This window comes from Anopheles merus, chromosome 3R (genome assembly GCF_017562075.2).
Source record: "Anopheles merus strain MAF chromosome 3R, AmerM5.1, whole genome shotgun sequence".
Lineage (NCBI taxonomy): Eukaryota > Metazoa > Arthropoda > Insecta > Diptera > Culicidae > Anopheles > Anopheles merus.
Genome location: NC_054084.1, coordinates 37,530,504 through 37,781,257, shown reverse-complemented (window position 1 = coordinate 37,781,257; position 250,754 = coordinate 37,530,504). Strand labels below are relative to the sequence as shown.

Genomic DNA, 250,754 nt, shown 5'->3' with positions numbered 1-250,754 from the left:
TTGAAATAAGTAAAAATGTGCATAGAAGTAAATATAATCATAAAAAAAAACTATTCATCATCCATATTTTGGCTGAAGAACATAATATTCGACATACGCGAAAATCTGTTAAATATCAAACATCAAATAATTAATTAAATAATATCAAATGGTCCTGGAACGCCTTATTCGCGTAACCCGGGGAAAAGGTAGATTCATATTGAAGAAAACAATCATCTCAAATCGCCACATAGAACACATACACTTAAAGAACTGACTACAATATTCCTCAAGAACAAACAGTGAATGATGTCAATAAGTTCAAAGTTGAAAAAAAACAGCACACAAGGAACGATGTTAAGATCTAAGAATAAAATAGTAAAGTCAGTAAGTAAGCAATAATTTTCTCAGCAAATTGAATGAAACAAGTGAAATGTAAACTGATTTAAAATTGATGTGGATTAGCTAAACAACATTGATAAAAGTGATTAGAATAACAAGGATATAAAAACAAACATACAAACCGAGGAAGAAAGAAATAGTTGTCTCAGCGAAAAAAAAACAAGCTCTTCACTTGCTTAGCTAATAGCTAATATAGAAAAAAATTGAAGTATTTTAAAATAATTGAAAAATGATAAAAATGATTACACTTACAAATAAAATAAACAAAATTGGTGAGAAATCGTATTTCAAAAGAAACAACAAGGAAATTATAAAAAAATACAAATATAAAAACAAAATGTTTAATATTAGATAATTTTAATGAAATAAATTTAAACTAGAATAAATAAATAAGGAAAATAAACAATTAAATAAAGAAATTGGTCATCGTTCATCAACAATAAATGAAAGAATCTGTCTCTTTAAACAACCTTCACCACAATCAATGAATTGCGAAACCGACCGGCAAATGTGCATCCCTGCATGTAGTACAATAAAATATGATGTCCTTTTCGCTGTAATAAGCATGTTTTTCTCACACGGCATGAGTATAATTGCATCGGAAAACTATCAAAGCATCGTCCAATAAATCACCTCGAGGGAATAAAAATAAAAGAAAACACTCCAGTCAAAAGACGAAACTCAAGGGCAAAGGAGATTCCTTTAGAATCTGAAGAGACGAAAAGAATTGAAGGGAATTCTACACGAAGAGCAACAATACAGCCGGACAAAAAAGCCCTGCACACGCTCGCCCTTGCCCTTGCCCCGGTTGTCCGGGTGTTGCTTTGCCGCGTCTATCGCTTATCTTATCACACTAACCGGCTACCGGCTTCCGAGTGAGCGGGATGCCATATCACACCTTTTTCGGAATTTCTTTATTCCTTTATCCCGCTCTATGGTCTTCTCCAGTTTCTTGGGCTCTTTTTTGTGTGGTTATCGGCATTCGCCTTACCAATGCGTCTGGGCATCTTTCTTTCTTTACACTTTCGCATCGTTCTTACGGTGCTGCTGGTCAACATCATTTTTCTTTCCCGATCCCGACCATGTGTGCTAACGTTACTGTGTGTCTCTCAGCTCTCCGTGTGTATGGGTGTTCGAGGCTCCAAGGGCACACAAAGGAAGCATAAATCCATGCTTGCAGAAGGGCCACGAAGGACAACGAAACGTTGTCAAACTAAAATTTCAAGAAGAGAGAGAGAGAAAAAAACACACATACACCAACACCAACTGATCATCTTACAAACAGTTGGGTTGACGCTTTGAAGGCATCTTCTTGCAAGGCATTCAATTGCTTGCGTCTTCGCACCATGGTCTGTTCCTGCACGTACACATTTTTATGTGTGCCCTCGAGCATTTTTCCCGCATTGAAAATCCAACTGAAATCCTTCCGTTTCGATACGATTCATTTCATTCTCGGTCGCTCGGTGCACGTTCCGTTAATATTCGGTGTGTATGTGGCTTCCCTTTTGACACTTGCTTCTTGCTTCTCGATTCTTTAGCCCTCATGCGCATGTGGATGGTATGGCAGCCCTCCAAACAAAAAAAGGGAAAGAAAACCCCGCAACCGTTTTAAATGCATCTTGACTTCATTGGCAGCATAAGCATGCACCAGCTACACACCGCACCACCAGCCACATGCATGAATTGATGCACATCGGCCGTTGATGCACAAGTATTCGTAGTGTTCGTAAACGAACAAAAGAAACAGAAACCTGAAAAAGCAATGAATAAAGTTCTTTCATTTCGGTTCCATCGCTGGAAGAGACGAACAATTTAACAAAAAACAACGAAAATCCATTTCCACGACACCTTTCGGGTATTTGGGTTTTTGGCGAGCAGAAGAGTAAAAAAAAAAACAACAACTTCGGAATTAAACAAATGGATACAACATTCTAAACCAATTCACAGCGAAACGTACTTAGCGGAAAGAATCAAACGGGCACAATAACAAAGTTAATATTCACACTCACACACTCCAAAACCTATAAAGTGTGATGTAAAAGGAGCGAAACCCTAAAAGTGTAAACCGCGAAGCGAACGTGAACAAATGTACAAAAAAGGAAGACCTTAGACCGATTGCCAGCACGCCTGCCAGTGAGAAGAAGAATGTTTCCAAAAATGCATCCTACAGCGTTTATATTCTTATTGGACAGTTTATTTAATGGAAATGAATACACCAACAATCTAATAGGTTATGCACCGAAAAGAGAAGCTGAAATGGAAAATAAAGCAAACGAATTTCAAACGCTCCTTCACGCCGCACCAAACACGAATGTCGCGCACAAAGAATAATATTCCATGGGCATGGGAGTAAGAATGGGAGACGTGGAATGGGATGGAACGTGAGAAGCTGGAAGCGAAACGAAACGCGCTTTCGAAAGTGACAAAAAGACAAATGTCTGCCAGAATGTTCGGATGCGGGGAATTCCTCCACCTCCGGAACGATTGTGAAGCAGATAGGGCGATTCCGAGATGCTCTTTGCCGATAGCTTTGGAAGTGTGTGCGTGTGCCCAAATAAGGTGGTGTGTGGGGGAGATTCCCTACGCTGGTTGGATTACAGTGCTGGTCGTGTTTTGTCCTCGGCATTATAGAATGATCTTATTGTTTCTTGTTTCATTAAAGCTTTAGAATCTTATCAATTTTTATAATCGACAAGTTTCAATCTTGAATTTAAATACTGACTTCACTGCTGACTCAAATGCAAATGTCGCTAAGAATTTATAATGTTCAATAATCAAATAATTGTTATGAAATGGAAAATACCTTATATTAATCATTTTGCTGTATAATAATTAAAACAATAAATATAACATCCAAGTATTTTAAATCGGAAGCAACAGAAGCTTATCCATTACCAAATTCTTAAGAATAATATAGACATTCTAGTGACGACCTTGCGGCGTTCTGGTGGTACATTCGTCATCTCGTATGACTTAACAACCCATACCGATCATGGGTTCAAGCCCCGAATAGACCGTGTCTCCCATACGTAGGACTAACTATCCTGTTATGGTAACAATAAGTCACTGAAAGCCAAGCCCATTTATGGTACAGGCGCAGGCCTTGACCGACAATGGTTGTTGTGCCAAAGATGAATAAGAAGAAGTGACGATCCGGAGAGTTCGATTTTTACATCTATTATCTACATCTACATCTATGGTAATTAGATGTATTACAAGGATAAAACATCTTTAATGTGTACTTTCTAGTAAATATCAGAATTTTATAATCACTAAAATTAATTTATTTGTTGCCACGTGCGCTCTAGGCTTGAATGCGCAGGTGTATTCTGAGGTCCTTACGAATTAGCTACATGATATTAAAGAAAAATATTGAAAAAATGTTATATCATTGTATGCTTTCATTTAATTTAGAAATTCGTTTTGGTTTTTACTGTCAATTTCTTATTCGGCTGGTTACAAAGTTTGGAACGTAAAATGCATTTATAATTGTAACAAAATGGTCATGATGTTTGACGTGAAGATCCTAAATGATAAATCAATCATAAACATGTTTGGAAGCTCAATCAAATTCATGAAAGGAACAGAACAAAGAGCTCACGAGCCGAGCTTTGCCAATCACTGTCATAGTCCAATGTTTTTCGCCATTTTGTCAAATACTCCGCCCTTCAAGACATTTAATATATTTTTCGTTGATTTTAGGATTTTTTTAAAGTTTAAGTAAGTCAACTGTTCTATGTACGTAGATTTTTTTAATTACTGTAAGTTGAAATAGCAGTATTTATTTGACGTATATTGCACTTGGAACATGTGTAAGAGCACAACAATGCATTACTTTAAGCATGAATAAAAATATGTAAATATGCATAAATTGAAACTGCACTGCAACAATAATTAAAATAATTACATATAGTAATATTAAAAATATAATTCTGTTGCAGATGATCAACATACACTAATGTCTTCAAAACGTACAGCCATCGTATCGCAGGAACACCTTTTTTTTACAAAACACCTCTGTCGACTAAAATCGATACCGACTGTCCATCCACTGCCTCCGTACGATGCACGTGGGAGACGAAAGACGAACCGAGCGTGCTGGCCATAACAACCATCCACGCACGGTTCCATCAATCACCGAGAGAAGAGAAGATCATTCAAAGCAGAGTCCATCGAGCAGTGGGAATATATAAGCAGCCAGCAGGGGAACGGCGCGGGAACGGCACGAGCAAGAACGACGAACCGCAAAATGAACCGGGATAGTGTAGAAAGACGATCGATCGATGAACGCGTCTTTCAGTGCTTCAGCACCGAACAAAACTCAGATGGGTAATTATGTGATTACGGAGCAACAATTTGGAATCGCTTTAGAGGAAACCCCTGTAATCAACGTTTTGTTGTAGTAATTTTGATTCCATGGGGTTGGGATTCCCGTGGACTTATCGAATCGCAAATCGCCGGGTTTAGATTTTGTTTCGACTCTTCCTTTCTATCCCAGATGCGATGTGGCGGCACGAGATTCTAGGGCAATTATTTCGTAGCTTCCGAAGTACCTCCCTCCAGTGCTGAAGGCTAATAGCATCCTTTGGGCGTGCACGCTTGAACGCTTAAAGCTTCATTGCTCTGCGCGGGCGATTTAGGGTTTGGATATCATTTTCAAATGGACCAAAACACACACACACACAGAGCTTGCTTTCGGGTGGTTAAGAATCTATTCCAGCTTAATTGCCGGTTTGCTCGGGCACGGGCATTATAATGAGGGCGGAAGCGCTTACGGCTGGTTATGGAAATGATAGTTTTCTTTAACATCTGTGCAATCGATTGGAGGCTTTTAAAATGCTACCGGAAAGTGCACACGCTTACTCTCTCCCATTACTTTGCTTCCGCTGCGAGTGCATTGATTGCGGGATAGGTTAATTGTTGAATATTTGCGAAGAAATATTCATAGTTTGGTAATTAAAGCAATTGCGAGTTTTGTCAAAAACAAAATTTTATGTTGCACTTAAATGAGTTTGATGTCATTCATTTCCTGCCAAACATAAAACAGGTCACGTTTTAAATCTAACCACCTGAATGGAACGGTTAAGAAAAACTTCATTACAGTCGGACAACATCCAATTCCAAGAACACTTCATTTCTGCAAAATTATGTGCATTCGACAATACAAGCAATAACTACGGCGAGCGTTAAAAAACAGCTTTCGGGAAGGATAAAAATAAAGACTGGCAATTTAGCACCCCGAAACGAACTCGCGTCGATTTGGCACGCAACGATTTCAGGTTGAATTTTTAAGTTGCCCAAACTCCACACGTCAGGATGCGGATGCTTCATCCTCTCGAACTGTTGCAGCGCTCTTATTGCTCTCCATTTTCCTTTGGTGTCGTCGTTCCGTGCGTCGTCCTACTTGCCGCATCCGGCAGCCCTGAGAGTGGGTGATACATCAGCCGAATGACATCAGAATGGGAGCCGCATCAAGCCGCACACCTTTTTGGGGAAGGGTGCCAATGGCCAATGCGCAAACAGCGAGCGCGCATAACCATCCGGTCGCGTCGCGATCGATATACATCGATTAGCAATTTTATGTGTTCGACCCAGGGCCATCGAAGGTGTTGGGTGCTTGTTGTTCTTGAACACCAACAACCAAAATAATAATAAAAAAAGCATTCGAAGCTCCAACAGATGCACAAAGGAAGCATAAATTGGAGTAACTGATGCATTCCCGCCTTTGGTGCTGGGATCTCATTTCCCGATTCGCTCGAAAAGGTCGTGCCATGGCATGGTATGGCATGAGTTCGGGATGAAATTGATCTCCATGCCACATCGCTGAGTATAGAATGCGAATAAGAATTACCCGTGAATGGATTCCGTACAGTACACGGGAGATTTCCTAATAGGGAAGACGCACAGTCTTTACTCGTTGGCTCCGTTGTGGGGACGAATTATTTCCCGAGAAATGGAAACCAGTTTCTAGAAGATGGTAAGCAAGCGAGAGAGAAAAAAGCATTTAACAGGGGGAAAACAAATTAGACAAACCTCAACCATCCATCCCACGCGGCTGTACATATCACGTCCACGTGCAATCATAGGCTTGCGAGCAAAGGGTGTGAAATCGTACCTAAACTCCCTCGCATCTTCCGCCCATTTCCCCACGCCCGCTGATGTCCACAATCGCCGTGGGTCGAAACACACGGATGGACGGACCACTGGTGGAAAATGGCGCGGCAATTTCCATCCTTTGCGTGTCTTATTACTCTGGTGTGCAATGCATATGGATTTGGTATGGCGGTGGTTTGGCGTGCAGAAGCTCAGTAGAGTTCAATGCGCGAACGGGCGGCAAACCCTCCTCTCACACGTACCGCAATGTATGCCGCAATGTGGACGAAGAACTAGCAAAGGGCTGACGCGACCAGCCGGTACATGAGATTTTTATGTAAAAACATTGTTTTCCCGGCACATCCGAGGCACCAGCTTGTGGAGGGTGTTGATATCTGGAGGGTTCGGAGGAAATAAGCCCATCCTGCGCACAGTGAAGGAAGGAAATGGGGTTTGGTGGTCAAACTAAATGCATGTTTAATGTTCTTTACAAGCTTTTGGATTCTGTTCTGTTGCAATATATCTCGATGTATTGTTATTCAGTTTTTTTGTATTGTTCATTTTACTCTTTATTTGCATTGTTTCGTATTGATGTGCTACAAAAGGTACTTAATTAGGCCAAATGAGCTTAAGTAATTAGGCGTCATTCATAAATTACGTAATGTTAAAATTGAATTTTGTATGACCTTCACGCGAAAAGATTCCGGATCCTCAGTGCCATTTGCAATGTTCTTGCATCACCATCATCAGAAGGGTATTTCATCTAGCCATCTTCCCGCTTCTCCATAAACATATCAATATTTCCAGAAAGGTTTTTATAATTGGCTTTAGATATGAATGATCACCAAATTGATTATTCTATTTCACATAACATGGAATGCTTAATAGGTCATGCATTTTATGGGAGACGGTACCAAAATCGGTAATGTTTGCAGGAGTTTTAGCAATATTTTCGATGTATGTATCCAAAAAATTAGGACCAATGATCAAATCTGACAAAAAAGGACGAAAAATGAATTAAATTCATCTTTAGTTTGTTTGAAAGGAATTGAATTGATATTACACCTATTTCCTGCGTTACAGTTGAATATTGTGCTATTTACTTTGAACTGCGTGTCGTCACCTGCCGTCAATTGAAAGCCATTATCATGAAATGCGTGCCTTTACAATGGATCTGGATCTGGTTTACTGTGGTCGACGCAGTAACGGAATGCAACGATGCTGCGTCGATCCTTTGGTAAGTTTTTCCGTGCGTCCGTTCATGGTAACCACATTTCAATTCTCATATGAACCAGTACTCTAGCAATGACGGCTTATTAGGCTGCGTGGTACATCAAAAGTAGTGAAATCCGTTTTAGGCCTCCATAACCTCGAAGGTTGTTAAGTCAAGAAGAAGAATCATCGTTTGACTCTCCCTCAGCCCCATGTAACAGATCGTAACGTTTGATGACACCTCCTCTCCACCATATCAGCGTTACGTTATTGATGGATGACGCCTTACTTTTAATCAATAATGTTTTTTTGTGTTTAACAGTCAGATGTAAATTAATACTCATTAGTTGAGAAGTTAAGTTAAATATTTTTGTTTATTGATGTTATGTGATCACGATTGAGCAATATTAATTTAATTATAATTTTTATTCCGCTTTTGTTTTTTTAATCCTGTTGGGTATCCTGTTATTTAAATATTTTTATTGTTATTTTGTTCAGTATTTATCTATCAGATATTTTTTCTTTCCAAATTCTTTGTACCTACAACAATATTAGTTACGATCTTACCTCTTACATAAATTTATACGTTTTTTACAAATCAAAAAAGCTCATAGTGCCTCAAGTATGGTGTGATTCTGGTGAGTAAAATACGATGTAAAAACGTGACCAACAACATCGAACCTTCGAACCGTAACACCAACCGAAGGGGGATGCTGTGCAAGGGACAATCGGGAACAATGGAGTACACACTCACCGCGGTACACACATTGGCAGGAGGTTCTGCGATCGCTGTCGTTCGAACGGATCGAACGGTTCCACTCGAGCACTCCAGCACAAGCCAATTCCAGCCGTAGAAGAACGTAGAAAAGCGCAAAGCAAGCAAAAAGCGCAAAACAAAAACAGCATCCCGAAGGATGCTGGAGCATTCGATCCAGTCGTAACGGCCGATCAGTTTAGAGCGGCAATGAAAACGAAGCACTGAATAGCGCACTAACGAACCCCGAACGTACAAAGGCGAAGAACGCTAGAACAGAGCCACGACGACGATGACGACGACGGCACGCTGAGGTACAGAACGCGGAAAAACCGGTTTTCTTTCATTTCACACTAGCTCTTATTCAATTTGGTCGAGGTGTCGTTTTTAACAGATTTCAAACGATTAATTCTCGCTCTTTCCCACTTCACACGCGCACGCTGGGATGAGGTGGACCGCTTTTCTCCACCCTTGGCGGCCTTCCACCCTTTCCTTTTTGCCTTTTTTTGTTTTGTTTTTTGGTTCAGTGATGGTGTTCCCGCGGGCTGGACGCTGATGTTTTCGCCTTTTTCCGGCGCATCACGCACACTCAAGCTGGAGAGGCAACAACCCCATCGGTTTGCACCGTTCTCTCCGTGCCGCGTGCGTGCGTGACTCGCCAGAGGTTCCTTTCAGCGATGTATGGCTATTTTAAAGGTTCTGGACGTTGCCTTACCGGGGCTGCCACGGTTGATTCGTTCCGTGGAGATTGGACGCGATTGGCTCCAGCAGGGGGGAAACATTCGCTACGGGCTTATCGAGCTCATTCCGTCTGTAACGTCTTGCGCGAGCTAAAGGGTGTAGTGTATACGTTTGTTCAGTAATGAAAAATTGAAATAAATATTTACAAAACTTAAAAAATAGCAAGCTTGTAGAAAATCGAATTGCAGTATTTGATACTACTGTAAACAATCTAATGATGATGATTGTAATCCGTCCATCCATTCGTCCATCCATCCATCCATGAATGATGTAAAATGGAAAATATAACAATATTCAATGTATAACGATAGTGGAAACACATTCGCAATAAGCAGCATAAAAAGCATATCGACATGGAGTAATAAAAGAAAAAACTAAAAAATATCTAAATTGTCTATTTGTTCATTGTGAAGTCAACATAAAAACTCATAAAATTAATTAAAAAATATTAAAACAATCAAAAACAAATATGTTAGGCAAAACTTAATAAATCTATCGAAATTTGACTAAAGAAAAAGTGAGACAAACGAAACATATAAGTTGAAAGTGAAAAACACGTAAAATACACCGTAAACAAGATCAAGATCAAAATAAAAAAATCTTATTCTAATATAATAAATATATAAACAAATATAAACAAAACTTCGATTAATAAGCAATGAGAATTGATGAAACAAGATAATAGATAAAAAAGAAAAAAATCATTATTGAAAACATAAACAAAATGTTAAAAACATAAAAAAAAAAAAATAAAAATCTACTACTAACAAAAGGTGGAATTGGTATAAATGGTTAAAAACAAAATACCTAAAGTAAATCCCTTTATACTGATGCTCATCCACCCTGTGCTTAGGGGGGATATCGATTTAAAAGGAGAAAGAACCCATTCGCATTGAGAGAAGCTTCCCCAATCCCCTTCCCTCTCTTTATCCTCGCTTCTCCAACCCGTAGCATGATTATTCACCTGAGAATCAGTTAAGCAGCATCATCAACGCCCTTGCGGTTCCGGAGGAGGGTTTCGCTGCAAACGGTTTGCTGTCTGTCGCCGGGCAAAAGAACAACACTCTCACCGCGCGTATGCTCCGAGCACGAAAGAACTTGAAGCAGGCGCGAAGAAGGCCCACGGAATAATTTATACCGAAAAGAAATTAAATTTATCTTCGCTTATTCCACCGCACGTCCGCGTGAGGTGAGCTTTCAGGCTGGACATGCCGGGAACTCCCGCGCTGCCACCCGAAACACTCCCCGTTCCCCCAAAAAGGCCAATGAAAAAGTGTTTTCGGAGGTATTATTCGTCCGAGATTTAAAGGTCTATTATGTTTTACGTCCGCTGTCGCTCTCGTATTTGGTACAAAGGTAAAGGCATGCCCGAGCACTTGTGGTTTCTGATTTTGTGTAGCGAATCAGCCGAATCAACCTCGAAGATGGAAAGAAAACGGGATGATGGTTTTGTATGACGTCCGGGGGTTTGCTGCTGACCGCAAACGTTTCAAGATTAAGCACATTTAGTGGCCAACGGACGACACAAAAGGTGTGACGAACCCCACGTGAACCCACGAATCTTTAGACTCGATCTTGCGGGTGATCATTTCCGTCATTCTTTGGACATCTCTAAGAATATGGAGCCGACCAATGTCCGACAGCTTGCCTCATTCTTCAATCATACCCAAAGTTGTTCCTTTTACACATTGAAACGTGACGGATCGAAAGAAGAAAGCTTCTTGAAGAGTTCTTACTGATCATAAATGAATTATTGCTTTATATTGTATCGTGACCTATCCCCCCCTAAACTTTATTATTTGAATTTTGAAACATCAATCTTGGGAAAGAATGTTATTACCACGCTCGTTTTATGAAACCTCTCTTTTCAGATTAATATTTTAATATGGACAGAGTTTATGTGTGGTGGGTGTCTTAAATTGAGTATTTGCAACAAAACAATCAAGTAAAACTTCGATTTATCATGTTTGTCGCCCTCGGGGGTCGAACATCAATCAATACATCAACGATTTTAGTGTATTCAATTATATAAAGGATCTTATCTGTATGGTAAGTTTTATGAAGATCTTGTGAATGGCGTTTTATTTTTTCAGTTTAGTCCTTCTGTAGGATTATTATTTATTATTATTATTTCATGTTTATCAAATAGACCTACTATCTTTTTTTTCTTCATCTCTTTTATTATAGATTTTTAATCTATCATCCGTTTGGAGGATCTAAATTCGGATCTAATTCTACCGAAAAAAACATCAAATTCCTGCTTAATTTTCATCAAATTGTCCTAGTCCCCACAAAAATGCAAGATTATTTCATACGCAGAGCCGTAGCGTGATATCCTGCCGCCCTTGTCAAAAATATACACTCGTATTAAAATGTCAAAATACTAAAATATTTTGAAGAAACTCATAGAGTTGTTAAATTAAGACGAATCGCGTACTGCAAATTCGCATATATTCAATATCGCGTATGGCGAACAATTGCTGTAAGTCAGCAATAATATTTTTATTCTAATATAAATATTTTTTCTACTACAACTTTCAATATATGATTAATTCAGATACACTTACCAATTATCATCTTTCACATCGTACAAATTTTACGCATGCATCCCATACATCAGAATGCCATGAATTTCGGTTAGATTATTTATAAATTTTATTTTATTACAGGCGTCCCCCGAGTTACGACCCCCTCAAGTTACGACGATTCGCAGATACGACGATTTTAATTTTGACAGTTAAAAGTTGTCATTGACAAGAAATTGATGTATTTTTTTTTTAATTTCTGGGCTGATAACCGTTATACACACATTTCCAAAGATTCCACAACTACCCGATCTTGAATATATGTATAGTAAACGGCTTCTAAAATATAATTATTACATTATCGAACATTATTTTGAATAAAATACACGATGTCATAGATTCCAACTCTTCAACTTCGGTTATAAACTTTATATTCATAAATATTCAACATACGTCTTTTTCAACTTACGTCTTGCTTTGGTACATTTTTTCGGTTCCAAATACAGTCGTATCTCGGGGGACACCTGTATTTGCTTTTATAGCATACTACCAAAAATGCCTTTAAAAATCTACTTATATTGTTTCGCGTATTGTTAGAAACTTACTTACTCACATCCAATTAGCGATGTTGGTTTGCCTCAGGAGTGTCCAAAACCGCACATGGTCTCGCGCCTTCGTCCATTATAATGTTTACAGTAAAAAAAATAGACAAACATTGTCGATTTTTCATGGGTTTATCTTAACCCGCACTATCGAATCGTTAATTGCACAGTCAATAATAGTATACCATGAGTCAGTAAACAAATGATGACAACTCTATCAGTCGAACTCTGACCGTGATAGCCAAACAGTAAACAATCAAACAACGGCACCCCGTAGCGTCTAAAACAGACAGCGTGCGGCAGTTTGTGGACGTTGTATAAGCCTTTTTCGGCATCTACAACATCTTAGCGCTATTAGACAACAATCAGAGCATCGAAAGAACGCCCGTTGGTGACCCAGACATGAGGTTCGAAAGGAAGCCGAAAATGAAGACCAAGGGACATGTGGCTACATTGCTGCGTTAGCTTGGCCAGAAGGCCAGGATCTTCTTCTATTCTATAGAAGACCAAGATGCAACCAGCAAGACAGTGAATTTTACTGAGTGAAACTCTAGGTGAATTATAGGTGAATTTCGGATGAATTTTGATACGATTCCCAAGTAATCGAACCGGTCCAACATCCCCTAGCTGCGTTCCATCGAAATTTTCTACACCAATATGATGGAAAAGCTCTACTCCAACAATTTTTATGCGAAAACTGAGGAGGAATTGATGAAAATCGAGGTAAGTCTTAAAAACATACTTGCACACATGTCTTCGCCTGCCTTGGCAAAAAATCCAGATAACTGACGAAAGGCAGCTGGGAAGGTAATATATTTATTTTAGCAAGTAAGCTGGTATAATTATCTTTCAAAGGATGCTCATAGAAAGAAATTATCTTTCTTAGTTTTTTTTTCTACAGCCAGCCGAAAAAAAATCCATTTTTCAATACAAACGATGCCGGCCTTAATAGCGGACGCCTCCACACCATCCTGCCACCAAAATTTGAACCTACCGCGCCCCCTCTGTGCTTGTGGACGGCCTAAAAAGACTTCACCAAAAAGACAGACTTCAAAATAATTCAATGTCGGCTGTTTCCATGCGTACAACATGGCCAGGCCTCCGGACCCTGTTGAGCTTGATACGCTGCACCACAGTGAGGTCGCCGTACATCTCGTATAGCTCGTCATTATAGCGGCTCCTCCATTGTCCTTCTACACATACGGGGCAAAATATCCTTCTGCGCATCTTCCTCTCGAACTTGGCTAAAAGGGTTGCCCCCGGAAGGATGGACGTTAGGGCCCTGAGGCTGGCGAAGCATTTCTGGAGACGTCCAGAATTGCCCGGAGTCTATCAGAGTCGGAGTCGTTCGGAGTCGTCCAGAGTCATCCGGAGTCGCCCGGAGTCTTCGGCATCCGGAGTTCTCCGGAGTCGTCCGCAATCGCCCAGAGTCGTCCAGATTCATGCGATGTCGCTCGGAATCGGACTCATCCGAGGTCGGAGTCGTCCGCAAGGAGCAAGGATTTGACTATCCGGTTGCGTGGTAATGAATTAAGTCTCGAAAACCTGTATATGCCGGCATGTTCGCGTAGGACGTTACGCCAAATAGAAGAAGAAGAAGACGTTTGACTGATATTCTTCTGAGATTTCTTTCGAGTTTTACGGAGCTAGTTTGAGGACCCATTTATCCAAACCACTGCTGCCCGGTATTACTTCCTTCATAGAATTTTCGCGAAACGATGGACCAAGCGACTCAATAAGACAGGCCACACTTGAAGAAGAGCTGGTAAAGACCAGCTTGAGAGCATTAAATTGTGGATTAATATTTTTTACCTTTTTTTACAATTTGGTTGGTTTTTCATACTTCCTTGCGAATCTTTGCTGACTCAGTTTTGCCAACGGCAAACAGCGCGCAAAATCAAAATGCTCGTTTCATCACCCCCGGCAAAACTCTCATTTTTGACGCAATTTCACGCCACCCCAAAGCAGATGCTAATGAGCCCGAACCGCAAATCAAACTGGCGAATAATGACACATTTAAATTTTCAAAACTACCCATAATCGACGCCCGGCCAACGGCCGCTTTGCCGCTGAGTTATGAATATGAATGTTTCCATCTTTATAATTTTACTCCCCCCTTTCAAAATCAGCACCCGCTGTTCGGGCGAGCCGTCACCAAATAAGGCGACATACGTATCACGCTCACGAAATTGGTGACCACACGATGATTCTTTTCGTATGTGCACAAAAGTGAAGCAAAAAAAACGGTTTTTGTTTGGTTTCATCTTCCCCCACGGTGTGAGGTTAGGACATTTCCATATTTCCGATCGATCGATTCGAGGGTAACTTTAATTTGCTACTGTCCACCCACACCCGCACAGCGCCGCACCCCAACGCACACACCCACCAGCCGGGGGGCACACATCCCCGGGAAACCTTAGCAAATTAAGGCACATAATAGAGGCAGAGTAACAAACAAAAAAAAAGCAGGCAACATCTTCACGAGACTAAACCAATTCCAAGCGCGATTGTGTCGACTTTATTATTACTTCTTGTTCGGTGCGTTTCGGTTCGGGTTGCCCAGTCCGGCCCGATTGCCGCCGCGGTTGCCGCCGAAGGTGTTCCGATTGTTGGCGTTCATATTGTTTCGCCCACCGCCGCCGCCGCCGCCACCACCGCCACCACCACCACCACCACCGCCCATGCCACCGCCGCCTCCGCGACCGCCCTGGTTCTGGTTCCGGCCGCCCTTGTTCATGTCGGCGCGGCTGCGCGACTTCGACTGCATGTCCTCCTTCACCATGTCGATCACTTCATCCGGTATGCGGAGATACTTGATCGTGCTGCCCCGGATGTAGCATTCCGGCATGCGCCAAAACTTATCACCATCCTGCGAAAGAGAAAGAGAGAGAGAGAGAGAGAGAGAGAGAGAGAGAGAGAGAGAGAAGCAAATATATTACCGTACCGCATGCTGCCCGCTCGATTGTAAAACATCTTCGCTGAAATGCTTACCTTTGAAGTGCAGATGACCTCCCGCAGATTAATATTCATCCAGGTGTCACAGCTCACCAGGTGTCCGTTGTATGTTTCGCCATTCTTTAACTCCACCAACTGCGCTCCGAGATGCACGCGATTAATGCGAACGCGCGGCCGCGCACAAGTTGACAAAGGATGGTTTGAAAAAAAAAAACAGCACACACACAAAAAAACACACAAAATCAGACGAATAATATATACTTTTTATGAGTCATAGTGACACGCGGCTGGAGGTGAATGAATAGAGCACACACGCTAATGTAGATCTTCCTGCCAGGAAAGGCAGACCAGGACAGAATGCGTCACACTTGGGAGCTATATGCGTTAAATCGCACACAAAACGATGTTTGTGTCGTCCGTTGATAAGAAAAAGTACGAGATAAGTGTATGCAAAAATCTACTAATCGAACGGAACATAAAATTATGATTTCTATTCCACAAAAAATAAACAACCACGTGAGCAGTCGTCGCGAGCGAAAAGAAATTAACATGCCATTGGATCATAAATTAAAAGTATGAAATTTATGCAGCCACATCGAAAGGTGTGATCAGTACAACGGGAAGAATTAGTAGCGGTTTAATGCTGGAATAACGTTTCGTAATAAAATATAGCTGTGCACAGCATGATGATAGGTGGCGTTTAGAGGAATTCCAAAAAAATTCATAGAATTTATAAACATTTGCATACAACACCGATCTGCTTTAGTTTTTATATGAAAACTAAGAATAAAAGAGATTTCTTTTAGAGAAAAATAGGCAAGGAATAGGTTCCGAAATCAGACTCGGTTCCGGAATCAGAATTGACCTGGGAATCGCAATTTGGTCAATCAGGATTGATTCCAGAAATATGCTCCGAAATGAGAATAAGTTCTTGGATTGAAATAAGAAGTTTCAGTAGCGGAATCAGTGCGGGATTCTCCATGAGAATGGATCGTTTACACGTAAATTTTGATTCTTTGCGGCTGTCAATAAGTAGCATCATTGGATTTTAACGTCTTTTCTTATGGAGAATTCGATTTCGAAGCCGATTCTGACTTCGGAGCCATTTACGATTCTGGACCCAATTTCGATTGCGGAACTGATTCCGTTTTCGAAACAAATTATGATTTTGGAACTAATTATAATTTAGGAGCCAATTCCAGAGCTGATTCCGATTCCGGAGACGATTCAGGAACTAATTCCAGAGCCGATTTCGATTCCGTAGCCGATTCCGGGGCCGATCCGGAACAAATAGCGGGGTCGATTCCGATTCTGGAATCGACTCCGGAAACTGATTCCGAACCTACTATCCGGAATCGATTCCATAAAACTACGCAGCTAGCCGGAATCGATTCCGACGAAAACTTCATTTTACCATCACTAGTATATACAGTAGTGGCACCCTTTGATATTAGCCTTTAAACCGAGAAGCAATGCAGTAGCGGCACCCTAAAATATAACAAGTGCCTGATACAGTAGCTGACCTCAGTTAGCGGTCAATTTTGAGGTTAAATTTTGTGAGAAAAATCCACATTTGCTATGAATTTCTCTTCGTAAGATTCCGGATGTTTCATGTATTGACATTTATGTGTTTTTCAACTGAGAATCACTCCAGTTAGCAAACTTCTATTTGAAAAAAAAAAACTCTAGTAAAACACATCCACTTAACGGTCACCTATTGTGCAGGTATTCCCCGATATACGATATTAATGCGGACCGGAGGCAATAGCGTATCTCGAATGATAACGTAAGTCGAATTTCGAGGTTTTCAGTCAAATTATAGCTAATTTTCGTATAATTTTGCTTGAAATGGTAGGTTTTCAGCCACTTTATTAGTTATTCGATCTGATTTCAACTGAAGATTACGATTTTGTACCTTTTAAATGGTTTAAAAAATTCGACAAAATTTGAAATAATTTTGCATTTGACATTTGATGTGTCAAATCGGAACAATTTGATCGAAGAACTGTCAAATTTAGAAAAAGCGTACAGAGAAAATGCGTTTATCGAGTATGGCGTATATCGGAGAATACCTGTGTTTCATAGTGACTTTGATCCTTAGGGAGTGTTTTAGAATCTGTCGTATCCAACAACCGATAGATCTTTAATAAAGCTAAATCAACAAAAAAAAAAAATTTAAAAAACTTTTAAAAAACCTAAATAACTTTTATTGTAAGCACAAGTGCAAAACGTTCAGCGCTTGCAAATGGTTTGGCGATCGAAATTTGGATAGTTTTTATGGTAGGGGAAGATACGAAAAGACGGACACTGCAGGTAAGATGGACACTTCTCATAAATGCATGAAAAGGTAATTTTCGAGTAATTCATCGACACATTTGAGAACATGTTTCGTGTAATATATGCGAAGTTGGTTAAATTCACGAACAAAACAAATTTTCAATCGTGCGCGCCTTTGTGGATCTAATATGATTACTGCAGGTCTTAAGCTCTGTAACTTGCATTGTTTACATTTTCGGAAGTTTTATTTCATGAACGATTTGTCATGACTGTTAAGCTAAAACTGGCGGAAGAACGAGAATGAAAGGATTAAAGAATCTTGTTTTCTGCTGTTTTAAACATCCTGATACCAAAGAGCGGGAAAGACGGACACTTTGTCATGGGGAAAGATGGATACCTAATTTATTGATTTATTTTACTTCTCATATCAATTGGTAATGAATATATTTCTTCAAACACCTTAAATAAGGGTATTTTGAAGAAAGAAACCATTACGAAACTAGAAAAAGTAATAAATAAGCGAAAAATGAAACACCGGTCAAAATAGCAGTCATGCGTTATGATATTACTGATGATATGATATTATGATATGCTGTGGTCGCAGACTTTCTGCGGAATAATTTCCTAACGCGAAGTTTTAAACTGTTGTTCTGTAAACTGGAGAAACGTCCACTGTTAGTACCCGATTTTTAAAAAATGCTTTAGAACCTGCGTTCTACGTTCTATTAGAAGCGGTGCTTACGATTCCTTAATTCATGGCTGAATGAATCGTCGTTGCAATTGGCCAAGAATTGGTTTATAAACGTACCAGGACGTGGAAAGCGATAGAATTTGTTAAAATACTGTAAAATTCTTCAATTTCCAACGTTTTCTAAAGGTGTCCTTCTTTCCCATATCAGGTGTCCGTCTTACCAAAATATTTCAAAACTGCTCGCAAAAATTCATGTTTTTCATTCATGAAAAAAACGCAAAAATTGATGGAATCTTATTAGTTTCAACACATTTTCTGATAAAACATGAGTGTAAGATAATGTATGCACATTTTCATGGTCGTTGCACTTATATATCCTTAGATTTTTACCATTTCTCTTAACGTGTCCATCTTTACCTATCTTCCGTTTGAATCCGTTTCACTACCGTACTTAAATAATAGAGCAAATTAATTACACTACAAAAGTAAGCTTGCAAGCAACCCTAGCTCCTAGCTAATATTGCTGTATGTATAGCCACACATATAACCAAAAATTCAATCATCTAAGTGCGTACCATCAGAAAACCGTATATTGGGTTTTCCATGGTTTTCTGGTTGTTTTCAGATTTTTGTTTTGATAAATTTCGTGATTCATGGTTTGCCTCCCTAATATGTTTGAATTCTTTCACCCGTTCCTATTATTAGTAGGCATTAACTTATTTTAATTTCAAACAAACAATTCATTCAAACAATTTAGCATCGTTCAAAACCTTTAAATTAATTGCATCCAAATTATTTGTGGAAGTTACCAATAAATCGTGTAGTTATGATTGTTTTGAATTGTTTTGGATAATTGGCCAAGGATGGTGAAATTTATCCAACAACTTAAAAAATGACTGAACATTATTCCATCCCAAAAAGCCCTCCAACCCCCCCCCCCCCCCCCCCCCTTAGCTCAAGAGTTGATCCGGATTCGAATCCGAAAATAGTCGGATTCAGATCAATCCAAATCCGGTTGCAGACTCATTTTACCCTACTGGCACTACTGGCAACTATTGAACTTATAAATAATTAAATCTAATTGGAATTTCCATCCTTAAAGAAATGCGTGCCTAAGAATGCATTCCAAGTAGAAAGCGTGCAACTATTTTATTCCGAAATAGTTACAATCAAGGACCCTAAATTACTACAGCAAGAAAAAATCAGGTTCATAAAAATTCCTTATTGACCATTTCACCCCACATGCCAATTTTTCATCGGAATTTTCATACATCTTGGCCACCATAAACGCACAACCTGAACCCAGGCTGAGTCTGTAATTTATACAGATAATATACCGGGGCCCTGGAACTGATCCTGGTAAGGCTTATCATCATTTATGGTGGGACTTATCATCATCTTGAATCAATACAGGTCCTGAAACTGATACTGAACCCAAACCGGTCCTGGAACCGATCCACATTCTAAAACTGTCTTCTAAACACTTCTTGATTGATTCTCTAAGAGATTCCGAACCCACACCTTTTGAAATGGTCTTAAACTATTAGTTGAACAACGAGAGTTGTAGCTACTGTATAACTCTTTCTCACAAAGGAAGGACAGTCATTGAAAGTGCAAAACCGGATCCTATAACAGCGGTGTAGAACAAGTTGAATGACCTTGCTTTAGCTCATATTAGTTTAGCAGGATAACAACTGACAAACTCGCAGAATACCACTCGAATGCCAATCAAAAGCAACATTTCGGGAGTGTTGACAATTTCTTCTGCCGGTTTTTATCCTCGGTTATCTGGAACTGACTATAATGCTATTTTTATATAGGAACGAACCATTCGTACCGGCTGTACATTGCACAAATGATTCGAGTCGGGTCAAGCTTGTTTAAGAAAATTTTACAATTCACCAATGAAAGGTGTTTAAAGCAAAAGCAGATAAATGGGAATGTCGTTTGTTAACAATTCAAGAAGTTCGTTGAGATATAAATTAGTTGCTGGCATTCTGAAATGCCGGCTTACCAGAGCCATTATAAAGCATCAACGCAACGCTCACCATCATTAGCTTTCTATCCACCTCGAACAACAATGTATAGAAGCCCTACAAGACTAACTAACAATTTCTTACATGTTACTTCTAAAATTGGGCAATGCTTGCTCATTTCAACAAAATTGGCGAAATGAAGAGAAAACAAATCGCATCAACATCTTACCATAGGATGACTCTGTGCCGTTTTGAGTAGAGATAGTGGTAGCTAAAAGAATAATGAAACAAACAGCAAAATGAGAGCAACATTCTAAGCGGACGTCCCAACACAGTGTATAAATAAATACTTACCATTGTATAAGCTAAATAAGAAAGATTCTAGTAGAAATTTCCGCAAAACGCTGCGCGGCAAATGGAACTTCTGTTTACAAAACAAACCAAAGCCTGATTGACGTTTCTTCCTTCTGCTGTCAAATACACCATCACATGTTCGTGAGGAGCATTGTATAAAGAAAATATTTGAAATGCATTTTCTTTTCAAGCAATTATACTTTTACTCGTTTCTGCTAGAGGGCGCTGAAAGTCGGTGCTGAATTGAGTTTTCTTGTTTTGATTTCGATTTGATTCGCGTAAACAATTCTTCATCAAATGGTAAATAAAAATGTTCGCTGATGGTGTGTTCAATTAACTTATTTCACTCTTTAATAAGGATTTGATAATTCACAAGCATTTTTTTCATTATTGATCATCTTTGTGATCATATTGATCATCATTGATCTAAAAACAAGCCTACGGTAGAGTTGGCTGAGCATTTGTGAGATCCGGGAGATACTCGAGTGAATTTTTGTTTTACATCTTTCCAGACGAATTCAATTGTGCGCTCTGGCACAGTACATCTAATACCTAAACCCTCCTTTTTCAACATGCCGATCACGCGAAGGAATAAGACAAAATGCATTCTTTCGTAACAACGGTACGCCCATTCCATGAACACGTTAAGCAGGTCCTCTCGGCGTACATGAACAGAGAAATCGTAACAAATCTCCCGTATCGGATGTTGATGTTCCAGATCGTTTGGTCTTACTGAATTCCACTCCAATGAAGGTATTCACGTTGTTGCTGTTGTCTTTCAATTCTTGTTCGTTTAACGCGTGTATCGAGACAGCAAATTTTATTTGCTAAATCTTCACTTCACAAAAAACTCAGGAACTCCAAATGCTTATAGCAGGATCATCATCCTAAGGTTGATCCAAAAATTTGCTGCTTTACATTACTTATCTCCTAGCACGCTCTCAGCACTTCTGAACACTAAAAATGAGTAAATTATGCCTGTTAGTTTAACTTCCTTGGTTCATGATCTTGTAACACTTCGTGGGCGCTATGAGCACCTCACATTCGGGATATTTGGCGCTTTCCTTGCTATCCGCCCGGTAACCCAATCGAATAAGAAATCTCTTCAAATCAACATCCTTCTTAGCCACCGCCACCATCAGCAGCTGCACTCCGAAACGGCGAGCAAGCACTTCCAGCGTGATCATCAGATGGGTACCAATGCCTTTGCGCTGGTACTGCTCCTCCACATGTAGGTCGTAAATGTTGACGATGGTATGGCCCAGCACGAAATCGAATCGAAACATTACGTAGCCGAACGGTATGTAGTTGGTCGGATCGTAAGCAATCAGGTAGCGCGCCCAGTACATGAACAGATTCACGTAAGTCGTGCGCTTCTGCCAGCGGAATCCATACGCTAGGTACTTCTGTTTCAGATTCCGTTCGGCCAGATCGTACGCCCATTCCATGAACACGTTAAGCAGGTCCTCTCGGCGTAGACAGATTAGTGCTAGCTGCTTCCAGGTACCGTTTTGCTTGAACCGATACACAAGGCAATCCGGAATGACAATCGTTGGGTTTCGGTGCTTGATGGCCAATGTAGTGTATCGTTTCAACACCTTGTAATAGTTCTTTAGTGTAATTGAATTAGTCATTTCGGTTGGTCGTATTGATGCAATAGCGAATAAGAATTGTACTATGATCAATGGAACTCCTTCCTTGTGAAAGTTCCCACGAATTTCCCCGCTATTATGAACTCGTTTTACTCCAAACAACGTATCTCCTTCGCGGCTGGAATGTATGTAATGCATTTGTTTATAAACCGTACTACACTTTAAACCGAAAAACCAACAATTCCGCATATTTTATGTTATCTCTACCTGTAATATGATTCAAAATCAAGAAATGTGCGCAAAATGTTCTAGTTGCAGCATTTCAGGAGGAAAGAAACAAATATGAAACTGCGCGCGGAACGGTACGTCAAATTTGAACTAAACGACCACAAGGTATGATCATAAACATGAGGTTATGACGTAGAGTTTTATTCAAATTTGATTCAAAAGCAGTTTTTATCACTTGTTTTCAATAAAATAAAATTAAAATGTTTTCTTAAATGTACATGTATAAAAGGAAAAAACAAGTAAATAATTTTCTAAAAATGTATAACATCCCATTGTGCCGCACTGGAGCACGCAACTGTCACGCCGTTTGTCAACATGGCCGACGTTGCATCGCTGTTGTTGCGTGACCCGACCCTTCCCAACACACCACTTTGGCCCAATACCGAAAGCGGTGCGTGTTTTGATAACGCTCTGATAACGATTTGCACTATCGGTGAGTAGGAAGCTCAAAGTAAACGCGCCGAGATTGTCGTGCCGCATACGAGATATACCAAATAGGGAACAGCTCGGAACTCGCACAGTTAACGGTGAACCGTTTCTGTTTTCGAGCCTAGTGTGCTTCGATCTCTCTCTGTCGGTGAAAGCGGTTGCGTGTTCCGGTCGGAAAGATGGCCTGCTCGAAAGCTCTGCAGCGTAGCTCAGCTGTTCTGTTGCGAAATGTGCTCCCGGCCCAAGGTCAGCTGGCTGTACGTGCGAGGTAAGAAATTGTGATGGTTATCCATTAGCGTTCCGATGCCGGCTGCACCCAGTAAAGCGGGCCATTTTGCATTGGTGACCTTCGGCAGATTTGTCAAGGTCACGGCGGTCGGCGTGATGGACGCGTGATCGGGTTTCGCGAACGCACACACGCTGACGTAGATAGGTCGTATTTATGGTTCAACGCGTTACCTAACGGAGTATGGTCAAGATTTTGAGTGGATGTGTCGGGAGGATTTATCTAAAAATAGGCAAGTGAAAGCGGAGCGGAACTCTTGTACAGTAATATTACTTGTAATGATGAATTTTTTGGCCAATCAGCTTCCACGTCCGATGAATCATCGATAGTGCGTGTGGACTAACTAATCTGCCGACTGATTGTAATCCTAGTTTGGAAGATTCTAGAAAATGCAGATTACACAACATGGCCGCTCCAGTTTGCCTCCGTACCAATGCAAACATCATTTCGTAATGATGAACTTTGCCGCATTTTGTTTGCATCACATAAGAACTGCATACATTTTATCTTCCTCTAGTCAAAGCTTTGTTATGCGCTATCTAAAGCAGAAAGGTGTGAATAAGAAATTTTCATATTATGATAACCGCTTAGCGACAACAGCTTGATAATGGAAATAGCAAATATGGTCATGAAATGCTTTGTTTGTTTTACGGATTTGCGCTTTTAACCAACTTCAACATGATAAACATCATTTAGGGACGAAAATACCTATCAACACAATTCAATTACATAGAAATAATACAATCTATTTGAATCAACTGAATACTGATCCCTCTTAACCTTTCCCTTGCAGCTCCTGGTGGAGCGGCGTACAGATGGGACCGCCGGACGTTATCCTAGGCGTGACGGAAGCGTACAAGCGCGACACGAACCCGAAAAAGATCAACCTGGGCGTCGGTGCGTACCGTGACGATAGCGGCAAACCGTTCGTGCTGCCCAGCGTAAAAAAGGCCGAGCAGCGGCTTGCACAGAAGCAGCTCGATCACGAATACTCGCCCATCGGTGGAACGGCCGAATTTTGCAAACACAGCATCTTGCTGGCGCTGGGCGAATCAAGCGAGCACGTCGCGAATGGGCTGAACGCCACGGTGCAGGGCATCAGTGGAACCGGTGCGCTACGCATCGGTGGTGCCTTCCTGGCCAGCTTTTTCCCCGGCCCGAAGGATATCTATCTACCGACTCCGTCCTGGGGCAACCATGGGCCAATCTTCCGCCACTCGGGGCTGAACGTTAAGGCGTACCGCTACTACGATCCATCAACCTGTGGCTTTGATTTTGCTGGCGCGCTGGAAGATCTGTCGGTAAGTGGAGGGGGTTGAAAGAGGATGCAAGGTGGCAGACGCGGCCAAGAGGTTTATTATCGCACTACGTTCGAGTGGAATGGTATTGGACGGTGAGAAAGAGGTTTAAATGAGCACATGGATCTCTACGTCATAGTACATCATTATCAGTCTTGGATGGAACCAGACGCGAGCTTCATCGTCGCGCGACCTCGCGATGTTGTTTTGCTTCGAGTTGTTTGCACTCATTGTTGACTAATTCAATGGGGTTTCTGTGGCGTACTTAATAGCTTTCATCATTTTCTTGGTCTATTTTTTCACCCGCCAAGGATTGGTTGTTTCACGGGGGATATCTGCTGATGGGAGAATTTCTAGAGCCTTCTGCTCAAATGATAGTTTTGATCACTTTGGAACAATGTAATCAATCGTTAACGTTATTGTTTCTTTTTTACAAATACTATAAATAGTCATGGGTAAAGTTGGCAAAAATCCGGAGTCGACTCTGATAAAATTGGAATTGGTCCGCCCTGCATTATCCGAAGTCGTCCGAAGTCGTCCGGAGTCGTCCGGAGTCGTCCGGAGTTGTCCGGAGTTGTCTGGAGTCATTCGGAATCTTTCAAGTCGTCCGAGTCGTCCAGAATCGGTTGGAGTCGTTCGGAATCGCTTGGAGTTATTGGGAGTCGGAGTCATCCGGAGTCTTTCGGAGTCGTTCGGAGTTGTTCAAATCGTCCGAATCGTTCGGAATCAGTTGAAGTCGAGGTCGTCTGGAGTCGGCCGGAGTCGGCCTTCGAAACAAAGGCCTGTATACGAAGTGCACGGGCAAGACTAAAAAGACAAAAAAAAAAACACAACGAAATGAAATGCCTGATCACAAGCACCGAATGACTCCGTCCGACTCCGGACAACTCCGGACGACTGCAGACGACTCCGGACAACTTCGGACGACTCCGGAAGATTTCGGACGACTCCGGACGACTGCGAACGACTCCGGACGACTGCGAACGATTCCGGACGACTCCGGACGACTTCGACTCCAAATGACTCCGACCGACTTCGACTCCAAATGACTTCGACCAACTCCGGACGACTCCGGAATCGGTTCCGGAATTGAAATCGGCTCCAGAATCGGAATTGGCTTCGAAATTAGTATCGGCTTTGAAACGGAGTCGGTTTTGGTATCTCCATAAGAATAGGCGTTTGGGTCCAATGATGCTACTTATCGATAGCCGCAAATAATCAAAATTTACATGTAAACGATTATCATAGAACATTCTCATGGAGATTCCCAGATTGATTTCACTTCTGAAACATGCAATAATTATAAATTTATACAAAGAAATGAAATTTATTATATTATATTATCTGCATTGGACAATTCATGAACCAAATTGGACTGATTTGACATTTGATTTATTTTTATTTTTATAGAGACTTGGCTATTTTTATATTATTTTGTTTGTTACATATTAAGTCGCATGCTTTACGACTAACTCATCGAATGTTATTATGAGAATGTTATACGAAGTTTTTACCGTTGAAATTGGTTGTATTTATGTCAGTTTGCAATGTGATTCTTCTCTTTTTGGATGCAAAAACATACTTACCGCAATTTTATTTTTTCTGTCAACGTTAGCGTTGTTGATTCTTTTTACACTTTAGTACAATAACAAATAGTTTGTTAATATGTTTCATTACCGTTATTTATTTTCCAGAAAATCCCAGAAAAGTCAATAGTATTACTCCATGCGTGCGCCCACAATCCCACCGGCGTCGACCCGAAACCGGAACAGTGGGCCGAGATGTCGGCCCTCATCAAGAAGCGCAATCTGTTCCCGTTCTTCGACATGGCCTACCAGGGCTTTGCGAGCGGTGACGTCGACAAGGATGCGCTGGCGGTGCGCGAGTTCTTGCGCGATGGCCATCAGATTGCGCTGGCCCAAAGCTTCGCCAAGAACATGGGCCTGTACGGTGAGCGCGCGGGAGCGTTCTCGCTGGTCACGGGCAGCAAGGACGAAGCCGACCGTACGATGTCGCAGATCAAGATCCTGATCCGACCGATGTACTCGAACCCGCCCATCCACGGTGCCCGGCTGGTGGCCGAAATTTTGGGCGACAAATCGCTCCGCCAGGAGTGGCTCGGTGACGTGAAGCTGATGGCCGATCGTATCATCTCCGTGCGCTCCTCGCTGCGCAACAACCTGAAGGAGCTGGGCTCGTCGCGCAACTGGTCGCACATTACCGACCAGATCGGCATGTTCTGCTTCACGGGCATGAATCAGCAGCAGTGCGAGCGTTTGTCGAAGGAGTTCAGCGTTTACCTCACGAAGGACGGCCGTATTTCGATGGCGGGCGTTACCTCGAAGAATGTGGGCTATCTGGCCGAAGCGATCCATGCCGTTACGAAGTAAACGGTGCGCGGACAGTTAGACTGCAGACCGATTTTTCTGACGCCGAGCGACATTGTAATGCATTTAGAATGCATTTTCCTTATCGATGATCTACAGTGCTTTAAAGAATACTGGAATTACCATAGTGAAACATTTGAAAACAAAAAAACACACAACGCAATCCTATGCTACACTGCAGGGCGAGCAAGAACGTGTTTAGGATACGCATTTTTTTTCTACACCCGACATTTATCCAATATGTATAGAGCACCTTTAGTGGCTTAATTTATCGCAGCGCGTAACAGTGCGTGTGCTTATGCTGATTGTGTATACGGGCGAATTGCGCCAGCATATCAGAGACCAGTCAGAGACATCACGACCAGAGAGAAAATCAATCTAATTGATGAAAAGTGAGCTATTAGGCATAGGCGTTTCATTTTGTTTTTTTGATATGCACATTCTTCCAGCTGATATTTCGACACTTTCTATTCTTTTTGATAGCACAGGATGCACGCCTTGAGTTAATATGATAGAAGTATGAATGAGGAAGCAGTTGAGCATTGTGAGAAGAAACTGTATTTAAATCAAAATAGATGGCTGCTGGTAGCATTGAGATCAAAGCATCACTGCCCTTAAACGTAAAGTTGTTACGCTTGACATTTTTCAGCATATCCGAAAAGATTTGGTTTGAATGGGTTTAGGCAAATTTATGATGGTATTTATTAGTAGCTAAGGATGTTATGTGATAGGATTAAATTTATTAGACTTTTTTCAGCTTGCCCATAGCTTTTACACCACTAGCTAAACGAAAACATATCCTCTGCATGTGTTGAAGTTGTTATACAGTAGTGTATTAACTGTTTTCGGAATGTTTGTGCTCGATTAATCATCTTTTGACACAGGTCGAAACATCATCAAAGCCATAATACCCCTAACAAGACACCCGAACCATTTGCCCTTTTATCTGCCCCTTCCCCGCTGGGGTCAAAACTTTCATCCAAACAAGTTGCAAGTTTTTCAAGCCCATCACCTTTCCAACAGCTAAAATAAGATTAATAACCACAAGTTTTTCATTCCTATGATTAATGTGGCCACCACCATTCGTGTTGCTGAATGCGCCAGAAAAACACGTCCCATAATTAGGGGCTGAATATTAATTGATTGATGATATTGGGTTGTGCATGTGTATGAATTACTCGTAAAACGAGCGCGCACTTTATGCGTCTAATTGGTTGTAGATCTAATTACAGCGAGATAGAAATTCATTCATCACTTTCACTGAAACCACAAAATCCAAAGCAATTAGCTTTGCAGCCTTGCCAGCGCGGATGTACTCTGCCTGTACAGCATAATCAGCGGGATGTTAATAGTGTTCGTGTGACATGAAATGCACATTATGATGCAGGAGGAGAAGGAGTGTTTCAAGTTTGGATTTTTGCTATATTTATTCATTCCGTGGTTTGAAGTTGTAGTTAAAATGGTGAAAAATGCCATCATCAGAAGTATGGTACGATAATCCATTGTTAGTACTACGCATTGAAATAGAATGGCAGATAAATTCATTAACATAATCATGGAAAAGCGGGTGCGACACAATTCAATTAGTGCTTTAGTACTGAATAGTAAATCATCTGAACAATTGCGCTATACATGCTCGTCACTCCATAATCGTTCACTGTTGAACAAGGAATGCGCTACAATTAAACAAAACGCATCGGATATATGAAAACTGCGTTGAAATTACATACACGCTCATACAAAAAACCTCGGTTGGTTGGTTGGATGGTTGTAATAATTAAACATACGTTGCGAAAGTACGAAAAACACTCCAATTACTTCAATTTCCTCACACTTCCGTACAGCCCTGAAGTATAGCGTATGTATGGGAATGTGAGGCAAAATGGACACGTTAAGAAATTTACCTAAAAAAAACTTATATAAAAAAAAATTATTCAGGAGGAACGGACCAAAAAGGCCGTACTGCTATTTTACTTTTTAAATTGTTTTTGCTGTTTTCTTTCTACGAATTAAAATTAATGCAAGACTTCTAAACAACGCATTAATATCCAAACATTTTAAAATGAAAGCAGCTGTTTTGCACGTTATGCAAATTTATCACGTTATTCGTGGCAAAATGGGCATGCAGCTGTGGAGCAAAATACGCATATGACAACAAAACCAATATGGAACAATATGGAGCAATATGGAACACAACAACATGAAATTCATTCCATGTTGTATTCCATACAGTTTGTGTAGAAAATTCGGTTAATTCGGACTTTTTGCGTTTCAAAATTTTAGCAAAAATGTACTTATTTGCCATTGGACAATTGTTGGAGGAAATTGTACTGATTTGACATAACTAGTTAATTTGGCCATATTACAGGGCTATGCAAATAAATTTCTAAGATCCCCTTTACTGTTAAGAGTACGCTGAAAATAATGGTCACGAAAACCAATTATAATGTGTTCTTTTTGACCACCCCTTAAGAGACCTAAATCAAAACCAAACCCATACAGCTCCCGAAACCAATACATCAACTTTTCTGGTCCAAAAACTGCACATGACCTAATGCCTTTAGGACCGGCACTAAAAACTATGCAAGACCAGGAACTGATACTGATCCCAAACCGATCCAGGAACCAATACTGATCATATCGGTCCTAGAATTGATCATGTACCGTTACCTACCCTAGAATCTATCATAAACCCACCGTTTACTGGAATTGATAATTGACTCATACCGGCTCTAGGACCTATCATGAATAGTTATGAGTAAATAAATTTTTTTTCCGGAGTCGGATCGATCGATTCGCATGGGAAAACCTTCGGATTCATCGACTCCGAGTTCGGATCAGTCCGGATCAATCCGGATCAGCCTGGATCATTCCAGATCAGTCCGGATCAATCCCCCAATGCCTTACTTGAAAGTCAATGAACTCATCAAGAATTGTCTAAACGATAATGGACAATGACTGAATCAGCAATTGCAACGTCAACCTAAACTACTCGCCCGGACTCTACTGGGCTCGTTCCGACTTAGCCGAACTCACCTGGACTCATCCGGACTCCTCCGGACTCATCTGGACTCCTCCGGACTCATTCAGATTGATCCGGACTGATCCGGACCGATCCGGACTGATCCGGACTGATCCGGACTGATCCGGATTGATCCGGACTGATCCGGAGTCAAATCCGGTTATGATCCGGTTATGATCCGGACTGATCCGGACTGATCCGGACTGATCCGGACTGATCCGGATTGATTCCGACTGATCCGAATTGATCCGGACTGATCCGGACTGATTCAGACTAATCCGGACTGATCCGGAGTGATCCGGAGTGATCCGGAGTGATCCGGAGTAGTGATGGGTAAATACGATTTTTTACCGGAGTCGGATCGATCCGCAAACGTGCGCACGAGCAAACCTCCGGACTCATCGACTCCGAGTCCGGATCAGTCACTCCGGATCACTCCGGATTACTTCGGATCACTCCGGATCACTCCGGATTACTCCGCATTACTCCGGATTACTCCGGATCACTCCGGGTCACTCCGGATTACTCCGGATCGCTCCGGATCACTCCGGATTACTCCGGATCTCTCCGGAACACTCCGGATCACTCCGGATTACTCCGGATCACTGCGGATCACTCCGGATCAGTCCGAATCAGTCCGAATCACTCCGGATCACTCCGGATCATTCCGGATCACTCCGAATCACTCCAGATCAGTCTAGAGAACATGTGTAGCCGTGTAATTTTTTTTGTCTTTTTTGCCTTCTCCTTGCCCTTTAGATCCTGATGAGTGAAGCATGCATACCTTTCCGGTACGTTCGGGGTATAAGCTCTGTCCCTCTCATGTTAATAGTGAAGATAGAATCGTATGTCATCGGCTGTGCATTCGGGCGTGGGCAGGCCCGTGGACGCCGTCTGTTCGCAGACATTCAGACTCATTCGGACTGATCCGGACTGATCCGAAGTAATCCAGAGTGACCCGGACTCATTCTGACTGATCCAAACTGATCCGGACTGATCCGGACTCATTTCAACTGATCCGGAGTAATCTAGATTGATCCGGAGTGATCTGGAGTGACCCGGACTGATCCGGACTGATCCGAAGTAATCCGGTCTGATCCAGACTGATCCAGATTGATACGGAGTGATCCGGAGTGATCCGGAGTGATCCGGAGTGATCCGGAGTGATCCGGAGTGATCCGGAGTGATCTGGAGTGATCTGGAGTGATCCGGAGTGATCCGGAGTGATCCGGACTGATCCGGAGTGATCCGGACTGATCCGGACTGATCCGGACTGATCCGGACTGATCCGAACTGATCAGGTCTGATCCAGACTGATCCAGATTGATACGGAGTGATCCGGAGTGATTCGGAGTGATCCGGAGTGATCCGGAGTGATCCGGAGTGATCTGGAGTGATCCGGTGTGATCCGGAGTGATTCGGAGTGATCCGGAGTGATCCGGAGTGATCTGGAGTGATCTGGAGTGATCCGGAGTGATCCGGAGTGATCCGGAGTGATCCGGAGTGATCCGGAGCGATCCGGAGTTTAATCCGGTTGTGATCCGGAGTCGGAGTCATATTTTGCGCACCGGAGTCGGAGTTGATCCATGACTCCGCTCCGGATTACCCATCACTAATCATGAACCCATACCGGCCCTGCAACCTATCATGAACCCGTACTGGTGCTGGAATCTATCATGAACTTATATCGGTCCTGGAATCTATTATGAACCCATACCGATACTAGAACTGCTCATGAACCCAAACCCGCCCTGGAACCTATCATGTACTTATACCGGTCCTGAAATTGATACCGGACTTAGAACTGACACTGAATCCATTCCAGTCCTGGAACTAGTCATGAATTCATATCAGTCCTGAAACTGAAAGTAAACCCATAAAGGACCTGGAACTGATACTGAACCCATACCGGTCCTGGAAGCGATGATGAAGCCATAGTGATCTAGAAATGTCTCTCAAATTAATTTATTTTGAAGAACTGTACCTGAAACTGTACTAGGAATAGTGTTAGGATGTTTAGTAGAATTTGTATAATGAGAAGTGTAAACATAAAAAATTCGCGTTACTTGAATTCGTGTAAAATAAGTATGGCGTAACTCGGGGAAAGGTTAATATTGATCACCAAATACAACATCATATTCTCATGAAGCGCCATTTGCTAAAAGCAGCTGTCCCATTTTGCCCCACGTGAAGCAATTATATATTCGTTGTTTAAACTATATAGAAAATTGCTAAAATTATTCTGTTTTCTTCAGATAAATATTATAGCAGTACCATATCATAAAAAAACCTTGACTGTTGTTTAATAATGGATTATAAAACTCAAATAGTTACAAAAAACACTTCATGGAATACATTTTGAGTTTTGGCATTTATCTGTCCCGTGAAAAAATGCGTAAATCAAGGATGTCCTTTTTGGCCTGCATCCCCATTTTGCACCCTTCTCTCCTACCCGTGACTAACCGCGGGAAACGGCAAGGAAACACCCTCGGCTGTGGTGCGATTGTTCAATGTGGGGGAAACCCTTGCGTATGTGTAGGGAACGGGAGAGTCGACGAAGGAACGCGTAGTGGCTAACGTTGTCAGCTGTCGCTGTCGGTTCGCTACTGCCCACACAATCCCTCCTGGGTGGCAAGTTTTTACCATTGCTTTGAAACGCGTCCGTGACTATTGTTGTTGATCATTCATGGACGCTGGGTTTTTTGGTCATTTTCCGACCGATTAGTGTAAAATTCCGCGTGTGTTATGCTTCGGCAAGCGGTAAAATGTGCTCCACGGTGTCCAGCTTGCGCTTCCGGTTGTTTGAGTTTGTATTAACGCTCTGGCGGTAAACGCTTACAAATGCACAGTAAATGACTTTTACTCATGAGTCTGCAATTGGTGAGGAAAAGCAGAAAAATTGAAAACGATAAAACACTACAAATAAAAAAAAACACACACTCTTTTAAAACGGCAATGTTGTTCTTTTTTATTACTTCCAAACGTTTGGATTGTTTATTGTTTTTTTCTTCTTCTGTTGTGTATTTCAAACTATCTGCTATGGTTGTTTCGTCTGTTACTGATCTTGTTTTTTACTCCCATTTTTTCAATCATATTTTTATGTCCATCTCCTGTTTTGTACAACAACATTACAATGTTTTGCTTTCTGTTTCCTCTTTTGTTTCCTCTTCTGTTTTTTTACCTTTGTTTTACCTTTTATCGCTGATGATTTATCGCTATCCCTCCGTTACGGTAACGTTTCTATAAATTAGAACAAATTTCCATTTCACGAACACATTTTACATATTCCATTTATGCGTTGCTAGTATGATTTTCTCTCTCTCTCACACACACACACACACACACAAACACTCTCTCTTTCTCTAGAACCTGCTAACTTTCTGTACAACTCCGGACTGAGCTTTTCAGTTTTGCCAGCGCTAGACGAAAGAAGGAGCAAAAAACGAGCAAGGAAACAGACATGTTTATAAAATCTAGCCATTATTTGCGGGACTGTGTACCTATCTGCCATTACGATTATGTAGAGGTTTTGTTTTATTTTGGTTTTAAAACGCCATGTAAAGTTTTCTTGTTTTTTTAACTACACTATTATTTACATTTTTTTCTCTATTCACTTTTTTTCGCAATCATACAGGGTGTCATGTACACGTGTGGTTGGGGGAAAAACACTCGTCCCTATATACAATTAGGTCGTTCTATTGTACTGCGATTACTACTACACCCGGAAACAACGCGAGAAAATGTGTGGTTTTGGATTGGTTTGGAGAAAGTCCCTACTGAAATCGGAGATATGTTGGGAGCACGTTTGTTACGAGGATTTAAAATCATTACCGTTACTGATATGGTTCTACGTATTGATGGATTATTGGAAAATGATCATACATGTTTGCGTGATATGTTTGAGAGGGCGGTTGGATTTTACTTAAAAAACGTTGGCACACAACTGTTGTGATATGGAGTGGAACAAATTATGCGAAATTCGTGGTAATTTGAGGCAGTTCCAGTGAGATTTGGCTACTAGCAAGCACCTCATCCTCATCAGCGCTCAGCACAAGAGCGCCCCGCTTCAATTGGACTACCTAGGTAAAATTGTGAGCGACCATGCGCCTCCATGGCGTATTTTATGGGTCTTTTTCTTGGTTTAAGTATTCTCCACTCAGCGTCATACGAAATAAAAGTGGTCAGCGCACGCTTTTTCCTAATTAAAACACTTCTCCTATACAAGGTTTTCTCTCTTCCATATACTCTATTACATTTACGTTAACATCAATGTTTTTAGTTGTTTGTCTTGTTTTTTGTTTCTATTACACACTCTTTTAGTTTTTTTTTTAATTAAATGCAACTCTCCGCATGTTTGGTAAGCATTTTACGAAGACTTTGATGTAACGTTTAATGTTCATTCCATGTTTAAAATGCAAATTGAACAGAAAAACTTAACGGGCATCTTAACGGTCAGTACCGAAGACGAACAATTCTCGGCAATGTTCACAGCTTACATTTCCTCTATTTCTCTCCCGGGGTTTTGTTTTTCCTTTGAGAAGTGTTACAAAAGTTGCTGCAAATTCTAGGTCACATGAAGGTTCAAACCGTTTTCAAGTATTGTTGTTTCTGCTTTTTTTGGTTACCATTTAACGTTTGATGTTTTGTAACGTTTTGTACCTCGGCTGGTACGGGGGTAAAGTAGTTCCATTGCGCTTTCATGTGAGCTTCCGTGCTTTGACACACTCCGATTGGACACATGCAACATAACGAGCAGATTGTTCACGTTAATTAACGAATGAAATGACTTTGACACATTACACAAAAACAAGACAGGAGAGTTTTTCATTTCACTAACAGTTAACTAGTTTCGGTACTCTTGTCTTTGCTTTCTTTTAGCACGAAATTCTTGTCTTTACTTTTTGATAACAAGCATGTTTAGCCTTTGTGCACTATGTTGGAAGGTATACAAAATAAACAATTGATTTGTCCTTTTGTTGAATTCATTTAGGGAGTTTTACTTTTTATGAATTTTAATAAAACCAGTAAAGTAATTTAATTAGTAATTCGTTTCAAGTAATTTAACATAAACATTTTTTTTTACAAATTGGGTCTTCCCATCAATGGACGCTCTGCAATGAACCTATAAAAGGTGGAACAAATTATCTAAAAAAATATCATATATTTATAATATTGAATAAAAATAATAAAAAAAACTAATACTTCTGATAGTTTGACAGTTTACATTAAATCTTTCAATTCTGTTACAATTATTCGAAGTTTTCTTATTATTTTTTGAAACTTATTCTTAGTTTAATTTTCAGTTTCCAAAATATTGTTTAAGTTTAATATTGTTATTTTTCTCGCATATTTTCATTTCACGTTTATGCTGAATATTTTTCGTTATTTAATAAAAAAAACTAATAAATAATTAATTTTATTATTATTTTAAATTTAACTAAACTAATTGTTTAACGCATGAAATAAGATTAAAAATTTGTGCACAAATGCTAAAGAAAAATATTACTATTGTTCATCATTGATTGTGTGCATGCATATGGATTTTTTTTTAATTGGGGCGAATTGTATCCACGGACGGCTACACCAGGGAACGTAAATTACAAACGTAAAAAAATATAATATAAGCTGTCAAAAATTCTGGACAAATAACAAATCTGTCAATAAAATTTAGGATTAAAACAATGTACGGTAATGTGACAGTAAATAAATACGAAAATGTTATTTTATTAATTAAATTAAATTAAATTATTTGAAGTATTTATTCGAGTCTGTAAAAACTATCCTGTCGAGAGGGTATATGAACTGTTTAAAGCATTAGCTACATATTTTCCGACTGTTGTTATGTTTATTACACACATTTTAAAATATTCTTTAAAATATGTTGTAATCATGTTTACCAAAAACACATACTTTTTCAAGAATATTTAGACTCCCAGTAAAAATCTCAAAATAGTGTACTGAGCTTTAATCAATGATCTGTGCTTCATGTCATGTGTTTTTCATGTAAAAAGTTGTGGTTCAATGAAATTCCGTCACCTTTTTCAAAGCACCAAATTGTATCAATTTGCAAGTAAATACCATCGGAAAAGGCCAAATGTAGGAATGTTTACAATTTTCGTATTTATTCAATGACACATTTGGTACCTAAGATAAGACCATAGCAGCGCATCAAACGAAGTATTAAATCAATTATTATACTATGATAAACTTAAATTATGTTGAAGAATTTGTTCTGTAATTTAAAGGATCCAATCATTGTTTTTTAGGGATTTTCACATTATTTATTTATTGTTCACATTGTTTTTGTCGGAAAGGAAGACTACCAACTCTGTACCAACTCTGCCGTTCATTGATCAATTTAGTTAGACATGTTTTTAGGTGTAGGTCTTTTCAATAACGATTCAAGATTTCATCAATGCAACCTGTTGCAAAGAGATACAACTCAAAGGCGTAAGCATCTTCTACAAACACCCAAAAAACAACACCCTCCTGGAAGTAGCCGCTCTCCGCCTTCACAAAAACACTTCCATCAGCCAGAATCGCCGTGTGCGCCGTGCCTTTACGCAAGCATCATTCTTGAGAAAATTTCCACTACCCGCGATGGCATGCCGGATGGCTGTGGTCTGTGGTCGCAGCAAAACTAAACGCAACTCTCGGGGACGCGCGTCGTCATTAGCATATTTTTGATGGTATGTACATTGATGTCATAATCGTTAGGATTAACTCCAGTGCCGGTGCTGCCGGCGGTCCCATTCGGCAGCAGGCTTGATTGATGATGGTTACCGACGAGCGTTTGGCCACTGCCCGCACTGCTGTACATTAGCGGGCCGCCAACACCGACCCCGTCCAAGCCGCCACTGTCGAGGGGATGTGACCCGGCCGGGCTGAGGTAGGCGCCCGCCAGCGTAGTGCCGGTCGTACCCGGTGCGGTGGGGCCACCGCCACCACCCGTCAATAGACCGCTGGGCGTGTAGTATGGACCTAATTTAATACTATCACCCGGTTGATTAACATTCGGGTGTAATTGATTCGTCGTCGCCGTCGTCGCTGTCGGTCCTAATGTCCCTGCCGCGGACGGTAACAGAAGCTCCGATGGTCGTATGTCATGGTTTGGATATCTGTCGTACTGTGACATAAACGGGCGAGAGAAATAGAGAGAAAGAGACAGAGTGAGAGAGAGAGAGAGAGAGAGAGAGAGAGAGAGAGAGAGAAAGAGAGCAAAAGTGTACAATTATTTAATTGATTTTTGATCTGGTAATTAATTTTCTGTTACGACAATAACATCGCAACAGTGGGTGCGAGTGGTTTGGAAATCTGTGCACTCGGGGGAATTTTCCTCGGGAAGATCCGCAAACGAACGAAGGATTTATTGCCGTAATGCTTTACAGCAGTTTATTCTGTACGTCTTGATGTTGAATGAAGTTTTGGTAACATAATACTTTAAACGAACAAAAATAGTTTCAAAATGGACCAGACAGCAATTAGTAGTGAAAGCCTTTTTTTCCGGTCTAGTAGTTGACGTCTCTGAACACAATACAAGAAACAGCGCCTTGCCGAGATCGTAATCATGGAGAGTACAAAAACACACAACCTTTGACTAAGCAACAGCATCCTTTCGAACGACAAGCTGTTAACAAGCCGCATTAAGAATTGCGGAGAAAGGGGGTTGAAAGCGTGGCCAGCTACAACGAGTGAGCCGAGAACATGAAAAGATAATTGACACCCGGCGACATCATCAGTCAGTGTGCAGTGTGTCCGGCCACCCGCCCGGAAGCATAGTCGGGTGGGCAAAGGTGCCAAAAAAGCACCCAAATGAACAGCCCCATTGGTGTTCCGAGGGCGATCTTTTTTGTTGTGGTTATTGTAAAGAAATGAGAGGAACACATTTCTGACACCCTGTGCAAAAAAAAAAAGAGTAAGCATAACAAGGGCGCCGGCTCTGGTTCGTTCGTTGATGAGGGTTGTTGTTCTGTCTAGAATGGAGAGTGTTGGTTTCTCTCGATGATTTGGGCAATTGAACAACTTCTCTGGTGCTGTTTACAGTTGTTTTTCTTTTACAGATTTCACAACAACAGCAACAACAACAACAACATCGACGACGACAAAGCCGACGACAACGTCGTCCAGCCTATTTTCCCACTTCCCGGACGCTCTTAGGTGGCTTTACACTCGTGCGATGCTTCCGTCGTGTACGGTGTAGGCTTACGTTGTTATCGACAATGGCTACGCTACGTTCTGGTGTTCTGGTGTGGCCAATGTTTGCATCGTGCAGCAGCATGCCGATACGTACTCGTATATATATATTGCCCAATGGTTGAAGTGAAAAGAAATATTTGAGCCCCGGATCGATTGTCTGCGAACATTGTCGTCTGTGTCTTGTGCGTGCTGGGAGGAGGGATACGGGCACGAAGGAAACGAATTTCAGCAATGTATTATTAATACGTGAAATTGAGCCAGCATGGAAAAGGCACTTTTATCGGTTTGTCAGCAAGTTAGTGGCAACGCATCAGCACGTTCCAGGCGGGTTCCAGACGGTGGCATGAGGACATATATTGTGCTTTGCAAGATGAAGCTTTAAAACGTTCCTCGTGCAAGGGAGTACTTACGATGATGGCTTATTGTTTGACACTGCATTTGCTATGGGAAAAGGTTTGGTAACAGAGTACCAGCGTCTTCGTTGCTGCAAATATTGATTCAAATATTGATAAACAACGGAATGAATTGATTGAAAATGAGGTGCAGGGGATGTACGGGTGAATGCTTTCAGTGTTGTGGATGCCTTTTATTTTGATACTTTCTGTGGGTGTGAGTTTACGAGCTGGTGGTTGTACACATTGAGACAAGCTGCTCATAAGGCTCTAGCTTGGTATTACAGGGTTTGCCAGCATAATAAACAACTGTTCGCTTGTTTATAACAATAGTCGTTTTGTATAGACACCGCTGCCTACCACTTGCTCACACGTCAGATGGTGTAAGCTACTCTGTCCAATTCAATAACACAATTTTCGCCTTCGATTGCACAACGGTCGGATTCGGCACGGTTTCTTGTGGTTCTTGTATAATTAACAAAATTAATGTTTTGAGTTATTGAAATGTATAGTTTATACTGCATATTGCTTGAATAAAAGAAACGTGTTTGAAAATGTTTGGTTTTTGCAAAATTTGTCCCATCAAAACAAACTGTGCCGAATCTGACAGTTGCTAATCGAAGGCGAAAATTGTGTTATTGAATTGGACAGAGTAGCTTACACCATCTGACGTGTGAGCAAGTGGTAGACAGCGGTGTCTATTCAAAACGACTATTGTTATAAACAAGTGGACAGTTGTTTATTACGCTGGTAAACCCTGTATCGATTGGTAGGGAATTAAATGACACGAAAGTAATGAAGGGGCTTAGCACATTCAATATTTGAATCTTGCACCAGCCTAAAAATGTACATCAACCACAAGAGATTCGCAGACTGTATTGTTGTATTATAATAGAAAATAATATCATTACTTGGTGTTTTTTTATATAGCTTATATCTTTGTGATGACTTCAAAGCTATCAAAGCTCAAACAAAGCTGTCAGCTTTGGTAGATTTTAGGAAATTATCGTTTTCAATAACAACCATTACCATATATTGATCATGATATGATAATGACCTTAAATGCAATGCGATACAACTTGACGATACAGGGTTTACCAGTCCAATAAACAACTGTCCACTTGTTTATAACAATAGTCGTTTTGAATAGACACCGCTGTCTACCACTTGCTCACACGTCAGATGGTGCCAGCTACTCTGTCCAATTCAATAACACAATTTTCGCCTTCGATTAGCAACTGTCAGATTCGGCACAGTTTGTTTTGTTGGGACAAATTTTGCAAAAACCAAACATTTTCAAACACGTTTATTTTATTCAAGCAATATGCAGTATAAACCATACATTTCAATAAATCAAAACATTAATTTTGTTAATTACACAACAACCATAATAAACCGTGCCGAATCCGGCCGTTGTGCAATCGAAGGCGAAAATTGTGTTATTGAATTGGACAGAGTAGCTTACACCATCTGACGTGTGAGCAAGTGGTAGACAGCGGTGTCAAAACGACTATTGTTATAAACAAGTGAACAGTGGTTTTATATGCTGGTAAACCCTGTATTGTTTGGATCTCTCGTGGTCTGTTGAATTGTTGAATTTTAAAGTTTTGGCCACAGCATGGCTGCTAAATTGTGCATAAGGATGGCGGCTGCTATTCGATCTTTATATAGTTTCAGTTCACCTCAAAGAACCTGTCACCAGTGGCGGATCTAACGGTAGGCGGACTAGGCGGTCGCCTGGGGCCCCGTAGGTCGCCATTATAGTATGCCGTATGGACAGAGTATTAGCGAGAAGGGCCTCCGGAAGGATGGCCGTTGGGGCCCCGAGGCTGGCGAATCATTTGCACATCCCCCCCCCCCGCCAGCAAAATTTAAAACCTGTGACTGATGATCGAAGGGGCCCCCGACGGCATTTAAAGTTTACTGTTCAATCTCCCAACAGCAAGTTTAGTGCCACTAACCCCACCCCCCCCCCCCCCGCCCCAACAACATTTACCATTTACAGAGAGCCTCCACTCGTCTTTCCTCCTAGGGCTCCCGATACCCTTAATCCACCACTGCCTGTCACGATGGTCAAAGCTGAGACTATATAGTAAGATTATAGTTCTAGCCATCGACTACGCCTCTTTGAGATGTACGTTGTCCATATAGGATTGTTCAAGCCTTCTTAGCCGCGTTGGAGATTCATCTACAACGTCGAACTTAGACAATCGTACCGACGTGCGGTGCATCAAGATCTGCAGGATCCGGTGTGGTGGTTTTGTTACACGCATGGAACCGGATCCGCCCGTAAAGTCTTTTTAAGCCATCCACAAGCAGTGACGGATTAATACGAAGCCTCAAGCGGTCTCTCAAATGTAGATCCAAAAAAAGTGTTGAGCGCGATGGACGATTGAGATATTCTCGACCGGAGGAAGATCGAGGTGTGGGTTTATTCGTAGAATTCGCGAAGAGAAGCGGCCGCTTAGTTTGCGTAGAGCTTGATTCGCCTCTGCCCACAAGGACCGTGGGTAGTGTGAGATAGCATTTAAACAAGATTTTTTTGTATATATAATTCATGTTATTAATATACCTATAAAAATAGAAAAAAGATTATTTAGGGCCGGTCTCGTAGTAAGTCGTCAACTCGCACGACTTAACAACATGCCCGTCATGAGTTTAAGCCCCAAATGAACCGTGCCCCATACGTCCACGTCCTGCCATGAGTGACCAAGTCACTGAAATTCGAAGCCCATTAGTGGTACATGCAGGCCTTAACCGACAAAGTTTGTTGTGCCAAAGAAGAAGAGTGTTTATTATCTAGCTGAAGTTGTAAAAAAGTCGAATGCTCTGTTCAATATCAATTCATGCTACCATATCACTTTACCAAGATAGTACATAACATTTGGACATCTAAACTCCTAAAAACCATATCCAATAATTGGGTTTTGGTGAGCCAATTATAATAAACTGGCCTCTAAATAAAACTTTTTGTGATGAGCTGTAAGAAACTGTAGTTTTGATTTTTTAAAAATATGAGTGTGACAATTTAATCCCAATTAATGAACATTTTAATCCTTTATTCGCGATCATATGAAACAAGTAAGTTGGATTTTCAAACTACTACCGACACTTAGAGGTCGATAAAAAAGAAGTACGAATGAACACCATTAACCACACTGGATCGTTAACCGTAAGGTAAAACTTTGTAAAAAGCATCACAGTCAGTGGAAAATACAATGTAACTCAGCGCGAAAAGCTTTTCCACGGCATACTTACAAAGTTCCCGTTTGGCCACTTGGAGGAGTTGAAGCTAACACTTTCTGAATCGTTCGACACTGCTGCACCGGGTACACGGGGTTGTGGAAGCGATTCCGGAGGAAAAAAATACGAAAGAAAGAGAGAGATTGAAAAAGAGCTGATGAGAAAAACCCATTCCAAAAAGCAAGCCAACAAGCAAGCATACTATTACGTTACTACAATCGCTGCAGCTTGATTGAAATAAATTTGTTTTAATCGAGCCTTACCGAACTGGGCGGGTATTACGTCGGGGTCCCGCTCGTCCTCCATCCCGTCCGGTGCGCCCAGCTTTTCGTCCCGCGATCGTCCATCGACGATCAGTCCGCATCCGGTTCCGGTTCCGCCGTAGCCACCGACGCCGCCGACGCCACCGCCACTGTTGCCCTGCTGCCAGCGAGGGCTTTGTTTGGCGGATTTCTGATGTTGGTTCGCCGTTGTTAGACGTGATGAAATATTATGCAATTCAACCAGCGCGCGAGCACACACACACACAAAAAGGATTGTGTTATCCGTGGGACCGGAAAGGAAGAGAAAAAATAGCCGTTGTAGAAGAAAAATCGCATTTAAACAGTGCAGCGGTGTAACAACAATTGGACTGAGGCGAAAGAAGTAAAATTCCGTTATTCTCGTGAAACAAGACTCAAGGCGGAAAAAGGGGCAAACAAAAAAACACTATAGCAAAACGAAGGAGTAGAAAAGATTGCAGTCAATTTTCCAACAGATTACCACAGCCAAACAATCAGCTAATTAATCTTATTGAAGAGAAGTTTTCACTGCACAGTTTTGGAAAGCGGGTTGAACCGGGAGAGCAAACACACAGTTGTGCTGAGGGAAAATGAAAAATTGGTAATTAATAGCACAGGAACTAGATAGAATGGTTTTTTGACTAGTTTTAGTGATTTGCTGGCTAATTAAAAATTTCATCAAGCTAGTTGTATGCATAACGACTAGTTGAGTACTTTCAAGATCAATGAGCTAGACAATGAGCTAGAGCTGTTTAAGTTTAAGTGCACTGTAGTATTTTCAAACTATTTGATTTCTATTACAATAGTTTTGCCTTTCAGTGTTACTATTTATGTAAATATATTTAAAATTTAAAAAAGGCTACGTCAAATTATATTTTCATCATGTATCATTTAATTCAGGATGGATTGATAGCGTCATGTTTTTTTTTAAATCTGGGAACACTACCATTTTGATATATCATCAGTCGAACCATAGTGTATACTCTCAGCACCTCACAAAAAATACCACTTTGGTCCCGAATATTTTATTTTTCCTGGAATTTCTGTTTCGTATTTCAATTTTAAGGAAAAGTTAAAGAAAACCCTTTTTAATTAAAGTGCATAATTACCATGCTCTAACTGAAGTAATTTTTCAGAAGTGATTACGGTGCAATTAAGTGAGTTGAAAATGTTTAATATTTCAGGCGTACCACTTTTCCAGCTAATAGAATGTAATGCATGGTTCGTATGTGATTTTATGGCACAGTGCGCGAACGTATTCAAAGTTAGTCCATGTAGCAAGGAGAAGCTTTTGTATATCCCTTCATCGCGCAAACCTCCTACGTTGTGCTTTTATGTTTTTTGACTATTTTTTTTTTACTTTATTGACACCGTTGCTCATGGTGTGTCGCTTCTTCTATCAATCGTACGATCTTTCCCGCTTTTCAAATCGGACCAATACATACAAACCAAAAACATTCAAATATACGCACAGTCCAATAACAAACGCAGTTACGTGAAACGCTGTTGAAATATTTCAATTACATAGACTATGGGTAACTATGATACACATTCCTAAACATCCCTAATAAACAGAATTGATGTTGTGGTACCAAGCAAACAGTTGACTATACCGTTGCATTTAGTAGAACTACAAAATTGAACAGCGTTATCAGAGGTTCTGATACTTTTGGCTCTCGTTTTGAACACTCTCGTACAGGGAGTGATACTTTTGGTGTGCTGCTGATAATGCTGAAGCTTTATTAATATTGTAAGACGCATTTTTGAACTATGAAATCATTTTAATTCCATTCCATTAGAATTATATATATCTATAAATTTGCTATAAAGGCACGGATACATTGTTAGTATATCTAGTGTCATTTCGATTTTCACTAAAGCATCAAAATGCTGAGCCGCTTCAGAAAATACGTTATTTTTCCTTTTTTTCAATTAAACCTTTTAAATGCTTTTATGTTGTAATTGATAGATTGATATATTGTGCACGTTTTTCAGAAATTTCCACGTAAAAATGAAATGAAAAAAAAACGCTTAATTTTAAGATCTGGCACTATCAATTCCTCAATGTCCAAAAAAAGCTTCCAGCTGCCGCTGCCAGATGAAAATCAAAATTAAACTAGCGATTACGAACAATGTTCCCGGGCCTTAAGATATATTTTTTAATAATATTTGGGTTGTCTTGTACAAATGGAGCAAGAGAACAACGCTCTTAATAGGGTGCCATAGATTCAATATACCATCTTAAAAGATTCAGAAATGTTACAGCCTTATCGCTGAAGCGCAAAAAGCGTCTATTCCCATGTGATGGAGTCCAAAAAGTGTGCCAAAAGGTCACACGAAGCATTAAACGCAGACAAAGTATTTGACGCATACGCGGAGATCGGTTGAGCACATTATTAAGGATAAAGCCGAACAACGTAGCTGCATCTATTTGATTACACAGGAAGGAGGCAACCACTAAGAATTATGTGTGTTTGTGGAGGATTGTGAAGGAGTCAAGGCGTCTAGGTTACTGAGCGAAACTCCAGTGTTGAGTAGCTCGAAAATGGTAAGAAATTGTATCATAGCTGTTAAGTTTAATTTATTGTGATATTCACGGATGTTCAGGTCAATCATATGTGTCAATCGACTTTGAGATCCCGTGTAAAACATTTATTAGGCAGGTAAAATTATTTCTTCTTCCTAATCCTTGCCCTTCAGAATGTAGTAACAAGACACCAGAAATATAATAGAAAGGCCGGATCATCTATTATAACCATGCATAACAGTTATATATAACCTCAAAGCAGCACTACATTGACAACCTATCCTTAACAGTTTTCTTGTTTCACAAGATTCCATTTATCGCGGAACTGTTGAAATGCTCGAATTTCATTCTGAAATAATTAATAACAAGAAACAGACCAAGTTTTCACTGCTCAAAGCCTACAACCACTTTGTGACCTTTCCACTTTTCCCTAGAACCACCCCAAAATAAAACACTACCTTTCATCAATTCATGCACCGTACAAGGAGGGTACGTGTAGGCTCAAATCAATTTCACTCTCATTATTTATTCGTTCCTTTTCCGAAGGCACGAAAAGCAGGGCGAAATAAAAAAAACAACACACACACACATTTAAATTGCCATTTTGCGCTCGTTTTAAAGCTCTCGCAAAGTCAAGAAGTTTGGACATCTTGTCTTGCACGGTTTCTGTGTTTCTGCCGCTTTTGTTTCGTCACTTAGCTGACAAGGTGACTGGGGCGCTCGATGTGGGGCGCCGTTGCTCATCCCCAGCCAGGCAAGTGGGCAAGGCGGCGAACGAACACAAGACGTACTTTCTATTGTTTAATGAACGAAACATCATTCAATTATAATGGGAGGCAAAGCGTGAATTACCGCCTGCTCACCCACCCCAAAAACAAAGTGGTTTTACGCCGGCTGGGTGGCAGCGGTTGGGTGAGTGTCAAAGTGAACGCTCCGGGCGGGTGGACACTTTTTTTTTCCAACGCCCTCCTTCCTGGCCACTGACACCACACTGATTATCGCGGCGTACAATAATAGATCCAGTCAGTACATGTCCGTCGAGCGAGTAATAAAATGGAAATAAAACATCGAACTGAAGCGGCCGGCCAGTGTAAGCATTTTTCATTGCCGTGGAAGTTGGAAAGCACAGAAACCTGTTTTTTGTTATATGAGATTTTTCTACTTGCTCTTCCATTTTTGCACATACCCGTCCCCGTTCGTGTATTTCGTGGCAGGGACAGGTTTGCGTGAAACAGAATTGCCCTCCGGGTAGCAGGAAAGTGAAAAACGAAGATTTAATTACGCTCGGAACAAGACGCAGGAAGGCGATTTTTTTCTTCTTTATACTAGCACTCGCTTCCACATTCCTGCGACACACTGGCAGGGGTGGCAAACAATGGTGGAGGAATTTTGAGCTTTTTTGCGTGCTCTTTCTCTCTCGTTCGCTCTCTCCTACAATTCAACCATCATAAAAAAGGCAGTTAGCACCAGCAGTGAATGCCAGCAAGTCCTTCCGGTTTGTTGTTTTCGGCTTACGATTGCTGTTCTTTAAAACCGTTCCGTCCGACCGGCGGACGGGTCGGACAGGAATGGAGGAACAGAAATTTCAGCAAACCATAATCTGGTTGGTGCAAAGCGGTAGAGTCTGTGTAGATAACGGCAGAAAGCAAAAGCAAAAAAACCAGAAAAAAACTACGGTGCAAAATTTACAACGAAGAAAACAATACCAAAGAAGCACACTGTACTGTAAAAGATAGAGCCCGGAGCGTGAGAGAGTGATAAGGAAGAGGGAAGGTTTTTTACTAGCTCGCTGTTCCGTTCCGATGGAGCCGCCCGGTGGCTGTGCCAAAACGGTTGGCGTTTGCTGGCGCTCCTGCGCTGGTGCTAATGGCTAGCGAAACAATGCCGAAATGGCTAAATTACGACAGCGTACGGCACGACGCAAACGCTTTGACGGCGGATTTTAATTGCATTTAATCTAATTTTCACCCCAACACCTTGCAGCAGCAGCAGCGGAAGGTAGTTGCGGCGATGGTATGGGAGGATTGCTGGTTCCTCACTGGATAATGCTGCTGCTGCAACGCGCATCGTTTCGTCAGGATTTTCGTACGCCCGTTTAGCTCGGAGCTTGATTTGCGAAGGGGTAAGAAGGCGTGCACGGTTCCCTCCGGGTGCCAGCAGGTTCGGAGAAAGTTTACCGTCCCCCGCCCAAACCAATACGCTGCGGGTTGGCGGCAAGAAACTACTGTTTCCGGATGCAGCTGCCCCCGGAGCTGACTGGTAAACAGTTGCAGTAACGGGTGCACGCGCGACCCGCCCGGAGGTGCATTGTATAGAAAGATGAAAAATGGTTTCTCATCCAATTAAGAGCGAACAACGGTTCTCCAGCGGTTCGTTACAAACGCGTGCACCGTACTCGTCTGACGGTCAGAAAGGAGAAAAATAAGGAGAAAACATGAAAACACCATCACTAAAACTCGATCGTTCGCAATGTTCTTGGTTTCTGGCGGAAAGGGGGTCGAGCAACGGCAGCTTTCTTCTTCTGCAGCTGCCCACATTAAACTGCTAAGCAGTCGGAAAGCAAGCATATTCCCATTGTGTGGGTTTTATTTTGCTTTTATTTCTGCTTCGCGGTACAACAACAACATTGAGCGGGAGAAAAAAGCAACACCAAAACACAAAAACTGCCCCGGATATGCAATGTGGCACCGGGAATGAATGATCCGCCGATCCGGAAAGGTGCAATAATGGGAAACGATTCGCGCGTTCCTCCCACCGTGCGGGCCAATTGCCATTCAACGTGAGTGCATTATCTCGTGCCGCCGGTGCAGCTAACGAACTGTGGATGCAGCTGTGCAGTGGTAGCAAAACACGCCGCTGCCTCACACACACCACTCCTGTGCCCTTGTGTTGTACGGGAATGGAGCTGGGGCGCCGGTTCGTAGTCATTATTCGCGATGGGCGAATGGGCGCTTTATCGTTCAGATCGTTACATTCGATTGAGCGTTTAGCTGCAAGAATGTAAAGTGAGCTCTTGGAGCAGTTTAAATGTGCTGTATTAATTGGAATGGTGCTTTTTTTAAACCAAGTGAATCGGTTACCTGCACAAAAATAATAGATTGTTTAGTGGCTAGGTTATAGGGCATATTTTTGAATTGTAGAATTTAAATTGTTATGACTTTTCGAAAGCTCTTATGATGGTAAGATTGCAATGTGTTTTTATTTCAATTGACAACTTTTCAGGTTTTGAATTTTAGGTGGTTTATTATAATAATTTCAAAAGTTTGAGATGAGAGTTTACGTTTAAGCACATATTGCTGGGGCATTTTAAAAGTTTTTAAAATAATTTTTCACGTTTGCAATTATTTCATTAATATACTTCGCGCAGCTTAGCAAATTTTGCGTTGGAGGTATATTAACAGAGAACATTGTCTGCTGTTCAATACTCCAACGGCATGAATAGCATGCTCCAACGACATCACTACGCCCACGTCCCTTGCTTAACATAGGGCGCAGCAGAACAACCTATGGCTCATCCGACCCCATTACTTTTATGAGCAGAGCATTTAACCAAGTCCACCAACTCTTTGGTTTGAATGAAACACTAATGTCGTGTAAAGAACGTCTATGCTCCAGTCTGTGATTAATGTATGCAACCTAAATTAAGTGCTAATTATTAATAATAATAATACTAAATTAATGGTAATAGTAATAATAAAAACAGACGCAAAATACCGCGTGACTCGAATTTCTGCTTAAGTCGAATCCATTAATTTCCAGCCAAAGTATCACTATTTTTTATGTAATTTAGCAAGTAGGGGGTGGTTTTAGCCGTTTAATTAATTATTTTATATGATTCTGACTAACTTTGGGGCCCTTTCCGTTAGAAATTCGTAGGCTGAAATTTCAGCCTGTCAGCTATTTTCATTGTATAGCAGTTTTCAAGCAGCTATTTAAGTCGGTTTAATATACAGGTGGGCTTATCCCAAGGTGTATGAATTTAGAAGGCTGATTTTTATCGCTTCTGCTTCTGAATGAAGATTTTAAGAGTGTTTTGAGTATTCGTCAAGCCTCCAGAAAGCTCGTTGGAGCAAAAGTTTTCACTCGTTCTGTCAAAAAGTGATATTCAAATTTGGTTATAAAAAAATGCTATGAGACCACCTGGACTACATACACTTTGATTCCAGATTTCACCACCTGGTCTCTTGAAAGCACCTTGGGATAAATGTAAACAAACCCGTGTTTTCGAGCAGGTACTCGAATGTAATTCTAGCTTTTAGGCTAAAATTTTCTTAACTGAAAATCGCAGGTTAGTGTTTTGTGTGGTTTTGTATGGAGTGTTTACATGATTTCAGCCTCCAACTGTCAAACTCCATACAAAAAACTGACTAGAATTTTGAAGGCCCCCTTTAACAGTTTTAATTCTTTTGAACCGGTTTTAAACAATCCATTAAAAGGGAAATTATTTGGCATTTTACAATTGATGTATCAAATCAGTACAATTTGCTCAAAGAACTGTCAAATTTAGAACACCATGTATCTCCAAATCCGCGTATAAGAGGTACCGTGTATCTCGGGGACTACCTGTATATTGATCACGTAATCAATTACTCAGTTAGAAGGAATATGGGGGATACTTTCACATCACTATTTCGCAATTTGAAAGGTAACATTTTCACGGAGATTCCAAAGCTTCTACTCAAAAGTGTAAAAGCTTCGAGTATATTAAAGTAATGCAATGAGTCAACAATCATTAAGTATCGTGCGCCTCCATATATTCTTAGGATATTTTTTATGTGAGCTTTCGGTCAAATAAGCCAGATTAAAAAAACAAAAAACAAAAAAAAAAACAAAAACCAAAACATTATCATACAAGGTCTACCGTTTATCGAAACATATCTGTGTAATTTTGTTTTTCTCACTCTTTAAGAGTGAGAGTTAGTTTTCAGTTGATACATTTTCCGTCACAATCATAGCTGCTTTACCTTCTATCCGTGATGGCCACAAAACTGAACCAAACTCGTTCAGAAGCGTGCGCGATCAAAGAACGTCACATCGAAAACCCTAGTGACTGTCAAGGCAGAGAACCGGTCAAACATCAAACCGGCGGCGTCTTATCGAGAATTTCTGGACCATCATGATGCAAAAGCTCTTCTTCTTCTTTTGGCTCAACAACCGATGTCGGTTAAGGCCTGCCGGTACCACTTGTGGGGTTGGCTTTCAGTGACTTATGGTTTACCCCTCCATAGCAGGATGGTGGCACGGTCCAATTGGGGCTTGAAACCATGATGGGCATGTTGTTAAGTCGTACGAGTTGACGACTGTACCACGAGACCGGATAAAAGCTCTACTCCAACAATTTTGTCACTAAAACTGGGAGAGAAATTGATAAAAATCGAAGATAGAATTTTAAAACATGCCTACAAGCATGTCTTCGTCCGTCATGGCAAAAATTCTCGATAACTGACGGAAGGTTGTGTGCTAGATTGTAGATTATAATTAAGGGAAGTTTATGAATAGCTGTTATCTGTATTAGTTCCATTTCTATAGCCGTTGGAATAAAAGTAATTCGTTTTAAATGAAAACGTTAGTAATACATGTTCAGATAATTTTCTTAAAAATAATGAAACCAAAATCTAAAACTAAATCTGCTTGGAAGTGTCATTATTATACATTATTGTATCTATTGCACCCTGATTGAGAGTGTGACTGATTGAACAGCAATCACAGAGCAAAATCATCGCAGAGCTGGTTTGCGTTATCATCGAGAATGAAAACCATTTCTTATGGAATGAAAATGTTTTTGGCTTATTGAAACAAAGGCAAACAGCAAACAGCAAATCAATTGATTTCTCTCGCTTCTTAAACATATCAAGCAAAGTCGATCAAATATACATTTCGGGCGTCAGTGCATGGTTTCAACCAGTATCAGTCCAGGCGGGTTGATTGAAAGATACGTCACCAACGCGATATCTAACGCATCCGATCGAACGGTTTGCGTATTTAGTGCTGTTGTTGTGATGTCTTTCCCATTGTTGCCCTCTTGCGCATAGAACAAGAAAGGAAAAGAGAAATCATTTCATGCTGCTACCCTTAATGCGACGTCGATGACGAAAGAAGATTTCTTGAGCGAGTATGTGTGTCAAGATAAAGGAACAAACAACGTAAAACAGCCTTTACCCTTTTGAAGCAGTTACACTACATGGCCCCGACAGTACGGCTAGAAGCCAGGTAGCAACACAATCACTCAGCGCTGTCCTTTGTTTGTATCGGGTTTCATGTTATTCTGACTTCTTTCATACACCTTCGAGCACACGGGAGCAGTTGGAAGATGTGAAAAACAAGATAGGAAATGACACAATCACACGAATTTAGCGCCTTGTGCCGGGGCGGAGACGGGACTGTTTGACCTGGCAGACAATGCGGGCGGGAAAGATGAGCGACAAACCAGCAGTTCCAGTTTCCGCTTCGTTCCAGAAGCAGAGAAGGCAAAAAATGTATCGCAAAATCACTGTTTGATGTTTTACATACGATCTCATTGTACGTGAGCGTTGTGCAGCGCAACGGAAAACGAGCAAATATGTGTTATTTTTTCCCTTTAGAGCTGGGATGGATTGATATGTTCCGGGGAGGAGAAAGGCATATAATTCTAGTGTGAGGTTTGATCGTGGAAATCCTTGCTACTTTGGCTTCTTGAGATTTTGTTAAATACCCAGTCAAAAATACCAAACAAAGGAACGAAGTAAAAGTTTGATTGAGACCCCGTCTATTATTTTAATGCAAAAATACATTTTTTTAAGCTTTTGAGAGAAAATTTAAAACAAATTGTTCTTCTAACTATTCAATCCTGTTTGCAACACATGATAACGTTGAAGTAAAGCAAAATAGGTGTAAAAATGGTTTTCGATCTTCTCATTCCTACTGGGCGAAACATTTCCTCGGATACCTTCTTTCAGCTGAATTCATTTGCTTGGCTGTGGTGCTGGTTGTATCTGTGTATGATTCAATCGGATGCCAAAATTTCCCACCAGCAAGCAAAAAAAAAAGATCCCCGGGTCCCTCGCAGGGTAATGTATATAGCCTTACCCGTGAAATGTTACTCGCACTTACCTTGGCTAGCGTATCCTGTTTGTTGTTACCTTGCTTTGAATTACTAACTAAGTCATTACTAACATTCGTGATGGTGGTGCTGGTGGCAGTCGCTTTGATGTAGTACACTCGCACGAAGATAACGAAACATAGCACCAGCAGCGTCAGCAACACGCCGAAAAGGATCGGCGAGATACTATCAAGCGAGTTGCTCGTTAGCACTGTGCCGCCCGAACGCGTGAAAAAAGAGGTAAAAAGTTGGGGAGAGGAGAGAAAGAGAAAAAAAAGGAAAGATAAGTATGAACCACATGAAAACCAGCAGGTGAGAAAAGCTCGCTCCTGCAGCGGAAAAAGGGGTAATGGGGCGTATACCTCCTGCACGGTTTTCGACAGCACTCTCGAGATAGAAGTCCTTCACCACGATGCCTTGGCTGCGGCCCTTCTGATTGACGGCGTAAATGATGGCTTTCAGTGGGTTGTCGTCGCCGATGTCGTCATACGCACCGCCGTAATGAATCAGGTTCTCAAGCGACTCCACCAGAAAGTACGGTTCGTCCGGGTTGGTAACGTTGTACCTGCAGTAAACGGAATTGGAGGAACAAGATGGAGGAAAACGTGAAACGCGTGCGAGAGAGCGGGTGAAAGGGTAACACCGGAAAGGACCAGACAGCAAGCCACCACCCACCGGATGTATCGGTTGACAGGTGGGTTTCGCGCCAGGGTTTAATGATACTTGGACGATTATCGAGTGCCATCGACTGGGAGGTGCGCACGGTTGGCAGCTAACACCTTCGGTGTGCGGGGTAGGCGCGGCGCCGTGTAACGCCTGTTTGTCAGCGGTCGCGATTGTGCATTGTGCAGTTCATTGTGCGGCGGATGTTTATCGCAGTCACGATTTCGACATTATCTCGCATAATGTCGGTTTAGTAAATAACAGAGGAGGTGTGCAGTTGTGTCAATTTGTTTCGTATTGTTAGTCGCGGGTGTGTAGGTGTTGGTTTGCCAGCTGTCGCGGGTGGATTCGTTATACCGTTGTATTTTATGGTGCACTTAAAAAGGCACACAATAAAAATGGGCTACTTTAAGTCGAAAGACAAATAAAAATGAATTTAAAAGCTGTTCTGCAAAGGGTGCTTTTTAACTTTTTAAACTGGGTACTGAAATTTGTTTTTGAAAACTGATTATCTATTACTTTTCAAGCCTATTGCATGATCGTTATATTTAAACCTTTTTTGTAGTCTTAGTTAGTATTATAATAATTTTTATTTTTCAATAAATTAGTAAAATATTTGGGCGTCTGTTCGCCAGTAGAGCTTCTGATGAAGCTATTGTGATAGTGTTTTTAATTTGTCTACAAAGGTAGACAGTTCATGGTAAGGTTGTTCACATTTTTCAGCAAAAAAAAAAAAATACACATGTAAATAGCACATGATATTATGCATATCTTAGAAAAAGGGCATGAAATCCATGTTTTATTTTCTCATAGAAGCTACTCGAATAGTAAATTGTAAAAGATATTTGGTTAAATATATTACCAATTCTGATTAAATATTTTCAGACTTGTTTAGATCTTTGGAATTAGCGGTTATCTAAACATGAATGATAACATGAGAACATAATGAAATACGCCTGAGTATATGTTGCTGTATATTAACGATTAAAATTAATTGTAATTACAATAAACTTACTCTAAAATAAATCTCCAAGGCCCTAAAGCAAAGAGAGATTGTTTTAGAGAAAATTAGTCAACTAGTCAACAAACAATGGAAATCATGGAAAAACTTTTATCCTTTGTCCGATATTTTTGTGAACTGTTAAAAACTTGCTTCAAAAGAAAGCAGACATCTAAATGGCATATGAAGCTTAGATTACACGGTCCATGACATCATTCAACCATGACATTTTTGTGATTTTTTCAAAACCTTGTCGTATCTGTTTTAAGCAATTATTACGATCGCTGCACTTACTGTTAAATATCTTCAAACAGGGGCTTTCAAGAGAAACTTTACATTTTCAATTCCTTTGATATAAAAATTACCTTAGGTTGATTATTTTGATGCTATTGAACAAATGGTCTTCGTGGAAAAAGGCTTTAGAATGTGAATGTAATCCGAGGTCAGGGTTATCTGAGTCACTTTCGAATTTAAACATTGTTATTCGCCGCAGCACGACTCAAGCTGGATTGAGTTTGACAGATCTTTGTGATATGTTGAAAATCATGAGTAAAAACTTATCATTTACTTCATTATCAACCAAATACACCATTTGATAGCTGTTGTGCATATTCGAAAGAGGCTTGGAAAACCCTGTAAGACACAAAAGTTAGACAACAAGATTTTTGAAATAAAAATATAAAATGAAAAGAAGGAAAGTTATACAGGGCTTCTCTAGCCTGCTCAACATCGTAAAATAACATTTCAATCCCGTAAAATACATGTCAACAATAACAATGGAAAGTCAAATGATCTGTCATTGGTTGGTTGATGTACTTCCGATAAATATTTGACAATCTTGAATTGGGATATTACGAATTGGAAATGAAGCTTACAGTGATGATTTGGCAAGAGGAAGCTTGTGAGCTTAATGGGCTACAATTTGACAAAAAGTGAACATCTTTTCTCATTAAAAAATAGTTTTTATTTCCTGTAATGTTTTCGATCCTTCATATTGATTTCTAGGAATCAACCAATAAACGTCACGTGAATATTTTACCAAACAAATGCACGATTTATATATTGTTGTTGCTGTCTTTTTAAATTACTGCTCAATAATGAAAATTATAAATTTCCAACTATAGCATTACTCAGAAATCCAATATAAACGGAGCAACTTTCAGAACCCTGTTCCTTTTTTCCATAGACTACGTACAACAACAATGGCCAACAATGGTTTACCTTCCCGATAAAAGCTTTGGTTTACAAGTGAAGAAAGGATGTACGTTCATTTGTATTACTTCACCACTCATTGCCATCCCATAGCTTGGCGCCGTGCAGTTTGTTCCTAGGAACAATCTTTGCCCGTTACGGGCGGTATGTTTACCCTACACAGGGGAGTGCTTTTGAAGAGCTTGTTTGGTGTTGCAGCATCTTGTGGGTTTCACGGTTTTTCATCCCACTGCACCGGTATTTGCAATTTCTCACCCCTTATCAAATTGTGCTGGGGGTAATGGTGTAGGGTTTCCTTTTTCCCTTTGAACATTTGTCGGTTGCACGTCAGTTCCGCGCAGCAAAGAGAGACAAACAGCAGGAGGTTTGCAATGGAAAACCGGACGAACGCGAGGGAGGGAGATGATAATGATGGAGTGTTTCCTATTGTTGGCAGCAGGCAAGCAATGCAACACGATGCAGCTGAAACGTTACACCGAAGGTGGAAGTGATTTGTGTTTGCCCACAGTGAACATTCAGATCGGAAGTGACTGTTTCGTACCGAAGCCGCGACACCCTAGCCAGGACTGCAGGGATTGATTGTCAACACATGCACCTACATATATTCAGTTCGAGTAGGTCGAATTGCACTTCAAAACATCTACTCACAGCCACTCGTCGGCAGACAATTCGATTGCACAGGATATTCTCAAGTTGCGTCTCGACAATGTGCAGGCACATCCGGTAGGACAAAGGTGTGGAGGTACATGTACCATTCGTACTTACCGCACACGGCCGGTCCGGCTGGAAATCACTTCGAGAATGAAAATTTGCGGTAATCCTCCATCGTACCCAGGCAGACACTGCACCTCGACTGAGTGCTGCGTTTGATTGTTTATCGAGCAGTTTTTTACCGCCGATGGCAGCCCTGTGTGTAGCGTTGTAAAAGGTTGAAACGATAAACAATCACGAGCGTGTAAGAATAGAGTCAACATTAGTGAAAATTTCGCTTTTTCCTGTTACAAGTGTTAAGTGTATTGATGTGGCGAGCAGAGACTACAAATGGTCGGAGCTTACCTGCGAGTACGACTTGAAAGAAACAGGGCCAATCCTGGGTGCCGACCTCATTCTGACCCCAGCAGGTGAGCGTCCCATAGTCCTGATCGCTGACCGGTATGTAGTTAAGCAGACTGATGGAACCATTCTTAACGTAGCGCTCCTTGCCTATCTTGAGCGTTTCGCCCGAATTGTTGAACTTCCAGTTGAACTGCCGTGGGGGCGGATCGGCATGTACCTCGCACGGTATTTGCAGCGATTCGCTACGGAATGCACCGACAATGATGATCCGATCGGTCGCACATACCGGTGCATCTGTGAAGCAATAGGAACCGAAGTGTTAATCAAACGTGTTGAAGGTTTTGAGCCAGAGTGTGTTATTTGGTTTGTTCCGTTTAATAGGAAGAGGATACATTGTTAGCTATTAACTGATTGCCGATTAAATTACAAAATTTTAAAGGTTTTTTAAGGTATCTATGATTTCAACTATATTTTAAAAGCATTCTTAAAATAGCGAGAGAGTTATAATGTTCTTACTTTTAAAATATGATAACATAAATCAACGATGATTTGATGACAAGGATAGTATTTCCCATGATTCAAAATGAATGTTTCTGTTATCATGATTGTATATTGTATGCATGCATGTATATTAGTGTCACACAAGCGGCCATCCATAAACTACGTAATGCTTGTAGAGCATCTTTAGATTAATTATGTAGGCGATTAGATGTGCGTTCGAAAAGATAAAATAAGTTGCAAAATATTCCATTCCATTCCAATAAGGAACTCTTTAATGATTGATTTGATTTATACTATGATGTCACATATTAATGTCTCATAAGCGGACATCCGTGATGCTTGTAGAAGCATTTTTAGATTAATTATAAAGACGAATGAAGGTGCCTTGTGAAAGGTAAAATAAGTTGCAATATATTACATTCTATTCCAATCAGGGATCCTTCACTGATTAATTTGATCGATACTTAAGTGGAAATAGAAGAAGAAAATAATTATTTTTTCGTTACGTTGTTTATGGGCGGCTCCTGAAACACAACGTAAACACCATTATCAAATCGCTAAGTTTTAGTTTTTTTGGCAACACATAATACACGCTTTTAACAGTTGAAATAGTTATAAGTAATGAACTCTGTATGAAACTGTTTCATATATTTCTTATGATATTCTAATGTTTGATGAAAAAGTAATAAATAAAACCGTTTAATTTAACATTTTTCCGGCTTGTCGTCAATCTAAAATCGTGAACTTCGATTCACCATGATATGAAACGATGATTTTATATAATACGTTAAAGATATTTTTAGCAGCTTGTGAGCAAATCTACAGCCTTTTAACAGATATGTACCACAATACTGGCCAGTCATGCTTTGTTATCCGGCATTCGTATACTTACACTTGACTCGTAGCGCAAGCTGATTGCTAACCGTTTCACCTTCGGCATTGATTGCACTGCACGAGTAATTTCCGGATGAGTTGCGGGTAACCTTCTGCAGCACCAGGCTCTGATTGGACCGTATCACCCGGGCGGTGGCATTGTGAGTAATCATAACACCCTGCAAAAGAAAGCGCATTTTTAAAGAAGAAAGGATGTGTTGAGTGTGCATGTTAAATATCCCGCCCGCTTTTTGCTGATTGATAGTATGCGGGGTGCGATATTTGTCCGAAAGGTATGCGGTTTCCTGTAGCGGTTTCCGTATCGTGGCCGGTGTGGAGTGAATTGAAACATCTTTTACGACCGTACTATATCCCCCGGGGTTGGGAAGATATGGTTGCGATCAGTATGGAATTGGCACAACAATACCGCACCGCAAGCAATCCTTCGAAGAGGGTCTTCTCTCGGGGAATGGTTGGAAGTGTGAAAAAAGAAAACCAACTCCAAACTCCCATCTGGGTGGAGACGCCGTTTTCCAAACGATGGTGGCGGTGGGTTTGGAAAAGGGAAAAGGGAATTGACCATAAATAACACTTACGTCGTGTAGCCAGTGTAATTTTCTCCACGGAGGATTCGCTTGGACGTGACACTCGAAGTAAACATCGTCCCCTTCCTTGATGTCATCCGCCGATAGTGTTGAACCGAGCCGCAGCGACACAATCGGTGGATCTGAACTCGCAAGATTAGGAAGATTGAATGCATCGATGGGTTTCGGTGAGAGAGCGAGAGAGAGAAAGTGAAATAGAGAAAAGAAAAGATAGAAAGCTCACATTCCGGTTAGCGCCCGATGGTGCTGGTAGCAGGGTGGTTGTGGTTTTTCCTGACCATCAAACGATACGGGGAGGAATCCCGAGCGAGCGACAAGCTGGTACAAATGAAAAATAAAAATCCGGCAACGGACGACCATTCTTCGCTTACAAACGGTCAAACGGTGTTTTGGGCGATCGTGCATGTGCATGTGTGTCGCGTGGTTTTCTTTCTTCTGTAAGCAGTTCCCGATGTCACATTCCCTATTGGCCTCAATTTTGCAACGCTCCTTTCTCGGATCACTTTGCTTAACAATAGCGTGACGCAGAAGAGATAAATCATTCGGGCTAATCTTTCCCCTATTCTTTTTTACGTTCCACAGTCGTCCGGAGCCGGCAAATCGATAAACCAGAATTTCATTGGTTTTGTGTTTCCCCACTGCTGGAACTTGCCAAGGGGGATCTGCTGAAACTGCCACAGGGAAGGCACATACGAGACCCGGGTACGTGCCGGATCGGTGAAAGTTCTTGAGACAGTTTTGCCGGGTCGGATGGCCCTATCTCTCCTTCTCTCTCGGCATGTGCCGGCTGTTGTTCTCTCATCTTGCCGCCCCGCTTCGCAAGCCTTGATCCCGCGTATCAGGTTATCTGGGTGGGTAGTATTGATGGCCCGGACCGTCGCGCGAAGAGCAGTCGAATATAATGCTATTAACTCGTTAGAGCCGTTTGCTTTCAGTAAGGCGAAAAATTTGTAACTCCATTGTAATCAAGATATTAAGTAGATTAAGGATCTATTTTTCTTTTCAGAAACTGGCCCCGGGGCCGATTCTTGGAGCTGTCAGAGTTTATTGGGATACCGTTCTTTTCCCGGAATTGTTTTTTCTCCTCAAATAAACAACCAAAATCAAACTTTAAACGAGGATTTACTCGACGTGACAATAAATTCCGAGATAGGAAGAGAGTTTTGCCTACTTTATCATCCAGTGCTCGAAACTCCAATGCTTGGATTCTTAAGGCATTTTTGGTCGTAGAAAAAGATTCTACCGAAAGTATTTTGATTGGAAATTATAAAGGATTTTTAATTTTCTTACATGCATCATATCGATGTAGAGTAACGGGAAATTCATATACGATGTAATTAAACAGAAAATACAAATGATTAAATAAAATCTTGATACGGATAAGAGCTTCTTACATTTAAGACAATTCAAATGAATGGTATGCATCAACGCAAGAATGAACGATTATTCAATGTTTCTATAATTGTAGTATCTTATCCCTTGTATGGTTTATCATTTGTGGTTATATTACTTAATTTTTAAAATATAGTAGTTAACCAAGCCGAATTTTCCTACAAGCGGACTGAGCGGTCGCGGGGGGCCTTGGCCTAAGGTTGATATTTTTTATTAATGCACATATGAACGGAAAACTCAATCTGTATCACAGTAGTACATTCATACAAAAAAGTGTGTGGAGTGTGTTGACAAAGTTTATCCATATTAAAAACAATAAAACCTCTCATGACAATAAATCATGAAGAAGCTCCTGAGACATTTTTTTAAAGTCGATGATCTCGATTACAAGGACGGCAATTCTACACAAGTACAGGATAATGATTGTCGGACGGTTAGATTTCAGGCAATTTTTATGTATCTACGAAACAGCAAACTACATGCTATGGCTTTCAACTTTTATATTGATAGATTTAGCAAAAAAAAAGAATTGTTATACCTTCTTAACAAATACAAGTAAAAATGAGTAAAATGTGGGTTTTTTGTTAGGCTTTCAAAATATGCCCTTTTAGGAGAACTAGACCAATTGTCAGGTTGTTACAGTGGCCAAATTGATCAAGGTCAGAGCAACTGAATCAAGGTATAGCAAATAGGTTAATGAACATTGGAAAGCCTTGAGTGTTAATAACGACATTTTATCATTTCATTATTTGATTCATTTCCATATAAAAGACTCTTAGAAAAAAAACGACGAAAAAATATGAAAGCTTAGAAAAACGACAAAATGCCTGTTCCAAATGACCAAATGGCCCCGAGATGGAGAAATCCGCCATTGGTAGCGTTCTTTTTAATTTTGTTTAATTTTTCAACGATTTATCTAAAAACAACGAACTTAGACGCTAAGTTGTTGCTAATCTAGCAGCCAATCACGTCCTGTTGACATTTGCCAACAATTATATTTAATTTATTTTCTATGAAAAGCTAAACAATGCGATATCCCAAATAAAAAAAAGTTAAATAGACTTGATTAATATTTTCCATTCAAATCATTCCATAGTGTAATGTTGTGCTTTATATATATTTTTTCAAACGCACGCAATAAATGTCTAGAAACTTGCAAGAATATACAGAAATCATGCCCTCTTTAGCCTATATTTTTACCCTCAAATTTAATCCATCTTATACCACTAACCAACCTATCATGCTTTTATTTCGGCAAAGTGTTAACAACCTGCTGCTTACTTCCTTTCCAGTGCGCATACATTGGATTGCCAACGGAAACTATATCCCAAAGGCTTTCAGCGGAGGGCGATGGGACGAAGCAACTGTTAGTGGTTAGTAATGCACTTTTCCGTTAACGTAGTTTGGCGATTTCCGTCCTTCGCTAGAGTTTCTCGCTTCTCTGCATTTTTGTCTACCTCCACCACCACGCCATTAAAGGCGATTGATGGCGAAAATCGTCCTTTCGATCTTCTCTCCTGTGTGTGTGTGTGTGTGTGTGTGTGTGTGTGTGTGTGTGTGTGTGTGTGTGTGTGTGTGTGTGTGTGTGTGTGTGTAAGAAATTTGGCTGAACGCGTATGGTGTAGGGGTTATCGATTCCCATCCAGCTGGGGGAAACATGGCACTAGCGTTACTGCCAGCGCTAGAAACAGGGAGGATAAAAAATTCAGCACTCTGCACTAATATCATAAATAAAATCTTGCATTTGGGTTAATCGATTGGATTTGGTGCTAAGCTTGTCGGGAGAGCGCAAGATGTGCACGAGATTGCCGAGCGCTTAAGCACGGAGGCTGGTTGCAGTTGGTACCGCCCGTGTGCGGTATCTTAACTTCGAAGGTAACACTTTTAAAAGAACTTTGGGCAGAGTAGAGAAGATCAAGGGGGAAAATCCCCATAGCAAACTTGTGCTATGTCTATGTCTTTCGTGCCAAGCAAGCGTACGGCATTTGTTTCCTGAACCAGCTGGTCCATCTTTCGGTTTCCATCGTGTAATGGTGCAACTTGAGGATGGAACGAATGGACCGGAAAATCGAATATTTAAAGTGCATCAGTGCAGTGCCACGTAGCGTGTAGCATGTGTGTGGAATGTTGCTTGCGGGATTGTTTCTCAGCCTGTTCTTGTTTTTTTGGTTTTGCTTTAAGCACTGAACGACACGGGTGACGATGGGACGGAAGATTAACGAACCATTTCGATTGTGAGCCGGTCGCACGGAAAGTAGATTTAAAATTTCCACACTGAATTTGTACTTGTGGATGAATGTGGCGCAATATTAGGGATTTTTTATATAAATTGAAAGGTTTTTCGTGTAAAATTAAAACAGGCTAATTTCCTCAGTGAGCTGAGTATAAAATAAGAGTTTTTTGTTGTTTTTAAACCAATAAAAATAAAGCTCAAAAACTTCCAACCCAATGGTTAAAAATTCATCGGCAGTTCTTTTTAGAGCCGTTATGTTTAAAATTAACATTTTTGGTTTTTCCACTCAGCTAGGTTAGTTTAAATTTCTAATAACTAATTAGGCAGATAAAACATAGTTTTCTCATTCGCTAGATGAAATTCATTCATTACCTCCATTGCGTGGCCACGCCTTGCGCCGCGGACGCGAAAGTTTTGACCCAGAATCGTACATTCGGTCGACAGTAATTGTTGGTAAAGTGTCCGCGTAAATGCAAACTGGTGACTCAGATGGTGAAGCTTAATCGAAAAAGCTTGCACAAAATTTTAGCAGAAAAGTTTTTAATTATAGCGGAGCGCGCGCACGCCTACATTCGCGAGTGCCGCATGTAGCAACCCTCATCCGGGTGGCGTACAGTGTTTGCCGTGCCAGCCACTCGCCCGATCGGGACAACTTTGAAGGAATGCTTGTAATGGTGGTTCAAATAAATTAGTTACACTAAGGCAATAAGAATTCCGGTGCGAAACGGTGCGCTTCGGGCGGCCTACTGGCCGTTGGTTGGTGGTTGGTTGTTCCCGCCAGGGATGTTTGTGGAGCCGTTTTAGGCATTTTATCCTATTTTTGAACTTCTCAAATCTTGGTCGCACCATCTTAAGATTCCGCACAGCTTGCGCTGCATGGTGCGCGCTCTGTACAACGATAAAGTTTTATCAAACATACCGAATCAAAAACCGCAATTAACTCGACAATAAAAAGCTGAATTGTATTTCTGTCTTCCGGTGGCAAGGGATCGACATTGTGCGGTTGTGTCGTTCGTGGACGGGTAAAGGGGCGCGATGCGTTTAGAAGCGGCGTTTTCTTACTCTACATTGGAAAATGATTCACAAACGAACGTGTGTCCCGGATTGCATGCTCGACCCGGCAAGATTCTACCATTTCCCGTCGTTTTAAGGATTCCTACGGAGCGAGTGGTGGAGCACATGCGGTTTCTTCCTTGTCGATTGTGCCGTCATTGCAACTAACCGAGAAGTTGTACCCCTCAGCACGATCGACCAACCGACCGACCGACCGACCACGAAACGAACGCAAACGCCTTCCGAACGCACAAGACGGCAGGGCACTATAAACGCGAATACTTTTTTACGATTGTTGATTTGAATTTAATTTTAATTAATTTCTTCGCTTCCACGCTTTGATGCGCACGCTAGGGAGCTTTTATGGGCGCTTCACAACCCGAAGTGCTGTTGGTCGCCTTTCCTCCTCCCTTCCCCTCTTCCAGTTAACCGGTGAAGGCTCGGCAGTGAAGTTTTGAATTTATTCTGCCCGCAGAAATTCGAAGTTCTGTAAAGTACGCCACGAACCATTGCTGACGAACGCTCGGTTCCTCTCCAACTTTCGCTCTTGGCAGGGTTATCTTTATCTTCAGCGCTGTTTTTTTTTATTATTGCTTCAGTTACTCACAGACAACTTCAATCTTCCAGGATGTTTCCAGAAACAGGCCGGTAACGTTTGGGTTTTCGGCCCGGCACGTTATCTGCTTCCCATCGTCCTCGGTCGTCGGTACGAAGCTGAGCTCCGACCGGGTGGTGTTGTTCAGTATTTCCTCCTGTTCGGGTGTCACGGGTGTTAAAGAAAATGGAAAGAAAGAAGACGAAAGACATCAGAATGCTTCCAACAAAAATATTGCGAATGTAAAATTTGCTAGAGGACACAGTATGCGGGGATAATTTTATGGCGCACAACGTTTGCGTTCACTTCCCGCGCTCTGTGGCCGCTTGCGAGGATGGCAGACGTAGCGATGGTAAACGATTTGGTTTCGGTCAAGTTAACCTCTTTCGACGCGAAAGTGCACTTAATGGAATGAAATACAAAGCACTTTGAATATTAGAAATTGGTGTTTGGCGGTGTGACTGCTGGTCGAAGCTGTTGGATTGATGAAGCAACAGTTTTTGGCATACCGAGCAAAACATTATTTTTAGACTGTGTATCTTATCAAGAAAATAATATTTCTAGAGTTCAAAGAGATATTTTCTTGAACATATTGAATTGCTATTATTTTTATCTTACATAGCTAAACACATATTAAAATCTTTTTTTTTTTATTCAAATTCATAACATTCAAATGAGCTCATTGAAGTACCTGTTATGTTGGTTTGAATATACTATTAGTTTTCACTGTAAATATTCTAAATTTTAGACTGTGAGATGTGGCTGAAACTTACACTTCTTGGCTATGCTTATAAGTATAATGGAAGAAGGTATTTCAATTACTTTTAAAAATTGTATATTATCTCATTTACAAAAAAAAAATCACTTTGAATTAGAACAACTATTTTTTCCGCTGTTAATTTGAGTTTAAAAGTAAAAAAAGATTAAAATAACGACCACGCTATAAAAAGTATTCTATAATGAAATCATTGTTTTTTTATTCAACTAAGTTTTGAAAAAAATACCTGAGCTACCAAATTTGTCATTTGTTTTTAATTTCAATAAATGAAAATGTAATAAGGAAAAAAATTTAAGGAAAAGTTTTGTTTTGTTATATTTCCATTTTATTTTTTTAACTTAAGGCACAAATATTATATAAGGATACTAATGGGATTTATATAAAACAACTAAGACCAAAATGGTTAAAGCTTATTAATTTTGCTTTAAAATATGGCCAACCATGAATCACAATGATTGGTAACATAATTTTACATTTAAGAGCGTCAACCAGCTTTAACACACAATTTGTTTTTCAGGATTATTTATTTTTTCACTTTCTTAAAGGCACAAATTGCACAATTCAAGCTTGCTAGGTACAAATGCACCAATCGCAGGAACTTCATTGTCTGGCTAGTTTCCCTATGGAATACTACGATTCCTTATTTATAGATGCATACAATCTTTATGGCACTCGGAGCTGGACAGCGCAACTCACAGGATGCACAACGAGTTGTGCGGAATCCATTGATTCTGGCAGTGGAACTAGCTGCTGTATTTCAAAGGCTTTTGTGTAGTGAAGGCATTAGCTGCTGCGTTCGTTTGGTGACCGTAAACACAGTGCCCATAGGGTGGAAAATACTGTGCGGTGGTTCTTAGTTTACGGACGTACATCCATTTTCATAAATTCAATAAAACATTCTCCACCATCATGAAGAGCGTACCGTTTCGTGAATGTGCCCGTGTGTTTGAGCGTGTGTTCACCATTCGTATGGATCCCTCAATTCACAAACGCCCCACTAGATAGTCGAAAGAGAATACAACGCCGGAGAAAAACAAAAGACCGTAGTCCGAGGGCTTCTTCTCCACCCATCCTTTTTTGCCATTCACGGTCGAACGATTTCGCCCTTGTTATTGAGCGAAATGAACGATTCTTCCTTCCCCATAACTTAGCCAGTGGGCCACAAGCTCACGTTGGTGCGGCGCACCATACCGCTGGGGCCCCGGACGTAGATTCTATACTAACCTTTGCACGACGTAATTGTCGCTTTCCTTTGTACCAGGTTATAATCGCATTTGGCCTCGAACCAACGCTTTCGCAGGAGATTTCATATCGTCGATCGGCTACTAATGGCGTCTGCGGGTTCATTATCTTCACACTCAATGGTTTCACTGTGCGTTTTGTGGCGTGGACGGGTTCAGGCAGCAGAGAAAGAGGATGAAAAGAAAGGAAGTAGAGTAAAAAAAACACAAAGGTTCAATATAAACCAGTAAATATCCTGCCGACGGATGAATCTTTCGGACAGGTGTATGTGTGTGTGTGAGTGTGAATGTGTGTGTGCATGCAAGGGGGTGTAGAAAATAACGATCGCTGCCCTGCATTGATTTTTCTGATCATTCCGTATTTCCTGGTCAGTTTGCTTTCTCCCCCTCCTTGCTGAGAGATATGCTCTACCCCTTGGGGGATAGAAAGACTGTTCGGGATTTCATGAAGCATGCAATTTCTGCGATACAAAAAACCGTCTTCAAAAGCGAATGGTATAAGAATGGCAAAGAAATGAAAAGGTGAAGGTTTACCCATTGCGGAGATTTTACTAAAAGAATGACATTTGATAAACCGAGAAATTCAAACGTAATGCTAGAAATTTAATACTTGTAGCGGGGGGATCCTTCCATATAATTAAGTAGAAACATGATATAAACATAACGCCAGCAGGACTGTTAAAATTACTCAAAGCAAAAACACAACGGAGCAATGAAAATATGAACCTCAAAGCACTCAAAAGCACAATGGAACATCATTCCAGGAATGTGTAAGAAAATCTATCCCGATAATGAAACACGATACCCCACGCAAGGAGGGAAAGGGGGAATCGTATTGTGTAACCCAAAGATGTATTCGTCTTTGAAAATGGGGACAGAAGTCAAGTGAATTATAGCTTTTATCATTTGTTCGATAACTCTTTCATCTTTTTTTTTTTCAGCCGCTGGCGATGGGTCATTCGGAACGGTTAAATCGGAGTGTCTTACTTTGGCTCGTTCGGGTTCTGCCAAAGGCCGACCGCCCGGAGTTCGACACAGGTGATGCAAATGTGGTTCTATTTTTCCTCCCTCGGGGGTATTTTATCGTTTGCTTACAATATCCGCAAGACGAAGTGAGTTATCATTTATTGTCCCTTTTTCTTTTAAGTATTTTTGCCGTACCCTTAGGTAAAGATAGTAGGGCGAAGGAGAATTATGATTTTTCTTTTCTTTTTGTGAGGAAAGAAAAATATTCTTGAAATTCGTATCAATCAGCAAATAGAAAAAAGAACATTTTTTGTGTCAGATTTCATTCTTATAAGCGATACGCATATAATTCTGGAAGCAACTTTGTTGTCTGCTTTCTTAAATTTGTTTTCCAGGAAAACTCGTAAAGTATATCTTTTTGCGTTCTCGTTTCGTTGTTTTTTGTTGTAGAAGAATGCTTTAGCTTAAATAGTAAGGTTGCGCAATCGGTGTCGATTGCTTTTGCCGTACAGTTTTTCAGGCCTTACTAAGGTTTCCACTTTATCTCATCCAGCGCGAGAACCTATACTTCATTTTTGCTCTGTGTTTCTGTTCACGTGGAAACGTTTTTAATGGTAATGTTGTCATATTTACTTAAGCTTATAATAAATACTGTGTGCGTTAAATATTAGCAAGTCCATTTGTTTTTTTGTTTTTAAATAAGAGGAGTTTAATAAAATTGTAGATTTTTCTCAATAAATTAAAGCACACATTTTTTCAAAAACTAGTCGTAATGCTGCCTCATTAAAGACTTTTCACGTAAAAGAATTTACTAATTAATATAATTCAAGTTCAGGGTTTCAACACAATTAGGTAGTGTATACTTTGAACATATTTTAAAATCTTACCAAACTGACGTTCTAAACCAATTATTAGTATTAGAGCAAAATTGTCTAACATAACAAAAATACATATAAGGTATAACAATATTTAACAAGGTATAATCAAAAGTTTCTGGGAATACCTAGAGTATTTTTATTTTTTTTATTTTCTGGGCGTAGGTTTTGGAACATTCTTGATGAAAATGAAAAGAAAATTTTATCCAGAAAGAAAACAACTGCCTATACTAACTAAGGATAGAAACCAATAATTAATGTTACTGTAATTTACGTAGACAACTTAATTGGTGTTTGAAGAAAAAGTTGTTTTTGTCTAACAATTATTGAGAATTAATAATATTTTAAAGCATGATTTTAAATGTGCTCTTTATTAACTGAAAGCAATATTAAAGCTATAAAATAAAATTTGACCCCGTGCTTCACGGGTTGAAACAGTGAATCATTCATAAAAACCGAAGAAGCGTATAATTATCACATACAGCTTGCTCGTTTCCAAAGAAAGCGTTCCAAATCCAGCACTGCTCATGGAACTCCGCGTGAAAAAGCATTAAAGATTTTCAATCAAAAAATAAGAGAACAAAAACGTAAGCAAAACCGATATGGTACACTTTATGTGCTTTATCATCGCTGCCACATGCAATTGAACTGGTGGCGATGGCGATGGCAAGAAATACGATGACGAGCTCAATTTTGCTGGTAGCACCCACAGTCCAGCTCCAGGACCCGGCGACCAAAACCCAGGGCAAGAGGCACCACCGGACAGACAGAAGAGGCGGTGGCTATTTTGCCGTTTTAGGTCTGTCGGTGCTATGCGCATCGGTCGCAAAAGTAATGAGATTTTAATGAAATGAGAATTCGACAATCAGATGAATTCATCCCATCGGGAGCAGTCGGAAGCCGGAAATCATAATCCCGGGAGAAAATCTTTTGCCCATTAGTTGGCGTTTTCTTTGCGATTGGTTCGTCGGTTTTGTAAGTTCGCAGTGACAATGAACCAAATTGGACCATTTGCTTCTGTTGGTGGTAGTGGTGATCGTGGTGGTGGTGATAGTGGTGGTTGGATAAATGTTCAAAATGGTGACAGTGAGCCGCAGTGTGCAGCAGGAAGTAGAGGAAAGGAAACAGAAGGGAACGGTGTCGTAGAATCGTTGCTAGCTGTCGACTTACGATGTAAATCTAGAACAAAGCTGCTTTCCTTCGGCTCCACCAGCAGCGTGTTCGTTGCCTGGCAGGTGAAGATGGAATTCAGGTCCGAGCGTTGGATCGCGGGCCATAGCAACCGATTTTCGATGACATCGCCAGAATTGTGCTCGTACTGCTCGTCCACCAGGATGCCGTTGATGAGCCATTTGACCGACGGTTGGGGGCGACCTGCAAAGGAAAGGAAAGGGAAAGCGAGGTATTTAGATTGCTGTTGCACAAACACTCGGTAGCTTGTGTTCGGGATTGTTCATCGAATGCCGATCGGGTGAGGGAGGGGTAGCAGTTGACGTTGCATATTAAATGATTCCCTCGAGTGGCATAATTTCGGATGCAACTCCGATGGCCGAGTTGGGGATTTATGTATTTTTCTGATACGTTTAAAAACACGCGCATGTGTGTGTTAGTGTGCGTTAGGGCAACGTTGTTAAACGCATTTGTTTTGCTTAGGTTGTGAGTGTTTCTAGTAGGGTTAGCAATTTTGCGAAATAGTTCACTGTGAACCATAGTTCAAAATTCCATCGATGCGTAAGTATTTGATCTACATAATGAGAGACTTTTTGTGGGCAACAACATTGGTATGCTATGCGATGACATGGGTATGGGATTGTTTCAAGTGAAGCAGCTTTAAGTTCGTTACATATTTGTAGGTACTATACTTGAGTGTGTAGCGGATCGATAACATTTAACAAGCTTGTGTAAAACGAAAAATAAGGCTTTCCCGTTGAAAAGCTTTGCTGACGCTAGAGGCGTTGCGGTTGACGATTGTTTAGAACTGTTTGGTATTTATTCATTATTGGGACTAGTTAATTCTTCTAAAGCTTAGTAATTTTAGTAACTAGCCTTTGTTATCTGCTTGCATGTTCAGTTAGCTTTTTTCATCCCCTTAAACAATGGTTTGAAATTTGCAGCAAAAACGCTTTTACTCGATGTGTAAATTGAATGCACGACACAGTGCAGCTAGGCTATACGCGCGTAGGTTCCCCGCACACACGACAAAAAAAAAAAACAGCAAATCTATCGACCACTGGTTTTGTCCAACCCATCCGGTTAGTTTAATTATGGATTCACATGCCCCACGTTGGACCGGGGCGGGATACTTTACACATTCACGTCCGGTGACGAACACGCCGTGGCACTGGTTGTACAACAGTTTGCCAAAAGTGTAACCATTCGATTAATTAAATCTGGTGGTTCGACGATGAAACCACGCTGATGTAGATTAAAAATATAATTTATTACTCCATGGCGGTTTGTTCTGCAATCAGCTGCGTGTCGGTTGGCTGTGCCTCGGCCAGCAATAGAAACAGGGAGCTTTTTGCGGCAGTCCATTAGCACCGTGTTTGGCCGTTTAAAGTTGATGCGGTTTGTTTTTAGTGAAGCAAATGGCAATCGTTGTAAACTTGAAGGTTTTCCCATCACTTGCAGAGTAAAGCATGGGAAATGAGTAATGGTTTTATTTGTATCATTTAGTTGTGTGCACAGTACTGAGATGAACATAATAATTTTTGGCTAACTCGCAATAGATTGTTATGTAAGCTAAGGGAATGAAATAAATGCTAGATGGTAAGCGAAGGCTTTAATTTTTGTTGAGCTGTTTTAAAACATGAAAATATGAAATTGAAATTTGTTTTTTACCAACAGTTAACAAGAATAGAACAACTACGATGTTTTGAGACTATTTTCTTCAACAATTCGGTTATGAAAATAATACACATCGTCCGATAAAACTGTCTCCGATTAACTTCCATTTGTTGGCTTCTGATTTGTAAAAGTTAATCTTTAGTGTTTATATTTTTTCACTGACAGCTCAATATAATCAAAACAGCACTTTCGATCTTGAAAACCCCCACCAAAGTCTAAAAGTCGTTCAAAATCTCATCTACGTCAGGGCTGTCAGCTTACAATCGACCTTACGTACCCGGGGCACGGTGCTGGGCTGGGCTGGCGAGAAATAAAAGTTCTCTCTCCCAGACAGGGTTACTTGAATTTTCGATTGCATTTTGAGTCGATGTAAGGGGTGAATTAAAAATACCGCGAACATTTGTGCAGCACAGCATGAACAGTGGCACAGCTTGCTGTTCCGCGTGCTCGCACTGTCTGTGTGTGTGTGCTTGGTATTCTTATCATGGCATCGCTTCTTTCGGAGCGGAAAAACTTCGCTCGCGGGCATAATCGAGTGACGGGGAAAACACATGAGCACGGTGCCGCTGAGTGGCAATTATTCGAATTCGCTGAATTCGTTCAACCGGCAGGTCAATAAAAAATAAATAACCATTATCTGCGTCTGGAACAAACACGGTTCGCTCGCTCGGAACGCCTCAGAGTGCCGAGCGAGAGCGTACGACTAGGGACGTCGAACGGTCCCAGTCGCCGGCGAAGTGCAACATCTTGCCACTGATTGACACTGATAGGAGTTAAATTTGATATTGATTCTGCCGCTAATCGATTTCAACGCGCTCTCGGTATGCTGCAACATCGGTAGAAGAGTGTGAGGTTTGGCAGATTAAGGCATACTGGGAAGAAGCTGACAGAGTTTTATTTTTGGTAACAATTTATGAATACTCTCAGTGGTTGTTTTTTATTATTTTTACATGTAAAATATTTTTATTATGAACAATACGATGCTATTTCTTCTTAATACAATAATATTAAAGACCAATATTTTATTTTGATATTTTTTATAAAAAAGAAGGGCGACAAAACATTTCCCTTGTCGCTCCACGCCAGATTAATGCAACATTGTTTTCCATATCGTGCGACCGAATTAAAAGCAAGTGCAAAAACCTGGTGTCACGCAATGTGCCAGTGAATATTACAAAGATTGCATTATTACACGTCTATTTCACGAAAAGTGTTTCGTGTAATGCTATAGCTAATGCAACACAAAGGAAGTGAGAGTACAAAAAGTATGTGAGGGCATTTTCTTTCTGTTCCCTGTTTTCCCAACCCAAAGGCTTGCTACCCCCAAATTAATCCCAATAAAATAAGCAGCTATAAAATCAATTCTTATCGTGTGAAAAAATGTAAGCGGTTTCTCTGCACGCAGCACACTTTTTCACCGTGCGGTTTTCGGCAGCGAGCATGGGTTGCCCATGCCCGTTTTGCTGCATTTTCCGGCATCCAAATAACTGCCACATGGAGAGCGTTGTCGGTGTGGTATCGTGAGCTAGATTGGAGTGAAGAGGTCGTTACACTGTGGGGAGGTAAAACAGGCAGGATTGGAAAATAATAATGGAACGCGAAAGGTAAAGGTGCAGCAAGGCAAACAGGGTGCCGAGGAAAACACTGTTCTTATATAAATGCATAGCTGCCAATTCTAGCAGCAGTGTGGAACTTTGTCGTGTACAAATTGTTGCTGGCACGAAATGAATCGTTGCACGGGAAGGTACGCGGGTACGCCGATAAGCACCGAAGCTGGTAGCGCTGACGTTGGTGCAGCATACCGGGTGCCCTTGGAGGAATGTGATTGCAAACCAGGTAAGCTTTTCGCTCGATTCAATTCACCTGTGCTCGGTACGTGGCATTTCTCACATTTTCCGGAACAATAGTTTATCGAACCGTTTGCACAATAAATGGGCCCTTTAATGGAGGCACGGCGTGGCACGAGGTATGGTTTTCGCTCTGGGAGCAACTAATTCAACTGGAATGCCATTTTGTAAATGGGTATTGATAACTGCACAGATATTGAATAATAAGGCAAGTAGTTTGAGAACGTTTCACAGCACTTCTTTTTGCATAAAAGATGAGTTTTTCGTGAACATCTTCAGTCAAAAGCTTAAAAGCAGGCATTAGATGTGTAGATAATATTTGTCAGATATTGTACTAAATGAAAAATTAAGACAAAAAAATTAAAATTAGTTCCAAATATAAAGAAAAACGTTTGACTACGAATTAAAATGCATACAAAAAGATTATTTGTCTCCAAACAAGGACGAATTGTTCATAAAAGAAATGCTGAAAATGTTTTTTTTTAAATATCAACAACTGTTTGAAAGTCATGTTGGGAATGTCTCATATCCTTAATACAAATTTCATACTATTTATAATTTAAATCGATCACGAAATTTAAACAAGGGTATAATTAACAAGTTTATTCATCAATAATGCTGAATGATTAAATCAATTTCAAAAGTAAAGTTGTTTACGGCCGTGTAAAAAATCAAAACTATATTCAAATACTAGCAAGTTTTTCTATTCACCTCCGCGCAGTTTTAGGTAACAGCTTGATTTCTTAAAATTGATAGGAAGTGGGATGTAATGGTTAAAAGAAAATCAATGAAATTAATATTGTTTCGAGGTTTAGTATCGCGTTTCAAAGCATAGTTTTAGTACACTCAGGCTCCAGTTTCAATATCCTTGAATAAGATCAACAATTTCTTGCGATACCCGTTTTTGAGAGCAGGTAAAACCATGCAAGTGATGCTGAAACATCGGTATGATGGTACTAAAGTTCATTTTAAGCATTCTTATAAGTGCTCCTACACTTCGCTACACTAAGAACGTACATATTTGGCAAAGAGTATCGCAATGTACCAGAAGCTTTGTCCGGGATGCTTTTAGAACGAAAGGTGCTATTTATTTCTATAAATTATTTACGCTTATTCCCACATTCTATACATCTCCAGCGAGCAGTCACCTCCAATGCTGATAGCTTACGGTCGACACTTCCAAACCTTGTGGCATCGTTTCTGTCACGATCGTTGTTGTGAAGGGCTAGTGTGGCAGACAGAAAGAGAGGGAAAACGCGCGTTTCCATTGGATTCGAGACCGGGCTGCTACGCATTGAAACCACTTCCATGGCGTGTTTCCATCAGTGAGGAAGCGGCCTGGCAGCCGCCAACCTTTCAGTGTCGAATGAATGATGGATGTCAGGAAAACCGTTTTGCAGTATCGATAACACATGTCCTACCCGGGGTCTCCCGGCATCCTTCCGTTTCTCGCCCCACCCTTCCCACACTAGCGCAACCACAGTCACGGGAATGCTTCTTCGAATACAGATAGCCTGTATCAGCAGATTCGTCCCCAGAAAGTGAGGAGTGTACCTCGTTCAACACGCTTCCGGTTTTTGCATAACCGGATGCAGGAAATCTGGAATGTGATGAGAAATTTATTTTGGCCCCACTCATGACAATGCCGTTTTTCCTTGTCCTGCACGTTCACAGCTTTGTTGTTATTGTTGTTGTTGTTGCTTGCTGCTGTGGTTGTTGCTCGATCCCGACACTTTTATGTTGCCTTTGTGGCATTGCTGCCCGTTCGGTTATGTTGAATTGTGTGTATGTGGCGGACGGCTTTCCGCCAGTAATCGATCCTGTTTCGGAATTTATGCTGACAAAATCAAAAAAAGTGTCCGATACGGGGGCTGGGTGTAAAACAACGAGTTTTGCTTGAAAAGCGTTACGATTACGTTGGTTCGTCGTTTGGGCTACAGGACATTGATTGGATGCAGAACCGTAGTAAAAAGGGAGGGAGGAGATTAAATAATACTTAATGTGGTTCCAATGCAATCCCAAGAGTGGTGACTTTCATGCCGAATAAAATGAATGAATAACAGTTCCAGCAAGCATCTTATGTGATTTTGTAACGATCAAATACAATTGATGCTATTGAAGTATATGCCATCGATTTTTAAAGTGATAAGGGGTGATAGGTTTGAAAAAGTAGAAATATTACCTAGTGGTTATTTTTGATTGCAACATTTCAATCTGACAATATATTTATAATTTCTCTAAGTGATACAACTGCTACTCACTGCTACTAACAATATACATATCGCCAGGAATTGCTGGATTTTGACACTTTCTTTGTTAGAACTTTATTTTTCTTCAATAATTTTAGCGTTTTTTTTTTGTTTAACGGAAACACTCACAATTCAAAAATCCTTGCACACGTAATATTTCGGAAAAAGTGCCACACAGATTTGACCTGAATGACTCTTGATAAGCTCTTTAAAGCTTTAGAGGTTATTAAAAACAAAACCAACGACGAATAGACTAAAACAATGGATCCAGCTGCATTTGCAAGAACATTTGAAAACGTATACAATGAACTGTTTCAATGACATTTTTCACAGAGAGCATACGAAATGACAGAACAGTTTATCTTTTAACAAAAAGCCAATACATTGTTAGAAATATAATCTTACTAGCTCTTCGTATAGAAGAATCTTATATACTGATACTGCTAATTTAATTCGTACTTCCCTTTCAGATACATTTGACATAGTCAATTTAAAGGGAGTAGTTGGAGAACTACGTTTTGAATGCGTGAGTGTGTAACGATGCATAAAAATGCACTTACAAAGCGAGAATGGTATGAGGTTAATAAAAAGAAACTGTAGAAAAATCGATGATTGCTTTGCCAATCGATGCGAGTGATGAGTAGTTACCGCAGAATGCATAAGTGACAGCAGTCTCCGCCAGACTGTCACGCTTGACATGTGATTATCATGTCAATATCGCATGGCCAGTATGTACTAACTCTGCGAGTCATTTCCGCACAGGATCTGTACCCAAACGTGGGTGTGTGTTTGTGTGTTGGGTATGTAAAAACAACAACCATGGTACGATTACTTTGTTTATCATGGCGATCTTTTCGCTCCTGGCTCATGATGCACAGCCCATCCTACAAACAATCCGAAGCATCACTGTGGTGTGAAGCTTCCCAAAGCAATTTTCTATCACTCGCTACACCTTTCTACCCTGTTCTCCAATTTGGTCGGCCCGTGTGCGATATGGTGCTGTCATGGGATGAGAGGTAGAGAGAGAGAGAAAAAAAAACACAAAGTAAAACCCAACAGTGGGACAGATTTTCGCAGGGATGAATTCCATCAACGCTATCGGAGAAATTTATTTGCACGAAATATGTAAATCTGTGACACGTTTGAGCTGTGTGCTCACACGGGAAACTCCCAAGTGCTGCGCGCCCGACCGTTTGTTGCCGGCCCGCCACAGCGCATGGCGATGGCCCGATCGGCATTGTGGATGGTGGATGATTGTCGTGGGATATTGCGACCGGGAAAAATCCGGATTGAGATATATGACGCCTGTGAATGGGGCACATTTTGTCACATAAAAGCGCGATACTTTACTGGCGGCAGCAGCGATTGGTTGGTAGGACGGAGGGCGGGAAGAACCATGTACGAGCCTGGCATAATCGACATGCTGCTAGCCACTTGCTTGCGTATGCGTTTGTTCGAACCATTGTTGTGCACGTGTAAGGGGCTAGTATTTTTCATGCCGCGCTGTTGTTTTTTTTCTTCTTCTGCCGTGTCGCTTTACCACTCTGCAAGTTGCCGCCTATCACGCTGTAAATCTGCTGGCACTTTAATACGAAACGGTTTTCGCTTTATCGCGCGTTTGGGAGGGCTTAGCTGTGCGCTGTTTGGTACGGCTGAGAAGGGTGCCGGTGCTGGGGCTGGGTGCCGATGGGCATGTGATGGGTGATCATGTTAAATTATGGCCCCGAAACAGTAGTCTTCATGTTTGCTGCCGTGTACGTATACACCGGTGCACGCAAGTAGGTGTATTGTACATTGTTGTGTGTCTTTTGTATGGCTGTGTGTCTTTGTTTGTTTGTGTGCTACTGCTATCAAAAGCACCATATTTCAACATTATTGCGCGAAGATAATATTTTCATATTATTAGTTTCCCCTTGGCAACGGTGCATCCGGGCGGGAAGCTGTGGGGTAGGTGCGGGGGCATCTTTTGCGTTTGTTTTCCTGCGCTGCGCAATGCAACCGAGCGCCGAGGCAAAGAAGCGAGATTTGCAGCATTCTGATGGGGAAAGAATATGCAAAAACCTGGCAAACGAAATGGAAACGACTCGCTGGCGCTGGGCCGGTGCTCGGTGTGATTGTAGATCAAAAAGAATTTCCCAGACGTGCCGTAATGTTTTCACCAGTGTCAGTGAAATATGAAGCGAAAACGGGCGCTGGCCAGCAAAACTTTGGCCGTTGGAGGTTTGGTGGATGCACCGAAAGCAACATACATAAGGCTGTGTTATTATGATAAAATACTTGGCAAATGCTGCTCAATATGAAATTATTGCGGTACGGAGGCGCTCGGTGCGATGATACTAGTTTGATGTGGAATTGTTTGATGTAATATTAGTTTTTTGTGTCTTTTCGGTTGTTTTGGCAGGAGTTGTCTCTTGTTTCATTGTGAGATATATTCAAAAATCAACGAACTTAAAGAACACAACAAATCATTAATCGACGAAAAGTAAGTGAAACAGATGAAAGTGTTACTTTAAAGTGAATGTTTTGGGTGTTTCATGTTATTGATTTTCGCAGATTTTTTTGCTGAGCTATTGTGAAACAATCTTAAACAGAGAATAATCTATAATAATATAATGGCCCTTCACGATTCTAAACAGTTTTTTGTTTGGAGTTTGACTGTTGGAGGCTGAAATCATGTAAACACTCCATACCAAACCATACACAAAACTAGCCTGCAATTTTCAGCCTAGATTATTCTAGCCTCAAAGCTAGAATTAGATTCGAGTACCTGCTCGAAAAATGGCAAAACAAAGTGGTGTTTACATTTATTCCAAGGTGCATTAAAAAGATTTGGTGATGGAATCCAGAACCAAAGTAATGTAGTCCAGATGGCGTATTGCTTGTTAGACATGTTTGTATTATAACACATTTTGAATAGAACACGATACTCCTTATGTGACAGCAAATCAAGCGAGTCCATCCATCATATAGACGTACATTTTCGAGATCCTCAAATCCCGCCTTTACACCAGATGATCAAAAGCTTCTACAAATATTAAAAAAAACCCTTCATATTAGGGTATATCAGATCAAAACCAATTGTTTCTCGTTCTCCTATTGATAGTGTCCAAGCTTAAACTGTTGTTGGTAAACTTTACATTATGTAAGTACTCAGCAAAACCTATGTAAAATAGTAAGTGGACACATGTAGGGATTTTTTGGCGTTCCTTTGTTAGTTTTAATTCTTAGAATGTGCATTCTATCATACGTTTTTCCGGGCTACAATATTGTGGTAACGCTTTTTTTGCAATGTTCAGACAAGGCCATCCTGCGCAAGACATACTATTCCGTTGTAAAAAAAAACTAGTGACTCAGAAACCTACATATTTTTATCTTTTTTACGAATATTTACCTATTTGTGTACATGAGTCATAAATAAGAATGAGTGTTTGGTTTACACTTGTAATTGAAACGTGAACATGTTCCTCATTTTTGAAATAGTTATAGTCATATAGTTTTGTTTCCGCAACCTTGTGTAAAATTCGTTCCGTCTTAAGTCATAATTTCAATGTAGACAATATAACGAAGCAATAAACTAACAGTCATACACCACAATAACACTGTTTCCTTTGCGCATTGTCAAGAAAGAAAGTTGAATATTTACTTTCAGTTTTCAATGTAAACAACTTTTTAGATTTACACATAACTTTATAAATTCTATGTAATAATTTTTCGCAGTTATTTTGGTAGGTAGATCATAGAAATTAGTTTATGCGCGTTTCTTATATGAATATATACAGAGATACATAATTTTCACCAATATTCTCATAAAATCAGTATTAACAGAATGAGTTTCTGCGTTTATCAATGAACTGATAATAACATGATTAGTTGGGCTTATGGAAAGCACAGCCTATCGAAAATTCGTATCCCTAGATCGCAGTAAACATTCTTCAACTTTACACAGATATATAACGCCCGATCATCCAAAAATGTCTATACCACTCCCTAAACGTAAAACGTAAATAAAAATTCGACCAGTACGACATAGAGAGGTGTGAGAGGTTCAACAAACCTATCTACAGCCGTATATCGTATACCATAGATTCAAGCAAGGAAAGACCACATCTATCACCACACTAGAGGCTAGCAGAAACTATCGACACACGTTCCAAAGACGTACCGAAAATTGACTTTTTGTGGTAACAACAATTTCGATACAGATCAAAGCAGTAGTAAGAAAAGAAATTAACATTTTTCCCTATATGCCAGCAAACGATAAAGGAAGGAAGAAAACAAAAAGATTATACGGAAGGGATGGATGGCAAGAATGGCAAAAAATTTAATCATTCTCCGAGGAATGCGTGTCATAAACCACTGAATCCAATCAGACGATTCATGATGCAGGGCACGGACACGGTTCGTTCGTCCGGAAGCACAAACGATTCGGGCGACATTCTGACATTAGTAGGTGCACGTCATCTCAAAAACTGAAGAACATCCTGGCGGGCGTGTATTCGCTCTTGAAGCAATGAAGTTCATTTTGTCTCACTTTTTCTGCTCGAAACCATTTTTGCAGGAAAAAGATGGTATTTTTTTATTTTGGTTGTTATTTTGCTCTTTGGTTCTTGCCCCCTCACTTTTCCCCGTGCTTCTAAATTGCCTATCGGTGCAGTTGGGTAAAAAAAAGGTTGGATCAAAATACAACTGCCAAAATGAAAATCATCATCGCAGGAGGCCTTTGCCACACTGTCGCTCGATGCGCCATAATCGGATGGTCTCCGTAAAGCCGATCATTCGATTTTGGGCGGTAGAATGGGCTATTTTCGGTCGAAGCTGTGCCAAGTACGGTGTGGACCAACGATCAAACCTGACCATTCGACCATCCGATCGATTATCACGTTTTTAGACCTAATATGGAGCGAATGCCGAACAGGGCGGACAGGACGCGCTGCTCGTGTGCTAGCGCGCAGAAGACTTTTAATTCCAGCAGTGGATGGGATGGATGAAAACCAATTTATTTCCCATTTACTTCCGCAGCATCCTGGTAAGGATGGTAGAGCGTTATTCTTTACCACGCTCGCTTCCGCCCGGGGTTTTGTGCCACTGAAATAGAATGACATAGCCAACCCCTCCCTGGTGGGTGGGACTTCCGATTCGAACTACATTCGTTAACCACACGTGCCGGCTTCCCGGCTATGCGTTGGGGGAATTTGCTCAATATTTACGGCCGTTGTGTGTAAATCCTGGCCTGTCGATTGACACCGCAATCAACGTTACTCATACCGTTTCGTACGCCGTTCGAATGCAACGATATGTTTTGCTGGGTTAGTCTAGGGTTAAATGACCACAGAGATCAGTATAGCTATAGAGTACGTGGGCTGTTCCTGTTGATTATTAAATGTAACTTTATATGTATCCATGTGATATTCTACATCTTAACTGAGGCGTAGATCAAATTTTTTGAGTTTTTCAATAATTTGGATATCAATTTACTTATGTTTGTACTGCTGTGGCATCTAAAGATGAAACATATTTTAAAGCTACTTTAATCAAGCCTACAGACCACCGCTAGAATCAATCGACCATTTAGATGCAAATGAAAACCTGCTGCATAAAAATACGCCCAATCACATTTCCCGCTCCGTGTTCAGCAGAGCACCGGTAGCACGACACAGGTAGCACGGCCATACTAAGCGCCACTTGCATCTGATGCACCGGACAGCAAGGATCATTAATTTCAATTCCAAAATCCGGAACCTAGAACGATGTGCACGTGCTAGTAGCAGCGAATTAGGTGCCGATGTTTGACGCGAATCAGTTGAAAACGGAGCATATTGGATGGGTCTGATGAGTGATGGAATTGTGATTGGCAGGCTAATTAAATTATTTACCCGTACCCGGTGTACGGTGACGAAGCTTTAGCCGTCCGGTACGGTAAGAAACGGTCAGCTGCTCCGTGTGTGCTCATGTCCACCAGAACGTTGGCTACCATGCTGCGGTATTTAAGGTTTCGTCCAGGCTAGTATTAATGCCTGCTGAAGGACACCGTCCAAGCACTATGGCGCCGTTAGCACCAGAGCCGTCCATGAACAAACGGTTTGGTCGGTTTCCCAAAATCAACGATTCGATGATGTTGATTGAACGGTGATAAATCGGTGAGTAGTGCCGATTTAATAAATCTCCAAATCAGGACACCATCAAACGAACCCCGGGCCACCGTGCCGGGTACGTACGTACATACGGGCCGGATTTCGTTGGAAGCCATCGTGAACAATTTTGGTCGAAATGTTGGGATGCTGCAGGAATGTCGACCCGTTTCGATAGCCGTGCTCAGGCGTTGCTTTGGTGGCGAGCGGTTAAGGAAAGGTCGTGTGAAGTTGAATTTCATGAACGTTGAGTTTCGTTGCGTTGCGGGGAAAATGGTTTGGTTTCGGAACCACAGCAAGAAGCTTGGCTAGAACCATCGATGCTGGCTGGAAAATGATTAATCGATACAATGGTTAAGGGTTAGGTTCATAAATACCATACGTCAGTGGAATGGTCCGGCTGGTTCCTCCGTTTGCCCGCTAGACGAGCCTTTGTGGCATTCGTGTTGACCGCACTCGTGAGTCGACTGGGGCCTCGTCAATATCTTCATCATATTTACTGCCAAATGATGTTTTTTTTTGGTTGTTGTTGCAAAACGTCAAACAGAAGTGGTGAAGCTTCTTACACTGGAGAGGCTGAGAATAATGATAAATGACGTGCGGTCGGCCGATGGAAGCGCCATAGCTTCATCAGCCTATGCGATTTATTTTGGACGCAATTTTGCTCCAAAAAAACGTCAAACTATTTATCAACCCTGGCCAGAATTGTATACTTTCTTTGATGTATTATTTAACCAACGAAAGAAACGTGAGATATATTAGTTACAGGGGTTATGGTTAGTGTGTCTATTGGACGAATAAAGCTGTTTGATTTTTGGGGATGATTTGCTCTGTTTAAATTCAACATCATTTGTCTCGTCATGCAGCTAGATATCTTTATCATGTGATATGATTACACTTGTTTGGAAATAATTCATAACCAAAAAAATATAATTTTCTTTTGCAGGTTTTCTTAAGATTAATGTTCTTTCTAAATATACACAAAATGCCACAAAAAATGAACAAATTATTATCATGTTTGTTGATCCATTTAATAAATATTGGCCGTTTGACTGTATAAGCATTTTTAGGCTTTCTACAAATCGCGTTTGCTTAAATCGAGCATCGAGAAACTGCTTACAAACTGAAATAACTTCATTTCCTTCTGACGGCAGCCCCGGTTATGAAACCGTCGGCAAAAACTGTAACTTTAATAATAAAACATTTTTCAATCACACCACGCGCCACGCCGAACGGATAAGTTAAACTGTTGAAGACCCACCCGCCCAGACATCCTGGCAGGAGCAGGAGGCAACTTTCATTTCTGCAGCGGAAATAGCTCTTTGCCCGATAAACCTCGGCCGAGACCTGGACTAGTTCGGGCAGCAAGGTGACGAAAAGTGTTGCAAACCTATCCATTTGGTGTGCACCGGGGCCCGCTTCCTATGCGTACCAGTCCGCATGCAGCGGCGACAACATGTAGGTATATGGGGACGCAAGGCGTCGAAAAGTTGTGTATAAACCAAACCATAACTTTTGCTCAAAATTCTATAGTTCCTTTCACCAGCCTGCTCTTTCTCTTTCCCTACCTCTTCTTACTTAGCTGTCGAAAGACGTGTGGCCATGTGTAGTGCGTTTTGGGTTTACCTTCGCATGTCTTTAGCTGTGCTCGTGCTTAAACGTCATGCTATACTGTGTATGTGTGTTTGGAACACTTTGCTTTGAAGAAGTTTTGTTTGCTGCACTTATCCTCTTATTTAAAATCCTTCCCGTAAGCTTACGGTTCGGTTGAAATTGTTCGCTTTGTGAGATGAAAGCTTCAGAAGAACTCAGTCCACTAACAGTGGTGTTATCAACTGTTTGCATACATGAAAAACTTTCAGTGCTTACCGTGCGGTACAGGTACTGGGTACAGTATTTCTACTCCCTGTAGGAAAAATTGAAGAATCGTAAATACCAGTAAATGCATCGTCCTAGGGCGGAGTAGCCCTCGCTCAGCTAGAAAAGGGAAACTTTTCTAAAGGCAAGCTAGAAAGTCAGTCCTCCTGGGACTTTGGGATTTGGTTTTAAAATACTGCGTGATTTTTTTTTGCTCTACCGCGAATGTGTTACGTGAGCACTGCATACTTGAGCTGCATATTTGGTGGTGCTGATGAGCAGCCGTTAAAAGATGTGTAATATACACTAAGAATGATCGAGATGAGGAATTCGGTTGGAAGGGGTTTAAGTAAAAGAAGAAAAAAGACAACCTTTCTGTTTGTAAAGTTTGAAAACAGCTTCAGAAAATCTTTTCAGCCGTAATCTAATCGTTGACGTTAAGGAAATAATTAGTTTATTCATCTTTAAATATCATTTTACAAAATCGTTCTTAATAGGTATAAATTAAAAAAAAGTATAGTTCCTATTATTATTTACTAAGTAGGGAAGTAGCTGAAGTAGGGATTCCAACGAGGAGCTCTTAGCTTCTAGTATAAATCAAAAAAACAGAGCTCTATACACATTTATGCCCTCAAAAGAACAGTTCAATTAGATATGACAGAAACAGATGTACGAGATATGCGTCTAAGATCTGATTTCTACTGACAGGGGAAAAATGATGACATGTGTCTTGGCAAGAGATTTTAAAGTCACATTCTGAATTAATTTTTCAATGACTTAAAACTGGTTGATCGCCCTGTCGATAAAGGAAACAGAACGTCCGTAAAGTAAAATGACATTAAAAGCACATTCATATCTCTCCATGGCGAAAAGTTGATGCCTTCGTAGAATGTAAAATTAAATTACCGTACGAGGAAAGCATGCCCTTGAAGTCATTAATCTGAACAAATTGAGATGCTTGATTTTCTACTCTCCCGTAACCATGTGTTGAGTATTATGCGTAAGAACGCTCACATGAATACTATCTCATCCACTATGGCCACAATCAGAATCGAGCATAACAAAAGCATCTCACATGGGCTTCGGTGGTTTTTGGCTAGGATAATCCCTACCCTTACCGTACCCATTTTAAGATTCAATTTTACGGTCTTTTCCCAACGTAGATTACCCAGCGCTGCAATCTAGGTCCATCGATAGGTCCGATGTAAAACGATAGCAATGACTTGCGAATACCGACCGGGCTCGCTTGTCAGGTCCCCGACGGCAGAGCTGAATCTCTGTTTGATCCTGACTGTGTGAGACCGGTACGTCGGGGTAACAGGGATGAGAACGCTAGGCGCCTTGACGTTTCGTAGGTCCCTGCGTACACGTTGGTGCGGGTCTTCCAACAATCCGCTGTGATCCGAGGGGAATGGGCATGTCAAGATAGTTCCGGGTTCCGGGACTAAAGAACGACTGAGGTTGAATTCTGCGTTTCCGGCTGTGTAAGTCTTGCATACTAATGAATCAATTAAACTTCTGTCATTATCAGTGTAAAATGTACGCTTTCGTGACGCTGCAGGATACCGGCTAGGCGGACAGCACCAAGTGTTCGGCTGGAAATTATTGTGAAGTTTCCTTGGAGAACTGGAGATTCATTCACCGCCGTAGTCGGCACTCTGATGAAGAACTTGATGCAATAATCCTGCCACGATCACCGGCGACCGGCTTCGGGTTGGTAGTTTGGTCGGTTTAATTGAGGTTAGGAATTGCTTCTTGGGAAGCTACCGGTTGTTTCGGAGGCAACTTCTTCTATCCGGGTGTGTGTTCGTCCCGTGCTGGCAAAGTAACTGCCAATAATTGCATTAGGAAAATGGACTCCGGGAAGATGTGAAAGTAGTGTCTTTAAATTGAATCGAAACTAGTACTGGAAGTGGCTAGCGACATAGGTATTGCTGCTGTCGTTTTACGAATATATGTCGTACGAGATGCAAAAGTTGACAATTTTAGTAAGACAATGCTACAATTAGATGGTTGATTGGAAATTTCGGGATGGCTATGTAGTACTATATAGTACTGCATTTAAAAACATATATTGTCAATCCTATATTTTCCATACGTTGTAATTCTTTAGTTAAGCAGTTAAAGCTCGGTTTAAGATAATCGTACAAAAATTATTTATCAGAAGTTTTCAAACTACAATTTTTTTCGATTTACATTAGGAATACTTAGCTACTATGGCTTTTCAGGCCAGTCTAGCTAAATAAGTAAAAAGTGAAAATATCTCTTACCTCCTACAACACGACATGTTAAGACAATGTCATCACCTTCCTCTTTCGGTCCAAGCTTCGAGCTGTTTAACTGTTGTCCCCATTGACTGAGGACCACGGGATGCTCGGGAAGAACTGGAAATATGAAAATAAAACAAATAATCGATATATTATTATTGCAGCATTTTGCTCTTGTTATTTATGGACTGGGAAAGGAAAAGGAGTTATATTATTTTATACAGTTTAACTAAAGCTCAGGGAGTGATTTAATAGAGCATAATGGTATAAAAGGGCATATAAATGAAGAACAAAATGGTCATTTTGCTAAAAATGGTAAGTTAGCAAATGGATAAGTTTTAGTCATTTTTATTTTCTCATCAGCGATATTTTTGAGAATGTAAAAGGAAAATTTTGTTCATTAACATACACATTTTACAGAATGTTTGCTCGAGAAACGGAAAAACATTGCCCTTTTAAAAAGGGGTTTGAAGTTTTCCTAACCCACGTCACTCTGAATTTAATCATAAGTATTTCCGTATTACTCTGTTAAAACTTTCCTTATCGTTTATACTATACACGTTCCGCAAGTTTGTCTTAAAGTATTTTCCAATTATTTTTATAAACTATCCTTGTTTAATAGACATCCATACCAACGACAGGCATGTTAACAACATAGTTTATAAAACGTGCAATAGATTGAGCAAATAATAGAGCCTCTTGGTTATTGCCAGATAAACTTTCTACGTTTTAGTAATGAATAATCCTTCTAGCCCTAGTTGGTACCTGTCGAGGCCGTATGTCATTGCAAGGTTGCTAGTAAAGGTCTACGATAAAATTTTGTTTTTTGCTCATCTAGCTCATCTTCTGTAAAACCCTATCAGCACTGCCCTACTGAAAGTTCCTCTTACACTGATTTAGCACCGAATGCAGAGGTGTAAAACAGGAGCCGCGAGGGCGTGTAATTGAATCTCTGAAACCCGAATTAATGGGAAAAGTTTTTCCCGCGCCGTCAGGTGATTCCTGCCTGGTTAAGAGACCAACTCAGATTCAAAGCACTATTTTGCTGAAAGGAGCAGGCAGCTCCTAGAAGTTTGGGAACGATAGTCCGAGATTGAACTATTGAATGAGAGAGAAATACGTACGCGTAAGAAGGTTTGGCAAGGTTCGGTGCTTTATGTCCATGACATTCTCAGTATGTCCACTGCATTCGAGGACCTTCGCACGGACATCTCGTAGTGTATCCGACACTTCAACAGCGTATTATTGCAACTAGCAAGCAAAATGGCAGTTGACAAATAATTGCTTACCTTCTCGTTCCCTTCTAAACACATACATCAAATCCGACTACCAACAAGAGTAGCAGAAAAGTCCAACATCTACCTTTGGGCCGACAGGAAGTATTTGCGCATATGACCAGCATCAGATTCGATTTCTCAATTTGGCCACATAAATTGATTTGATAACTTCTGTTTAAACAGTTCCATTCAAAGTTGCTTTGGGTTTTCTGTCCGTCTGCCGTATTTGCCGAGCATAGATTGCATCAAAGCCGGATTATCAACAGATTCGTTTTGGGGAAGGAGCACAATTGCATCGCCTGCCGTAGTGGCAATCTAAAACGAGATAAGCCACTGTATCAACACACGTTAAATACACACTGTGGAGTATATTGAAAGGCGACGACAGGAGACAGGAGAGCCATTCTTTAACGCTGGGACTCGGTATCATTGTGCACTAGTTTGTCCATCTTCTTTGAATTGAAAAAGCTTACCCCGATTGGAGCTCATTGAAAGTGTCACCGACAGGGCAGCATAAAAAATTGAATCCCCGTCTCCGAGAGCGAGGTACAATTGCTTCGACTAACGAGTGGTAGAATTTTAAATCAATAAACAAAACGAAGGCTACTTGTCGAGCAGCTTGTTTGACCATTCATTATCATATGTCCTGTAAATCGCTGTGTACGATTCAATCGAACACGTGCGAGTAGTTTGCATAGTGTTTAGTCACTATGGGTACTTTTACTTTTACGGGGGAAAAAGTACGAAATAAGTATTTAAGATATGTATATAAAAAGCTTGTATTTTAGTAATTTAAAATATTAGTTAAAAGCTTCAAATTTAGTCTCTTATTTATTTCTTTCGGATTATTTCACTCATATCTTCCATTCAACATATGGAGTATATGTACTCAAAATATATTCCATGACCATGAAGCGGTCATATGTGAGATGGTGTGTTTACTCCAGGAAGGCGACAGCAAACTGTTCGATGGCACAAAGCACATTTTGATTTCCATTCCCACAACGATCAGCACACCGGATAGTTCCTGTGGCGCTTCAAGGAAATAAAGCTAGTCGTGGGTGGCTGGATTTGCATTTCTCCTGACGATGTGTACACGGGACGGTGAAGAGGGGAGAAGAGGAGAAAGTGAATCGCGCTATTTGTGTGTACAACGGGTGAACAAGTTTATTGGCTGGGATCGGTGTGTTTGCTTCACCGTTGTACCCGAAGTCAAATATCGATGGATATTGGGTATCAGCAACTGCCTTCAGGAATTCTTGCTGATGCACCAGTGTCCCGGTACAGCTTTTATTGCTATTGCCAGAATGGTGGTAGGGGCATTAGGAAACATCGAAGTTGAAGGGTGGTAGGTGTCATCTGGTGCCAAGATAATAGGGATGTCTGGGCAATACATAGCAGTAATATATTCCCTCCGTTAGTCTGGGGCTAAGTATTTGCAAATAAAAAAAGAGTATTTAAAGAACGAAAAGATCTTTACTATCTTTTCTCAAAAGCGGTTCAAACCGGTGTAAATTTTGTTCTCACAATTTGAACTTAATGCAATTCTTACTAAAATTAAGAACAATGTTTGGTATATGTTTTCAGGAAATCAATCGCATAAAGGCATCCAGAGAGTAACGACAAGAGAGCAACACAGAACAGCAGCAATGCAACACAATGAATAGATTATTATCTATTGTTCATGTCCGTCAGCATAGTCGAGCCATAAATTTGCACACAATTTCAGCAGGAATTCGGCTTTAACCACAGTGTGGAAATTCCCAAAGCTGAGGCAAAATAAGCTTTATTGATAGCATACCAACCTGGCCGACTAATACGTGGTTGCCCATCAAAGATCGATGCTAACCGAAACCACAACGAGGTCACTAATCCAACCGACCAACCTTGGGAAAAGGATTATATTGGTTTCAGGGAATAACAAAATAAAATAAAAAAGACACACATTCCAGTACATTCCAGCTATCCCGCACAGTGAACTAAATTCCATCACGTCGCAGTATTTGCAGTGTTTTGCATGCCTCTGACTCCCAGCACCTTTTCTGTCGTATCGATCCCGAAAGCGAAGTGTGCTGAACATTGGCGGTACTCTTTCCATAGCGTGGCCGTGCAATTTCTAGTGTTTCGTCCAACGACGAGCACGAAGGATGCTGTTTACTTTAAAAATTTATTTCCACGTCACAACATGAACCGACAGTAGATCGTACTGGAAGGCTTTGCCGTCGTTACGGTACGTTCCGTTTTTTTGTAGCCGTTCTTGTTGATGCTGCTGCTGCTGCTGCGGTGATCGGTACGCTTTATGGGAAGCTCAGTGTTGGTCTCTAACGTACGGTTGATATGTGAGCCTTTCTCGGAGTTTGAATTTTGCATACCGACCAACAAAATTGCATCGATTGAATACGATGAAAGTTAGATGTTTTGCCATACTGATATGCTGTCTAGACGCCGAGGAGGCGGTCGGCTGTGTTGCATGAAGATGGGACATGAAATTGTTCTGTTTTTCCAAAAGTGCTGAGAAGAACCTGATTGAAAAGCTGAACAAAAGCTGATTGAAAATGTATTTGTAGTAAGAGTCGTGTGTACGGTATAAGTATAGAAAATCTGAAGCTCAAGGAACTTGTTGTGTCTACCAATTTCAAATGCAACAATTAAAACTACAGTACTGACAGTGAACATGTTGATATTTTTAGACACGATGAAAGTGGGCGTGATGTATTATTTAATTAAACGTTTTAAAAGGATTGGCATTGGCTGCATGGTTTCGCTTTTCAATTTATATGTATTATTGCAAACCTTTAAAGAGCAGTTCCGTGCATGTCGCTGATTTTTGCCTAGATTTTAGAACCTTTTGAATTTTCATTTGAATTCCAGTATCGTTAAGGTCTAATTTAAAATATATACAATGCCTAAGAACGATGGAACAGTATCAATGAATAACAATTTTTTTTTAATAATAAATTGAAATTTACTATTTCTAGCTCGACCATCTTTTTGTCCAATAAAAATTCAATTTACTCATTTTTGGCACGTAGTCAGCGATTGTTGTAGCAGAACAGCCCAAATATAAATTGAACCATGGGTGGCTTTTATAGAAACCAACGCTTCTGCTGTTTAGATCATAGAATTGATGAGAATTTTTTTCGTTGTTCATTGTTGTTGAATAAAACAGATAGAATTTTAGGTCTTTTAAACGATGATACAAAATATTTTTTTAGAAAATCGATTGAACGATCGCTCTGATTTTCTAGTTATAATAATACTAAAATATGCTGTCATATTCTCACAGGAAAATAAGTATAAAAATGGGTAAAATGAGATGCCCAAATTGAGTTACTACAAAAGTGTTTTATTCAAATAGCTATTACAGAACTGATACTATGGGTAAATGGGTTTTTATACAAAAAGTGATTAAAGAATAACGATAAAATTATCAAATAAGGTAATTTGTCAATTGTTGTACACCACCCAATTATTGAACACTGCGTATAAATTGTTGTTTTTCCAAATACTTATAAAATTTTGATAAAAGCTAGCATTTTTTCTTTAATCTTGGGCATTCTACCACTTCTTCCACAATTTTATTTTTTAAAAGAGCATTTTTTTCAATTTTTTAAACCCAGATGAAAATATTTCGACTAATTTCGATCAAATCGAATAAATTTCTTAGCAAAACCGCTAAGCATCGTGTCTCACAAAATAAGGTTTATTTCGCCCTGTGAACAAATTATACTTTATGTTTCGATTATAATCAAACAAATCAGGTAGAATCTCACGATCCGGTATTTTTTTTTACTTTTAGTAAAAAATACTTATTTTAATCCGCTATTTAATTATTGGAACAAAGAGAGTGCTTCGATTTTATTTATTGCACAGCCCAAAGCCTCCTTTTTTCACCGTACTATCATATTGACAGCGTTTTGTTTACAATTGGCGTGCGATTGTAGGTGCAAGTTCGCTACTTATTTTGCGGAATATCGACTTGAACTAAGGACAAACGTATAATGTAACAGTGTATTGTATTGTCCTTGACATTATTCAATAGAAAATCATCCAGTTGAAGGCTCATTTTTGTCTATTTCAATGTATTAGAAAGTGTGCAACATTTGGATATATCATAGGTTTAAAAAGAGTAGTTTTTGCCATTATTCATCATTTTTATCCCTAAAATAAAATAAATATACTATTTTTCAAACAATATTAATGTATAATAGACATTCATAACTAGAACATTGTAATTTTATCCATCTCAAACATATGAAATACGTTGGCTGTTCCCTTAAGTGTGTAACAATTGGCAAATTACCCTAAATGTTATTTCTCAATTTTTATTTTCTTTAAGTTGAAGAAAAAAAAACTTAATTATTTTGAATATATCTCCAAGGTCAACTTGCCGGTACATGCGAATTTATGATATTGGTATTAATTATGCACCTCCAACAGCCAAGATCACGAATTCCGCCCAGCTTCGGATTCCGGTTTGGCTTAAGCTTACGGCATTAGCGATGTGGTTGGCCGGCATGATCGGAAATTAACCTCACAAAACCTGTTTGTATGTTTGCTGATCGAAAAATTCATGCGCAGCAACACCAACACCGACATACATAGGATAGATTGGAAGCTGCTGGCGTCGTGAAACAGCTGAGCTGTGTTACCGGTTTCAAAAGGGGCGTTCAGCCTCACGTTCGCTCACATACATATTTGTCATTTCGTGCTCTGAAGATGACGCTCTTTTTTCTACGCACAAACAGCAATTCGTGGCTACGGCAAACGTTGTATGGGTTGTTGGGGAAGCTTTAGTGCCAACCGAACCGAAAGCCACTTGTTTACGATGCAAACGGTTCAGTGCGAAGAGACTCTTGGGCAGAAAAGCTGCTCCACGCGAAACATTGCCTCGCGAAACTTGTTTGCTAAATCAAGCGTGGAGCAAGGCACGCTTGATCTCAGCGGTTTGTTGCTGTCAGTGAAGATTTTTCGGGGTGGTGGTTTTGTTTGTGACATTAGTGCACGAGAGCAACAAAGCAACGGTGGCAGTGTTTTGCACCGCCCTGCAGTGAAATGGAAAGCAATGGCGTAAGCGTAACATCGTCATCATCATCGTCCGCCGAGGGAATCTGGAGCAAAGTGAAACGCTTCATCACCATCGAACCGGTGATCATTTTCTACATCTTCGGTGTCGTTTGCGGTACAGCGTTTAAGGTGTTTGAGTACGAAAAGGTAGGAGGTCAACACAGTGGAAACACAGTGGATCATGCGAGTTAGATGCATGCATGGTTTGTTGTTGCTTCTACTCTCTTTCTGTTCACGCAGGCCTGCGTCACAAAGCTCGGTGCCGATCTGCGGGTTTGTGCGTATTTTGTTGAGCTGGAAGATGATGACATTTGCTCCGAGCCAGACGACACAAACCGCACGCTGGTCGGAGTGGACAATTTTACCGAGTTTCGCAACTTGGTTTGTGACGCGCAGCAGCAGTCTACCAATGCGGTGGTATTCTTGAACTCGTACCGCAGCATTATCGGTAAGTTAGGCGGAGTGGCATGAAAAAAGGTGTTCGATGTTGATTGATGCATTGCTGCTGGTTTGCTTTGTGTGTAGTGGGGATCGTGCAGGCGGTAGTGCTGCTGTTTGCTGGCAGTTGGAGCGATCGTGTGGGGCTGAGGAAACCATGCATACTCGTGCCGATCGCGGCAGATATTGTGGCATTCGGGGGTGAGTATGTTGCGACGTATGGTTACGCTTCGTGGGCATTTAAACCTTTAATGAACCCCTGATGAAGTCATGGCCTTTTCGCAGTGCTGTTGAAAACATGACAATCATTCTCATACCATCATCTCCATTATTTTTTTTTTCACACCATGACACGTGATTAGTGGAGCTTAAAACTGTGCAAATATTGAATCTTTATTCTCCTTTTCACTTCTCATTGTTTATTCAGTATACATTCTGAGTGCCGTTTTTATGCGTGAAATACCGCTGGAAGTGGCGGGCATAGTACCGAACCTGATAAACGCATTCAGCGGAGGAGTTCCGTTGGTAGTAACAGGTATCTACAGCTATCTGACGGTATGCACGGATGAGAAGGATCGTACATTCCGGTTTGCCTGTACTGCCGTCGTGTATGCCACCGTGCCGATCGTGGCCAACTTCTTCAGCGGACATCTGTTTAAGTACCTTGGGTTCATCAGTACGTAACATGATTCCTGTCATAAAGATGATGAGTGCTATTCAACTACTGTTTTGTTGCGTTATTTCAGAGCTATGTGCACTTTGCATGATTACCGATAGTATCGGGCTACTGTACGGGTTGTTCGTCTTGAAAGAACCGGTAGACACCAAACGCACCTCGACCCCGAACGTGTCTAATGAGGTGGATGCAAAATCGACCAAACCGACCCTGCATCAGCTCTTTGACATCGGGCTGGTGGTGGACTGTGTGAAAGTGTTCCTAAAAAAGCGAGACTTCAACTGTCGGAACATCCTGTACTTGACCTTGCTGGCGTACTTCATCAACTACGGTGCGCTCGGTGACGCGGAGTCTGCCGCCATCCTGGCGTACAGTCAGTTCAGCTGGATCACCAATCTCGGCACCTGGATATCGTACGACCTACTGACAACTATGCTGGGCACCCTGCTGGCGATGGGCGTACTGAGCAAACGGTTAGGCGTTTCGGATGCAATGATTTGTGTGTTTTCCGTGTGCTTCTCGCTCGTCGGCAAACCGATCATGGTAATGAAACTGAGATAGGGTGCGGAAAAGTTAACCTCCCTCTCTTTGCACTTCCGGGTGAACCTTCCGTTCCGCGGAAGTTTTGAGCGGTGATGGAGCGAATAATTTAGCTAATTGTGCCGCCGGCACACACCCCATGTGTGCCGCATGTGCGCGCGTTTGCTTTTTCCGTAATCTGCAGGCCATCGCCGTGTCGACCGTGAAACCCTACCTGTACTACGTGGCGACCTCGATCGATGTGTTCGAGGGCAGTAAAATGATCGCCATCCGGAGCATCGTCTCGAAGCTGGTGGGACAGGACGAAATCGGTAGGTGATCAGGGGTCAGCTAGTGGAAAAGGAAAATTGGTTCCGACAGTACCACCCAGACCGGACGCCCGGGTTGGATTTATTGATATGGGCGCTAGACGGGCGGGGGACTGAGGTTTTGCGTGTGTTCCAATTACATTGGTTCCATTGATTTCACGCTTCAAGTTTTTTTTTCTCTCTCTATATTCTCTTTTCATACCGCACAAAATGCACAACGCTGCAACAACGCAGGAAAAATGCTATCCATACTGGGAATTGTAGATTCTGCTCAGGTTGCCATCTATCCAACAATCTACAGCACGGTTTATCTGAAGAGCCAATCGTTCTTCATTGGCAGCGTGTTCCTACTCAGCGAAGCGTTTCTGCTGGTCTCGCTGGGAATTTATGTGTAAGTTTTTAGCTGCCCCGAATGGTTCGGATGATTTTTAGCTCCATATTCGCGCAAAGGCAGCGACGCGAACGTCGATGCTGATGATGTTGGTGAGGTTGATGTTGCTGCTGATGGTGGTTTCAATTTACCTTTACCCTGTCATTGCAGAGCACTGTTCCTGATGTCCCGCCGATCGGAGTATGATAAAAACAGAGCGCAGTCATCCACCAAGCAGGGAATCGATAATCCTGCAGTGGATATTACTGCACTTTGATGATTTTATCTGCATTCCACCGACGTCATCGTGCTGACACGCTGGCTGGTATCCTCGCCTCGCGCCTCGACCCTCGAAGCCGTCATGGCATTGACGGCGATATTTCGTTTGCATTAATCGGATCTCCGTTCGGGGGGCGGGAGGAACGCACAGAACGGGAGCTGTGCAGTGAAATATAAGACGACCGGCTTTGTGCAGGAAGGATGCGACTGATTGGACAGGAAATTATTATTTTCCCCTCGATGTACCTCGATGTGCTGCAGGAAAAATAGCGTATCGAAATGATAGATATAGATGGGCGGGCTTGAAGATTTTATGTTGTTTGGTTGTTTTTTCCACCGCCATCTCGCATCGCATGATTTATACTTCCACCGTTCGAAGAAACAGCATCATTTTGTAATAATTGGTTCAATGGCATTGGAATCAACTCCAAACAATCGCGGTTTGATTACAAGCAATTTGATATTCATTATTGCATTTGTGGTGGTTCCGCGATACCGCAATGAGATGACCTACAAATAAGATATATTTTTTTAACGAAGGTTTTTAATCAGTTTTGTGCAAAATTTTGTATCTTATTCTAGCCTAAAATTATCGTAAAGCTTTTCTGTTACCAGTATAATGTAAAAAATAAAATGTAATACTTGTAGGCACAATAAAATACAGTAGCTCAGCATTATCATCTCCGTTATTTTGCCAGTAGGATTCGTGAACCGAAGTGTTCGTCCGGTTTGCCTAAACCTAATGTCTGTCTTATTGCCAGCGTCTGATATAAATTATAACTCCCAAAAGCACTAAAAACTTTTACTGCACCATTAGAGCAAAGATTCAATCGTATTTTCTTGGGCCAAGCGAGTATCTCACCGACGCGGCACAGTAGTTGGCAGACGGAGACGACTCAATTTTACACCCGTATTAACACCCCTAAAGGGGAAGTCTATCTTGCAGTCATCGTTCGGGGCTGATTTCAAATGGTCGTGGCACCCGTTTTTGCGCACCTACACGGTGTCGGTATTCGTAAAAGCTTACCAGGAAGACTTGATGCTTGAGCAGAGCATGAAAATTATGATCTTCTTAAAGCACCGCCGCCGAGGACGGTGCTCAAAAGTTAACCAGTGGTAGACGTGCGGGAAGCGTAGATAAAAGCGTTCCACTCTCGTTGCAATGAGCACACGCACGAAGCTTTTTTCGAGGGTGGGAAAAACTTACGACAACCGTCAACGATATTCAGTGGTCGTCCTCTCGGTGGTGGAAGGTTTAATTGGAGGCCAAGCAGTCATAGAAATAATTACATCGCTGAAAACCAGCTGGGTAAGGGAACACTTAACCGTAGCCAGCAGTAGGAATGCTTTTAGAGAAACCTTTTTTACTTTCCCTCTGAAGACACGCTGATATAACGCTTGTTCAGCCACGACTGTGTGAAGTGTGGAGCGTTTTTAAGTTTTCACGAAACAGCAAACGCTCACAGAGCATGTGGACGAGCGGTCTCTTCATGCTTTCTTCATGAGCACGTAAGTTTCGGGCCCGGAGACAGATGTATTCTTGAGTCGTTTTTTGTCCTTCTGTCTGTAAGAGTGAGTCGTCCGCCTGCCGTTAGTACCATTCTGCAGTGCACTGTGAAGAGGTTTTTATGGGTGCTATGACGGGAGCTAATAAAAAATTACGATATAAGATCGTTCGGCAAAACTTGACGAGCTTTTGTTTTGTGCTGGGCTGCAAGTGGAATAAAGTTTTGGCTTTTGGGTCTGTTTGGGAACCGTTTGTTTTGCTGCAGCAGACGGGGCGCGTTCTATTTCTGGTTTCGCTTATGATTAACCATTAAGTCGTGCAAGTATGCTGCTGGCCGAGCGGTTGCTTCTGGTGACAGTAAAGTTACAACTAACGGACATGCAGTACCGTCATGTCAATGACCGTTTGCTCGAGTTTATGATGTTAATGATCATTAAGGGGCGAGAATAAAGATGGTGGTGACTTTTGGGGTTTCCCTTCGTTTATAATGTTGTGTCAGCTAAGAAGAGTTTTTTTATTTAAGTAAATTCTAAAGGTGTTAGATAAACAACACTTTCAAATGAAATCCTTGTCCAAATTGTCGAACCCAAATTGAATGATTACCGAAATTAAAAATAAATACAATCATTTGCCCCAACTCACACAAAAGAAGGTGGGCGAATTGTGTACCTTAAAACAATGATTGGGAAATGAAACAAATAAAAGCCAAACGCTAACCTTCTCATTTCGACGATGATTAGTAGTTTGAATCCATTTAGTCGACCGGAATTAAGTCATGAACAAGAAATTGACGGTTGAAATGCGGGTGAGTTCCATTCATCGCCATTGCTTAGGGTTGCTCTTAGCTTTGCACCGTTGTTTTGACAGCCCAGTACGCATGGAAAGAAGCAGTGTCCTAAGCCGTGCAAGGTGGCTGTTTATGCACCGACGAGAAAGGGAAGGCCGGAAGAAAAAAAAAAGAAAAAGAAAAACACAAAAACGCAAAACTAGGTGTCGAAGAAAACGGAACTAATTAGCTTCGGAACGGAAGCGGGAGCGACTTAATTAAGAAAAATGATACCATATTCCCAAGAATCGCACCCGCTCTGTGTTTTTTTTGTTATTCCTCCCCCGTCAGCTAAAGCGGGAGCGCGGCACATCAAGCGAAGTGAAGTGACCCGAGGATGTATCCGGTGTGTTTCTAGTTGAAGAGGGCACACAAGTACTTAGAAGCCGAGCAGAAAATAGTTTTTCACGCCATGGCTCATACACACTGGCTCGCTTGATGATCCTTATACTTTTTTGTTGTTGTTGCTTGGCTCGGCAAAGCGCGAAGATGTTGACTTAATTGATGTTTATTCATTCGTCTTCCGGTAAGTGCATTGTTTTAACGCGAAAGTTATGCATAACAGATCGCAGGATGGATGAAATTTAATAGTTAAACAGGGTAGACGGGAGTATTTTTGTACCAAAGAGAGAGCTGATTATAATGTTTGTTGAAACTATTCTTTTTGGTTGGTTGACTGGCATCTGGGATTCAAGCTGCTGTGATACTTTATTTATAAGCATAGTTTATAGTGGGCTACAACACCATGTTTCCTTTTAATGCATTATTTTAATGAATCATCAATAAAAAACAACGAAGAGGATTGTATCTATTGAGAATAGGTAAATCAAAACATAATGCTTTCATGGCCCAGTTTACTTGTAGACTCGTTTTGTACCATCTGGATTTTTCGTGACCTTTTTTGATTTTATGTATCGCCAAGAAATGCTCCGGCACAAAGAGCATGTAGCGCATTTAATATTAGATATTTTATTATTAAATCCATTCTACCGTGATTGGATTGTCTTATTTGAAACAGTGTTGTATTTTTTTTAAATCATAGGAACAAACTACATAGGAATTAGTCATGACGAAATCGAATGAAGCTTTTTCAATTACGTTAGAAAAAAAAGTTAATTGCATATCATACTGTATGTATACCTATCTGTACCGGGCCAATAATACGGAGCGGACGAAGTGCTCGAAGCGAAAGTAAAGCTCGGATGAATAGAAAGCTTTACAGCACTCTCGTGGAATAACTAAAGAAGAAAGTGGCTTTCAAAAGTATTTATTAGGATAAACGTACCTATAGTGGTGGTAGTAGCAATAGTGGTGGTATTGCACTAAAATGCGTTCCATATGATAATTTACAAGTAATTAAGTTATTCTTAAGTTAAGTTAAGTTAAGTTAAGTTAAGTGTCAAATGTTCCCTGGTCTGTTACAAAGGGTTAAAAAGTTAAATGGGACCATTCCGTTATTTATTGACCGAAAAATCTATTATTTAGTGAAATGTTTCGACATTTTTCCAAAATCCTTAGATTTCATGACGAAACTCATATTTTTGTTAACGCCCTAAATGAGCACATAGCAACGCAATTATTAGTTTTTAGCATAACTGTTATGAAATGTTATTGATTAACTAAAATTAATTGCCTTTTGACGAAAATTTTTAATTTAGGTTAAATGTTAAGTGTTTAAGTGTTTTTACAATAGTATCACTAAAGGTACACAGAACAGGAATGTGAACAGTGGTTATAGTTATGCAATCAGTAAAAACAAAACATTTTTTCAGGGTATTTTTAACATGTCGTACTGTTTTACTAAAATAAGCAATAGATAAAAGTGTCTGTAAGTGATTTACCAAATAAAGGCCAAAATTTGCAAATCTGGCTGAAAGAAAAATCGACTTAAAATCGTTCCCATTTCATTTCGTCAGTTTATCTTCTATTTATGTACAAACTACCCAGATGCTTTTGTGCATTTTTGCTGGAGCTAGAGATATTATCATGATTTCTGTTAAAGCTATCATATTTTGACATCATTGATCGTTTACACATTACTTATTTACAATATTTATTACATTATTACAATATTTCATTAACATCTAAACTGCTCGATAAAGAGTAAATCATAATTCAAATCAGAAAAATCTCTTGAGTGAATCACTAAGCACAACGCATTAGAACACCCAATATACTAATAAGTTACTGCAATTTTATGCAAATTTTAGTTCCTAGAATAGGAAAGCATCCTTATGCAACGACACGTTGGCGTGTTCAGCAGTTCTTTAACGTTTTTCATTAGCAAAGCAGATTGCATACGAATTTCTCCTAAAAGTGCACCCAATAACAATGTTCTTGTGTTTGTGAATCTAAATCGAAAGCACCATTCCTACCAGCGGCTCAACGATTATGTTAGATGTGCTAAGATTTGCTAAAAGCATTCGCACTTCCGGTATCGGGGACAAACATCTTAACCCTGAAGCAGCTTTGAAGGAGAGAGAGAGAGAGAGTTATGAATTTTTCATACGCTGTTGATTGATACCCGATGTGGTTGAACCATTGCTTGGGGACCGATTGTGAAGTGCGGTGCCATCGAATCGGCTTCCTAAGCTGTGCCACACCAACCACTAATGTACCTTCGAGAACGTGAGCAGGTGTGATGGACTCAGTGGCAAACGAAGTGCGTCGACAGCGATATGCTAATCATCGTCATCAGGTTCCTTGTTTTCTTGAGAGCAATATCTGTTGCTGATAAATGGTGCTTCCAAGGACGCACACACACCTTTCAAAAGGACACAATTCTCTTATTCCTTTCCATCCGCAACGGTTTTGTACAACGCTTTCAGGAAACCCGCCATTGCTGGCCCCAAGCTCAACAAACGTACTAATGATGAGTTCATTAATTTCGTTGTTTCAAATACATCGTTGCTTGCTGACAGCTAAAGCAACACTGTCGACGTTTGCCAAAACGGGAGGAGCGAAATTCAATTCCACAAAAATCAAATGAATTAAATTCTCGAATTTCCTTACCACTGTTAGCGCTCGAGTATAAATATTTACTTATGCAAATGTTGGCACTGTCTTGGGAAATGGTGGGCACCGCCAGTGTACAATTTGTAAATGCGAGGCAACGAAAACTCACCGCTAGCACTGGGATGACAAATCAATATTTGCCGAAGCGTGAAAATCCGATTGTTACAACAGAGCGAACAATTCAACGCTGAAGAAAATTGCTAGGTGACACATTCGGCGCGCGATAAAGAAAAACGGTAAGGGGATTGCTCGAATCCGAGGTAGGCGAGGTGTTTAAGTTGAGTTTTCAAATGATGTTAGTTTTTCATTTTCAAGCTATAGACAGAAATTTACTTCTGTTTGATCCTTTCACTCGAATAACAATTGTTTTCCACGCGCTTTTTGTAGTTCAAATTTAATTTGTTTCAATTTTCTTCAATTCCAATTAGAATTTACTTTCATTGTGGTAAAAAAGTAAAAAAGAGTAATAAAAATTTAAGTTTGATAATGTTTTTGCTCATTTGAACGAATTTACGGGCTACGAACAGAAAATGGGATATGCTTCTTTTGGATTATCACTTGTTCCCCTCATTCCACCTTAATGTCGCATTATCATGTTTCGGAATAATTTTTCGTTGTAAAAACCTGAACAAAGACCAAACAGGAAAGGAGTGCGATTTGTTGGTTCGGCTTAATTTGACAGTTTGCTGTAGTGCTGCAAGGTTACTGCCGCTGGCAGCGGACGTTGACGCGTTTATCGATCCTCGAGACCCTCTTCATCAAACGTGATGGAAAACTGTATAAATTAGCATCCAGCGCGGTGCCAAACACGAACAGTGGACGTGCCGGTAATTCGTTGTTCGGGTAGCAAATACACAAAAAAATGAAAAGAAAAAATGGTCATCGCATTGCTCGAGACAACCTGAAAAAGTTTCCTCCTCTACTGCAGCCTGAGAGCTCCAGAAACTGTGTAATTCAACATATCGGGTTGGAACGAATCAGCTGGCATGAGAGAACTTATCGTGTATGGGGATTGTTGGTTTTTCGCGCAATTAATTTTACTTGCCGGTTGGAAAAATCACACATCCTACAGAGTACAACGACACCAGTATGCGTAGTATTTTGCAGTAGCAAATTCAAATTGGAATAGTGATCCAATTGTTTTATTCAAAATTTTGATAAATGACCATCCCATTCAGGTTGATGTTTGTTTATTTGTCTGCAGTGGCCTTCCGACAGCTCTGTCAATTATTCCAACGCTTAACGCCGGTTGTATGATTTCATTTCGAGCCCATTTTTTTGCTACAGCTTTTTTGAAGCAAAACGTGAGGAATCTTGGTTTATATATATAAATTTGGGCTCCCACTGTGTAATCGATGGGCTTGCCAGGTGGTCACGTGGGCGCCGTAAATGCACGGACCAACCAACCGGAATGGGCAGATACTAACAAAGCAGCGTTTGGCCCCACAAAACCGTTGCCAAGGTGCGTTGGGTCAAGTAAGCAAAAATAAAATATACGCTGTACTGAAAATTTATTACTTCACCCGAATCCGATCATGGGTGAAGACGGGTTTTCTTCGGTTTGTTTTCCCCCATTTTCCGGCCTGCAAATCGTTAAAACCGATGCGTCGGTGCGGCCAACTGGAGCCGGCCATAAATAACCGTCCGCTTGGCGGGCAGAAAAGGTTAGGCCGGTGGTGGACAAATACACAAAAAACATGCACACTTACATGCACACACACATACATGATCGTGCACACATATTACAACGGGCGCCGCACCCGTCAAGCGGACCGTGTGCCGAAAAGTAGCTGAAAATCTTTCACAACCCACTTGACAACACTCCCTGCCTTTGCTGGTTGATCCATATTCGATTTCTCTCCGAATTGCGTACCCATTTTACATCGCTTGTAATGTGAGATGGTGTGTGGAAAGTGTGATAAATGGTGTACGGGGCAAGTGTTGCGTGCAGCGGTTGCGCACGGGGGATGCGAGTGGGCTCCAGTGGGCCTTTAACCGCCTAGCCGATTTTGGCGCACTGATGCTTGAGACTGCCGGCAGAAGAACCTTAATCTGCAATGGTTTGTTGGAGGCTCAATCAACCGGAACTGATGTGTTTCGAAATTCCATAAGAAAACCCACGCTTCAATGGTGCCGTCTCCTTGCGCCCGGGTTCCGGTGGTGGCGCATGAAGATTTGCTTGTGCGTCGTTCGTTGCTCGGCCGCCGGGGAACAATGGACATTGATCGATCATGGATTGCTGTTGGCGTTGCTACGCGTTACACCGATGGTAACTGGCAACAGGCGAACGCACTGGGCACAACAGCGAACCGAATAATAATTTAGTGCCCAGGCAAGAGCTTGCAGCGGGAGAACAATAATCATTTCGAGAACGATATTGTCGATACTGTTACTATAAGTTCTAAGCCTAATCAATGAAATGGCCTGTTGCTAGGAAAGTCTACCGAATGTCGTGTTGTTGCAGAATACGAAGAATGGGTTATTGTTGTTTAAGATATCGGTTTACTCAAAAGAACGTCATTTTCATTAAAATTTGTTGATCTAAACCAGTGATGTCAAGCTCATTTGACCCCGATCGTTAGCAGTTCTTTTGATTTCATTTTTGGGATGATAATTACGTTACAAAAATTAAAAATTTGATGTAAAATACTGTAGAAGATCATTTTTAATTAGACATAGGCCTCTGATATTTCCAAAATTGTATAGTTTTGTGGCAACTAACAAGATTCAGTACGCAAAAAAATGGCAAAAACTGGACGAACAGCGTTTGTTTATACAATACAAAGTCGTACAATGTTTCTCAATATTCCAAAAAAGTGCGCATTTAATTCTTGTTGGTTTAGTGATTCTATTGATTTTTACAAGTCTTTTTCTCAAAGAAATTGCTCCTTTGGTCACCAAGTACCTTGATTGATGGATTAACAATAAAAAAGCAATGTTCAAAAACTATATACAAATGAGTGAGACATTCACGATTTTATGTCAGTTTGAAGATAAAACGTGACTTGTTTATTTAAAGAATTGTTCATCAAATATTTGTTAGTAACAAATTAATTCATCGGAAAGGGAAAGGGATTTTCATTGATTTTATTACCATTATAATAAACATTTCCAGAAACCAATGCTTATTTGCATAAAAAACATGTTTGATTTTCATTTGGCCCTCGGGTCATGAGTCTGACATCTTTGATCTAAACAAAAAATCAGAGCGACGTTAAATGTAAACTTCTGAAAATGAATTCGAACCAAAACGGATAGTTATTGAATCGAATGAAATATTCGGAAACGAAACATTAATTTTATGTTATTAAATTTTATGAAAAAGAATATAATATTTACTATGCAATTACAAGCTGTTTAAGTTAAGTTAATAAACATTTAGAAAATAAAAGAAAATATGAAAACAAAATGAATATTGTACGCATAGTAAAAATATATATTATACACAAACTAAACAGTCAGCGAATATTGTACTCACTAATTCATAAATGTTAAAACGTAAAAAATGCGAAGGGCTATTGACACGAAACATACGTATCGAATGCTCTTGGGGTAAAAAAACAAACCATCCATCTATGAAAGATATAAATACTTAACATTCAAAACAAAACTTAATAAAGTCCCAATTGAGTCATTGTACCATATTCCAACAACGTTCGGAATGTTAGGAGCACACGAAGGAATGCAAATACAGTTTTTAAACAATAACAGATTATATTGAGCTTACACGTGTGCCCTTTTTCAAATGTTTCGAGGAATTCCAATACATTGTACATTAAAGTGATAATGCCCCCAGTAGCCTTACATGAACCTTTGCAATGGCTCGTGATGAGGGATGGTGAACTTCAACTTTGTCCAAAAATAATAGGTCATGACGTACGTGACGTGTTGTATTTCCCAAGCAGTACGAGAACAAATAAGATGTGTAAACGAAAAGAAAAAAACGAAACAAAGAACACAAAAGCTTAGCAAAGTATTTCTCTCAATCTAATTTAGAAAGGATCTCTGGCCTTCTTCGTGTCACGGCTAAAGGATTAGGCATGAAATATGCAGCAATGTAAAATGTCAAATTTGGCAAATATTACGGAAGTCAGGCATTAGCATGAGGAGATGGGATCAGCGCTGAGGAGATGGATTAGTGCACCGACCCACCCCGGTTCGTGGGAAGAAGTGTGGAGCGGTTTGGGCGGTGGAGGGTAGGTATAGCAGGAGGGAAAAACATTGCAAATCATCTATTTATGCCGCTTGTTTGTACTCACTGATGATGCTGAGATTATATCGAAAGCTCTGTGTTTGACTGGTACGAAAGTCAACCCGACAGCGGTAGACACCCTCGTCATGGCGTCGAACGTCCTAAGCAAATATTTGTGCCGCGTAGTACCGAGAATCCCGGGGCAGCCCCAAATTGACGCAACACGATGAATGCAGGAAGCAGTGTTGGCAGCGAAAACGGCGTCAACCCATTGTAGCAGTGGGGAGAGAGAGAGAGCAAGAGGGCGATGTGGAAGAAAGAAAGAGAAAACGGAAACGATCAAAATCACAACCAGTTTGAGATGTTGTGACGTAGTGAGTAAAACATTCACACACACACATACACACATCCGGAAAATGTTGTATTGCATAAGTAAAACGTGGGATGATCATTTTATCCCATTTGCCAAACACTGTATGTTTGATACTTTGGAGTTGGTGTGTTGCAGCGAAATATAAACATATTTGTGTGTCTGTATTTTTCTAAACTTGGTGCAGTAACAGACAAACTCCAGCAAAGGTATGAAACAACATGTGTTTGAAGTGGGTTGTGGTACGGGCGAAACTTGTTTACCTGTATATCCAGTGTGGCCGGATCGGTGTCGGTGTTGAAGTGGGCCCTTGGTCCGAAAATTTCCGGCGCTGACCAATGCCTTGCCTGCTGTAAAGGTTTCCCCCGCACGTCAAAGCTGTAAATAAAAGGATAAAGATTATAGAAATAAATTTTGGAATTTAACTTGCCAGAGAGCATCAGCCTCCCTTTCCATGTTTTATGGTTGCAATTTACTTATGTTTGTCAGAAGTTATTGTCAGAAAAAGCGACGAATAATGTGTACATTTCCTGCATGTATTTTTGGTTTTTATAACAATAAACTGAAGTGAAATAAAAAATGTTATAAAAGAAATGATTAGAATATCAGAAATACGATACACGAAATACCCGTGGATACGATGGATCACTAAAGATTCTACTGCTTCGCAGAAATAGTTCCCACGCCACGCGTTCAATCTCGCCCCATCGTGTGCTTTTACATCCCTGCTGTAGAATGTTTGTCACTGAAAGTGTCGTATGGCTCAAAAGCCGTAAGTTACACTTTGACTAACGCTCACCTTACTGACACATGGCAAGTGATTTCTCGAGTTTAACCTCACCGCTTTATCACACACATACACCGGTCGTTGAGTGTGATACAGGGAAAGAGACACAGTTTGGCTCTCGCTTTCCCAAGGCCCGTAAGTAAAGAAAATTTCTGCGCGTAAAGTGAGTGGCATCATTATGCTCGCTAGGCTAGGGTTGTACCAATGGCTGTCGGGGTTCTGACGGTAAAGAACGAACCCCGGTATGGTCGTTAGGCAACGACGATGGCTTAATGGAGGAGCAATTAAGAAACGTGTGTATGAGAATGGCTTCGCTTTGATGACACTAATTGCTAAATAAATTTATTAAAACTTTATCGTTTCTGTACGGACAGATCAGTGTAGCGATCAGCTTGGATGCTGGCGGTACCCGCAACCGGTAGTTGGGGCTGTTGGGCACATTGCTGGCGTAATGGTTATGAGCTGCGGGTGCCGGTTGTGTGTTTAGAGTGGGTTTGATTTTACACTTTGATAATACACTTCTTTAAAAAAGCTGCCAATTTAGCGATAGTTTCTGATGGTAGGAACAACACTCTACCATGCGAATGCTAATCAAAATAACCTCTGGTCACACAACAGTGTCCTCGTTGTGTTGAAGATGCCATTACATTATGAAAAGAGTTCATCTCTGTTTGCTATCGAAAAAAGGTTTAAAAATGTTGTGTCTACTTATAATCATAATTATATTATAATTATTTTTTATATTTATAGTAAGATTTTGCAATCTATATTTTAAGAGAAACGTATTTTGTTTCCTTGGAATTTACATTTTGTACAATTAAGACTGAACTGTTCTTTTATGTTTATAACGTCTGCTAATAATTCATAACCTAAGACTTCAAAATAATCAAATAAATTAGCAAATAAAAGGTTTGCTCAAAACGATGTAATTTTCACCGTCTCAAAGCCTAAAGTCCAATGTTTTGGTCCATTTTGTTCCTTTGTTTATATGTGCTTTGACATTTGGTGTATGATCATTTCGTCCCATAACGAGACCATTTTATCCCGCATAATAAATCTCTTCACATGTGTTGTTGATTTTTTAATTTTAATTGTTCATTTATTATTAATGCTTCTACTTCTGGTTGTTATTCATGCATGTTATTCATGCGTGGATTTCCTTCAAAATATCAGTGTAAAGGGGTTTACCCAATAAGATACAGAGCAAAATCCTTCATTGTGCTATTCTGCCCCGCTTTCCCCTGTATTCCCAAATATTTGTCTGTAGAGTGCGTTAACATTCGATGAAACGCCTAATTTTCAAGCCCCTACACTTGTTGTGAAAATATTCGCCGCGAAACTTGGTTTTTCATGGTTCTGTCATCGAAGTTAGCTTCACGCTCCACGGCACGTCGGTATTTCTCGGAATGGCTGGTTGCACGGTAACATGTTACTACTACTACTACTACTACGTGCTATTACTACTAGACCACGTAAGGTAAATTTGTGCAGATGTGGAACACAACATCGATGTACATTGTTAAAATTATAGAAATTTTCCTTTTCTTTAATTCTCTTTGATAACAACTGCCAAGAGATAAGTTGCAAAAAAAAAAAAAATAGCCAAGATATACATTCTTGAGAATTCCTTTTATTTAAAATTTATTTTTCAAAAAGTCTTTTTTAGCATAAAGTCACACTTGTTTTTTATTATTAATTCAATGGCTCATGGGTGCGCCTGGTAGCTGTTGCTAACAAACAACAAACAACAGCAAATCTTTTCGCCGGTTCACCCAAAGCGGTTCGCAAATTATACGTAGAAAATATATTACATATCTTCGAGCTTTTGTATCGGAACCAAAAAAAAACAAAGATAAACTTCCATTCCGTAAGGCAAGTATGCAAGGTGTCAGCCGAACGGTGCGTGTCGGAGCGTAAGACGTGGAAACGTATCAACACACGCTGGTGACTTTTATCTAAACTTTTCGACAGCAGCTCTTGAGCCGCTGTCGGCAGAGTGTTACGAATGATTCGTTTCGGCTTGACGGCGTGTAGCTACAACGTGTGACACATATTAACGTGTTTCGCAGTCGCGTTTCAAAAGACTGTTATCAGTCAACAGTGTCGCTCGTATGCGTAGTGGGGAGCGCACGTTGCGCGCGACGAGACGAAACGTACAAAGACAGTTGATGACGTTTATTAAATGATTTATGTTGTTCCGGAAATGTTTACGCAGTCGCTATTGCCGCTTGCCGGGTTCCGAGCGTTATGCGTGCGTTTGTTTATCGTCGGCATTTCGGCTGACGGGGTACGGCGCAAGGCGTACGCGAAAAATGGCCCAGCCGTTTTATACTGTGCCGAGAGCATGCGAGAGCCGTGATGAGTGGGTAATTTGTTTCCCGTCGGTGCTACGTTTTGAGATGGCCTGAATTGCGAAAGTCGGCAAGTCGAACGAAAAGAAAGAATGATGGATGAGTGAAGCAGTGTGCTGTAGCTTCGTTTTGTTTGGCAGTGACGGGAAAATAGCGCGATGAAGAGGGCGCTCACCCAACGCAGGGGTGTGAGATAACCTGGACACATGCAAGAAGGCTGGGGCTACAGATTTATAAAATAAAAAAAGCGAACCGAGTCCCGTCATTCGACCCAACATCCATGGATCCCGTGATTGATGGTTCTAATAAGCAGCAGGCGGCACAGGTTAGAATGTGCGCACCGTAATGGGACACTTTGTCGAGTAGGTAAGGTTACGGAGTTTTTGGAACGGAATTCAATCGCTGCTTCAGAGCTATCTTCTCTAAAGCTCATCCCACAATGTTGACAGTTAAAGCAATTTAGGTTGCAAAATTAGCATTTATTTTTTATCATATTCCTTCTACTACACATGACTTTCATAATTTGCTCTCAGTTCACTATGCTCCTTCTTGCAGCACGATTGCACGAGTTGAAAATGAGCACGGTAAAGATTGTTATTTCAATTTCCAACCGACCGCTTGGATGCACACATTCTTCGACCATCAAACATGAACGAAGCGCAATTTGTAAGATCCTTGAATGGGCATCACAAAAGCACAGCCAAGAATGTATCTCGAGCGCACACGACGTTGGTAGCCCAAACAGCCCAACTAACGGACAAACATACAAAAAAGAAGAAGAAAAAAAAAACAGCAACAAGTTATTTCCCATAACCGTTACCATTCGGACATTTGCTTCGGCATCATGTTTAGAATTTTCAACCAATTTGGATGAAAATTCCTTCGTGCAGGCGCTCGTTTTGCTGTGCGCACGGTGAATCGGAAAGCTCGTTACGGGGAAAATGAGCAAGAAGCGAGCGCTCGAAATGTGCTCCAAAAGGCACACGATGCCCGCAACACAGCCGGAACGTTTGTAATCACTGAAAGAAAGCAATGAAACGCGACCCGTAGTCGTGGGCCAAATCGTGCATTCAATACAGCAGCAATCAAAGCTCACATGAAAACCCCTCGAATGACCTCGAGCAGTGGCATAACGTGTCTTAAATCGGACCGATCGTTCTGATAAACTTTAAGCTGGTTTTACTCTCCCCCATGAGATTTTGGTTCAAATAGTCCACCACGGGAGTTTATACATAGCCCTTTCATGGCGCAGGCACACACACACACTAGTAAGTGAATGCCAAAAAAAAAAAAACAGTGGACTTGATGGCAGCCAAAGAGGCAGAGGACAAAAATAATGGCAAGCATTTCACGGTTCCGTTGAATCATGGTTGTAAGGGCAACCTTCTTACAATTCTTTGTTCGGGGTAAAATTCTTGCAAGGTATTTCCGCTACTCTTAGCGCTAGCGCAACACGCCTCCAGCTTATGGAATACGTTCTGATAAGGATTTGTGATGAACAATATTAATTGTGCTTCTGCACGAATATTCATTGTTTAGCAAACCCCACAGTCCCCAAAGGTATGGGTTACGGGGTAGCTCTTTGTTTGTTTTGCTTGTAGGTATAAAACATTAGCTTGATATTTGAACATGACTCTGGTATGGGACGACGTTACAAGCGGCGTTGTTTCGATGGATGAAACATTTTTGATGGGTTAAAACAAATTATCTATGTTGGTCGGTCTTATCGTTTTCATGGGAGCAGAAGCACAAAGTAAAGTTTGGCATGCATTGTTTGTTAAAAGGTAAATTTACCCTACCTAAGAGAGAAGGGAGAATATCTTATTTACGTGACTTTTAAGGTTTACTCCTCGTGACAAACAAAGTGCATAGTACGGAACAATGCGTTACAATTTATATTCATATGCTCGATGCACACATCGATTACACATTTAGTGTAACTTAAAGAGTTTACACATTTAGTGTTACACCTTAAAGCCACACCATTTGAATGACATCGAACGAGCATGCTTTGGGATCAGTTGCATTAGAGCCTGAAGATAGAGGGAAAGTAAGATTGATTTGATTATTTAGCTTGAGGTATTGGTAAAGATTGATAGATGGCAGCATTGGAACCGTATGGGAGGCTAATCTTGCAGTTGAAAATTGTGCTAAATATATACAGATACAGGACGTTACAATTCCATGTAAAAATATGACACATTAAAATTGAGACGTGTCGAATGTGCGTATCATCTTCCTATTTGGCACTGAGTTTGACTGCTATTTGAAACTAATTAGTTCACCGCGCAGCACGATAGTAAGTTCTATCGTAAAATAGTACAACTTAACAGTATTATCGGCTTTGATGCTTTCATGCGTGAATAATTAAAATGACTGACTCATTCACAAACTTTTAATATGTTTTCTCATTTCGTGGTTGTTATTTAGCTAATGTTGCGATAAAAGTTTTGCATTATTATTTAAACTGATTATTGAAAATTCATATGCGAGCAACAGTAGCAAAAAAGTCTCAGTAAAGCTTACTGATCGTTACACTCGTAGCATCTGGTAATAAAGAGCATATTTTGATAGACATATTTTACCATTGAAATAAAATTTGTTGAAAATCTGCATAAATATTTACAAACCTAATTTTCACTATGATTAGGTAACATTTAACCATTTCTGATGTGTCGTTTTAGAACATCTAATTTTACGTAGTTTATAGGTTTATTTTAAGATCTTATCCATTGACACATAACAGGGTTTTCCATGATTTATTGGTCGGTTCCCATAATTTTGTGGTTGGTTTCCATATTTTTTTGTGTGTTCCCACGATTTATTGGTCGGTTTTTAGATTGTTTTAGTTCAATATTGATATACAATCGGACAATGGTAATAAATTATGGAAACGAATCAAAACTCTGTGGGATACGATGAATAAGCGTGAGGCGAGCCCAAAAAATTATAGGAGCTGACTAATAAATAGTGGGAAACCTTGTTTAAAGATAATGCCGGTATTTTAAAATTTTAAAGGTGTTTATTATTTTATTGACCATACATTACATTTGAGAAAACACTAATTGATCTGATTGTTGAATGGGAAGATGAAAACCTTATATTAATGGTGATTGGCTACAAAATTCTAAGCCCCTTTTGAAATACATTAACCCCCCGAATGCATTAACTTGCATTCTCTATTAAACGAACGCCTCGTGCACATGCAATTAAATACAAACTATATGTATATACAAAAAGAATGTCTTCATTCTTCACCAACAAACTTCACGCAACAATTTTGACAATATAACACATTCCCTATACTTGAGCTGCACGAGAGTGTGTGGTTAGTTGCATCATGCTTCCATTATTTCGCTTTGATTATCAGTCGGAATGAAAGAAAAACCCTCCAACTGAAGAGGCTCCCAGAGCCGGCATAAAGATGTCAAGTTGAAAAAAAAAACAGAAGCAAAATACCTCTTACTTCACGGGGTGATTGGTGCCGCACACTATTGCGAAGCCGGCAACGCGATCCACAGCGACAGAGACGGTTTGTGGTTACGGGATTCTCCTCTTTTGTTATGTTTTAATTATGTAAATGTACAATAATCTTCTGCAGCGCAAGGATTATGGCGTTGACTTTGTGTGGCTGCGCGGGGTGGCAAGGATTGGTGGCACGCAAGTGGGACGCAAAAATTGACAGGCACTAGACGTCGCGAACCCATTCCCGCGCAACCGACTGCCTCCACCGTTCGACACCGAAGACAAAAGGCATCGTCTAAAGGTGCGAATGGAGAAGTTAGTTTGACTCAGCAAAAGCGGCGCAAAAGCGAGGGTTGCCCCAGGAACCCATTAGAAAGCGGTGGAAAGCAGAAACGTTCGGGTCGAGTGTCAGCCGGTGGGTAAACGGAGCAGTCCAGGCACCGTTGTGCGAATCCGGTTTTCCACGCGACGCAAAAGAAAACTCGTAAACAGCGCGAGCCGGATCGGTTATGTTAAACCAACCGATTACAACTACTCTGCGGTTTAAAGAGACGCTTTTTCCCCCTTTTCACGCTGTAAGCGCAAGTGGCATCAGGGGAGTGATACCCTTTTCGCCTCGCAGCTATTTGGCTGATTCGCGCCACGGTATCGTAGCCGGTATCGATTGCTGGCCGTGTCAACGTGTTGATCCGTCGTCGCTATGATTGTTATCAGTCGGATGAGGGACACCGTTTGCGGCTTAGCTGTTGTCATACCCCGTTTCGGGTGGTGTTTCGATCATTTAGTACCATTTATAGATTCCCATTAAGCAAACAATGTTCTCCTGGCAAATCTACACCATTAAATGGTATTAACGCATGTACAAACGATTTTCAAGAGCATTACGTTGTGAAGCAGAGAAAGCACATTTTATCGGTATTGTAAGGCCTGTTTTTCTTCAAGTGTATCCAATAAAAGTGTATGTAAAAGTACTGACAACATTTGACTGTGTGTACAATGCAGTGAAAGCAGCTTGTAATATGCTTTTAATTTATTTTCCAACGGTATGTGTATCTTCCAACGGGAAAAGAGCCTGCACTTCCTGATGAAATTACCAACGATGTCATCCTCAAACCCGTTCACCCAGTAACGTTGTATGGCTAAATTGCGTCTTTTATTTAGTTAAAGCGACCCGTTTTTCCTCCTTGATACACGTTTGCGATTCATTAAACTCAAAATTCATTTCATGCCATTAAACCAATCTTTTAATGTTATTTTCGGGTCGGGCTCCCCGTCTGGCGTCTCTTGTCAGCGTCGTCAAACCAAAATAGCCAGGTGAAAGCAAATTTACCATTTCCCTTTAACAACCCGGGCCGCCTGCCAACCCTGCCACACACCCGTTCGGGCTGAGTGGTTGACTCACTTGCTCACATTAATATTGACATTCACGCGTGTCTCCCGACCCCACGTAGCCAAGGCACGTAGGCATGCTCGCTCGCACGCCACCTTCCACTTTGGCGGTGGGTTGAATGTTGGGAATACCAGGCTCGTACCGTTCGGCAGATAATCGACAGACAGTGGAGTGAATCGAGTGCGCCTGTTTGGTAGGGAAAGCAGCACGGGGTTCTTGCACCGTCATCAGGACCAAGCCGACGCGGTTTAGGGACATCTTCTTGCCAGCCCAAGAAGGATAGCTACATCCCATCATATCTTCATAGAACGTGGTAGCTCATTCATATTTTGCTTCCTCTTTCGGTTTGCCTGGGTATTTGCAGCGCACCACATGGCACCTGCATGCACCGGTTCGAGGGCTTGGGTTGGGCTTTTGTCGACATCGTTCTGAAGCGACCGCTTAAAGAACCATCAGCCTTTTCAGCAGCTTTTCTCGTCCACTCGGTTCGGAGACGGCCTCGAGCGATCGGGGGTGGGCAGGCCGGGTAAGAAAATATCGTCCTTAAAGTGAAGAAAATGACACTCTCTCTTTCTGTAGTGCACTACAGCTTAGAGCTTGTGTTGATTCTCGCATCGGCCGGCAAGGAATGTCGCGATTTGTGCATGTATTGCAGGCAGCAAGTAGGAAGGGAGTGGGACCTGAACCATCCTGAAAAGTCTTTTCATTTGGGACTTCGGTGGAGGAAAGGCGAAAGACATTAATGGAGCAATGTGACGTTCTCTCTTCAGACATGATGATGTATGCACGCTTACACAGCAACGTTCGCGAGGCTTGTGTCGTGAGTTTCAGTTACAGCAGAGTTACAGTCCCAAGTCTTTTGAATGTGTTCCACACATCCCGAGGAGATGGAGAGGTACAAAAAGTATACAAAACTCACTTACAGTTCTGGAGCCGCATGGGTGGGATATACGGTATTGAAAATTCCCGTTCCCTAGACTACAAAATGCCTTCACCGTTTATTCGCGTAGATAAAAATGGCTGTCTTTTAATGGAGGGGGAAGTGAAGAATAAAGCTTTCTTCATCGGCTTTCATGACGAAAAGTGCTTCTTCTGTTGAGACACTGCGAGAAGAGGCATAGCGAACAACGATAACAACAGTGCACACAAATTAGGGCTAGCGAGAGAGAAACAGAACGAAAGAAGAGCAAAATGGTGGTTTCTTTGCTTCCCACAGTGGTTCGTGAAACAAAAAAGGACTATGAGAGAGTAGGGGACGCTTTCAATTTTGCATAAATATTTATTCACACTATACTTCAGCTTATTCACACACACACATACATACACAGCACATAATTTAATCCCCATTTGAACGGTTTATTGGATCAACAACCCAGAGAGCTTAAATTAGGACAGCTTTGAAGTGTTTGAAGTGTATATTGCAGAGCTTGGGGAAGCAATCGGTTCCCAAAGAAGAGAAACAAGGAATCTTGGCCATGTAAAGAATATAACTTCCATGGGAAAAGCCGCTCAATGTTTGTAGCGTTATAGCTCTATCGTTAAATAGACGACGGCCATGCTTGTGAGCACAATATAAAAACAATACTACCAACGCAATAAAGCTAGGGTTGGGCAATTCGATTCATTACCATGAACGTGAATTTACCGGTTCTTTCATTAACATGAACTGATCGTGAATCGCGATTCAATCGTTCACGTCAACTAACCACAGTATGGTAAATCGATCTTATTTCGCGATAGTTTCATATTATGGGTGTTTGTTAACAGTTTCATATGATAAGCATAACAGTTCTTAGTCACTGAACTAAAAAACTCATGTATTCCTAATTATGTTATTAAGTGATGCATCTATTATGATTAAGGCAACCAACACATTTTAACACCATTTTGAATTCATTTTTTATATTACAAAAATAACACTTACACCTAGATAATTCAAGTCTTACTTAATTACAAAAAGTGCATTACAAAACAATTTTTTCATATACTCCATGTTACAAATTTTGCAACGACGTTTTGATTATGCATTTTGTTGAATAAACAATATTTCTTGCAATTTTTTTGGCGCTAGTCGAGATCTTTTTTCAGAGTAGATCTGTCCCGCTTTAGAAAAAAGCCTTTCACATGGAACGGACGTTCCGGGAATGCATAAAGTGCTCATGGCAAGAGTAAACAAAGATGGATAAAGAACTTGATGTTCTTTCCACCAAAGAAGCGGATCATTTTCTAAATCAATATTTTCAACGCTTAAATATTGATGTAGTTCATTCTCAGCTATTTGTCTTGGTGTTTTGTAGTTTTGAGCTCCCTTGTTTTTTAATAAATCGCCGAAAAGCATGTCCACATCCTTGCTAACTTTTTTGACTACTTTTTCGACTTCTACTGCGGGCTTTTGCAACGGAAGCAGCTCAGATATAATCGATTCACATGTGTTTTTGAATTTTTCCGCATCGTCTTGAAAGCCAAGTTGTTTAATCCTAGGATCTAATATCATAGATTTAAGTATCTGCTCATTGGAACGATAAATTTTTAGCTTGTTTTGTAGACCTTCAATGAGCAAAGCTACTAAATTTTGAACGTTTTCTGCTATATCCTCATCATTTCTAAACTGTGATGTTTTGGTTAACAGCACATTGCATAGTAATCCCACGTGTGAAATAGTTATGTATTTTTGGGCGGATACAATATTTGTAGCAGAATAGAAATATTTTAGAACCCTCACAATTTGTTCAATTGCTTCCCAATCATGAGATTCTAAATATATTTTCATTTTCAAACTATCTGCACAGGAGAGTAAAGCAATTTTGTTCTTATAAAATCGATTAAGCATATCATACCCCGAATTCCATCGCGTTGACACTTCTTGTATCATTTTCAATTGATCTAAATTGAGCTTTTTTTGTGTATCAGCTAGCATTTGTGAGGCTTTCGGACTTTTCTTAAATAACATTACTACTCTTTTTACCTCTTCTACAACTGGTAGCACACTTTTTTTTATAGCATCTCGGACAATCAAATTTAACGTATGTGCAAAACATGGTATGTGACAAAAATTCAACTCAGTTGATGCCGCTTTCATATTGGAAGCATTGTCAGTAACCATTGCAACAATCTTATCCTCTATGTCAAATTTGTTCAAGGTACCTTGAATCCAATTAGCTATATTCCTACCACTATGAGGATTTTCAAATTCCGAGCATTCTATCAAAATAGAACTAAGTTTGCAATTTTCGTCGATATAATGACCTGTTAAGGCAAAAAAACTTATTTGGTTCATGTTCGTCCATCCATCTGACGTAACAGCTATAGCTTTGGCGGTCGATAATTTCTCTTTAGCCTTTTCAAATTCTTGATTATATACGCTCGGTAGTAGGGCGTTTGATAAACTTTTTCGTGTAGGCATAATATAGTTCGGATTTAATGTATAAACGAATTTTTTGAAAATTTCACTTTCTACTAAATTAAATGGCAAACATTCTTTGCAAATTAGATCTAGCAACATTCTATCTAAAACCTTTTTTGTCTCGCTATTAATGGGTTTCTTCAGATAACCTTGTATGCTCATATTTGAATTGAAATATTGATTTGATGGCTGAAAGTTTACAGCAGAAGGTCCCGCTTCATCGTCTATGTTAATAGTTTGAGGAATTGGTTGCTTTTGTTTTAAATACGGCACAGTTTTATGCACTAAATTCAAATGCCGCTTCAAGTTCGAAGTAGTTCCTTTAGTATACTTAAACACCTTTAAACAATAAAGGCACTTTGCGCCAGTTTCTACCGGACTAAAATGATCCCAGACAGGGCTTGTTGATGCGTTTGTTGGAGCCATCATATCTGTGGAAATGTTTCATACAACACTTTATGTTTTTGTTTTTAACTACCAAGACTAATGTTACCTTTGATCGCCGTGCAATTATTAAATTTTCACTTATTTCGATGGAGCGTAGATCAATTTGTGGTTTACAAGTCAAAAGATCACAACAAATGGCATATCAAAGATCAATTTATCAATACAATCACGGTTTCAGCAATGTTTATTACCACAAGCATACAACACATTGAAGAAATCGAACGTATTCAAAAATAACGGTCAAAATCACCTATACAACAACGAACCGAACACACGTGATCCATGTATTTATCATATGGATTTAGTGACCATAAACGTATTAGTGTAATTTTCCTCTCTTCCTCAAAGCGCGAGAAGGTCATTTCTCTCTCAAACAAAACGACTAGTACAGTTCAAACTCACTAATTGAACTTCGATTGGCAGCTCACTGTTTGGTTAGTGTCACGTTTGGTGATAAATTTTCACGTTATTTCCTGCACAAAATAAATGAGGTTTTTTTTCATTATAGGCGACAGTTTTGCGATTTTCTATGAAACTAGATTCACTAATATAAAGGCATGCTTTTTAGTTGAGCTATCAACCTACTATCAAATATCCATCGAAAAATATACAAACCAAAATTTCGTTCAATTATTGAACTTCGACTGTACCTCGCTCACAAGTAGGTAAAAAAACTCATCCCACATACCACCCCCGTCCTCGTCATTTTTTGACTCTCTATCTCTGTGATCGTTCTCTCGGTAACTATCAGCTGAAAGTATTGCAGCGGGAAGAAAAAGAGAGCGCATATTGCAGAAGCGGCATCGTCTCCGAGGATCAGAAAGAGAGTGAACGATGTAGATCAACGAAACATTCTATCCGCTCTCTTATCTTGTACTGTGCTCTCCGCAGAAAGCCAGTGCAGAATGCCAGATCGGATGTTTTGTTGGGCTGAGTGAGAAAGTATGCTGATTTTGTTTCATCGACACATGTCTATCATGTGGTACAGCGCATTTTTGTATCAGGAGTATGAACGAACTGGTCATACGATTCACGTTCATATTTGTATGGGAAAAAATGAACGACCTGACTTGCTAGGAGGTTCTTTATTTCGACGGGTAGGACGTTCTTTTCGTGAACGTCCTGGTCATACGATTCACGTTCATTTTGAATGGGGGGAATGAACGACCTGGCTTGCTAGGACGTTCTTTATTTCGACGGGTAGGACGTTCTTTTCGTGAACGTCCTGGTCATACGATTCACGTTCATTTTGAATGGGGGAATGAACGAACTGGCTTGCTAGGACGTTCTTTATTTCGCCGGGTAGGACGTTCTCTTCGTGAACGTCCTGGTCATACGATTAACGTTCATATTTGTATGGGGGGAATGAACGACCTGGCGTACTAGGACGTTCTTCATTTCGACGGGTTCCTACCCGGGTTATTTTCATGAACAACTCAGTACATTATAATTTATAAAGAATCGATGAACGTTGATTAGATGAACGTAGGTCGTTCGTTCTTTAGGATGAATTGAATGAATCGTACAGTTCTGGTTCTTGAGGCACAACTCTAAATAAAGCGGGAGATGACTTTATCAATAAAGCAGTATTTTTCATTAAAATCACAAATAAGAAAATCCTCGTCCTCAAGTACAGTGACTCATAACAAAAACTTTTCTTAAAGATTTTTTTACAAATACCCCTTCAAACGAACGTAATTTCACATGAAGAGTAACAGCATTTGCGTTATTGATACATTTTTCGATACTGTTTATGTTTTTTAATGGGGGCAATATCTTGGAACAGTCGTCAACTCGCACGACTTAACAACATGCTTATCGTGGATTCAAGCCTAGAAAGGACCGTCTGCCTGTAGCAAGGAATGATTATCCGGCTCCGTATGGTACAGATCAAGTCTTGAATTCCTGTAAAGGCTGTCAGCCTAGGACGTTACACCAAATAGAAGCTGTTTTCAATATAGTCATTTACCATTTTTTATTGATTAAGTATAAATGTAAATAACACATCTATGACGTCATTGTTTTTACCGAAACGTGGCTAAACGAACAAATACCGTCTTCGCTCTTCTCGGGTAACAAATACAACATTTATCGCTGCGACCGCTCTCCTAATAACAGCGTACACGCTCGTGGTGGTGGTGTACTAATTGCGTGTGCTACGGATCTGATCACCGAATTGATTTCATCTCCAGCCAACATCGAGATGGTCTGGGTAAAGATAAGGATGCAGAGAGTATCTCTATTTATAGGCGGCATTTATATCCCGCCAGGTATGATTGCAAATAACTTATTGATAAATAGCCTTAGCGATAGTATTGATGCGGTTCAACAGCGCCTAAAAAGAAATGATTCAATGTTTTTGTTAGGTGATTTCAATATGCCTTCTGTTGTTTGGACGCCCATTGAAAACTATTATGTTTCAAGTAATGCACACTCATCAAGCAACGCTCAACATAATGTATTTTGCGACATAATAACAGAGTGTAGTCTCCGCCAAATCTCAGGAATCAAAAATAGTCTGGGCCGTCAATTAGATCTAATTTTTGTTAATGAGAGCGCAGTTGATATAAACTCTCAGGTGCTATCGGCTGTAGCACCTTTACTTAGAGCAGATGATTATCATCCAGCTTTAGAATTCTCTCTCTCTGAAAATATTCAAAAGGCTCCGCGCTCAGTATCGTCAAATACACGTAGATATAACTTCAAAAAAATGGATTACTCTAAACTATCAGCTTTGCTTTCTAATATTAACTGGTCGTTCTTAGATACAGATATTTCAATTAACGATGCGGTTACTACTTTTAATGCTAATATTGTCTCGGCTTTCCCCTCCTGCTGTCCCACCTATAAACCCAACAACTCCCCTCCCTGGTCTGACTCTACTCTCCGCTCCCTCAAAAGAGATCGCAATCGCACACTACGTAATTATCAAGACATGCGAGATCCTCATCATAAGCGCATATTCAAATACGCCTCTAATGCATATCGCATATATAACAGGGCCTGCTTTAGATCTTACGTCCACCGAGTGCAAGCACAATTTAAAACACACCCTAAAGCCTTTTGGGGATATGCTGATAAACGTCGTAAATCTAATGATATCCCTTCTCATCTAACTCTTGGCAATCTCTCTGCATCCGGTACTGACGGCTGCTGCAACCTTCTAGCTGAACATTTTTCAAGTGTGTATGCCGAATCAAGCAAAATCAAAGCATCAATCTCCAATAGCACTCATAACACGCCCACCGATATAATCAACGACAGTAATCTAAACTTACACCTTAGCACAGTTTTACAAGCAATAAAAAATCTTAAACAGTCATATAATCCCGGTCCAGATGGCATTCCAGCAGCAGTATACAAGAAATGCAATAATGTACTTGGTTCTCTCCTATTAAAACTGTACCGTATATCCATTAACTCATGTTCATTTCCGGACACATGGAAATTAGCTCATATTACTCCTATCCCTAAGAAAGGTAATCGTGAAAATGCTACCAATTATCGTGGAATCAGCATCCTCTGTGCAAGCTCCAAAATATTTGAATCTATAGTTCACTCACATATCCTCTTTATTGCAAGAAACTGCATTATACCTCAGCAACACGGTTTCTTTCCTAAACGTTCTACCTTGACAAACCTTATTTCCTTGACTTCCGTTATCACTTCTAGTTTAGACAGCGGTTCTCAGGTTGATATCGTTTATACTGACTTTAAAGCAGCCTTTGACCGTATTCCTCACCCTATCCTTCTTGCGAAACTATCCAAAATGGGTTTCATTGACTCACACATTCGTTGGCTTGATTCGTTTCTCAGCAATCGCTCTTTTCGTGTTAAACTAAACTCCTGCTTTTCCAAATCCTTTTCATCCAAATCGGGAGTGCCTCAAGGTAGCGTGTTGAGTCCTTTATTGTTCGTTTTATTTATAAATGATGTTATCTCTGCCATTCCACACGATTGTTTTCTTTGTTATGCAGATGACTTAAAGATTTTTAAATCTATATCGTCTGTTGATGACTGCGCATCGCTCCAAAACACCCTCAACCGATTTGCATCATGGTGCTCATCGAACCAGCTAGTTCTATGCCCCGAAAAATGTCATGTCATGTCCTTCAGTCGTTCACGTTGTCCCGTTACGTTTGCTTATAACTTCGAGGGTATAGCAATAAATCGTGTACTCTCGATAAAAGATCTTGGTGTAACTTTCGATAGCAGGTTATCATTCCTCGATCACATTGATGTTACCGTTAAAAAGGCTCGTAAAACAATCGGTATGATAAAACGTTTTTCAATCCGCATAACCGACCCTCTGTGTTTAAAAGCGTTATATTGTTCGTTAGTAAGACCGATTTTGGAATACTGTTTTGTTGTTTGGTGCCCCAGCTCATTTACATCGATTGACCGCATAGAAAGAGTGCAGAGATCATTTACTCGGTATATGGTGAGCAAAATGCCCGGCTACACGTCAGACACCCTACCGGACTATGAGCAAAGATGCCATCTGTTGGGTCTGGACTCATTAGCAAAACGCCGTCACATTTCCCAAATAATGTTTGTTGCTTCGCTCATATCTAATGCTGTGGATTCACAAATCATTCTTTCATCCCTGCATTTCTATGTTCCAACTCGTTTCTTACGCCCTCGTGCTCCTTTATTTATTCCAAATCGACGCACTTCAGTTGGTTTAAATGATCCTTTATTACGTGCTGTGAGATTGTTTAATTCCTGCGCACACCTGTTTGACCATCACCTCTCCTTACCTTCCTTCCGATCCATCCTCCGAGCAAATATTTAATAAGTTTAGTTAATAGGTTTGTTGTTAAGAATTAATTTCAGACAGCAGTTATGTAAATAAATAAAAATAAAAATAAATAAAAACATAATAAGAGGAATGTATTTCTTGAATCAAAATAACAAACCATAAATAAAATAAACAAGTCATCAACAATAAACAACAAACACAACTCTGATGGTATAAACATAAAAGATGAAATAATAGTCATCCAATTCAACAGATATTAAAATCCTCATATCATTCATTGAATATATGTATGCAGCGTTGGAAAGAATCATTAGAACCAAATAGAGTTCGCCGGGGCTCTATATATAGGGCAGCTTGATTTCTACAGCATCTCACAGGTTTTTGAGTTTCGCTAATAATGCGAGAGCCTTATTAATGTTAAGATAAAATGTTTTAAAAACAAACTACATCGGCAAAAGAAATTTTTTTTTTAATTTTGTTTCAAAATTTTGTTGTGTTTAAAAATGTTTCAAATCAATGTATTCATTTCGGCTGCCGGTTGGAGAATCTACTCTTAATAACGTGTTTTTTTACCTTTATTTTAACTATGCAACAAATTATGTTTCTTTTCATACCGATTAGAAGGTAAACATCTTTTCTCAGGAATTTTGGCGAAATACGAAAACACATTTTCAAATAGCCCACTATAGCTTGTACTTCGAATAAAGTCATCATGTCCAATCATGGTAGAAACAACTGCTAGTTTAAATTATTTATGTTATTAAAATAGAAAACCATTAAGGTCAGTTTTAAATGTCAAATAGAATATTTACGCAATGAAGGTATTTCAATTTTACTTTTAATTTAATTTAATTTAATTTTAATTCATTCTCTTCCATTTCTTTAGACAATCGTTGCGAAATGTCGCTCATATTAGTTCTTATTTGTATTCTTTAAAATCAAAGCAAGTAGTTTGTTCTGCCTTAATAACTCATATAATAACTAACACAGTGAGGTAACAAATATCCCAGCATCATGTACAATCGTTGAAATACCTTTTTGAGAGCAAAGTCTATAAAAGAAAAGATTACACGTTCCAGTCAATATAAATCACAAACTACACGGTATCGCTTGTTTCAAGGAGAAGCATTATCAAAAGCACCCGTATCGCAGACCCCACTTTAGAAAAGCGATCCTGCCAACTGGTTTGTGACTGGCTCCTGCTCACTGCCAAGATTTACTACACACGACAGGGTAAAGAAGCTTAAAATTCTACATGCTACAGTCCATTATGTGCTGTACAGCGGCTCGCAAAAACCTTTTCGGTTAGACATCCTTTAGAAAAATTGATAAACATGGTGCACGGTTGTCGAATAGAAAATGCGTCTATTTGTTCTCTCCTACCTTGAGGCCCTTTTGTGTGTGTGTGTGTGGGTGGGTGTGGAATATGTTTGGATCCACAACATTCGCCATTCCAGGAACGGATCGATAGCCGGATACTTATTGACCGTTTTGGTTGGCACTGTGTCCGGGATTCACCGCTCTTACCCGAAACGTTAAGTGATGCGAGACATTTTGCAGGAAAGTGCGTACCCGGTGTTTGGTCGATTATTTTCGGAAACCCTTTTTTTTGTTGGTGCCGGGAACCATTTTTTTTCGTGACTTGGGGCGAGTTGTGACAGGTGGGGCCAAAATTGGAAACATGCATTGTAGAAACGGTCAAAAGCTATGAATAAATTGTATATGTTGTAAAAAAGAAAATCGCTCCAATCAGTTCCACAGCGCAGTTGAGAGGTGATTTGTATTGTTGGGAGCTGCATGTCGGATCGATGCTCTTTCCTATGCTGATCTGATGCTAGATGCGTGTATGAATGTGTGCGTCCCAGCCATCCGAAACCCTTTTCCAGACTGATGGACAATTTCAGTGCGAAAGTGAGATGTGGGGAAATATTGTAAACGTAAGCGTATTATCATGTCCTACAGACAAACCTTTAGTATGCAAACGATTTAGTATGTTGTCTAGCTGTTGAAGGACAGTCCGGCAGGGATCGCTTTTACTCCCTGTGGGAAGTAGTTCTTTGGGTAGAGAATTGCTTCAACTTGGCTGATGTGGTACAGATTGACATCAATTTGTAAAGTTCGTTGTATATATTTTTTTAAATTGATTACCAATTCCAAAACGTAGAGATTTGGAACGTTTTCTAACAATAATTACAAGATTCTCTGCGTGCATTCAATTCATCGGAATAAGTTTTATACTTGATGAACTTGGTTCGAACAAATTAACTTGTGAATGAACTCATTTTTATAATAATCATTATCCTGTAATTCAATTTCAGTATTGTGAAGCAAACGGGAAGTAATATCAACAAACACTTTGAAAGGATAGTATAAATGCTATATAATCCTCCTTAGATATCTTTGAAATCTCATTGATGTTTTTCAATCTAGCGCCTATAACTAAGCCTTCCAAAATTGAAATTTAAAAAAAAAACATCAAAATAAGTTGAACATTTTTTTATTTTATTTTCTTGAGTCCTCCTAAAACCTCCTTTAACATTTTATTTTGCAATACCTGCCCTGCATTGCTAATAGTAGCACAGAACAAATTTCCAATATATTCAGCTTAAGGAATGAATTTTATGTGAATTATGCAAAATATTCATTAAAGACACTTTTTATAGCCATTCTGCAAGGCCGGCTTGAAGCAATGCGGAAGCGAATCCAATGGTTGCCGAGAGTTCCACCAATCGTTTGAGCATTCGTTCGCTCGTTGACTGTCGAAATGGCAATGGAATGAACTGCATCAGCAAGCAGTCGCAACATTTCTTGTGCTTTGCTCCGTCATATTTCATACGCTGGCAAGGCGGGTGCGAATTCCAACCCGTTCCCGTTCGTCCACCCACCAGCTCGAATCGCGTTGTCACCTTGGCTGGAGTCGTAACGGCTTTATTGCACAAGATCGGTGACAGTGGTTGGGAGGGATCATGAAAATGAAATTGAAAAATTTAGGAAGCCGCAATGAATTTATGAATATCCAGCGTTGCGGGACGCGAAAAGTCAACCGATTGGAGTGCAGAAAACGTCGTTAGCGCGGTCCATAGTACCGGTTGCGAGCGTAGGCATCTACGAGACTATGGTCGTTTGCTGTCGAAGAAGATGACAATTCGCAAAGTGAGGGTAAGAGGATGAGGTTTGGTGGATGAGAACAGCATTTGCATCGATGCAGTGAACTATAAACTGCAAAAGACTGTTTATACTCGGTTCAGTGCGTGGTGCAAGGAAGAAATATTAAAAAAATAAATACTTTTTTATGTCGCCAATGATTGCAAACCTTAATCCATGTCATATAACAGTTTTGTCCCAAAAGCTTTATATTTTCCCTGAAATCCAATTGATTACAGAATTTTACTGTTGCATTCATTTGAAGGCTTTGCCCAAACCAAATATTGCAGCTAAAAATACTTAATTCATAGTGTCTGGGTCTCACTGGATTTTCGTTTCAAAAACATTATCCACTTTAATTCGTTAAGGTGAACAACTTTCATCACCTTCGGGCCGGGCAGCCAGTGCGGTTCTTGGGGTTTAATTGAATATAATTATTATTTTCCTGTTGCTGAAACGGGCAAAAGCCCTTATTGTCGCATTTTGCTTTACACTCATTTCATCTCATCGTAGGCGAAGTTTAGCACCAGCTCCAATTTCCAGGAAACCTGCCTGTTGCCTGGTGCGAGAGGCGTTAAGTGAAATAATTGCAGTGTCATAAGTAATGAGCCTTGGAAGTGGAGTGCTCAATTAATGAGAGTAATGGTCCACTCGGTTGAGGTTTGTTTTTTTTTCTCGAGAGTTGCTAAAAAGAAACACTTTCACGCGGTTGTGGTAATTATCGTGCAAACCACAATAACAGAACCCACGTGATTCAATTTAACATTGTGCATAGTGGCATTGTGTGGTCCCAAAAGTATAGTTCAAAATTTCAGATCATACCATGTTCTCTAAAACATGATTCACGCGTGTTTTTCAATACAATTCATCCACATAAATATACACATGCTGTTAAAGACCGCTCCAGCTGTGTTTGAAAACTTAATTTTTTGTCGTATGAAATTTTCATCACATCATCACGATGATTTGCTTGGCACATTAAGTGATCGCGTAAATTCACGCGAAATCGGAACATGAAACAACGACGGGCGCGCACCAGCGTCGTTGACGCTAATTGCTGTGGAATGAATCAACGAAATTTGTTCACCGTGCTATGGGTTCAAATTGCTACTAAATAGCAATTAGAGTTTTCACCACAGCTGTACCATCAAAACGCGACCGAGCAAGATTTTAAATCTGCTTGATGCGGAACTAAAGCGGAATATAGCTGATGTACATAACGTGCAAGCTGTATTGAACAGGCTGGTATAAATCATAATGACAAGTTAGGATCCAATTATACATGATTCATAGCAAAATGAAGCACACAATAAGTGGACAAAAACAAGCACTACTCACCGGAAGATGGTTTTTTTTCTCTACCATCTGGGCTTCGAAACCAGATTAGAGCCAAAGCACTTCATTGTGACTGAATAGCTTCCGACCATGGTAATCGTGAAGCAAACGATTCTAGAGCTACCATAGCAGATGATGATGATGATGATGATGCTGGTAGCGTTGTCTTGCAAACGGATACGAGTGATAAGTGTGTGTAATGAAGTTGATGAGATGTGTGTTTGTGTGTGTGCTTTTTTGTGTCCATCCCACTTGACAGGACACATAAATCGTTAACAAGCAACCTGTTGCCAGTTGAAGAGGATTGGCGTCTAGAACAGGCGTATGCTTTGGATATATTGCCCATTATCTAGAAGGAACGTTCCGTACAAACCGGAAGTACGACACATACAAAGCAATCGTCGTAATAGGATGGTCAATTCCCTTTTTTGTCGTCAATACAGTTGACGTTGTGTACGGGTTGAATCATAGTTTTTCATCAGCAATTTTTCATCATTGCATTACCAAGAGTTATTCAAATATTTGAAAGGCAGAATCTTGCCAATTTTAACAGTTTGAAATACTTTATGATAAATACGTTAGCAATTGCCAACAAAACCAATAACGTCATCCACGATTCATGAGAGTAAGATTACGATCTCAACACAAAAGTCTCCAAAACAATTGAAATCCACAAAGCAAAGAATGCTGTAAGGCATGGGGTAAACGTACAATAAATTACACCAATCGATTCGCTATTCCCACTAATGGTGCAAAGTTTGATCGTTTCAAATATTTATTCCAAAATAAGAAGCCAAATAACACGACAAATGTGGCGAACGTGTCAAGAACGGTTTAACATTGCCCAAAGATCCAAACGCACACACATACGTGCGCACCGTCCCTTTGGGACGGCAGGCTCCAAGCGATGTCAACTTCATATGTTCCCACCCAGCCCAATTCCAGCAGCCAGGCAAAAAGGCTACTCTCGATGGGCACGTTTCAAATAATCCCTTTAGGGTAATGGTTGAATTATGTCGCGTAACGTGTGCCGATTGGCTGGGCTGGTGTTCTGTACTAGCCCAGCAGGCCGAGGGAAAAGGGGCACACCATATCTAGGCAGTGTTTGGCAGTGGGAAAAATTGAAATAAATGTACCGTAAGTATTTGGGCCGCATTGAGACAACCGGCTCGGGAAACAATCCACTTTGCACGAAGCGAAGGTAAGCACTTCATTTTCGTGGTCGGAAGATGCAGCGAAGCAACAGCTGAAGGTAACAACAGGCTGAGCAAAATGACACCATTTGAAAGCTCATCATACGAAGTGAAGTTTTCGCCGAAATAAAATGTCTTCTGCTCTCTGGAGCATTGCGAGCAGAACATATTGTGTTACGCGAGGTGCGTGCGTTTGAGGGGTTTTTTGTGACGTGTTAACAGGCGTTAAGTTTAAGCTTTCACACTGTTTTAACATCGTACAATATAGGCTTTCAATTCAATTCAGCTGAATACAGACACAGCAAGTGTAAAAAAAATAAAAAAAATAGATTCAACAGGACGAAGTGTCTTATTTCAAACCATCAAACCAGCTCAATTAGCACGCTAGACTTCAACTCTCCGTCACGCCAACCATCCGTGTATTGATTGTTTAGTTTCAATGCGATTAGTAAAATAAATGTTTGTGTGGTAGAGCCTTTTTTGTGCTTCGGTTCGTGACGCACTGATAATATAGGAACGAGCAAAACAGTTATGGCCTTTCAGTTGACCAGAGCGTTGTTTTTTTTCGTCTATTCGACTTGCCCACGAAATGAGAGGTTTCCATCAAAAGGGCATGTCATAAATTATGTGCTCCGCCATTACACCTGGTAATCCGGCTGACCTCTAACACGGTTTAGGGACCGTGAGTTAGTCACTGTGCGTGTCAAGTCACCCGAAAAACAAAAGCGTAGGGTAATTAAATAGTTTATCATGAAAACACTATCAAAGGTGGAGTGTGAAATCGTTGAAATACGAAAAACGTTGGCAAAAGCGATAAACCGTAACACGTACGATTGGAAAAAGAAAATGGGGAGCTTTGGCACCGGTAGCTGCTGCAATAGTGTTTGATTTGCAACACAGTACAGAAACAAATACCCACATCTCCCAACACCATTTAAAGAGCTGCGTGTTTAGTTTCGTTGCATGAAATTTCGGTTGAAATGAAAGCCCGGCACCTGACATAGCAATATATAGAAAGTACGTTTCGGAAATAGGTGTTTTGGGACCTACAGTTGAGGAGCGTTTTCGGCACGATTGGTTTTTGATGAATTGTAATCATGGTACAGCTCCATCCAGATTTGTTGCAGACACCTTGGTTGCAGGTTGATCTGAATAACATGTTTTATTTGGATGAATGCATAATTCATTTCCAAAGTAATTGAACCGTACATTAGCATGTTTTGCAACATAACAATCTAGATAATGATCGTGATATTTCAGATTGTGTTTGATATTTTGTGTAACCAAAGCATTTTTGTAGATCTCTACAATTCTTGCTACTGTTATTCATTCGATTTAGTTGAAACTATCGTAATTTTAACGTACAAATAACTTACCTGTACAAAGGAATTCCAGCGTCATCCTTAAACCACAGGACCATGTACACTTTATCCCTGGACGGTGCTGATAAAGGACAGGGCAGAGAGATCTTGCGACCTTCTACAGCCTGTATTTCGGAGGATTTTACTGTAAGAAGAAATTAAAGATTCATAGGTTAATATGACAAATTGAAGGAAAACGTTTCAATTATTGGAATAGATTTGAAATAAATTAAATTTCCTTATAATTCTACAAATATTCAAATAATCATACCCATCCTTGAAAATGAACTGATATTCAGCTACGCATGTAAACTTTTGGTCTACTTGTGTGGACCTGTCAGCACAATCATCCAAAAGGCTTGACACTTCAGCAAATATTCTTGTGTCACCTTGCGTTGACGTGAACAGCCACACAGAAACACCTACGACCTACGGACCATCCACAGTGCCAACGGATTGACGGTTTCTTCAGCAACAAAGATTAAGTGTATGATTAATGGAGATTCATATGTTCCTGCCAGTCAACCAAAGCCTACAGATATGCTACATCAAAATGACCCCGAAGCAGTATATATTCGCACACTGAACACAGGCGGGGAGGGGAATCGGGAACGAAACGGTTGGTGAATAAACTTACACGGCCTTCACGAAACGGACTTAACGCCCCAGCAATGGCGCAATCGAATGATGGATGGAGCGGCTGAACGCACGAACGGTTGGTTGAAAATTCCTTTCCCGTTTTCCCAAGGCTAAGCCATTTTATACCCTGAATCGTCCGTGCGAGCATACGGGTTGGTTTTTGTGTGTGTATATGTGTGTGTGTGTGTGTGATCCCAGAGTTGAAGATTCCTTGCTTGTCCCCCTTCTGTACCACCGTTTCGTTGACAAATAGAGATGTGAATGGAAATCGTTGCAAAGGCTGAAGGAATTATCTGTTGATATATGATCGGTCATCGTTATCGGACCGTGCGGATTAGAAGGATGGAGCAGAAAGCAGTATTTATAGTTCAACAATCCGTCGATGGTCGATTGCTTGTAAGGTTTGTTGACAGAAGGCAGCAGTAATGAAGACCGTGAATGTGCGTGCGGGTATGCCATTGTGAATAAAGGTTTGCATAACACTCAATCAGCTAAAAATACATATTAAATGTATGATCCGCTTAAGGCTGTTGCTTTGATGGGAGTGATCTTAAAGATAAGAGATTTTCCTCGAGCTTACAATTATAGCTTTTGTACATCTGTATGGAAAAGGAAATGATTATTAGATTAATATTTACCTTAGCTGTTTACTAGAATTTTCAACCATCCCTAAGTGCATGTTCATGAATGAACGTTGTTACGTATGCCATTATGAATAAAATATCAAAATATATATTACCCAATTCTCTTTGAACTCAGACGCCTTGTATGTACAACAACATAACAAAACAGTGCCCTCTTTCACTATGCTGAGCAGCAATTAGATAGCAGTAAAAGGTAACAGGAAACACTAGAAACAGAAACCGTGAATGGCCAATCTTACAGCGGCCTTTAGACATTGTGCTGCAACGTTCACTTTGCGCTGTTATCTGTTAGATTAGATCACAGATAGAGGCAGCAAGCAGCAAGTACTTATAATGTGTACATAAACGGTAACGGACAACAGAAAGTGAAACGATTCCCTAATCTACTCTCACGGTCTCTTGGTGTTTGGTCACATATGCCACGGTTGTACGGCTGTGTTGCGACTGCTTCTACTGCTGCAACTAAACGTACGTCACGGGCATGCAGTCCTGTGGTCCTCCGTCCCAGTTCCCGAACTCACCGTCTCGGTCAGAGGAAACAGGGGCTACTTTTACGCATGGTTAGCGTCCCGGTGGCGTTTGCTGGAAACTGTGGCGCATTACTCAGCAAATCTACCACTCGGCTGCAGAGAGGCATTTTACCTTCCAGACCGCAAAACATTCCTACCGTGGTGAGTAGCCGGAGCTGGTGCTGCCCGTACGGGCAGTGAAACAGAGTCATCAGATTACGTATTTCATTAAACAAAATGCGAGCTAAACAGCCGACCTCAGTGTGCCTTCTTCCCGAAGAGCCGCGAGTCTCGGGTTTTGAGAGGGAGACTGGCTTGGCTGGTTGACTGGTTGATTGAAGGTATTAATTTGTGGAAGCCACAGTCGATTCGTCAAGGACGGGTCTGAGCTCGTGCTGGGACGGACTGATGGGAGAATTAATTCGTTGCTTGCAGGCGTGAGGGAAATGTGTGATTGTGCTGCACTCACTGGCAAGGATTTAGCTTGTCAAGAAGCCACAGGCAAGGCAAACGACTTACGAAACTCCAGTGATAGGTGAAAATCGCTAGGGCGTACCTCGTTGGGTTAAAAATAAAAACAAAGATACGTGTTGTTAATGAGAAACAAATTCTAGGGTTTTTTTCAATACACATAATATACTCTTTGCTTTGTTTTGGTAATGGCTCCAAAAAAATCATACACATAAAAAAAATTCTTACTAATTTTAAAGTGGTGATTGGAATTAATTCCCGCAAGTAAAAAAAAACCATTCCCACAGAAATGAGAAGCCAATCTTTCACGAGATCCGCTCCATACTCAAAAGAAACTGCCACGTTAGCACAAACGGAAAACCGTGATTATCGAGATAGCATCCGCGTAGACGGTCGTTCCGGTCCGTTTCACGCTTGTCAAACTTTACCAATTAATATGCATATAATTCTACTGGCGAGCATCTTATGCCTCAGCGACACTAGCGTAAAGCTTCCCGTTTGCCTTCGCACTAAATGGTGGGAATTACAGACAAACATTTCAGGACGTCGTTGGGTTTAACAATTTGCATCGAGGGTCTTCCCGGCGTATCTGTCTGGTTGCGTGTGCCTTAAAATGAGTGTTGTGCTATCTTTTTCGCTCAGGGGTGCGAATGTGGGACGAATATTTTTCGCCTAACGCTAGCGCTAAGCTGAGCGGATTATCTCCAGCACCGTCCAATGCAATAGCAACTTGCTTGCTTGTTAGGTTTTGTTTGTTTTTGCCCTGCCCTGCTCACCTTGTTTTCTTCTTTTCCTTTTCTGGACTGCTGTACCGGACTTCCATTCCGTGTGGCAGGAAAAGTTTCCCCGCTAAGCTAGGCAAATTTCTAGAGATTCTGATTTACAGCAAAGCGTTGCGGGAGGGACAGCTGCGTTAAGGGATTTCTTAATTTGTGCGTAAAAATAACTCAATTACGATGAATTGGGCTTAGTGCAAGAGCTGTTACACGTGACCTAATTTGAATTGCAGAAAGACGAAAATGGAAATGAACAAAGAGTAAAAAACATAACAGAACAGAACGATTTGTTTTCTGAAACAAAGCAAAACCAAACATAAATAAATTAAGAATGCTTCGGCAAAGTTGTTTTAACATGTTTTCATGGAAGACAACAGCTTTTGATTTTCTCTTGACATTAGCACGAATTTCGATAACATTTTTTTTAAATTAAAGTTAAAAAATAGTGAACAAACTAATTATTTGTGTAATACACTGAAAAGATACGAAATATCATTCGTTTTCTAAACATGAAGTTGAAGGTGAAATATTGTAAATAATAAAAAAAAATCTTAAAAAAGATGGTATGATACAATATGTGTAGCAAATGCTATCTTAGAAATTTCACAAAGAAAATAAACCTCCCGGCGCTAGAAGAACACACAGTCAAGCAATAAACTTTGTGCGCACTGTTACTCATGTATGCATCGTACATTGACATGCAGAATATGTACTTTACACCACTCTGCACGCCTGCTTTAGTAAGCTGCTGCAAAATATCATGTAAGTTTGCACAGCCGGTAAACACATGGCAGCATGTACACGGCTTGTTTCTGAGCGCTGGAGAACATCTTTTCCCAACCACGCTGAATGCCTTTGACCTTCAACTCCTGGGACACATTTACGCAAGATACAGCTCGCCTTGCAGGGAAACGTAATTAACAATCTCTTACAAAATGCAATACGTCTCTGTAACAGCAATGCTGCAAAAGTCTGCACCAAAGCGTAGTGGGTAAAGTTATCATATCAGCTTCGCACAGTAACATACACAAGCAACCATGCGTCTCCATCGCCGCACGCTGGAAGGTTTGCACTACAATGGTGTGCGGAATTTCTTTTGCAACGTATGACCGGGTGTACGCGTGTGTAATTGTGTTGCACTGCGCACAGTGAGACATCATTTTTGTAAATGCTACTTTTAACATGTTCTGCGTTATGCCTCCATTTGCAACAAAAGAAGGTCAGCAACACGGAGCAGCGCGCCCGGTTGAAGGAAGAGTTCAGGAAACGCTATCTATACCGTCACACCGTAAAAAGAGCAAAACAATAGTAAGATGCTTTTGTTGCGTTGTTTTATCACCATTCACACCCACCTGTACTGAATGCAGGCTGTGTTGCGTTTGCTACACCACCTTCTTACGCTATCATTTATACCTGCTTTTGGCATTGTCACGCTGAATTCATCTTTCTTTCTTTTTTGTTACTGTTATCAGTGACAGTTGTTTCGTGGTGGTTTTCTTTGTTGGCGTCGGGTTTCGGATTTCTTTTGTAGTCTGTTTGCATCCCTTTTGGGTTTCTCTGTTTCATTTGCAGTGCGATTTTAGAGGGTCATGTATATCGTAGCCATGTTATTTAGAGGACTTTTTTTGTGATGCTATATTCTTTTCTGACCTTTTCGCAATTAGCATTCTGTTTAGAATGGGTGTATTTCTATGTAACATTCTCGATGTGTACATAAAATTTGTTTGTTACTTTGTTTCATTTGATACAGAAGATTAAAAGGGATAAATATGTACTGTTTATTTCGAAATTGAACAACGTTATTTATAACGTGTGTTTCGTTAGTGTAGCAGAAAAAATGCTTTTTCCGCATTGACATAACACTAACTTATAACTATTCCGGTTTATGTATTATAATGTTTTGGTTGTTAGTTCCATACTCAGTAGTAATTCCTCTAATTTTCCTATATTTATCTAGTAAACAATTTGTATTTGTTTATTTTATAGTAACGACCAGACATTTTGCTAATAATATTCTAAAGCTACTGTATAAAATCATAGAAAACTGAGCTTTCTGTCGATTCTTACCACAAAAAAGATTTTAGTTTGAGTTTCGTTTTCACCTAGCAAGCCTATGTCTATATCTGCTTACAGCGTACCTAGAACATATAAAGAGAAAATGGAAATAGGGTAAAATGAACCCGAGAAACAAAGTGGTGCAACAACTTCCAAATATGAATAGCACCATGTGGAGAGAAACGGTTCCAAGAAATTTATGATTATTAGTTCTACCCACTCAGAACTGCTTCACTCCGCGAGTGAGCGTAATTTTTGAAAGTCGTTTTTTTTTCGGAACGATACCGTGTCGGTGGCAACGGTTTGGGAAAATGTGGGCAAATGCTACAGAAAAGGGATGTGGGAAAACTACCTCGTGGTAAATTCATAATCCTACGCCCAATCTAGGGTTGGCAATTTTCATCAACACCGGAGAAAGCAGCATCTGTTTCGCGTTCGAACCTTCGATTGCAAATCACTCCAGTGCCAGTGCTCACCATAGAAACATCGACAAGTACAGTTCGCTGTCAGCGTAGAGCGTAGAAAGAATGGGTCTGTACAGCACACGTGGCAGTTCGTTTCGTAAACAAGCATTTCGCGAAGGATTTAGAGTACGCCTGTAGGCATATCCTTTCACCAATAGTTCGAATCCCTTAGATTTAAGCCAACGATAGGCAGGTTGTAGGTTGGGGTTGGCTTAAGGTTCGTACCTAAGTAGAATTCCCTTTTTCTAGTGCAATGGATGGATGGATGGATAGACAGGGTTTTCCAAGTCACTTGAATGTTGGAAGTGAGGATTTCAAGTACGTTAAACAAAATCTTAAAGCTGCACAAATGAGTTCATGTTAGAAAATGCCATTCAAAACAAAAAGTTTTATTTTAAAAAGCGTAACACTATTTTTTTTTTAATTTTGGTACACGGCTTCACAGCACTGTAGCGCCTTAGAGCCTACAGCATTCGTTAAACGTGGTCGAAATCTCCAGTTTCACTATTGAAGTAGCTTGGAAACCCCTGTAATATCAAGCTAGTTGCAATCGTGAAGCATGGATTATTTCCCATCGTCCTTCCGACACGGGACTTTCATCCATCTCAACATCAAACAGGTTTAGCGGATGGGCAACCAATACGGGAAGGGTGAAGGAAATTTTGAGAATATTATTCTCGTACCGGCCCTTTTCGATTTTCATATCTTAAGTTTATTATGCTTGAAATCTCTATTGGGCGGGACCGATTTCTCGAAAGCAATGTTGTGATTGAGCAATGTATTGAATGGTTGCCGGGCGGGTTTGCCTGCCCCGCTGATGGAAAACAAATTAGGCATGAAAATTAGCGCTCTGCAACACATTTCGACGCAAAATTGTAGGTTCGGGATTGTGGTAGAATTTTGAAGGTTGATTAGAGCTACAAAAAATGTGGCATTATTAGTTCACTGAAGGTTGATGTTGAAGTTTACCCTTCGAGGAAAATAAACTTTCAAAGCAGGGTGATTTTTGGGAGTGTTCAAGTTGAGAAAGATTTTTTTAATCATTTTTGTGTGCCCTATTATGAGCTGCCTCCATTTTGTTAAGTTTTAATTACCTAGGTATTATGTACTATTAACTAGGATAAATTCTAGATTTTAAAGGTACATATTATTTCTTCTATAGATTATAGATTCCTATATAATTAAATAATGCTGTTAAATATTAAAATAAATATTAACGGTCAATTCGATGGCACAGTGAACATTGCCTTCAATCCCGTTACAGGACACTATCGAAGTGGAGTCGTGCTGATAACGAACGGGCCGAGCAGTCCCGATAGCACGAAAATTCCCGAACGCGACAAAGGTAACGATCTTTAGCCATTCTTTTATCGATCCCCGAACCAAGCGACTGAAGCTCTAGCTACAATAAACTAACGTTGGTTAAAAAACGCTTGTATATCTCACATTTATTGTACATTCGAGTGAAAGAAAGAATTCTGTAGATAACGTCTCAACAAATGCTTCGTTTAGTTCTTCAATCAAAATTACATTATCTATAAACAAATAAAGCAAACCTAAAATAACTTAAAAAGTTAAGTAGTGTAGACTGGAAGCGGTGTCTCAAAACTTTGCCAACATTATGTTATTGTGTTATATACCCAAAATGTCCTACAGTTGTGTACATTTAGAGGGTTACATAATATCGGTGTAGTAGGTTAACATGTATTTGAAATATAAACTTATCTTACCATAAGTATTTGAATATCGATCTCTCATTTCATACTGTATTTTTTTTCATCCTTTCTTTTTTCCTAACTTATATTTGCCATTGCACTAATCAAGGATTTCGAAGGGATTTTCTTTTTTTTCAATTTCCATCTATACCAGCAACAAAACCAAAAACACCCACCAAACAACACCACTAAGCATCCGTTAGTGGTTTCGATCGTTCTGCATGGGCCAGATGGCTACACTGAATGGAAGCGTGTTTGTCATTCGAAAAGCTTTGAATGGCGCATTTTTAGTTTTTTTTTATGATACCATTCGCACGCTACTCTCCATGCATACTTTTGCCAAGCATGAGAGCGTGCACAGCACACAACTGGTGATGCCACACATCCATGACCTCTGTGTGTGACGACCAATAGTTTCGGTGCCATTAGGATTGTTCACGAAAGACGCGTCAGCATCGATCGCAGATAGCAACGGCATGAATTTGCACTTGGAAGTTCTGCTTCATTCATGATGTGGTTGGTTTTGCGTTGAATAATGCTACGTGCAGGCACCAGTAGTGCTTTAAAGGAAATGGAATAAGACAATGGATCTTTTTTTGAATTGGCATCCATTAGTGTTTAGTTACACACATTTGTTTTCATTTGTTTGTGGTAAAAGGATTTGTAGTATGATGCATTTAATTTTGCCAATAGCTGATACCGAAATTCAGTGCTTTTACATTACAGTTCCTGTTAGGGAATCATTGTGCACCAAGGTGCACAATAATTTATCGCAAAGCCACCAAATTCACAATCGTCTTCATCTCAGCAAATTTTCATCAACCATCCATCCATCTATCCATCCATCCAACCAGCTCGTTCACCCAACCGTTCATCTATTCAGTGATCGACCGATTTAGCAGCACTGTGCTCTACCGCTGCTCTCTGCTCACCCAGCGTGCCGGGGAATATCTTCACTCTGCAGTGAGTGTTGTATGTGTGTGTTTGTGTGTTTCCTGCCAGCACGCGCACAACTGCTGGCCTTGCAGAAATTAATCCTTTTACACGCCATTCATCACGCCGATATCAGTGTCGTTACGAATGGTTGCACCGCGTAGCTTAATCGACCCGAACCTGCTTGATTCCATCGACCAGGTCGGGCCCACCCGCAGTGCATCCATCGCCGAAGCCTTCGCTAGAAGCCGTGCCATTATTATTGATCCGCTTCCGGGCTCCGGGGCTGATGTGCTCGGGTTAGGGGGCGGTTTTATTACCGCGATAGACGCGTCGCTGATGCTGGGCCAACCGTGGGTAGGATGCGACTACCTTTGGCTGGGGAAACGCCTCACCACAAGCAAAAGGCGGAGGCTTTATTGCCCTGTTGGATGGTTCACATCTTTGCGAGAAGCGAGCGAGCCAGAGCGATGTGAAGTTCGCAGCTGCCCCGCGCGGTTCGGCGCTCATGATCGTGCTGGAAGAAATGCCAAAATGCTGCGACTGCCGTTTGTTGCTTCCGGTTGGCGCACACTTCCTATTTGATGGCAGGCTACCAAGCGATCCTATTCTCTCGGGTGCCCTTTTGTTAGATTTATAGACGCTCAAATGAAGCGATACCATGACAAGGTAAAATTAAACGTAATTTCCTCAACGTTTTATGAATTTATTATGTGTCGGAGCATACATCCGCCTTAAAGCAGCATCGATCGATTTGCATTGGGGCCCGAGCATGCCAGTGCTAAAGGGTATTGTATGTTCATGAAATGTAATGAAGTACTACAGAACAGTGGTATGATAGCTATAAATAGTTGTATCGTTCAAAGCTAGGAAGATGATAGTTCAGTTATACAACTAAAAGCAAATCAACTCAAAGGAACCGAAAAGGAAATAATTACAAGCTCTGATAAAAAATCAATTGTTCAATTCAACAGAACAACCTTTAGCAACACACTTCCATCGATTATCTATTGCCCCATTAAAATTTATTTTGGCTTTATAGTTATTTGCTTGCAGCCTTAGAGCTATGAAAGCTCCAATAAGTAACTATCAATAAAAAAAACTGTCTCATACCCTAAACACCCCAATCCATGCAACAGGTCCAGTGTCGCTGATAAAACAAACAAAAACTCATTGACCAGGCTACATGAAGAATTTGAGAAAACGAGGAATTACATAGGAAATGAGATCAGATTAGCTTAATTATTTCTGTAAGTAGTGGCATTTCAGGTATTAAGAGATCACGAGAATAGTATCAGAGGCAAAAGGATAAAGAGAGACTGGAGAAGTGACGACATTTCGTAGCAGCATGAAATCAACTCTCACAGGCACCGTTCCCACTTTGGCGAAGATGCTTGCTAGTGAATTGATGAAGTACGTTCAGAGCTCAATATCAAATGCAACTAAACTCCGATGTGCTCGGATTTATCGCTAATTGTATTTTGCGAAAGTTGTGAATGCGGCAGCAAAACACCTGCCAATCAAGAGTGATAACAACCACCCACTACCATCGCCAGAAGATCCCGTTAAACGAGCACTGCTTTGCAAACTGATTAGTGGCACACAGATGCTACTTGATTGAAGGCGCGCTGACAGTCCGGGCGCAGCGTTCTACTTTTGCTCACTTCTAATTTTGCTCGCTTCAAGCTGGATGCCACTCGCTTCGCAAAGATGTTTGAATAAGTACTAGCCGTACTGCCTAACGCTAGCGGCGAGATCAAAAGATCAATTAGTATGTGATGAGTGGTTGATGAGTTTATGTGCATCGTAAGCCATGTCGACACGGCATTTCGATAAGAAGCTCTTGGATCGTTGGTACTCAACCGTCCATTGCATGTCGGGCCGGTCGGAGCAGTGGAGAATGTTATTCTGCAATCTGATTATGCTGTGATTTGATTCCGCCAAGATCTGCAATGATGAATGAAGGCAATGTCACACAGATGTCATCAGGTTGCTCTGTATTAGCTCGCCGGACCCCGGCATGTGGGCAGTTCCGAACGCTTCTGTGCAGCATTCAATCCATCCATCTCTGACTGATGCTGACAGTGTGAATGATTTTTCATTGATTTAAGAACATACGGTCGATAGGGTAATGGTTTTGACAGGCGAAATTGCATTTAAAGTTGGACAATAATCGCACCACGAAAAAGTGCTGCTAGAATCTATCGCTGCTGTCTTATCTGATGGTTGGGGCACGGAAATGCAAATGAATTTACATGGAAATTTCACAATTCAATGAGTGTGCTCGAAATAGATAAAGTAAGTTAATTAGAGCTGGCCAATCCAGTTTTCAAATGTTTCACATATCTATTGAGCCATTTTTGATAACGATAACCTACTTGTCATACACAAGAATAGCTCATTTACACTCTATCTCCACGCTCACAAGATTTACATGACTGCATGTACTGGATACTTGCCTTTAATGTTGATTTAGGCCTGCATAACAGCTGTCGTCATTTTGACATCGAATGTAAAGCTTTAGCTCACATTTTGGGAGCGTCGTTGGTGAATATTATCAAACAGATAACATTTACTTTTTATTACGTTTATACAAACCACATAGTGCAATCACTCTATGCCACTGCTTCTGCGTAGTGGCATGTTTGAGCACTAAATTCCTTTTTGGTTCGCATTTTCCTTTTCATTCATTGCTAGACCAGGCCAAAACAATAGAGAAACTATAGCCGAAAAGATTATGTGTGGAACCCTTTTTCTGTGCCTACCCATTCTGGGGCACACAGAATAACAGGACCTCCCTCATACCACTACATACATACACACATACACACAAACACACAAACACGTTACCAAAATGAGTGAGCACCATTGAAATGAAACGGAAACCATTATTCTCACTGACAATCGTGATTTTCCGAAATGCTCTAGCACTGGTTAGCGCCAAAACCGAGAAGCAGAGGTGGTAGTGGATCAGCGACATTTGGTGAATGATATGGGAACGGTTGAAATGCAAGAGATATGCCAAGCAGCCTAGCCGCCGGCCCCATATGCGGGTGCCGAAGGTTGCGCCTTTTGGGGGCCAAAGACATGACAAAGCCGGTGCCTTCGGCGGGCAACCAGGCAAGGGATTAGTTGATGTTTGTCCAGGCGTGATTGTTTGTGTCTCGCTTTGACAGCATGTGTGTGTGACAGAGAGTATTCGGGCCAAGCGCCAACTCCACCGACCGGACATTCTTTCTACGGGCGAACATGGGATACGCAAAAAGGTCCTTTCCTTCTTGTTAATACCACTTTTGTTACACTATGTTTGTCTGCTTGCGTGTATTTTGTACGGGTGTGTGTATGTGTGTGCATGTTCGTGTTCGTGCTAAGGATATGTTTGGCCTACGGTTTGGGTCTTTCAGAACGACTGAATAAATCCTTTAATCTGATTTTTAGAATCCTCTACATTGCGACACACCACTCCAGTGTCCAGGGTGCATGAGTGATACCGACCGACCGTCCGCTTACCCTTCGCACTGCCTTCCGCTTCAAACTCGTTAGTGCGATTCCCACACGCATTGTATTTGTCCTAATCCTTTGTCGGTACTTTTGTGGGTGATACAAATGTCGTAGCTCGTACACGAAACTTTTCAATTCCACTCCTATCCCGGGCCTCGGACCGACAAAACCGGACCAAAAACCCGAAACCACGTCCACCGTGACGCTTCGCTGTATGGGAATGCATGACCATTCGAAGCCTTCCGGTAAAAAAGGGCCCACCACAACACCACGGGCTGATCATTTGTTTCCGCACACACATCAAAGATGACGATTATGGTCTCTGGTCCCTAGTTGACATTAGTACATGTATATTAAGAGCAAACCACTGTAACGGCCACCCGTCATCTTAGCAGAGCACGGTGTGCACAATACCTCGATTTACAAAAATTCTCTCCAGTGTTGGAAAGGCATCCTGCCCAACGAGTGCTTTTCTCGGCGATGGGATGGGGGAGAAAAAGAGCAACCAGCCACTGGGAACCGTTTTCGTTCGCCCTAGCGATTTGCGCTAATCGCTAATTTGTTGCTATCATCGTGCTCACTCCAACGTTGGGTACGGGGCGCACCTCAATGATGGGATGCATCACTTACAGCACGGTCTCAAAAGGATGCTTTTAATGGGTTTGCTGTTACCGGTGCTGTGTTTTTCGTCGCTTCACTTTCACTGCGAGAGGTTTTTTTGCTAGCTTTTGCACAGCCTTTCGACCAAAGGGCACCGAGCCCAGATCGTGTGAAGCGATAAAAGCAGCCTGCAGGGTAACGCGAACTCCATGAATATGATTTTAATTAAAAACTCTCGAATGGAAAGCCCGGGACTAGCCGACCGCGATATGGATCGATTGCTTTTGCCGCATTCGACAATGTGTTGTCAGCTTGCCCTTCGGCTGGCGAGACCGTTGGATAAAGCCGATCGATACGGACGATGTAGAATTTTGGGCGCAAGCTTGTGTGTTATTTTTTTCTCGTGCAGATTTATGGATGGAACTTATCATCGCCATAACATTGTGGTGGAAGAGTGAGTTTTATGAGACAAATTAAATGTACTTATGTGTGCAATTTGAGCAATAACGTACCATTGAAGGCGTTTGGTTCACTGTAGCAAACAATTTGTTGTATTGATATAAACGTGCTTGAACAATATTCTTTCGGATATGTGTAGTGATTTTTCATTGCTTTTAATAATTCCAAATGTTTTATCAATAGGACAGAACCAAAATAATGTATATTTATACACAACTTTAGTCATTTTACCATATATTGCTGTTAAACGCCAGAACCTCGAAAGAGTGTATTGTGGCAAGGATCTAGGAGTCCTCCTAGATGCTAAACTCTCCTTCGAGGAACAGATATACCAAGTAGTCGCTGGTGACAATCGGCTACTTGGTTAGGTCATACACATGACGCGCGAGCTTCGTATGCTATGTGTTTCAAGACGCTGTACTGCGCACTTATCAGACCGCTGCTGGAATACGCTAGCATTGTTTGGTGGCCCGCATCTACTCGGGCACTAGCGCGACTAGAGTCCATCCAACAGAAGGTAACGCGCATTGCCCTCCGTGATTAGCCGCGTCGTCTCGACCACAGGATTAAGTGTTTGCTACTAGGCATCCCATCCTTCGAGGAATGTGTTGAGTACGCCAGGCTGGCATTTATCACTAGCCTCTTAAACGGAACCATCGACTGTCCCGAGCTGCTTTCGCGGATTCACCTCTATGTTCCTGTCAGAATACTTCGTCGCCGGCCAATGCTGACAGTCGCTGAAACCCAAATCCACTTTTGGCTCTCACAACCTCCTTCTTTGTATGTGCCGTTTACTAAATTCAACTGACGATCTCTACAAGCCTGGCATGTTGATAGCAGAACTGATTTCACGTTTAATAGTTCGAAATGTTTCCAAAATATAACAATATACAAATGTTATCTATTGAACGATAATAATATCGTTCGTTATCTATTGTATATTGTAAACACAATTTGACACGTGAGGGCTTATAGTACATCGATTAATAAACACTAAACACTAAACTAAAAAGACTATAACTAATAAAAAAGCGCAATATTTGAAGGCACTTCATGGTATTGTTTGGTAAATCGGTTCGTTCTCCCTTTTCCTGTTTGTTTGTTTACCTATTTATCTACTGAAGTAATCTAAGCAAAAAACTTGAGTTTGACGTGTGGTTTTATATGAAGTGTTGACATAATAGACCGAAAATCTGTCAAACTCTGTGTAAAAAAATTGAGTATCGTGGAAGTAATTATTATCAGTAATCGTCCCCCCAAAGCAAGGTCTGACTATAAGTCTGCATGATACTTAATAAATCTCAAAAGCCTATATAGGCCACAATGTCCGAGATGGACTTTACGCCAAATTCTAGAAGAATTATTATAAGTATAAAATTGAACTAGTAATCATTTTAGGCCGGGTCTGTTGGTACAATTGTCAACTCGTACGACGTCACAACATGCCCGTCATGGGTTCAAGTCCCGAATAGACCGTGTCCCCATACGTAGGACTGACTATCCTGCTATGGTAACAATAAGTCACTGAAAGCCAAGCTTACTTCTCACTAGTGGGTATAGGCAGGCCTTGACCGACAGCGGTTGTTGTGCCAAAGACGACGAAGTAAACATTTGATCTACAAAACACACAAAACATACATAGAGTACTTTAGTTAAAACTATCAATACCATAAAATTGTTATTTTGCATAGGTAGCTCAATTCAGATTCGAACTCTCCTGCACAGTGGCGGATTAACACAAGTGGAAGTCTAAGCAGCCACACGAATGTAGGCCTTTCTTAAGATTCGAGCGAGAAGAGAAATTCTTAACCCGAGAATGATTGAGAATCTAATTTACATGGGTTCTGCTTAAACCGCTTTTGCTCCTGCAGCAGACTTCAAGGCCTTGAAGCGGTTGTAGCACCGGTGGTAACGAAAAAGAAGTTCAATTCATAATTTGTTTTTAATGTTATTCGTTTGGTTTATCGAATACGATCTGCGTTCGGGACATGAGACATCAAGAAAATCCTTACGAAAGATTCACGCAAAAATTACACTTATCATTTATTGAAAATCCTGAAAAAAACACATGCCAGTTAGCTGCATTTTTATGACTACGGGTACCATCCATCAATAAATCTACGGCTGGAATAGCGGCTGCAACTATTTATAAAGTTACGTATTGTTGTCGTCCAATTGTTCGTGTATGAGTAGTTTTATTTTCCTTCAAGACTTTTAAAGATAAATTAATTAAAGTTCTTTCGTTGCCCTCATTTAACCATTTCGTTAATTACTTGCTTACCAATATACCGCCGTAGCATCCTTTCTGCATCTAACTATCCATACCTGGCCGTAGCCTATCTCCATGGCAATATGATGTACCGTAATACAATATCGTAAAGCATAATAGACCAGGCTACACAACACGGCTGCACCTTTCCAACGTCTGATGCATTGCTAACGAGAAGCACACATTCTACCAGCTCCGGCCCGTATCGCTGCACATTCCCTTAGGATGTCCGCACGCTCGCTGAGAAAGCTTCCTTTCGGTGTTGATCGAAAACTTTTTCCGCCCTGAGATGGAGCTTCCGCATGAAAAGATGAACCGCACTGCCACGTGTCTGACGATGCGCTGACGTGCCGGTATAGGTATCTCGGGGCTGAAAACTGCATCCATTAAAAGCGTTCACAAAACTTTCAACTTATTCCCCGAACGCTGTTTGGCGTGATGGCGGAAAAGATTCCTTAACGCTGCTTTAATTATTACCACATTAGCATAAATAAAAACTTTCCACCGAGCAGCGTGGTGACGCACCCACCAGTGTGAGTATTGTGTGTTGTTCGGCCCCGGAAAGGATGATAATGGGAGGTGAGAATTTTTAATACATTTTTGCTTAGCGTGTTCGTGCGCTGCGAAACAAAGATAGTGTCAAAACATTCAGTGTTGAAAAGTTTTCGCTAATGATGGTTTTTTGTACTTTTCCGGTGTTTTTTTTATGTGGTATTGTAATAATCACAGTACGTTGATATGCATGAATATTTGTGTGGGATGTGATAGAGAAATTAGGCGCAAGTTTTGTTTCTCTAAAATTGTTAATCTGAGGTATGAAACAATGGAGAGAAGTGTGTCAATTTTTGGTCGTACATTTTCAACAGTTCATCATACATTTTTTTACTCTTCTTCAAAAGATCTCTCATGAGCAAGTTCTCCGACAAGGAGGGAGACAAAGTTTTGTCGCTCTTCCGGGATGTACACACATACCTTTCAAATTCAATTTGCATGGAAAGTTGCGTCAAACTTTTCTTCTTAGTCTCTATCAACTTCAGTCATAATTTTAAAGTTTTCCGTACTTTCCGAGTCAGAACATCCGTGTTTCCGTGTTTCCACACCACGGGGTCAGGAATCGAGAGCAAGATTATGGAAGCGCTTTTTTTCCTCCCCGGAGAAGCTACTGGTATCCGTCGCCACTACTATCCACAACATTAACGCAAAGAACAGCAAAAAAAGACTACACGTAACAAAAAAAATAAAGGCCGGAAAATGTTAAGATATGTTAATGGTCATGATAATCCAGCAGCCGCCGCTGAGTGGCGGCCGTGCCAGCACCACAAGCAACAGTATGAAAGTGTGACGCTCACTACTGACACCGTTGTTGAACGAATAGGTTAGCCTGGTGCTGAATCAACTATGAAATAGTATAAGCACATCCTTTCCGGAACAACCGTATAAAGAAACAGCTTAAACGTTTGCTTGCTTGCACGGGGAAAAAAGCTCCTCCTTTTGCTACTAAACACATTAAGATGAAACAAACACCAAAACACGTCATGGGTAAATTCTTGCAGAGGACCAAGAGAAAAACACAAAGGAAGGTACGGAAAGCATAACAAAAACGGTTAAAATTATAACATGGCAAAACATTTCCTTCACCCCCACGTCACAGGTTTTGAATCGTTGACCTTTCGGACGCCGTGGCAGAAACAAATGGGGTATAGGCCGCCGGTTCGAAACGTTTGCTCATTAAAATATGCTAACCGTGTACTTGTGCCGCCTGCTTCTTTCCTTCTATTTCCCGGAGCTTTCAGTAAGGAGGCTTTAAGCTCGAATACCGCCCACCGTAAACGAACGCTGCAGCGGGGTAGTGCTGGCAGAAAATCGGCCAGCAAAAATTAACATTCGCTAAAGTTCTGTGCGTTTTTTTTCTACGGTTTAGCCTCATTTCTCTCAAAAGTTTTGTTTTCGTTTTTTTAGAGGGAAAATAAAAGAAAAACGATACAGAAAACATCTCGGAAGGCTTGCTGTTTTGGAGCTGCTTCGGGGCGAAAAGGAATGATTCCATGCCGCCATGTGTATGGACCGGCGTCCCGGGAGTTCGCTGCGAACGGAGCAGATTGAACGATACGTACAATTTAGTGAATCGTATAATTAAGCCAAATTTATATTCAAATCAAAACTGCTTAACATTTATACGACTTCTTTTCTTTTTGGTGGTACGAAACCGTACCCACGTGTATGGGGTAAGGTTAAGGTGCAGAAAGCAAGGCGAACTCTGCCACACCGTAGACGAATCTTTTCCCGTTCGGTCGATGAGTTTTTCTCACCTGCACACGCTCAGTGTGAGTGTGTCAAGGAAACGAGAATTGGCGTAAAAATGTGATGGTTTTTAAAGTAAGCGCACGATTGTGTGTATGTGTGAGGCACAAAAAGTTCATTTCCATTTGATACGGTTTTTGAAAAGAAATTTCAACCACTTTGAATGTAAAATATGCCCAAGTAGTGTATAAAGATAGCCAGCTGGCATCGCTTCGGTTCGGGTGAAAGGTGGACATTTTTCGGGTTGAAAAGTGTGAATAAACTTAAGTGAAAGCAGGAAAGAGGAACTGAAGAAAAAAAAATTGGATGAACAATGCGGTGCAAAGATATTGAAATTGCCACAAGAAGGTTTATATTATAATTTAAAGATAGGAGTACCGCGAAGATGTGGATATTTTGAATGGATTTGTTCCATTCATATGATTATGTTTTTTTCTTGAAGAAATGGTACAAATAGGAATCTTTTATTTTAAATTTTATACAACTATGATTTATGTAATCCAGAAATATGTAGTTTTTGGACCGAACCTCCTGAATAAAACAATAATAATAATTGTGTCTATCTTGCCGTACCATGATGTCTGACAATGTAATTTATAGTTAAAAAATGAATCTTACATTTGCTACATAGCAGGAGTTTTCACGGGTTCTCATAATTTTGGAATAATTTCTTCACTCTTTCGATGGGAAATTGAACTTAATGTAACGGGAATTGAACTTTACGGCCTATTTGATTCTATTTCTGTTAGATATCCCTTTAAAACCCCTGTGCTGATGGTTACATAAACTATCAGATCAAGTAAAAAATCTATTATCACACTGTTTGAGAAACTGAAATTTTAAATTTCGATTTCAATAATTTAACAATAAAAAAATTAAGTATTTATGTAAAAAAAAGTCAAAGGCAAATTGTGTTATATATCTAAAATCGCTTTGGTTGGGTCAGTAATAAATGTTTTAAAATAATGAATTATTTTCTACAACGTTGTGTACATGGTTTTATTTTAAAATGTTACGATCAATTATTATTGATTATTGTACAATCAAAGTATTGGAGATGTTTTGTGAAATCCTATGCATTATTTTGCTTTCAATTTGGATTTTGATTACATGACACGCTGGAACTTAACCATTCGGGCAATTCTAATTCTTATGTATTGCATAACACGTTTATTGAATACCCAAGTATAAATATGGTCCATTTCAGGCTTGAACCCATGACGGGTATGTTATTGAGTAGTTCGAATTAATGACTGTACCACGGGACCGCCGGATTACGTCGTCCAAAATGAGGACTGCTCCACTTGAACTGACAAAATGTATAGTAGAACGTCAATTATCCGGGCAGCTAGGGACCGGGCGAATGCCGGTTAATCGATTCCCATGGATAATGGTCCAACAAATGTCAAATTCATATAAACATTATAAAATTCACGGGTTATAGTAAGAATTCACCAATCGACTAATCACTAATAAAATATTTTTTGAATCACTAAAATAGATTTAACAATTATCTTTTATCAATGAAGTTAAAAATATCACTAGACACTAGATAGCTGCACAACAAATGTTTTTGATAACCCGATCATCTCAGAAAATGTTCGCCACGATAGACCAACTGTCAAATTCAAGCGCACGGTTTAGCCGTCCGCTGGTTAATCCGTCCCCGGATAATCGACGTTCTACTGTAGTTGAATAATTTTTTTCTTTATTTTTCTTTATTTTCAAAGAAAATTCACAAAAGCTTGTTTTTGTGCCACTAATGTGTTACTACTATCATTAAAGCTCTGTTAAGAAAAAAACTTTCCTAATCACTCAATTTATCCCTCTTTCTTTCTTTCTATTCAAACTACGCTCGTTGATGGATTTATATGGACAGTATGGAGTGTTCGTGGTGAATATGTAGATTACATTAGGTCTCCTACGCGTTGGTAATGTTTCAATTTGGATAATTTTATTCCCCCATTGCGTACATTCCAAGTTATTCACCGAACAGGACCTATTTCTTGCTCGGGGGGAGTGTGTTGATTTCACTGTACCGCAAACTCGAACGTACTTGTTCATTCGCAACCTTAAGCCATTATGCACGATAGTACCGGAAATATAATTTATTAGAGCTCACCACGCGTCCGTCGGGAGAACACCGTGTAAAAGTTAAACAGAATATTAGACTTCCCCGGGGCGGGAAAACATTTCAATTACGCTAAAATACGTCTGCAGGCATATATGCGGGTGTTCGATTTTACAGAGTTTGTGTGTTTCCTGTTATAGCCTTTGAAATCTGTTTGTTATTACGTTATTTTGATCTCGCTACAATTGTCCAAACCTTTTAGAGTAGCATGAAAAAAGATCAATTATATCGTCAAAATATTATTTCATGTTTAAACCACACGACACGAAAATTAGGCTTTCGGATCACAGTTTAGACTCCTTCGCTACTACAACCAATTTGCTAAATTGATTCAAAACAAATTATAAATTGTTAGATACAAGCCAATACTTTAACCGTGCGCAATACAAACGACGTTCGTTAGCACTGTGCCATGTGTTTATCTTCCTCAGCGCTAGCAGCACCCGACCCACCACAACGGCTCTCAACGGTTTGAAGCATGATCGTTAGCCCAACAACCGAAAAGTCAAATAATTTGATGGGTTTGGTGAAAAGTTCTTATCTTACGTCGCTCGTCCTGCTCCCTCCGAACTCTCCCACAATCGGGCAAGGCGGTGTGGAATCATTTGAAATTATTATCTCAACCTAGCCGGGCTGATCCCTGCTTTTCAGAAACGCACACAGGCACCCGGGTAGCATCTGACAGGGGTGACCGAAATTTTCACACGACAAAGTTCATCTCAAGACAAAGTTCCGATTTCTGGCTACCGTTATGCCGCCCTTCCAGTGGTGGCGTTTGGTTTGTTTTTATGTACCAAACACACATCCATTCGTGATTGTGTGTGTGTGTGTGCATGCAAGTACAGTACGTGTGGCACGAATCCGGGCGGTTTGTACCATTCAGTTGCTGCAGTTCGCTCGAGAGGAACCAGAAGTCCAATTCTCTTTCCCCATCCATTGAATCGACCAGAGTAGGCTCACACATATACCTACACACATACAGGATGTTTGGTGCTCCTGGAGAATGGCACTAAATAAAGCCTAATAACAGTGCTGCAAAGGGAAAACACATAAATACATCACAAATTAAGTGGAACACTCCCTTTCGCAGTGCCCATCAATGAAGCCAGCCATTCTCCGTACCACACTGGTATACGGGCCGCGTGCGCCCGCACAAAACTGGCAATGCAGTAGGGTAGGGCCGAGGGCTTTCAATTGGATTCCAGTCCACAATGTTCAAACCCGGTACCGGAGACCGGTGCAATCGAGGTTGGGTTTGTTCTCGGAAATACCTCGACAGGCACAGGCTCTATTCAACAACGTCTAGCGCCAGCACACAGCCAGCTTGAAGCAAAGTTACTAAAACTGGCTCCCCAAAAAAAGAAAAAAAACCCATCCGACTCCTTTATTCAATCTCTCCCGTCGGACCACTAGCCTTTAATTCGTTTATATCGGAACACATTCGGATGTTTGCTAACGATAACTTTGCCTGAGCTTACCTCCCAACGCAATTAGTTTGAATTCTTCGATACAGGCCGCATCGGAATTCGGAGGCGATGAAGTAATCAAACGCTCTTATATTGCATTCATGTGTTAAACAAGCGCTACAGCAGGACGTCATATGCCTTCACATTTCTGTCACCATGCAAGCCTGGTTGCTGAAGCCGATTCTAAAACCCTCCGCAACCAAGTGAGTGGCGAAAAATCAATTCATTACCATAATTGATTCACTGAACCGGCCACCAAACCAGTGCACGAGCTTTAACCGTAGATAAAATCATGAACCACATTACTTTGCCCCGTTTCCGGACTGTGTCTTAAGCCGCTTCTCGGATTACCTCGCCCCCGTGCAATCGTTGAGTTGCGAACTGTAATCTACGATCAATGGGGGAGAGCTTTTCGTACGCTACAACCTATACCGCACCGAAGTTGGAGAGACGAACGCATCGGAAAGCACCACCCGGTATCGTTTTGGCAGGTTCCGATGAGGGGCAAGAAGATTGAATCTATAAATTTGCTCTAAATTGAGAAAGTAAAAGGATTACGAAACCCAAAACATAATTTCCCATCGGCTTTGATGCTTTCCGCTCTGCTTCCGCGGAGGACGAAGAATACGAATAGACCAAACAGGCCCATGCAGTCGTGTGAATTGACATTCACCCAGCGAGCGGGCGAGTCGTTGTGTTCGTTTCTTGATATGTCCAATTCGTTAAATTGATTTCGGAAGGATTAATGTGTGGGTGTCTCCATGTAGGGGAAAAGGGCACGAGCATGCCCCCGACCGACTTTGGTGAAGGCAAACTGAGCGACAAGCGCTACGCTTGGCCTAATTGTACCTTCCGCCCGTGCACGAATAACAACAGCAACATTTCACCGAACCGATGAAACCTTTCGCCAAATGGGGTGACTTTTAATTCTCACACTTGCCGAGCCAAGCACACCGATAAGCGAGTTGGAGGGAGGGAAAGTATTTTAACATGGCCCCTCTAATTTGTGCCCATGATTTGGGATCGGTCTCGGGAGACGACTTTTTATCTGGCTGTAGGGAAGATCAGAGCAGCAGTTGCTTGTAAATGGGGCTGTGTACGAGCGAGTTGGTTAGGCGAGAAGGGGAAGAACGAGAGAGGGCAACGAGAAGCTGGGGAAGCTAAAATTTTCCTGCGGTTTTGCCTGTGGCCAATTAACAAATGTTTAATTTAATCAAGATCTGCCATTTGAATCCAATTTAAAGTGGTTGTAATTAATTCCCGTTTCTTATTGGGCGGATTATCAATCGACGTTGCTGTAGTTGGGATGGGTGCAAAGAAGCTCAACTGAGTTAACAACTTAATTTGCTTTCATTTTATGTATTCTTTCATTGTGAGGGTGGCTTTTTCTTAGCTAAATAAGTCTTTTCAATCTATAAAACAGAGAGGTCTCTATGCTCTACCGATGGATAAAAACCTGTAGGAAAACATTGAAAACAACTGCTATTCAATTCCAGAAAACCGTGTATGGTAGGAAGGAATCTTCCCCAAGAGAATAGAGCTTTGGGTATATTATAACTGCATTCCGTAACCCAATTTAGAAATAGTACGATCGTTCCCTGAAGACCATCAAGCTACGGGCTCTGCGGGCGCACGTATTTTTTTCGTGCACTTTCGTGTCCGCTTGAAGGAGGCTTCTCGTTAAAAAGAAAACACACTCAAACAGTCGCACTTCCTGTGCGAAGGTAAACAAAACTGCTTCACCTTTTAACAGGGTCAAATTAAAGAGCGTCACATCCCCAAAACAAGGCAAACCGTACACCCAACACCATGCTCCACACTCGAGCACCTCGATTGGAACGGTCAACCATCAGCCTCGAATGGTACCGTGTGCCTGTACGAACAATCATGTACACTTTTTTCCCTTCAATATTATTCTACTTCACACCTTCGAGGCAACACATTCGCCCGGGCCGCACCTGCTAGAGTCTGTAATAACAGTTTGGCGGGTGGAAATGGGTGGAAATGGGCGGAAACGTTTCCTACGGTCTTCCCGCAACACTATCCATAGTGTTGCCGTGGTCCTGCTACTCACCACTATCACCACTATCGCTAGAATGTGCCTGCTCCTGCCCGCCCTGAGCAAATCGTCGTATTTGCAGACCAGCATGACCGACCATCCACCCCACCTTGGTAAGGCCGATCGCAGCTGGGAGAGGCTTTAATTTTTACTTTTATTCCTCTCCTCGTTATCTTAACGGCTTCATAGTGGCCCAAATGGTGCAGCGGGCTTGTGGAATGGTTTCGCCCCGTGACTGTTGTTATCCTTTTCCAGCTATTTGTAGGCTGTAGGAGTCCCGAGTGGCACGGCGGGTGCGCGAGTGCGCTGGAGAATGCAGACGACGGCGAGGAATGTTGGCTCGAATTGTTCTGAAACAACTTAAGCTAGCCCAAATCCTACCGGCAAACAGCCGCCCAGCCCTGCGAATGCGCATGGGAATGGGGGGTGATCTTCGCTGGGCGTGACGGTGGCAGTATGAAAGTAGCGAAAGGAAGGATAAATTAAATGAATTTATTATACAGAAAATTGGATCTTTTGCGCCCGAAAGAAAGTGCTCGCTTCGGAAACGAAGAAATCGCACCAGAACTACCAGATCCTTGCCGCTTAGGTGACCCGCTGCGACTTGTGTTGGGTGTGCTGTGGTGTAGTCTCCTCCTCCCGGAATCACTTGTATGCTATTCTCGGTGGATCTAGCGGACAGGCACACCGCACACCGGCCAGCTTGGCTATGCAGGAGGGCAAGCAGACAGGAACATGAAGTCATGTCCCACCGAGCGGCTTTAACGGGTGCTACATTTTTCATTGCATAAACTGTTTGAGAAAGTTTGTCATTTCCCTTCAGTAAACTTTGCGCCGAAACCGGGAGGATCAAATAAATTCATTCTCAATCCCTCGGACAACGGCCACCGACTGCCGGGCGTTATGTTGGGAAAGTAATGTAGAACACATGGCCGTATATCCTTCTGCTGCTGCTGCTGCTGCTACTACTACTACTACTTGCGCTTCGCTTGCCAACTGTTACCAGGAAGTTTCTCTGGTGCTGTCCTTTTTTCCGGCTGTCACAATAGGCTCTTGGCTCAATGACAGTGCCTTCGCTCGTGCTACTGCGGGCGGACGGGACGGAAATAGGCAAGCGGGCGTCGCACGTTTCCCATCGCATCGCATTCCGAAGTGTACTTTGGCAATGCTGGGCGCGGACGGTCCATTCGGCACTGTACACAACAAATGAGTATCGAATTCCTCTCGAACTCGCAACTGATGGGTTTGCTGGAGCTGTTGTTTTCCATCACACACACACATACACACACTGGTTGTAGCTTCCGTTACATTCCAACACGACACAAATGGTTGATGGCGAGTCCTTGACTGGCCCTTGACCAGGCAGTGTGTTTCGGCCTTTCAACAAAGCGAATAAATTAACTGCTCTACTTTCTGTCCCTCACCAAACCGAACCCCGTGGACCGAATGCTACCGGCGCTGAGACGAAATGCGCGTGGTGAAAGAGGAGACCCGAAGAAAGGCCTTCGCAAGCCTCGGCATAGCTTTTTCGTCATGTCACGGTGTACGGTAATGAGACCGGCAGGCAACCAGAACAGGATGCCACGAGCATGAACACTAAAATGGGCGAAGAAAAATTAGGCAAACGGAAATGTTAACTTCACTGACAAACGGGCGGCGTGGCCCCGGTTGCGGCGGTAACATCGTCAGCAGCGCGGGTGCCTCCCTTTTTTTCTGCCCCGGCACACGGAATGACACACGTGACATGATTCGCTAATGAACGACGTAAATGGACAAATTGAAATAACGATGTTCCGGGTCGGATGTTGATCGAAAATCACGCTCACCATGGTTAAATTAGGCGTGGGCGCTTGGATGGTTGGCACGACACAGAGGTGCGAAGTGGCTGAGGAGTGGATGAGCACACCGAGAAAAAAATGAAATTTCACTCTGAAATTGTTGTTTGTGGAGATGTTTTCGTCACCAAGACACACCATTCAAAGTTACACAAGAGCTACAGATAGAGAGAGAGAGAGGAGAGCGAATGATAGAGATGGGAACAGGATATGAAGCAGAAGGTAGCAGATTTCAACTCGAACAAGGGTAAAAGATTTGAAGTATGACGGTTCAGTTTCATGCTTTGAAGAGAGCAAAAAATAGAAAAAGAGTAATGACATTGGGCTTTTTTGATAAGATTTGTAATATAGCAGCTTATGCTATATGAAAGCGTGATTTTAAAGGCAAATAATGTATCGGTTAGGATGGTAGGCTTGAATTTGGAATTTATGCGTCTTAAAAAGCAGTCAGAAGGCTTTGTTACAATATTTAAAAACAACGAATTCAAGCTTGCAAGACAATATTTGAATAAGGCTTAAATACTAGCCATTCCAAATCAAGTTGGATAAACAATTGAAACAGGTAGAAGTTTGGTAGAGATAGGATGTTCATCTTAGATTCTACTAAATATAACTTAAAAAAAATGATTTCCTTGATGTTGTCAATCTTTTAATGAACAGTAAATATGTACGTATATTTTCATATGAACAATTTACTGTTTATTTGGTAAATATTGTTAGTTAGCTATTCACAAAAGGCAAAACATACCATAATAAACTATAAAATACATTAACTACAACGTGGAAAATATGTTAGATAACAACCGAAATTGATTATCGGTTTTAATAAGTATTAATAACTAAATAAAATAATCTTTAGCTTTATTTAAGAAAAGATACCCTTTGTCAGCTTATGACGCAGTCCGTTATAACTAGGTCAACTGTTAAGGTTAAATACTTTTTACTCTTGCATATTTTTTGTACAAAGCTGTTTACTTGATTTCACAAGCGTAGCATCATTTAACACTTTAACTTGATTTAACTTGATATCACAAGTGCGGTGTACAATATCACAAAGGGGTTTGCGTCTTGAAGCAATCATTTAACCACTACCTTTAAACGTTTTGAAAGTAATGCTCATACCTCAAAATCGTAACTACAAAGTTAAGTGAAGTGTTCGTCGTTCGTAAATTGTGAATTTACGAGAAAAAGTATTGTCGGTTTTATCTCTAATACTTGTATACAACCAATTTTTCAAGCTACCAATTGATTTGAATCCATTTAAATACATGTAGCTGAACACTTGCTTGAATCCGCAACACTGGAATTGTGATATTGTGTACCGCGCTTGTGATATCAAGTGCGAAGTTTGCCTTAAGGATGTGGACGTTTTGAAAACAACTGATGGGCTTGTTCTGTTAAATATAACAATTGAGTTCAACGTTGCTCCGCTTGTGGAATCAAATAAAAAACCCTGTAAATCTCGTCTTATGGGCTTCCGTCGTGACACACACGCGTTCATAGTGATTTGAATGAATAATGTAGCCCTTTATTTGGTTATCAAATTTTACATGAGATACCTACCAAACATTGTTGGTTGTCATCGTTTGAAGAGTCAAACATGAACATTTGATATAAAAAGTAAAGGAACAATCCTGTTTTAGTCGATTCCAGACACTCTTAATTTTGTATGTAATTGAAGCCAAAACACCAGCATTGCCTGTTTCTTCAAAAAAAAAAAAGTGGTAACGAAGAATGGGATACAAGATAAATCGTTGAGAATATTACGAAAAGAATTAAAATGAATTTTCTTAACTTTTCTATGCATTTTATTTCATGTTTCTATAATGCATAGAATAAAGATAGGATAAAACTTTATTAGGATTGAACTTTAACTTTATAAAGATTAGGGTTAATGACGTTTGATGATCTAATAGTTTGTAGAAAAGTCTATGAGCTTGCAAATCTTTTATTTAGTCAGGTGTCCGGATTCGACTGATATGTACTTTGTATTCAAAATGATCGGTAATAAAATGCACGAAGAGAAATAGCAGAAAAAAAACAAGTTTTGCAACAATAGCTCAAAGTGAGCGGAACGCTACATCCGCTCTTTGGATCGTCTTCGCACTGCAAACATTCCACAGCACTACATTTCAAAATTTTATTCAATATCCTCTTCCTTGCAGCACAGTCCTCACACAGCGGCTCTTCATTCAATTGCCCACTGTTAAGCAACGTTTAATGAGACGGTTCAGAAATCGCATGCACAGTCACATCCAATTCCATCACCATTCGACCACACCTCAGCCGTTAATCAATGGAAAGTAGCTCGGTCTGCTTTAAACCGTTCTTAATGCGCTTTACGTGACCGTTAGCTGGCCCGAGGTCGCCCTAACTCACCCCTGCCGTCCGTAGATAGCGCTCCGGCCGCGCACTGGTACCGCAATTTTCACCAGGCCATCGGTCGCATGGATGCTGCTGGTTAAAGATTTTAATAGGATTTCCTGGATGAGTAAATAGTCCCCATACCAGCTAGCCGCGCGCGACCCATCCGAGCTGCCGCTTGCGTCTGGTGTGTTGGCAACCTCTCCACACTGCATGGCAGCAACCGACCGACCGACCGACTGACAGCGCTATTCTTCTTCCTCGATCAGGCTCGGTGCGGTTTAGTGAACGGTGCGAAGCCATTAATGCCCGGGCGAAAATCGAAGCAGAAACATTTTCGCTTTGGTGCGAATGCAACATTTCAAGACTTAATGGGATAATGGAAACCATTTCGAGCCTCACGAGCACGAGCCGACACGGTGGTACCATTTTCCCCACTCCGCAGGGTTCAGAGGGGTCGGGGACGGTACAAGGACTCTGATGCGAAGGGCGTATTCTGGGTCGATACTGGTGGGTGGGACGATGCTGAGAGAGTGCATTATATTTGCACTACATCTACAATGGCCATCGGGAGGATCATCAGTTATTCATATCTCTATTAAGCCGGAGAAAGCAATGGATATAATAATCGTAAACGTCCGAAACAAAACCATAAACATTATGCTGAAGAGGCTGCACTAAATCGAACCAAGGGTGCTATGGTCTGTCGCCTGCTGGGTTGTGTTGTAGGTAAGAGCATAAGCGGAAAGGGATCGTTTCTGGTACTTGTCCTTTTTAGTATGAAAATATGGAAATATTTGGTCTTAGAAATCATTCAGCTTTAACATAAAGTATAATAAGAATAACATAGAAAAGTACTGATATTTTTTTTCAAATATTTAATATAATAATAAATATTTAACCAAATGCGAGCTCAAATGCACCAAGGGTTAACTGCGTGTCGATCTCGTACGCGCTTGGCGATGAATTTCCAAATTAACACGAATTATGATACCGGACCAAAACGGTCATTTCAATGGCCAGCATGAACAATTGCACACCAGAGTGACAGACTTTGCACCTTCTTAGTGCACGGTAGTATTGCACAGCATGTGCGATTCCCCATGCGCAGGGCAACACATTTCCATGGCACACGTATCGAAGGAGTCCGGACCGACAGCTAACCAGGAGCGCGTTGGATGCTGCAGCGGCACGTTAAGCGCCAGCTTCATAAATACCTCAAAAGCCACCAGGACGGTCACCAGCAAACGATTTCCTCCCCGCGTTGATGCGTTGATCGTCCGGCGTGTTTAAGAGCAAAACCAAAGTAAACAGCGTTTCGCACACGCAACCCATAACATCCAAGCCCCCAGCCCCTGGACCCGTTGGCGGTGTGGCGGAAGTCTGTTGGTTTAAAATTATGAACGAATTTGTGTCTCAATCAGTGCTTGCATTGTGTGCTCTTGCCTTCGCACCCTGCGTTTCCTATTGTGGCAGTTGGCAAACCGACGGGAAATATACGTTCAGCGGTTTTCCGAGCATCGCCCGATTTTATGCTACATTCGGCACGGATCCCTTTGCAACTCTGCCTTCCCTTTTCCCCGCTCCCGCAGCCCTCTCCCTTCTCGTGGGAAGTCGGAGCGTTTGTTTACCCCGAAGTACTGACCCATACGCAACCGGGCACAACCGGGCGCGTTTGGCTTGAATTTGATCGGCATCAGTTTTCCGCGAGCTATTAACATGCCGCCGACACCGTTTCCACCTCCCGCCATCCAGGTCACCACCATTGTTGATGGTAATGATTTTAGTGTTGACTTAAGCAAACACACCGCATCGACACAGCGCTATCTTCCTCGACCTGCGAATTTGCGGGAAACGGTGTTGGCGTTGTTTAAAATTCCGCTGTATGCAGCAAACGTCCCACCGATACAGCCCGATCGAGTACATAAAGTACGCAATATCCACGCACATTGTTTTGCGGGTGACGGTCATACCCGGGGCCTCCATCTTTCGGCATGTGACTCAACAGCAATGCGCGATGTTGGCTGTGAGTGTTGCAATTTGTTGAGTGAAGTTGTGAAAAGGATCTGTGCCTAGATTGATGAAATCCAACGTGCACGTGTTTTTTGGGTGCATATGACAACTGTGTGTTGAACTAGCAGTGAAGGTTATAAATGTGGGAGAAAATGTGTAATAAATTGTGATTCAAAATAATGCCTTAAACGCAAATCATCGACTGGGATATCTTTTTTTGCGGTGAACAAGTGAAATATGATGCAGGTAATAATCATTGAAGAAGTAATATTGAGTAAACTGATAGTGATTGTAAAGTAAATTGTGTGACATTTTGTATAATTCATGAATATTAAGAATTTAACAGTATACACATGTACATAAACAAAACAAATGTTGTTATTACTTTCATCGATGACGCTTGCTTGAAAATAATACGTAAAGAAAAATAATCCCGGAACCATGGCATAAAGTAGCTGCTTAACACTCTAAGCGCAGGCATTCTGCACTGGTTTTCTGCGGAGAGCCAAGTACAAAATAAAAGAACGGATAGAGCGTTTTGTTGACTAAGGATCGTTCACTCTATTTCTGATACTGGGGCCCTTCACGATTCTAGTTAGCATTTTTGTATGGAGTTTGACTGTTGGAGGCTGAGATCTTGTAAACATTCCATACAAAACCACACATAAAACTAGCCTTTTCAGTCTAGATTATTCTAGCCTCAAAGTTAGAATTAGATTCGAGTACCTGCTCGAAAAAATGAAAAAATAAGGCGATGTTTACATTTATCCCAAGGTTCTTTAAAGAGATCAGGTGATGGAGTATATAATCAAAGTGTATGTAGACCAGGTCGTCTCATGGCAAGTTTTTTATAACCAAATTTGAACGTCACTTATTGACAGAATAGGTTTAAACTGTTGCTCTAACAGGCTTTCTGATAACTTGACGAATATATACAACACTCTTAAAATCTTCATTCAGAAGCAGAAGCGATAAAAGTTTGCGTACTATGGATAATAACCCCAGAATTAGAATGTTGTGTAAACATCCATGTTAAGAATTTTGTTCAAACTATGTGAATCAATATTCAGCGAAGAGTTAGTTTTGAGTTTTGAGATAACGGTTGTTTTGAAGTATTTTTTTTATAGAAGCTTTGAAGACAGATTTTGACTGTAAGTATAACAAGTTGCAGTCTTTCCCCGAGTTACGTGACAATTTTCTCTATCAATTGTCAAATAAAATATAATTTGCACTTTTTTCAAAAGTTCAAAATGACCAAAAATACATAAATAACCAAGTTTTCTACAACAATTGAGTCAAATAAGTAATATACTGCATCGATGAACTAAATTAAATCAAAAATAATTAATTATCAAGTATATTTTTGCTGTAAAACGTGATATTCGACATACGCGAAAATCCGAGTTAAGCTAATGTCTTCGGAACGCATTATTCGCGTGACTCGGGGAAAGACTGTAATTAAAATCCTATTCAAATAAAAATACTCAATATTTAGACGAATAAAAACGAAAAAGGTAAACACCCGGTAAAATTATAAAAAATAAATCAATAATCAGACTTTCTGGAAGTGTTTATTCGTTATTGTTTAATGTGTCATGTTTAATATTAAAGTTTTGTTAAGTGATTTGAGACAGCATTTTGTGTTTCTAATTTTCAGTTCACTTTGGAATCCAAGTCTAAAATTTTGCCAGCAAACATTCGTCAGCCACAGAGATAGTTTACCAAATCAATGTACTGTCCAAATATTTTCATTTTATGAAGCAACCGAATCCACAAATCTTTCCCCCCATTGCCAACAGAGCAAACGTAAACAGAAAGTCAACTGTCGGTACGTTTAGCAAACGCTTGTCGAAGAAATGGTCGAAGAAACCGTACGCAGACAACTGCACAACACTGGAACCCTGGAATGGGAAAAGCTTAGGTACAGGAATTTTAAACCCAAGCCGGTTGGTGAGTGAGGCTGAGGCGAGTAAATAAACCTTTCAACCTTCCACGCGCTTCCACGTTTTCCCTACCACCTTTCGCTCGGCTCTGGGTTAAGGGTTCGAATGAAAAATGTCAAAGCGCAGAAACACACTGGAGCAGCTTCTCGGTACTGTTCGCCACGGCAAGCTGGAAAGAAATGCGTCTTCGTTAAGATGCCCCGTGCTAAGCAGGGAGCCCCTGTCCGGCAAAAGAGTGGCCAGAAGCAAAGTAAATAAATTTCACCCAATCACTCACAGATTGTTTTTATTGAATCGAAACAACAAAATTGTATTCTGTAAAAACACTTCATGCGTTCTGGTGATTCTACTGCCCCCTCATGGTGTGTTCCGGCTCCTTTCCCTCACCAGCGTACGTTAAGAGTGTGCTGTAGTACGTCTTCCTTTTTTTGTGTGCGCTTTAATTTTTCCATTCCATTCTCGACAGCCCGCTGAAAAGGAGCTACAAACCGTCTTGCAAGGGCGAGCTCATTGCACACCGTGCCGGAATGTGAATATGGTTTGGCAGTGTAGCAGCGTGTGCTGGTCATGGCACTTTTGCTCTCCGTGGCAGTTATATTGGCAAAGGGCGTCAGTACAACGATACATCGACCAGGGTGGCAGTGGCAAGAGAATGAGCGTCGAGTCAGCAAATGCTGGCCATTTACTGGCAGCAGTCTTACCCATTGGCAAAACGTGCTCCCATGACTGCTGATGGAAATGTAATCTAATAAAGCGGCAATGGAAGCTGGCCCATCTTTTTCGGGTACGAGTGATTTATTTGTTCAACCCAAACCAAACCCATCCAAATTGTGCGTTCCGAAGCGATGGGAGTGATGAACCAGTGCAGGAAAGCGGAGGCCTTTTACCAGTGTACTGAATTGTTTGCACATTTTAACGCGTTTACACTCCGGTTACAGAAGGCTTACATGCTCGAAGGGCTGAGAGTGTGATGGGTTCATATTGGGTACTTGGGATTTTTTCCCCTCCTTCTAAATGCTACTGCGCTTTCGTATTGTAACACAAAACATTACTATACGCACATTTTTTTTATGATTGCCAAGGTATGCGTGGCACCAGTTCTTCAATAAAAACTCGTTTCGTTACTCGTTGTTATTCGTAACGTTTTCCAGCATCCAGCTCACAACTGGCACTCCATATTTAAACACTAATTGAGTGTCAAGTTTGCACACTACATTAAGCTCCCCAAAGTGACAATTAATTTACTTGCCTCGGTTTACGCAGAATTTGTCACTTACGGTGGTATATCGGTCGTACCTGGAATGGAAGTTTATTGGACCCATTTACGGTATGCACCGACCGTTGTTAGGGACAGCCACTTACCAAAACGATACGAGGGGGAGGCCCCCAAAAACATCGCCCATAACTTTGCGCTCATAATCGAACACAATAAAAACATCCTTTTTACAAGAAAAATGATTATCATGAGCACGAGCCGTACCCCACACCACCTCCCACCCCGTGCTCGCATCATTACGGTGTCTCAGCACCCTAAAAATAGAAGACGAGTTGGTTTCTGGTCCGCTGCCCGATGAAGGGAGCTCGGATGAAAGGAGCAACTTCCTGCCCAGGCCTGTTTCCCCCAACAGAGCTTCACCCATCACTTAGCACTCGAGCGACACAATATTCACTGCCCTTTTCTCTCCCCCCCCCCCAACACCTACCGACCAGGCTATTCGGTGCAGTAATCGGGCCCAGAAGTGGGCCCGTTATTATATTCCAATATTTATTTTTCAATAACGATCGACAATTTATGATTATGGTTCGAGCGGGCGAATTCCCACCGCCCCCCCAAAACGGGCATTGGTGATGGTGGTAGAAAACGGAAACGCAACGTTATTTGCAGGCCTTCTTGGCAGGCCTTTCCGTACAGCCGTTGATGTTTCTGTTATTTTTCATCGTACGGCATCGCTTTGGCACGAAACATTTCCATTCCCGTTTCTTGTGGGGCTTTTATTTTCCTCCTAGCTTGTTTTTTTTTTCGTTTCGTTTTGTTTTGGTCGGAAGCAATGTCCAAGGAAATAAAAACACACATCCGGAAGTCGGCCCCCGGTCCTGTCCTGCAAGACTAGATCCTGGCGGAACCGTATCTACTGCGCCTGGATGGATGGAGGCGCTCATCGTTTTAGTCAACTCAGCACCGGAGCAATCTGAGTGCGGCCGAGTGACTGGCGGGCGAGCGGGGTGAGCCTATCCACCTCCTTCCCAGGTTCCACAGGCACCCAATATGAAGTGATTGTTATTGTTATTGCCGTGTCGATGCTTGGAATGGTGGTAGAAGTGCAAATGCTTCGCCATCATCATCATTGACACCACGTATCGTGTCGGCCAGGCATATAAGTCTATCAGCACTACAAATGACATGGTGCTGCTACGTACACACACATACACACACACGCACACACACACTAGGATACGCAGAGAGCTGGGCGCACTAGTGCCCGGCTGAATTGTGTGTAGTGTTTTGTTGGTTCTGGTTTTGTTCCTTTATTGCTCTCGTGGGCCGTTGTGGATGGTGTTGGGTTTTTTTTTCTTGTTATTTTGCCCACACAAGACAAACATCGGTCGGTGCCGGAGAAAAACACTTCAAAGCATCATATATCTATTGAAACACTGCTGCTGTGGATGTGACCGGCACTTGAAAAGTGAGAGAGCGAACCGGAAAGCTTCTTCAACACACTTTTCAGAGTCATTTATTTGTTGTAAAACATTGGATCTTGACATGTTACCCGCGAGGAGGATGTGTGAAGTAATATTTCTCAATCGCTTGATGTCTTAGTGAAGTGGGCCTCTGTTTACCTAGCATCATTTTGATTACATCTTGTTTTCAGACTTGTTTAAGATGTTTTTTTTTTCTATAAAGACTTTTACAGCATTTTATTTGGAAAGTCCCGTTACATCATTCAAAGAATTTTTAAATTCTTACTATAATTGCATCTTTGAATAAAAAATAGTCTCCCTTCTGAATAAAAAAAACCCATTAGTCTTATTTTGACTCCACCACGTTAATCTTTCTTCCAAGAACCATGCAAGGTCAAAAAGATGTCGGAACACGTTTATTACTTCTTCTACCGCCCGCGAAGCCCACTCGAGCTGCACAGATTGAGCAAAGTTTTTGTTAAACTTTTAATTAAACGGACAATTTATTGTCATCATTTCATGCCGATCTTAATTCGCAATCTTAACCAATTATGGCTTTATTAATTATCATTATGTTTAACGGCCATTTGGCCAACACGTCCTCGCGTTGCTTCGCCTTCCACTACGGTGCCGCCTGTATTATGCATCACAGCACGACCAGTCGACTTCATAGGACTCTTCGAACGTTTCGGCATGACTACACTACTTTGCTTGGTGAGATTAACGCCAGTTTTCCTTGCCGTCAGTTTTTTTTTGGTTGTTCAGTGTGGCTTTAGGCACCACATGAGCTCAATCAGATGTCGAGAGAGACAGCTGCCTTTGGGTTTGGGTGAGTTCTGGAGGGATTTTTTTTCTTTCGTTGGTTTGCTGCTACTTTTACGCTGATCTCTCTGCCCGTAAAATTAACCAGAAACAACGCCATCTTCAATAATCATTAGCATCAAAGTGGTGGATGGATCACCGTCAAGCTTCCCCTGCCCAACCCCATCGATGGTTCGGCCAATTCGGCCACGGGCAAATGAGCGGAAGATAGGAATCACAAGTACCAGCAGGGAGCTCTTAGGCAATGAACTGTGTAGCACGCCAGTAACACGGCACGGGCTGTAAAGCTTCCAAGGAGATCTCACTCGACCGCCGCCAAATCGCACGTCTCGGCTAATGGACGCGAAAAAGGCTTCACGGCACGCTCCGCTACTTGACGGCGAGCACAATGTGTATCTCCACTTTCATTAAATTTTAATCCTCATTCTATTAAGCACCATTAAATTTAATAGTGCTTGGCACGTAAGCTCACTCACATATTCTGTCGTTCGTATATTTTTTTTTGCTTGCTTCGTCTTGCCTGACTTGCTAGGTTTGCGTTTTCCCGATAGTTCCCCGAACTGTGCAGCCTTCGGGGCAAACGTTACAAGTAGGCAACCAGGAAGCAGGCTGCAAAAGTACTATCACTATCCTTCACCAGGCACGTTATCACGAAACAGGGGTCGGGGGGAAGGTTTTTGGTTCGTTTCATGGTTCATTGAACGAGCACAACATACACATATTTTACCCCGGACCGGTGCTGTTGAGTGACTTTCCCTGCTCCTTTTTTGTTGTTGCAGGCTGTTGTGCGCTGATCATTTTGCTATTCAGCCGCCCGAGCGCGTCACAGGCAAGGTTTATTCCGGTCTTTATTCCGGTCAATCTTCCCGCAGGGTTTCGAAAAGGGTTCTTGCCTCGTATAACCTTGTGCAGCATCATCGTTATGGGTAGCCTTTGGCAAATGATCGGCAAATGCGATACACTTACCAGCGTCGACAATGCTAGCAATAATGATAAGAAATCTAACCTTAGCTTCGGGTTGTTTGGTTCAAGTTCCTTTGGCAGATAGATGAACATGACCGAGTTGATACCTTTCTCTCTGACGAATGGCACGAAAAAAACGGTTAATTTTAGAGTTCTTGGGAGAAAGACAAACGCGAATACCGATTGGAAGGTTATAGCCTTTTCAAAAAATACTAATGCTAATACTAGCTATTAATGTGGCTAAAATACACAAGCTGAAATTATGTTGGATTTTTTCAATCAGACATGTTGAGATGAAAGTATAGTTTAGTTATATCAAAAGTAAAATGTACTGGTATGTTAGTTAAATTTGTCTCAAAGGTTTACAAAAGAAAACATACTTAACATGATCTGTTTCAACTCCGAACCAGTCCCAACTTCAGCTTAAATAGAAATGATTCGTTCACAAACAAAATTTTACAAATATTTGCCTCTGCATAAACCTACACGAACCCATCATCTCTGATTTGTAAAGTGACCAAACATGAGTAAAAAAATGTCCTTAATACCCCTCGATAAGCCTACCCTGCCTTGGGACACACATTTAAATGGATCGTGCAAGACATCGCTCTAGCGGAAACCAATCTGTACGGTGCGGTTGATAACGTATGCAAAATATCGAAGAATATGATTATGTGGCTCTGAAATACTGCATGGCTTTTGTCAGATTCTGTTTCTGGTTTGCAGATTAGAAGGGAATAAAAGAGTTCTTAAATGTTTGTCTTTTGCTAAGAACTCACTACCACTTCAATGTAATTTATACAATATTGTAACATATTATGTTTGTGGGAAGTGAGTTGTGTTTGTGCTGTTCAGTAAAGCATGCTTGATTTTCCAATATTTCATCAGATAGCAAACATTAATTAGATGAACTAAACACATTTTATTTTATTTTCTTTTTCATTTCTGTTTGCATGTATTTAGTTCATCAAATTAATGTTTGCTATATTATGAAATATTGCAAAATCAAGCATGCTTTACTGAAAAGATAGACACTCACTTCCCAACCCAGTGGCTAGTGACTAATTAATGTATCTGTTAATACTTTGGTTTGATTTTCAAATTTATCTCATTAACGATACACCCGCTTTCCACCGAAGCGCGCAGCAATCAAATCATAAAATGGTTCGCAAAATTACGGCACACAGCACATGTCTTTCGGCGTCCGACAAGGCAAGACAATTCCGCTCAAAATTATGTTTATTCGCCCGACCGGAAAACTGCATTGTAGTGCTGCGTAATGAATTCCTGCAGGCCCGTGCCACGCACGAATGGTTTCTGCCATGCTGCTGCTGCTGCTGCTGCTACTGCTTCAGCAAACTGCTCAATATGCTTTACCACGGCCGCACGCTGTTTGTGGCGCGCGGTCCCGTGCGTTGGTGTTGGACATAATTAATTAGATGTCATTAATTCGAAACTGACCATTAAATATAAATATTGATTATCAAAGTAATGAATCTTTATTAAGAGTCCAAATTGTGCCACCCTGCCCTGTGCTGGTTGGCTGGCTGGTCGGGCGGTCACGCTGCCGGAACGGTGCAAATTCACCCACCATCCAGCCGCTCCTCGGAACAGAGGAATGTTTCCGCTTCTCGTTGGGCTCGGTTGTGGAAAGAATGTCATTTGTCAATTTCTGGTTTGACGCTATTGTTCTTCGAGACAGTTCGATCGATAGCGAACGCAACGATGTCGGCGGTTGGCAAATGTGTGTTTTTGAAGGCTCGCAACAGTACACACTCGATACCATCGTTTGCTGGGTGGGTGGGTGATGCTGCAAGGTTTTGAATATGGGCGTATTGATTAACATTGATGTGATTTGTTGGATAATTCCTGTACGAACCAAGGACATCAAATTTTGATAAACGAAAACAACTAAAATGAAATTAGAAAGCCTTGCCATTTAGAAACAGCACAGTAGCTACCGATTTCCAGCCAGTGTTATCTACGTGGCAAAAAATATTCAATTAGCAAAAAGCACATTATGTGATTTTCGCAGTAAATGCTTAATAAGCGCCGAAACCGAATTATGGCACAGAGATATCATGCCGTCCGTTTCGGTAGAATGTGCTGTCACGTAACAGTGCTCCGCCCGAACCAATTTAATCACTGTTCATTAATCAAAGGCCCACTCTTCAGTTCGGTGTAATTGTAATGAATATTTTCACTGCTGCCAGCGTTCGGGCACAGAACGGAAACCGCAACCATAGCTAAGGGATCCGATTCGGGCCATAATGATTATTGGCTAGGAAAATTCACACAAAAAGCCTGGCTCGAACAATCGGTATCTATGAGTGGCAGCATATTTTTGGTGTGCTATTTCAAGCGTTGCCATTCGCTTGCTGCTCTATGAAACTTGGTAAAATCTATTCCCATTTCATACAACCTAGTTTGCTCTAGAAGAGTGATGCTCTGGCAAATCTCTGATTAAATCGAAAATGATCGTTCAATCTTACGATGGAAACAATCTGTCATAAAATTTGTCAGCAATCTGGAAGCTGCCTAAAAGGGACATTCTTTTTCTAGCTGCATGTCACAGCGCCGCATCTCCAGTGTGCGTGTGATGCTCGCACAGAGTTTACATCTTAAATACAGCAAAACCCTAGGCAAGATGTTCGTGCGACGCTTGGTTTGATTTTGCCCAAACTAAACCCAGTCGGAGTGAAATGTAACTACTGGTAGGGCTCGGGAGATGGGTAGCGTATTTTAACGACGAAGCAAGAAGCGACGCGCAGAGCGAAAAACAAAATCTTTGCTCAATCGCAATGACTGGCACGATTTTCCGGCCGAGTGAGTGTTCCGATTGACAGCAATGTAAAAGCAAAAACCCGGTGATGGAACGAGCAGGTCCGGAATGTTTTCAGCGCGCAAAACTGATGGAATTCGTACGCACAGGAAGTTGGACGGATAGTAAGCAGGGAGCAAACATCTTTATGCGTACGCTCGTTGCTTGGTGTCCTCACAACTGCCTGTTTGGCCGGTGGTGGTGGTTTAACTTCAAACGCACGTAGAAACAAGGAGCGCAACAGAACGGTTCTAGCGTTTGGATGGCCATTTGCTTGCCAAATGATGGAACACACTTTCAGCAAGGGCCGGCCGTTACGGCCGTACTTGAACGGCCTGGCTTAATCATTGGTCAGTTTCTCGAGGGGGTGGTGTTTGTTTTTTTTTTTCTCGTCTCTCGTTTCATTCACCGCCTTGGGAACGGGCAACTGTGCAACCGAGCCCATCCGGCCAGCCAGGGCCTATGCTCATCACAATTCTTTGCGGCAAGATTAATTTGCTCCCGGGCATGCACTTGCTTCAATTTGGGTGAAAGTTATCTTTTAATTATTTCCTTTCTTTAGCCTCCCATTTGCTAGAAGGATCCTTTTCTAGTTCTTCACTCTAATAACTCCAAATGAACTGGTACTGGTTCTGTGCAAAACCCGCGCTGGCAACAGGGAAAGGGAGAGTGGAGGAAGGTGAAAAGATGTACCAGTAACATTCCATACTATTTCTAGCGCCCGAAGGAAGAACGAAAGCACACGGCAAGACCGAAGCACACAAAAGCGCTATGGCATTCCGAATAAATTCGGACAGAGCGCTTCCTACGTAGATAAGCCTGCATGCTGATGATGATGCTGATGATGGGAGGACGGGACGGGTGGTAGTGTTTCTTTATTGCCTCGAGGATTAGACACGATAGTAGTGTGCCGATTGTGGCTGAGAGGTTTGATGTGGAACCGCTGGTAAGAAGCAACGCCCTTGGTCGACTGCAAGTGGAAGTAGTGCCGACAGTGGGTCCTTAATTTGTACCCGGGTACAAGCACCAAGCACCAAATCGAAACGTACTACCCGTGCTGTACCGGCAAGTGTCCGTATCTCGTCTGATTGACGCCTTTGGCTTTAATCAGGAAGTGTTGAGGATCAAGTTCTGAAGGGAGCCACAGCAACTGTTTCCGGGCTGTGGAAGCCCCGTTCCGAGCGGCACGTGATGCAACCGAGGCAGCTCACATACGGCCACGCTGCTCACATCTGGTGGCAGGCAAGATGGAAAAGTTTGCACTGATAAGAGAGTACTGAATTTGATTGGCTTATAATAGTGTTAGTGAACGGTAAGCTGTGACGCACTGTGCTTAAATAGTCAGTGGAAATGAAATCCAGGATTTGAATTCCAATCACACTGCTGACAGCAAATATGGCTTACGGCTAGGGAACGGCGTACAAGCTTGGTTTGAAGCAATGAGTCAGTGACAGCATTAACATTTGACGAACTTGTTGATGAGCGGCAGACTCGATCGAATGACAATTCTACCAAAACCATCGCAGTTTGTGAATCTGGCCGTATTGCAATTCTTCAAAGCGGTATGCAAAATGTTTTGAAATATTACCATATTTGGTTTGGATTTGGCTCTATCGTAACATAAAATATGCAAAGTTTTCATCGCTTTATCGGTGTGTTTTATAACCTTCCGAAACCGAGCCATCGTATCAAATACTTTCCCAAGCATTATTGTCCGAATAAAAATCGTACGATTCAATAGACATTTTATTATTTTTACGGTAAAAATGGTAAAAACCGATCCCTAAACGATTGCACGCTCCTAACAATGCGCTTACATTTCTTCCATTCGGCTGTACACACAACGAGAAATGGATTCCAGCTGTTCAATGTTCGATTGATGGTCATAATCATGTACGACACGGGCGGGTATTTTGGGGCGGTGGTGGACGATATCTTCAAAGCGTTTTCTGTGAACAGTTGTCCCGGACGAAATCGGCCATAAACCTATTGGGGTTCATGTTTTATATCGATACAGAGCGAAGAGCTATTTCTGCGAAATGATTTCTCCACTGCTATATTGCAGTACGCTGTGCCACTTTTCAGGAGTCTTCTCCCCTCCGATCTGTCATCCGCTCACAGTTCGGGTCGAACCGGGTATGGTAAAATTGGATATTTGCAAAAAGCCCCGGGAGCTATAGCGTATACAAGAGCACATGGGTGTGTGTGTGTGTGTATGATGCAGTATTGGATGGAAATGAAGAGAGAGAAAAAACCCATACCCGTGGTGGAAGGATACGTCAAAAAGCGTAAAAGCATCGTCAATCATTTGCGCTACGCTGGCCTCACAAGTTTTCAGCTGCAGGCAGACGGCGGCGGGAGCACAGTTGAACACTACGGGCTAGTGTGCGCGCTGGTCTTGAGTGGCGGGTACCAGTTTCGTAAAATATTCCTCCATTTCTTCAACTTGACAAGTACAAAGCGAACGTTTTATCATCGAATACGATGCAAGAGTGGAAAAGCAAGAGTTCCTCTCGAATGCTTCTTCATATAAAAATGTATAAACTAAACCGCTCTGTTTTTTTCTTTCAACCGTCGCAGCAGGTTTCTGGGCTGCCAAATCTCGTGCGCTTCGTTCTGCGTGCGATTGAGTGCAAGAACTTTTTTCGTTCATTTGGAGAAAATTGCACTTTTGCCAACTGAAAAAGAGTGAATGGTGTAAACTATACCATACATTGCGAAATCTTTATGTTAGATTTACAATGCTTCATTTTATTGAGTAAGTAAAAATTCCATCCTGTTCGCAAAGTGTTATAACATAAAAATTAAATTTGGCTTAAGAACCAACACACTTGCGCAACAACTTTCAATGAGTAATTATTTCTTTATCAAAAGTGCATCCATTTTAAAAATTCAAATCCACAGTCTGGTCACGTGAACGCTATTGAATAAGAAAGAATGCAGACCACATTTTCGGTTAGACGTTCGCACCTCCCCTAGAGCAAGCTCGTTGCGGTTTGGCACCGCAACCGATTGTCCTATTTTTGAGATCGTCATCGAAGCCCGTTTTTTTGTAGCACAGCTCGTTGTCACATTCGACCCAACCGGCTGGCTGACGGAATGGCATTCCATCTTGCCCCGTCTTGGCAAGGACCAGGCAGGGTTCAGCGCCACCGAGCAGAGAATCACTCCGCCGCGGCACTGTTCCGAAACAGACAGCTCGGTTGGTTTACTCAATCGAGTGTGAAATCATATTTGCTAAACTTCGTCCTACGAGCCAACCGGGCCAACCAAACGGAGTTTCGTCACATTCCTGGCACAATCCCACAAAGCACAGGTAATTTCGTTTGGCGAATGCTGCTCAGCGCCTCGCCAGCAGTTGCAGTGGCCCCGTACTGGCACGGAGACGGTTGAGCATCTCCTTACGACCGTTTGTGAAACTTTTCTCATATCGTTTTCTATTTGCACCAGTCCTCCGCCAAACTAAGAGGGAGGTGGGCAAGGTTAGCGACAAAAATATACATAAAAAAGTGCATACACCCAAGGGGTGGCTGTAACGATACCCGGTGCATCGTCCAAACTGTCACTCCCTTGACACCGATGGAGTTAACTTTTCGTTACGATTCGTGCTGTTCGCTTTTTATTCCTTTCCCGTGTATGGATCGGCTGCCGTATACGGTGTTTGGTAACTTTTAGCTTTTAGGAAACCAGGTGTAAAAGCGATCTCGAATAAGGGCCACTAAAACAAAACCAGCAAAAAAACCGAAACGACGAAAGCGTAACTGCTTTTTAATCGCAACAGCCCATCGATTTTAAGTTGAATGTTGACGAAATTTTCACAACTGTGATAATTGCAAACGGTGCTGAGCCGCACACTACCGACGACACCTTGCACAGTTGGTGGCCGAAATGTGGTATATCGTTAGATGCGCTTGTGTGAGAGCAAATTAAAGTAGTTAGCTGGTAGATTAGCACGCCATATATAGTGATAGTGAGAATTGTGGAATTAGTTTCATGTGTCGAAGTCGTTTCGTGGCAAATGGTATTAACATATTGGGGATTTTTTCTGTTAAATGATCGTTTGTTTTTTTATTTAAGTAATATGATTGTTTAAATTACTTATTTTTCCATCTCTTTACTATGCTTTACATCAAATTGTTCTGCCTTACTTTTTCAAGTGAATGTAAATCGCATATTCCATTTATAAGTATGCTTCAGACTAATTTTCTTTTTGTTTTTGTTTTTTACGACTCAACCTTGAACCGTGCAACAAATCAATTTGAAGTGCCACTCATCTACACTTCACAAAGCTTCGTCGCTGAAAGGCAGCGCTTTGCATAGCTATCGCTAAATTTTAACGGCTATGACATTGATTCCGGACTACGCGCTGCACCAGCTGGCATGGGCGGTGTAACACCCAAGCCAGCATCATGAATGGTCGGAAATGGGCTCATTATTTTAATGACTTCGATTACGGAACTCGAGCACTTTGGAAGTGCTGCTACCGTGCGATGGTGCTGATTTTGCACCACCAGTCACTTACCATCATTTACCAAATGATTTAATTCTTGTCGAGGATGGTCGAGAGACGATTTGAAGTCGCTTATTTCAAGCAGGATTTCATCGTCAAGTGCTTTGCCAAATTTGATAAAAAAAGGAACGATTCCTTTTTCGCAAATAAGCTCTCTATTACAAAGAGTACCGCTTATTCTACTTCAACGGGAAATGCTGGATCAAGAAATAAGCAAAGTTTTGCGTACTTGTTTAAAGTACTTATGAGCTTCATAGTAGTTGTTCTTATCTTTAGATTACGACATATAATACTATGTAACATATTTAGTGATGCTGCCAAATTATTTGTACAGGTGATTCAATATAATCGTGTCCTGTCAACTGTCTACTTACTAGCTCATCAAGAGCTAAGCATTTAAGTCTTCATAACTACTCGCTAGAAGCAAGATAGCCTACGCCAGAGCAAAGCTGGGGTAGGACAATTCTCAGATCGTTCCAACAATCAAGACCTAAGCGTGCCGCTTACCTTTCGCAATCAAAGCACATATTAAAAATATAAAACAGATTCCACCCATCCTAAAACCATATGCCAGTAAGCAGGCAGATAATACCAATGAGGCGCAGATGAAAGTAGTATTAGAACAGATGCATTCCGTCCCAGCCTGACCCATATAAGAAATGAAATGCATAATCTCTGCCCGACCGAATGAAAAAGTAATGCTCAACAACAACCCAAAAAAAAAAAAACAAGCTTGCTCCAGTATCGTAGCTAGCACACGCTTGCATACTGCCCGCTGTACCGGATGCAACTTTCTTCCGTTGTTACGATGCGCTATGACTTTTATGAATTTTAAATTAGCTTGATAATCTGGCATTTGTCGGCTTATGGTCATGAACACGGGTACACGGCCAGGAATGCAACTGCACCACGCAGAAATCAGGAACATAGGATTGCAATTCCGCAACCATGGCTATGGAAAGGGGAAGCGGGAGTGGGAAAAGGGAAAAGCGTGGATAAAGTATTTCAGAAGTAAGAAACTCATGTATAAGAAAATCTTTTGATGCCACCACAAGCAATGCGCAAGCAAACGAAAGGGACGGATGAAAGCAACGGCTCCCACACACTTGGAGGACTTTGCTTCCGTCACAGGATTCTTTTGTAGAGAACTTTCCCACACCGCTGATCCTACAGTCGAGAAACTGCGACAGTGCACTCTCCATCTCTCTTTTTCTCGCCCTTAGTCAAGCTCGATTCAAGCACGGTTTCTATCACTTCTCAAGACTTCCACTCCTGGGGGTTGATTGTTTCAAAACACTGCAGATGCTAAATGCAGAAGCTCGCTGTCCGAAAGTTAGATGCAGTTGCTTCAGCTGAAAGCCGTGTAACTTTAATGGGATTCCGGGCTGCGATTTTCGTACGTCTCTTTCAAATCAGACAGCTCTATGCAGGTACTGGCAATCTCGTGCATGTAGCGCTAAATTATGTAGTGTATCTTCACGAACTGTATTTTTTATTTCACATGTAATATGAAGAAACCATTCATAAGCAAAACGTTCTACCCCAATATGTCAAGTGAAATTGGTTAATTGTTCCATCATCTTTGACCGTGATATTTGACGCTTTTGTAATACACAATTATGAATAATGCTTGGCTTCTTATTTAGTAAAACATCTTTTTCTTCTTATTCTTATTTGACGCAACAACCGTTGTCGGTTAGTCAAGGCCTGTCTGTTCCACTAATGGGATTGGTTATCTGTGGCAAATTAATTACTCAAAGCAGGATTGCCAGTCCTACGTATGGGGGCATGGTTCATATGAGATTTGATTCCATGACGGACATGTTATTAACACATTCGAATTGAAAAGTGTACTACGGGACCGCTCGAATAAAGTTAATAAAACACTTTTTTTTTTAAATAAAATTGTAGTAAAAACATTTTCATGCAAAATCTGTTAAATACTACTCCTGCTTAAATATTTATTCCTGCTGCCCAAGACATTCAACTACTAATGGGTACTAGAATAGTGTACAAGTGCTGTATGGGACTGTTGTAACACTGAATATACTCTAAATTACACAAATTCCATCACATTCTGATTCTCATTTCCGGCTGTCTCGTTCGTTTTTGGTAGTAATTCAATAGCAAACGCAGATTGGAGCTGCTCCATGAACTAAACTTGTGGAAAAGTCGAAGCTGTTGTGTCCTCACAACAGAATGTATCGAAAATAAAATGTAAGAAAATTCGAATCGCAACAACGTTAGTGAAAGCACTTCATTCGCAATGAATGCAGCACGATGACAAGCAAACATATTAGCTATATCATGAAAACTTGAAACATTCTACCATGAAAGAAGATGAAATTCAATACAGCGAATCATGTTTCAATAACTGTCGCTGGAAGATGTCAATGAAAATGTGAAAAGTTTTTGCAACTTCAAAAAGGGTCAACCATGTTTTGATACGAGCGAAAAGTCATGCAATGATGTCAATGCTGAAAATGCTGTTCCAAAAGAACTGCTTTGAAACAGCTCCATATATGAGAAATTCGTTACTGGGTAATGTCCTGCTCCGGTCCTACATTCAAACGAAAAATCGTGAAACGAATCCAGAAAGCAATGCGATCGATTGAAAACCAATATCAATACTTGTCTATTAGCAGCCAATTTCAACGTTTAATATTACGTATGACCATAACAGCACTTTAAAAACTGTTTCATAAATAATTGCTTAGTGATCACGTTTTTTTGTTTGTTAAAGCATTCATCAGCATCAAATTTAATGAACCAATTCTTTCATTCGTGTTTTTGTCCATCGTTTCAGTTTGCCTTCCCTCGTATGCTCTTGCCAAACTGCTAGCCCAATTTTGCATACCGCGAACGTGCAGCACCGTATTCCGTTTTTCGTCGAATCGATGCCGCAATGAAAAGAGATTAAAATCGGTAATTTAATTATGACGAATTTTTAGCTCTTTTTAAACAGATCGCCAACCCCAGGACCACCGGCAAAAACACGGTGTACTACTACCGTGCACTAATAATCGCACCGATGTAGGCAATCGATTGGTATTTTGAATAAATGCATCCTTCCCAACGGTCCGACCGGACAGAACCAGTGGGGACCAACAAAAACGAAAAAAAGGAAAACCGACACACTATATTGCTGTTGCTACGTCCACTCCCATAATTGTGCAACCAGAAGGATAGAGCGAGAGAACAATAACACAATAAAAAGCACCAATTTAGCTCGTGAGGTGAGGCCTGTGTTGCGGGTGTGTATGCATATATTCGAATGGGTTTATCATGATGGAAAATTTAAACGATTATCGATTGCCTGAGAAAGCGGCAAATTGGATTAATGGGTATTGTATGGCCATTGATATGTAGTGCGCTAAATTACACGACCCGCACAGGTAAAAGGGTCGGAATGTAAGCTTTGAAATTTTGTGAAAATGAAAATTACAAACAATCAATGTACGGTGAGATTTGAAATATAATTTTGTACAAAACTTTTAAGCAATGCAACACGACAAAAGAATTTGTGTTCCCTTGATTATGCTCTAACATATTGCCCACCAATCAAGGTAAACTGAAAACTTGTCCGGTAGCTTGTTGTTGAAACTTGTTACATGTAAGCAATTTTCTCGCAACAACTTGTTTCGAGTTGCTTGCTGCCCTTTCGGAAAAAGCAATTAGAAATATTTCGTCTAAGCCCCATCCATCACCGTACAACACATTTTCTAGCTCATTTTTAAATGAATGAAATTTTCACTCGTGCTAGGGTTCGGGTTTGGTTAGTTGTTGTCGTTTTTTTTTTAACTTCCTCCAGTAATTTAGTGGCCGTTTGCACGGAGCAAATCTGCAAGATGGTTTTCGCTGCAAGCCCACACGCTACAAACTCCTGCCCCCATTCCCCCTGCTCCCTCCCGGTGGAGTAAATTTTGCTTCTCCACCACATAAATCTCCGCCGGCGAAAGGGACTGCCGAGGGTTTAGCACCTGTTTCCATTCCGGGAACCTTCCGTGCGCGAAAAATCCGAAAGCATGCTGAAAAGGTTTATCAACAGCCGCCAGCAACATCCAATCCTTTTCAAAATAATCCCACCCTACCGTTCCGGCACCATTGGTACCACTTGTGGCAGGGCTGGGCGAACGCTTTGAGGGCAACTGTGCAAATCGTCCATACCATCAAATGGTGGTGGTGGTGAAAGCATACTTTCTAACCTCATAAAATTTATCAACTCGCAGCCAAACCCGGCGCTGCTGGATTCGTCTTCTCGGTTGATGGTAAAGTGTTAGTGCTCTTGTTTTTTTTTTTTTGTTAGGTGTTGTTGCTTCTGTTGCTGACTGTTCGTTCCGGATCCCAAGCGCTTTTACCTTCGTTTCACTAAATAAACCGGCTACGATTATACTGCCACAATATTTCACAAATAAATGTTTGGTGGGCATCCTAATGAGTGCGAAAACCGTGATGTGCGATACATTTCACGGTGTGAGAAAACTTGATGGATTCAAAATTGGTAAACACGAATAGTTGAACCCAAATCTTAATTTTTGTTCTTCAAAGGCAAATACTACAGGAGCATTGCAAATGGTCACAACACTAACAACAAAACAAGTAACATTTTTTTTAGTTTTAATATTACGTCAACAAATTGACGTTAAACAATAATATCAGCGATAAATATTGTGTCGCAATAAATCTCAAGTTGTGTAAAACACAGAATAAATCATGCCCCTTTTTCATGCACTATCGGTTAAACGCCATGTTGTTTTAACGAGCGCATCATGCTCGCTAGAATTCACAAATCGACATGATAATATTAATATCTTCAATATCAGTGCTTCGCTATTCTTTTAATGTGTCTGTAGCCGCAATAAGAATAATTTATTGTCCCTCTCTCAACCCCCCATTGCATCGTAAAGCGCACAAAGCTCCCACATTTTTGCGTCGCTCGTCGGGCACAATAAAATCAACCGTATGGAATATTATTGCAGCACTGGAATACCAATCACTATATACCGTGCACCTTATGCTAACGATACGCTGCTTCCGCACGCTGGTTGATACTTGCCCAAGATGGATGGCTTAAAACGTGGCACAGAACCGTGGGGTAATGGAAAACGACAGCACGGTGCACAAATCTTTGATGAAAGATGAAAGTCTGATAGATGCAAAAAAGATGGAAATATGGGAGACCGCTTCAAATAAACAGACAGACAGAGAGAGAGAGAGAGAGTGATGGCGTTCAGTAGAGCGGATCGAAACACGGATCGAGATGGATTGCCACAAGTTGATTGAAAAGTATCAGATAAACCACCGGTCCCGTCCGGTGTCGGTCTGAGGCTGAAACACTTTATGCCGATCGCGACCGAGTAGGCAAACGGAGTTGGGATTTTTTTCCATTTCCGTCATCTACTGCCGGTTTGGTGTGTCGCTGGTTTCGGAATGGAAAAGTCGATTTTCTGTTTTTATGTTGTCGCCCATTTCATCTTTTGGCAAGTGCTGAAGTGATAAGAGTAGTCCAAAGGGAATGTTGGACTGTACGGGCATTTTTTGTGGTTATGCTTTATCCTGAGGCTAGCGCTGGATTGATGACAGTTAGTCATATTTAAGTTACTTAGCCATGGATGATGAAATTGGAAACTCTATACAATTGAATAAGCTGTAGATAGCTGTCTTGGTTATAAGTTACATTATTGAGTTGTTGTTATGTTTGTATGATTAAATTGAATTGTAGCCAAATCTGGCCATTCATTTTTTTACATTGTCTCTTTATGCATGTTAAAAATCTTATAATTTGCATAATTTTAAAAGTTTTTCTGAAAATAATCATGTATTCATGTATTTTCATTTAAAATTTAATAAGATAATTTTTTGAAGGTACTAGCCTGTTTAGTCCTAACAGTCAACTGATCAAAGTTGTGAATCAATCTGGATAATAGACCTGCAAGTGAAATCTCCATAGTAAGTAATTCCATTCAAATAGCAGAATGTCTTCACGACATTCCATACCTTCTTAGCAACTACTCCCCGATGGTTGCGACAAACGGAACGTGGCTTGCTTTGCTTTCACCGAATAGGTTGACCGCTAACCTTCGACATAAGGGCATGCACCCAAGGTACGAGGAAATAACTGCCAGATGCCGTCACTGGGAAGGTCTTGCGTCAATAAATTAATATTCAACTAACAGCAGTTGTTTATGCGAGTTAGTGAATAGTTGTCATTACTTAAGCTAACACTGCTTCGCCATTTTCCTGAAGGATTCCACCGGCCCCGAGTCACGTGAGCCGGACAAAGTCAGTACGACAGTTGGTCGACCGCACCGAAACCGCACGTATGCATAGACCAACGTCGCGAGTCTGGTCGTTGCTAAAGTCTTTACCCATCGTTGGTCGTAAACATCCAAACTCCAGCACACCAACATTCTAACGAGCACTCCTGTCGAGATCTGCCACCAAAGCTCGCTCTACTGCCGCTTTGCCGTACAACTTGCCAAGCGGTTAATAATTGAAACAGCCTTGTTAACAATACCTTAGCCAACGAAGACCAACCTGTTCCCCCGTTCGATGAGGCCATAGTGCGTTGGCAATACAAAGATTCCTTGTCACTTCTAGAAGTGCCTCCTTTCATTCCATCCTTACGCCACAGTCTTGCTCCATGCTCGTACATTTTACATGCAGAACGGGCGAGCTTTTACATACGCCGGGCATATTATCCACGAGAGACGGGTGCGAGAGCACATTGCAAAATTCAAATCAATTAACCCAGAGTAAATATGCTCCCGCCGAATGGGACGTTAATTTTGTCATGCATAATGGATGCCGGCAGCAATAGAGGGAGTCAGGGGGAGTGGCGCCACAAATGTCGGGGAGGTTCAAGCGGAAGTACAGCGCAGGTAATAGCCATCACGAAGTCAGATGGAAATTTAGTATATAATTTAAATTCTAACATACGCACTGAAGCAAGTACTTCCGTTTAAAGCCAAATTAAACTTTCATCATTTGCAAGCAAACTGGCAGATGGGAGTTTGCAAGAATTGAATTTTACATCCCAATCAACGAGACGAAACGCCATTGTGTAATGACGTTTTTTGAAAACGTTTTTTTTTTTGCGCTGAAAGGGTAAATAAAAACGATTTACCGAAAACGTAATGCTAATTTTCATACAACTTCAATATGTTTTGCTTTTTTCATACGTTTTCCCCTTTCTTGCGAAAAATGATAGTTTTCGATCATTCGCTCGGGAACAAAAGGGTAATACGGCCCTGGTAACCCTTCATTTATCATAAATAGTTTATCATTGCTCTTCGGAACACCCACACACACACACATTGCATCAAGGATGCTTGGCGATGAGACCATCGCATGGATTGCAATTTCCATTTCCTTAAGGACCTGCAGCTACATCCCACCTTGAGCTTGATGGTGGCATGATGAATGGAGCCACTTCTTGAGTGGAGTAAACGAATGCGGGAAAACTACGTTAGGCAAAATGATCGTCAGGTGGCACTCCAGTTGATATGGCAGACATAACCGGATGGATATAAACTTCCTGCTATGGTCACTGCCAGTAACGGTTCCATTCCGCTGGGGGGCATATCGCGAGGCTTATCCTGAGGGTTATGCTTTTCAGCGGCCCACTTTTGCCCATCCTCACCATCCGAGAAGTAGGGCCCCGAGTTCAAGTTTTACGATGAATTATGAAACCTGCTAACAGCATTGCGAGGTTAAGTGAAGAAAAGTTGTGTTTTTTTGCTGTTGTTATGTATGTCTCCACATTCCACAACCCCCGTGCTACACCGGGTACCTGCTGCGGGTCAGGTCTGTGTCATGGTTGGCACATTCATTTCTCATCACGACGCCCGGAAACACGGGTTGCTCGGTTTGAAGCCAGGGCGAACCTGTGGCTTCCCGGGATTCAGCTCCCACGCTGATCCCATCACTCTAACGTCGTGTGCGCGAGTCCATGCAAGCTTATGCATAAGGATATATTGTGACAGGTGAAGAATCATCATCATCACTCCTGCACGCGTCTATCTAGAGGATGACACTTTTACGTGTTTTGTTAGAGCCGGGATGTGACCTCTTTCCCGACATCGTGAGCCTCCCAGAACGTTCTGTGCTCAGCTGCGGAAGTGTGCTAGTGACGAGCAATCGTCGAGAATAATAATGTTCAAGTGCTTTCATCGAGCACGAGTGAAGAATGTGCAGAAAAATCTATTCTTCCATAAATGACGAGCAACGGTGTACCGGTCAACGGGTATGAAGTTTTTGCATAGAGAAAGGTATGCAAATAAACCATTTTTGCAAAATCAGATACTATTTGAGAGGCTTTCGAAAATAGTTATATCTCTATTTAAGGCATATTTTTCCTTAAATCCACGAACTATTGTTTATCAATTTTATCTTTTTTTAATATAACTAATTGTGTAATATCTTCCTTTACACTATCTAAAACAAAAATCCCAGAAATCAACAGAATTAAAAAACACGCAAATACACTCTCAATGAAAACCTTCTTCATCTTCATTTTTCTTAAGAAGATTTCATTAACCCTTTCGCAAATTCCCGGGCTGGAATAACCTAAAAAGGAAGTGGCCCGGCCAGAGCTCTGCCCGTTTATGTACCGTTAAGAGTGCGTAAATATAAATTGTCAAGATTAACTTTCCCATTATCTTCGTCTGCCTTCGATCGTGTCCCGTGGCGATTAGCTGAACGAAGAAATTAGGACAGTTGGTGCAAAGACGGCGTAGCGTCTGACGTTACCTTACAAATGGCTGCCCGGTTTTCGGCCGTAACTGAAGCAGTGGCACCATCCTATCGTTGTGTGCGGGGTCAAATTTGACAGTCGTAAAAATTTAAAACTCCGATTTAGCCCACGGTGTCTAATTGACTTTATGCGTATTCCCTCTTTGCAATTTGGTGGGCAATGGTGAAAACTTCCCCTCAGCAATTGCTTCAAGTGTCAACCAATGCTTTGACAATTTGTGGTAATTCAACCCTTTTTTGGTTGATGCTTTTATCCTTTCTCTGTCTCTGTCTGTTTCTAATTGGAATTGTTGTGTCCCTTTCTTTGATTACGTTTACGGAAGGAAGTAGCTTAATCGTTTTGTATTCTAACAGGTGAAAGTGTTGAATAACCTTATAAATTTTCCTGAACCTTAGCCTTTTCAAATTAAACCGTAAAGGTGTTCATTGCTGTCAATCAGTTTATTTCATCATTTGATTTTTCCTAGGATATGTATTTATCAAAAAAATAGCAAGGAAATATATAACTCGACTTTGTGTCCTATGAAATACAACCGAGTTCATTAGTTGGAATTTTCAAATTTTGAAAATTTTCAAGGAATTTGAAGACCATGTATGAACAAAAAAAGTCTCTGAGGGTATGTTTGCTGAAGAAATTTAAAAAATCTATTAAGTATTTAGGCACAGCAGCTTATCATATCTTGCTTTTATTTGTATTTATTTAGGCTTTCATAGCAAACTGCGTAAAACGATCATGTTTGATCATGTTCAGCGTTTGTTTAGAAAAAAAATCACTTCAAATATTTTAACTACATTAAATTTATGTGGGTTAGTATTAGTCGCATTATTCAGGATTACTTATCGAAAAGTGTAAACATGATATTAATAAGGAAAGCTTTGTTTGTGATAATTATAGCCTCTTTTATATGTTTTTATCTTACTTCAAAGATAACTGTTTCATACAGTTCTACCTTCAATACAAAATGGGAATTAATATTCGAACCGTGAACTAGAAAGAAATGTCTATTAATTAAAACAATCATTAACATTGTTTATTAACCAGTTCACCATATAATATCAGTTTCAGCCTCTGAATGATAGAGCGTAGGTGTAAAGCAAAACATTTATGAATGTCTACTAGTGTTTCATCCGTTTTGATTTGAACAATGAAATATTTCTGTTTTTCATTATTTCACCGTACCAATTGATCTAAAAAAATCTCGATGACTTAACAAGCGTACACAATTCGCTCCCCAAAACAGTTAGACAGTTGCGTTGCCATTTCATACGGTTTCACTTTCCAATCAATCTTGTAAAAGCTCATTTTACTTCCGTTCATTCGCATAGTAATGCTTAAAAAGCTTTTCTTTGCCACCCACCGCTCATGCCAATGCCAGAGCCGTTAGGCGCCCGCCAGGTAAACTCTGTTCATGACTGTCTCTGAGTCTGTTGGTATTTTCCCGTAATTCCACGTAGCATCTGAAAGCTGGATCAAACAAGAAAATCTAGGTTAAAAGGTGCCCCAGGAAAGGAAAACGATCTGCCCGGAAAGGAATAAAAAAAGTTTACTCTACCCAGTGCTGCTGCACAGCCGTGGAAGCACAACATAGGAAGGACCTACAGGGAATGGGTTACGAATGGCAGTACACCGTGGAAACGTCAACAAGTTCTCAATCAATCATTGTTGGCCAAGTGTGTGATAAGCTTTTTTCGTCCAATTTCTTCAGCTACCCGACGACACTCGGCGCTAGCATCCCACTTCACTTCAACACGTTCGGTTGATTCATTCATCAAACACGGAGCAACAAACTGACAAACGAGCAAACGAACGAATATTGGAAGGGCCGCAACAAACATTTCGCGTTTTTGTTTGTTCGATTGCTGCACAGTTCTATCACTCGAGAAAGATTTTGCCGTGGATGACTTGTGGTGTGGTACGTCTAGTACAAATAGTACTGAAGAAGGGCGAGGAGCAATCTCGGTATGTTTGTGTAGAGTTTAAGATATAAAACGTTTGTTTATAGACTGTTTGCCAAAAGAACCAAAATAGATAGTCGAATAAACAAGGACTTGCGATTTTTTAGCTACATTGTTGCACCTAACGACGTGTATTTCCAACAAAATACAATAATAAATAATAATGAATATGCATTGAAAACATACCATGTTTTTCCTTATCCACTGCTGCCTGCTGCAACCCGGAAGCATATTGCACAATAATAATAATGTTGATCGCGACCAAACATAACGCTTGGTTAACTATGTTGCGTTTCATTTTTCGTCGCATTTTCACCATCACCACTTTGCTATGTTTGCATCACTTTACTGCTCATTTACAACATCATCATTCGGCACAACGCTCCACGAACCAGTACACTTCAGCACTAACACAATGAATACCACCTATAGGATGCATTCTTCCCGTACTATTCGAACTGCACATTAGCACAATTCACTCTTGAAGCATTCGTTTGGCTAGTAGTGCCAGCAACATGTACTAATTATTACTTTTAACATTAATAATCACTCTTAATGTAACTCACTTTTCCGGTCACAAAACAAGCACGATCTCGTTCACCTGACACTAAAATGGTTGCTTTCTCGGTTTGCCTTTAAAAAATCTCCACCTCCATTCATAAATGGAACAGCAATGATCTGCCACGGGTAGCCGACCACAAAGTCATTGCTTGAAAGAAGATTAGGTTTTACGCTCCGGGATTCTTAACACCGTGCTGCCTTTTTCTTTTTCTCTACGGAGCGCTCGCAGAAACCATAACGTTCGTAAGGCGAATAACGTCAGAGACGCCTGGCTACGAGTTATCCCTTCTTTTCATGGCACAAAGACGATGCTTTCACTCGCGCGAGATGACGGTAAGTTGGTCAATGAGTTAATTACACTTTTGCTGTCGATTTCCACTCGTCGGTGTAAAACTTACTGTAGCGTGAACGATCCTGTTAGAGCAACCGAGTGCTTTCTTAGCAAGCTCCACTTTGCGGTGGCTCACAACTGTTCGCTGCACAACATCTTATCACGCTGTCACCAGTCGCCAGCTAATGGTTTCATAGGCTTTAGACTTTAGGGTGGCGGTTTGGAATCGATAAATTATTGCTTTCCAACAGTCCGTTGTGCCATCCCGTGCCAGCCCCAGCACGGTCTTGTCCACCTGCAAAAGAAAAACAATGTAAGAAAAGGAGGAAAAAGTGATATGAGTTAGGGGTTCACCGAAAGGAGATGGAAAATATTGAAACTTGAATTATGGTCCACTGGTTCAAGACAAACGATGAGCGGAGTGCTGCGGCGCTGCCGGCTGGTACAAAAATAGCAAACAGCGGGTTCGGTGTACCATGAACCTAGGCTAAATTATGGCACCGTCCATAAAATAAACCATGGATTAAGTGTCGTGAAATACGAGACAAACAATAATACTCTGCTGCCGCTTACAGCGCTCACACCAGCTCGTGTGGCTGTGGGTTTTACGAACCTTACGCCCCTCAAAACAGGGGAAGCGAACGGAACCGCGCTTGACAGTTTCAAGTCAGCTCGGTGAGAAATATCGGGCGAATAAGGGCCCCGTAAAAAGGAATATTTTATACACATAGCATAAACAGCATAGCACGTGTTTGGAGCATGGCGCGTGCAGTGTCTTTGTAAAGTTATTATGAAGATGTAACGAATGTGATGAACTTGTAAATAAAAACTATAATGTCTTCGTCACCCGTAGGTAGTTGTTGTATTGTTTTCGCAACGGATAATAAGCTTATTACATGAGCGTGTCTGTTAAATGAATAGAATCGAGTTTTTTTACCATTGTTGTTCCTCTCGTTTTCTCGATTTTTCGTTGTCCAACGAACATGTGATTCAAAAAAAATTACATAAAGCACACCAATTGCTGGAGAAATTTTAAACTAAGCAAAAAAAGTATGTACATATACGCTAGCCACACGCTGTGCAGTGCAAATTTAACCAACCAAACTTTTGGCAACCACCATCGCGCAACCCTCCCAGCAAAAGAACAAACTACAAACAACGTGCAACATTTCTGAGCAACATAATCGCTCTAATTAGTTCGGAACAGCCACTAAACTACTGGCGCCGGAGTGGACAAAACCAGCACAGGGTGCAAACCCACCCAGTTTGCTCTCTAAACCGTACCGGAACTGCTAGCTCTGTGTGTGGGTGTGGTCGTGGCACAACGACAACGATGTGTGTCTTCCTAGTGTTAACTTTAAACCTCTGGAATGTACTTGCACATTATAGCTCTCCCTCGTGCATGTGTGTCCTGGTCCATTTTCTCTTCCTTTTGGCTGCCCCCGTTAGCTCCTAATCCCAAGCTGCTAATATTTCCCTACATCACCCGGGGTGAGATGATCTGTGTGGTGGTGTGCCCACGAGCACCCTATGGGGTAACTTTTTCCCAATTTCCCGTTTTAAACTTTTGTCACCCCGGAGCCCAACCTTCGTGGCTTGCTGCTACCGATGGCATTGCCCGATATCGATAGAGAAAATTGCTTTTCCGTTTCCCGTTTGGTGCTAGTGTAATAGCACTGATGCCTGTTTCGAAGGGAAGGGGCACGCCTTGTCCGCTTCAAATGAAGGGGAATGGGGAAGGAGACAGTGAGAGGTCGCTTACAAAAAAGTTTCTCCCTACCAGTGCGACACCCATGAGCACACGCTATCAAGGATTCTGGATCATCGATCATCGTGACTGGGCGAGTGTCGTCAGGCGGGGCAATAGAACTTTAAAGGGTGCAGGGTGTGTGCGAGGGATCGAAAGCTACCTAACTTTTGGAAACGACAATCCATAATGCAGCAAAACTTCAGTTCGGTAGAGATATTGATACTACGAATAGGCCCCAGTCCCCATGACTCCCAGAAATGGTGGTGAGATTTGAATTTTTGTTCGTTTTTCAAATAAAAGCACATTCTGCTCTGGATGGTTCTAAGTTCTCGTCCGCGTCAAACACCAACATAAGTGGGCCATTTTTTTGCTCTTGCTGCTACCTACCCTACGCTTCTTTGAAAACTGTATTTGTTTAAGCAGTGGGCTGAGATGTTTCTGCGTAAGCCGAATCACATCACTGATTGCTTCTTGCTTTCCCATTTCCCGTGGCGCTTGCACCGCCAAATATTCTATTACTGGGGCAAGGAAAACGGGGAACGCCATTTTTATCAAACAATTCACGTGCGGCACAGTTGGCAGTGGCAGCAGTTTGTGGAAATCGTTTTAAACGCACCCAAGAAAGCTGCCCCAGCGGGAAACTTTCCTGCCCAGTTTTGCACAAGAAACGTCCACCCTCCTGGTCAGTAGCGCAGTTGGGGCACTCCTTTAAGCGGCAAAAGGGAGCGAAAAGATTGTGCCGTAGGTGTGGTGGTGGTGGACCATTCGGAACGAACGAATTGCAAGAATGGGGAAGTGGATTTTGTATAAAAAAAGATACAAGCGACATCTGGTGTGCGATTTGTGGAATGGGTTTATTTTTTCCGAAACCATTTCCGAAAACAAAGTAAATAAAAAAACGGCCAAATGGCATTTCTTATTTCTAGTACGGTCAAAATTATACCATGTTCTTTTACATTCACAGTCACATTCTTTTTTAAAACTTCATGCACAAATAGTACAATAATAAAGAGCTTTCTGGTATATCGCTAAACAGCATCAACACACACACACACCTGAAGCCACTTTAACCCATTTAACCCCTACGTATGCCCCCGGAATCGATTCGAGCAGTCCCGAAATCTAGAACGCCAGCGTCACGGGCAACGGGGTGCAGGCAGAGGGGAGTGCAGGAATTGCAATTCAAATCCAAATCCTCTTCGATATCACCGGTTCCCGGGCTTCGTGGCCACTGTGCCAATGCACGAGATGGAATTCATACATATTTATCAACTAACATCATTAGCAGTAATCATTCCGTTTCGTCCGAACCGTTTCATCGACATTGCCCGGCGGGCGTCCTGGCGTACCGGGCTCTGTACCAACAATCTCGGGGAATAGCATTTCGATATCCGATTGACTTTCGCTGTGCCTGTGTGAATGTGTATGTGTCAAGGACGCGCGTTTGGTGCTGGGATTATTCGATTGGCGCTGGGGAGAGGTGTGGTGATTTTTTTCCCTATATTTGTTAGCTTGGTTGAACGATACCAATCCACCTCTCCACCGCGAATTGGGTGCGTTTCGTTCTATCGGCCATATTTACTCACGTGTCCACCCAATAGGGCAGCCATACCGGCTTGGCCGGAAATTGCCACGTGTTGGCAAGAAGGGAGAAAACGCCCAATGCGAAGGGTTTGTATTTTAGGGGGAGAATTAGATACCTTGCGTAGCACCTACCATGATGGCGCTGAATTTGGCCAGACAAGGGCAGGGTAGTCAAGACCACCTTGCCAAAGGGAAAAGCAGGTCAGGATAAGTAGTGCCGGGAAGCGGGAACGGAACTGTTTGTCGTCAAACAAAAGGTGAAGAATATGTTTGTCATGCCTGAAGCTCGTCTCGTCTCCGCGTAAGGTACGACGGAGCGTCTGACAGGAGGTGAATGCCTTCATTAGATTCCGTACGTGGTTGGACGCGGTTTTGCGATTCCGGTGGCGTTCACCAGTCACAAAGCGTGGTAGTTTTTCTGTGGCTTCACTTCTACGGGCGAAGGCGGTGGCGGCGGCGCGGTGCCACATTATAGCTCTCGGTGCGTGTCGATCGCACCGGGCAAGGATATCATCATGACACCCGCACATTATGTACGGTTCAATTGAATGGTTTGATCCTGATTGATTTCTCTACTCAATGGGAATGCTTGATGAGCTGACCGCCGGACTCTAGCACAAAGCGAAGACAAACAAACACTTTTTCCCCTTACCGGTGTAAGGGCTAATAAATAAAGCGAAACAAGGGTGAAGAAGAAGCTTTACGTCAACATTTCTTCTCCAGTTGCTGTGCTGATGCCGAGCTTTTGAAATAGTGTTTGAAATAGTGCTCCTTTGATGTTAGCGCAATACAAATGCTTCACACACTACCCGAGGTGCAAATGTTTATCCATCATCAGCTGATGATTAATTCAGTCTCGAGCATGTTAAATAGAGCAGATAAGAACATTTCCCCTCCCTTCTGAGCTCGGTCCGATTTTATTGTTTTAACTCAGACAACGAAGTAAAAGAAAGGACTGCACAAATATACTTTCGTTGGCAGTCGAAAGCGCGCTCTGAGCTCCAGCGACAACAGACAACTAAAGAAAAAAGAAACACGCCATAGAAACAGAAAATCAATTTGGCAAATGGAATCAAATCACAGCCAGACACAGTTTCTACCGCCCGGAGCGTACTGTGCCCCGAACAGACACAACCTAAAGCTGTGACAGTGCATCCTTCTTCCTGTCTTCCAAGGAATGCCATTTTGCCGAGCAACCGTCCGCCTTGGAGAAACGCCCATGCGAGTTCCGGTACCGCACGAGCGAACGGATCGAATGGATTGAAAAGTTTTGCTTCAATCATCTTCTCCCTCTGGGAGAACTAGTGAAACGGATTTACTTCCTAACTCGCAGTGACAAACGATCCGAATGTGTACCCGGTCCTCCATTACACGAACGTTCGCTAAGATTATCGAAGCAATCGGAATTGGAACGTTCGTCGCTTGGAACGCTCATTTTCCAAGACAGGAGTTCGTCGGGATTTGAAAGGTTTCCACCCTTCTCGTGTCCGTCCTACTCTCGGTGTGTCCGGATGTATGCTCTTCCTTGGCTCGGGAACATAATCATTGTCACCCGGGCTGCCTCTTTGCCAAAGAAAACTTTCTCCAAACTGAATTCTTTTGCCGTGTGTTCCGGTGTTCCTGGGGACGACGAAGTGACCGATCGAAACGACTTCTTCTTGATCTGGAAGAATCGTTTCCCATCCCTGCCGTGGTGGTCTGTCGGTGCAAAGTTAAATCTAATTTGCTAGATTTACACTTTTGATAAGCTGCTCGTACCATCATACATCCTCGGTGTGGTTGCACAGTGGGTACCGGCTAGAGACGGGTGCTCCCCCAGAAAGGGCCTTCTCCGCTTTAAAATCCCCATAAGACCTCAATAATAATAATAAGCCACGGTAGAAAACATGCACCAACTTCATCCGGGGGAAACTTTCCATTTGTGTGTCTGGCCGATAGCACCGGAAATAAACTTTAGGATAGGAAAAGAAACTTACAAACAACAAGTATTGTGTTTTCAAGTGGAATTCAACACGGACTGCCTGCCCAGTCACAGCACAAGTGGTAAAGAAGGACATAGAAAATTGAAAGCAATCTCATTAATTTCGTACTCGTTTATTTTTTTCCATCCTTTTTCGTTTCAAGATGCCGCTTGGAAACAAAGGGACTGTGATGGTGATGGATTATTTTAATATTGTTGTAAGTGACCCTCAATATGGAGAAAAAGTAAAAAAACTACACAAGAAAATTATTTCGGTTTCATAGGGAATAAGGAGCTGAATGGTTAGAACCTGAATAACCGACATTAAAAATGGAAATTATCCGGAGAAGATCAATAGAAAGTGTTTGCAGTTATTAATCATATTTTACTCGTCTAAACCGCATTGAAATTGAATGGAACAGTTGCAATAAACTAAGGGCTATTGAAATCTAATGCACACACGAAAATGAACTGATAAATAAAAATAACTAAGTACGAGATTATCTGTGAAACACTTTATATCTCCTTCTAAGTGATTGATTAATTAATAAAATATTAACAACATTTTCCATAAAAGAAAGTCCTATCATTTTAATGAATGATTATTTTTAAATTTGCTAGACTAATTACATCACCTTTAAAAACCCCATTGACATTAGCTCACACTTGTTACATCGCTATCAACTGCCAAGCAAGAGATATTCTAAATGCTGTTGGTTGTAATTCCATTGAGCTTTCGGCCATCTTCTATCACATTAAAACCCACACATCTGTCGATACAACAGTCCCGGTTGCAGTTCGATCCCTTTCGCCCACGATTTATTCAGTGCTCCGCGCCATGAGCACAAACCATGTACATCTTCAACAACAGAAGCCAAATGTTGAAGAATCCTTCGCACTTTGTTAACTGAGTAATTTATTCATAAACATACAATGGTAGCGATAATGTGTTTTGCTTGCAAGATGTACACATATACACAAACATGCACACAGAACACCGGGTCCAACGCGTTTCGTGCCAAGTCATACCCACACAAGCTCCACGGTGCGCCAATATATCCGCTCCTTCATGGTGCCATAAACAATTCAACCACCTTTTCCTCTGATTGAACCGTCTTGCTGCCGTCGATGTGGCGATGCCGGCTTCAATTCGCACCGACCGGAGAGATGGATGGTAGCAAATGAAGCGGGAAAAGAAAGTTATCCATCCAGTGACGCGCGGGCGCGGGTGCGCGAGGACGCGCCCGGCGAGGCTTTCGCACGCGAGATGTATATGCACACCAGGGTATTATACTTTGCTGGATCATTCAGCCACCAACACCATTCGATTCGATCTGGATGGGCTTGGGTGAGCGCGAGGGTTGTGCGGATTGTTTTCGGGCGGAGGGAAATGATTTATTCAGAAAATATAGCACATAAGAACGAATTATCTTTATGTGGAATGATTGATTTTGACTTTTTTATTTGCTTTGGGCCGCTGCCACCTACCACAACCCTATGTGCGGCGGTGTGGTGGTCCCAGTGCAGCCCTGTGCGCTGCTATTGAGATTTTCCTTTTACAATTGGATCCTTTCTTTTTTAACCTCGGTACGCCTCCGCTGCTTATGTTCCGGCGGGTTCCCAGTAGATCGAGCGTATGATTCTTTCCTCGTTTTCGTTTCGTTTCGTTTTCGGCTCGGTTGGAGGTTGGAGTTTGTACCGATGAATGGAACCGGTTTCGAGCCGGAGTACCAATTCGTTCAATTCACCCGGAAAAACGAATCTTCTTCAATAGAATTCTTGCCGGTTTCCGGCACCCGGGCCCGTTCGTTATTCAGCACCGAGGAAAATCAAATTGGACGTAAGATAATTCAATCCCTCGCGGATAACTTTGCTAGGAAAATGAAGGGTTTGCGTTGAGGATAAGAGTGGTAGCATTGCAACAAACGATGGTAACGGATCAGTTTCCTATGAAAATAATGGTCAATCCGTTACACCTGCTGGGTGGTCGGTGGCAGTACTTCATTTGCGGCGCATATTTAACCAAAAAATAATACAGTTTCATTGAAAAGCGTCTGAAATCCTCTTCAACCCTTGGAAGCTTTAAAAACAGGTCAGTTATTTAATTTTACATCTTTTGACTATGCTCTTTTCATACATTGTAGTAGCTGTTCAAAGCGCGTTAAGCGTGTTGCATAGGGTTATGTGTTTCCATATTATCATCGAAGCTCCGCGCACTTACGAACACGCATTTGACGTTCATGCAATATGTTTTCCTTTCGGGAAACGTTAGACATCGATATCAGTAGAATTAAAACAAATCTAATTGGTTTTAGAAATATCAAAATTAGTTCATCGCCATTTTAACTTTCCAAATTATCAATTAATCTATCAATCAATTAAACCTTAAGGATGAACATATTGCTTTCTAAAATGAAGAAAACAAGTGTCAAGTAACATTTCTAGCGAAAGTATTTTTGGTAAATTTACTAACTTTTTTGAAACATTTGCTTTGAAATCAGCAATATCACTAAAAACCTCTTTTTTTAGAAATAAAAAACAAAAAATTATAAAAGCATTCAAAATATGAGACTAATGTAGCAAAAAACAATCGTCCAGTTTTGAATATTGCGTTTAAATACATAATGCTTCAAATACTATCCGTTTGCATCGACTGTCTGTATGAGTTGACATGTACTAAAATAAGGGCAGAAATTATCTTTGTTTTTACTACCATAAATCACCCAACCCTGACCAAACAACGCGTTGTACAAACGGGGTTTGGCCATAATTTTCCTTTCCTACCAGTTGAGCAAAATTTATGCCGCAGCCACAATTTACTGCTTACCGGGGGAGGAATCATTTTTTGAACTTCTCAATCCACTCGCACCACATGAATGCAACGCTTTGGCCCAGATTCAAATAAAAAGAGCGCCTAGAGGTCGTGCGAAAGGGGGCCACTACTACTGTTACCACTCCATCCCCTCATCAAACAAAAAGAACCAAAAGTCATTGCGTTCTGACCGACGCATAAGATTTGTGTGGCGAACATAACGCAACCGGAATGCTTTGCTTGCAGCGAATAAAAATAACGCAGCGCCGCGCGATTGCCCTGGTTGGTGATTTTATTGCACTTTCATTTCTGTATTGTGCTTCGGACCTTTGATTTTTGCTGTTTTTATGTTTTTGTTTTCGAGTGTCCAAAGTGTTTTTTTTTTCTTTCTTTTGCGCGTTCACCATTTTCGCCATTTGTGCCACCATTTGCACTCGATTCGAATATCAATTCATTTTGTGGCTCACCGATCAGAGAGGCTCACAGAGACCGGGCGCTGTGAAACGGCAATCTGAGCACGCCGCTTTCACACATGCACGGATTAATGCACTCGAGCATAAGTAACGGCCACTCACAGTTACCGGATCCATCAAATTTATTACTGCTTTATCAGATTTCCCCGCGTGCGTGGATATTTATGAGTGCATGTGTGGGTCTGTGTGTTTATTTGGCGAACGAGTTCAAAGGGTATTCCATGTATGAGATTTCCTGTAAGCTTATTCACACATGGACCCACACAAAACACTTATGCGCGAATTGAAGCCCCGATTGATCAGGTTTCGCTTTGAGGTCACAGGAATTTGCGTGTCGGGATTTGCGTTTTATTTGTGGCTTGAAATTCGAGACACAAATCAAATTGATATTTTGCGTTGCAATGAAGCAAAATGCTTCACTGGTTATGAAAGTAATCATCAGTGCGAGGCAGAGCATGTTTGTAAGTTAAAAAAATTATTCAAAATTCACGAGTAGCACTATGAATGTGCATCAACAATGTCGACTACATTTACCCTACACACCAGAACAAATGTATCCTGGAGCACGCGTTTTCGTTATAATCATATCGTGTCGTTTTGGAAAACCGTGACACACTCCCATACACACACACACACAAACGCACCCACCGACACACCACATTGTCCATCATTTCCTACTTTGTGTCAGGTAGCGAAAGTATTCTAAGCGAACCTGGGGAACGATTTTTGATCTACTGCTACGTGCTCGGAATCGAGAGTGATCCATTTCCCTGCGCCAGGGTCTGGCCTCGAGCATCACCGTTTGATGAAGTGGCTGCCACCGTACGCTGTACGAAAGTCACGCCCTTGCCTCGAGAGGCTCCAAACAGTTCACGTTTGTTGCGCTAGTTTGCAACACCCATCCGAACACACCACCACGTGGGAGGCAAGAAATTTTGCTTTGGAATAACGGTTTGCCATCCCTCTCACCACTTCCCACGGCTCCCAAAAGCTCACCTCTTGCTGCTGCTGCTGCTGCTGATGAAGAAAAGTGCCGGAAATCGGTTTATTCATGCGGTGCTTGCCGCTTTCGACGGGTGCAAAGGGATGCGATAAGGATATGCTCAAGGTTTTTATGATTCGTTTCGTTTATAATTCATCCGTTGTCTGGGCTGCGATTATTTTCTCCACCTTCAGCGCAACCGCACGACTTGGAGAGCGGCTGGCGTAAACATTCGCAAATCTTGTTGCTAATATGACGACCCACAAAACGTCAGCCTGTTGTGTTTTCGTTTTCTCGCCGGTTGTGGCTGGTGATTTTGTACCACCTACTAAAGAAAAAGCCTCTCCACCCACGAAAACAGCGAACACCTTCCCATATGGCAAATTCGTCATTTCTTTATTTAACCATCTAGCACTTTCAGCGTTTTGGCAGCAACCGTGTGCCGACACCATCCAGCCGGCCCAATATTGTTGATGCTTAGTATTCATCACCTTATCCCGTGGCGAATGCGTGGGACAACAGCAGCGAGCGTACTCACCTACACACCGCCCGCTGGATGATCTTACCGGTGCAACCGGTTGGGGTGATAAAACACTTAAGCGTTTCAGCAGTTGAGGCACAGCATCATGCGTCGTATTTTTATAAACTGCCACTCGGCACTGAGGCAGAGCTCCCGTTTTGCCTTTGCTGGTGAAATTTTACGCACCCGCGTGTCTCCCCGGTCTGGTTTTCAGCTGCTTTACCGCTCGTTAGGCGAAAGGTGCGGGAAGGAATTTCAATTTCCGCAGGTAGATAAACAATTGGAAGAACGGTGCAGATGCGGTGCAAAGCTGCTGGTAGGAGAGAGATTTTGCTCGAGTTCTTTTTTTTTTTTTGTTCTTCCTTTCATTCAACCGTCCACCGAGACGTGACCAAAATTGAGCAAATGAAATCTCGAAAAAATGGGCATGGTGCAAAAACGTGTGCCAATTATGATTATGTGCGTAGGCATAATGCGCGTACAAGCTGGGGCACGTCGTGGGCTAATTGAATTTGTTTTATTTTCGCGTCGCATTGATTTACCGGTTGTTTTACACATGTTTCAAGCGTTGCATTCTTTTGAGAAGATTTTCAGCCCGGGGCCGAAGATTTGAGGGTGCGTTCGGAATGGGACGTATGTAGAGCTAGGCTAGGTTCCTTGTTATAGAATAGTTCTTTTAAGCATAAATCTGATATTGTAAACATCGTCGTAAAACAAATATGTTTTATTTTATAATTCTGAGCCAGTTTCAGTGACAGTGACACCATACAACGAGACGTATGAATGTACAACGTGTATTGTGCGAAGCTCACCATAATACAAGATACGATACAAATGCCCCTCTCCCAGCTACGATCAGATGCTTTAATTAGTTATCGCAATTTTGTGATTATAACGTAAGCATCAATACTTTTAAGAATCAGCTCCCTACGGTATAAATAGCCACGTTCTGTAATATTACGACGTCAACGCATCGATTATTGAATAAAAATGTAACTAGTATCCTAGTATGCTAGTATCTAAGTATCCTATCGTTAAGTCTTTACCGTGAACGAGTTATAAATTAGATAAACAAATGAACAAAGGAATTTCTTTTCAAAATTGTAACTGAAGATTAAGCTGTAACTTCCGTAATCCTAATTATTTTTTATTCATCATTTCAATGTGATATCCGCTAGAAATGAAAAAATGAATTGTCAATTTGGCACATTGAAGATCGTCCATTAAAAAAATCCATCATATGAAAACTTAAGCTTGATTCAATATATTTGAAATTTTTTTAGCAAATCTGAGAGATCCTCCGTAGAGTACTTTTTATTGTCTATATGACTACCTGACTATCGCAATATAAATAAATTCTATGAGACCACCTGGGCTACATACACTTTGATTATATATTCCATTACCAGATCTCTTTAATGCACCTTGGGATAAATGTAAACGTCATCTTGTTTTGCCATTTTTTCGAGCAGGTACTCGAATCTAATTCTAGCTTTGATGCTAGAATAATCTAGACTGAAAATTGCAGGCTAGTTTTATGTGTGGTTTTGTATGCAGTGTTTAGATGATTTCAGCCTCCAACAGTCAAACTCCATACATAAAGCTAACGGACCCCAGTGATGGCGTTTTCAATGTGTTTGATTTTTTAACTCAATCCTTATCTAATCTTGATTATTCAAAGTTATTTTGCTCAAGATTACATTAAACTTTAGATTACTTCCCAATAATAACACTCGTTCGTCTCGTTCTTCATGTATTAACAAACTCCTTAGGATTCGACAGCATTCTGATCATTAATCAAAACAATTTTACTTTTCCCTTGTTCAGCATAAAATCAGTTTGTAACAGTGTGTAACGCTGCTCGCTAAGTAATGTTGTAAGTATGCTTATTAAAAACTTCTACCACGCTTTCCCAATTGCCTTTCCATTTCCAGTGACTCGTGCGACTCTCTGATGTCGTGTGCCTCACTGTGAAAGTAAATAAAACACACATAAATGCAGGGACACAGAAACCCTTCAGACCAGTTTCATCGTGTTTCGCCAGTCAAATGCAAACCTTCGTTCGCCCAGCGGGAGCCCGCACGGTAAGTGCACCAATTTGAGGAATACCGGGCCACCGAACCACCGTGAATCAATAACTTTAATTAATTAGCAGTTCCAAAACATTCGCCGACACCCCGCGATGCCCGCTGCAGCTGCGGTCATGTAGTAGTCGGAAAAAAACCGTGCACAAACTTACCGCTCCGGGTTCATGCTAAAAGAAGTTTAAGTACTATTATGTTTGCTCGATAGACTCTCCGGTTTGCCTCTGACCCGTGTTTGGCTTTGGGGTGGCATCGGTGCTCTGCACCACGTCGATGCACCACAACCCAAACGCAACCCGAAACTTTGATTGGTCACCGTCGTTTGCCGTTAAAGGTGGTGGCAATCCAGCGACGCTACACGAATCGTTTACCGCCACCGTTTTGCCTTGATGGAGGTTATTGGTTTATGGCTGGTGTGTTCGGTGTGCTTTTTCCTCGCTTTTCCCGCCGACAGTTCTCTCACAAACAGGCACACCTAGCAGCACTCCGCTCAGGCTGTCCGAAATTGCGCAATGTGAAAATCAAACAGTACGTACGTATGAGCAAGCAAATCAGTTTGCATGCCAACTTCTCGGCGTTCGCCACTGTCGTGCTTTTCTTTCAGTCAATTTATTTAGCTGTCGAAAGTTGTGTTTTTTACACCGCTCCACCAATACCCGTAGGTAAGCATTCAAGCCCCCTGGTCAGGTCACTTTTGAAAACAGGCACTTTTCCGTTTGATTGCGCTTGAAGTTTTTTTCTTTCTTTTCTCTTTGTGATTCTTCAGACTCTTTTTTTTTTGTTTCGTTTCTCGCCTCCAGTGCTCCACTATTTCCATTTTTGTCATTTTTCTACCCACATGTTTGATTTGGAGCGTGTCATAGCAGGCAACCTGCCAAGAGTCTTTTGAAACATATCTTTGATCGTTTGTTTTCCCCCGAAGCCCTTAAATGTGGTTGAAGTCAGTCGCTGGAGCCAATTCAAACATGACGTCCCGGGTACCCGCATTCTTCTTTCGAAAGGCAACCACCGCCGTCGAAAATCAATTGCAATCTTGCTGCTTGCCGTTTCGTGTGCCCGTTCTGCTTGTGAAAGTGTACTGCAAAAGCATACAAAAACACGCACACACTAAAGGTGATTCGTTAGATTGAAGGTGTTCCCGGTGCTCCCGACAGGTGTGGAAATGCTATTGCCTTAATGTTTATGGCAGCATGAAATGCATGGCAGCGCAAATAGGCTACAGAGTGCAGTGGCTGGTTGGTTCAGCTACGCAACTATCTTGGAAAAACGGCATAATGTTTGAACTATTTTTACAGCGATCGTTTAGGTGAAGGTGAAATGGAGGGGCAACAGTTTGATTGAAAAACACATACCTGCTGTTGCTTCCGTGCGTAAATTGAGTAGCACACAGGCTTGGCATGACGTGTGTGTGACGTTGCTCTGCACGCAACTGCAGAGCGCTTCAAACAACGTTTGTCTATTTTAAAAGCATCCATGGTGGTTGATTTTTAATAACATAGCACACACAGGTACAAAGAGTACAAGACAACAAAGCACGCTTCGTTCAATAGGGAAAAGATATGCGACGGAAATCTTATTTTATTTTACAGAAACGCCCTTCTTCAATTCTTTAAATGTTTTTTTAATACCTTGAACACACTAACCCATTTTCTAATCATCAATATCCGTTTGATGTTATAAATTTATACTAGTTATTTCTAATAGAAATTAACTGTTGTTGATAATGAAATGTTATAGGAGTTTCTATAACGAAAGTAACATATGCTCAAAGTATTCAAAGTAGAAAGGAAAAATCAACAGTAAAGAGTTATAATTTTACTTAATTTTTATCAACTAATGGATATTTTTAAAACTCCTAAACAGGTTCATATGATGGCACCAATAACAATGTCTACAATCGAGTTGTGTTGCTAAGATAATTTAAATACGTATTAAGGCATAATATAACAACAAAGTGAAGATGATTTTGAAATCAGCTTTGGTACACTTCTACAAAACAATTGTAGTACATGATTTCAAAACTAAAGACATTTAAAACTAATGTTACAATGATATTATACTGTGTTCCAAACCTTTTTGAGCAGGAGATCTATAAATATTGAAGTAGCAAAAAGTCAAGTAAGACGACATAACAAGAAATATACGTTAACTACAAAACTGTTTTCTAGAAGAAAAATGTTATTGAGAATATTGTTGAACATTGAACCAAATTCTATCGAAAACTCATTCATCGCTACATTTCGGTGGAAAATATCCTTTCATAGTGTAGACTTCTACCAACACATCAAAGAAGTGCTACAACGCACCCATCACTGGTTGCGATCCAGTTCAGCCCTTTCATCCTAGTTTACCAAAAGTTCCTTTGCATTACAATACTTTTCAATCAGGCCAAGCCGACTGAGATGTATCGGCTAAAAAGTCAACCTCTTGCTGTAACAAACTCACCGAGCAACACATCAAGCCACTCAAAGGGTTCTAGGTTCGTTTGATTACGATTGATGAAAGAGTTACAAAGACCAAGATCGATAGAGAGAGAGATAGTGAGAGAGATAGAGCGAGAGAGAGAGAGAAAGAGAGAGAGAGAGAGAGAGAGAGAGAGAGAGAGAGAGAGAGAAAGAAAAACAAGAATGCGATGGGAACGTCAATCCTCAAGGGGTAGATTTTTGTCTGTTTTCATATAAGTAGTTTCCTGCTCATGAATCCGCGAAAAGCTCGCCCCGGGCTGGGATATTCAAATCCGTCCAAATTTCTATTCAATCAAACGGATCCATCACAAGTCAACCTTGGCTTTTCCGATAATTCAGCACTGATCGTTTATTCTTCTGCCACTTACAACGTCCAGGTATCGTCGGCGCGGGTGGTTGCAAAAGGGGCTTCTTTTTTTGTTGCACAGCATCGGATCGGCACGGTCCCATAAACCCTTTCAGCAGATTGCACGGTGCTATCGTAAATCTTTTCTGCCTAAAGCGAGAGTGGCTGTTGATTGACTTGATTATATGCTGAAAATTCCCTATACTGATTTTTCCTCTCATAAGTGATCCAACAGAACTGGGTAAATAAAAAATATTTTAGGATTTTTTGTAAGTGTTATATTTTTCAAACACAACTTTTACCATTACCTCTTACCGATCAACAATAAACAGAGTTTATATTAAAAAGATAATTATACATCACCGTGCTGTTCGAACACGAATGCCACCAACGAAAAACATGCCATTCCACAGCACGATTTTACATCCTTAATTCATGTCCCGAACTAGCACGCCTTACAGTGGCCAAATCTGCGGTGGGGTTTTTGCCATTCCACACTAGTAAGCTGCCGGTTCATTTCCGATGAACCTTATTTCTCTTTATCAAACGCAATAAGCATGGGAATAAAATGTGGCCCATAAATTTTCCGCTCGCCTGTAATAACTGTCACGGTATAAACACTTTCCCCGGGGCGGTGAAAAGAACTAAAGCCATCGGTATCTGGTGACCGGCCCGAGCCGACTTGCCCGACTTAATGTAGGCTGTTGCGAGCGAAGGCAAGGAAGCAGAACACAACTACTAGAAAAGGAAAACACTAACGAAAGTGGCGAGATGCCACTTTTACGCTCAATTCGTGCCACGAACTTACAGGGCGCCACTGCTGACGTGAGCGATACGTCGTCCCGGAAGTGGCCGGAACAAATTTTCCTTTTACAACGCCCGAATCTGCCGCGAGGGTTTATGATAGGCGCCTTATGCATTCCAATGATGGAACGTTACGCCTCACATATACCAATGTAGGTGTCGGTGTTGCCCTAGCAGTGACACGGTTTTCCGATTACTTACGTCATGAATGGGTCGCGCACCAGCAGGAAGTTGGCGTAGAGTTATGTAGCTAGCACAACAGATCCTAGCTTTTAAAGGAAAATGGCTAGGGATGTTTTGCAGAAGAAGCCATACAACGTGGAAAGTTCAGCAAAATAGAGTATATTTGAGAGACACATTCCATCAAAATTTCAGCGGATGGAAATATTTGAAGAATTTCATGAGGAGTTGCTACTTTTAAAAATACGTTTAAAAATGTCTTTGACCTCACTTATTATCATACTTTATTTACAATAACCTATAAAGTTTATTGTTTCGTTTTACTTACTTACTTTTCATACACATTCAACACCGGTCGCGTACAACAAGTTCATGATCAATGGAATGTTTACATTTTGTTGCGATTTCTTTTACCGCTAGCCATTTAACCACCCGTCAACAGACAGCAACGCTACGTTTCTTGACGGAAAATATCACTCCCATTCGCTTCTGTACCACCAGCACACGCAGCAACTTTAGTTTATGATGGAGAAAAGTTGTTCAATTAGTGGAAAATTGCGAAAAATTAGTGCGCCGCGCAGCTTGAGCCAAGCGAGGTACCAAAAGCAGTCAGAGGTAAAGGGGAGCAAAACAGGCAACTGAAGCTGAATCCACCCACGAAACGAGTGGCGGTCTTTTAGCTATTAGAGTGGTGCCAAGGGTGTGCCGGCGATTTACGACTGCGATTGTTTATGGTCACTGGGCCCGATAGGGGTAGTTGAAGAGGAAAGAACGAAAAAAAGGACGAGATTTTTCCGAGACCCTGTACCAAACCTCTAATGGTGCACCGATTTCGTTTCATTCTTCGTTAGGCTTGTTACAGAAACTTGTTGGAAGTTTTTCCCATCATTTCAGCGCAGCTTGTTTTCGTCCTCATTAGAGCGGTGACGTTTCGAGATGTATGTTTTTGAAACTAAGTTTGCTTTCGACCGTGCATAAGTTGAGTTACTTTATGTATTTCTAATATTGTTTTTATTTTTCATTTTGTGTTAAGGCATCTAAAATTTAATAATGTTAAACAAAAACGTCTGTTTTGTTACATCCAGTGATCCAGTGAGTTTTCTCGATATTCCTAATTACACAATCCCCAGATAGGAAATCTGGTACAGCTTGAGGAATGCGAAATTCAGTTACATTGACAATAATTTAGCAGCTATTTCTCAAACTTTAATCATTTAAAACAGGAACACTATTCTGTGTGCCAAACCGTAATATTAAACAAGTTGTAAAATCAAAGAATCAAAACTTCAAAATCAAACACATTTTCGAAGAATGCAATTTAATGAAGAAGTCTATTTGCTTAACAACTGGTGCTTTATTAAGGATGTGTTCCTAGTTCATTTACTATATCGAGTTTTTGTTTAAAGATCTTTCAAGGTAGTTTTTTTTAACGTCAAATACACTCAATTAAAGAGTAAATTCCTACATTATGAAAATTATGCATGTTGCATCCATTACAGCTAATCACAGCCCCATTTTACTAATTTTCATAGATATTGGGAAAGTTGATGCTTTTGCAATTAATTGAATCAAATTCACTCTTATACGAGGCGCCTCGTACGCCCATTACCATAACTCTAATAATTTTCAAGCATTGGTTTAAGCATAAAAGGAGAATACTTTACAAAAAAACACATTTACCATATCAAGACAATTCCAATTTCTATATTCTGCTCAACCTTTCTTAATTTGAAAAAAAAATCTATGTCCCAAAGTATTGTGGGACAAAAATGTCTCCAGCGAAGACTATCGCTCTGCTGTGTGTCTTTAATAAGATGAACCATATCATTCGATTTTCCTTGGAAAATTCAACACAAGGTGTAACTGAAACTGAAGGCCTTTTTGGGATTTCAAAATAGCAATATCAATGGTGTTCTGAGCCATAATTCTAGTGGACTATTTTTCTATAGATTAATTTCTGTGCTTAAAATATCATTCAAACGACACAGATCACATACAACTACGGCAAATAGCTCAACAAATGTGTTCTCAAAGCGCCACCAGCATCATCACGTAAAGGATGCATTCGCGTTACGACCAACGGCAAAAAAGTGCTGCTATTTGTTCACTCAAATTCGTAAAGTAAACTGTTACAGCAAGATTGACCGCAATTCACTTAACGGTACAAATCCGTTCCATCATCATTACCATCAACGTGATCATCCCACTTGCAGCGATGCCCAGACGCGGCACCAGAGCACCGTCACGGCCAACCACACGCCAGTAATCGTGATTCATTTCATTTCGGAAATTGCCTTCAATCGTCAACAGGCCTTTCGTTTTCTCAAAAAGCCACGAAATTGGCTATTGGCAAAGAAAAATTTCAAACGGTTGGAGGCTAACGCTGTAGACACGGTGAAGCATGGTACGGAAGTTCGTTCGGGGTGTGCGTTATTTTTCTTTTTTCTTTTTTCACTCTTCTGATCCTCATGCCGGAGCAATGGGAAGAAAACACGAAAAACCAACACGTAGCTGCTTTTTACACAGCACTACAAATAAAAAAGTAGAATCTCACTTTTTTCTGTTCTGTGTTTCAATCGCACGTCAAAAGAAAAATCCTACGCCAACCGTATTCTTTGCCACGGTCAATTCACTAATGGTAGTTTGGGCGGATAAAGGGACACAGCCACCATCCGATTACGACGGCGAGCAAAGAAGTGGTTGGCAAGAGGATGAAGTTTTATTTTCACTATGCGTTCACCCGCACCCAGCTGCTTTATATTGTGCTGCTTCCCCTCTGTAGGAAGGATGTGCGACAGCTTCTTTTTGAATTGAGTTAGTTGAAAAGTCCACTTCCCGCTGAAAAAAAAGAAAAAAAAAACCATACCGTTGCATAGCAAAACCGAGCGAAGCAGGGGAGCGAACATAATAAAAAAAAACGAATCGGAATGATTGCGTCCCGCTTACAGTGGCAGTAAGGAATGAGGATGCTCCGCAGGGCGTAAGCCACCCGAGAGTTGGCGTAGCAAATTTTAGAAGTCAGAAGATAAGCCCAAACAAACGCTGAAAAGCCATCAAAACCCGACAACACCCGTGAGCGGTCCGGGAACCCCGGGAAGTGACGAAAGTTGCTGCAAAGAAACAAATAAAGGCTTTATGATTTCACTCAAACCCCAAAACGCAGGAAAACTTTCATGCCCGGCAAGCGAGAAGCAGTGTTACGCATTAGGAGAAGAGAGTGCAGATCTTTGGCGTATAGCTGAATCCAGGGAGCACAAAAACCTCCTCCCTACCAGCACAGCAAACCCGGAAACTAGGCGAAAAATAAAAGCGAAAGAAAGCGCATAAAAGTTGATCCGAAAAGGAATTTTGCCTTCCCTCCTTCCGCCGCCCTTGCTCTAGTTCATCGATGATGAGCGTATTTTGTTCCTCCGAATAGAATCAACCCGACGGGAGTATGCCAAGCTTCCGGCACTGCTTTTTCCCTGCCTCTCCCCACGGTAGAAACGTTCTTCACAAAACAGAGGATGGGAATTCACCGCTCATGAAAAAGGGACATATTTTAGCAGTTTCGCTACGGAAAATTGCTGCTGCACGCAGATCTGGGATGAAATTTGAAACTTTTCTCTTAAGCTTCATTTAGAGGCCAGCCAGGGCCGGACGGCGAATAGGGCTGAGCCATGGGTTCGAATCAATAAATTTTCCCTTTTCGTCATCAAACTAATTGACCCTAATCAGATGGGACACAGCGAGACCGAAAAGTAGGGGCCTGCTGTCGGTAGGGTGGCCGTGCTGTTAGTTTGGACGCTGAATTGTGATGAGTGGTTCTAATGGAATTAAAAAGTTTTGCTGGACCGAAACCCGGCTCGAAACAAATGATTGTTTGCTTGATATTTTGTCATTCTTCACGGCAGCTCAGCCACGATTGTGATGGAATATTGATGGGCTTTTGGGCAAACCGCAACACACAGATACACAATGTGGGATAAAAATTAAGATCATGTCAATTGGGCTTTGTGTTTGAAGCGAGGGTTAAATATTTTAATGGAAAATTCATGCTGTCGAAAAAAAGAATTGAAAAAACATAACCAAAAAGATAATTAAACCACGCTTTTAGCAGTCCAAAGACTATCTATTTGCTGCACACTATTTAAATTGATTCTGATTGTGTTATTACGAATAATGGATTACAGTTCCGCTATTAGGCTCCGGAATCTTGATCCAATTTTATTCCTATTTGGTTGCCCATCCCTTGTTTTGCTCCGATAGGAATTGTTAAGACTCATACCAATCTTCATTCTTAAAATCTATACTGCCTATTATCCTTACTCAATCCCAACCCTGTAATTTCCCGTTTCCATTTTCTATTTCAACACTGGTGAAGGTGTTCCGTCTGCTGTCTTCGATGTTATGAGAAAGCTGGATGGGTAAAACATGGAATTTTAAAATTAGTTGAAGTTCAAGGAAAACTCGTGTTGCAAATTTTATCTAATTATGCAGAAATAATGACTTCCTTCGAGGTATGTGATTGATGAACGTACACGAGCAAACCTGAAACGAGTTAGGTTTCTTGTTTCTGAGAACTATCAGAATAGTTGGAACGGTTTTGACCAGGGGTCTCGAAACGTCTGTCGTGGTTCAAAATAGCAATGCTGGGAGCTATTTTGAAGTACCTTGCACTGATCAGAGAATGCAGAAAGTATGATGTTTACGAAGAATTTACAATCTGTCAAGTTTGTATAGCATTCTATTCGTAAATTAAATATCTTTTGTTTTGATAAAGTAACGTTTGCTTTTATTCCGATGATTACTTAAAATAAAATACAGTTAACAGCTGTTCAAAATTGTTTGAGTAGAGCTTTTGTATCATGCATGATGGTTCAGAAATTCTCGATGAGACGCAACTGGGGGATGTTGGACCGGTTCCCTGACCAGTTATCTGATAGTTGTCTAATAGAGCTAAGATGTGGTGGATGCCGGAAAGGACTCATACGACGTACACAAACTGCCGTACGATGACCGTTTTCGGTTTCGAGGCGGGATGCCATTCTTTGATCGCGTAGCCTCCTAAACGAAGTTGTTTCACTTGTTTGGTCATCACGGTTAGAGTTCGACTGATAGAGGTGTCAAATTTTGTCTGTTAACTCATACTACTACTAAAGTTCTATTAACGTTTTGTTAGTACAGGCGAAGATCACCCCATGAAAAATCGAAATTTTTTGTACATTTTTATTATTTCAAACGTTAGTTAACAATATAAGTCAATTTTTATTCTTTCGAGTATCACATTTTGTTGAGTCTGATGTATATTGAGGTCTTTACAGATACCAGATTAAGTAAATTACCCTTCTTGTAAACAATAATTAAAAAGAAAATTACAAACAATATAGTGATCTTCTCAATCCCTAATGACACTTATCTAATCAATTGTTAAACTTAAACAATAACTTCCATTTCCGTTCAATAAGAACAATATCTGGTCACAAAACGAACGCATTTGTTTCGCAAGCTAAGACTCACTTAATGAATCTTTCAGTTGAAATTAGATTACAGTAAACGTCGCGTCCGAAATTAGCCAAATGGTGGTCTGGTGCTGCAGATAAGAGTTACTTTTGGGGGTAAAACAAAACAAAACAAACTTACTCGTGAAAACAATATTGCGATGCGGGCCACGCGATAGGGCTATTTAAAACTCGTTTTGACCAGATCCGGATAGAGGGAAAGGCAACCAGTTCAGTTCCCGCACGGCTCAAATCATAAAAAGCAACAACGCCAATGCCACCCGTCCCACTGCACAAATGACCAAGTTGAAGAAAAGCAACAATATTGAATCTTCCTGGCCACGGGATCGAGTTTTAATTAATTTCGGGACTCATATTGTTTCGAACATTCCTGCCAAATGGGGCACTGCTTTCTGGCGGCTGCTCTCTGTGTGTCTATCGCTCTCGTTCTCACTCTCGCTAACTCTCTTTTTCCGTTTGTTTTTGTGCCTATCCTGGCGCACTGCAACAGTGGCTTCAGCAGGCAGTGGATTGCTTTTGCTCTAACGCCACACTTTGAAGCTCATTTCAGCGTGGCCGAATGAAATCGATACGAGGCTTACGGTGGTCGTGTTTCGGCCAATCGTCGATCAGCACGAACCGGTCGCCTTCACGATGGTCCCGCTCCCGGTCCACCGGTTTGAGCGTTCGGAGCCGTCCCGAGACCACATTTGAACCCATTTACGTGTGACCATCCTCATCGTAACACCTCACCATGCGAACGATTCTATGCTGAGCCGCCGGGCAAGCGTGCCCGTATCCTTCCCCACCGCACCCGACCGGCGCTAGCGAGCGGCGATAAAAGGATCAATGAACTAAATGAATGCAGGCAGGGAAGCAAAAACGGACACCAGCTGCCGGCCGGTCAGGCTTCGCCGAAATCAACAAGGTCACGCGGCCCATGGTGACCAAGCCCTTCCGGTTCTGTTGCTTGTTAGGCGTCCAGCAAAAACGACGACCCGATCAAACGGGCCACTCGCAGTGGCAAGCAGAAGCCGATTCGTGACGGCTCGGTGGCGGCGGTTGCTGGAGGTCAAGTGGAGGGCTATTTGCGAATTGGCTCAAATATTTGTTTTTGTTTGACCTTTTTCCGATGCTTTCGCTTTACCTTCACAAATTTCGGCCACCCCGACTGCAGCCTTCACACGATGGAAAAGCCGTTACGCTGTTCCGTGAATAGCGTTTCCTCCTTTCCTTCGATGCGTGTTGATACCAAACTGGTCGTTCATTTGCTTTTCTTCCGCGAGCAACTTCATGAAGAGACAAAGTAAGTAAAAAAACAGACGACTCCTCCACGTCAGCCGTTTGCTCAATCCGCACCGGGTGTTTGGTTTTCTTGGGCAAAAGTTTCGCTCAAAAATTGCGTGACTCGCCTATGAGCGGCAATATTTGGTGGAAAAAATTTCAATTAAAAATACGAACCCACCCGACCAAATGAAACTTTTTCGCTACGTTCGAGGAGGCTGAACGATATCGATCGTATAGAATTTGGGGTGTTATTTATGATTAGGTAGCTTGAAATGCTCTTCTTTTTTGTTGTGTGTAGAAAGTGGTTGTATAGAAGTAGACTTAGACCAAACAGGCAAGAATAGAATGTGAGGCATGGTAAAAAATGGTAAAAAAGTTAAATTTTCGCGACTTAGATATCACAAGAGATGAGTGTCGGAATGACGGACGCTTTGGGCGGAAATTGGAATTTGCATGAGGCGAGTATTTCGGCACAACTTTGACTCGATTGGTCGGAGTTTCGGTGGAATGTACGCGCTAGATCTACGGGTAAATGGAGGTAGTTTTTCGCGAAAGCAACAAATCCTGTTTTATCCCTTGTTAAAATTATTCATCAGTTTTGGTCTATGTTAGTAGGAAAACCATTACTTTACTTTTAAAATTCTAAGTGATGCTCAATTCACAATTTTTAAAGTCAAAATAGTTCAAATTTTTTTAGCTTTTGAATTCTTTGAAAAGAATTCGGAAGGGTACTAAACTATATCGAATAGACGTAACAGAATAGTTTGTGAAAATTCGCAAATAGTGTTTGCAAATTGAATTGAACAAAACTTCAATGTTGATCAATCAATATATTAACAACACAAGTTTTGGTTTACTACCATGCTTGTTTATAGCACAACGTTCAGTGTCATCGTTAGACATTTGTATGACTTGGCCTTCACTCAACACCATTCGCCTTAACTTGCCTGTATCGTGTGTTATCCTAGGACCGTGTAAAGAAGTGATAACTTCTCCGAGGTTGTCTGGTAGCCTTTTTAATCTAAAGTTTAAAGGAAATATATCCGACAACATTCATCACAACAATACATCACAGTTTGAGCCTAACATATTGCGGACCACACTAAGAGTTCTCACTTTGGATCATACTCCTATACAGAATCAAATGAATAGCCGCAAGGTCACTTGTCAACCTCGGAAAGGGACATTTGACAGTTTTAGTGCAGATATTTAGAACGCATACTTTAAACTCCTAAGTTATATTTATATATTGATTTAAAGTGGTCATTGAGGCTAATCATCTTAAAGTCTCTATAACGATAAAAAAAAAAAACAAAACAAAATAAAACCTCTAAACTCTTTAAAATATTTTTTTTAATATCGTATGCAGGACTTCTCCTATTGCCGCGTGTCAACGTGCCATATTTTAACCCGATTTTCAGGCCAAATGCATTATTACGAGAATTTATATGGTAAGTTCTACCTATAAAGCTTCAGCCTAGATCGTCTTGATAAGAGCTTAGAAGATGGACTATACACTATGAGACTATGTCAGGTATAGAATAAAAAATAGTCAAATTAGATGCTAAAGTATGTTTTATTGTTGAAAGTTCATCCATATATTCATCCACAGTTTCTCGATCAGTACTTTCTGTACAACTGTTTGAAAGATTGGAAATTAGATTAGAAATGAAGCTAATCGGCCTCAGCACAACTTTTCGATCGAAAAAATTCGATCGATCCGGCTGTCATTTTGGTGTCATTTGACACTCATTTCGCCGCCAAGGTGTTCATTTCACTGGTCTTTTTGAAAACTGGTATACCAGGACACTCACGAGCAAAATGACCTATGCTACAAAAATTCGATCGTTCCGCTTTGTATGGGGAAAAATCCGCGATGCATTGAGCTGCGGAAATTATCGAATATCAGAAAAATGCCATAAATCAAGGTTAATGGTTTTGAAAAACGTTTTGTAATAGCAAGTTGGTAAATGTTTTGGTTCTTTTTCAATATTTTGGGTGATAGATATCGTTTATTAAATATTTAAAAAAATGGTTTGCCTACACTAAATACTGAACTCGATAGGAATCGACTTCATGTAGGAGTATGAAAAAAATAGTTATACTGTCAGTTTTACGTGAGCGCCTATCGAATTTTTTCGATCGAAAAATTGTGCTGAGGCCGAATATTAGTAATATTTGATGTACTCCATGATATTTTTTTTACAAAGTATATAAATTTAGAACATACGGAAATATACTTTCTCAATACTATTGCATATAGCTATAAAGGAACTAAAGAGCCGAGCAATATGAAGCACACTGCATGTTACTCTAAATTGCTTCAAGCTAACTAACTCTTTGAAGCCTTTTAGAATAAATATAAAGAAACATAACAACATCGCTCAGAACATGCCCACGTACGATTGATTCAATTTGCTACAATAAAAATGAATTATAGATTCGTCCCCGTGCTCCGGTTTGCCCCAGCAATCCAGCTTGTCTGTCCGGTAATGTTGTTAAATCCTGAACGACAAAGCGAGCATTTGTTGCGCCGCTCACAATATATCACTTTCGAAGCGAGAAAGGGCACCATTAAGACATCATCCGTACAAGTGCATTAAAAGTGTTATGCTATGTCAAACACGGACCCGAAAGTCTTTGTCCGAGCATTAGCCCAATCCCCTATGCTGGCGCACTCATGTCATGTTGCCAAGGAGCGTGTACGGCGCAACGGTGCCATTTTGACGGTTGCCCCGGACCCTCAGTCAATCCCGCATCAGTAGGCCATAGAAACGTTGCAAAACTCACCCATTCTGGCTCGCCCAAGTGTCATACATCAACAATCCGGGTGCTCGCTTATTTGACTTATGTGTTCAACTATTGAATTAATGCCGTGTTGCCGTCCTTGAAAATCCGACACAACAGCTCGTGACAGAGCCAAAGCAGCTAAAAAACCCACACACACACACACACACACACACACACAAACTCACTCACAGGACCGACGCACCGCCCCCAGCGGGATGTTATGCACTTCAGACACCAGGACCAGCGCGCTTGAATAGAGCGGACCTGGATGTGTTTGTACAAACAAAAATAATGCCTCGATATATTTGCTTCTTCCTTCCTTGCTCCAACCACTCGGGCCGTGGTCCTGGGTCGACCAGATTTGCACCGCATCGTTGCTTCACGTCGCTTGGCTAGTCCCAGGGACGTTACCAACAACGATGGTCACTCACCGTTACGAGGATATGTTGTGTTTGACTTTGTACCACGTGCCCGGAACTTTGCTGAATGTTGAAGCGCAACCCTTGTGACAGATTCACACAGCACACTCACAGCGTGATCCTTGGACGCTTGCTTTTTTTTAAGTGCCATACCGAGGGACAGTTTTCTCAGGACCCCGTCCATGCACGGGCTGCTCAAGCGTATGTTTTCACAGTTTGTGTGTATCTTTACATTTTCTCATCGAACACGGGTCCCGGTTGACTAAAGCTCGACAGCCACAGACGACATATACGGGATGTGCTAGTACATTTGATACATCCTGAGTACGTGTGTGTATTTGTGTCTTTGGCGACCGCTTGGAAAAAGTCAAAACAGCACTCCAAACAATTATGCAACTCGTTGCCTTTGGTAACCCTTAAAGGATTATTTTGAAGCAGCTGGAAATCGGGTCATCACAACAAGAATCAAATATATTCATACGTACAATTCAACCTAATGTGCATGTGTTTGTATGTATGTTTTGCATGTTTATTAGTGGGACGAAAAAGATGTGACATGTTTGCTGCTTGCAATACAATTGAACACTTAAATAAACAGAACAAGACAGTGAGAAATAAACAAATTTCTCACAACAAACCAAAAACCGCGTAAGAAAACTGCTAACTGAGCATAACAAAAATAAATACCAGCACAAAACCACGTCCTCAACTGAGCATGGTTTTTAATAGAACGCTAGCTGCCAACATTTATCGTCAGCTTATAGCTGCACGTACGATAGCAAAATGCTGCGATCCACCACTCGAGCACCGGAAAGCACCGCACCACCGCTGAAGGATGAACCAAGCAAATCTGCAGTAGCGGACCGCTTCTCGTCGAGGGTTCCGTTCCGCCCGATACAAATCATGGTGGTAATAATAATTACAACACGAATCCCGTTATAAATATCAATTAGCTAGCAGCTGTACTTTATTTTCATTTCCTGTCGAGTCGCTCGCCAGTGGCAAAAGGATTGTTGAGAAAATTATCGTTCCATATCACTGATAGGTGGAAAGTGGCCGCAAGGGCCACCGCGTTCCGCTCGCTTGCAAGCAGTGGAGTGGTGGCGAGGGGTTCGAGTCAAGCCGCATTATCGCGGCACGAATGCGGGGAAAAAGAAACAGTGCAGAAAAGGTGGCAGCGACGGGTGGCATAGGGCAGCATAAAACATGAAATACAACCGTCGGCGCTACCGTGGCCGACAAAGAGTGTGTGTGGAACGAGAAATGGGCTCCAGTCATCCTTGTTTCGGTTGCGGCTTCTGGAAAGGTGATTGTTTGCCAAGACGTGTGCCCTTCCTCGGACGGAGCACGGGAAGGGTGAGGTTTCAAGGGAACAAGGAAAGAAGTTTTATGTTGACTAGGGGTACAACTTCTGCAGCTCGCTGGAAGAAATAACTCATTTCACTTTTAGTGCCATTTTTTCCGTCGTTGTTGATTCGTTATGCTGGCTTGCTTCTTTCTCGGCATATCTTCACCGCTACTACACTCGCTTGAAGGGGTGAATGAATTGAAGGCTTGTTTGGACACACACGGGGTAGCAGTTAGGCGTAACTCATCATACGTCACTATGATACACGCGAGGACTTGGCAAATATTTCTTTGTGTGCAAAAGGCTTGGGAATGTGTATGATAGACTCCACACAATTCATCAAAAGTAAGTCAGGAAAATGCTTATTTTGGTCTGTTTACATTAACAGTTTTTCATAATTTTTCTTCAAGCATATTTCTATAAAAAAATAAAACTATACTCAATAGCGAACTGCTCTTTGATTCAGAGTGTTGCGCAATTTGCGTACAGCAAACAAACTCTATCGCAACAACTTCGAATACGCTCACGGACACGAGAGAAGTGGCAGAAAATGGACACTTGCAAGCAAACCGCCCAGACATAACTTCAGCACAGCATGGTTTCACCCGTACACTGCAAGCGTTATTCATCTTCAAGCCCTCATTGCAGTACCCCCAATACCTCAGGCAAAAACCCGCTCACAAAACCAACTTTAAACACAACTTCCCTATAAACCACCTTAAGCGATTACATACATCCATTCTAGTTGCTGAATTTCTCTCCCTCTCTCTCTCTCTCTCTCTCTCACACACACACACACACACTCTCTCCCTCCTCTAGCTTCTTCCTAACATACCACACACACCACTCACGCTTTCCCGGTGGCCAAGTTTTGTTGTTCGACAGCGCCGGCGAAATGTTCCCAAGGAAAACATTAAGCTCTTAACTCACGTGCTACTGGAGGATTTTCTTGTTTTTCCCGCTCCTCTCATCCCCATCCTCTCCCTGCCGTTATCCTTGTGGGCCAATCAGAATTATGGTACCGGGACAGCGGGATCGTTCACTAATGGCGAAAGCGCGGACCAAAGAAACCGGATAAAAATGAGCCAAATGTAATCTTTTATCCTTTCGCATTATGAATGTGTATTCTGTTTTGCACCGTGTGTTTTTCTGCCCTTGCTCGGACCCGGACTGCACACTACCTTCATGTGTTTGTGTGTGTGTGTGTGTGTGAGTGTGTGTGTGTGGGGAGTTCCCCATTTGCACTCAAACGCAATGCCATTTGTGTATGGTAGCGAGGAAGGAATTTGATATTTTCTCTGTTCGTTATTTCTTCTTTTTTTTTCGAATAACCCATCCAACCCAACGGAACCTCAAAGTATTTGTGCAGTTTTTTTTGTTGGTTTTGTTCATTCTTTGCATCTTGCAAACCATGGAATGATGCTCGTTACCGACTCTCTTTTTAGTTTATTTTACACTATACTCTTATTTGCGCTCGTGAAGCACATGCAAATACTCCTCATGCATCTAGTTGTCGCGGATGTATCTTTTCCTGAAACGTTCGTACTGCTGCTTCCGCTACTGGCAGCTCGTTTCACACATACACACTCACACACAGATAGTCATGTCGTGTAAGGATCTGCATTCGTGGTGCATTATCATGGTGGTGCACCAAGTCAGGAGCAGCAGGAGCGAAAGAAATAAAACACTTTAGCCGATGCATTCCCATTCGCGATTATGTTTATCAGTCATGACCACCAGCTTCGGATTAGAAATTGGCTCACGGGCAGGCTTACTGGTGGATTGTGTTTGTGGGTTGATCATGTAAGTACAGCTTTAAGTAATGTGTATTGTAAGTGAAATATTAAACCAGTTCCAAACTGGGTGTCGTAATATTTCAAATAATGAGCCCTTTTCTGTTTTAAGACCGTAGGCTGAAATTCTGTTGTTTGCACTGTATAGCAGTTTTCGAGCAGCTATCAAAATGGGTATAATATACAGGTAGGCTTATCCCAAGGTGTATGTATTCAGAAGGTTGATTGAACGATTCTGGCAAAATTGTGGGAGACATCTGTCAATCCCTGCATACAAATTTACAAAGTGTATGTAAACCAGGGTGTCTCATAGCGTGTATTTTATAACCAAAATTGAATCTCATTTTTTTACAGCACTTTTACTCAAACAGGCTTTCCGGTAACTTGACAAATACACAAAACACTCTCACATCTTTTACTAAATTCAAAAATTAGTTGTCAAACTGTGTGAGACGAGACCACCTGGTCTACCTTCAGATTCCACCACCTGATCTCTTTAATGAACTTTGAGATGAATGAAAAACACGACTTTGTGTTGGCATTTTTTTCGAGCTGGTACTGGAATATAATTCTAGCTTTGAGGCTGAAATAATCTAGGCTGCACATCTTAGTCTAGTTTTGCGTGTGGTTTTGTATGGCATATTGACATGATTTAAGCCGCCAACTATCAAACTCCATATAAAAATCTGAATAGAATCGTGAAAGGCTCCAAATAATATTTAAGCTAATCTTATTATTCTATTCTAGCTATTCTAGTAAGCGTTAATCGGTGTACAACTATTCTCAAGTATTTTTAAAAATTGTATGAAGAACGAATCTCATCTTCAAAACTACCATAAAAACATAAATCCTTAAGAGTACTATCTAACCATTTAACCAGCCCCAGTTAAATCCTACCAAAAAACTCGACCACACCGTCGCCGGCAGGGGTAAATGTGAGTCAGGTGATTTTAATTCTGAAAATAAGGGTTTGCAGAACGGTACAGGGAAGCTTCTTTCAGCACGCAAAACTGCCACCAGCAAGATACACATCCATCATTGCCGAAAACGGATGAGCTCGGGTTTACTTTCCTGTAGTTTATTTCTTTCCGGCCTCCGAAACCGTACGTCATCTGAACGTGTTTCAAGCTGTGAAGAGAGGGAGCAGAGGGGAAAAAATCCTTCTGCACCGTGCCGTGGCTGGTCAGTTCCAGTGCTACCAGTGGCCGTGGCCGTTTCGGGCACACAGTATTTATTTACTCCTTTCAGCGCGTCCCGTCCATTGTTTGTGCAAAAATATTCATTTCCCAGCTGAGACTTTTATGCCCCGAAGGAACGGGTCCTTCGCAAATGTCTTCCAAGGGCCAAGGAAGAAGGGGGGAGAGAGAGAGTGGAGCCCGTGCTGGCTAGGAAAAAGAATATACACAACGCTACGGTGCGGTTTGTTGTTTCGCGGCTTGATTGCTGTACGCTGGTTTAAGAATAATGTTTCACAGCTGCCCAGCGTGGTGAGATAATTTATGACAACTGAAATGAGGTTAATTCGCTCACTGGTTTAACAGTGCACCAGATGGCTCCGATGGGAGTTGGCGAAGGTATGCCATTATACGGGCAATTGTACCCTGTACTCCCGCCTGGTACACACGTACACATTTATGAGCGTTGGCAAAGCGGACACGGAAGAAGAAGAGGAAAAAATAAGAAAGAATGGAATGTTCTGTGTAGTCTTACGATTCCACCATTTCGACCACTTGTACCGACAGTCGTAAGATGCAGAAAATGGGCATGGGCAAAAACTATTCCTTGCCTCTGCTTTTTTTCTTTTTTTCTGGCTCTCCTTTCTCTCTCTCTCTCTGTACGGCATATGCCCTTGCAATTGTAGCAGGTGTGATTACTGGCCTGGCCGTACTTGCCCAATAGTAGTAAAACAGATTTTTCGAAAATTGCATCCATTTAGCAATGGCCAGTGCGCCATATTTTGCGCAACGAGTGCTCATTAAAACGACCGGAATTGTGGCGAGTACAGATGGGATGTACGAAACTGAACAACACAGATTAGGATTATGTTTATGACGTAAGAGGGTTTTTTTTATGGCTTGACACATCTTGAACTTTGGAGTAGTATGTAAAAAGTGTTAAACATTAGTATACAAATTATAATCAGACAGACACGGCGTAAAAAGCAGCATGGAAATATCGCTTAACAATCTTCAATCCGCCAGCACATCTAATATTATTACTTTCTACCAGCACCCGAAACAAACGAAATAATTACGTTCAGTTAATGAACAGAAACCGGTAATTCAATTTAACGCCGATCCTTCAATCCTTCCATGAAAACTAATCTGAACGATTGCCTCGTCCCGAATCGGCAACAGTTCTCTAAGCAACGGGAAAGCTAAACGTCTCGTCAATAAAATAAGGCTACCACCTAACTAGGCGCCGTAGCTTCCGTGAGCAGTTTTAATGCCCCAACCCGGCAACCTCAACAACTGCTGCAGTCAACAACAGAAAACCCGGTCAGTACATGGGGTAAGCTTCAACAACTGATCGACCACCCTATCAAAAAAAAAGACATCAAAAAAGCATCAACAACTGGTATTGGTCCACCTCGGCCGAGTTAATCCGTTGGTTTTTATTGGCACCGTTGTGCCAACCGACGGCCCTTCCTAACGCTCTCATCAACACCTTTGGCTTTGGCACCGGAAATGACCACTGCCCAGGAAATTACCTCATCCTGGTGGGTAGAAAAACTTCACCACGAATCATTAGTCTCACGCAGTCGGGCAAAAGAAGCACTGATGGTGTATTGGTCTGTTTTTTTTCATACTCGTTCTGCTGCTGCTGCTGCCTTTTTGCATCCCTCTACCCGCCTGGTAACATCCCTCCCCATGCAACGGACGGGTTGATTGGCAGGATGTGGTCTGTGCGGTGGTACAATAAAACCGGCTTCATCAAACTCCATTTGATGCCATTCAAATGTCATAAAAATCTCATTTAACCAGCGACAAATCGGTAAAAACGAGTTCACCCGTCAATTCCGATGGTTTCCAGGGACGGAAGGCTACTGCTTTTGAGCAAATGATTGAGAAATGAGTTTTTGTGCAAGTTCATCTAGCCGGCTTCAGCTACTGAAGGACGTTACGAAAACTTTCACACAGTAACAGTGCTGTGGTAGCTACAGTAAAAAGTAAATAATTATGTTTCGGTTCGGTGTACATGACCACATTCAAGGATTTGTCGATTTTTTGCAACAAGAGAGAGAATTTGAACATTGCCATACGACCAGCTTCCCCACGCATGACATTGGCAGCATGATTAAGTAGTGAGAAGGCAATCTATCGTATATTAAACGTTTGCTTGTACTAGAATGAATTAACGGATGGTGTTTTTTTTTATTATTCGTAACTGCCTCTTAATGTTAGATCCTACCATAATAATATTTCTTATTGCTTATTCTTTAGTATGGCTGCTTTAAGCACGCAGATCACGACTTGTTGGATGCTGGCTTTGATAGACTGCAAGAAAAAAGATATGTGTCAATGTTAATCAACTACATAATGAATAAAATCCAATTAATTTTATTCACGTTCGTATTGGTAAGAACGATTGGAGAGAGTAATAATATGAACATGGACATCGTGTTCTATTTACATCTATTTCATCATCCCGTAACAGCTGACTACTAAAAATTGACATTAAAAAATCATAATTATTTATTTTAAATCTCATAAAAACTAGGCTGCATAAGAAGATATCTTTAGAGCTATGGCTCGTTTTATTAACAAATGTTTAAGTAGTCGTCACACCTTAAGAAAATGCTTGTAATGGGTTAAAGCACCAAATGGACCGTGCCATCCATACGTAGGACTGACTGACTGAGGACTGACATAGCAGGATATGGCTTATCAATAAGCCACAAATGGTATAATTTATGATAAACACATATTTAATTTGTGATGAAAACAGGCCTTGAACGCAGCGGTTCCAAAAACGAATGTATTTGATCAAAATTTGATTTCTTCGATTACAAAGAAAACGACTATTCTCAAGCGTTTTTCACTATTATACATGTGTCTGAATGATACAATATTTTTAATAATATTCAAATCGTTGATTCTTTCCGAACCTTAACTGATAAGCTTTTATCATAATTCGTTACGAAAAAGGTTAAAAAAATAAAATGTATTCTAAAGCTACTAATTAAATTAATTGTGTTTCCGCTAAAAGCCTCCACCACCAAAAAATACGACATTTGTTTTTTTATATATCCACTCTTTATTGCTATTTAGTATTGTTTCGACCTGCAGTCACTGTTTCGTATTTTGCAATGATGTACACATTTTATTTCATTTGACCACATCCGATTTATGTGCCACAACGTTTTGCTTCGTTTGCGTTTTTCTTTGCTCATCCACCATATCTCTCAATGGGGTCAATGTTTGTCAACTGGTTATAACCATTTTATTATGATCACAGTGTACCAGTGTGTCGTAAAGATGTGTCCTTCTGCAACCATATATCACTCTTCATTACGATTAACGGGTGTCGAGAGATGTAAAATCGAAGCGAAGAGCCCTCTGGGCAATGTACTGAGGTGATGAGTTTTCCACTACCTCAACTCTTCTAGCATTGGCAGACAGACAGTACGATTAATAAGTGTAAGAAATATAAACTAAACTAGATCGTGTTAGATGTTTCTTACTCTAACAATAATGAGTAAAAGTGTAGTTTGCAAATGGTAGCAATGTTTTATGAAATAATACATAACCAATTTCTAATTAACCTGAACCATTCTTCCATTGTTGTTAGCTAATCGTGCTCTATGCTACATCATCTTTAATTCTTGCTGGTGAACTGATGTGTCAAGTTTGCATTGTGTTTTAATTAATAAATATAATTTTCCATTTCAATTATTTGCTCATTTTAGTTTTTAAATTAAATCAACTCAGTAATTATAAATAAGGCATGTACAGCTATTCGTTACATTATCGAATGATGTCACTCGCCTTAAAGCATTTCTACAAGATTTGCACTTTTAATGCATTCTATCCGAAGCAATCTTTCGAAGATACTGGCTCTTCTTTAACTCGTAGGGCTTAATATCGGCCCTTGCTGTAGTGATGATGTAACCATTTATTATTTTACGATTAGCCGTAAACTTACGATTCGATGTTACGAGTGTGGGGCTCGTTTTAACGATAATCAATAAAAATCGCCCTTCTTCCAGATACACCGTTTCATTTTTTCTCTCTTTTTTGTCTATCTCTCTATCTCTCCTTCTCCCGTTCTTCGTTCGTCCTACCTTTGCCACCGAACTACAACAAGCAAAGTTTTACTGTCTAGCAGTATACTGCATGCAGCAGCCGAACCATTTTCTGTTCCTGGGGCAATCAAGTAAAGCTCGGAAAGGAAGGAAAGGAAAAGAAAAAAGCCACATAGACACAACATCTTAAATTACGATCGTTTGATGGAGGTTTTCCGTTCACATCATGGGCTCGATTCATTGCGAGCGGATGGAAGTGTTTATGACTGATCAAAGGCAGGCAAGTGTTTTCCGCACAGAAAACACATCATATCCACCGGGCAATAGAGCGTACATGTGTGCTGGGTGTGATTGGACAGGAATCGGCACACATTATATGAAAAGGATAATCTCCTTTCTGTCTTACGCCTCCGATTTTACGACCGGTCGATCCAATGAGTTGCTGGAAATTGAGTGATAACATGAAACATGGGACGGTGTTTGCTAATTGCCTTTGCTATTTTACAAGGAATACCAGGCGTCTCCATCGCTTCAGTGCGGCGCTTTGTTCTACGATACTCTTAATGAACACTTTCGCTATGAAATTGTACACAAATGCATTTACACAAGAACTAGTTTTATTAATCATTATCTAGGAAATGATCTTATTACTACATGCCTGTAGCAAGTATCATTAAAATTGATCATTTTTGCATCATTTACCATCCATTCCAAAATTCAATAAGCCTTGAATGTTAAACAGTTTACCGCTGATTATGCTTGTCGGTGAAATGTTTCGTTCCAATCAGCTCAAACACACCATCCAGGCCCGATAACCGTGATCATTTCTTCAGCAACACATGATACACGGAAGGCTGTGCATTCATCATTTCGCATGCTAACCGACAGCGAGCAATGCATAATTGAAACATAATTTACTGCCGACTCAATTCGACTAATTGCATACACAACCTACACTCTTCTTTACAAATACATCCATTACATGCAAGTCAGAAATTCCGAAACGAACGGGAAATGAATTCCACAATCGCCATCGGAACGAAAGCATTTGCCTAGCGAGCTGCACCGCATAGCCCACGATGAGCCAGTACATCATGCCCGACGTGGAAAGATTCAACCTGACGGGTTGCGCTTACCTTCGCACAGGTCAGAGCTACACACGCACGGGGCGTGCCTGCGATTTCCTGCTCTGCGAAAAACGCCACCAGCTCTATCGCGTACGGGGAAAGAAATCAAGCTGAAAAGAGTAAACAGTGCCCAAACACCCGTGCCATGGCTGGTCTCGGTTATCCGATCCACGGGGTCGGACACAAGGTGCAACGTGCAGTATACCGTATTTCAACCGCACATTCACATATCTATCTACTATAACGGAAGCTTGTGCGGGATAAGGTTAAGTATAGCGAGTTCCAATTAACTCTGCTGCTTGCCGCTAACATTGACTCTAACGGAACGCCATCTAACCATAAACATATCAGGGCGAATGGGGAACCCCGTTGCACAGAAACGTGATCGTATCAAATATCTACCGTAACGAGCTGTAGCAAATAAACAGGGTATCTCACATGAGGTTTGAAAAAAATTTTTTTATATAATATATTAAGGTTTTTTTTTATACCAATTTCTTTAAAAAAAAAACAAGCAATTCATCATCTTCATAAAAAAATCCTAGGTTTTTTAATTAATAATTTAGGTCATACATCGCCATTTATATATGTACCCTGCATAAGAACTGAAATATTTATGCGCTAAAATTAAAACATTTTAAAGTATATAAAATTAATGTTTATGGTTAAGTTAACAGTAATATATGTCCGCTTTTTGTGTACCTGTTTGAAACTTGACCGTTAAAGAGAATCATAATTTTGTATTGAATTAAAAAAAAAATACTTTACTTTCTTTCTCTTTCTCTCTCTCTCTCTCTCTCTCTCTCTCTCTCTCTCTCTCTCTCTTTCTCTCCCTCTTTCTCTCTCTCTTTCTTTCTCTCTCTCTCTTCCTCTATCTATATGTATATATCTTCCTCTCTCTTCCTCTCTCTTGAATTGGTTTATGCAAACAAACTTCTACGCCCTTTTGCCTTTTCGGTTGTAACTCGAGTGCAAAAATGAAAAGTCGGGTCAAATACACTCCTGTAGGTAGTGGGAAACTTTTTTCGCTCGTTTCGACACCAAAGTGTACAAGTGCTCTTCTTACATGATTTCAAACCTACCAACACACTCCCATCGCATTCTTGGAAGGTTCAAATCGAACGAAACAGTTCTTCCATTCTTCGCTTCTTTAAAGCTTAGATGAAGGCTCGTTTACCTATACGTCAAAACAGCCACCCTCATCGCATCGGTAGCTACGGAAAGTTTATACAATCCACAGCAACCTACGCCAACCGACCTGACCTGCTTCTCGTCGCTCCCGACAACGAAACCACTAAAATCTGGAGACCGTACCATTCGCGAGTAGACCACAAAATGTGAACCTCTTCTCATAAGGTAAGAGCTCAGCAACATGATGTAAGGGTTCGCTGCAGCATTTTTTTGCAGTTGGAAAAATGGGCTTCATACGGACGCACACATTCGCGGAAAACGCTGACAGTCGAGGGAGTGCAGAAATCGACAGGAGCGAAGACTAAGGGCATAGCAAGATTCCACCGCCGTAGGGAGAGTATGATTGCTACGATTCTGACAGCTGGCGTTAGCAAAGTCGTACGACAAAGTAACAACCTTTGACCGGGAACGATTTCAAGTAGCAAGAATAGGTCGTAACAGTTGCTGTTGTTATTGGTAGTTTGTGCCGATGTTGTTCCTCAACTTCAACCGGTGCTGGTCGGGCAAAGTTGCCGCAATTTCTGGGACAAGTTTGCCGCTGTACAGCCAGCACCACCAACTATCCGACCGCCAGCCCTCCACCAAACCAAACTCCCCCTCTCTGTGTACTCACACGCATCAGTCGCACCGGCACCGTTTGCTGGTTAGTGGAGTAACTGAAATGTTCCATCGATAAGCAAATCCGCACAATAGTTGGCCTTGTTTCCTGTGCAGGTGCCGTTTGTTAGCTGGGTGCGAGCGAGCGTGGGTGCGAGCGTAAGCGCGCGCGCACACGCCAAACTTTCCACACCACCCTTGAGCTGCCACCGGAAGGTCCTCAGCGCTGGCGTACACAAAAGAGTACTGCCACTAAGTTCCGGTACTTCTAAGGCGCTCCTGCCAACTCAGGTCGACGGGGCTACAGGACCGATGGTTTTACACACAGCAACCGGCTTTCCTTTCCTGCCCTCTGCCCTTCCGCGTCCTGTTTTTGGAGTACGTGAAGTTTTGTCGTGTTTCAGGTTGGATTTTCAATTAGATAACAGTTGCACGTCACAATACGCTACATCGCAGCAAATGCGAGTGCACAGCTGCAAACTTACTGCCATCAACATTTTCCAGATGATGGCGGGGACAACGACAACAACGACGACGACGACCACGACGATATTAACATTTGACTCTGATTTGTCTATCTACTAATGGAATTGCTGCCTTCGGAAGTGAATCAAATAGCTACGAACGTCTGCCGCACCGGCAAAAACAGCTGTATGAAAAGATCCTGACAGATATGCTGTAAAATTTTGTAAGTATGCTCTAACTCATCAATATTCATCACAGTTGTAACATAGTTAAACTACGTTCGTTAGCTTGAACTTATTGAGAAATATAATAACATCATCCTCTGCAGAAGTTGTACCACTTTATGCTGTTTATTAAAATATAAAATTATTAAACACAATGTCTGATAAAACCAAATGAATGTAAAGTAAAAAGATAAATTTAAAAAAAATTCTCAAACTAACCTGTAAAACTAAAAATTTACAATATACTCATACCGCTTCGTCTTCGGCACCCATACAGCAATATATCTTATTTTTGAACTCTAAAAAATTGTTTATTCCTAGAATCATTCGCCTTTTTTCTTCTGAATAAAAAAAATCATATTCTTTAAAGGATTAGATCGTTAAGTTCCGTGGTTGATGTTTATAATTTGTGTCCCTCTTTTCTTCCAAGAACTAATGCTTGACAGCCGTTACTTAATAGAAAAAATGCACCATACAATCAGATACAATGCCAAAGAATGTCAAACAGAAGAACGAACCAAACAGAAGAACGAACCAAACAGACATAAAAAAGCGCAAACGAAGTAAAAATATTTTCAACAGTTTTTTTTTTTTTTTTTGTGGACGGTTCAAAAAGAAGATCAACCTGGGAAGTAACTTTTCGCCAGCACGCAGAGAACAACGTCCGGAAAGCCGGGGATAGAAGCGGTGAAAAATTGGATTATCGTGAAACTTTAGCGCGACTTTGCCACAATGCCATGGCCACACACACACACACACACACACACACACACACACACACACACACACCTCCCGTGCCTTCCCTTCGCAACAAACCCCGTGCCAAACGTGAGCCTGTCCACTTTCCACCGTTTCCCCGGTTGGCCGGTGTGAACTGTTTGCTGTATGCTCTCCGGTAAAGCATCATAACGCTGTAAGACTATGGATTGGGCGATGGGTAAGAAAAATCGGAGCGACCATGGCGGACCCCGACATCATCCGGCATTCGCAACAAGGCATTCGGAGGGATTCGCACGTATGGAGCGTGCATTTTCCTTTGCTTTCTTTTGTTTCTTTTTCTTTTGCACGCGCCTCATGTGCTCCTCCATTGCATATACAAGTACACCCGGCAGTCGGTTTCTTGATCGTTTGATCGGCACGGCGGTTCCGGTACGTGCTGGGCTGGCCCATCCTTTAACAGTACACCGGTGGGAAAAGTTTCAACTTTAAATGAATCTCGGCACTAGTTAACTCCAGTCCCCCCAGACGCCGCTACACTAACACGTGGAGCCGCGTCGGGTAAGCCGATTTCTTGCTGCACGGACCGTTTTCTTCCGGCTAAAGTTTGCAATTGTTGCACCGTTGCGCTTAAACACACTGCTGCATTTTACGATGCTTGTCAAGCACGCGTGCCCATGCAAGCGTCCGCCTAGCGACGTTTAGCTTGCATCTTCATGCAGTTGCAAAAGCGACTTGCCTGTCTGCATGTGTGCCTGTGTATAGTGGCCTCGTAAACAAGCCGGAATTGTTGTTTCGCTTATACACTCTTATCCCCGGTGCCGGTTTTACCTTGTTTGAAAAATTACAGTTAAATAGTTTCTAGATTGTTAATGAAATATTTACCACCATCACCACCACTGCCACCGCTAGCCGCGTTGACCGAGTTGCAAGTGCACGCAGCCTGTTGTTGCCAAACCACACCTTCTAGAGACAAATGCTTGCCTGTTTGCCACGGCAATGGTTGGTGGAAATGGGGCGCATTTTAAATCAAGCAAAGTATTTCAAGAATTCTTGTTAGACAGCACCCCAGCTCACAGGGGCAGGGCACGTGTCGAGGTGCATAAGGCAAAGTTTTCATGCGTATCCCTGACACACTCGCTGCTCCTTGGTGTGCAGAAACGGCACAAAAGAAGAAGAAGAATAAAAGGCCTTCCAGAAACAACCTGGCAGCACTGCAAATCGGCAAACGAGACACTTCCGCCCTGCTGTCAATTTGATTCGAAATTAGTTGAAAATTAATTTCAAACTTTATTCGCTCGTTTTTTTTTTTGCATGCTTGTGGCACCAGGGACCGCACCTGGCACAAGTCAATAGACGGTTATAGTTATGAACTAATTAGTGGAAAGGAGAGAAACGGTTTTAATAACAAAATTAGCACTTTGTCTTCTGGCTGCCCGGTACGATGCCGACTATCGTGCAACTATGAAAAAAGGGCATGTTGGTATGAAAAGTGGTCGTAAGCTTTGGACGCTATAAAAAGAGAATGTTTATTCTTTTGCCAACGGGTCTGGTGGAATGAAAAATATGTTAATTATTATTATTACCTGTATTTTTAAATTATATTCATTATATTTTATTCTGTATAACTAGAGTTCAATTGTAACATTTTTTTAGCAATACAGTGTTCAGTTTTTATCCTTCGAGACGCTGTATACGACAAAGTGATAATTAACCTAATTCGTATTGATATTTCAATGATCATATCATCATCATCTGAAATAATTCCAATTTCATTAATATCTGAAACCTGAAAGGAAGTATTAAACATGGTACCAAAGAACAATTACCTAGTAATTCAATCCATTTCATTTAATCCACTTCAAAGGGAATATTACATGTGTTCTTTTGAACTCAACAAAAAAATTAAAATAATTTAATGAATCCTTTAGCACTGAAGTTTGAGTTTGAATAATTTAAAATTTTGTGAAACCTTTTCCGCAAATATCATTTCAATTTCATTTCAATTGAACAGTGAGATACCAATTCTTAGCTTGTCAAAGCGGTTGAAAACTTTTCAAAATCGGAAATTGTTCTTCAATACCATCAAACAACGAACAAATAGTTCCATAAAGCACCTCTAGAGAGGCTACTAAAACTTAAACTAAATGCTTTACGTTGCTGGAGCACTTGGTACATATCATAGAATTGTTCAGGCGCACAACTGTTCTGGGAATTCAAGGACTCATTATTCCCAGTTTACAATAATTTGTATGAATTACATCAAGTATGCGTTACACAATGACTTGTCACATATGTTTTCCCTCGAGAACTAGCACAATCATTACTAGTTAATGGAAATACACCATTACTTTTTTGTGTTATAGTTTTATATTTAAAAAATGTTCTCCAAGTGTAATGTGACGTAATAAATGCAAACGAGACCTGCCCATCCGGAACAAGTCTATTTTGTAGCCTACGGTGCACATCAAGCAAAAAAAAAATCATTTCCTTTCGTCTAAAACCACTGTTCTCGAGCAAACAGCTCCGAGTCCCGAATTTTATGGCTCACATTGGATTATGGACTGTCACGTATGCAGACACCTGGCAAGCCTCGTTCATCCCCTGGGTAAACTTGCCATCGAAGGTCTCTCCTCTTCAACGTTTCAGTCAAATGCGAGAGTCACAAACACAATCCTTCCAGTGTTCCCTGGGGCACGCCTAGAACATCAACGTAGTCACCGGACCGTGTACCTTCCCAGGATTTGCAGCTTCCTTCCACCGACGCTTCCAAGACGCTTGCAGGCCATCCAGTTTAGCTTTCTTAAATTTTTGCCCGGGCGATTGCCGTCAAATCCGATCGATGATTTTGCTTCCGTCGCTGAGTCTAGTTCCAGGAAACAATTCTTCACTTCCTTGCTATACTCCCTTGTTTGCCCTTTTTTTCGTGTCGTTGTTATTTTCTCCCCCATATTGCACTAGCTCAACTAGACGCTACCAAACGAACCTGCCACGAACGAACTTAAAGACACTGGTAAAGGAACAACTTTTAGACTTTCGGCTTGCTTACCCCACGGTACACTGGTTTAAGGTACACTCTGGGGATCATGGTTCACATAGAAACAAAAAAGAAACAGGTCCACCCTCCCCGAGGCCTCGGAGAAAGAAGCTCGGAGTCGCAAAACAGAGCAGGTGTAATAGTATAACGCGTGTGGAGCGCGTCTGGGTCTTAGTAGCATACAGGGCAATGGGAAGCAAAAAAGGCGCGAGGGAGAAAAAAGTAAAATAACAACATCTTCCTTCTTATCCTTTTCCAGCCGTCGGGAACCAAAGACGAACCACCGCTCGTAAGACATCAAATATCACCAAGCATTACGGACCATTTGTGGGAGGCATAGGGGAAGGACCATTCGGGCCACCATTGTTAGGCCGGTCCTTTGAGGGCAAACGGTAGAGAAATGTTTAGCTCTTTTTCTTTTTGAGTACGGTAGCAAAACAGGTTAGGGCTGCCAGTTCCAAAGGCGGAAGAAGAAAAATGAGTATAAATAAAATCACCTAAAAACTTTATCGTTCGTTACAAGTTGTAACATGGGTTTGGGCTTGTGCTGCTGATGCTTGAGAGCCGGTTTTTCCTTTCAATTGTATTGTTTGATATGTCCGAAACAGTTAGTTAGAGGTTTGTGAACGTTAGCTAAAGTTTATTATGTTTTTTAAGTCTATATGATACAGAACAAAACATTTGATCAAAACCCGTAGGAATGGTTTGATAGTTAGATGAAAAAGTTTCAATCATCTCATCGCATTGCATTGAGGTTTTGGTTGTGGTGCATGCAAAAGTCTGAATGCATTTTCGGTCATTTTTACAACGTTTGTCCTTGTTTCTTTTATTTGGCATAAACGTCCTACGCGCACAGGCTTTCGAAACTTATTTTATTTCCACGCAGTCAGATAGTCAGTCCTTGTTAGGGGGGGAGGGGGCGGTTCATTCTAGACTTGAACCCATGACCGGCATGTTATTGAGTCGTTCGAGTTGACGGCTGTACCACGGGACGGGCGGGCATGTTTGTCCTTTTATTTTACTTAAAAAATATGAAGAATATAAAAAAGTCCAAAATTAGGACAAAATCATGTGTGCCTCAAAACAGTCAGAGCTAAAAGTCTATTTACCTGATTAGAATCGCTTCTGTACATTTACACAAGATTTTGTAGATTGTATATATTATTGGCCATGTACGATGCTTGGTTGAGTGGACATTACTGTAAAAACCTTATGATATGGTGGAGCAAAATCGAGCTATGCATCGACTTCTTTATTATATAGACTAATTTTTTTTAGTGGAAGTAGGACAGGGATACATTTGAAGCATTTTGAAACTTGAATTGATTGATGAGTCAATTCATTATGTTTATGAACGTGAAACATCCCATGTATGATTACGAAATTCTATTACTTTAATTTTTCTTTTTTCTTCTTGTTTCTGATTCCTGAATTGATCGAATGAACTCCTTTATTAATTTTTAGTTTTGATCCGAGTCAAAGAGAGTGTTCCTTTCAATAGTGTTCTTTGTACGTTACCTTCGTGTGAAAATTATGAATGTATACATTCATGATGAAACTTTACAATTAAGATTGATTTCGATATGATATTCTTAAATTCGTTAGTTTTAAAAATTTTCGAAAAAATGTATCACCTTCATCTAAATGCTAAATTTCGTTCTCTTTTTTACAGAAACTGCTCCATCGCAAGAACGTTGTAGCGACTAACGCTTTTGTCAGGAATGATGATCACGAAACGCGAAATCAATTCGAAGGCTTAGAAATGGCCCAAGGCTAAGGAAGCTCCACCCCGCACCCACCGTGCCATTGGAAGACTATCGATTTAAGCGACCAGGCAGGAAGGAAGCGTTCACGCATTTTCCAGCCCACCTCACACCGCTCATTTTTCCCGTTTATTTATTTATTTATTTTTTTGAGGCTGCGGTTTTATGTCTGCTCACCGCGGCTCGAGTGGCTGAAAAGCCGGATCGGAAATGATGTGGGTTATTCGTTATTTGCACATGTACTTTATTTTTCATCTTTCCTTCATACGCAAACGGTGCTCGCTGCCAGTGCCCGCAGTTACGCTGACGCGTACGCGAATCCCGCACACAACACATTGCTATGTAGAGACAGAAAATCGTTAGTCCTATTGGAAAAAAAACTTTGCCTGTTTTTCTGTGTGTACATGCGTGTGTGTGTGTGAGTACGTATTTTTTCTTATTATAATATTCGAGTCGTACTTTTGATACGCACTTTGCGGCGTTAAGACTCACTTGAAAACCTCCGAAAAGCTCTTGCGCGTATGAGTGGTATAATATCTGTCGGCGGCTCTCTTTCATTGTCGTGGTTATTTTCCAACATTTTTTTCTTGTTTCTTTTTTCTTTCCATCCGAATTTTACTTTCACATATATTTTCTCTTGCGTGTATCTCCGTCCCTCTGGTTGGATTTTTGAGGCATTGAAAGAAGGCATTTATTTACATCTGACACGAGATACATATTTATTTCACTTCTCACTTACGTTGCAATGTCAGCATTGCTTCACGTTCCGTGACTGACAATGGAAATAGGCTTTCTCCCCCGTAGCAGTTTTCTGCCGCTTTATTATTCACTTCATCTGTGATATGGAGAATGGTGAAGTGTACCATCCCCTGCAGTAGCTTTCTTAATAGCTGTTATTTTGTCTTCTAACACACCACCGCCCGTTAAACGTACGCTCTAGTGGAGGTAAATGTTTCTACGAGGAGATTCACTACTCAGCAACATCGACCAATCGTATATCGTATGATATGTGTGCCATATGTTAAATTTGCATTATAGGTAAGTTTTATGCGTGTTGAACTGTTACGAGGAACATTCAGATGAGGAACAATCTGTATCAAACCACGCCATGCTTGCATGTTAGGACCATCTCTGAAAGCTTTGTTTAGTGTTGGGTGTATGAGATCGTTGACAGCATATAACAGTTGGAGTATTATCATGAACTTGTTTTCATATTAGCAAGTTCTATACAATAAATGTTCGATGTATTTAAAAAAAATTACTATTAAAGCATTACTATTCAAAATGTCCTTTTGGAGCGACAGTTGTCTATCAATAGATTCATTTAAAAACATCTAAAACTACCACTAACTCCCAGCACAAGCTTGTCCAAATTCCAAAGACCAAACTGAATATCATTCGATACATGACAGTAAACTCATCTAATTAATGGCAGCTCTGAAGGAACCACCCGTCAATGTTCTGTACAATAAAGAGGGTCCTCGCTTGATAGAAATGTCATTCACTAAAACCACAACGAGAGCAGCTTTTGAATATCTGTACCAAACGAAACCCATCTTGTCGATAGGGCATTCCATATGCACCGTTGTGGCATTCGACTCTGTTTGCCAACTATAACACATTCGAAAGAGCGAACCAACAATTGCAAACATGACTGCATCCATCGAACAAGGTAAAACAAGCATGCTTAACAGTTTGCATCCACCATATTATGCCACACGATTTTTTTTTTATATTTTGAATTCTACTTCACTAAAAAGGGCAAATTTTTATCATGAATCTTTTAAGATTTTTTTTTCTAGACCCCTAATACTTAAGCTGTTCTAGAACGTTCACATCAAATGTAAGTTATGGTTCGATTTATTACCATTGCCTTACTGGTCAAAATGAGCCAAAAGGAACTTAAACCCAGCTTCTTCTACCTACGTGAAATATGTAAAAACTTGCACCATTATCGTGACCCAAACGCTAATTCAACCCATCAAAAGCCATCGGGTTATCCTGTGGCGCCAACATTTGACCGACCGAAGAAAGCGCGACTTTATTCCGTGGGAGCAACAGTCAACAACAACTTAACTACCACCCTACTTACGCCGCCGATCCCACCAACGCTGCCGCCCCTCAGAAACCCATCACGACCCATCGTTATCGCTAACGGCCATCGACAAATTTTCCACAACATATAATTCTTGAAAATTTAATTCCTCACCTCTAGTCCTTCTTCCTCCTCCGCGTTCCCTCACACGCGACACCGGTGTCTTGACCGGTGCCACCCATTCAAGGGCAGCGGTACCATGCCAAAAGCAATTCCGAGCACTTGGCGAGGGACATGCTGCTTAAATGCCACGGTCATACCATACCCGGAGGATAGCCCACGGTGCCACAACCAACGTGAAACTCTTAAACGCTAACGATCCTAGTCCCATGCCTTCTTGTCGCATTCAACTTTCGCAATGCATTTGGAGACACACGGACCACGGCAAATGGGGAGGCGTTCAGGCATTCGTTCTTTTTCAGCGTCACACCCAGGCGCCAGTACAGGGGAGTTCAAAACTCTAGACACCTTAAAATAGCAATAATAATAACAATAATGGCAAAACATCTTAACTTCCTCCCTTCCTCCGATCGGCCCCGAAACTGTGGCCCCGAACGCACACACTGCTCTGCGTGGCACTCCCACAGATCATGGAAGCCAACTTATCGCAATCAATTTATCTGGACTGTGCTGGAAGTTTGGTTTCTTTTTCGGTTTGGTTCTTTTCATTCCTTCAGCACTCAGAGCACTGGTATAGCTGGTTGGTTTCGTACGACTTTCGCCGACTAGAATCGCTCGCTGAAGTGTCTGAGCACCTTGTGTCCAGCATCCTCGCGAGACCGTTGCGGTGATTGTGCTAAGAAACAACAAACACACACACACAAAATGGTATCCATACACCGAGCCAAACGAAGCACGAGTATGCCAAACTTTTCTCTGCATTTATATGGTACAGTTTAGAATGGAGAAGGCCAAAAAAAGACAGATATCGCACGATTGCATTTTCCGCACTAACAAGGGCACGCGGGTAGTTCGATGGGCACGAGCAGTGGTGCCGCCGGTAAGGTGAGAAGGATAGATTGCTCGATAGAGCAAAGCTAATGCAAGAGCTGAAGCCAAAAGTTTAGCACGACGTCGGAGCCGAAAAGTAGAACTCACTTAATACACGGGTTTGCCTCATTCTTGGCAGCTTTTTTTTTGCCTTTTCCTTTTTGCTTAGCCTTGCGCCACTGTTGTCTTGCGCGGTATCTTTCGTTTGCTGCTGCCGGTGAAATCAGTTTGCCGGGAGCACCGAGTCTTTTCCCCAGCGCTCCTTAGCTGATAAATCATTCGGCAATGCTTTTAATGCTAATCTCACTCCCGGGGGCTTATTACCTATTCGTTCCCGCACCTCAGCTCCCGCAAAAAATGCTGCCGGACCTTCGCCCACTTCACGCCCTTGCCGGTTCTTATTTTACCTCCCCAGATCTCCATCTATTTAGAGGATTTCATAATTTTCTGGTCGTTTCGCTCAGATAAACTGCACAACTTTCGCCGCAAATTACGAGATTGGCGAAACAAGCACCGCAGAACACATTTTATAGAGAGTGGGAAAATAATGCGTTTTTTCTCTCTATCTCTCTTTCAACTTTTTGGAACCACAGCTCAAGCACAACTTGTTAGTTAATTTGGCTGATGGAGTGGAATATAGGACCATTAGGCACCATGAGACAGGGGTTTGAAATGAACGACTAGGATTGTTGATTTTCTTTTTTATTGTGAAATAAAAAAATGCTTTAAAACACTGCAAATTTGTCAATGCAGTTTGATTACATGCGTATTAAAACATTACACTTCCTTAACAGATTACAATTAAAATCTATTGGCTAGAGTACAAATACTATCAAAAAACATCCCCTTTGCTGTATACAGATCATATTCGACATCATATCCAGGAAATGAGTTTGGAAAGCTAAAGATCTTGAGGCTTCATTCGTACAATTAAATCTTCCGATGTTGGATCAATTAGTATCAAGCGAACGAAGTTCTTCGAATGCTGAAAAAACTCCGGATTGAAGCCTAGCAATAGAAACATGACAGTTGAGATTGAGAAAGGATAAGAACAATAATGGCAATCACATCCAGAGGCGTCAGTCAAATCTTGTCGTGTCTAAACTGTAGGCGAAGGACCGGGAAAATGGCTTCAGTTTCAATTAAAAAAGATTATGTTTAGGAAGCGTATCCCGTATTAAACACAGGGAATATTGGTTGAGACTACCCGAACAGCTAAAGGATTGTTTATATTAGGTTCTTGTTACTCCTTGTGTTTTTGTACTCCCTGTGTGTTGTACGAAAACCACAAAATCAGAGAGAAAATTATTGAACAATAGTAAAAGCAAATTTTTTTGGTTCTAAAAATAGAATAATTCACCTCACTGACTTTTCCAGGGTTTAAACATAACTTTGTACAATTTGTTTTGTCCTAAATGCAAGAAGAACGTCTGAGACACAAATGATAATGTATGTATGTCACATTCTGCTGGATTCCTGGTCACATAGATATCCAGGGAAACAAAATAGCTGACCGACTAGCCAACGCAGGACGTAATAACCCGGCCTGCTGCCATAATACCCAAATAGCCAGAATTGCTTAAGCAGCTCATTTTGGCACGCTAAAGATCGCTGCTCTAATTCGCCTTTTGCAGTAGATAAACAGCATCAAAGTTCTATGTGGGTCTTTCAAACAGCGCCTAAGCAGCTTCCTTATGCCACGATGCCAGGTATTATTTTTCTTTGTGTTTTATTTTCAAGCAAGCGTCATCGATGAAATAAACAACAAGATTTGTTTCGTTTAAACACATATGTATATTTTTAAATCCTTTGTATTGATGAATTACACAAAATTTTACACAATATACTGATAATTCACAATCACTTCACTCAATATTCATTCTTCAATTAACGTATCTAACTTGTGCAGCAGCAATGAGATTATTGGCGGCGTACGTCTTTGACACTTTGACAAGAGCCACCTTGTACCGATGTCATGCATTAAAAAGCTATAAAGTTCCACCAAGTTCGGTACCCTTTCCTAACAAGCCTTCAAGTTCCACCATGAACCCTACACATAGTGCTAATCAGCCGCAAAGTTGCAAAGAGTACCATGTGCCTGTTAAAAAGCTCCATAGTTCGGCAAAGTACCGCTTCATCTCTTAATCAGCCCCAAAGTACGACATCGGAACGATTTTTCGTTAATCAGCCCTAAATCAGCTATAAAGTACGAGCTGGCTATTTGGGTACTCTTTCACGCCGTGATTTCATGCGCCTGAGCAAAACCATCATGGCCAATAGCTGGAATGGTTATTGGGTTAGCAGCGGCCGCTCTTTCCTGAGAACCATCAAGACCACAACACCACCATGGAAAGACCATCCATCACACCAAGACCAGAGAATCCTGTCGCGACTTCGGATAGGACACACCCGGCTCTCCACACCTTTTTATTGCAAAAATCCAGCCCACCACTATGCAGTTGTGGCGTCGGCATCATTGTCCGTCACATATTAACCGAATGCCATGGATTCACTGCGAAACCACCTGCAAATTGGACCACAGCATCGACACCATCCTCTCACCAGAGAGCGATTGCCAGCGTAAACTGTTAAAATATCTTTGTATTATTAACCTATATGAACAAATCTAACCAAAACCACGTTTGTAACAGACACCTTTTAAATAAAATCAACTGATAATAGCTAATAGATAATAGTAAACCGAGACTACCCGGTATAAGGTAATATTCAAGCTACAAATGGCTTGCAAAGAAGAATGTTGCAATTTGAGTAAAGAATTAATTAAATTATTTAAAGAGGCCAATGAGGCCTATGGACTCAAAGTCTCTATAAAAATAAAGATAAAAAAACCTTAAGTCCCATTTTCTCGTAGGATATTCACTCCTACTTCTTCATCTAATCCTATAAGTATTTTCAAGACAAAAAATATGAATCAAATCGTACATCAATCAGAAAAGACGTGTTTTCAAAATCTACTATATGCTTAATAGTTTAATTATTTTCAGTGATTTTTTAGTGTATGAAACCAAAAAGTGGCATGAGTTGTAATTTCAATAATTTGCGCATGAACCATGTGTTGTCCACAGGACCTTTAATCTCTCTGTAAAAAGCGTATTTCCACCACACTCATTTAAGCTGAAGCACCAGATAGCACCCAGTAAAAACTATTACCAAAGTAATAGCTAAAAATGACCGACCATATCGCCTTCCATTTCACTATTTTATCCCTTTTTTCATTCTCTAAAAATTGGCTACTGCTTTTGCCCTTTTGCCATCCAACAATCGGCCCGTTTTTCCAACCACTCCACTCATAACCATAATTTGGATCGATTAGATCGGGATGTTATGTTTTTGTTTTCTCCGTCCCATCGTTCGACAGTCCGTTTGTCACGCACCATGCACTACGTAGTACCAGTAGTGCCGGACCGTCCCACGAGAGTGGCACCGGAAGCAAAACAAAATCAATCGTGCACACATTCAACCGTCCACCGCACGCTAGCCTATCTCTCTTATCAGCTATCAACGCAATTGGATCGTGACGCTGCCTGCTCAACGATCTCGATCCAAATGGCGAAAAGACAAACGACACAATGAACGGGAGCGGGCGGGTGACCTTTTATTTTCGCCCGTTGCCAATTGCCGTCGTCCTCACCCGTCCTCTCGTATCTTCCCCTCACGAGCATGTCCCGAAGAAGCTGGAGCAAGAAATCGTTATTTCCTTTTTTATGATTATTATTGACGATGTGATGATAACAGCCTATAATTCATGACGCTTTCCGGGATAACGGACACGACTTCCGTGAGCAAAAAGAAAAGGCAAACCAGAAGATGAAAACGAAGAAGAACATAAACGTTTCCAACGCACCACACAGCAGGGAAGCTGCAGGCCGGTGACCGGATGCGAACGCTCCACGGTTCGGATATCGCCTCCGCTTCGGCACATTTCCGATATTTCTGGGCCGGGTTCCTTTTTTTCACTCGTTCTGTCCATTCATTGGTAAATTGATGTCGATCGGCACGCTTCGTTTGTTTCTGAAGCGTTTTACATTCCCGATCAGGCGAAAGGAAATTAGATAACAATATTTCTTTTCAACTCGAATCGATCGCTTTGACTGTTCTTTCACGTTTCTTCACTCCCTCTCTCTCTCTCTCTCTCTCTCTCTCTCTCTGTGGCCCATTTCATTAGCAACAAATTGGACAGGGAAAATTGATATCGTTTCAATCGACAGTATTTTCTTCTTCCTTCCTTTTTCTTACAAAATCTAACAATACACCAAGGTGAATCTAATTTGCTTCACATTAACGCGCAAACATGTGTGAATAAGCTGAAGCAGCTCAGTGCCGTTTAATACGAATCGACACAGCCAACCGTACAGCCAACTGAATCCAACCTCACCAGTCCGTACAGCAAAGGCAAAGACAGTAACGGTCTGAAACAACCGATTAAATAACGCATACAATGTAGAGAGACACTTCAGTCCCTTTGCCGGGGATTATTACCTTCAGCCGCTGCTTTCCACCCCCGAAGGGTCCACCAAACTGGGGCGCGTAAGCGTGACCGTGACGATTTTCCTTTTTTCCACCTTGTTTGGCCCCAGACATCCAATCCGCTATGATCCAGTGCACCTTCGCTGAAGCGCCGCTGTACCACCGTGGCCACGGAAAAAAACAACCACCGCGACACGTTTGGCCAATCAGCACTTGTATTAATTAAATTGCCTTTCACAGGAAATACGGGCGACTGGGTTTGGTGCCAGCACCTAGCACCGTGGCCGAGAAACTGGAGAACAAAAACCAACACTAGCACAGAACACCCGACACACACACACACTCACACACAAACACACAACAAAAAATCCGCAAGATTTTCCACCGTTTTCTTCCCCACGCGGTAGCGAAGGATGGCTTTTTTCACGCCGCCGACACCGTTTCCATACACGCTTAGCCAGTTGGCTACGATATATATCTACACTTATTGCTCAATCCTCACGCTGATCGCGACCGGAGCCGGGCGTGGTGGTGGTGTAACGGCACTACGTTTTTTCGTGGAAAAGCATCATACGCACATCAAGCTGACACCACACACTTGTGCGAGAAGCACACTACCGCACACTGTCGCACACACAATCATCAGAATACCCAAACCTCGCACACACCCTTCACACACACACACACAAACGCGCGTGATTTCGACCGAAGTCCCGGCAAACTCACATCACTTGATATCCACTTTTGTCGTTTGTTGCGCTTCCGATAACTTGCATCGCAGCCTAAAGTGCTTGCGTCTCAGGTTTCAGGGCACCTGGAACAAAGCAAAAAAAAACGGAATCATATATTTCAAAGGAACCACTATCCGGCAAGGGACGTTGGAGTACGATCGATTCGTGGAACGCGGAAAACATTTCATATGCAAATGCTCTTCTGGGGATATTTATTGTTTTTTTTTTTTTTCCTTTGGCTCAGCTTTGTGTTGGGTCTTTTTCACGGAACTTGAGCATTTGTTGATTACTCCTGAGAGCCGTCCCATCGTCCAAGAACGATAACAGTGAATGTGACTTCTTTGAAAGCAGAGCTTTTTTTAAGGACAGATCCAGAAATTGTCGCTAATCTTGGTAAATGAGAGGGATATTTTTTTATTCACGCGATACCTGCATAATGCTCTGATTGTTCTGACAACGATAACGAGCAATAAAATCGCCCCAAAAGACAAAGGACACAACAGAAGGTCTTAGTCTCGCAGGATGTACAGAATGCTGCGGAAAACGCACCTACCAGTACCCTGCCCACGCTCTCCGCTACGAAATCGACCGGAAATATCCAGGCGATGCTAAACAGCAGGCTTCTTGCAACAAAAAAACACCAGCCGCCCGAGTGCCATCCGCCCTCGCGAACGTCTGTGGTCCGTTTTTGTGACGAAGACGATTGCCAAGACCGCCTGGCGCTCCCGAGCGCACGGTCCCGGCGCGCTCACAACAGATTAGTGTTGTTTAATGAATTTAATTAATCCTTTTCTACTTCAGCCCTAAACCTTCTCGGAAAATTCGCACACTGTATTACTTTATTTTTTCTTTGTTGGTTAGTTTTTTGTCAAAGCTACGCACATAGTAACGGCTGCAAAACTGCTTGCAAAGCCGGGAAATTAGTGACAGTCCCATTGCTCAAAGCTGTACTTTTTTTTCATTCTCTCTCTCTCCTTTTCTCTTTGGCCCGCGTTCGTTCCAAAGTGAGCCTTTTTTGGGCACTGATTGTCGATTTAATGTCAATCTGGAACTTAGCGACGCGATTTACGCCAACTGCCACGAGTGTTCGCCACTTTGAGATGGCGGAAGTGTCTTCGAAACGGCATGGCAGCACAAACCGTACACAATCTACCAACTTCTGCAGCTGAGCATTATGCTCCACAGCGAAACAAAAACCATCCCATGCAGATTATTCCGGGCCAAGGGATTTTTTGTCCGCCCGTTTCTCTCCAGTAAAGCATCTTAGCACATCGTCAGGGAAACAATTGGAAGACTTTTCCGACTTTTGTTTTTACTCCAGCATGCATTCAGGTTCCCTGCTTTCACTCATTTACATTCGTACTGTAAAACAATGCAGTGGTTAGAGGAGTAAAACAAACAAAAAATGCTCCAGCCAGTCTAACAATGCGGACTGGAACAAATGCGAAGCAGAAGCCAAGAAAGTTAGAGGAAATAAAAAAGTTATACAACAACCAGTCAGCCGCAAGCAAGAAAGCAAAATATTGCGAATTTTTCACTGGCTTGAAGCTATCCGCTTTGTGTGGAATGGATCAGCGGTCCACACCACCGTGCAATCACTCCACTGCGCCTCCCTCCGCCCACAGCAAACTCCCATCCATCCGGGGCCGTCAATTAATCAGATTTAATTTGACGAGATTATTCTTTCCTGCGTTGGGAAGGTTGGTTTTTTAAGCTGCGCCTTTATTTCTCATTTCCGCAACACGCCACCCCTGGTGCCGGGATCCCTGACTTTCCCTTCCCGTTACTTCGAGCACTTCGAAATCCTTCAACGTTTGAACTTCAGCAAAACCTTCCCCGAGGAACCCGGCGGCCCACTGCTTTGATGGGATTCCACTTTGCCTTTGCTCATTTCATGGAAAGTTCAGCCCTGAAGGGCTCACCACCATTACACCACCAATGTTACCACTCCAGCTCACAATCTAATGCGCGCTGAATGGTATGGCGAGTGGTGAGCCACAGAAAAGAAACAAATCGAGCAAACTAAAAAACTCAAAGAAACACATTTGCCAAAATACGTCTGCCGGCACGAGTGGTTGCGTATTTGAAATCTCCCGAGGCTCCGTAGGCCTCCCTGGTCAGGGAAGTCGTTTGAAGATTGTCGATACATTTGTCTGCCCCGTCTGTCCATCAGGAGCTCGACAGACCACTCGGCTCAAAGGATCACATATGAGCCGCTCCGGTTGTGAGTATAAGTTCGTTCAAACTGCAAGATGTGTTCAGCACAAATTAATATCAACAGTTTGCGAAGTTTTCCATTCCCACGATTGGTTCGTCAAGAGATCCTTTTCCAAAATTGGAACCTGTCGAGTCTGATAGCTGATTCTATTCCACTTTTCAGAATCCAACCCGATCCACAACGCACATTGTGAAATAATTCCAGTTAGTCTAGTTGCCACCGCACACTGATCCGGATTTAAATCGGTATGTGCCAGACGCGTTCTGCTTGGTATTTCCAAAAGGATCCTTGAATCTCATTAAAGCGATTTTGGAAACATAATCCTTGCCTACGTCACCGACAGAACAACACTTGCGGTTTGCATACGTTTGGTCTCACTTTACCGCCTCAAACAAACACAAACAACACTTGCGTAACGACTTTTTTATACTTGTTTACGGGAGATTTTCACAACTACCAGCTTAAACAGGACAGAAACAATCATTACATTCAACACTCGCTGACCACGGCGAACAACGTACTTCGTATTGGGGAGTTCGTAACGATTTCCGCACGCACCCTTTCGCGAGGAAAAACGATCCGCGTAACCAAACGCACCGGACGTCCCTCAAACGTCAAACCGCGTATGCGGAACACACCCGAAGCAGTGACAAATTGATACTGAAGCAAAAATCAGGCCCCCGCTTCGGCAATCCCGAAAGGTTCGAACGCAACCAACTGTCTTTGCAGCACTGCTCTCCCGCTGAATGTGTAGGCAAGGTGTGTGTATAGGCAAGCCGGGAGGACGAGTGTCAACTGAATGAAGCGAAGTTTCATCCTGTGAATAAAATCAACGAGACGTTTGCTACTCGGTGGAATCATAACTACCAGCGTTTGGCTCACAATGAACTCACTGTGAACTGTGCGCTACAATGCTAACGATTTCCATGTGAAATTATTTGAAAAGGCAATTTCATAGCCATTCATCGAAACGGTTCGTTTTACTGCGCATGCCCGTGAATATCCAGCTATAACTTGAACCGACGGGGAACATAAGGGATTCTATAAACACACGTTTCGCAAGGGGAATGAATCATGAACGCTTACAGAAAACTCGACTAAACTTTTCGTGTTGCAAGGATGTTGCACAGCGTTGTTTGAGAAGTTTGTTGGTGGCAATGAAGCAAGCAGCATGCAAACAAGCAAAATGAATGCTGACTGACTAAAATGAACTGTAGTGTCGATAGCAAAGACGTTTTTCTCTAATAGACGTGTTGTATGAAATCAAAGCGATGAATTCTAGTGCGATGCTAAGGAGAGTACGAATGAACCTCTGGGGCAAGTTTTGTAAAGAAAAAAGTTTCAAATGTTTCATCTGAAACGCTTTATATTTCCCCTAAGGCATCGACAACACATTGGTTAAGAGTTAGAGTCCACAATACAATCAACGTATTTAAGTTGGCAACCTGTCATTTGATAGTATGAGGAACCATTTCACATTAAAGAACATGTTGAGATACTTAAAGCAGGGACTGTACCGTGAGGTATTCTAAGGGAACTTTGCTCCACACGTTCGAGAGGAAGATGCTCAGCAATATGCTTGAGCTCCCATATATAGCAGGACATCACATAGATGCCGTGGAACTAATCAAACTCGTCAGCTGAACTGCTCATATCATTTACAAGACACCAGACGGTCCATGCTGTAAAGCTCGTTTCGGCCTTCCACGAAAAGAAAGGTATCGTTTTAAACCTAGGTTAAGAGAGAAAGATGACGAAGCGTCTATGATTAAGATTATTATAAGCCTTACTTAGTCTATCATTTCAATGAGCTTTACGAATGGACACGATGACAACTGATATTGATCATAGTTCGTCATGTTATCATCTTTATCGCTGATTTTTTTACGAAACACGAGTGACGATTTCGAAGGTGATTTTACCTATCTATCCCATCTTATCGGTACAAATACCTATTTGGATGGTAAAGTTGCACATAGTTGCACTATACTTTTTAAAGTATACTCATGCTCAATTTGGCACTACAGAAGGCCTTCCGGGACTCGAGGGTGAAGACTTCGGGAACCATATTTTATAAGTCAACCCAGATCCTGGCATACGCTGATGATATAGACATCATTGGTCTGGGGCGGTCCTATGTAGCAGAAGCCTATCAAGTGATTGAGACGGCAGAGTGTCTTGGTCTGCAAATAAACTAGGCAAAGACCAAACTGCTGGTGACAACATCAGTGACTCTATCAACTACAAATCAAAACCTACGTAGGCGTAACATACAAATAGGTGAACGCACTTTTAAAGTCGTCCAAGATTTCACCTATTTTGGGTAAAAGGTCGGCATCGGCAATAGCATGATAGCTGAGTTGCCCGCAAGGATGCTGGCTGTGAACTGGCCGTAGCCTGAGAAAGCAGTTCACCTCAAAGAACCTATCGGAACGGACGAAGCTGGGACTATATAGCATCTATATAGTACCAGTACTATATACAGAGACAGTGGTACAGAGACGTATATCTGAGACATGGGCACTGTCCAAATCTGACGAAACCCTCTTAGTTCAAGAGGAAGATGCTCAGAAGGATACTTGGCCCCGTATGTGTGGAAACACAATAGAGGAGCCTTTATAACGACGAGCTATACGAGATGTACGGCGACCTCACCGTCTTACAACGTATCTAGCTCCCCAGGCTCCGGTGGGCTGGCCATGTTGTATGCATGGAAGTAGACGAGGTTTCGGATACTCCTGAGGCAGGCCAAAACCGCAAAGCAGTTGTAGCACCGAATAAGTAAGTAAGTAAGTAAGTAAGTAACAGCACCATCATCATTACTACTCCTCCGCCAGGTATAGCCACCATCTTGCCGAGGTCTGCGTACAATACACTCATAATGTATTCTGTCGCTGATGTTATTGCTTCTGTAGTGACCTTTATCGGTTGTTCTGCATGCTGCATTGAAAAAAACCTAAGTGTTTGCTACAAAACCTATGTGGTATTCTGCTACTGTTGCTGCTTCGTTCGTCCATTCATACTGTTTCGTTGTTTCCTATGTTCCTTGCTACTATGTATCCAATGACGAATATACCTCGTTTGCCTAATCAGTCATAAATGATATTTAAAAAAAAATAGACGCATTTTCTTTCGATTGATCTTTGTAATATTTGTTTTGAATCTAGCTTTACGAGGGTTTTCATGTCATTTTGCTATGTGTAGTGCATATTTTGTCGTTCCTAGAACGTATTTGGACTAGTCCAATGTTAATCTTCACCCGTCCAAGATTAATTTTGACAGTTTAATTGAGGTGCTCTTTTGTCTATGTTTTCTACATTATTCTACATATTTTTTCACATTTCATGCCGAACAACGGAAAGGGGAACACTTCAGCTTTACATTGATGTGTGGATTTATGCAGTAGTTTTGTTTATTAAATTATTAACATTCAAAAATTTGCTTCAAGCCGCACAGCAAAATAACTTTAAATCCCCTGTATTGCTTTCCTTCGTTGTTGTACTATCAAAAAACAACTTCATGCTGTACATGTTTTTAGTTAATTTGTTTTGCATTCTTAGGTTTCTAAAGGTCATAAGTTTCAAACATATTTTCTACCTCAGAATTCTCTCCAATTTATGTAATTACGACTCCCTATCAGAATATCCAAAATTAGAATCGAATTAACTATGTTTCAAATGTAAATGGCCAGTTTAGATGACAATGGCCATATAGTTCAAAGGTATGCGTCCTTCTCAGTGTCGTGATTGATCTCATCCCCAAAAGACATCCGAGGGAAAGTTACCGGAACGGGAAAGGTAAAATAGCTGCCCCTTAACATAGTCTAGCAAAGGAAAGCAAAAGAAAAAAAAACACGCGGTAAACATCTGACGCACAGACAAAAGGAAACTGAAGAATTAAATTTAAATGCCTCTTCTCTCAACCGAAAAGATCAAGTGCTGCTGATAAAAATGTGATCCCACTCTTTTTGCCACTTCCGGGCATATCCGCTTCCCAGTCCAGAACCAAGGCCGGTGACGAACGAAAAGTGTGTCCAGGGAAGCGTTTGTACACGGACGGCAAAGCAGCTGAGGAAGGTGCGAGGGCAATTTGAAAAATCGTTCAACCATTTGAATTGCATCGTCGTCTTTTGGTCGCGAGACTTGTGCCTTGTGACCGAGGGAGTCGCGCGAGATATTTTTGCATCCTTTTTTGCTTTACTGCACAACCAATCAGGCCCACGTACAGTTTTAGTGTTTTTCTATGCCAGGCCTGTTTCGCACCGGCAGCTCGGCAGTCCAGTGAACGGAAAACACGGGGAAAGTGTGATGTGAAACGAAAAGTTGCCGTTAAAAATGATTATAGCCCACTTTCGGCCATTAGTGGAATCCCCGTAGCGATGAGGCAGCCCGAACTTTGCGTCCGCCGTCCCAATTGGGAAGCGTCGAGCAGCAACTCCCGGTAGTGTTCGCATTACTCCTGCTGCTCATTCCAACCATTCCAGCAGTGCACTGAATCGCATCTTCAACTGTTTCGTCCTTGTGTTGTACGTCAACTTTCTTTGTGCTTAGGCGCCACTTCAATACATCCGCCGTGGCATCCGGGCAACGTTGTTTGCACTGTTTGGAGGAAGAAGTTTTCGTGCGAAAAAATATTTCTACAATTTAAATGAAAATTACTTTGCAACAAAAAAACAAATATTCTCCGAACGGGGATCTCGGTAAGCATCGGCTGACAGATGTACAGCATGGTGCCATATTACGGGGTGCTGTGCGAACTACATAGCGCACAGTCCGGATGCGAGCGCAACGCTGTTTCAACATCTCACGCAATGGAGTAAATAAAATAGCATTGTAGAACATTTCTAGCAAAAAATAGCAGTATGGTTGCACATTTCTTAAGAAAATAAGTCGGAAAATACGCCTTAATGCTGGTGTGCCATGTTTTGTAAATTAGCTATTTTATTTGGTAGCGGGAAATTCCTAATATGTTGATATCTCCCTAGGCTGAGCTGTTTGGAGGAGTGCAAGCTTACCACAACAATTGAATCAATTTCCGGACAGTTTATAACACATGTTGCCTAAAAGATTTTAAAAACTAAATGTTTAAAAAGGAGCACCTACTCCTTAAATGTTATAGCTCTTTTTTAATATTTTGAATTTTTTTACTAAGACCAATCAAACAACAACAAACCAAAAACCGAAATCGAATATTCACTTTCACCTAAGGATGGACAGAGACCAAGTAACTTTAAATTCAACGTCATTTGATACTCGGTTTATTTGCTTTTTACATCAACTCATCGTCTAGTTACCAACTCTGGCGGAAATCATTTTCATTACAACCACACCGTTGTTTTAATTGATAGCATTTGACCAAACTTTAAATTGTGTTTGCTCGCTCATGTTTTCATTGCAAACTTTTTGACATCGATTTATGATTGATGTAGTGAATTGCACTATACGGTGAACAATACGGTTAAAAATCCTACCCTATCGTTATCTACGCTTCGTTGAACATTTCCGTAGCGCTACCTTGTTTCTCACAAACTTAGAAACAAGTTCGATTTGCCTATGGCGACCTACTCTTCCATCCCCAGACATTTGCCACCCCGTCTGCCCGTCGGTTTCCGTGACAATCGCCCATCGAAAGGGCCTCTTCATCAATCGTTCATCATCGGCCGCCTAAGCCATACCATGTTATGGTTGTGTTTTGCTCTAATCATTGTACCGAGTTCGTGTCCCCTTTCCCTGGCCCAGCTCGACAGCCCGGGCATACCACCGTTCGCCGTTAACGTTCGCTTCCCACGACATCTTCCCCGCTAATCGTCCGCAACATTCTCTCATTATCTTCGTTTGCGGCGCTGCCTTTGTTACCGGGACGCCCGTTCTCGGCCAAGAACTCGGCCAAGGACAAATGACGAAAGGCGACAGCGGAGAAGACGCGAGCAAATAATTCAATACGTCAACTTGAGCGACGAAATCGAAGCCTACAGCATAAATCATTAATCTTTTCTCGTTTTTTTTCCGAATCCGTGCCTGCGTTTTTTTTTTTGCTTACGCCCCGCGTTCGATAGGTCCCGCGTTTGGGCCATTTCCTAGATCGTTGACGTGGCCGCGGTGATGCCGAGGTTGGTTGACGGAGGTCTTTCTTGTCCGGATTTGAATGTCGTTTATTTTGGCTAAACTTATCGTTAATCACAGCTCGCCCCGAGCACCATCGAGTGGGGACAGGTTGATGTCTACGCTCTCGAGGTGCGGGAAATTTATTTCTCGTCATGCGGTCGCGTACCTACCGAAACCCTTGATTAAGCGGGAATGATTTTTCTCAAAACCGCGTGGGATAAAAGTGCTTTGTTGATGATGGGTTCATTTTACATCGCCGGTCGTTGACGAATCGCACGACGCACGACGCACGTAGGTTCACGGGCAGCAGGGGTGAAATGGAGAATGGGCCGTGCCAGTTCGGGGCATGTACAACTCATTAAAAATAATTGTAAACCAGGCATCGGAAAAAGGCTCGCCGGACAGAAATATGACCTTGTGATCGAGCATCAGCAAATTTTCCACATGCAAAACTGTACAGATTCATAACTCTATTAAGACACACAAAATGTTTTATTCAATTTTCAAAAGGCATTAAAGCAATATTTTCATCATGTATCTCTGAAAAAGAAAATCTAAAACTTGCATAGAATGTTTCGATACAGTGCATTGCTCATATGTTTTTAGATTGCGTTCAACACAGGCAAAAGTGCACTCCGTTTATCACTAATAGCAGTGAATTAGTCCTTACTTAGAGGATTGAATTTAATCGTACTTTTAGGTGCCATGTCTTGATTTTTTAAATTAGTTTTTTTACAACATCTTTTACATCAAAGTATCTGACTCAGTTCGATAAATTAAGTGGTTTCCGGGTTTTTATTTTCTTATTTTATTGTTGTATAAAGTAGTTTTATCTTCCATGGCACTTTACCTCATCTGGGCAATATGAAAGATATCAGCGCCCAAATTTATCGTTGAATTGATAATTCTTTCCCATTTGCAATTTATTTGCTTCAATGCGAAGAATGCCTTTCTAATCCAAGATAACAATTATTAAACAGATTCTATTGAATAGTACATACGATAATATGTGACCAATCTGACATGTATTTGGCGAGAGCTTCCTACCCGTATATACAGATAAGAAGAAGATCACAAAAGAAAGGAGGCCTTTTAAAATTAAAATCTTTAATTCATAAACATCAATTTTATCGCGTCTTATCTTATCGTCATCGGTCAAAACCTGCTCCAGCTGTTGTATGGAAATGTTTTATATATTATGCTGTCTAAACGTGCAAACTACCCACAAGGGGCAAATCATTAAAGCAGTACTACGAAAGTACGTATCCTGCCATGCTTTGTCCAACGCTCAGTAATCATGTTGAATAGCACCAGCCCTTCTCTTTACCAGAGCTGCTGATAATTGATTCAAATTTACTGCTTAGCATGTAATAAATAACCATTTCCATTTCTCTCTCTCGCTCTCTCTTTGTCTCTCTCTCTCTCTCTTCCCAGCGAGTGTAGGATGGCTGTAATTTCGGTCGCTTCAATAAAAGCTCCACAAAAGCTCGCCTCTACAAACACATTCATAGACAACACATACACAGACACATACCCATACCACTTCAAAGAAGCACATGTTTGTACGCGCGGCATGCACGGTAGGAGCAGAGTGGCTAAAAAATAAACCAGATGTGCTAATTTATGTACATCTATGCACCGGAAGACGATCCTCGAACAATAACCGGAAAGAACCGTTTCCCAAGAACAAATAACAATCACTAGATTTATTGCCTCTGTTGTGTTTTTCCTTTCCGGTTTTCGGTGGAAACCAGCTCCACCGCACGGGGCTGCATTACATGTGCGAACCCTTACCTTTCCTTGCACAATGGTACGGCACCGCTCCGTTAAGAACGCCCGGCAAACCCAGAAACCCATATCCGATCCCATCTTCACTCCCGTACTACACCTTGGTCGTACCGTTTTTAGTTACGAGCTTACTGTACCGTCGCTGACGAGTTAAGGGAAATGATTAGAGTGGAGAACCATCGTTCCGGGGAAACCAGGACCCTCAACAGTACAATAGATCTTTTGCGGTGCGAAACCTTACCAATGACCTAGCCAACCGTGCCCGCTCCAACCCGGCAACCGGGCGGGTGAGGTTATCGAACATCTTTTTGCAGAACATGTCTTTAGCATTTCTTTCAAGCCATAGGCGCTGAAGCGCCACGCCAGCACCTTCCTGCAGGTACCTGGTAAAAACCTGTTTGACGGTTTGCCAATTTGTCTGGTACTGGTGTTATGGGGAACTATCCCTTTGCATTAAGCTGTACTGTACAAATACAACTTTCCCATGCAGGTCATTTATTGACCACAAGTGCATACTTTGCTGATGTAACTATCATAGTCGTGTGAGTTGAAACATATCGTTCCGTGTAACAATTTTACATTATCGAGTAAGGTGAGTTTTCTCATTGAACGAATATTTGCGATCTGGGCCATTTTCAACACACTTTTTTTCATGGAATGCAAAACAATGACGTTAGTTGTAACTAAAAAAATTTTTATCATGCTCAACATGGACAAGGAGGAAAAAACCTCCTCAAATAAAGTTTGCTTGCAACAAATATTCAAATAAAATATTTGATTACAAATTACTCAATCTGACGTTTCTTTGTAACTAGAGTACTTCTTCGAATTTGCTCCAATCCCAGTTCCAATGTTAAAATAATATAACGGCATTGTTTATAAAACTTAAACTATAATGTTTAACATAATTTTGTTTTTAATTGAGAAGAAAAATTAATTAACCTATAGTATATCTGTTAAACAGAACTTATTATAAACCACACTATCAGCTATAGAGACATTGTAACACACTTCGGAAAGCCAAACCACACTGTTGCAACACTTTCATTATAACACATCAGCAAATCAATCCACATATTAGCAACACACCTAGACCATACAGTTCATAGAAAAAACAATTGAGGAACATTTATCGAAAACAACCGAAATGCGCAGCATAAGCAATTCAAGCGTTGCTGTAGCAAAGTAGACAAACAGATAACGCATAGCAACTTATCGTTAAAATCGCAGCGTAGGCAAAGATCAGCTAATGCACCCGTTCTTTAGCTAGAACAGTTGAAACTTTCCAGAACATTCGTAAAACACTAAAAGCGCAACATAGGCACACAATGACAAACATCTCACTCCGATACAATGTATAAATTGCACCTCATATCAATAACCTTTAATTGGGACAAAACACATTCCAAACCCAAATGTACGAACCCATAACATTTATTGAGTATAAATAAAACCATCTCCGACCATGGCAGGAGAGATTCGTTCGTTCGACTGCCAAGATAGGACGTTCTTCTTCTTCTTCTTTGGCACAACAACCGATGTCGGTCAAGGCCTGCCTGTATCCACTAGTGAAGTGAGCTTGGCTTTCAGTGACTTATTGTTACCATAGCAGGGTAGTCAGTCCTACGTATGTTGGCACGGTCTATTCGGGACTTGAGCCCATGACGGGCATGTTGTGACGTCGTACGAGTTGACGACTGTACCACCAGACCGGCCCAGATAGGACGTTACGCTTCCTAAAACTTCGCCTTCCAATTTGTTTCAAGAATTTAGTTATGTCCCCCTACCCATGGCAAGGCTTCTAAACTCCAACGTTTCTAGTAAGGGAAACCCCTTCAGGGTTTTTATGATCACCTGGACGATCTAGTGTCGATAAATGTCAGCGAAACACTGACCTACCGCGACGGTACTCGTTGATCAGTTGTGCCGTATATACGCTCGAACTTACTACATGGCGACCGTTACTATTTTGGAATGCATTACAAAACGTTATTATTCGTTTATAAAATTATTTATCTATATTTTATTATGAATCATATTATTTTGAAAGCTAATAGAATACACAATATAATTCATTGTAAATGTATAAATAAAAAAAAAGAATGAAAACAGTTACATTTTCTACTATGTCCATGTAAAAACTGATTACACTTAATTACACTAATAGCTTTGCCAACATTAACCCAACTCTGCATTCAACCGTCATGTATAGGATCGCCTACTCGGGTAAGATTTGCATTTTTATTCCAAAATAACATTTGGATTAAGAAGTTGTAGCGACTTTCAATTTTAAAAATGCCTTAGAATAGGTGTTTTCTCGCAATGCACAAAACATAAAAAATAGCCTAAATTTTAAAATAAATTTTATCATTTACATACCCTTCACATGAACAACCGCCTGCTTAATAGCAAGTCATTCATATTGTACAGAAGAATGATGATTGTCGTGGTGAAAACCGTATATCTTTTGAATTTCTTGTTAGATTTGCATGAAACCTGTAATTTAGGTTCATAGTAATGTTTGCTTCTTGTTGTGCCATCTTCCCTCTTACCGTTGAAATTTCATCTTACCGTTGTTGTCCAGGGCCTGTCAATATTACACACAGGCACAGGATTAACCTTTGATAAAAACGCGTAGGCTTTAGCCACTGAAAATGTATGCCTCCAACATTTCCATCCAGCACAATAAAACGCTACAACAAGAGCAAGATGAACGGAAAACAAAGTACTTAAATTAAATAATAAAACCTCACCCATATCATCGCTTATAAAACATCCCCAACCTTCACTCTTTAAAATTAATACAAGCATATCTGGCTGACCACGAAGTCATTGATGAATCGTTATGAGAAACACCAATCATACCTGAGATAAGAACTTCAAGCTACTATTTCCCTGTCTCTTCCACGGGCGAAATTGTCAGAAAGCCAGTGGTCTAACCACCACAAAGTGTACCTTTTGCACAAATAAAATAAATATGGAAAAAGGCCTCTGCTGCACATGGGGAACGGAAGAACATAAAATTAAAAATATTACACCAGGTAGACGTCGTTGCTTACGGTTTCGTGTAAACTAGGCTGAGTATTGAAATAAACCTCATCCAGTTACCAGCCAGCCAGCCAGCCACGCTTGGTTGCCAAGCACACAAGTAGGGGCTTAGACAAAACGAGTCCTAAGCTCATGCTCATGTACCTGCGGGGTGCTACACTCCATTTTACACCCATTCGCACAGCGGCAAACGACCCAAAGACGGCAATGCATTTAATCACCTTTGAGGTTACGCAATGGCACGGTGGCAATGGCAGCAATTCCGCTCCCCAAAAACCGCATGGACAGTTTACTTAGGCATTGTGTGGTGCCGTTGGCTGGCCGGAACAACAGTAAACTCGAAGACGGAACTGCTGCTGGCCGTAAATGGGTGGTGAAACTGCTGCATTTGTCTAAGCTGGCGTCGCTACTGCAGCCGGCCATACGACCGCCGGAAGGGGTAACGCCACTGTCCAAATCTTGAACCACACGAGCAAGCGAATATCCTGCGTCCCTGCTTCTGGCTGGGTTCTGCATATATGTGTGAGTGTGTGTGTGTATGCATACTGTCCGGAACCCAAATCTCTTGTGCCTGAGTTAACCCATTTGAATACTTTTTTTCCCCCTGTTTGTCTGGTTTCTAACCAGACTATTCATAGCGCAAAGTATGGTCTTACGGGACCAGCGCTTCGCTTCCGATGCCCATGGCTCATCAACATTATCGTCCTAAACATCAGCATCAGCAAGATCATCATGGAATGCACAGCTTCAAACCCGCCCTGGCTCTGCCTGCTTTGGAAGTTAAATGGGCTGCAGTGTGCATAATAACGGCTTCGTTTCGCCGTATAGAAGCGTAATCAGATGGTTCAGCTAAATTTACTCCCACTCCGGTACATATAAATGTACCCTGTTCCTCCTTTTCTTTCTTGCCAATCCTTCCTCTCACCCTTCTCTAGCAGCTTTCCTTTGCCTAGCTCGTTCTTCTCACCCCTTTCTCATCTTCTTACCTTATCACATCGTACGCTTGTCGCTTGGTGCAACTTGCTCCAAGTCGCAAAATGCAAATGCGACTGTGTGCGCTAAAAACCCGAAGCTGCCGAGTGCCGATTTCCAGACACCATTCCTTCCCGCGATCAAAACAAGAAGCAAACCGAACGTTCCAGCCCGTACCCATACGCGGGCCATCGCTGCGAAAGGCAAGTGCGCCTTGGGCGATGCGAACTCTTCCGGTAGTAGCTCGTTCCGGTTTGCCGTGGTCGGATTGCTGTGCCGGCAGATAGTACTCGCAATCATCGCTGCACAAGCGTCAATGTCGCTTGTTAGGCGTCTTGTAAAACGGCAGTCCCTGGGCCAACACCGCCCCAAACTGTTCATGGGTGCCCAAGTTGCACTGCGATTTTCATAACTTTTCTAAATAAATTTATTCCACAGTTTGTACCCATGCTGTCTCACACTTTGCTTCATTGCGGCACGTCCCAGCCTGCGCCTGCCAACCTTCTCTGCTCCGCTGGTTCGCGCAAAGTGTCACACGGTGTACTGGTGTGCTGCAGAAACAGTGCGAGTGGACAACGATACCGAGCGACAGCCAAAATTATGACCACATGCTACTGTACCGTGCATACCTTCGGGCGAGCCGTCAGAGACAGATAGTTTGAGCGAATGTTCAAACCATTTCCCGCTATTTGATGTCTCCAAGGGCTCTAGGTTCATCATTCTCGAATTGTGCCCAAACAAGTTACGGAGCACAATTTGCTTCTGTTCGAGCGACGAGAAATTCGTTTGATTCTCGCGTGATTTGTATTTTAGACTTCTTTGCTTTTGTTTTTTTAATGTTTTTTTTTAATTAAATGGAAATTTAGGGTTTTTAAATTATAAATAAATATCGTTTTAAATTTTATTAAAAAAATTCTCAACATACATCCTTCGTTAACATGGAGTAAGGCAACATTAGGATAAAAATAATCTAACTATTCAAGTCCGAATGGTAAAACAAACTCATGTTATATACACACTTATAGATTTATCATCATCATCTTTCTTTCTCGTTTTCCATACGTGTTGATCTTTTTTATCCTTCTCATCGCCCTTTAACTTCATTGCATAATATCATTAATTCATAATATTCTGGCTGACTATGTATAAACTACTAGGAATTCAAAAGAATACCGATTAGGATCTAAAAATAAAATTTACTAGTTACAATTACACATCTGCAGTACAAGGCGCCTCCATCGAGCTGTTGTGAATGTTTGAAACATTCAATCATAACTAATTTATTACAAAAATTAATAGAATATTCGATTTTATTGAACATTTTCAACCATTTTTCATTTCTTTAAATGCAAAGCTACATTTAAAAAATCTTACAACATAAATTCTTCTTCTTATTGGCATAACTGCCTAAGCGACCATGCCGACCTATACAGGCTTTCGGTATTTATTTAGTACCAAGCAGCCGGGTAGTCAGTCCTTGCTATGGGATGACGGTATATACGAGGCTTAAACCTACGATGGGAATGTTTTTAAGTCGTGCGAGTTGTCGACTGTATCATGTAACCGTTTTAACATATCTTCTAAGAAGACCTTATAAGTACTGTAGCTATTACTAATTCGTTTTAATCTGTGAAATAGGTGACATTGTTGCATAAAACAAAAAAAACACAAAACGCGATACGATACATTAATCAATAATACAAATAATAATGAAAACATTAAATGTAAATAAAATAAACATCCAAACGGACTGGCAGACGAAGGCGCGAGACCGTGAGCGGTTTCGGACACTCCTGAAGCAGGCCAAGACCGCAAAGCGGTTGCAGCGCCGGATAAGTAAGTAGATAAGACATTCTTGATGCTTGATTTTTGTATTACAATTAATATTGACTCCATTATTTATTTTTCGCTCTTTAAAACCTGTTTTAGCCAACAGCTACATTAAACATAAAAGAAAAAAATCAATGCTAAATTATTTCATATTGAAGGTATCCTTTCAATAGATTCAAGTCATAATTATGTAAAAAGATATGGTAATTTCATAATTATGTTCACTTCATATTTCTGCATAAAATATTAGATCATTATCATTAGTGAAAATAGCATAAAAAAGTACTGAGATGAAATTATAACGGCCAATTCTGCCGTTTTGATTCGTTTCCTGTAGCTGATTGATAACCATAGAACCAATAGTGGTTTGGAATAAAATACTTTAGATGACAAAAATAAATAAAACAAATACATGCGCCTATTTCAACTACACAAAAGCGTCCCTTACAATTCGCGTACCAAACTTTATTCCCACTCAACTAATGACCTACGTCCTAGCTCTTGATATACGCTTCTCAGTATTTTTCTTCCCTATCTGCACTCGTGCCAACTCCAACGGCGACCAGTCGGGCGATCACAACGTGATGTTTTCTCCGGGGTCAATCTTTATTCCCCACGTTCTTGGTATCGCATCCCTAACCAAACCCCGGCACCCCACCAGCCCCGCATTGCACAACTATCCGTGGAAACAGAAACCAAAGCGGAACCTCATCTTTATGCTGACTGGGTATGCACCAACGATAAACTGTACGTGTCCAGCATGAGTGCGTCAGTGTGTTGAATCACTTCGAGTTGGGTCAAGTGTGTATGTGTGTGGCTGTGAGTATGGATCTGTGCCTGTTCGGGTGCTGCTTATAAAGCCATGTAGTCCATCCGGTCAGCATCTCCCCCATTCATCCCACAGAAAGCCCCGTCCCAGCGCCGCCCGGTGCAAGAGGGTTCATGCATGAAGACTACCGCCTCACTCCAACGCCAAGCGCTGCTTCACTTTTCGTGCTTTTCATTTTGCCCAAACACCAAACAACTTCCGGGGTGTCCAAAGCTGGAAGCGATATGGTGTCAGCCATTCTTGTTATTACCATTGTTATTACACACAACTGCCCGGTCGGGCCCGGTCCACGGCGCAGATTACGAGGACGATGGCGACTGACAACAGGGCACACCCTTTTTTTTGTTGTTGCAAAGCCTCAGGACGCATAAGCAGTCTCCTTCAGCCGGAACGCCAATCCAGGGCGACGGGGTGAAATAAGTGTTTTACTGTATCGCTTGTGGCTACAATAGAAAAACCCGGGAATAAACGGTTCATACACCACATCGTAAACGTAAACTGTTCTGCACCAAGGTGGGGAGGGTTCGGAACGGTGGCCCAGTTTTGCCCAGGGTTGCTGGATAGGATCTTTGCTCGTTCGGTGCTTCTTCAATGTCCTATCTCCGAACGTGTACACACGGCCCGTAGCCATGTTCTTCCATCGCACATGACGAATGTGGTTCAACATTTCCGCAAAGGCAACAAGCCACTTCGAGCCCCTAAAGCGATTGCCACGCCTAATGTTAAAATAGAGGAGCAACTGGCATGGAAATTCTAGGGACACGGTGCGCTCCTCCACCAGACAGTCTCAATTAGTCCTTAACTTAACAAGATTGATAGCTCCCAATCAAACAATGAAATTATAATACCATTTCCGTTTTTTTGAACAGCATCAAACCTTACAATACCCCACCAACGATGGAAGCAGCATCATGAAAATAGTGAGAAAAGTATATTGTCAAATCAAACAACACAAATGCGCGCCCTTTTATTCCTTCTAAACAATAAACAAGCAGTACGGAAATCATGTTTGGGTGATGATATGTTTGTGCTGTTTTGAAACAAAATATAATCAACGAATCCTTTTTTCCTATTTCGTTATATCAATCAAACGAAACATCGAAAGTATCACACTCTGTTCGCCTGTGCCGTTCCGGTGTTATGAGTTGCTATTCTGCGGACTCGACTTCATATCGCCAGCACCAAGCACACCGCAAAACTGTCTCTGCTCTGCCAGGAACGCGCTCGCAAGTTGTCTGTTTGGATTTCATTAGACTGCAATAACAAACACCATCACCGTCCGGATCCGGTGCACGCATTGCTCCCCCCCCCCCCCCTCAAACTGGGAATCAATTTCGAGGATGTTAATAAGTG

The 250,754-nt window shown here is 41.3% G+C and overlaps 5 protein-coding genes across 14 annotated transcripts; 2 read left to right on the top strand and 3 right to left on the bottom strand.

Moving 5' to 3' along the window:
- Nucleotides 1–14,803: 14,803 nt before the first annotated feature.
- On the bottom strand, nucleotides 14,804–20,672 carry LOC121597629 (U6 snRNA-associated Sm-like protein LSm4). The gene is made up of 4 exons (XM_041923519.1): nucleotides 20,562–20,672; nucleotides 20,437–20,478; nucleotides 15,300–15,398; nucleotides 14,804–15,177 (listed from the first exon to the last, which is right to left on the bottom strand). The coding sequence occupies exons 1-4, from the start codon at nucleotides 20,562–20,564 to the stop codon at nucleotides 14,833–14,835; spliced, it is 489 nt and encodes a 162-aa protein (XP_041779453.1). The 5' UTR covers nucleotides 20,565–20,672; the 3' UTR covers nucleotides 14,804–14,832.
- A 215-nt stretch (nucleotides 20,673–20,887) lies between these two features.
- Nucleotides 20,888–22,531, bottom strand: LOC121597628 (N-alpha-acetyltransferase 40-like). Its single transcript, XM_041923518.1, has 2 exons — nucleotides 22,421–22,531; nucleotides 20,888–22,331 (listed from the first exon to the last, which is right to left on the bottom strand). The coding sequence occupies exon 2, from the start codon at nucleotides 22,193–22,195 to the stop codon at nucleotides 21,548–21,550; it is 648 nt and encodes a 215-aa protein (XP_041779452.1). The 5' UTR covers nucleotides 22,196–22,331; nucleotides 22,421–22,531; the 3' UTR covers nucleotides 20,888–21,547.
- A 252-nt stretch (nucleotides 22,532–22,783) lies between these two features.
- LOC121596696 (aspartate aminotransferase, mitochondrial) lies at nucleotides 22,784–27,466 on the top strand. Of its 2 annotated transcripts, XM_041921860.1 has the most exons (4): nucleotides 22,784–22,874; nucleotides 22,996–23,138; nucleotides 23,950–24,457; nucleotides 26,149–27,466. In XM_041921860.1, the coding sequence occupies exons 2-4, from the start codon at nucleotides 23,050–23,052 to the stop codon at nucleotides 26,842–26,844; spliced, it is 1,293 nt and encodes a 430-aa protein (XP_041777794.1). In that variant the 5' UTR covers nucleotides 22,784–22,874; nucleotides 22,996–23,049; the 3' UTR covers nucleotides 26,845–27,466. The 2 variants fall into 2 exon arrangements, with proteins under 2 accessions (XP_041777794.1, XP_041777795.1); XM_041921861.1 differs by lacking the exon at nucleotides 22,996–23,138 and having other exon boundaries at nucleotides 22,804–22,874.
- A 5,411-nt stretch (nucleotides 27,467–32,877) lies between these two features.
- On the bottom strand, nucleotides 32,878–235,567 carry LOC121595989 (neural cell adhesion molecule 1-like). Of its 8 annotated transcripts, none has more exons than XM_041920513.1 (19): nucleotides 235,549–235,567; nucleotides 231,894–232,695; nucleotides 180,160–181,160; nucleotides 126,337–126,466; nucleotides 102,947–103,061; nucleotides 102,381–102,474; nucleotides 83,822–83,935; nucleotides 67,794–67,997; nucleotides 64,766–64,911; nucleotides 62,776–62,920; nucleotides 57,482–57,612; nucleotides 56,905–57,064; nucleotides 55,512–55,805; nucleotides 55,221–55,362; nucleotides 51,943–52,145; nucleotides 51,592–51,791; nucleotides 41,958–42,147; nucleotides 41,710–41,771; nucleotides 32,878–36,989 (listed from the first exon to the last, which is right to left on the bottom strand). In XM_041920513.1, the coding sequence occupies exons 3-19, from the start codon at nucleotides 180,290–180,292 to the stop codon at nucleotides 36,504–36,506; spliced, it is 2,949 nt and encodes a 982-aa protein (XP_041776447.1). In that variant the 5' UTR covers nucleotides 180,293–181,160; nucleotides 231,894–232,695; nucleotides 235,549–235,567; the 3' UTR covers nucleotides 32,878–36,503. The 8 variants fall into 8 exon arrangements, with proteins under 8 accessions (XP_041776447.1, XP_041776448.1, XP_041776441.1 ...); XM_041920514.1 differs by lacking the exon at nucleotides 235,549–235,567 and adding an exon at nucleotides 235,318–235,505 and having other exon boundaries at nucleotides 41,710–41,768; XM_041920507.1 differs by lacking the exon at nucleotides 235,549–235,567 and adding an exon at nucleotides 235,288–235,504.
- On the top strand, nucleotides 89,790–93,453 carry LOC121595990 (thymic stromal cotransporter protein). Of its 2 annotated transcripts, XM_041920515.1 has the most exons (8): nucleotides 89,792–90,309; nucleotides 90,403–90,610; nucleotides 90,688–90,801; nucleotides 91,028–91,276; nucleotides 91,347–91,819; nucleotides 92,001–92,127; nucleotides 92,359–92,515; nucleotides 92,666–93,453. In XM_041920515.1, exons 1-8 carry the CDS (start codon nucleotides 90,151–90,153, stop codon nucleotides 92,769–92,771), a joined length of 1,593 nt encoding a protein of 530 aa, XP_041776449.1. In that variant the 5' UTR covers nucleotides 89,792–90,150; the 3' UTR covers nucleotides 92,772–93,453. The 2 variants fall into 2 exon arrangements, with proteins under 2 accessions (XP_041776450.1, XP_041776449.1); XM_041920516.1 differs by lacking the exon at nucleotides 90,688–90,801 and having other exon boundaries at nucleotides 89,790–90,309.
- Nucleotides 235,568–250,754: the final 15,187 nt, after the last annotated feature.

Excerpts from the sequence above, each read along its gene's own strand:
- LOC121597629 (XM_041923519.1), bottom strand. Across the intron at positions 15,399-20,436 it reads CGGCACAGAGTCATCCTATG|TTGGTGGAGTTAAAGAATGG; the intron begins GTAAGATGTTGA and ends CTCGGAGCGCAG. Across the intron at positions 15,178-15,299 it reads AGGTCATCTGCACTTCAAAG|GATGGTGATAAGTTTTGGCG; the intron begins GTAAGCATTTCA and ends TCTCTTTCGCAG.
- LOC121597628 (XM_041923518.1), bottom strand. The coding sequence starts at position 22,195 with ATGACTAATTCAATTACACTAAAGAACTATTACAAGGTGTTGAAACGA.
- LOC121596696 (XM_041921860.1), top strand. The coding sequence starts at position 23,050 with ATGGCCTGCTCGAAAGCTCTGCAGCGTAGCTCAGCTGTTCTGTTGCGA. Across the intron at positions 23,139-23,949 it reads CAGCTGGCTGTACGTGCGAG|CTCCTGGTGGAGCGGCGTAC; the intron begins GTAAGAAATTGT and ends TTTCCCTTGCAG. Across the intron at positions 24,458-26,148 it reads GCGCGCTGGAAGATCTGTCG|AAAATCCCAGAAAAGTCAAT; the intron begins GTAAGTGGAGGG and ends TTTATTTTCCAG.
- LOC121595990 (XM_041920515.1), top strand. The coding sequence starts at position 90,151 with ATGGAAAGCAATGGCGTAAGCGTAACATCGTCATCATCATCGTCCGCC. Across the intron at positions 90,310-90,402 it reads AGGTGTTTGAGTACGAAAAG|GCCTGCGTCACAAAGCTCGG; the intron begins GTAGGAGGTCAA and ends CTGTTCACGCAG. Across the intron at positions 91,277-91,346 it reads TAAGTACCTTGGGTTCATCA|AGCTATGTGCACTTTGCATG; the intron begins GTACGTAACATG and ends GCGTTATTTCAG.
- LOC121595989 (XM_041920513.1), bottom strand. The coding sequence starts at position 180,292 with ATGGTGAAAATGCGACGAAAAATGAAACGCAACATAGTTAACCAAGCG. Across the intron at positions 102,475-102,946 it reads CGGCCACACTGGATATACAG|GACGTTCGACGCCATGACGA; the intron begins GTAAACAAGTTT and ends ATATTTGCTTAG. Across the intron at positions 62,921-64,765 it reads GACAATTACGTCGTGCAAAG|GAGGAAATACTGAACAACAC; the intron begins GTTAGTATAGAA and ends ACACCCGAACAG.